The 286969-nt window shown below is 34.3% G+C and overlaps 28 protein-coding genes, 1 long non-coding RNA gene and 1 other non-coding gene across 63 annotated transcripts; 13 read left to right on the top strand and 17 right to left on the bottom strand.

Moving 5' to 3' along the window:
• The first annotated feature begins 13463 nt into the window (after positions 1-13463).
• Positions 13464-16137, top strand: LOC104908446 (adenine/guanine permease AZG1). The gene has a single exon (XM_010697564.4). The coding sequence runs from the start codon at positions 14053-14055 to the stop codon at positions 15820-15822; it is 1770 nt and encodes a 589-aa protein (XP_010695866.2). The 5' UTR covers positions 13464-14052; the 3' UTR covers positions 15823-16137.
• Positions 16138-26589: 10452 nt separating this feature from the next.
• Positions 26590-30696, top strand: LOC104908455 (phosphoglucan phosphatase LSF2, chloroplastic). Its single transcript, XM_048639283.2, has 5 exons — positions 26590-26956; positions 28643-28848; positions 28955-29125; positions 29559-29774; positions 30077-30696. Exons 1-4 carry the CDS (start codon positions 26674-26676, stop codon positions 29760-29762), a joined length of 864 nt encoding a protein of 287 aa, XP_048495240.1. The 5' UTR covers positions 26590-26673; the 3' UTR covers positions 29763-29774; positions 30077-30696.
• A 452-nt stretch (positions 30697-31148) lies between these two features.
• Positions 31149-40551, bottom strand: LOC104908464 (hypothetical protein). Of its 5 annotated transcripts, none has more exons than XM_048639279.2 (13): positions 40262-40550; positions 39979-40143; positions 39087-39176; positions 38860-38985; positions 38682-38750; positions 38514-38610; positions 38330-38432; positions 36010-36217; positions 34389-34502; positions 32937-33068; positions 32737-32817; positions 32322-32438; positions 31149-31436 (listed from the first exon to the last, which is right to left on the bottom strand). In XM_048639279.2, the coding sequence occupies exons 1-13, from the start codon at positions 40361-40363 to the stop codon at positions 31302-31304; spliced, it is 1539 nt and encodes a 512-aa protein (XP_048495236.1). In that variant the 5' UTR covers positions 40364-40550; the 3' UTR covers positions 31149-31301. The 5 variants fall into 5 exon arrangements, with proteins under 5 accessions (XP_048495236.1, XP_010695888.1, XP_048495239.1 ...); XM_010697586.3 differs by having other exon boundaries at positions 31149-31411; positions 40262-40546; XM_048639280.1 differs by lacking the exon at positions 31149-31436 and adding an exon at positions 31443-31857 and having other exon boundaries at positions 40262-40551.
• Positions 40552-48978: 8427 nt separating this feature from the next.
• LOC104908479 (cytochrome P450 81Q32) lies at positions 48979-52436 on the top strand. Its single transcript, XM_010697600.4, has 2 exons — positions 48979-49908; positions 51816-52436. Exons 1-2 carry the CDS (start codon positions 48988-48990, stop codon positions 52434-52436), a joined length of 1542 nt encoding a protein of 513 aa, XP_010695902.3. The 5' UTR covers positions 48979-48987.
• Positions 52437-55909: 3473 nt separating this feature from the next.
• Positions 55910-58299, top strand: LOC125494927 (uncharacterized). The gene is made up of 3 exons (XM_057393032.1): positions 55910-56897; positions 57008-57672; positions 58003-58299. The coding sequence occupies exons 1-3, from the start codon at positions 55910-55912 to the stop codon at positions 58297-58299; spliced, it is 1950 nt and encodes a 649-aa protein (XP_057249015.1).
• A 738-nt stretch (positions 58300-59037) lies between these two features.
• Positions 59038-61393, top strand: LOC104908488 (cytochrome P450 81Q32). The gene is made up of 2 exons (XM_010697607.4): positions 59038-60178; positions 60616-61393. The coding sequence occupies exons 1-2, from the start codon at positions 59234-59236 to the stop codon at positions 61234-61236; spliced, it is 1566 nt and encodes a 521-aa protein (XP_010695909.2). The 5' UTR covers positions 59038-59233; the 3' UTR covers positions 61237-61393.
• A 3574-nt stretch (positions 61394-64967) lies between these two features.
• Positions 64968-70811, bottom strand: LOC104908501 (mini-chromosome maintenance complex-binding protein). The gene is made up of 14 exons (XM_010697619.4): positions 70488-70811; positions 70287-70400; positions 69900-70007; positions 69051-69176; positions 68546-68590; positions 67938-68054; positions 67682-67840; positions 67226-67300; positions 67020-67133; positions 66698-66900; positions 66475-66610; positions 65854-66081; positions 65676-65743; positions 64968-65330 (listed from the first exon to the last, which is right to left on the bottom strand). The coding sequence occupies exons 1-14, from the start codon at positions 70653-70655 to the stop codon at positions 65216-65218; spliced, it is 1776 nt and encodes a 591-aa protein (XP_010695921.2). The 5' UTR covers positions 70656-70811; the 3' UTR covers positions 64968-65215.
• A 1139-nt stretch (positions 70812-71950) lies between these two features.
• On the top strand, positions 71951-74995 carry LOC104908508 (proteasome subunit alpha type-4). Its single transcript, XM_010697626.4, has 2 exons — positions 71951-72119; positions 74082-74995. Exon 2 carries the CDS (start codon positions 74088-74090, stop codon positions 74838-74840), a length of 753 nt encoding a protein of 250 aa, XP_010695928.1. The 5' UTR covers positions 71951-72119; positions 74082-74087; the 3' UTR covers positions 74841-74995.
• A 1717-nt stretch (positions 74996-76712) lies between these two features.
• LOC104908518 (hypothetical protein) lies at positions 76713-78303 on the bottom strand. Its single transcript, XM_010697634.4, has 3 exons — positions 77967-78303; positions 77819-77882; positions 76713-77013 (listed from the first exon to the last, which is right to left on the bottom strand). Exons 1-3 carry the CDS (start codon positions 78252-78254, stop codon positions 76844-76846), a joined length of 522 nt encoding a protein of 173 aa, XP_010695936.2. The 5' UTR covers positions 78255-78303; the 3' UTR covers positions 76713-76843.
• A 1278-nt stretch (positions 78304-79581) lies between these two features.
• LOC104908526 (potassium transporter 2) lies at positions 79582-87285 on the bottom strand. The gene is made up of 10 exons (XM_010697643.4): positions 87067-87285; positions 86617-86794; positions 86277-86511; positions 85935-86180; positions 85442-85495; positions 82254-82514; positions 82035-82087; positions 81781-81898; positions 81131-81385; positions 79582-80993 (listed from the first exon to the last, which is right to left on the bottom strand). Exons 2-10 carry the CDS (start codon positions 86653-86655, stop codon positions 79894-79896), a joined length of 2361 nt encoding a protein of 786 aa, XP_010695945.2. The 5' UTR covers positions 86656-86794; positions 87067-87285; the 3' UTR covers positions 79582-79893.
• Positions 87286-101430: 14145 nt separating this feature from the next.
• On the top strand, positions 101431-107047 carry LOC104908534 (endo-1,3;1,4-beta-D-glucanase). Of its 2 annotated transcripts, XM_010697660.4 has the most exons (9): positions 101431-101600; positions 102721-102861; positions 102973-102994; positions 104245-104371; positions 104496-104586; positions 105608-105700; positions 106338-106441; positions 106551-106626; positions 106793-106919. In XM_010697660.4, exons 1-8 carry the CDS (start codon positions 101531-101533, stop codon positions 106599-106601), a joined length of 699 nt encoding a protein of 232 aa, XP_010695962.1. In that variant the 5' UTR covers positions 101431-101530; the 3' UTR covers positions 106602-106626; positions 106793-106919. The 2 variants fall into 2 exon arrangements, with proteins under 2 accessions (XP_010695962.1, XP_010695954.1); XM_010697652.4 differs by lacking the exon at positions 106551-106626 and having other exon boundaries at positions 101432-101600; positions 106793-107047.
• Positions 107048-111000: 3953 nt separating this feature from the next.
• On the top strand, positions 111001-112767 carry LOC104884173 (uncharacterized). Its single transcript, XM_010668776.3, has 2 exons — positions 111001-111048; positions 111340-112767. Exons 1-2 carry the CDS (start codon positions 111001-111003, stop codon positions 112540-112542), a joined length of 1251 nt encoding a protein of 416 aa, XP_010667078.3. The 3' UTR covers positions 112543-112767.
• A 703-nt stretch (positions 112768-113470) lies between these two features.
• LOC130590397 (uncharacterized) lies at positions 113471-121480 on the bottom strand. The gene is made up of 2 exons (XM_057392730.1): positions 119884-121480; positions 113471-119530 (listed from the first exon to the last, which is right to left on the bottom strand). Exons 1-2 carry the CDS (start codon positions 121105-121107, stop codon positions 119501-119503), a joined length of 1254 nt encoding a protein of 417 aa, XP_057248713.1. The 5' UTR covers positions 121108-121480; the 3' UTR covers positions 113471-119500.
• A 3671-nt stretch (positions 121481-125151) lies between these two features.
• LOC104908554 (uncharacterized) lies at positions 125152-130145 on the bottom strand. Of its 4 annotated transcripts, none has more exons than XR_792211.3 (6): positions 129918-130145; positions 128380-128457; positions 127409-127453; positions 127107-127163; positions 126034-126205; positions 125152-125635 (listed from the first exon to the last, which is right to left on the bottom strand). It is a non-coding gene; the product is annotated as an uncharacterized LOC104908554 (long non-coding RNA). The 4 variants fall into 4 exon arrangements; XR_007271539.2 differs by lacking the exon at positions 129918-130145 and adding an exon at positions 127907-128017 and having other exon boundaries at positions 128380-129034; XR_008968272.1 differs by lacking the exon at positions 129918-130145 and having other exon boundaries at positions 127907-129028.
• Positions 130146-132008: 1863 nt separating this feature from the next.
• On the top strand, positions 132009-132966 carry LOC104908564 (hypothetical protein). Its single transcript, XM_010697687.4, has one exon. The coding sequence runs from the start codon at positions 132227-132229 to the stop codon at positions 132848-132850; it is 624 nt and encodes a 207-aa protein (XP_010695989.1). The 5' UTR covers positions 132009-132226; the 3' UTR covers positions 132851-132966.
• Positions 132967-153273: 20307 nt separating this feature from the next.
• Positions 153274-163304, top strand: LOC104908574 (uncharacterized). Of its 9 annotated transcripts, none has more exons than XM_048639277.1 (13): positions 153274-153775; positions 154854-154952; positions 155064-155143; positions 155219-155282; positions 155647-155714; positions 155796-155853; positions 155969-156049; positions 156969-157061; positions 158676-158750; positions 161050-161160; positions 161336-161593; positions 161757-161831; positions 161949-162075. In XM_048639277.1, the coding sequence occupies exons 1-12, from the start codon at positions 153752-153754 to the stop codon at positions 161784-161786; spliced, it is 1041 nt and encodes a 346-aa protein (XP_048495234.1). In that variant the 5' UTR covers positions 153274-153751; the 3' UTR covers positions 161787-161831; positions 161949-162075. The 9 variants fall into 9 exon arrangements, with proteins under 9 accessions (XP_048495234.1, XP_048495235.1, XP_019108157.1 ...); XM_019252606.3 differs by lacking the exon at positions 161757-161831 and adding an exon at positions 162850-163304 and having other exon boundaries at positions 153284-153775; positions 158688-158750; positions 161958-162104; XM_019252605.3 differs by lacking the exon at positions 161757-161831 and adding an exon at positions 162850-163304 and having other exon boundaries at positions 153285-153775; positions 161958-162104.
• Positions 163305-163824: 520 nt separating this feature from the next.
• Positions 163825-173803, bottom strand: LOC104908594 (rRNA (cytosine-C(5))-methyltransferase NOP2C). 3 transcript variants are annotated; one of them, XM_010697727.4, is made up of 2 exons: positions 173163-173803; positions 163825-165834 (listed from the first exon to the last, which is right to left on the bottom strand). In XM_010697727.4, exon 2 carries the CDS (start codon positions 165774-165776, stop codon positions 164160-164162), a length of 1617 nt encoding a protein of 538 aa, XP_010696029.1. In that variant the 5' UTR covers positions 165777-165834; positions 173163-173803; the 3' UTR covers positions 163825-164159. The 3 variants fall into 3 exon arrangements, with proteins under 3 accessions (XP_010696029.1, XP_010696022.1, XP_010696034.1); XM_010697720.3 differs by lacking the exon at positions 173163-173803 and adding an exon at positions 166985-167246; XM_010697732.4 differs by lacking the exon at positions 173163-173803 and adding an exon at positions 167043-167246.
• Positions 168368-169327, bottom strand: LOC125495020 (uncharacterized). Its single transcript, XM_048639275.1, has one exon. It carries the CDS (start codon positions 169234-169236, stop codon positions 168373-168375), a length of 864 nt encoding a protein of 287 aa, XP_048495232.1. The 5' UTR covers positions 169237-169327; the 3' UTR covers positions 168368-168372.
• Positions 173804-173909: 106 nt separating the features above from the next.
• On the bottom strand, positions 173910-179621 carry LOC104908609 (probable L-type lectin-domain containing receptor kinase S.5). Its single transcript, XM_010697735.4, has 3 exons — positions 179030-179621; positions 175964-176677; positions 173910-175008 (listed from the first exon to the last, which is right to left on the bottom strand). The coding sequence occupies exons 1-3, from the start codon at positions 179508-179510 to the stop codon at positions 174140-174142; spliced, it is 2064 nt and encodes a 687-aa protein (XP_010696037.1). The 5' UTR covers positions 179511-179621; the 3' UTR covers positions 173910-174139.
• A 10617-nt stretch (positions 179622-190238) lies between these two features.
• On the bottom strand, positions 190239-191075 carry LOC104884180 (uncharacterized). The gene has a single exon (XM_010668788.2). It carries the CDS (start codon positions 191073-191075, stop codon positions 190239-190241), a length of 837 nt encoding a protein of 278 aa, XP_010667090.1.
• A 5341-nt stretch (positions 191076-196416) lies between these two features.
• On the bottom strand, positions 196417-204704 carry LOC104908615 (DEAD-box ATP-dependent RNA helicase 15). The gene is made up of 12 exons (XM_010697743.4): positions 204553-204704; positions 204316-204435; positions 203531-203631; positions 202918-203090; positions 202566-202797; positions 202315-202433; positions 201665-201721; positions 201395-201579; positions 199054-199198; positions 198876-198959; positions 198025-198088; positions 196417-196812 (listed from the first exon to the last, which is right to left on the bottom strand). Exons 2-12 carry the CDS (start codon positions 204429-204431, stop codon positions 196802-196804), a joined length of 1287 nt encoding a protein of 428 aa, XP_010696045.1. The 5' UTR covers positions 204432-204435; positions 204553-204704; the 3' UTR covers positions 196417-196801.
• A 4069-nt stretch (positions 204705-208773) lies between these two features.
• On the bottom strand, positions 208774-210383 carry LOC104908629 (probable carboxylesterase 17). Its single transcript, XM_010697762.4, has one exon. It carries the CDS (start codon positions 209898-209900, stop codon positions 208950-208952), a length of 951 nt encoding a protein of 316 aa, XP_010696064.1. The 5' UTR covers positions 209901-210383; the 3' UTR covers positions 208774-208949.
• Positions 210261-210333, bottom strand: TRNAR-CCU (transfer RNA arginine (anticodon CCU)). The gene has a single exon. It is a non-coding gene; the product is annotated as a tRNA-Arg (tRNA).
• A 153-nt stretch (positions 210384-210536) lies between the features above and the next one.
• On the bottom strand, positions 210537-216462 carry LOC104908637 (SPX domain-containing protein 1). 2 transcript variants are annotated; one of them, XM_057392727.1, is made up of 4 exons: positions 215963-216103; positions 211897-212123; positions 211298-211424; positions 210537-211137 (listed from the first exon to the last, which is right to left on the bottom strand). In XM_057392727.1, the coding sequence occupies exons 2-4, from the start codon at positions 211912-211914 to the stop codon at positions 210692-210694; spliced, it is 591 nt and encodes a 196-aa protein (XP_057248710.1). In that variant the 5' UTR covers positions 211915-212123; positions 215963-216103; the 3' UTR covers positions 210537-210691. The 2 variants fall into 2 exon arrangements, with proteins under 2 accessions (XP_057248710.1, XP_010696073.1); XM_010697771.4 differs by lacking the exon at positions 211897-212123 and having other exon boundaries at positions 215963-216462.
• A 1278-nt stretch (positions 216463-217740) lies between these two features.
• Positions 217741-220757, top strand: LOC104908643 (hypothetical protein). Of its 3 annotated transcripts, none has more exons than XM_010697774.4 (4): positions 217741-217993; positions 218467-218515; positions 219402-219766; positions 220204-220757. In XM_010697774.4, the coding sequence occupies exons 3-4, from the start codon at positions 219407-219409 to the stop codon at positions 220651-220653; spliced, it is 810 nt and encodes a 269-aa protein (XP_010696076.1). In that variant the 5' UTR covers positions 217741-217993; positions 218467-218515; positions 219402-219406; the 3' UTR covers positions 220654-220757. The 3 variants fall into 3 exon arrangements, with proteins under 3 accessions (XP_010696076.1, XP_019108168.1, XP_010696083.1); XM_019252623.3 differs by having other exon boundaries at positions 218467-218565; XM_010697781.4 differs by lacking the exon at positions 218467-218515.
• Positions 220758-220823: 66 nt separating this feature from the next.
• LOC104908655 (hypothetical protein) lies at positions 220824-234356 on the bottom strand. 11 transcript variants are annotated; one of them, XR_008968269.1, is made up of 5 exons: positions 234147-234356; positions 232301-232364; positions 224690-224952; positions 223039-224595; positions 220824-221679 (listed from the first exon to the last, which is right to left on the bottom strand). XR_008968269.1 is itself a non-coding variant. In XM_057392726.1 (3 exons), exon 3 carries the CDS (start codon positions 221638-221640, stop codon positions 221059-221061), a length of 582 nt encoding a protein of 193 aa, XP_057248709.1. In that variant the 5' UTR covers positions 221641-221679; positions 228140-228304; positions 234147-234356; the 3' UTR covers positions 220824-221058. The 11 variants fall into 11 exon arrangements, 7 of the variants coding, with proteins under 7 accessions (XP_057248709.1, XP_048495230.1, XP_048495229.1 ...); XR_008968268.1 differs by having other exon boundaries at positions 223039-224952; XR_008968270.1 differs by lacking the exons at positions 223039-224595; positions 224690-224952 and adding an exon at positions 228140-228304 and having other exon boundaries at positions 234147-234353.
• Positions 234357-235770: 1414 nt separating this feature from the next.
• Positions 235771-242086, top strand: LOC104908673 (RNA-dependent RNA polymerase 6). Of its 3 annotated transcripts, XR_792218.4 has the most exons (4): positions 235771-236204; positions 237168-239913; positions 240456-241403; positions 241932-242086. XR_792218.4 is itself a non-coding variant. In XM_010697813.4 (3 exons), the coding sequence occupies exons 2-3, from the start codon at positions 237181-237183 to the stop codon at positions 241347-241349; spliced, it is 3627 nt and encodes a 1208-aa protein (XP_010696115.1). In that variant the 5' UTR covers positions 235771-236204; positions 237168-237180; the 3' UTR covers positions 241350-241723. The 3 variants fall into 3 exon arrangements, 2 of the variants coding, with proteins under 2 accessions (XP_010696115.1, XP_048495228.1); XM_010697813.4 differs by lacking the exon at positions 241932-242086 and having other exon boundaries at positions 240456-241723; XM_048639271.2 differs by lacking the exon at positions 241932-242086 and having other exon boundaries at positions 237150-239913; positions 240456-241723.
• A 1068-nt stretch (positions 242087-243154) lies between these two features.
• On the bottom strand, positions 243155-244751 carry LOC104908683 (hypothetical protein). The gene has a single exon (XM_010697829.4). It carries the CDS (start codon positions 244506-244508, stop codon positions 243273-243275), a length of 1236 nt encoding a protein of 411 aa, XP_010696131.1. The 5' UTR covers positions 244509-244751; the 3' UTR covers positions 243155-243272.
• A 10706-nt stretch (positions 244752-255457) lies between these two features.
• Positions 255458-257752, top strand: LOC104908692 (hypothetical protein). Its single transcript, XM_010697839.4, has 4 exons — positions 255458-255772; positions 255873-255987; positions 256108-256225; positions 256761-257752. The coding sequence occupies exons 1-4, from the start codon at positions 255672-255674 to the stop codon at positions 257510-257512; spliced, it is 1086 nt and encodes a 361-aa protein (XP_010696141.1). The 5' UTR covers positions 255458-255671; the 3' UTR covers positions 257513-257752.
• A 1626-nt stretch (positions 257753-259378) lies between these two features.
• LOC104908703 (uncharacterized) lies at positions 259379-267586 on the bottom strand. Its single transcript, XM_010697851.4, has 4 exons — positions 266950-267586; positions 266161-266337; positions 263521-263925; positions 259379-260449 (listed from the first exon to the last, which is right to left on the bottom strand). Exons 1-4 carry the CDS (start codon positions 267274-267276, stop codon positions 259553-259555), a joined length of 1806 nt encoding a protein of 601 aa, XP_010696153.1. The 5' UTR covers positions 267277-267586; the 3' UTR covers positions 259379-259552.
• Between the last annotated feature and the right edge of the window lie 19383 nt (positions 267587-286969).

Raw genomic sequence — 286969 nt, 5'->3', positions numbered from 1 at the left:
CTATCTCAACTAAGGTCGTCTTTCTCCATCGATTTATTAAAAAATATAACCCTTTCATTTGCTTTGTAACTTTTATGCTCAAATTTCACCTCTTTAAGAAACTTCGTAATCTTACTTTAGAAATACACTACTATTTAGGTTTGGACTATGTCTTGAGTATTATAATTTTATTTATTAATATTTAATTAAAAATGATAACACCAAATATTACTTGATTTAGTGATTAAGACGTTAGTTTATAAGTTTGAAGTCATGGGATCAAATCTTATACCATGCACTTTCTAATTCTTTTATTGTATGTGGAGTACATGAAGACCCTAAGGAACAGCAACACGTGACATAATTCCTTGTTTAAAAACGCTTTTTAATATACTTCATGCTTATGTTATTTCTTTTCTCAAATATATATAGGCCATATCACAACTGGCAAGAACCTAACTTGTGTTGATGAGATAGATCACCTTTAGTCTTTCCATTCCCTTTCATATATCAATTTATTTAGAAAATTCATTCATTGGACCCATGATTTTAATGGAAGAAAAGAGTGTGGGGAGGAAAATTATAGAGTTTTAAAATCATAAGCAATGATATTAAAAGATACTCTTTCTGTTTTTTTTTTTATCTTTCTCATCTGAAATTTTAACGTTATTAATACTTAGAGAGATTTTTTTCAATTTATAAGAAAAAATTTAATCATGTGAGGTCTTGTTTAGTTCGTCCCAATCAGTACTTTATTAATATTTAATTGTTATAATTTAATATATAATGAAAGATTTTTATTTTCAAATAGGTGCATTGAGAATAAAAGTGAGAATGATAAAAACAGAGGGAGTACGTATCAGGTTTATGTTTTTTTAATGCAAAGTTTTTGTTTTCTTGCTTCATGTACTATTCTTATAGTTTTAGTTGTGGAAATTTGTTGCAAAATAATATCAATCGCTTTCCTTCGATTGTAGCTAGTGAAAACCAAGTTTTCATAAGAGTCCAAAGTTGAAGGCAAAAGAGCAAGAGTTTAAGAAGAAAAAGGGTAATATAGAAAGGTCTACAACAAAAATGTTGTGACCCACTTTCTCCCCATTCTTATTCTTTTGTGCTTGTTGGATGAAATAATTTTATATAAATTAAACTAAATTGAATTGACCGCCACCATTAAATAGTTCATGACCACTCCATCAAACACCGCAAGTGGGGGGAAAGGACCCATTATCTATGTATCTTTCCCTACCTCTACTATGACTACACGATAACTAGAAAAAGTTAATTTAGATGCTTACATTTGGAAAATACAACACTTTGCTTTCCAACCAAAAAATAGAACCATAAGCTCCTTTTTTTGGTTTATGGTTGCTAGAGCTTAGAGGAAGTATAAAACCTAATATATAGATGTTATGAGGTATCAAAATTTAGGACCTTATATATTGTAAGTAATATATATGGTGAGAAAACATGTGGCTTTAATTTGTTTTACTTGAATGTGGTCCGGGTTGATTAGGTTCGAATTATATTCTCCTTTTCAGGTCATAAGGTTGAGGTGAATATATATCCAAGATAAATATGCATGTTTTTAGAAAAAAAGTTGATGAAAAATGACGTAAAGTAGCTCAATTATTTTAGATAAAAGTGTTCGCTTTTTAAAGAAGGTTGCAATATAATAGATCAAATAATTCAAGTATGCATTTTTAGTTTGAGTGTGTGATCTTTGAAATTCTATCTGAATTTTTCTTTTGGGCTGACTAACATATAAAACATATATGTGATATGAGAAAATACACAATTTACTATTCAAGACAAACGCAAGGACAACATGAAAAGAAAAACCCTAAACACAAATATTATTGTTATGGCACGCAAAAGATTAAAATGAAAAGATGAGCGAGAGTAGATCAATGAAAAACTGAAGAAGTAAAAATGTAACCGATTCTATTGGTTTCACTAGGGTCTAATGGAATAGTTTGTGGGGGGAGTAATTAATCTTAGATGATAGATCATGAGAATGAGGAAGTGGAGGAGACAAAGGAAGATCAGTAGTAGCTCGAGGTTCATAGCTATAGCTCAAGTGATTAAGGATATATTTACTTCGCCTTATTTAGTATCGTATTGTTCATTTCGTACCAGATAAGAAAAAATAATATAAGATCTATAATTAGGAAAATATATATAAGTTTACATCAAAACAAATTAGATTAACAGTTTCTCGTAAGAGATTAAGGACATCATCATAATCACCAGGATACCAAATCGAAGTTTTGTAAAAATTGATGAGCTATTGCATATTTGCATGTCCCTATTGAACCTCCACAATTTCAATACATCTCTCTCTAATACTCCCTCCGTTTCATATTAATCTACACACTTTGACATTTTACACTATTCACAATTTGCACTTTGACCCTCGTTTGTGATTTATACGTGAATAAAAACATAGTCATGTGGGATCTTGTTAGATTCGTCTTAGTATGTATTTTATTAATATGTACTTTTTATAATTTTTAGAAATACAAAACTAATGTTATATGTTCTCAAAGTTTTACATTGGCATGCGTGAAAAGTGTAAGTGTGTAGATTAAAATGAAACGGAGGGAGTATATGTATTGTAATTCTCTAAAAAAAATTTTTTATCAAATTATCATTCCATTACGACAATTTTTCAATATTGCACTAAATAGAATATTACAAAAAACTAATAGAATCAATTAATTTGTTTCTGAAAGAACACTATATATTTAATAATTATAACTAACTTAGGATGTTGTCGGAGCCAAAATACTAATTTACAATTAAATCGTGCAACAGTACAAGGACAGATGAGAGGACCACAGGTTATATAATGCTGCATTGCTCATTGGTGTTGCACTGTTACTCGACTTTTTGGGGGGTTAGTAAAGTGTGAGGCTCGTTTTGGCAACAAATTATGGAGCAAAAGCATGATGTATGTTTCCTTTTGTTTGTGGATAAGACTTCAAACCTTTTTATTTTCTATTATTAGGATAAAACGAGTACTCCTAAAACGCACGGTTCTAGATTTCCTTATATTGCATTTCTTTTATTTAAAAGCCATCCCTCAACAGTTTTTTTTAAGATAAATTTCATCTACACGGAGTAATATATTAAAAGGCATTTCTAAACGAGGAACGTTGTCACGTGGCATTCTTCCTAAAACATTTTACTCAATGTAATCTACGTGCAATAAAAAATTCGAAATTGTATAGTAGTATAAGGTTTGATCCCAAAACTTCAAGGTTATATATATTAAAGTATTAACCACTAGACCAAATGATACTTAGTATTCTCATTTTAATGTATAATATTAATAAATGAAAATTTTACTTACTCGATCGAGGCATAACCCGAACCTAATAACTAGTTAATAATGGAAAGTCGTACAACATCTACAATAAAATTAAAACAAAATTAAACACAACCTAACTTGATAAAAAAGAAAGTACCGCTTTAAAATATATCTTTTGTCCAGACTATATTAAAAGAAAGTAATATATCTAACAAATAGAAATTACATTTAATCAAGGTTGTACATTAAAATCAAATCCATCAACGTGATAATATACTTATAATCAGATCTATACAAATATATTAAAAGGCGTGCGTGACAATGTATACACACCACGTGTCACCTCTGTTACTCCACTAGAATTGTCCAATGTGTACATCAGTCATGTCGATTAACAAAAGTAAAATTAGCTTGCAACAAGATTTGATCTCGTGACCTCTTGCTATTATAACATGACACAATTACCATCTCCACCAACTTTTAATCATGCTTTAAGTGTCCACAATAAAAATTTAAATTATCATTTAAGAAAAGACATAATACAATAAGAAGCCACCAGAGATCAACCATCTTGGTAAAAATAAATCCGGAGGCCATCACTTTGCATTATGAAAGAAAATCTCACTTACAAAACTACAAAAGTAAAAGTAAGGATGTGGAAATCAATAAACATTAAAAAATCTATAAATCTATTTAACATGGAAACTTTCGTGAAAGATGATGTTTCCCAAATTTTCGAAACTCGAGAGGACAAAAATTATTTGAAAGACCAGTGAGTTTCTTGTCTCATTGATCTTTTGTCACAAAATGATATTTTCCCAACTAAAAATATTTTAGCTAACTCTATAGTTTATGCCCTACTATATGCATCTTTTGTCGGTAAAAAACAAAATTACAACAGATTTCTATGTAACAATAGTTATTTGATCTTAAATTTTGAGTTTCACGAGAAATGAACAAAAGGGGAGTTCAGAGGATTTTTCGAGGCAACACAAATGTGTCAAGAACCTGCGCAATATTACAAGTCACATCGGCTTTTCTAGGAATGTTTCGGGAGAAAATATGACCAGGTTCGGAGAAGTCCAAAAATGTCCCAAAAACATCCAATATTGAAGGTTATAATACACGCTTTCGTACTTTTCCATGGCCCGAGATCCAGATAGCACGGGGTGCCTTCTAGGGACATGGGATGTCATTGGAAATGAGTCCAGTGGCTTGCAACGAATATATGGATGCATTTACGTTCATTTTGAGGTAATTAAATGAATGCGATTTTCGAGGCAATGCAAATGGTGCAAAATACTCGCGCAATGTTACAAGTCACGTTGGCCTTCCTAGGAATGTTTCGGGAGAAAATATGACCAGGCCTGGAAAAGTCCAAAAATGTCCGAAAAACAGCCAAAATTGAAGGTTATAGTACACGCTTTCGAAACTTTGTGGGGCCTGAGCTCCGGACGCCACGGGATGCCTCCTAGGGACATGGGAGGTCATTGGAAAGGAGTCATGTTGCTTGGAACCAATATGTTGAAGACTTTACGTTCATTACGAGATAATTTTGGATTTCACGAGAAATGAAAAAATGGAGTATTCAGAAATTTTTCGAGGCAATGCAAAGGGAGCCAAGCACCTGTGCAACGTTACGAGGCATGTCGATACTCATAAAATTATTTCGGGAGAAAATATGACCAGGTCCGAAGAAGTCTAAATATGTTGCGAAAACAACTAAAATTGAAGGTTATAATACACGATTTCGGACTTTCCCTCGGCCCCAACTTCGAACACCACGGTATGCCTCATAGGGACATTGGAGGTCATTGAAAAAGAGTCATGCGGCTTGGAACGAATATGTGGATGCCTTTACGATCATTTCGAGACTATTTTGGGTTTCACGAGAAATGAACAAATGGGATGTTCAGAGGCTTTTCGAGGCAATACAAATTGTGTAAAGCACTAAGATATAAGTCACATCGGCTTTCTTAGGAACGTTTTGAGAGAAAATATGACCAGGCCCAGAGAAGTCAACAAAAGTCCCATAAACAGCAAAAATTGAAGGTATACATGCTTTCGGAGTTTCTCGGGCCCAAGCTACGGACGCCACGAGATGCCTCCTAGCGATATGGGAGGTCATTGGGAAAAAAGTGATGTGGATTAGAACGAATATGTGGATGCTTTTACGTTCAATTTGAGGCAAATTTGGGTTTCTCGAGAAATGAACAAATGGGGTGTTCAACGGCTTTTCTAGGCAATACAAATGGTGCCAAGTACCCACGCAGTGTTACGAGTCACGTCGGCATTCCTAGGAATATTTGTGGAGAAAATATGGTCAGGTCCGAAAATGTCCCGAAAACAGCCAAAATTGAAGGTTTAATACATGCTTTCGGACTTTTCCGGAGCCCGAGCACTAAACGCCACAGGATGCCTCCTATTGACATGGGAGCTCATTGGAAAGGAGTCATGTGTCTTGGAACGTATATATGGATGCATTTACGTACATTTCGAGGCAATTTTAGGTTTCACAAGAAATGAACAAATGGGGTGTTTAAAGGCTTTTCGAGGCAACTTAGATGGTGCCAAGCACCCGCGCAACGCTATAAGTCACGTCGATTTTCATAGGAACGTTTCAGGAGAAAATAAGACCAGGCCCAAAAAAGTCCAAATATGTCACAAAAACAACCAAAATTGAAGGTTAATACACGCTTTCGGACTTTTCCAGAGCCCGAGCTCCGAACGCCACGGGATACCTCCTAGGGACATGGGAGGTCATTGCAAAGGAGTCATGTGGCTTGGAACGTATATATGAATACATTTACGTTCATTTTGAGGCAATTTTAATTAGGTTTCACGAGAAATGGACAAATAAAGTGTTTATAGAGTCTTTGAGGCAACACAAATAGTACCAAACACCCGCGCAACGTTACAAGTCATGTCGACCTTCTTAGGAACGTTTAGGGAGAAAAGAAGACCAGGCCCGGAAAAGTCCAAAAATGTCACAAAAACAGCCAAAATTAAAGGTTATAATACATGCTTTCGGAATTTCTCGGAGCCCGAGCTCGAAATGCCACGGAATGACTCATAGGGACATGGGAGGTCATTGGAAAGGAGTCATGTGGCTTGGAATGTATATATGGATGCATTAACGTTCATTTCAAGGCAATTTTAGGTTTCACGATAAATGAACAAATGGAGGGTGTTTAGAGGCTTTTCGAGGCAACACAAATGGTGTCAAGCACTCACGCAATGTTACAAGTCACGTTGACCTTCCTAGGAACATTTCGGGAGAAAATAAGACCAGACCCGAAAAAGTCCAAAAATGTCACAATAATAGCAAAAATTGAAGGTTATAATACACGCTTACAGGCATTTCTAGGGTCAGCTCCAAACGCCACGGGATGCCTCCTAGGGACATATGGTATGTTATTGGAAAGGGTCATGCATTTACGTTTATTTTGAGGCAATTTTGGGTTTCACGAGATATGATCAAATGGGATGTTCAGAGAGTTTTCGAGGCAATGCAAATGGTGCCAAGCACACGCGCAACTTATAAGTCATGTTGGCACTCCTAGGAATATTTCGGGATAAAATATTACCAGGTCCGGAGAAGTCCAAAAATGTCACAAAAACTGCCAACATTGAAGGTTATAATATGCGCTTTCGGGTTTTTCCGGCGTTCGGGGCGAGATCCGAACACCACAGGATGCCTCTTAGGGACACGGGAGGTCATTGGAAAGGATTCATGTGGCTTGAAATGAATATATGATGCATTTACGTTCATTGCGAGGTAATTTTGGGTTTCACAAGAAATGAACAACTTGGGTATTTAGAGGCTTTTCGAGGCAACACAAATGGTGTCACAAGTCACGTCGACTTTCTAAGGAATGTTTCAGGTGGAAAATATGACTAAGCCTGGAGAAGTCCAAAATTGTCCCAAAAAACAGTCAAATTGAAGGTTATAAGTAGTAAAAACTAAAGATGACCCAATCCGATTAAATTCTAGCCGAGCTAATACTACCTTCGTTCTTTTTCCATTACAACAATGTGTTTGGACACAATTTTTAAGGATTTGGAACAAATGAGTAGTTTAGCATAAAAGTAACTCTTTAATTAACGAGAATAGGAGAGAAATCATCCTTAGAAAATAAAACCAATTTTGTAAGGCAAAGTGAGTAATAAATGATTTAGTAAGGGCAATATTGTCAATTAAAGTTGTTTGTATACCAAAATTGAAATTGTTACAATAGATGTTAAACTACCAAAAATAGTAAATATTGTAATATGAAAAGAACAGAGAAAGTATATTGTACCACCGTCTCATTTATAAGTCAATAACATGTAAACTTTTGTGTATTATAGGAGCTTTAGTGCTTTACCATTTAATAAGTAAGATGTTGATGGAGACTGTGGAATTAAAGAAAGCAAAAAGATAGAATAAAATATTGTGATTAACAAAGTTAAATTAGCTTGCAACAATATTTGAACCCATGATCTCTTGCTATTATAACATGACACAATTACCATCTTAACTAACTTTTAATCATGCTTTAAGTGCCCACAATATTATATTTGTATCATTTAAATGTTGAATTTTCCTTAATATACTTTAGTGGGAATGAAAAAATTTGCATATCAAATTTGAAAACACAATATCAATCCGGAGCAATGCCCGGACTCAAATACTAGCTATATGTTTAAAGCGTGTCCTACTTATACCCCGTGGCCAGAAAAGGCGTCTACTGTAGGCCCGCTATAAAGAGGGGGCTAAACTAAGTGAATCAATCTAAAAATTTATAAAACACGAAATATTATTAGTTTGGCCCGTATACTATATAGTCTATTAATAGTGAAAAATTATGAGAAGGTAAAAAATAATATGGTGTTGTATATCCCACACAAGATCCCATACACTCGCTTTTCAGATTTTTTTTTCTTCTTCTACCTTCTATTAATCAAATCATGTTGACCCTTTTTTTCTAAAACTTTATTTTACTTATATGAACTTATTCTAAATTTATGTAAATTTAATTAAACTTAATAAATTAATTTAAACTTATTAGACCTTATTAAATCTTACCTGAACTTTCCTTCAAAAAAAATCTTATCTGAAAGCACTAGACCTTATTTTTGAATTGAATTTATCTGAACTTATTAAAATTTATTAGACTTTGATAGTCCTTATTAGACCTAATGTTAACTTATCATAACTTATTTGAATTGAATTTTTCTTATAATAACTTATAATAAGTTGAACCGAACAAGACCATTTACTTAACTGAAAATGGAAAAAATAATTTAATTCACATCTTTCACTAATTTATCTCCCTAATACCATTTAATCATTTACTCAAGAAACTCATAGCCTCGTTAATCTATCCATCGGACAAAACCACATCTCCCATATTTTTCGAGATTTTTCAAGGTTAAACTCTTAGGTACAAAGAGCAATTTTCTCAATTTTCCATTAATTAATTTTCTTCCTTCTATCTCGGTTTTTCTATTGGAACAACCAAAAGTAGGAAAAAAAGTCTACTTACATACAACTACACCAAAAGGCAACAATTTTAACAGTCTCTTTTCTTCTCTCTCTATATATATTACTTCTATTTTTTTAAGAAAAAATTGTCAAAATAACCTTTTAATATGCTAAAACCACCTTTTAAATGTTATTTGTAGAAAATCACAAATTTAATTTTCTTTGTAAGATGAAACATACAAAAATTATTAAAAGAGACGGTGTAATTTTAATATAAAAGTAGACCTGGTTACTAAATGAATTAAATAGGCGACTGAAAGAAATTGACTTAGTCACTATTGGGCTAATTCTGTTTTTAATATTGGGCTTATCATTGCCTAATTTTAATCTAAAAGTAGGCGGTCTTTTACAAGACAAACTCTGAAACATATTCTCATTTTCTGGTGCAGTTTTCAAAATGCATTATTGGAGTGAGCCTTCTATCTTTCTTTAACCTCCTATTTTCATTAACTGCAACACTACCCCTATGCATCTCAAAAAACCCACCGAAAAATGGGAATAGGTTTGATCTTGCAAAGAAAAAAAAACCTTTTTGCAAAGAATGATTTTAAAGGTTATTTTTCGCAAAATTAAACTTTTAAAAAGTTTTTTTTGGCAAAATTTTATTTTCTTAATAAGCGACCCATTTTTTCTCAAGTTGTTATCATGTGTAAATCTCAAAATTTTCTATATATCTATCTATCTATACTAATATATTAAAAGTTGTTCCTCAACAAGGAACTATGCCACGTGGCGCTATCTTTTAAAGTGTTGACTTTATGCACTCCACATAAAATAAAAAAAATTAGAAAATACATGGTATAAGATTTGATTCAATGACCTCAAGGTTAATTGTATACTAAAGTCTTAACCACTAAACCAAGTAATATTTGGTACTATAGTTTCAATATAAAATACTAATTAATGAAAATTATGATTACTCGAGGCGTAACCCGTGCCTAAAAACTATTTATATTTTCTAATAGGCAGCCTAACAACGTAAGAGGGATATGTGTTGCCCCTTTCTCTCTCAAACCCTAGTCTTCCCTATCATTTCTTCACTAGTGACGAACTGCCATGTATGATCCATGGTAATCCCCCGTTTCCTTTTATTTTTACTTTTTATTTTATTTATTTATTGTCTTGTTGAATAAATTAGTCTCGATTTTACATATGTACCCGAGCTTCCCCTCTAATAAGAGTGCTTAACTTTGTGCATTATAACCTGCTTCATAACATGAGACAAAGAAATTCTCCTTAATCATACTATAAGTATGATGTAGACAATATTAATTAAGTGAACAAAATAACCTACAAAAAATTGTATGCATAGAATTATAAATCATTATGATGATGTAAGCTCTTGAATCACTTTATATTCAAAGTTCAGATAATAGAGTACTACCCAATTTTTTTTTTTTTGATGTGTGAGTACTATTAAACAACTTGCCACCTTTAAAACATATATATTATTCGCTTGCTTGGGCCAAATAAATTATCAGACAACACCAAGTTGATAGATTAATATGCTTCTTTATTTGACTACATACAAAATGCAAGGTAATACACATCATTACTTGCGTTTTGAGTCTTTTGTTAAATAGTATGAGTGTACTCTTGACGAATTTCATGATGGAAAACTATGAGAGTTGCGGCTAATAATCATTAATCAGTGTGAAAGCACAAAAATAATAGGTTGGCTTTGTGTATGATTGTTATTTTTGGTTTGTCGACTCTTTTGCTTTTGAATGTGTGAGTGCTTTGTTTGTGCATCATTATATTGTACTTAAGATACAATGTAGCTGTTTTTTTTCCATATTTTTCTATAAATCGATTCATCGTAAGAACATTTTGTAAAATTCAAATCTTTGTCTTTTATCAATTGAATTAGATCATGACTGATTTCATATCGATAACTATTGTTGTTATTTAGTGAGGAATTTAATTTGGTTCAACTTGATATATATATTTATAAAATTTTGAAATCGTCGATAAATATAGTCTCTCTTTTAATGAATCTAAACTTTCTACTCTATAGTCTATAATACTTTGTATGAAGTAGTAGATGCCTAAAGTCAAATTGAATCGTTGCAGAAGTGCAAATCTAACTACTCAATTTTCTAGATCGTTAGGTGAACTATCATCTGATTCCTTAGTGGATGTGTAAATGTGTAGTATTATTAAGTAAGAAGGATTAACAAATATGTCTGGCTATTTTGTTTGGCGTGATGCAATTTTGTAAAAGTTATATCAAACTTGACTGCTAATGTAAACAATCTTTTATTAGTATACTTCATAGTTCATACTCCTACTTTTTGCTAAGTTTTGCGGCTTAAGCACCTGCATTTCTAATTTTGAAGTCAAATACTTGTACAAAGTACAATAGATTATCTGAAATTACATTTGTCTCTTCGTCCTTTCTGTATTCACACCATGCTTCCAAGAACATCCTTTTTCAACACAATTAAGAGTGAAGGAAGTGCTCGCCGTTCGCCAACAATTTAACAACTATATCATTTAGGCTTCCAGATTGGAAAAAACTGAATTGAACTACAGAGAGTAACTTAACTCAATAGAAAAACTAAAACTAAAACTAAACTAAATTGAATTGAATTGAATTGAGAGGAGTTGAAAATAAATCCAAAAAAATAGGACTTTACTATATATCTCACAAAAAAATGATGATTATGAATTATAATAATTAATGTGTACATGTTTTAGTAACAAAGTTTTCATGTTAGTTCTCTCTTAAAAGGCTAATAGTAGCCTAATGTTAGTTCTCTCTTAAAAAGCTACTAGTAGCCTAATGTTGTAATTTGTATGTGCGCACTTTCGATTCTAGGACACATTTTTTCACGCTACAACATTTTTAAATTAGTATGTTTTGATTTTTCTTGCTATATACTTCCTATTATTAAACAAGCCCAAAGAATATTGCATTGCATCAATGATCCATCCATTTGAGTAATCTACACATATAAATTCATAAATAGAAAAATTAAACACTCGATTAGTTCTGGGCTTTCAGCCACATAAGATGATAATTTCCTACCAAAAAGATAATTTATTATTATGTGTCGTATATGCATTAATGGAAGTGTTTTTGGCAATAACAAAACTAGCAGACTTTATTGAACTGATTCAGGGGATGAATCTCGTGCTCCTCTTCCATTCCTTTTCCTTTTGAGATGGCCAACAGTGCGGGTCAATCCAGCCCATTCAGCTCAGCCCGCCTCTTGGGCCGTGTGGGCTGAATCCACGAAAAGTCCGATCCAGCCCGGCTTGAACTGTGAAATTGGCGGGTGGATCGTGGGCCAGATTTTTTGAGCCCACTACTAAAATCGTCCAGCCCGGTCAACGAAAGCGGTCCAGCCCAGCCCACGAAAGCCCACTACTAAAATCGTCCAGCCCAGCCCACGAACCGGACCAGTCCATCCCAAATAATTATTCAATCAAATTGTGTATATTTTAATCGAATTGTATATATTATAATTCAATCAAATTCAAAAAAAATGAAATTATTCATTAATATTAATAATTGTATTTATTTTAATTAATATTAAATGTTTTATGTAACAATAACAAATGATTTTATAACTTTGAAAAAGAATTTCTCATGCAGGCACGTTAGCCCGCTAGGCCCACGTACCGCCAAAACCGCTTCCCAAACCGTGAAAATCGGTAACAGGCCGTCGGCCGGTGTAGGCTAAGATTTTCAGCCTGTGGACCATCCCACCCAAACCGTAAATTTCACGGTTATGTCCTGGACCGTGAAATCTCAGCCCGACCCACTAGGGTTCATGAACCAGAAAGAAAAAAACACGCCACATTTTTAATATAGTGACTAGTTTAATCTTTTTGGGGACCAGTTTAATCTATTTCGTAACTAGTTTAATCTTTTCAGAGTTGAAATTCTCTAACCCTTTTAGTGACTAGTTTAATTCATTTAGTGACTAATTTAATCCGTTCGGTAAGACTATCGAGTTATTTTTTGAAATTGTCTGTTGTTGTTTGAGAATCAAGAAAATGAAGGAAGGAGAAGAAAAGGGATGACGAGAATGTTGTTGGGTTTAGTGTGAAATGGAATGGACTTGTTAGAAAAATTAAATATTGAATTCGTCTAATTTTATGTTAAAATTAGACCGCCTATTCTAATAATTTGTTAATTTATTATTATGTGTTAATGGATTTGTTTTTGGCAATAACAAAACTAGCAGACTTTATTGAAGTGATTTAGGGGATGAATCTCGTGCTCCTCTTCCACTCCTTTTCCTTATTTTCTCTTTCTTTTTCCCTTATAAATTAAGGTCACATAGCATTAAAATATTAAATAAATCCAATTTTCAATAATATTAGTAATAAAAGCAAATATTCTTACCTTTTTCATGTCTGGCCAAAAATTATCTTATGCTTTAATCACATTTTAGTACTATTTTCAGTAGAGTTTGTCTAGTAAGAATCGACCTACTTTTAAATTAAAATTAAGCAATGGTAAGCCCAATATTAAAAAGAGAATTAGCCTAATAGTGACTAGGTTAATTTCTTTAGACGACTAGTTTAAAAAGAGAATTAGCCCAATAGTAACTAGGTTAATACTTTTTGTCTTCAGTATGCAATCGCGGTAAAAAAAATTGCATTTTCAGTAAGTTTATTCCAAATCTAAACCAGAATCGGCCTACTTATAAATTAAAATTAAGCAATAGTAAGCTCAATATTACTACTAAAAAAACAAGCTCAATATTAGAAAGAGAATTAGCCCAATAGTGACTAGGTTAATTTCTTTAGGCGACTAGTTTAAAAAGAGAATCAGCCTAATAGTAACCAGGTTAATAATTTTTGTCTTTAGTATGCAATAGCATTTTCAGTAAGGTATTCCAAATCTAAAAAAATATCGCCTTAAAAATAACAGTAGAAAAAACTAAGAAAGAAAATTGACCAAAAACCCTAAAAAAGAAATATAACGAAAAACCCTAAAAAAGAAATAAAAATGTGATTTTTATTTTAAGGTGATAAATAAATTGATAAGATGATGAAACTAATTTGGAGATACTTTCTCCGTAATCAAAAAAAGATCCCTACTTGATGTACTACTATATTAATCAAGAGAATCCATACTCCCTTCTGATTCTCATCCCTCACTCATTACTTATTTATTAAATTCCCTACACTCTCTTCTTCCGTTACACAAAACCAAAACTCTCTTTTTCTCTCAACTTTCTAAACCCAAAAAACCCAAACTTTTCCATTGATCATATTCATGGACTCTCAAGTCCAACTTAACCCATCCCCTACCCCTTCCTCCGCCATAACTCGGCTGAACGCCTACGTCGCGAGCAGCCGAGTTGGCAAACACTTTAAACTAACTAAACGCCGCACGACCTTCACTACGGAGGTTCGTGCCGGCACAGCCACGTTCTTAACCATGGCCTACATCTTAGCTGTTAACGCTTCTATTTTAGCTGACTCAGGTGGTACTTGTTCAGTTTCAGATTGTATACCTCTTTGTTCTGATTCTGTTTTCCCTGTTTCGGATTGTCAGGGTCCTACTAGACACGTCATCACTCCTGATGAGACGTGTAAGTTTGACCCTGTTAATCCTGGGTACAAAGCCTGTCTGGCGACGATCAGGAAAGACCTGATCGTCGCCACTGTGGCTTCGTCCCTTATTGGGTGTTTAATTATGGGTATTTTTGCTAATTTACCACTCGCGTTGGCCCCCGGTATGGGGACCAACGCGTATTTTGCCTACACTGTTGTAGGCTTTCATGGGTCTGGTAACATATCGTACCAAACTGCCCTTACGGCTGTTTTTATAGAAGGAATTATATTTTTTATAATTTCCGCGGTCGGGCTACGTGCCCGGTTCGCTAAATTAGTCCCCAAACCTGTCCGAATCTCATCCGGAGCCGGAATTGGATTATTTCTCGCATTTATAGGCTTACAAAACAGCCAAGGAATCGGGTTAATTGGTTACAACGGGTCAACTCTGTTAACACTTGGAGGATGTCCGAGTTCGTCCCGAGTCGCACTCGCTCCTATTCTAAATTCCCAAAACGGGACCGTTTTAATGCCAGGTGGTAGCATCTCGGATAATATATATTGCCTAAACCATCGTATGGAGAGCCCCACATTATGGTTAGGTATACTTGGGTTTATTATTATTGCTTATTGCTTGGTTAAAAAAATTAACGGAGCAATGATATACGGCATCGTTTTTGTAACGGCCGTTTCATGGTTCCGTAACACAAGTGTCACGGCGTTCCCCCGCAATGAAGCGGGGGACGCCGCATTCGATTATTTTAAGAAGGTGGTTGATGTACACATTATTAAACACACAGCTGGCGCGCTCGATTTTAGTGGAATTACTAAAGGGCCCTTTTGGGTAGCGTTAATTACGTTCTTTTACGTGGATATATTGGATACAACAGGGACACTTTCGTCAATGGCACGTTTCGCAGGTTTTATGGATGAAAACGGCGAATTTGAAGGCCAATATCCGGCGTTTATGAGTGACGCTTTTTCAATTATTGTGGGGTCACTTTTAGGAACGTCTCCCGTAACGGTATTTTTAGAATCGTCAACAGGTATACGTGAAGGTGGGAGGACTGGTTTAACGGCGTTAACTGCTGCTAGTTATTTCTTCTTAGCGTTGTTTATAACGCCGTTATTGGCGTCAATTCCAGCGTGGGCAGTTGGACCACCGTTGATTTTGGTGGGTGTTTTGATGATGAAATCAGTGGTTGATATTGATTGGGATGATATGAAACAAGCAATACCAGCTTTTGTTACATTGATATTAACACCATTTACTTATTCAATAGCATATGGTTTAATTGGAGGAATTGGGACTTATATTGTCCTACAAATTTGGGATTGGAGTGTAATGGGCCTAAATAAATGTGGGATTGTTGGTGGACTAAAGTGCAAAAATGGTGCTGAAGTTGCAAATAATGGGGTTCAAGTTCAGCTTAATGGTACCAATAATCATGGTAATGTAGATGGAAGCATTAAAACACTTGAGGTATAGTACATACTAGTTATAGTAGTTTTTTTTTGTTTTGTAGTTTTAAATTAGGATATAAATTCTTTTTGTAATTTTAGTTTGCTTTATTTTAGTCTTTGGTTATTTGATTTTTTAGGTAAAGTTTTGTTTGAAGGGAGGAGGGTAGTAGGGTGATTAAGGGAGATTAGTAATGAATTAGATTCAAATTTGTACATATTTTAGTTATAAAGCAAGCAAATGTAGGGACATTTATAATGGTATATTCTCTTTTTAGCATGTTTATTTATTCCATAGAGTTCTATGATTCAATAGATCATCATGAGTATGTCATTTTTTGTTCTTCTTGTTTAATTCCTTTTTTTTTTGGTTGATATGATGAAGTATTGTGTAGTTTTGAGTGGATAGTTTTAAAGTTCACAAATTTTTGGATATTAAAATCTATGCTCCAAGTTTTGGTATCAAACTCTCTTTGGAGTTTCTTTTAATGAAAGTTCTATCCATAATTATTGTATAATTTTTATTATTTATCATTTAAAACCTACTTGTTTCTTCCTTCATAAAAAGACCTACTTGTTTCTTCCTTCATAAAAAGACCTACTTGTTTCTTAAGTAGATTTTTGATAATTGCATTAAAAAAATTTATTAAAAGAGACGGTCTAATTTTAATATAAAAGTAGACCTAGTTACTAAATGGATTAAACAAGTCATCGAAAAATTAAACTAGTTACTATTGGGCTAATAATTCTCTTTTTAATATTGGGCTTACCATTGCCTTCATTAGTAGACAGTATCTCATAAGACAAACTCTTGCATTAATTACACGTTTGATGGGGGTGCAACATATATAAGGTATACTATGTTATTTAGTTATTGCATAGGTTAGACGCTCGTTAGCTTTTTGATTCTCAAAACATTCCCTATGTATGAGGTAACTGTGTGAAATTCCAATTGTTGCATCAATTACACTGATCATGGAATAGAACCATAAGGAGTATTATGGAGACTTGATTATTGACCCAATCCTAAATCTTGATCCAGCTTTTACATTAATTGAGTTACCTCATCCATTAATGAAGTTTATTCTATGATAAGATAAGGTAATATCCTCTCAAGTCTCAAGTGAGAGTACTAACAACTTTTTTTCTTCTTTTTGGCAACTAGTACTAACAACTTGATACCCCCCAAAAGTGAGAAATTCCCTTAGGATAGAAGAAAACTGCATTTCGAACTTACCTTAGGTCTTTAAAAATTTGACATCTTAAGTTGGGGCCGGCATTAAGAAAGAGAAAAGGGGAAAAGATAGAGCATTAGAAGGCCTCAAATTTGGAATAATAATTGGAGGTCCGGAAGTAGTTTTAGTTAGGTCTGTCAATTTGTGTCAGTGAGTCGTGTTCGTGTTTGGTTTCGTGTTGATTTCGGATTGGTCTCCAAGTGCATCATAAATGATATAAAAAGAATAACTGCATATGATAAATGTAACTAATCAGGTTGATTTTGTATCATTCGTGTTCGTGTTTCTCTCAGTAACTTCAGGTCGGGTTCGTGTCGTGTTATCAGGTCGTGTATGGGATCGCCATCCCTAATTTTAATGCATGGTCATTTGGATCTCAATGCCATCGAAGTAATATGTTACCAAAATTAAAGTAAATAAAGAATAACATTACTTTTATTTCTCGATAAAATTAGGTACGTAGTTACTCATTATTGATAAACTCGTGTTTTGACTATGTGTAATTGGTAACCAATAAGAAAATAAGTTGGTTTATGAAATGACTTTGTACTATTGTTTATTCTACAACGTGATATTAATGAGATTATCCTCAAAAGAAGTATATCGGACCCCAGTCAAGATTAGTATGCTCGTCGATGATAAAGTAATCCTTGATATATTTTATAAATTACTTACTCTTACCTTATAATGATTTCGTGAAAGAATAATTATCACAGATATTAAGTTAATTACTTTATCCATCTAATCTAAAAAATTTACCCTAGGTTCTTATTTTATATAAAGACAATTTGAAGTAGCCCTTAGTAATTTGGATCCACATTTTATGGATGCATTAATATAGTTGACTGTTGACTGTTGACTATATTAATATAATGCAAAGAGGAGAACTCAAATTTTAAATGACCTGTCAAAGTTAAAACCTAACCTAAAGAAATTGGTGATGTAGAAGTAGAAATAATTGCCATAGATATAAGTAGTATTGAAAGCATTCTATGTGGAGAGTCATCGTTCTTACAAAGCGATCTTGACATCTATTGCATGGTGTGTAGTAGTTCACATGAGAAATGGATCGAGTGTGTTTCTTGTAACGTGGAAAGGTAAGCTTCTAATTAATGTGTGCATATTATTGGCGTCTGTCGCTAGGTGTAGAAATAACATGTGAAGTGCTAAATTTTTCTAATGAGATTGGTTTGATGTGGGCTTCATGTGGTGTAATAGGCTTACTCCTTTCGTTTTAAATTGTAAGACATGTAAATCACTTTTACGCATATTAATAATTTAGTTAATTTTAATTAGATAAGTAATAAGAATTGACCTTAAATATTGTATCGATAATATAAGATATCCTATGATTAGAAAGATGCTTAAAATACTACATTTAATTAAAAAGTCAAGCAGATTTGAATAAAAACACACAGGTCTTCTAACTAAAAAATATCGAATGCACATGACAATATTTTTAAAAAAAAAAAAATTGGTAAGAAGAAATCTTTAGGGCTGCACTCGCACAAGGCCCCCGCCCATATGCCCATTACAAGCCAGACACCTCCAACCCCACTTTCCCCTTAAATTCCAAGTAAATGCTTGGGGTGGAACTTGAACCCTAAACTTTTTTAGAGAAGATGAGAAAGATCGCTACCTGAGCAAACCCCAAATCCTAATGCACATGACAATACTTGACCAATTAAAAAGTATGAATTGTTTTGACTTTGTTTTGGTAGTATTTTGATATTGCCTCTTTCAATCATAACAACAATCATCCAAAACGCTAGTACTCGACAATCTACTACGAAACAAAAACCTGCTCCATGCTATGCTTTGTCCAATCTCTTCACAGAATCCTGAATTGAGAGACAAGAAGATCCCTATTTGGGCCGTACGTATTAAATTTCATATTGGAAGTGTTTGAACGATAAGGTAATGTAATTTATTTATGTGTAACATTCAAGTTTCATTTGCTACTACTGTAACTCGACATATCTTCTGATGAAATTAAATACAATATTTCAAAGGGGTCTAGCTAGTCTAGTATAATAATGCACTTTTCACATGTTTCTTATCCTACCCAACCTTTATGGACCTCTTTGTTACATTAATTTCCTACAATTTATGCAAGTCAGCTAATCTTACTCACCTACTTCAACTAAATGTTCACTACTTTGCATTTAATTTGAAAGCTAAGGGCCAAGACTATAGGACGATCTTAGGATCTTTTTATAGATAACTATCAAATCTTTGAATTATTTATCTTACTCCTCCTCTTGTTTTGTAAGGCACCTATAAGTCTTGACATTATAGTGACTATTATTAGATCTTTATAAACAAATTTAAATTTGTTAAAGTTAAGAAGACCAAGGGAGATTAAGAGGTCAAAGCTTTTACCTCTTAATTTATGATTGTGAATGTATCTTTGTGATTCAAATTATTGAGTATTATAGGGATCAGGATTGTCTCAAACTAGGTAAGACACTGTTACTATTGACTGGATACAATTCTATCATCTCATGATACTTATCTTTAGGCCCATATACCTCATAAAGGACGGAAGTTGATAAGGTCCAGGCCCATTAGGGGTAGCCTAGGCGTTGGAACACCAATAAAGTACTAGATAGAAGCTGGTATGCCTATAATAATACCGGCATCATCAATATTTTCTTCCTACTTACTCGGAGATACCTCGAACGTTTGACCATGACGGTTTTTGGAGGTCCAGTTGGACGGATGTCGAACTCGGACAGCCCCATACACTGAGCGCCACCTAATGCCTAATATAAATTTCATCTTGCTTGTACCTTCACACATTGTTCTCAATTATGTGATTCGCATATGAGCATAGAAGGTGGAGAATATGAGATGATGTAAATTACACTCGGATATTGTATAGACGTCCTAAGTGATTATCCTTAGTCTTATCAAAGCCTTATTTAATTTGGTATAAATATAGAATTTTAAGTCTGTCTAATCTATTTTAGATATCTTGGCCCTGTTTTTTTGGACTTAATTTCAATATAGTTAAAGAACTGTCTGTAATTCGGTTTCTCTCGGTTTAGTTCAATTAATTCAATTCAGTTCAATTCAATTTAATTTCTCTCCATTAAAAATAACGGAGCCCTAATCGACCTTTGTGCAAGAGCAAACCTGTGAGGAGCTGAGGAAATGATGAATTTGAAACAAACGCTAAAGTTGGGACTTGGGACTCAAACTTTGAGACTCTAAAGTCATCAAGTGAAGTTTTCACTACTAAATTTGGTCTTGGTTGGTAGACCACTCGTTAACATAGAATTATTTTCAATATATTTGGTATTCGAATAATTGTATGATCATAAAGCATGATATAATATCCAGAAGAATAACATGTCAACACCTGTAATCCAAAATACATTATATATCAAACCAACTCCGATGATAGGTGTTGAAACCCATTAAATGCTCACTTGTGACTTGTGAGTGCCCCACATTGGAGAAAGATGAGAGAATAAATCACTTTATAAGATTAGAAATTACTCCTCCTATCACCAATTGGTTTTAGATGGAACCTCCTAACTTGTAAGTGGGCTAAACTCTCCTCCTCCTTATTAGGTTACCCAGACCCATTTGTAATATTAATTTCATAGTCAGTTAATGTGTGTATGAAATATAATGAGTTTATTTATAATATAGTGGGTCTCTGCATAATACAATAGGTTTTCACATGATACATTGAATTATTCAATAATGATACGTGCTTTTGACCTAGTGCACACTAATATTAATGTGAATCGGGTGCACGCAAATTATAATGAAATCCCAAAGCTAATGCTTCCATAATTCTATGCAGTATATATAAATGAGCCACTTGTATGGCCGAGAAAGAAGCAATTTAATTTTGGTGCATTCGTGCAGGCCACGGTATCTAGCTTAGCCTAACATAAATGATCATTGACCAATTACTAAACCATACAAATAATAATAATAAAAGAAACATAAGGATAATGTAAGGAAAGAAAAAAGGGAAACTCTATATTTATTTTTTGGATACGTAGTACGTAAGGATTTTTTGCCTCCTTGTTGATCATGTAACCTATATCGGTAGCTAACCGTACTTAAGGACTAATTAGATCGTTAATTAATATTTTAGTATCATTATTCGATGTATTATTGATGTAAGAATCCCTTTAATTTGATATGTGTGTTTTTGGGTACAATTATCAATCGAAGAGCCTTTCGACACGTAATTTGTTATGAAAGATTCCCAAACAATATGCGTACCTTGCTAATTTCCACTTTGCTAGTTTATCACCTTGCCAGATTCCCACTTGTATAGACTATAGACGTGTTATGTACCTTGTTTTTTTTAATATAAAAATGTATATTTAAAGTAAAAAATTTCTTTTGTGATGTGTGGATAAGGAAGTACTAATGTTATAAAGGTACAATTTACTAGATATTTAAATATAAAAAAAATCACATTTGACCATCCACAGTGAAAAGGTAAGTCAGCTCTGTTCTTTTGGATTGAATAAGTCTGAACTGAATTGGAGTTAAATGAATTTATTTGAATCGAACTGAATTGAACTGAAATGAATTTTGTCTGAAATGAATTGAACTTAACTTAACTAAATGAAATTGTTTGAACTGATCTGAACTAAACTGAAATGAGTATTATTAATAATTACAAGTAGAGTAATATTTTTCTCATCATTGATAATGATAATAATTACGGTTTTTTCACTAGTTACCCTGAGGTTTCACGAAATGCACCAGGTACCCTCGTTGTTCCATGTCCTTGTGATTTGCATAAAATGCACCAAATACCCTTACTAACTAACAATATTAAGTTTTCGTTAGCTTATTTACCATTTTGCCATTATTAATCCCTAATCCTAAACCCCCAACCCTTAACTCTAACCTAAATCCTAACACTTAACTCTACCCTAAACCCTAACCCTCAACTCTAACCCTAAACCCTAACCCTAAGATTAAACTCTTAACCCTCTCCCACCAACCCAACCTCCAACCCTCCTCCCCCACCCCACCCCACCACCCAACCCTCCTTCCCCACCCTCCTAGCAACCCCCTACCCCACCACCCCCTCCTCCCCCACCCCCCATAGCAGCCCCCTCCCCCACCATCAGCAGCAACCCCTACCTCCTCCACCTCCCCCACCTCCGTCGAACTCCCTCCTCCTCCGTTAAAAACACACACGACACAACATAATTCTCATTCTCCCCACAGCGGTGGGGTCGGTTGGTTGAAATCGACGCGGGGGGTGGGGGATTCAACGGAAAACGATGCGGGTGGGGCGGATTCGGCAGAAATCAACGGGGGTGGAGAAACAGGGGTAGGGGGATTCGACAAAAATTGACGGGGGTGGGGGGAATTCGATGGAAATTAAAGGGGGTGGGGGTTAATAATAATAATAATAATAATAATAATAATAATAATAATAATAATAATAATAATAATAATAATAATAATAATAATAATAATAATAATAAGTTGTAGTCTGAACTGAACTGAAATGAATTTGTATATGAACTAAACTAAAACGAATTTGTCTGAATATGAACTGAATTTCCATTTATTCAGTCCAAAATAACATAAACTAAATTGTTGGACTATTAATATATAGAAATTCGATCTTGTTAACGGTCGGAGCTTAGCGCTGGATCGGATAAGTTTTAACAAAAAAGTCATTTAAACAAAAATATCTTAGGAGAGTAATAATATATAAATATAGGTTACTTATCCAATATCTCAGTGTCACCAATTAGGATTTGCCTATAAAATTTACTAGTTCAACCGTTTGTTACATTGTCGAACATACATTAAATAATTACTTTTATTTGAGGATAATTTTACCATGTCTAATTTAGATGATTCATTTTTAATCTAAAATCTACACCATTCCTTTGATTAACTTTTATAGTTAAACTTAAAGTAGAAACATTGGATAGAGATCAAATAATTATAGTAGCGGCAATTTTATTATAGCCAATCAAAAAGCTTCCATGACATTTGTTGGTGTTGTAACTAATTGTTGGTGTTGTAAACGATAAGTTAGTTATAGGTTCGAATCCTCCCTCTCCTTTTTTGTACTGCTTTCGTGGCTTTTTTTTTTTTTGTGCCCCCCTTTCGAGACTTCGTGGTAAGATGAATTTCCTCTGAACTGCCCTAACACATGACCACTCACTCAGAGGCCCAATAAGTCCCAAACCAGCACAATAAAGCGAACAATACTATTTACCAATACTTAAACCTACCTATCTTCATGTATTCTATCATATCTTTAATAGAGACATGGTTCTTATCAAAATAAATAACTAAACAAAGACACGGATGTTTACTATGATCTGATCATCTATCTACGTCGTTCCCACATGTTAAATCCTAAGATTTCACTAATTAAGAGACAACTAGATGGTATAGTCACCACCACAATAAAGCCAACAATACAACTTACAAGTAATCCATTTGCTAAAGTATAGTGCATTAGATTCATACTACTATTCTGTTGATGGGAAAGAAAAGAAAAGGAATTGAAAAGGAAAGGACAATTGTATACTTATATTCTTCATGATTGTATATAACTCGATCTATGCATAATGCATGCATATATATATATAAATCTGATCAGTTTATTAGAGAATAAAATTTTGAGGACACGTTAAATTTTGAATGAGAGAGAACTTATTCTTGGCAACCTGTTGTCCCAACATTATTGATTACTTGGACATGGTACCCACATTATATGTCCAACTATTATCATCACTTATCACATTACTTTTACATCTTTGGATTGGAGCTTCAAAGTAATACGTCAATAGAAATGGAACTTTCATTTCTAACTTTAATTTGTTTCTATATGCTTCTATGTGCGCGGTCTCTTTATGCTTATTTGGAAAGTAATAGTTATGTACGCGATATTTAAGTACAAAACTAGTTATTATGCCCGGGTTATGCCCCGGGTAAGAAAAAAAATCATTTATTAATATAATACTTTATGATAATAACAATAAATATAACTTAGCCTAGTGGTTAAGACTGTAGTATATGTAGCGGTCAACACTGCTCTTCAAATGGTATCATGCATACATAATTAATTTTAATGAACATGCAAATTTATTTATTTTTAAGGATGTAAGGGATATGTTTAATAACATTAACTAATTACAACACATATTTTTAATTTTGTGGAAACATGGATCATTAAGAAATGTTAGATGAGATGGTGATTCTTTGAAAACCCTTACGTAAGGTCAGAGATTCGAGCCCAGGCTTCAGCATATTTATTTTTTAAATAATGACCACTTGACTTTGTTGGTTAACAGACACATGGCAAAATTCTAGTAGCAGGAGGAGAGTGTCACATGGCGCATCGACGTTGTTACGCACGCCTTTTAATATATATGTATAGATAATATTATTTTACATACATTAAAGTGTACGTATGTAAAAAAAACTTACATCTAATATTATTTTATCTAAACAGTATATGTGAAACGTGTCACCTGTCAAGCATGTGCCACATACATTCATCGCACCCATATGTACTCAAGTGTGACATGTTTAAGGGTGTGCAATTGTGTATGTAACATCTTTGGGCATACATATGCATTATGCTCCAATATGTAATAGATATGTATGCTGATATATTGAAAGTTTTTCATGCTGAATACTTTTTCTAAATTTTTAAAACTTGCTTCATTAAAGTTGCATATTACTTATAACATTGACATGTTTACCAATATATTATCCGATTCTCGCTATTTCTCTCCTGTCACATTTGCCATTTGGTCATTTTTCATCTTTTTCTATGTCTAGCTCTTTTCTTTTAAACTCTTTAACTTGTGTCATGCTTGAATGTTACAAGTAAAGAAAAGGGATGAAATACATATGGGACTTATAAACTAGTGATCATTAGGAATTTAGGATATTTTTGGACGGGTATGCATAATGCATTACTTTTTGGTTTGCGGAGACTAATTATGGTGATAATGCGCTTCTTTAAAATGACCTACACATGAATGAAACTAACACGAAGCGTTTAAAAACCTAGAACCTAATTAAAGCAATTTTTTACTTTCTTTTGGACTTTTGGTCTGTAGGATTCTCTTATTTTTCTCATGTTATATTATTATGATGCCCGAATTCAACGATATATAGTCATGTATTGATTTATATTTGAGGGGGAAGCCAAGACTAATGCATCAATTATATATTTTATTGATATAGAACGGCTTATATTTAATTTGGATCTAATTTTGTTTACAATAATTAGAGCCACCTTACAGCACAAGTATTAATTACATTTAGCTAACTTTATAAAACGTGTGAAAATTGCTTAAAAATGACCAAATTTCAAGATTTGAAATTTAACTAAAGAAAAATACAAAGTATGATTTAATTAGTAATTAAAATTTTAATAGGAAATAAGTATAACGAAAATGTCAATAATGTTTTTAATATTAGTTCCCAAAACAAGAAACTGTGTCACGTAGCACTATCCCTTGTAGTGTTTAATTCATGTTCTCCACATACAATATAAAATTAAAAAATTCATGGTATAAGATTTCATCACATGATTTCAAGCTTGTATACTAAAGTATTAACCACTAAATCAAGTTATGTTTGGTATTATAATTTCAAAGTAATTAAAATGCTAATAAATGAAAATTATAGTTACACGGAAGTCGAGACATAGCGCAAGCCTAAAAACTAGTTATTAATCTAAATAGAGGGCTTCTTGATGACTATTTAAAAAAATTTGGCTAGTTATGAAAAAAAAATTAAATCAAGCATAGGGACATTGCTGATTAATTTCGAGTTCAAATCAAGTTCCTTCAGTCGATTTTGAGTCATATCGGTTCTAGCAGGGAGTGTTTATGATGGGTAATTTCAAATTCAAGTCAAGTTGAGTCAGCTAATTATCATATCAGAGAGTATAATATGGGGTCGAATTGGTCATCACTTATGGATCACCGATCTACCCATTTTCAGATGCGGGTCAATAATCGGTCACAATAAGTTTTGAACGATATTCGTAGTCGGGTTAGTTCATGACAACTCTAGCACACAGCTTAAAGTCCCAATTCAAGCCCCACGGGCCGCGAACGAGGTTAGCCCACCCCTTTTAAGCTACTTCTAGGAACCAGGATCACCAATCTATACCAAATAGTTAAATGATCAGGCATTCAGGTGTCCAATGTGATAATCTTGGATCACAAAAATGGTTGGAAAAAGTGCACAAAAACCAAAAGAAAAACACAGGAAAACTTTCTAGCCAGAAAATTGTATGTGGTCAAACGAGTTTGTCTAGGCAACCAACCGTTTGAGTCTTTTAGGAGACTCAAACAAGGGCAATTTGGTCATTTTAAGCCTTGGAAATTTCACTCGTGTGTTGTTTAGTACCAATGCTAGATTAGATTGGTACCATTGTCCGAAAATTTTGATACCAAAGTAAGGTTGCTTGGTACCAATCCTGATAACAATGTGATACCAATACCAGGTTATAATGGTACCAATGTGTAATTTTTTGAGTGTTTGAGTCTTTTTTGGACTCAAACAGTTGGTTACCAAGGCTTTCTCGTGGTCAAACAAAAATCAATAGTAAAGTTCTGTGTTTTTGGCACATTCAGAAGAGGAGAAAAGAGAGTGAGAGTGAAATGGGAAGTCTTAGAAACCCCAGCTTAACTTTATTACCAACAATTCCATCACTTGAAAATGGGATTAAAAGCAAATTCATTTCCAATCTCGCTTTTCCTGAATCAAAGTTTGCATCTTTACAACGAAAATCTGGGATTTACTGCAAATTATCTGGTGATGGAACTCAAGATAATCTCATAAGTAATTCCACAATCACAAAATCCAAGAAAAGTAGTGTGGAAGAGTATAATATTGCTATGAAGAAAATGATGAGAAACCCATATGAGTATCACCATGATCTTGGTTAGTTTCTTTCAATTCTTAATTTATTTTGTTTCTTTAATCATGTTAGTCATATCAGACATCATGGTTTTTAATTGTATTGCCCAATTTGATATGGGTTCTTGTTAATTTTTAATTAAAAGTAGAGATTGGAATTGTTGGGGTGAAATAGTGGATGATATATCAATATCAGTGCTTTTTGTGTTGATTTGTCGCATGTACTTAAGGGAATGTTTCCAATTAGTGCATTAGTTAATGTCTTTTTTGAAGTGATGTTTACAACTGCAGCTGTATATATGGGGTGTTTATGTGTAATGACCATATTGTTATGTATGTGGATTGTGGGGTTAAGAGTCTTTTCTTAATGCCAATTCTTGAACTTTTTGACTTATAGTAGTAATTATTAGTGTGGCTTTTGAATTGAACCAAAGATTGATAGATTTTTGGCTTTGTATTACAATGATATAATGAAGTTATTTCATCTAATTGGTTACACTCAGTTCTTATCATGAGCTATTAGATCATATTATTGTTGAGCTTCGAATTAAGGGTCAATTGGAACAGTTTTTCGATTATATAAATGGCGTAAAGTTATGAATATCTGCCATACCAGGAGTCTCTTTAGAGGCATTGGGGTAATATTGTTAATGTTATTGATTTTGATGATGTTGATGTAGTGTGGCTTTTCCATGTATCTTTTCCCCCGCCCCCTTTTCGTTTTAGTAAATTTTTGTTTGAGCTTTGTTGGGAAGAAAAGCAACTTTATGATCATGGTAGCTACATTGATCATGCTTATCATATTGGCACAAATAATTTATTTAGTGTTGAAGAAGTAGTGGAAGTGCTTGGATGGATTAGTTCATTAATCTTTCATTACAAAAAGCAAATTAAAGGTGAAAGGACAGGGAAGGGGGATCAAAAAGCAAGAAAGAGGAAGGGAAGAGAAGGTGAGTCTAGCAATTTTCTATAAGTGGTTAACTGCAGATAACCTATTAACATCCCATCAAATAAGTGAAGGGTTTATTAACTTGTGAAACATTGTGTGCCATACTGCCGTGATGTGATACGCTTCCAATGCCAATAAAAGTTAACCAATCCAGTGGGATTCAACGATTAGAAACTGCCAAGTAAAATGCGTCCCAAGCCCAATTATCACGATTAACACCTCAGCTGATTGCAACTTTGATGAATAATTATACAATTCTTAATTATAAACAATTAAGATGTATCTCACGTCCCTTGTAAGGCAAAATGCTAGACGTCTATGTCAGAGCATCTTTGTGATATTTCTTGGAATGACTTTGTTTAGAAACTGATTGGTGCAATACAGGAGGAAAAATTAAACATGCACAGTCAAATAGTCAATTTGCTAATAGTAATCGTTGCCATTCACCATACATGAAACAACATTTAACTTGGTTTTGAGATGTCAATACTCAGTATGTCATGGAATATGGTGACTTATCTATTTGTCTATGTGATATAATGAATTGTCCATGGTTCTTGTTGACGAGAATTATGTTATTTTATAACCTGGTACTCTAATCGATAAAAATGGCAGGACCATGATGTTCATTTTGGTTTTCTCGACTGTCATAATGGGCTTGTTTTTCTTAGTTAAAGAAATCTCTAGATGTAATTTTGGGTGCAAGCTAGCTGAAATATGTTTGATATAGTAAAATAATTGCATTCTATTTGGTTGTTTAGGAATGAACTACACTTTGATACTTGATAACTTGATTGTGGGCTCACAACCTCAAACACCAGAAGATATTGACCATCTGAAGCTGAACGAAAATGTAGCATACATTCTGAACTTGCAGCAGGACAAGGACATTGAGTATTGGAATATTGACTTTGACTCCATACTGAATCGCTGTGAAGAAATTGGGATATGTCACATGAGAAGGCCTGTAAGACCTTTCTATCCTCGTCTCTCTAATATGTCTAGTCGATTCGCAGGGAAGGCGAAATACTCTGATTTGTAGCCGTCTTAACTCTACTCTTATATATAATTAGGCTAAAGATTTTGATCCAGATTCTTTGAGAACTATGTTGCCTAGAGCTGTTTCGTCATTGGAATGGGCCATTTCAGAGGGAAAAGGAAGGGTATATGTTCATTGTACTGCCGGACTTGGGAGAGCCCCGGCTGTTTCAATTGCTTATATTTTCTGGTTCTGTGGCATGGATGTAAGTCCTCAATTTTAGATTTTATTGCCTGGGTACAAAAGTTTTTATATTTTTGAGTATGACTTAATACAAAAAACATCAGGATTAAAGCTTTTGTGGCTTATAGTATACTTCCTTTGTTTCATAATACTTGCAACTAACCTTTTTGGCACACAGTTTTAGAAGGATGATAGACAAGGTAAACAGACAAATTAATTAAAATAATTTACATATCGTTGGATGACTAATTGGGTTATTAAGTGATCCAATTTCTTTTATATAATATGTTTATTTACTTTATCTATCAATCATCTAAAACTACGTGCCAAAGAATTAAGTTGGTTACAAATATTTTGAAACAAAGGAAATATGGGTGTTGTTGCAGAACTTGTTTAGCTTAGTGAATTGGTAGGATCTTGTACTTAGCTTTTGATGTGGCATGGTTGTGGAGCAGTTGAATAAGGCATATGATAAACTTACTTCACAAAGACCTTGTGGACCCAACAAAAGAGCAATACGTGGAGCAACTTATGATCTTGCTAAAAATGATCCTTGGAAGGAGCCATTTGAGAGTCTTCCAGAGCATGCTTTTGAAAATGTAGCAGATTGGGAAAGGAAGCTGATTCAGGAGCGTGTTCGTTCCTTTCGTGGAACATGACGTAGTCACATGGTATCTTCTACTCTTTTCTAATGCTTATAGAAGTTGAATTTTTATAGCCCTTTCTATAAGTACAATGGATTTGAGATTTCAGAAACTCTAGCGCCATATATTTGCTGAGCTTGCTCTATTTACTCTCTGCAAGCACCCAATTGGTAAATATGGCATAGTTTATGTATCAATATTCGACTGGAATAGCAAATGCTGACATCTCCATAGCATTCTTATCATACTCTGATTATAGTGAAACGATAAAATCTCAATTGTTATCAATCATATTCTTGTAGATTTTGATTTTCTTTGGCCTGTTTCAGGACCGGTAAAAGCAATTAGCTTGAGAGCGCATGCTGCAAAGTCGGTTGATTTTGTAAAATCATCATAAGAGCTCCTCATTGGAAAGAACAGTAATATCGTGAAGTCATCATATAAAACTGGCTTTTCAGGTGGCTGAGAAAATGGCAGAGTCTGAATGTAGTAGTGTACTAGTACCTCACATATCTGAGTACGTGTGGAACCTATCTCTGTATTAAGTTATTCGTAGCTCGGCGTTATGGCGTATAACATGGAAAAGTGAAATAAAAATACGATGATGGAGATAATAACCATTCATACATCTTCAATGTATATGTATAAAACTCTTTCTAGCGGTAAAATTACTTAAAACTAGTCTCTTGAGCTGTTGATTAATGAGTCAGTGTTCCTGAATCCCAATTATGGCGAAATATGGAGGAATAGAGCTCACCCTAGAAGTGAAGAGTTAAAATGTTCGTTAACCAGGTTTCTTGGTGTAGTTCTAGTATGATTTACTAGTGTTTCCCAGAAGAACTATTATGGAAGAAAGAGAATTATGAAGTTAATTTTCAACAAGTGAGGTTTTTAGCCCCACCAAGATATTTCCCTCTAGTTTATGCAAAATGCTTCATTTTTTGTTTGAGTTGTGAGTTTGTGTCACCATAATTTTGGTGTAAAAGATCCATTTTTTTTTGAAATTAACATTAATTTAAAGTCATACGACATCTACAAAAGAAGTATAAACTAAACAAATACATATCAAAATAAAACTAATACAATTTTAATATGACAAAATCACGATCGTTGAGTAGATCTAAATATAATGGCTAAGATGATTAGCAAAATCAGTTTCAATAAAATTACATTAAATCTTATGTTTGACATAATAAAAAGTTTTTAATCAGTAAAACTCAACTTACACAAAAAAGAAAAAAAAATTCTGTTGAACAATTAATTAAGTGATTAAAGGACTAAGATGTACTCATTTTCTTTTATCTGAAAACTGAGACTTGAAAACTAGGAACCATAAGTGTTTCCAGAAAAAAGAAAAAAAATCAAAACAAGTTTCCCATAATACCAAACCAACATAAGATGTAGAGATATAATCTGTAGTGTTTCCTCTTTTCATTGTATCAAAAGGGGTTCAGTAATAGATTTTTGTATACAAAATAATTCTTTGATTGCTGTATAAATTCAAGTCAATTACAATCTACAAGTCTAAAACAGATGAGCATGTGTCATCTATCATTATCTTGAGAACAATCGGAGGTCATAGCACGAGGCTGAACCGTTGCCTTTACTAGTTGTTCTCGTCGATGGCCCAAGTGTAATGCTGTAAGTATCCACACCAAACATGCCTGTGTTTTCACAAACAGAGATAAGCTGTTCCAATCAGAATAGGAAAAGACAACAGGAAGAAACAGGTTATTGTGGAACAAAATTATTAACTTGAGAGTTGGGACAAGCATTAATTGATTAGAAGCAAGACTCAATCCACTCCCTAACTTTTTGAGAACGGCTCTTTGTTTCTCAACCGAACATGTGAGAAGTGCTTATCTTGGTAACTCCACGAGCCCCACACCAATTCCTCCTCTTTGTTTGGTGAGGAACAAGTTTCCTAATAGCCTTTTTCCAACTTTTTCATAGACAGGAAAGCAAAATCCCACATCACTTGAGATCAAAGGAGACACATAGATGAAAATGCCAAAAGCATACAGGGATCAGCGATGCAGAGGGTTCTCTCGTCAGCCATAGTTCGCATTGACAAATTCTCTGGAGGGAAAAGGTTCAGGCATAGTTGACGCTAGGCAAAAAGTAATAATTAATCAGAGAGTTCCGAAAGAGAGTCAACTATATATATAAATTTCACTTCATGAATAATCTTAGGGGGGGTTGATTCAGGAAGGCTGACATAACCGGGTAAAATCTACCAGCACAGCAACTCGTTCACACATTCAGGGTCCGCTGGTGCGATAAAGTAGGCATACATCACCCCCACAAACAAGTTTAAGACACCCAATCTCATGCCTGGAAACAAGCATTAATTCCATGGACTTCAGTGAATTTGCAAATAACCATTTCTAACTGCACTTAGGCCAATTCAGAGACACAACATCTTGCACATGTTTATCTTTTTTCTTCTTTTCCAATTGAATTTGTTCCCTTTTTGCTATCGGAAGTAACCATCATATGAAGGAAGCATTAATCTCCTCTTCTCATAATTCTATTTGTTAAGGAACCATCATAAAGAAGCAGAGTAAAACTTACTGGAAGGGCATAGAGAGATAAAGTCGACGTCCTTCCCTTGAATGTTCCAAAAAGCAACTGGAACATCCCTGCTGCTGTGGCATCTCCAAGTCTTTGAACAATTACATCTATGCAAACCTGAAGCAGCATTATAGAGAGAAAGGTAGTCAATAGACAAAGGACTATTCTAGTAGCATTTTAATACCAGCTTTTGAACATTACTGGTGCAAAAGGGCCAAAGTTGGACAGATGAAGAAAAGAGAAAAAAAAATAACTCGAGGGACTGAAACTCAAGTGAATTTTCACATCAAGATAGCCATACTAGAAGCTATAAGATGGATGAGAACTCTTTTGATATGTTGCCTATAATAACACTGTCAGCATGAGGTAGAATTCTCCGATTTTTTTAACATATATGTTCAATGGAGGACTATACCTTGGCTTTGTACTTCTCCTCCTGCGAAACGACAGTAAACAGGAGTTCCCTTCCTGGCCTAGTTACAACATACATAACAACCTGCAGAAAAAAATATGTGAAGCAACAACCTAGTAATTAGTACCACTTCGAAATTCAGTTGCTAGACATGAAAGTATGGAACTAGGATAGAGAATCATATACTCGTATATAAATCGAACCTTTCTCAGAGTTTCACAAGCAGCAATGACAATCCAAGTTGGCCATGCAGATATAGCAACCATATTAACTAAAGCAACAACTGGAGCACAGCAAATAGCAACAGTGACCCCCGCAACAGTAAGTATGCGCCCCTATCTCAGGTAACAAAAAATAACGCATGACAATTAGCATAACTAATAGAATGAATTGATTATATTAAAAATGAAAAAGACACATGTTACAATAATGTACTGCATTCTAAAACAAGTGTCTCACTTAACAATGTCATAAATCTAAGTTCTTGACATAAACCCTTGGATAAAGGCTTATACATATAGCTCAACAGTCAATATAGCATAGCAATGACAAGTTCGGTGAATTTGTACCAAAACAAAAACAAATAAGAGTGAGTTTTTAGTGAATTAACACAACTAGGTTTTTGTTTCATATAATGTTCAGATGTATGGTCTGTTATATTTTTTCATAGATGATCCATTCAATATAGTTTTAGAAAAACATGCCATGTACAAAATCTTATTTAGTTTTACTAGATTATGTTTTAGTTTTTTCTATCAATTTAATCTTAAAAAGAGAGGAAGCAAATATCATTTTTAAAAATCCTGAACTGACTTGTGGGATTTACTGAGAGGAAGAGGCATGATTTGGTAGGTTTTGAGCTTAATAGTGGAACAACTATTTAGGGATGGAGGCAACTTTTGTTGATATAATAGTGTTCATTCCAGTTTATAATAAGTTTGTATTGGTGAAGGCAGAAGAATAAGCCTCCCCCTATACTCCCATTCAATAGAACACATCAAAGAGATTTTCAGTGAGTAGCCAGTGTCATGTGAATTTACCTAACCCTAACATGCCCCCCATTGCCATAGATAAAAAGCAATGCACAATTAGAAAGGAGACTGTGCTCACAATAAATTATCAAATTATAATAATGAAATTGCAGCAATGCAATTTCGAATAATATAAAGTCAGGAGTAGAGTCCTAGAGCCTCGACATAAGGTCAGGGATAAAGTTGCAAATGTATGTGAACCAAGGTGCACACCTTCACAATTAGAAACTAAGTCATTTATATGTACTTCATATAGAATCATTATTAAATAAGCTTTAAAAATCATATACTACCTCCATTTCCGAATAAGTGCAACAGTTGCTTGTTCACCATCTCCATTGCAAGCTTTTGAAAATTTATATTTTGAATTATGTATTAGTAAACCTTATAAAAGGTTGATAGTTTGAAACCACAGCTTGAAACAAATCTAAAAAATCCCACATAAGACTATATTGTTTGATGCATCGGTTATAAATGGCGGTCAAAGTTTGTGAGCTTTGTCCACCAAAAGGCAAATGTTGCACTTCTTTGGTAATGGCGGAAGTATAAATTATCATATATTATAAAACGGAATGGCTCATATTAGCATATCTTTCTGCCACTTCACAAGCTAGCAGAGCATACCGTTAAGGTGATCTGTCCCGAAAATATAAAAAGGGCGATAAAGCTATTGATCTCTGCAAACAACTTTCTTCTACCGGCAGCACTTGATGTTGTTAGAGCAATTATTGAAACTTTCTGCACTTGCAATATTAACATAATAAGCCAATTTCCATAAAAGGGAAATTATACTGGTTAAAAAGTAAATAAAATCAAATTAAAAGCTTGCAGATCAATAATCACTAAAAAGGTAGAAGTACGCCGCAGAAACATAAAATTGCATGGCATAACGCATAAGTCAGACAAGCAAGTTTCCTTATATGGTTTAGCAGCGCAAGGCGACAAGAAAGATTAGGAAACCACCTTATCTCGATCTCAGGCATAAAACCTGAGTGGCACATATTCCTATTTGATTATATTCTTTGAGTAAGAAAACAAGCTGTCACCTAAAAGAGAGAAGAATGCCAAGTAAAAAATACTATTGCATGGTATAAGTCATACAAACAAGTCTCCTTAAAAGGTTAAGCAGCACAAAGCCATAAGGTAAATCGGAAAACCACCTGATCCTACGCATAAGTGGCACAAATTCCCATATGGTTATTTTCCTATAGATACAAGAACAAGCTAAAGAAATGGTATCAAGCAGTTCTATTCCCTCCCAATGCCAGAAGAGTTTGGCCATGCAGTGCTCCAGCAAAATTGCTGGCGTATCAAACTCCTGCAGTCCAACTTAACATCAAACAATCTCTCCATATAAAAGATGTCAACTGTTTCTCCCTTATTTCTTGCTAATGACAAGCAAATTGGGGGAAAAAGCACAGAAGGGAGTTCACTCATGGTACACCCGGGTGTACGATGAGCATGGTACACCCAGGGGTATTTTGGTAATAAATTAGAACTTCAGGTGCTCATTTGACACCAAATTTGCTCATATGGGCATTTTGCTCATTTACTCATTTGCTCATTTTGCTCATTTTGTAATAAAAGTGTTTGCTCATTTTCTTAAATGAGTAGAAATATTTGTTCATTTGCCCATTTATTCATTTTGCTCATTTGCTCATTTGCTCATTCGCTCATTTTGCTCATTTGGAGAAAATAGTCTTGGGTGTACCATGAGCATGGTACACCCAGGTGTACTATATATATTCTCGCACAGAAGGTATGCAGATCTACAGCATATGTTAGTATCAACTATCAAAAGCAGATGTCCAGAATAAAACCACCTTCTGAGGCCCTATTTATTTCAAATAAGTTTAGAGCTTGGAAACAATTATTTTCTGGAGCTTTATGGCATTGAGTGCATAAGTACTTGCAAGAAAAGTATCAATATGAACTCTTCACTCATACATGTTTAGCATAGTCATCAAAGAAGTTCTGATTTTTAAGAACCCCTAATATACTTGGTGAGTGCACAGGCATAAAAGATGTGCCCACTCAAAGTTCCCGTATTATTGTCTTTATGCTATCATATATTCACTGTCTAACAGAAAACAACTGCAGTAGTGGTTGCCAACAAATACAGATAGTTTATGTTGCAAAGTTAAGAATAGGTTGCAAGACTCCATAACATCTTCTATAAAGAAACAACACACATATGGCCATGCATAATACTATGGAACTTCCATGAAACATATGATTATCTTACCTGGAAATAAAAGAATGATGAGACAACGGCACTCAGCCATAGAAATAGTGACACGTAGATCAAATAAGATGAGGCTAGTATAAGCCAAAGGCCATCAAACATGACCCAGAGTTGAGGTTTTGCTGGAGTAGAAGCAATTTTTGGAGAAGATCCATTAGCAGTGGACCTTGTGTTCCTATTTACTCCACTTTCTTGATCATCCAGTTTACTATGAACAAAAAGCAAGTCAATATTGTTAATATTTGGCAATACTAAATACTTCAAAAAAAAATATGATGTGTTTTCCCCCTGTAGCTGTTGTCTTATGAAATCATATAGATCAACCAGAACCCAATAAATTTATGTTTATGCTTCTAGCTGAATGAATTCCCCGAGATTAATGCTACCAAAAGAATATCCACGGTAAGTTCAGCAAATGGAAAAACCATGTAAATTAAACCAACCATGCTACAGGCCTTGTTTACTAATTTTATATGCCTCTGTCTACAGCTATAAAGTTGTAAAGCAAATTCAATGCAGAGACAATATATAGAACAAGATATATCAACTTAGGCTAAGGTCCTCTTCACTTTACCTGATTTTCACAGAACTGATTTTTACTATCTAGAACTTAATTTACTGCTTGAAAATTGAAACATTTCGTTGGTTATTTTACTGATTCTTTACTCTTCAGTGTTTTTCTCTTATGCAATCTACTGATTTTTACTAATTAGAACTGATTTTAGCAGATTGAAACTGATTTTCGCTTATTAATACTGATTTCCACCGATGAAAACTAATTTTTACTAAATATTAAATTTTATAAGTTGAAGTGCATAGGACCTTATTTCCTCATACTTTTATTTATAAGAAATATTTCTTTCAAAGGAAACCCACACACAACAATTATTTCAAACAAAACTTATTAATTTTACAAAATCCTACAAAATTTACATATCCCCAAACCATGAAATACAGTCTCTTCAAAAGCTTGTAACTTCTTTAATCAGATGAAGTACAACACATCAGCTACCACCCTACCAGCTGCTCAAGGGTCCGTGGAGGTCAAGAAAAATGCAGGTTTAGCTCTACACTAAACTAAATAACAGTTCACACAGGACAACCAAGCGACAATGTCACATACTCACATCCAACCTAATCAAGTGACACCAAAAAATTGGAAAAATAATATAGTGATGACATCAAGCTAAACTCAAGGGCCAACATGGAGACAACAACTCAGGTATCAAGAAGCATCCAGCAAACATAAGCAACAAGTTCCTGATCTAGATTTTGGAACTAATAATGTAATAGACTACCCTAGGGGGACAGGGGTATTTTAGTAATATACTCTAGTTAATATGTTTTATTGGAGAATAAGGCAAGTAGACTATAAATAGAGGAGATTAGTGAGAGAAAAGTATGCAGAAAATATTGGAGGATTTAGTAGTTTAGTTTTGGGAGAGAAACAAGCCTCTCAAATGCTTGTTACTATCTTGTTCCATATTATCAATCAAATATCAATTTCACTCCTTAATATGCTTCTTTTATCTACCTTAGTGATGCTAGTTCCTCACAAATAATTAATGGAGCATACCAGGTATGAGGGGAAATAATATGAACAAGTGCATCATACATATCTACTATCATACAATGCCAGGTAAAAGTTAACAACAAATGAAAATTCATAGTTCAATCTTAGACATGAGGGAAGCTGAATCCCAACAATTAGCGCATTTGTACTGTGGCTTTTCAGTACCAGCTCAACTGGCTCCCATAAAGATTGTATAGTAACAGGAAGAAACTCGGAACCAACAAGTTCTGCCAATATGACTTGTGTTTTTTTCCGTTATTTGGCCATTGTCTATATATTTAGAACTTTATGACATGCAAAAATGCAAAAAAGAATAAAGAACTGCAAAATGCTCATAAATCTTATAATATTAGATATGAAAGAGAAGGGGATGTAAAAACAAAAATGTACGATAAAAGCAAGACAGAGGTGTTGATGGCACTGGTGATTGTAAAGGGGCAGGCTAACTTATGACTTATGAGACATGCCAAAAAATTCATGAGCGTGGGCTGCTTCATCTTGTCAGTCTCAGAGGATCCATGTGATTTGGTTCAGGCAGCAAATGAAGGGTATGGAGCACCAGGAAGGAAACAAATTGAAGTGGCTGAGGGAAAAATAAATTTGAAGAGAACGATTCAGTCACAGGATGCTTTTGAGATCTAAAGTGCCACAAGGAGGATTCTGAAGACACAAAGCTTATCAGTTCCCCCATTAAGTTTTGTAACAAGTGAATGACGAAAGTAAAACAAAATGGAATCTTTTTCTTACATCATCGGAGTGTCTTCCTCAGAAAGATGGGGTGCATCTTGACTAATTCCTTTAGAAGACTGTGCAGCTAGTTCCATAAGAAAAGCAGCTACTAGGAGTAAAACTGAAAGCAACAGAGACAAAAGACTATATCAGAGAAACAATCCATGGCAAGTAGCTCATTCATAACAAGATTACCACTTACAAGATCCCAGCCAAGCCATTCCAGCCGCAAATAATGATCCAAACAGCTGACCTAGTGTCGCACCCGCGCCAATAAACCCAAATAATCTTGAACCTGACTGGATATAAATCCAAGTTACACTCTCATAGAAGCCTCTATGTGACATTGATCTAACAAATGCTAACTAACCTCGCTGTTCATAACATCGATTACTCTTGCCCAGGTTGAAGAGATAGTTATCAAATTCAACAAAGCAATCTTCAACGCATCAAAGGAAAAAATAAAAGAAAAGAAAATTCAAATTAGAAGCGTAAGATATCAGAAAGTGAAAAGGCATTTGACTTCAAGATGAGAACAATTGTCATACCCAAAGGAATAAGCCCATTCTCACGAAGATGTAGTACCATGAGTGGTCATCCCAACCTGATTGCAAGACATTGGAATGATCACTATTGAAGTTCTGATCATGTACTAAAGGTGCAGCAACTGCTAACTGTTCAAAAGAGGAACCAAAAATAACCAAACGTTGTTAGAGAACAAAACATAGATATTGCACGTCATGAACATTTACTCATAAAGAGGTATATATCTCACCTTCATAGTAAATCCATTTGTGGAGGTATGCCATAGAATGAAGAATAAGACAAGTGACAAGCTAAAAAATCTGTGTATCAACACCAGAGCCTGAAAATTCAATAATGGTATATGAACAAAGACAAATTTGTAGTGCCAATACAAGCTTCGAACTTAGATAAACCAGCAAACAGCACGAACTCCAGATCACGTAACAAGTTCAAAGATCACTTTCTAGAACCACCAGCATTTCTTTTTCATCACTGATAATATTGGACTTGCAAAATGGAAAATAATGTTGATATTGCACAATAACTCTTTCATAATTCACCAATCCCTCTAACTCTGACTTAAATTAAATTGCATAAATTAATTAGTAAATGATGTTTCAATATTTATCAGCACTTTTTACATTAAAACAGGAGAAAGATCCCCAAGTTGAACGATATAGCTAGAGCACAAAGGACATTCCAACAACATCAAATCTTAGGACTAGCAGCCATACGTCTGATGACTTGATGCACCCAATCCCTTCTCCCCCTTTGCACATATCAACCACTAATGCTCTACTATCCCAATATTGATCAAGACTTGGACTGTGGTGAGGTGTTCATCTACTACGCTACTCGAAAGATAACACATAATGCAAACTAAAAAACACCAACATTACCCCAATTCTTGCAAGGAAACTCAAGGGTAAGAGAGGAGCCAAATCCACACACAACCTTATCCTTCAAATTACAACATATTTTTTTTACATTGACCAGTAAATCAATTCACAGCAACCCTAAACAAATCAAACTCAATAAGCTACTTCAATTCAGTCCATCACAATCCAAAATCCAAGCAAATTAACAAAAACAAATCATATCAACAATGCTACACAAACAATATAGATGTTAAAAGGCAATACCCTGCCTTTGGATAAATTTGGCAGCGAAAACAGTAGCGTAGAAAGAGGCGCAGCAATCAATGTAAGAAGCAATGATCCTATAAACAATCCTGGAAGATTTGATAACCCTAATGATATAGCTCCTTCATCTCGCAATGGTAAAACCACAAAGTACGCACTCAAAATCTGTTGATCAACAATTACAAATCCAAAATCAAGAACACTCAAATTTCAATCATGAAAAACAATCGTAATGAAGAAAACATTAATTAAGTATATGAAAAAAAAGCGAGAAATTGCATACGAAGAAGAAAGATGTGGCGGAGTGAAGAAGTGCCGAGGTTTCGTGAGGTTTGACATTGACGATTGTTGATAAAATCGCTTCCAATCGACGCCGATCCACCATTTTTGTTCTTTCTCTCTCCTCGAGATTGAAGGGGTTTTAGCTCAGGGGAGACTGGTTGATCAGTGTCGAATGAGATTCGGTAGTTGCTTTGGGTTTAGTTCGTTAACGGTAAAACTGTCAAAAGACAAGATTTTTGTGGTGTGTTGTTTCTCTTGAACTCAATGAACTGAACTTTTTACCCTGCCTCATTGTAAATCTTGCATCACATAGTAGCTAATTGCTATAGTTTTCACACATATGTAACATTACATGAGATTCATAACTCACAATTTCAATTATCTATGTATAGATACTCAATACGAAGAAATGTTGTCTACTCTTGTTAGACGGTCCAATTGGGAGAAATTCTCGACTAAAGTTCGTTTTCCCTCGTTCCCATTGGGCGGCTTTGTCTGATGTGTGGGGGCGACGATCTTTTTTTTTATCTTGCCTGTTCGGGTTTGCGTGCCGTGTCGAGAGAAAGTCCTAATGACACGATTTTACGTTTTTTTGTGTTTTATTTCCTTTTCCTTGCTTTCCTAGCTACAAGAGGTTCCTTCATATTTTTCATGATATGATTATTCACATGAATATTACAATCCTAAACACATAGAATACCCACTCTCTCTAAGTTTTTAACAGTTCTTGAGAAGTTTCAATCCTTAATCTAGGTGCACCAAGTTAAGGGTGTTTGTGCTTACTTGGGGAACGAACGTCATAAAATTTTTGCAAAGGAAGAAGCGGAAGTAATTTCTAAGACAGTGATGTCCATACCTCGGCACAACTCCTCTAATTATATATCTTCGACAAGTTTCATTTTTTCCAATTTATATCATGACTCTGATCGTTGTACTCATGTTGAGATATAATATATTCTAACATAATTTTAACAATTTTCTCGGAAATAATTCCTTGATCGCGTATTGGTTTGTTGTTATGATACTGTTGGAATGGTTAAGTGATTTCTTGCATATTGATTTACCATGGTCCAACCGTCTTTTCTAGGATGATTTGAGTTTTTCGGTGAAAATAATAATAAAAAAAAAACAAATCACTTTTCGAAATGGGGTTGTTGTCGTCCATCTTGCACTCGTTCCATTCTCCAGTAAGTTCGGGCGGTGGTATTGGAAGGAGATGAGAAGATGTGTGAGGAGGGATGAGTGAAGAAAGTAGGATGAACAATATTGTCCAATTAGAGCGGTGATTGGTAAAATCATGACACTAAATAGCAATTTACAAAAAAAAAAATTAAATTATAGCATGACGTGTTTATTCTACCGGTAAAATAATTGAAATGATATGAACCATTAAAATTGAAAATTGAAATTAGGGATGGCAGTGGGGCGGGTCAAGTAGGAGACCCGCCCCATCTCCGCCCAAGTGGGGGGGGGGGGGGATGGGAATTAAAATCCTACCGGCAATGGATGGTGGAGCGGGTATGAATTTTATGCTATCCCCACCCCATCCCCGCCCGTCATGCCCCACCCCCGCCCGCCCCACATATATATGATTAAAATTCTATTTATATACTTATATTATTAATAATTATATCTTGCAAAATATAAAAATGTGGGTATGATGTGGGCATGAAGCGGGTGCAGATACCCCATGCGGGTGATGGGGGTGTGGATGAAGTGGGTACGAGTTACGATGCGAGTATGGGTACCCATGCGGGTGGTGGGGCGGGGATGGGTATAAATACGTACATGGTGGGGCGAGGATGGGACTGAAAATTTTCCCCGCAATGGGTTGTGAGACGAGGACGGGGATTGGAATTTTATGCGGGTGCGGGTGTGGAGGTACCATCCTCCGCACCCACTCCGCCCAATTGTCATCCCTAATTGAGATGGTGACTACCCAATTAAATGGTGAGAAAAGTGTAGCAACCCAACTCCTGATTCTGGTAAGTCGTGACTTATAAATTTTGTCTTTGCAATTTACACGAAAAAGAGTAGCAGGTAGTCAAACTCAAACAGCGTCGGGCCGCCGGCCTTAGAACGCAGTTGCTAAGGCTGAGGATGTTCCACATTGCTTCACAGTTCACACAATAATTAATACTGCTAAAGAAGTAAAACATGACAAAAGAAAAGATGCCATGATTTTAAATGCACGTCGAGATTAGAGCGCATACTACTTCCAACTCTCCTTTTATATATAGAAAGGATAATAAGTTGGTTGTTACTTGTTAGGGTGCGTTTTTTCAACTTAAAAAAATTAAGTTTCAGGTCTAATAAGTTCAGATAAGTTGTAATCAGGTCCAATCAGGTCTAATAAGGTCCAATAAGTTTCAATCAGGTGCAATAAATTCTAATCAGGTGTAATAAGGTCCAATAAAATCTAATCAGGTGGAATAAGTTTCAATCAGGTTTAATCAGGTCCAAATAGTCAATGTTCAATAAACATTTGTATTATTGTCCATTATTATATTATCACATCACTATTAGCTGATTATGTTATTATTAGAATTTTAATTAAAGTACCTCAATGATTATATAGTATTATACTTGTATTATTGTCTATTATTTTATTAAATATTTGTATTATTGTCTATTATTTTATTATTCATATTACTATTAACTGATTATGTTATTATTAGAATTTTTTATTAAAGTATCACAATGTATAATATTATACTTGTATTATTGTCTATTATTTGATTATTCATATTACTATTAGCTGATTATATTATTATTAGATAATATTATAATCATAGTCAAATAAGGTTAACAATAATAATCATTACTCCCTTCGTCCCAAAATATAGTTCCCATTTCATTTTGCATGTACGGTCTAAATGAATTAAATTTAAGTCTGATTGTATAAAACCCCTTTTGAACTCATTGCTATCATCTCCATTTTTTAACTAGATAACAGTCGACTAAGTTGCTATTGTTTATTTCAATAATGTGAAATAATTTTGAAGGTTAAAAGAATTATGTACCTTTTTGAAAGTTCGCAAATTGCCGATGGATGAATGTGTGATATCGCTGTCAAAATCTTATGTTCTTCTCAGATTTGTGTTTATAGGTAACTTTTGTGAGTATGTAATTGTGAATGGTTCTTGAGAATAGTGATTTGTAAGCAAATTTTTGTAAATGTATTTTTTGTATGTATTGACGTTCTAGGTTATTAGTTTTAGTTTATATGTCAATTTTAAGTTTTAATAAAGTTTTCTGATTATTTGAGTGATTTGCGCGATTTTTATAACGTGATTTTCTCAATTGTATGAGTGATGTGTAAAGTTTCTTCTTTTAAGTGATTTGTGAGTGAGTGTTGTAAATTAATTTTCGTTAGTTTTCTTTAAGTGCCGATTTTGATTTTAACATTCCTTTTGTAATTTATAAAAGGAAGGGGGGCAAAATAGGCGTTTCAAAATAGGACACCATTGCTCATCCCTTCCATTATATTATAGAGATTAGCTTTTTCTGCACGCTATGCGTGCGATGACATTATTTTAGGCATAAATATTACTCGACATAAAAGAAATGAAAAATAAAATTATGAAAGTACGTATCTACATTCACTGATTCACCTTATTTGTTGAGTAAGAAGTATTTAAATACTTACAAATAGTATCTAAAAACATTTTAAAAGTAACTATAAGTGATAAAATTGCATATCCATGTAACGAAAAAACTAAATTTTTTTGGAGTTAGTATTTGTGATTAATTTTGTATATGAGTTGTCTTTGTGATGAGAATGCCATATATTCTTTATTGTTTGTGGTATTAACTTTTGGTAAGTTCTTGATTACGATTTTTTTAGTTGATTGGATCTAAATTAAATTTCATTGAATCTTTTTTATTGACAAGTTTATGGGATTGACAATTATATGAGTTGATTGGGTTTAGTAGAGATTTGGTTGAATATTTTTTGGTAAGTTTATGTGTATAATGGTTTTATGTTGTGGAGCGATGGGTGAATATGTAAATTCAAATGGGGACGTCATTGCTCCCCTTTGGCTTATATCTCTATTATATAAGGGAAGGGAGAGCAATGGTGTCCTCTTTTGAAATGCCTATTTTGCCCCCCTTCCCTTTCTAAATTACAAAAGAAATGTCAAAATCAAAATCGATACTCAAAGAAAACTAACGAAAATTAATTTGTAACACTCACTCACAAATCACTTAAAAGAAGAAACTTTACAAATCACTCATACAATTGAGAAAATCACATTATGAAAATCACGCAAATCATTCAAATAATCTGGAAACTTTATTAAAACTCAAAATTAACATATAAACTAAAACTAATAACTTAGAACATCAATACATACAAAAACATTTACAAAAATTTGCTTACAAATCACTATTCTCAAAAACCATTCACAATTACATATATACTCATAAAAGTTACCTATAAATACAAATCTGAGAAAATATGCTTACAAATCACTATTCTCAAGAATCATTCACAATTACATACTCACAAAAGTTACCTATAAACACAAATATGAGAAAAACATAAGATTTTGACGGCGATATCACACATTCATCTATCGGCAATTCGCAAACTTCCAAAAAGGTACATAATTTTTTTAACCTTCAAAATTATTTCACATTAGTAAAATAAATAATAGCAACTTAGTCGACTGTTATGTAGTTAAAAAAAAATGGAGATGATAGCAATGAGTTCAAAAGGGCTTTTATACAATCAGGCTTAAATTTAATTCATTTTCATATAAAATAAATTTAGTTTTCTTAAAAAATGCCAATATTAAAATTTTTGCCTAAAACTTTTGCAAAAAATCCATGTTCAGAAATAAATTTTGAAAAACAAAACAATATCAAACTTTTTGCGAGCAACTTTTGCAAAAATCCATATTCAGGAAAAAAAACTACATTAATTTGCGAAAAGTAACGATTTTTGTTTTTCTAAATAAAATTACAATATCAAATTGTGTATGAAAAATTTAAAATTTCATTTCAAATATAATTGAAGCTCAAAGTGTTAAAATCTAGAAAAGGACAAAATTTAAAATGATGAAATTTTAAATATCAATGTGTGAAAACAAAATTTAGAAGTTAGACAAGGAAAAAAAATTGAAATGAGTTTATACTTTCCGGTTATAATTTTGGGATCATGAATCAAATTTTACCCTTGTTAATGCCCAAAAAAAGGTAGAATTTATTTTTTTTTAAAATAAGGCACGCATCGTGTGCGTAAATTGCTAGTAATAGAGATAAGTAAAGGGGAGAGGCATGATGTCCCTCAATTAAATGACTATATTACCCTTACTTTTTAATTACATTAATTCTGTTTAAATTTTTAAAATAATAATGGGTAATCAATCAATCAAAATATTTGTCAATTTTAAAAACTAAAATTAGAATAATTTGAAATTTTAGGTTAAGAAAAAGAAAAGGCTAAAGAAGTTTACAAAAAAACAAAGATTATAAATTTATTTAAGAATATCAAAATCTTCCATCAAAAGGAAAAATTGTCAAAATAAAAAAATCAGCAAGATAATTCCACAACACTATGGTTAGGAAAAATTGCCAAATTTGTGTAAGTCAATTACATAGAAGATAATAAGGTCAAATCAAGAACTTATCTGTAGTTATTTTGTAATTAGTTGAACAAAACATAGCCTTTTATTGAAAAAACTGTCAACTTAAACTATTATAATGAGTTGTCACTGCATAAATTGTGTGCATGTAAACGTAGCTACTCGGCATTATGAAGTATCACAATGAAAAAATTGTCGTTACACGCATCGCGTTCTTATAGAGCTAGTAACCTCATAAACTCGCAGCTTTAACCCTCGTTTTTATTTCCCCTTCATTTTTGCATATTCTTAGCTTTGGTTAGATAGGTTAGCTTCTCTAATTATGATGGTTTCGATGGGGTTTTGTTTTATTAATTTATTTGTACCATTTGAATATCTTAGGGTTTGTTCTCTTCGGCATAAAACAACTGAACTAAAATAAATTAAACTGAATTAAATTGAACTTAATTGAACTGAACTGAAATGAATAGTGATACGTGAGAGTAAATGTATTGTCCAAAGCTGGACTGAACTGAATTGAATTGAATTGAACTGAACTGAATTGAATTGAACTGAATTGAATTGAACTGAAAATAAGTTAGGGAGAACAGATTCTTAGTTAGCTAATCAATTGCGCTACAGGGGCTATTGAATTTATTTGATGAGATGTGTTAGTTCATAAATCAAATCACGGTTGAAGCATCGATTATGGTAAGAAATCCAATCATAGCTTAATGAAAACAGTGGTAAATAATCAAATCAATGAGGTATAGAATGATTGATCGCTAACTGAATATTAATTGACGATATTCATTTTTTTCTTCTCTCTGTTTCTTGTGTTTTCCAAGATTTATCTATATACAAGTCAGGGGAGTTATGGTGTCTCTTTTTGAAAAAACTTATACACCCTTAATCTCATTAAAAAAAATATTAATTTTTTCCTCATTTACAAATATGAGTAATAAGGAAAGTTGTATATTACGAAAAAGAAATACATAAAAATGTGTAAAAGGAGGAAACTCACAATTGAAAATATAAACGGACGGCTAAATCAATATTCAAACAATAATAAAAAGCAAAGATTTACATAGATTCTTACTATCTAAACCCTCAATTGAAATAACAATTTCAAATAACACGCATTAACAAACACCATAAAAGAATTAAGAAACTTAGGGAATACGCATGTTTAAAAATATGTAAAATATATGTATTTTAAATGAATAAGAAAAATAAACTAAATTATTGTTTGAAAAGAGAGCTGTTAAATTATCTATCAAATACAAGATAACATATCGTACATCGACATAGTCCATCTGAAAAACATTACTGTTTATACTAGAGCAATGCAATTAAAAAATCAATGCTCATCAATATTCACCATAAATATTACACTTTTTGATGTTAATATTAATATATTGTCGCACGCATCGCTTGCATATATAGCTAGTATAATATTATTGTGACACATTTTCAGTTGGAAGCATCTTCTTGCATTTATAAGTACTTGCTTTAGAAAATTAACACACGCCTAAATTAATTACTATAGGCAGGAGTTATCAAAGCCTAAATTACTTGCACATTAAGTGGTTGTTTGGTTTACATGAAAAGTCATAATTTCTGTGAAATTGCAATTCATAGGAATACTCAATCAAATTCATGGGAAATTGGTTAAATTGTTTGATCGACAATGGGAGAATTAAATCCACATGTGAATTTTTACTTACCTAGATCTTCCTAGGTAAGTAACTTTCTTCATTTTGTAGGAGTCCAAAATTCCTAGGAATTTCTAATTCCTTCATTTTGTTGTCAACCAAATAACTCACCAAATTTTCAATTCATAGAAATATCCCATTTATCAACCAAACACCCACTAATTTTGGTTCCTAAAATCATGCTCCAAATCAATATTTTCCAATGAACTTGCCAAATCATAAGACAGTTGATAAGAAAGCTTATAAATGCTTTGGTTGATATGAATTGGGCGGTTTATTAATCCTTTATTTAATTAAGATGGCAATACTAATTTACTCTAGTAATCATGCTTCAAATCAAATAATTCCAACTTTTGCCAAACTAGGATAAGCAAATGTGAAAAAAACCTACTCTCCCCCAATCATTCATGATCGTCTCTAACTGATGAAGAAGGAGTACTAAAGCCCCACTAGGCACTAAAATCCCATATTGATTAAGAAAACAAGCACCAAACAACAAAGCTCAATTTTTTCAAATTAGGTTACGAGCCGAGCCTCGAGCCGAGCTTGGACTTTGTCCTCTCGAGCTCTCGAGCCCAAATATTTGAGACTCGTCAAGTTTCGAGCTGGAAACGAGCTTAACTTCCACCGTTTTCGAGCCGAACCTGATGAGCATGTTCGGTCTCGATTCATCTTGTTAACCCCAATCTGGGCCCTTAGATTTCTAACTAAATGCAAAGTAGTGAACATTTAGTTGAGGTAGATGAGGAAGATTATGAGTTGCATGAATGGTAGGAAATTTGTTGAACAAAAAGGTCCATAAAGGTTAGGTTGGACAAGAAACATGTAAAAGGTGCATTAATAATCATTAATTTCATGAGAAGATATGTCGAGTTACAGTAGTAGCAAATGAGTTGCACGTGTTCAATAATTTATTTTGATTTGGATTGATTTGGTTTGGTGTGCTCAGCGAGTTTAACCGAGCTTTGTTCATATTTTTACGTCAATTTATATAGAAAAATATAATGATAATTGATATGTGACATCTTATTAAATTTATCAATATATACTTTTTAAAAATCAAATATATTTTATTTGTACTAATATGTAACAAAATCAAGAAGGTTTTGTTCTAGTTAATATTGTCTAAATTTTTACTAATCTAGTCTAGCAGCTAATATGATTCTAAGAAAAATAAGTAAGTAGTTACTGAAATAAGGTGAAGAGAGGATTATCCTTATAACAATAGTCACTGTCTTAATTTGTAATCATAGAAATGTAAACATGTAGATTGTAATTAGACAACAAAGCAAAAAGAAAAAAATATGTATAAATGAGTGACAATGATCATGCATAGAATTGTCAAAACTAAAGGTGCTATATATTCCGCTCATCCAAAACTAGCTCGTAAGTAGGAATACTTAGTAGTGCTAGCTAGTGAATGTATTAGTGAGCATAGGATAATGGACAATATTATCCTTTTCACATACGTAGCCCTTTTTTTAGCAACATACTTCACCTATAAGCATGTTATCCTACCTTCTAAGCATAAGAACATGCTACCACCAAGCCCCTTTCTTTCCTTCCCCATCATTGGCCATCTCTACCTCTTTAAGAAGCCCCTCCATCGCTCCCTAGCTCGTGTCGCCGCCCGACACGGTCCAATCCTTTATTTGAGGTTTGGATCTCGATCTGTCGTTCTATTGTCCTCCCCTTCCATAGTGGAAGAATGCCTAGTCCTGAACAATGTTTTCATGAACCGACCTAGACTACTCCCTGGAAAGTACAATGGGAATAACTTTACATCTATAGCGTGGGCCCCATATGGGGCCCACTGGAAAAACCTACGTAGGATTGCAGCCGCTGAGATCCTATCCCCTCAGCGGCTGCAGATCCTATCGAAGGTTCGGGCTAATGTAGCCCGATCCTTCGTACGTAGGATGATGAAGTTACAAAGTAGTAGTGAAAATGGTGTGGTGGAGATGAAGTCCGTTGTTTTTGGACTCACCTTAGACAACATGATGAAAATGGTAATTGGTAAGAGTAACTATGATGAGGGATGTGATGAAGGGACAGAATTTTGTACAAGGTTTGAAGAGCTTGTAGGACAAAGTTTTAGTAGGAGTGGTGTATCAAATTTAGAAGATTTTTTACCTTTTTTGAAGTGGTTTAGGGTATTATTGGGGTCAAACGAGGAGATATTGAATAAGACTAAGGAAGAAAAAGATGAGATTATGAAAGCATTACTTAAAGAGCATAGGGATATGGAGAAGGAAGGAAGTTTGTCGGAGGATAGAAAGAAATCAATGTTGCATGTTTTGTTGTCCTTGCAAAAAGAAGATCCTCACTATTATACTGATGAGTTAATCAGATACCTTATATTGGTAAGTACTAATGGGTGTTTTCATTAGGTAAATTGAGTCATGTTGGAGTCTAATGGTTGGAGCTCCCATCTCTTAACCTTATAGTTGGGAGTTCGACTCTCATCAATCCTATATTTGTGGTGCTTGTGTGGATATTGGTTTCCGGGCATAAATTTTCAATTTCCAGTTTCTGGAAGTTTCTTTATGGGTTGGGGATCCTCTTCTTACCCCTAACCCATGAGGACAGAGCCTACTTGGACAAGTAAATTACTGAATAAAAAAAAATTGTTGTTGTAAGTACCGTTTGTTCTACTTCTCTACTACAAGAACCGTAGTTGCAAGTACATAATACATAGTTGGTCTTGTAAGAGACTGCCTACTTTTAATTTAAAATTAGGTAACAGCCCAACAAGGTCAATATTAAGAAGAGAACGAAACAATTTTCTGAATATAGTGACTAGTTTAATCTATTTAGTGACAAGTTTAATCCATTCAGTTTTGACATTTTTTGATTCATGTGTTGACTAGTTTAATCCCTTTAGTGACTAGTTTAATACATTTGGTAAGATTTTCTGGTTATTTTTTAAAATTGTATGTTGTAGTTCGAGATTTAAAGGAAAACAAAGAAATGATGAGAAGAGAAGGGACGACTAAGTTGGTGTGAGATGTCTAAGAATAGAGTTGGGTTAGAGAAATATGTCATGGGCTTTTATTTTGGACAATATAAGTTTGAGTTTATCTAATTTATGTTAAAGTTAGTCCGCCTGTTCTAATAATTTGTGTATATATCACACTTTAATTAATTACAAGAGGCCCTTGATATACCGTAGTCCGTAAGTAATTATGAAATTCTTTATGCATTATTGTAAAAATAATTTCTCCCTCCGTCTTATTATATTTTACCCCATTCTTTTCAAGATTTCGAAAACACGTACTTAATTAAAGTATATTATCCTCGATCTTAGGTTTTGGGTACTATCCTATAAGATTTTACCAACTAAATTAGATGGCATTCATAAGAAAAAATAAACAATAAGTTATATTCTTTTTAACCAATTTAAGTAGTTGGACGTCATTTAAATGTATGGGGAAAAAACGCAAGGGTAATTTTATATAGGCTATGTTCAGTTCACCTTATTTTTGCTTATTTCAGATCTAATCAAATCAGATCTAATCAGATCAGATCAGAAAAAATAAATTAAGTTCAGATTAGATCAGGTCAGTTCAGTTCAGATTTGATCATGCTTATATTTAAAAATCATTATTATTATTAAATATCTTTCATTATATATTAGTAAAAATTACAATAATTGAATATTAATAAAGTACACATTGAGACGAATCAAACAAGACCCCACATGACTATATTTTTTCTTATATATTGAGAAAAATCTAAAAGATAAGATCTTGTAGATCAGATCAGATCAGATCAGATTAGAAAAAATAAGTTCAGTTCAGATCAGATCATGCTTATATTTAAAAATCATTATTATCATTAAATATCTTTTGTTACATATTAGTAAAAATTATAATGATTGAATATTAATAAAGTACTCATTGAGACGAATCAAACAAGACCCCACATGACTACATTTTTTCTTATATATTGAGAAAAATCTAAAAGATAAGATATTGTAGATCAGATCAGATAAGTTCAGATCAAAAATTTTCAGGTGAACTAAACATAGCCACAGTTCACACAATCGACAATAGCTTTGTGGTAAAATTTGACTTCATCCTAAGTTTTGGTCTATTAGGATTTTATGTCGAAGTATAGCCACTATCATGCATATTCGTATATTTTTTGTGCTATTACGAGGAGTTTATCACCGTCTTCGGCAAGTGGGCTTGCGGTGGATCTCTCCTTATGTTGTTCTATACTTATTACTAAGTCCTTTGATCATAATAAGTGTTACATTATCTTGTAGGCTCTCTTCCAAGGTGGAACAGATACTTCATCAGCAACTTTAACATGGGCAATGTCTCTTCTTCTTAATAACCCTGAAATCCTTACGAAGGCGCGAGATGAGATTGATATAAACGTGAGCCATGAACGTTTTGTAGAAGAATCTGATAAAACGAACCTTCCTTATATTCAGTGTATAGTAAATGAGACGTTACGAATGTATCCTACTGGTCCATTAGGACTGCCTCGTGAATCCATAGATGATTGCCAAGTACAAGAGTACCATATACCAAAAGGGTCGATGCTGGTGTATAACATATGGGCTATACACAATGATCCCAAGAATTGGGAGGAACCAAGAAAATTTAAGCCAGAGAGATTTTTGGGTGTTGAGGGAAACAGACTAGGATATAAATTCTTGCCTTTTGGCACTGGTAGGAGAGTTTGCCCTGGGGAACATTTGGCTGGTAAAGTAGTTTGGTTAGCTATGGCAATATTGATTCAATGTTTCGAATGGGAGCGCGTTGGTGAGGAATTGGTGGACATGAAGGAAGCAGGGGGTGTTTCCTTGACCAAGCTTGAGCCTCTGCAAGTTAAGTGTCGCCCTCGTCTATGCATGATGAATCTCTTATCTCAACTCTAAAGCATCCATGGTTAAGTGTTGTTGATCATATAGTATCGATGTACAATTAAGGTATTTGTAAGGTATTTAATGGAATAAGAAGATGAATGTATGTCATACGATCATATCTTTTAAGCAAGGCTTGGCCTAGTGGTAAAGATTTGGCCTCATGGCTTCAAGGTTATGGGATCAGATACCACTAGGGGCTCTTTAGGGGGTGAGGTTTCCCTTACCATCCTCATTCATTTCAAGGAGTTTAACCTGCAAACCTGGCTGGTTATACCTGTGCAAGGTGTCAGTTCAGTAGAGTTCTTCATCTTACCAACTTTAAAAAAAATGTCATACGATCATATCTATTATAAGGTTTTGATTTGCCAACTATAATTTGTACTAGTTTATTTGTTTTTGTTTTATGAAAATTGTGTAAGGCCCACGAGTTTGTATATAGATCCATCATGAATAATGCATTTATGAAATAGCTTAGATAGATGGAGAAGGAGGCCGGAAGGTTGTATGAGGAAAGAAATAGGTCAATATGCTGCATGTTTATGTTGTCTTTCCAAAAACAAGATCCTAACTATTTTATACTAGTGGGTGCTAAGGAGAACAAATTATTAGGGTACAAATTCATACCTTTTGGCATAGGGAAGAGGCTTGCTCAGTGGAGGCGTGGAGCACTTGCTGGTAGGGTAGTTAGATTAGCGGGGGCAATAAATGCTTTTGAGCGGATATGACTTGTGACTTGCGAGGATTTGGTGGATATGGAGGAAATTAGTGGTGTTTTCTTGACCAAACTTAAGCCATCTTAAGTTAGGTGCTATGTACCCTCGTCCTTGCATGATAAACGTCCTCTCTCAGCTGTAAAATCCTCGTACATGAAAAAGTATGTGCATTATAAATGTATCATCATATTAGGACGGAGATAAACGTATGATCATAATTAAACATGTAATAGTTTTGTTATAACAGACGTGAGAGAGAAACAAATAACGAATGCAAAAACAATAAAAACAGACAACAGATTTACGTGGTTCACCAATTTGGCTACGTCTACGGGCAAAGAGAGAATATTTTATTATGTGAAGAAAACAGATTACAGAGAGAATTAAGTCTAATTCGTCGTATAAAACAATTAGGTTAATGACGACCTATTTATACTCCCGCGTCAAAAACGCGTTTTCCGGACAAAACGCCGAACCGCCCGACCGGGCAGGATTTCGCTTTTCCAAAACCTGCTTGCGCGCCCGACTGAAAGTTCCCGGGCGAGATCGACCCGACCTATCCGGGCGAAGCGCAAGACGAAACAGTTTCGTCAATTCTTCGTAAAACAACCATAACTTTATCGTTTCTCAGCGGAATTAGGCATATGACTTATCGTTGGAAAGCTCTTGGAACAAGCTATCACCTCCAGTTTGAATCACATCAAAACCATTTATAGATTGGGAGATATGTGCATTCAAAGTCAGCCTTATGTCATTCCTTCTTCACGCATTCTACCAAACACCTTCAAGACACCATTCAAGGCACTATTCTTACAAGTTTAAATAAGTCTTATAGTGTGTAATAGAGAGATGTGGTGTATGTATGAGCATGAATCATGTATGCGTCAACCTAGCATATAAATAAGATTGTTCTAAATTTGTATGAAATGACAAACACTTTTTTTTTGTGATCTTTGTATGCATGAAATAATAATTTAGAAGGATATCGATTTATTGTTCCATATTCCATCAAAAGAATGAAAGTTGAACAAACAATTATTTATTTTTTTAGTCAGTAGTATCAGACCAAATATCTCCGCTAGCTCATGTAAGTTCTATTGACTATCAATCTAGAAATAATAGCAAACAATAATAGAATATCAAATAAGAAAGCAGGAAAGAACACACCAGAAATTTTACGTGGAAACCCAAGAACTGGGAGAAAAACCACGAATCTGCACTAGGAATCGATGAATATTCAAGAAAGATTACAAAAAAGCGCTCAAGAACTCTCTCTATAGCTTTTTCTCTCTCTAATCTGTGTTTAAAGATGAAGAATACATTATTGATGTAATTAGGGCACCTATTGATACCCCCACTAAGCAAAACCGGAAAAAAACGCGTCCTCGATAGGTGCGAGCGCACCATCCCTTGGTGCGGGCGCACCATCCCTTGGTGCGGGCGCACCAGCCTTTGGTGCGGGCGCACCAGGCCTCAGGTGCGGGCGCACCTGAGTCTTCTGCCGCCAGCTTCGTCAGTTCTTCGTAAAACAGTCATAACTTTCTCGTTTCTCACCGGAATTGGACATATGACCTATCGTTGGAAAGCTCTCGGAACAAGCTATCACCTCCACTTTGAATCATCTCAAAATCATTTATAGATTGAAAGATATGTCCATTAAAAGTTATCCTTATGTCACAAATGACGTTTTCCTTCTACGCAACCTCATCTCCACACCCATACACCTCCATGAGCTTCATATACTACCATATACCCAACAGCTCACTACACTAGCAATTTGCTAATGGATCTTATCTTCAGTCAAGATCTAATCATCCAAACCACACTACTGTCCAATTGTGTTGAAAAACTCCCGAAATTATCATGAAATTCCTTTATCTTACTTCACTTCTTTGTTTAAGGTCAAGCTTTACAATTTTTGATCATTTATTTTTTTTTCAATAATGTGCATGAAATCTTGTTATTTCTTTTATAAAATGTCAAATTTATTAAATATGTAACTAAAAATAAAAGTGCTATCGAGATTGGGTGTTGAGATCCTCCACGCAAGGGCGGATCCAAGGGGGGGCCTACCCGGGCCTTGGCCCCCCCCATGGTCCAGAAAAAAAAATCAGTCATTTTAAAAGCCCATTATAGTAGATATAAAATAAACTAAAAAATCAGTCCCTAACTCCCTACCCTAGTACCCTAGTCGGTCAATACAGTGTGAAGTAGCGTGAGCCGTGACTAGCGTTTAGGCAAAACTGGTGAAAGCAACAGTACAACTGTACAAGACTGCAAGCAGCAAGTACAACAACAAAATTCAGATTTTCATCTAGAAGTACAGTACTTTCTTTCTTTATTCTATAGTATTTTATTAGTTAATTGTTAGGTGCTTTTAACTTTTTTTATATTTTATTATTTCTTGATTTCTTGCAAACCTTTATGACTTATGAATGCTGATGCCAATTGCCATGATTTCCATCAATCAATACTTTGTACACACTTGGTGACCATGTTTTTATTTTATTTTTTAACTCTTTGCTTGTATGACTAATTGACTTGCATAGTTGTATCATGTTATTGTTATATTGCATATTAAGTTAATAGTTAATTTTTATATCTCATTAATAAAATTACTTAACTAGGATAATTGATAATTGCTAATTGCTAGACGAAGTATATTATAACTTTTTTCTTAGCACTTAACATATAATTTTTATTTGAATTCACAATGTCTTAATCTGATATATTATTAATAGAATTCAGTATTTTCTTTTCTAGGTTTAAAATATGAAGAGAAAAACCATTGATTCGTACTTCCAAAAACAAAAACCTACTCCAGAAATAAATGTTGATAACGTGAACTTTGATGATCCTAATGAAACGACGAACAATGTGATTCCAGATAATCCAACTCAGATACCGAATCAACAACCTAATAGTAGTGACACTTCTTTTGTGCGTGATCCAGCATTGCGTAAGCCAATCAGTAGTTATCCCTTGGGGATACAACGAGAAATTGTGGGCAAGTTTATTGAGTTTGGACCTTACCAAACTCGTTTATCTGAGTATCCCTTATCAGGTCCAGAAAGCCATCCACGTCGATTTGTATCTAATTGGTTTAAGACTTTTACGTGGCTAGAGTATTCACCAACAACTGATGCTGCCTATTGTTTCCCATGCTTTCTTTTCGATAAAAAACCATTGGGGAAAGCTGGTTCAGATACTTTTACAGTACAAGGATTTAGAAATTGGAAGAGAGTTGGTGGAAAAGATTGTGCATTTGTATCCCATATGGGAAGAGACATTAATTCAGCTCATGGATATTCTGTTCAATGTTGGGAGAATATTCAGAAAACTAAAGGTCATATAGACACTGTTTTTGAAAATCTCACTCCAAAACAGATTGCAGATAACCGTTTAAGACTATCAGCTTCAATAAATGTTGTAAAATGGCTCACATTTCAAAAGTGTGCGTTTAGGGGACATGTTGAGAACGCCGACTCCAAAAACCAAGGAAACTTTCTAGAGATGTTAAAACTCATTGCATCCTATAACAAGGATGTACGAGACGTGGTGCTAGCAAATGCACCACAAAATGCCAAATATATTGCTCCGTCAATTCAAAAGCAAATTTTGCATGTTTTTGCTAAGAAAGTGCAGAATGAAATCCGAAAGGAGATTGGTGATTCAAAATTTTGCATAATCATAGATGAATCACGAGATGTATCTAAAAGGGAGCAAATGGCTATTGTTATAAGATTTGTTAATAAAGATGGTATTGTACAAGAGCGATTTTTGGACTTGGTGCATGTCAAAGATACAACTTCTAGAACTCTCAAAGATGAAATAACAACATTTTATCTAATCATGAGTTGAATATTAAAGATCTTAGAGGTCAGGGATATGATGGAGCTAGCAATATGCGTGGGGAGTGGAATGGTGTACAAGCTTTGTTTATAGATGATTGCCCTTATGCATATTATGTGCATTGTCTGGCCCATCAGTTGCAATTATCTCTTATTGCTGCCGCAAGAGAAGTATCTGAGGTTCATGATTTCTTCAAAGATTTAATTTTTATTGTGAATGTTGTTAGTTCTTCTTCCAAGCGTCATGATGAGGTACATGATAGTCAAGTAGCTGAGTTGGAGCACCTGATTGAAATTGAGGAGGTTGATACTGGAAAAGGGATGAATCAAATTGGTACATTGCAACGTCCTGGAGATACTAGATGGAGTTCACATTTTAAATCAATTTGCAGTTTACTAAGAATGTTCAATGCGACACGTACAGTACTTGAGAAAATAGCCATTGATCGTCGAGCCACATATTCACAACGAGGGGATGCTAATTATGCTCTTAAAAAATTATTAGCATTTGATTTTGTATTCATTTTGCATATGATGCAAGAACTCATGGCGTTCACAGATTTACTTTGTCGAGCCTTACAACAAAAATCACAAGATATTTTGCATGCTATGGATTTACTTGTTGATACAAAATCCTCAATTCAAGATCTCAGAGATGAAGGTTGGAAAGATCTTTTGGACAAAGTACTCTCATTTTGCAACAGACATGGCACTCTGGTCCCAGATATCAAGCTAGTTATTCTGATTTAATACGATCTCGACGTAACAAAGATAACATATCAGTGGAGCATCATTATAAAATTGATGTGTTCACACTACTATGGATCAGCAATTGGAGGAACTAAATAGTCGTTTCAGTGAGAAAACAACAGAGCTTCTTGTCTTAAGTGCATCTTTGAATCCTACAAGGGATATAAAAACTTCAATGTAGATAACATTTGCCGTCTTGCAGAAAAGTACTATCCTGCAGACTTTTCTAAAGATGATCAGTTTCATTTGAGGTACTAACTTCAGTTATTTTACCGATATGTCTCTAATCATGATGAGATGAAAAATTTGAGCTCCATAACTGATTTATGTCGAACTTTAGCTGAAATTGGTAAGTCCAATGTCTATCCTTTAGTTGATAGATTGATTCGACTAATTTTAACTCTTCCTGTTAGTACAGCAACTTCTGAGAGAGCTTTTTCAGCAATGAAAATTGTTAAAACTAGCTTGCGAAATAAGATGGAGGACGACTTTCTATCGGAGTACTTGATTGTCTATATAGAGAAGGATATTGCTGAGAAATTTACAATTGCTCGATCATAGATGATTTCAATTCTATGAAAACAAGGAGAGTACAATTTGGATGACTAGAATAGTTTGTATCAAATAATGTTTTTGGAACATATAATCATATGATTGTGGATCTTTGTCGTTCAAAAATTCATATTTATTAATTTTTGGTTAGTTAAATTTCTTGTTCGATTTATATGGCCCAGGCAATAAAAAATTCCTGGATCCGCCCCTGCCTCCACGAAGTAGTAAATGCAATAAAAAAAAAGTTAGCGTTGGAGGAATTTATTACTAAAAGTGCCCTCTTATTTTTTTTTTTTATAAAAATAGGTGAAGCCCTCTTTTTTGACTTTTGCTTAAAATTTAAATTGTAAAGTGTTTGCGAACTGTAATGAATTCAAATCTTGTATTTCATATGTTGTGTATTATTTCTCTATCACTCTCTCATTTTTATTAGTTAATTAAATATGTTTTCAAATTTTATTCAAAAATCGGTGAATCACAATAATATTACCAACCAATAAAATAAAGTGAAGTAGGTATGAAAATAAAATAAAATATCTTAACTCAACCTTGGTAGTGGAAAATCAAAGCATTTGGATCCTTTGTCATTGCATTAATGTGCCACCTGCAGTCACTTCTTTGTAGGCAGCTTGTGGGAAGTGTCAATGCATTGGCAATACTTTGGATGTGCATAAACGGTTATTTGCAAGTAATAACAATTCTAATTTCAACCAATACTACTATTCTTTTTTTATACTTGAACGGTTTGAACTTTCCTACTCAGCCCTCAAATATAGAAAAAAAAAAGGTACCATACATTAGACTTGTCAAAACAAAACAAAAAAAAAAACCACTATAAAGTGGTACAACTTACATTAGTATCAAAACTCATTACCCAAATCCCATAATATCACACCACTAGGAATAACTCATACTTGTAAGTTGTTTTCTAAACTCCTATGTTATGATGCTATTGCTACCAATAAGTTATGATATGGATACCATTCTCATACTTAAGTACGTAACATTTTTCCTACTTGCATACTTCACTCTTAAACACACCATCCTACGCTCCAAACTCAAAGGCAAACTACCACCATCTCCATTTCTCTCCTTCCCTATTATAGGCCATCTCTACCTCTTCAAGAAGCCCCTCCACCGCTCCTTAGCTCGTTTAGCGTCCGAATACGGCCCCGTCCTCTACCTTAGGATGGGGTCTCGCCCTGTCCTTCTCCTATCCTCTCCATCCGCGGTTGAAGAATGTCTTGTTAGAAACGATGTATTCGTTGATCGCCCTCGACTACTCCCAGGTAAGCATGGTGGTAACAATTATACTAACATGGCATGGTCCCCGTATGGGGACCATTGGAAGAACCTACGTAGGATTGCAGCCGTAGAGATTTTATCTCCTAATCGGCTGCAAATCCTATCAGGGATCCGAGCTGAAGTAGCTCGGTCCTTTATACGTAGGATCATGAAAGCGAGCTCAGAAAATGGCGGAGTTGTAGAGATGAAGTCCGCCATTTTTGGGCTTACCTTAGATAACATGATGAGAATGTTGATGGGTAAGAGTAACTACGAGGAGGCGAGTGAGGGGAATGAAGCATCTAGGAGGTTTCAACAGATTGTTGAAGGTAGTTTTAGAGTTAGTGGGGTGAATAATTTGGAAGATTTCTTGCCTATTTTGAAGTGGTTTAGGGTGTTTTTGGGTTCACCTGAAGATTTTATGAGGAAGTTGACGAAAGAAAAGAATGAGTTTATGCGAGGGTTGATGAAAGAACATAGAGAGTTGGAAAGAGAAGATAAGTTATCAGATGGGAGGAAAAGAGCAATGATTCATGTTTTGTTGTCCTTGCAAAAGGAGGATCCACAATATTACTCTGATGATATGATTGGTAGCCTCATCTTGGTATGCATTTAATTCCTGAATTTTTACTGATTAATTAAGATTTGATCTTTGTTGTTTTAAGTCTTCCATTTCATCGATTTTGATTTTGTCCGATCTTCTTTTTCTTTCGAAAAAAGAGAAGGAGAAGGATCTTTTTCGATGAATCCCTCCTCTTCTCAAACTAGTTTTTACTAAGAGTCCGTTCTTCCCAACTTATTTTCAGTTCAGTTCAGCTCTAGATAATACTTTTACTCTCACATATTACTATTTATTTCATTTCAGTTCAATTCAATTTAGTTTAGTTCAGCTGTTTTATGCCGAAGAGAACAGGCCCTAATTCAAACTTTTTAAGATTGTCTTCGAGATTTATGTTTTTTTTTTTCCATTATTGAGCACTACTAAAAGTGCAATCATAACATACCCTATAATAAATTTGTATTTTTTTTGTCATGTAACAGGCTCTTTTCCAAGGTGGGACAGATACATCAGCAGCAACAGTAGAATGGGTGCTATCTCTCCTTCTCAACAATCCTGAAGTTATGAAAAAGGCACAAGCTGAAATCGACACTAACATAGGACATAATCGTTTAGTTGAAGAATCTGACAAAAATAACATCCCTTACCTCCAAAATATCATAAACGAGACATTAAGAATGTATCCAACAGGTCCAATAGGACTACCTCGTGAATCTAGGAATGATTCCCAAGTAGGGGACTACCATATCCCTAAAGGATCCATGCTTATATATAACATATGGGCTATTCAAAATGACCCCGAAATCTGGGACGAGCCACGAATTTTCAGGCCGGAAAGATTTGATGGTGTTGAAGGAACAAGATTAGGGTGCAAATACATGCCTTTTGGTACAGGAAAAAGGATTTGCCCAGGAGAGCACTTGGCTAGTAAGGTAATTTGGTTAGCAGTTGCAATATTGATTCAATGCTTTGAATGGGAAAGATTTGACAAAGAATTGATAACTATGGAAGAAAGTGGGGGTGTTTCTTTGACAAAAGTTGTGCCTCTTAAGGTTAAGTGTCGTCCTCGTCCTTGCATGATGAATGTCCTTTCGCAACTCTAGAGAAACAATTGTATCTATACTAGTAAAACTAAACATATGTGTGAGGGTTTATACTGAGTTGCTGTTGTTAGAAAGTTTGCTTGTAATAGTTTGCATAAATAAATGATGTATACTCTTCAATCTTATGAGTCAACTTAATTACATTTTTTTCTCCTTTCGGAAACTCGTAGTAAGATGAATTTACTCTGGACTGCCATCGCACAGAGCCACTCACCTAGAGGCCCAATAAGCTCCAACCTCCCAGTCCCCAACAATATTTGAATTTTGCTTTCACTAAGATTTGAATTTTGGTCTCTCATGTGAGAGATACGAAGCCATAACATTAGACCTAAAGATCTACACTCTTACTTTCAATATGTCAAAAAAAATTGCCAACTCCATATAGTGATACTGTATTTATTAAATTTTTAAATACATTTTAAAATTTTCTACTATTTGAATGAAAATCCACAAGGCTAGCAAGTAGCAACTACTTGCGATTTTGATAGATCCTATCTGTTATCAACATTTCAACCATTTATAATAGTATAAAATTCAGAAAATCCCAAAAACATTACTTTTCTACTTCAAAATATTTTGAAGAGATAATTGCCAAATTACAAGAACGTCTTCGAAAAGCAAATGAAAGCTTGTTGCTTTCTACAGCAATAAGTCTCCACAAAGCAACAAGGTAAGTTTTGCTGCAATGCTGGAGCTACTAGCTCCAATAGTTGAAGAATTGCAAGTCGGGTCTAACTCATACACCGCTGCGGTTACTCTAAGGGTAGAGGGTATGACTTAGTGTTAAAGTTGATGCCTTGAGACTTCGTCAAAATCGATTTTCGCAGGCCCGCTCGACCGGATCGGGTGGGTACGCCCGATCGGACGTCCGTCGCGAATTACGACTGGACGGACGTCGTCCCGATCGGACCCGCGACGTCGTGGCTTGAGGAATTTGCTCGGCCGATCGGGCGGCTTAGCTGTTACGTGATTTTTTATTATTTTCCGTTTTGAGTTATCTTTTAGGATTTTGTACGGGTTATCTTATCTTATAAAAGGGTTTCCTGGTATTCATTATTTAACACACAACTTTTGAAACACTTTTAGCCTCTTGTAATTTTAGGACTCTTGTATTATTCTCTTTAGTTTTTCTCCATTAGAGTGAAGAAGCTTTAATCCCCTACCTGTGAAAGTAGGTCTAATTTGACTAAATCATGTAAATCGTCGTGTTCTTTGTTTGGTCATCTTTATTGTTTCTCTCACCTTTATTATTTCATTGATTTTGTTCCGCATTAATCAAACTACAATTTAGGAAGTTAGGAGAAGGCCATAATATTTGTTGCTATAATAAAAATATGTATATCTATTATCTATGGCGTATAGAAGTAGTATATTTTAATTAATTGTCTCCTCATGACGAATAATCAAAGATGGCTTGCACAAGTGAAAGAGACAATAATGGCGCTCGCCATCTTTGAAAAAACGTTTTCTCCTATGTTTGTCCGTCTAGACTTTCGCAGTGACAGTAACTCAGTTAGTAGAACTACTACTTTTTTTGTTGAAATAGAATGTCACATCACACTTCAAACCACTCATGGAAATATAAAAACATTAATACTAATCTACTACTAGTATTATGGAATTGTGGAAGTCACCTTCTTTAGACTAAAAGTCATGCAGTGAGTGCCCAACAAATTGGCTTATAACAGCACACCTTGGACTGAAAAAACTTGAGTTCATAAAATCCAAATTTCTCAAGGCATCCAAATTATTGGTTTACGTTAATGATTCATCAGCTTTTAAAGATGCAGTTCTTGTAAATTCTATTGATTATCATTCTAAAAATAATATCAAACAATAATAGAACAACAAATAAAAAAGCAAGAAAGAACACACAAGAACTTTTACGTGGAAACCCAAGAACTTGGAGAAAAATCATGAATATACACTAGGAATCGATGAATATTCAAGAAAGATTACAAAAGCGCTCAAGAACTCTCCCTATAGCTTTCTCTCTCTAAAATCTGTGAATAATGATGAATAATACAATAAAAGGCGTATTAGGGCACCTATTTATACCCCCTCGAGAAAACCGCGTAAAAACAGCCCCGCCCGATCAAGTCGGGCGAGACCCGCCCGATCGGGCACTTAATGCCAAAGCTAGTTTTTTATACGGGCCCGATTGGGCGCTAGCTGCCCATGTCGTAATTCGTACTGCTGCCCGATCGGGCGAGATGGCCCGACGCCATCGGGCGAAAATCCCAACCTTCGTTAAAACAGCCATAACTTTCTCGTTTCTCAGCGGAATTGGGCATATGACCTATCGTTAGAAAGCTCTCGGAACAAGCTATCACCTCCATTTTGAATCACATCAAAATCATTTATAGATTGAGAGATATGTCCATTCAAAGTTAGCCTTATGCCCCATATGACATTTTCCCTTTACGCAACCTCATCTCCACACCCATACACCTCCATGAGCTCCATATAATGCCATATACCCAACAGTTCTAGGATTAGAAATTACTGTAAAAAGGTTGAAATGTATAAAATGGACAGTAGGTAGGAATTAGGATAGTATTTTTTATATACATCTGTAACAGTGATGTGCTTGGAGATTGTCAACATTAAATTTAAGTTGTCGCAACAATGATGCAATTAAGCCTCCCCCTCTTTCTTTTTTCTCTCTAAAACCTTAGCATCCTCTACTCTTTTTTCATCAGTTAGAGATTGTCATGGATGATTTTATCTATGGTAAGCCTCTTTTTTCCTTTTATTTTCAGTTTTTAGTTTATTTTCTTCTTTTATTGAATAAATTAGTATCCCTTCATGAGATTTCTTCAAACCCTATTATATGGGGTTTTTAGTTTTTGTTGTGGAGATCTCCTTCTCCCTTACGGGAGTTGTGAGTGGTTTTTTTTGTTTTTAGGTATGAGACATTGTTCTTATTGATTAAAGTTCAAGACTCAACATGAAAGTATTGAAATCTCGAATGTGGTAAACATGACTCGATCAATAAAGCTCTTCTCAAACTATATCATAATGAAAAACTTCCTCATCAATAGTTGTTTGATTCAGCAAATACAAGGGGACTGCACTGTATGACTCGATTTGATTCATTATAGTTTCTTCGAAGACGAATTTGATTTAAACTTGTTTAATTGTGTCTTATTTTTTCTTTAATATCTATTGTAGATGTCGTTTGAACTTCAGTTAATGAAATTTATCTTTAAAAACAACTATGATGCAATTACAAAAGACAATTTTCAAGTTAAATGTCGTCTTCAAAAATCAAACCTATGCACTTAAATAAGTGGAATTGTATCTCACAAAAACTCAAAAGATAATAAAAAGGAGAGAATAACATATTGAAAAAGAATTTTAGGTGCAACTTTAGCCATAAGCCCATAACACCCAAACAAACGAGTTCTGAGGATTATGTTAGAGATGGCTAACCCAAAATACACACCGCCAGTCCACCACTACCGTTGCTGGTGAAAAATACATATGAACAAAACTTTTTATTTTGATACTATCTCCATTTTAAATTAATCTGCACACTTCACTTTGATGGAGAACCAAGAAGAAATTGCAAAACTTTGAGAGGTAAACTATAAAAGTGGAGAGGAAAACCGAAAAGTGAGAAAAATTTAAAAGGTGGTTAAAAGTGGATAACATGGGTGAATAAAAAGGAAAAGTAACATGTTAACAAGAATAGAAAAGGCAACAGTATGTAGATTAAAAAAAACAAATCAAAAAGGAAAGTGTGTAGATTAATTTGAAATAGAGGTACTTTTTTGTAAGAGTAGGATCTATATATAGCATAAGCAGACAGAATGCTTTGCATAAAATACAATATAACTGAAGAGCAATTCAGCACTTCACTAAAGAAGCCAGCTCTGTTTGGCTCTGCTTGGCAGTGACTTGCATAATCAATTATAATATATGTTCTTATAGCAGTATTTATGAGAACATATGTGGTTACATGTTTTAATTGACTTCATCTGAGCCTCTCTTTTCTTAGCCTTTCTAATTCCTTCACCATTTGCCAGTGCTCCATGGATAGACTTGTTTCGCCAAAGCTCAATGACACAAGTCTACTCATTGTCAGCAATCTGAAAAAAACAGATAATCAAGTATTATTGCTCATTCACGTTTATGAATCATTTCAGCAGAACACACGGAAAAAAGTCGGACAAACGAAAAAAAGTTAGTTATACTAGTATTATTTTGTAGCAGTGGGCAAAGAAATAAAGAATCATCTCCTTTTCCTGATATAGTGAAGGTTTATAATAATATTTCTCAATGCTGGAGAACATAGATAAAAACCAAATATTATTGATGACTTTTGGTAAAATCATGCCTTGTTCTTAACAAGGGGTTTGGACAATGTAACTGATACTTGAGAGGTAGTACGGTGACTTAGAGCGAAAAAAGTAAGGCTAGGTATTCCAACAAACCTGCTAAAATCGTGGCTCCCCAGACTACGGTCAGCTTGCCTAGCTGCCACTAGATCCTCTTCAACCACCTGAAGAGTAACCACCAATGTAACTCTTTCAGCAGCAGAAGAGAATGAATAGAAAGATAAAGACTTAGGAAATGATTAATCTAGATAAGCCATTGTAAAACAAGTCACACCTTCTGCATTTCAGGACTAATCGAATGAGGTAGTGATCTCATGGTGGCCAAATACCATCTCCAGGATTGTAGCATTGCTTCATCTGTAATTTCTGAGGAGACTGTTGATGAAGGCTGAAAAGGAAGTACTAAATCGGTAGGGAGGATATTGGATTTCCCCTCAGATAGAACAAGCAGCTGCACATCTGCAGCCATCTCCATTTTGTAGTACTTGAAATCATATTCAACCTGAAAGTTTAATTTTGAAGGGGAAGAGAAGTTTTATGTTAGCACTTTCTTAAAAGATATGATTTTCTCACTTAACATATAGCACCATGCATGATGTGGCAAAAAATGCAATGCATGTCTGTCTCTTTAAATATTGAAGGCTTGTCCATTTCATAAAAATGGGGCTCTAAATTTTGAATATTATGAACAATTTTTAGAATTTAAAATCTAATTCTATATTTCACAAGATAATCTATTGAGATTCCTTTTCACAAAAATATAGCACCTATATGGCAGGTTAGGATAATGTGACTAAAACAAATAATGAAATTCAGGTTTTCAGGCCGTCTAAATTGAGGGATCCTATGTTGTAGGTCATTGTGCACACGCTCTTAAACAGCCTTGATGCATTACCTGCTGTACTTCTGTCAAGTTCTTCAATGATCTTGTATTCTCAACTCCAGTAGAGTTCAATGTTCCAGACTGCAACTTTGTCTCATCAACAGTCAAGTGTGACCCTTCAGCCAGCTGAAGAACTCCAGAAACCAACCTGACGTTGAACCATAAAAAATGTAAAGAGCATAGAAGATAGGATAGTCTGGAACCAGAAATGCATGGAGGAGAAAGGATCACATACTTATTTGCTTCATAATCCTTCTTGGGGGCAAGGGTGGCATTGTTAAGATACTCGATTGTTAGTGGTATATGCTGTGTAAAAGGAAGAAGCTCCATCATCGCGACACTAAGACGACTGACAAAGACAGATGCAGTTTCTTGGCTGATGCTAGTGAAATTAAGCGAAAGCTTCCCAACAGCGACACCATCAACTCTAGCATGCACCTGCAAGCATATATACAGCTAATCACGATGCTGGTAACAGACTAATGAGAAAAATGTCACATAAAGCTACATAAAATAAAAGACCTGCTAATCATGTAAGATCAGAACAAAATATTTACCCGAGACAATAGGTGCAACAACAGATATTGAGCTGCCACTCCATCGTTGCCAAGAACAGCAGTGAGATGCCTAAGCAAGACTTCCCTTGTTTCTCTAATCAACAAAGGATTTAACTGTAAAAGACAATTAATTAATTCAAGTATCCGATACGCCGAAAAATGAGCAGAGAAGGAAACATCAAGCAAGGAGGAACATAGCTACTTACTTCTGTCAGTGGTGAAACGTTGACGAAATCATTAACCGCGAGCTTCTTGTGTACAAGACAGTGAATACGAGGTACCTGCAAAGTGATAAAACAATTTACTAAGACCAGCTCTCATTAAAACCATTGCACATGTCCTCATACATTGTCATAATTGGATTGATTTTCATTACTTGTACCAAAAAAGTTGGAAGTTAATGTAAGCCCACAGCATCAAGTACATCAAAATGAGTTAAAAATGAAAGCAAACAAGAGGCAAGAAATATCTGATACTAAGTCATTGTTTAACTGCAAGACCTAAATATGCTTGATTACTTAAATAGCAATATCGACAAACCCTAGTCCAGTAACTTGACTTAGCAAGTACTACAGCCGTTGGTATAAAATAATCACAATTAAGAAATTTTAAAGATGATATCAACAAGAACAAATTTCTCACATCAGGAAGTCTGTGCAAACCTTGCTAGGGGGTAACTGAATCAAGTCATCTTCATAAAGGCTGTTAGACTGCAGATCAGCCTCCTCCTTGTTTAATTCTAACTCTGAATCAAAACTCAGGACTCCGATAAACTCAAATATCTCATTTAGTTTTAAGTCAGACTCAGGGGAGTCATAGACCTGCCCATAAAAATAAGTGTGAAACAGTTTAGCCTTCCAGTACGAGAACATATCAACGTGATGGCATTTGAATTCCAGTTCAAGGATCATGAAGTACCTTCACCAGACAAGGAAAAGGATTTTTCTCTGAATCAGGCGGTCTAAAGGAAGGAGTGGTCCCTTCATTTACCATGTCTTGCTGCATTGCTGATGAGGAAGGATGCCCTTCTTCCCTCTGTTTAATCAAAGGATACACATTGAGAATGATAACTTGATAAGCAAAGTCCCAGAACCATTTCACAAGGGGTGATTTGATCTAGCTACAGATCCTAAACTTATTGAGTGTGCAAAGAACTAGCTCAAAATAATGGCTTATTAGCTCCAAAAATAAGGTTCAATCAGGTGATAAACTTCAAAGCAGCACTCTTAAGGCCTTAACAGGTGGGTGTTTGATTCTACTCTATAATGGCTATTTAGCAACATAGGTAACTATACTTCAGAACAATCATGTCAAAAATTGCAACTGCAAAAATTAAATTCACAATATACTGCCATAAAAGTGTCGGGTTTATCTCTACTCTCTTAACAAATCTCCTTTTTTGATACAAACACAGCTACTAATGTTTATCCATAAGTTCAATAATTTCAACCTCTACAGAAGCTATAATCAATAACCTAATAATCCAACAACTTCTAATAATAGTATATAAGATAGGTTCAACTTACCATCTTTTTGGTAACTGGAGAATCCAGACAACCTTGATTTGATTCCTGCAAAGAGGAAAAAACCTCATTTACGTCAGATAGGCAGGAGGGCATAGCTTAAAAAACATATGGGAAACTGAGAGCAGACATGACCTTCAAAAGTCAAGTCTAAATTAGGAATCAAGAGATGCCAACTATACCAAGGATACAAATACACAATCTTTGGTATGAATTATGCCACAATAATTTTACCAAATGTTTTCCTAGCCGTATTTGTGGATGTTTTTTTTTTGAAATCTTCTATAAGATGTTATAGAAGATGTTTTGACGACAATGTACTGATCTCCCTGAAGTTCAAAACTTTTGATTGTTGCTCAAAACTGAAGATTTAATTCAGGAGCATGTAATAATAAGGCCTATAGCCGAAAATCTTCTATAATATGGATTTCATTGTTCTCATCATACTTGAACTTGTATAAACAATTATAGGTTACACAAGCATTTAGAAAAATATCAAAAGTCTTACCAAATCCATATGATCAGCAGCTTCATCATCATTCCTTGGACGCTTCTCCCTTTGTTGTGAAGCCAAAATCTTTTGTTGATTTGACAAAACTTCCAAAGGTTCTGCCCATGAATTCAGCCCGGGGACCTAAAAAATTGTCACAGAATAAATACTCCTAATATCAACATTTTCCCCTTTTATTCTCATCCAAATTAAGCATCAACAAAGATGATAAGATTACTACTCCCTACAAGGAGCACGGAATCTAAATCGTATGTCCCACAATTTCCATTCCCCGTTATATTGTTGTTGCTTTTTATTAATATCTAGCCACCTTTTACTCAAAATCCAGAAGCACTTTATTAACAACTGATAGAGCATAAATCTATTACTGGGAACTCAACCATCAGCTTAAGCTTTTGGTTGAGTTGGTCCCTTGACATGGTATCAAAGCCAGGCCCACGATTGGGACCGTTAATTACTCTGGGCCAATTGAAAAAGGGTCCTTACATGTGAGGAGGAGTGTTGAAGCTATGATGTATATATCGCACACCACATGTGAGTGTCCCACATTGATTAAATAAGAGAGATGTGTTCACTTTATATTGCAAAGGGGTTACTCCCCTTATTGCCATATGGTTTTAAGGTGGAACTTCCTTGTATTGTGAAGTGGACTCTCTCTCTTTGTGATGGGTGCGGCCCAGGCCCATATTTAACAACAACCAATAAAAAAATTCCTATGTGTAAGTCACTCAACAATATCAATACTAACATCAAAATGCCAATTATATAATACTGATGTGATCATAAACATAAAACATAGTAATCAAGGTATCATTTTATGATAAGAAAAAAGAAAGGAAAACATACAGGAACACAATAAAGAAGGCGACGCTCCCACACCCGCATATCAGGTGAGAAATCCATTTGAACTTGAGATACATCCGAATATTTGTTGGTCCTCCAAGTTGATCCATCCTTCAAAAATTCATTTAATTAACAAAATCAATCCACCTCATTTACTAAAATACATTAAAAAATTGAAAACTATATAAACATGACGAGCTTTGCCCAATTCAGAAACTTACTAACACTTTTTTGTTCAAATCAATACTGAAACTAAAAACAACGTCATGATAATTAGATAATGTACTCCACCTATAAAGAAATCATATTTGATTCTTTATCTTTTGCTAATTATACCAGTTATAGACATTTCTCACAATCACAATTCACAATGTCTAACAAAAAAAGTACCTTGTAAACGCCAGCATAAAATTCATTTCCCAACATATCTTGAATCATTCCACGAAATCGAACCAACATATTAGGTTGAATGTACTTAACACTCGTAGCATTAAGTATCGGAACCTTAAAATTCACAACAACAACAACAAATCAAGAAATGAATCGAGATGAAGAACAAAAAAAACCCTAGAAATTAAGAAAAATTGGTACCTGAGAAATGCCGGAATCGTCGAAAAGAAATTGACGGAAGAGATCAACGGCCCCCCAATCAGAGCCATCGGATGTAGATGGATTAAGACCGGAAGATACAGCTTTGTCGAAGGTTAATCGGACGGCTCCGAGAGGATTTGCGAGGCAATCGTACGGTAATCCTACCATTTTTAGGTTTTCTCTCTCTTCAGACTCAGTGTTTTGAGAGTGTTAGATTGTAGTGGTAATGGTTATGGAAAAAAGCGGCGGGAGAAGGGTGTATGTAAGGTGGGATTTTTCCCGCCAATTTGTGAGGGAAGAAAGGAATCCCGCCATTTTGAGGGTATGATTGTAGGCACGTTGATGATGTGTTCATGCTTTTGTCATTTCTCATTTGTTTGCGTCACTCTGGAGCTGGTTCGTGAATAGGTCGAGCTCGACTTGAAGTTTTTATGAGTCGGGAAATTAGACTTGACTCGAGAACTTTTATAAGACTTGAAATATTTGTTCTATTTTTCATGTGAATAAGTTTTAGAAAATGTATGGGAATAGAAGAGTAACTACAATAAATCGTCATTGAGTAGAGTTGATGTAATTAATTTAATTTTACTAAAAAGAGAAGTGTTTGCACATAATATTGAACAAAGGAAGTATTACATAATATTGAACAAAGGAAGTATTAGCAAGTTTGAGTTTAGGGTGTTGACCCGTTTAAATACACAGGTTGACACGACAAGTTTATAAAACGGGTCAGGTTAGGGTTGGAAGGGTTCGACCTACTCAAGTAAGCGGTTTGATATGACACGATACGATTTTTCAGTATTTGAAAATTACATGATCCGGTAACACGATCCCAACTCCACACGAAATAAACGGATTTGGGTCAAAGGTTTTGACACGTTTAAGTAAACGGGTCGTACCCGTTTATATAATTTGGTTGACGCGAAAATGACACAATTAACAGCTTTATGTGCAATCACATGATTTCGAATCAGAGAATGTGCAATCTAAATCAGACCGAAATTTTGGGATGTCCAAAAAAATCGTGTAAGATCAGATATTCAATAGCTAGAAAGTTTGAGTTTTTCTATAAAAAGCTCGAAAAAAGGTTTTGGGCCAGAACAAGTCATCGAATATTTTATGCTGACCGGTCATAAAATCAAATATTCTTGGACATCTAATTATGAAGTCATCCAAAAATATCTGCATGTTCCATATATTTTTCGGATACCAGAAATGAAAATCTCTAATCCGTATTCGATCCAAAATATATGAATACCGAACAAGCGGATCAGATATCCATTTTACCGGATCAAATCGGATCGATCAAATTAATGAATATCCCTATTTACATGTAAATGGTTCTGGGTTCTGGGCTATTACCAAAACAATAAGCCCATGGATTGGATTTGCCGAAAGAACAGAAAACAAGCCCATCTCAAAGTCTACTTTTCCACTTACTTTTTCTCCAGAAAACTAAAAAAGAAAAAGAGATGGCCTCTTCATCAAGAAACGAAGACGAGCAAATAAACAGAGTTTAGGCAGCGAGTATCAAAGTAGAACCAAAAAAACACACACAGAGTGAGGAGAGAGAAAGTTAGAGATTTTGTTCAAGCTACAATTTTCCATTTCAACTATTTATCTTCCATTATTGTAAGTATATTTTTCCTTTTTATTTTATTCCCTTCATTTCTCTCATCCAATCTAGGTTTAAATTCTCTGATTTATTTTGATTGCATTGATTTATAAGATGAATTTTCCCAATTAGATGATGAGTTTCGGTAGAATTAAAGAATTTGGTTGGAATTTGTGCACTTGCAAATTTGAAATGACAAAGTAAATCTAGCTTATTAACTGTAAAAATGCAGACTTATCAAGCTAATTTTTTGTAAAATTGATCGTTTTTTTTGTAAATCTGGATTGACCTAAAATTTGGTAACTTTGTTTTGTGAGGTTGAAAGTTGTATAGAATATATTTTTTTTATCAGAAATGTGTTGAGAATAGTTTATGTCTGCTTATTTTCTAGAGACTGAATGCTTAAAAGAGAACTCTTTTTTTTCTTACTTGTTGTATTGTGTTTTGATTGATAAATGAGATTATATCGTTTAAGCTATGCTGTAACGTCGGTATTGTTAACTGATTAATGAGCAGCATCATATTGTTGAACAATGTTGTATAAACACCCTCCTTTTCCTACAAGGTGATTATAAAAGGGAAATTTCTTGGAAATAATTCGAATTATTGATAATTCCCAACTATGGGTTATTGCAATTTGGGGTGCCTTGTCAAAATGATCCGGTGACCAGAAGGAAGAAATGATTTACGACGTTAAATTCTGATGTGTTAAACTCTAGTTGGTTAGGTAGGGGAGGGGATGATAAAGGGGAAGAAAGAAAAGAAGAAGAGGAATTTATAACCAGGTAAAGAACTTAGGGGGCGTTTGGTTAAGGGGTTACAGGAAAGGGAAAGGGAATTAGTTGATTCCATTTCCTTAAATATTGTTTGGATTGGGGGTTTTGTTTCCCCTCTTTTCCCTCCATTACCCCAAATCCCTCTATTTTGATTCCCCACTACCCCCTCCACTTAGAAATGGGGGAATGAAAAACCCTTGACCATCACCTTTGACCACCCAACCTTATAAACAACCACCTCCACCACCCTACCTCTGTCAACCCAACCCTACCCCTACCTTCACCACCGCACCTACCTTCACCACTGCCACAACACCCATAAAACCAAAGTTTGCCCAAACTCGCCACCACAACCATGCCACAACAACCACCAGCCTCTCCCCCAAAACACCACCCGCAACCCATGAAAAACCACCCAAAACCTCCCGAAACCAATCCCTTCCCGCCAGAAAAGCACCCCAGACCGCCGATGTCCCACCCCTACCATTCGACGACCCACCCCAGCCCATCGATGACCCACCCAGACCCACGAAAAAAAATCCCGACTGCACCATGGATCTGTTTCGTTGCCGGAGAGAGAGAGGGAGGCGACGCGGAAAGTAGCCGGCGAGAGTTGGTTGCCACCGGAGAAGAGAGATGGCTGTCAAAAGAAGAAGAGAGGGGAGGGGTTTTTTTTAAAACCCTTTCCCTTGTTTTTACTACCAAACATGTGTTTTAATTGAGGGGTTTTTGATTCCTTTCCCCTCCTAACCCATACTTGATTCCTTTCCTTTTCCCCTCTTCTAACCAAACGCCCCCTTATTGTTTAATGGTCACTTAGCAACATTTTGGAAAGACACCGTCATAGGTAGGATTGCTCTAAAGTTATTCAGAGTAGTGATTATCATGAGAATACCACTTATATGATCTCATCATCTTGCAATTAAGGGTTTAAGTGATTCTACCAAGATACTAGTACTAATTTCTATAGTTATTTTGGGTTTTCCACATCCTTGTCACACTTATTGATTGATGTATCTTGGCATGAATAATCTGGTCATGATTTGCTGTTATATCGAACTAACTAGCTTTATGGACATGATAAATTGGTATATGTAACTATAATTTCCGGACAAAGTGAGTATCTATTGGTTGATTATATACTAATTTTACGTTTGTTATAATTTAACAATGGTGATTGATGTGTTACTATCTCAATGGTAGTGAATCATGTCTCGGAGGTATGATAGCCGCACGACAATCTTCTCTCCCGAAGGTAGGCTCTATCAAGTCGAGTATGCTATGGAGGCTATTGGAAATGCTGGGAGTGCCATAGGTATTCTGGCTAAAGATGGGGTTGTGTTGGTTGGTGAGAAGAAGGTCACTTCTAAGCTTCTTCAGACCGCCACCTCAAATGAGAAGATGTACAAGATTGATGATCATGTCGCTTGTGCTGTGGCGGGCATTATGTCTGATGCCAACATTCTTATTAATACAGCTCGAGTACAAGCTCAGCGTTACACTTTTGCTTACCAAGAGCCGATGCCTGTTGAGCAGTTGGTCCAATCCCTCAGTGATACCAAGCAAGGTTACACACAGTTTGGTGGGCTTCGTCCTTTTGGTGTTTCCTTTCTGTTTGCTGGATGGGACAAGAATTACGGGTTCCAGCTTTACATGAGTGACCCGAGTGGAAATTATGGTGGATGGAAAGCTACTGCTATAGGAGCTAACAACCAAGCTGCACAGTCGATGCTTAAGCAGGACTACAAGGATGATATCAGCCGAGAAGATGCTGTTCAGCTTGCATTGAAGGTTCTCAGCAAGTCGATGGACAGCACAAGTCTTACCTCTGAGAAGCTTGAACTGGCTGAGGTATTTCTTCTGCCTTCCGGAAAAGTCAAGTACCAGGTACACTCTCCGGAATCCTTGAACAAGCTGTTGGCTAAATCTGGACTGACTCAAGCTGCTGCTGAAGCCTCTTGAGTCAATGTACCTCAACTATCATTTGTGTCATTCAGATCGCTTACTTTGTCAGATACAATATCTAGTGAACTCTTCTATATTAGATATGCTTTTCTTTTGCTTAATTCTGTTATGTTGAATGTTGAGAATGAAGAAGACACACTCTCAGTTTTTTAGTTGTTGATGTGTGCTGTTGTTCTTGTGTAGTCAGTCTCGGGTTTTTCTTCGTGTATCTAATGCTGGTTCAAACTAAGATGGGAAGGGCTTTGAAATGTTCCTTCAGTTCTGGGATGCTGCTTTTAAGTTTTCCTCTTAATTCTGTGACTGTTCAAATGTGAATTTTTTGGGCATGAGCAATGCTTGTCAATCTGAAACTAGAGCTTCAGTATTTAGAACACAATCCTCCACCCGGCCACCCCCCTTCTGATATGTGGAGAAGGACCCTACTGCACCATAAGTCCATATCCTTTCGAACCCAATACCTCTTCCAGGCTACCAACTTGTTTTTTCCTCTGCTATACACTGTTGTCTTAAATTCACTGTAGCTATCACGTGATGTTTATATCTATATCAATTTTTTCAGCCATATATAATCAATGATAGATTTCTGGTCAATCTGAATCTAGGACTTCAGTATTTTGAGTATATGATAACCAACCTTGGGAGGGGGGGGGGGATAAGGGAAATTCCACCCCAAGAACAACAATTGGCCGTAGATATCAAAACTTTACCTCAAGATCACAAGGTGAAACCCCAACCAACTACACCAAGTATACTTGGTATATGTTTCCCTTGTGTAAATTTACCTCTACCAATGTTGAACACTGTTGTCTTGATTTCAACTCTCTGAATATTATGTGATCTTATTCATATCTCTAGTACTAGTTGTCATATTTGTTACAAGTTTTTCATGCATATCTAATCATGGCTGGCTTCTGGTCATTTCTAAGCTTGCTATTATCGGCAGCAGATACTTTTGTAATGATTTGCTGGGCTGTTTGGTCAATCCTGGACATCATTCCTTCTAGTATTTGTGGTAGATATACAGCTTCAAGACACTGTCGTATCTCACGAATTTAAGAAGTTCTGCTGCCATATGGAGCATACATGAACCTCCCAATTCCTGTGTGAATGTCTATGCTACTCAGAAGGTTCATTTACCTCTAATATCCATAACGGATCCTCCACTCCCCGACATGGGTGTGGACAATTCAATACTTCGTTTGGGCCAAAATCATGGAATTTTGATAAAAACAGCCAAGTTGGACATCTGGACATGTACTCGCATGCCATGCCCTGTAACTCTGTAGGAGTTCTGAGTCTGAGTGACATAGCTTTTTAGACAAGTATAATTTATTTGCAAGCTTATTAGATACTGCTGCTGCTTCTGTGTTTTAAAGCTTACCTGAACATCTCATGAATATCTGATCTGTACTGAGATTATTTGTAGTGTTCATCACCTGTTTGGCAGGTGCTAATGACAGTGATTAGTGTTAGTTAGTACTTCCTTCTTTTTTTACTTGCAATATCGAATGACGAAACATGCCACTGGAATTTAGGAGAGGAGAGGAGGGGGTAGAGAGAAAATAGGAGCGAGAGATAACATATTGCTAAAATATGTCAAGATTGCAAGTAATATTTAACTTTCTAAACTTGGAATAGTTGCAAATAACAAGAAACTCAGAGAAAGTATGTGGTAATGGTCATCTATCTTACCATACGCTTTGTTGTCCTTTTTCTTCGCTGCATAAAAATTTAACTGATTTCTCAATTTTTTTACCAGTAATTTTTAGTCTATACTTGTATATTTCAGGATGTCAATACAACCATCAAATTTGTGGCATAGAAATGGAACAAGCTAAGATAATTTCTAGAAAGGTGTGTGCAAGCGCATCAAGGAAAGCCAGTAGTGATGCATTATACATAAAAATTTGAGTAGGAAATTACATACAACTATATAAGTATAGCTATGATATCATCTGAGGGGGGGAAAAATATTCTGAGCTGAACTCTTGCAACTCCTATTATCTAAAGAAGAGATTGGTGAAAAAATTCCCAGATTTTCGTTTCTCAAGACATGCAACATGAGCATAATTTCCGAACTTGTCCACTTGCCTTGCTTCACCTGCTGTGTCTTTCTTGCATACTTTGCAGGTTTTGTCCACCCATCCTTCCTCAACGTATTGCCCATCAACTGTATCACCCAAACATCAAGTATTAGTAAGAGTATGGCTTAAACACTTAGGAAGCTAATAAGGAGCAAAGTGTTGATGGAAGAAACTCGAAACAGTAAGGGACATCTCCTCCAAAATACTTTTTCCGCAGACCATCGTCTCTTTTATCTCTCTCTTAGAACCCCATATTTTCCCCTTTTCGTCCAGAAAATTTCCGATTATGAGCAAAATTTTGTTCATCTCTATTATATATGGCAACACTTAGGGGTACTAACAAAATAGAAAAAGGGGAAAAAAGAAGGGGGAATAACTAACTGTTTATTTAAACGAAAAAAGGGAAAGAAAGAAAAAAAAAATCATTTAAACTAAACAACAGTTTTTTGAAAAAACAAAATTGCAAAGATAGTCCTTCTACACAAATTTAGATGACTATATGCTTTCGCATACATTGCGTGCATATAAGCTAATAATTGTTAGATGGGAGCATCTCATGCTAATAGTGTCTTTACTTGGAGTCTAACTAATGTTATCTAGAACTTTTTCCCCTTGTTAGTTACCATATCTATGAAGTATGAAACGGCTGGAATTTGAGATTTTTCTGCTTCCAAAATGTTTCTGTTCCTTTTCATACTGATGAACTTTGGAAATGGTTGGACCTAAGCTTCTCCTTTCAGGTACTTAGTCGATTTTGAGCTATATAATGCCTAACTTGCTAGATAAATCGAATTTTTCGAAAGCAAACGTTTAGGCAAGAGAATTTAACATCATTGCTCCCAAAATTAAGATCATTGCATCAGAGAATCAATAAGATGCAGATGTACATACCTTCTACATACGACTTGAAGAAATCTTTGTATGTTCCTCCAATTTTCCTCCTTAGAGCTCCATACTAAATAAAAACAACCTTAGAATCAAAACTATGTAAGAGAAGTAAAATAGTATTGAATATAAGGATGATCAATGATTTCTGTACCTGTTCCTTGCTCATCTGTCCACCTGTACTGGTGGCTTCTCTGGCATCCTCCAAAAGCTGAGCATCTTCTGCTGATCGAACTTGAGCGAAATCTAAAGCATCAGTAACACTAGTAAACAGTGACTGTTTCTTCTTCTTTGGCTCCTCCGTGTCTTCCTTTTTCGATGAGACTACTCGTAGTCTGTAACTCGCTCTGTAGTTATGTTTGATCATGGATTGTGGAGCTATTGATTGTTGCAAGAACCCATTTTGGGAAGATGATGATAGAGGCAAGGTTCTAAATCCCATGTTTTTGGGTTTAACTTTCTTCCTTACAATGTTAGAAGAAAAAGTTTGAGGAGTGTATATATATATGTATGAAATGTATTATATCTAGAAAATTAAGCACATTTTGTGGGGCTCGTAAGTTGCGGTTGCTATGTGACAAAAACCACAACTTTGTGAGAATATTTACCACTCAGAAGATCTGGTTAGGAAATAGAGAGGACGTGGAACAACTTCAACTTGCTGGTCAATTGAGAGGCTTTGCTTTAGATTCTTTTCTGTGCCATATATTTTGCTTAGAGGTGATCATGGCCGAGTTCGGGACGGGCCAAAAGTCAAGTCGGAATTTTGTGTCCAAAGCCCGCTATTTTGGACCAAAATGAGCAGGTTTTTCAGGTCAAAATCGAATCGGCCAAAAGATAGACTGAAAAGTCATTTTTTATTTGCCCAAAGTCTGGCCCAAAGCAAAAAAAATAAGGCCGACCGTGGGCCAAAAAATTTTTGCCCAAACCCGTCTAAAAACCGGGCTCGCGGGCCGGGCTAGAGTTTCACGAATTTTTTTTGGTGATGGAGTATTTACAAAGGGACTTAATTCCCAAACCACACTTAATAAGAATTTGACTTGTTTTTATAGGAGAATGCTTAGATATCTTATTTTGGATTACTGAGTACAAGGAGCGTTATAAATGCATTAGATGTGCGACTATTTTTTTTATCTCACATTTAGATATCAACTAGTTAGACGTCTAGTCTTTTTTATTTTGAAAAGATAACATTTCATCGATGTCAATGCCATTTGATACACGTTTGAAAACTCTATGTGCGACTATTTTTTTTTACTTCACATTTTGAGAACAGCTGCTAAGAAACCAAGCAAGCAATAGATATCAACTAGTTAGACGTCTAGTCTTTTTTATTTTGAAAAGATTAACATTTCATCGATGTCAATGACTCAATGTCATCTGATACACGTTTGAAAACTCTTTATTTCTAGTGATAATGCTCGTGTGATTTCCTTGATAATAGAATTTCGTTTCATTATCAAGGAGAATTATAAATGCATTTTTACATTAGTTTCCAAGTACGAAAATCGATTTACGTAACTAATTAGTAGGGAAATTCTCCTACATAAACTCATCAAGTAAAATCGTAATTAGCTGGGATTAAAGGATTATCAACATTTCGTACCTTGTTAGTTATCTAAATATCAGAAAACCATTGATATCTTTATAGAGTAGAAATCCATTATCTGTTAGCAATAAACAATATGCAAATGAAAAACTTACTGTTTTTTAATGTTAAACAAGATACCACAACGACAAAAAAACAAATATGTAGAGGAAGGAAGAACTGCAACAAAAAGAACATTGCCACTTCTTGACTACATCCGTCTTTTAAAACATGACAAGATGCTTCTAACCCATCTAAGATTCTCTTTTTCAAACTTAACTACCATGATTTATGATTCACTCTCATAGGAAGTAAAACCAACATAACACTAACTGTACAAAACAATTTTTTCTAGTCAAACATGTCCTTAAAGGCTTGACTTCCTGTTATGTGAAAGTGCACAAAAACAGCTTCTCCCCCACCCCCAAACCCCGTCCTTTTATATGTATTAACAAAACCGTTTAGTGCCTAATTACACAGCAAAATCCCAGTTTTAAACAACATAGACCATGCCGACCTCGAGAAGCGACACTGGTGGCACCCTGAGTGCAACATCAGGTCCCCTGCAGTTCCTTCTAAGAAAATTATACCCAAAATTTATGGCAACCCTCTTTAGAAATGATGATCCTTGTTTAGCTCTAACATGGGAGTGCCCTATAATAAATGCACTTCCAGCTTGCTGAGCATCCCATAAATCATCTAGTTCTTGCAGCATTTGAACATCTCTCTCATCAGATGCCCATGTTTCATCGACGAATCTCACTCGTCGTTTGACTGGTGCCATTTCCATGATATCCCTCATGCTCTCAACTGTTGGTAGTCCAATGGACACACTTGCAGGTTGAGGGTTTTCATCAATCTCATATGGAGGTTCACGAGAGTATCTGATGGTTCCTGTCACAGCCAATCTACACCCGTTAGATTCGTTAGAGCGGGCCTCATCATTTTCGAAGGACTGTTGGCCTTCCCCGTGATCCTGGGCCCAGTCAAAACGGATGAACTCATCCAACTTGGCAGCAAGCTCAGACTCGAAGGAATCAATGTCTTGGTGGACATCACGATAACCATAGCGGATTATGCACCGATAGGACCGATGGGCTTGGGGCCCCACACGGCTAATTAGGTATCTCTCGGCTGGGGGTATATGGGGAACAGGAACAGACTTCACACACACAAAGACCAATATCTTGTGGAATGCAGGAAGATTGGTCACGAAGCGAGAGAAGTTGGCAGGGATACCAGAAGTGAGGTCAGTGAAGACCATACCGATGCCTGGGACCCGTGATATCCCTAAGCTTGGGCCTAAGGCTAGTAGCCATTCTAAGGAGACTTTGTTGTGCAGGTCAAATTCGTACTTTTTTATGGTGGCGTAGTGCCACACAAACATGATGGTCATGAGAATCAGGGCTAGGAGAATTGGAAGCCAGGCTCCTTCCGTGAACTTCACCAGAGAAGCTGAGAAGTAGAGGATTTCAATTGAACCGAAGAATAGAAGGAAACATAGGGCTAAAATGGGAGGCTTATGCCAGCATAGAACCATGACCAAGGACATCAAGCATGTTGTCACCAACATCACTGTCATTACTGCTAAACCTGCAGGGCAGAGGAAAAGTTGAAGAAGAAGAGAAGAGTGCTCTAATTCCTTCCAAAAAGACTAATTGAAAATAAAAATGAAATCAGATTGGAACTGAAGGCATAGCAACGGATGACAAATGTAAAGATTAAAATACCTGATGCATTTCCCAAGTGTTTTGTATCTCTGAATCCTATAGTAACAGCAATACAGAGAACCATTAGTATCCAGTTGATCTCAGGAATATATATCTGGCCGTGTATCTTTTCTGACGTGTGAACCACTTTGACTCGGGGGAAACAACCAAGTGATTGACTTTGGTTGATGATGGAGAATGTCCCACTTATAATTGCTTGACTTCCAACAACCGAAGCAAGAATTGCTACCAGAATTACCGGCCATTTGACCTTTTCTGCACCACGTAAGTTTCCACATCATTTTTCTTACTGCTAAATCAAATTGCATAGACTTCGTGAAATAACATCAACAACAAACAAAGTATGCATGACAAGATGCATCGGCTAATAACATGGTTGTTACTAGGCAGTAACCTGAGCTCTCTCTTAGTGTTTAATTTCTAAGTAACATGATTGTCACTTGAGATCTCTCTAAAGTGCTTGTCAAGCTCAGGTTTACTACATGTCCTACATCTTAGGTGGTCGTGGTCATATAACTCATATCTAGTAAAATGCTGCCTTCAGAGATATTGCTCCAGCCTTAAAAGCTACTTCTGGCTTTAGCAACCAAGTTATATTGTAAGCAACATGGTTCTTGAAGAAAACATAGTACGCGTGACAAATAAGGTACCTGGAACTGAAAGGTAAAAACTGATTGCATCAGCATTCTCGTGATGCATTGACAAATAAGCTGCTTGACCCATATAAGCTAGTATAAGAGTAGGATATACCAGAAAAGTGAAAGCAATCTGCAAGAATTGAGCAATCAGCATTCCTTTTCTTAGCAGAGTGCATCAATGAAGTTTGAAGAACAACCATAGACGACAATTTTTTTTGCTGAAAATGACTGAACAACTCCACAGAAAGTAAAGTTGCAGAATTTACCTGTATTGCCATGTAAGAGAAATGTCCTAAATCAGCAAACATTGCCTCAGAACCTGCAATGGTGAAGCCATGGAGCTCAATAACCTTTTTGCGACTCACAATAGCTATGTTGCATAGTATATGTATTTAAAATGTGGGTTTATAAAGATTGAATGCATTAGCCAACCCTTGCGTGAGAGCCAATGCATGACTTGATTGAAAACAAAGTTGTATCTTCACCTGTAATACACAGCAGAACACCTCCCAAAGACATCCATCCACTTATCGTGGTCTTTTTCAAGAACTTGTACATGTAATATGGCGAAAGAGCTTGATAAACATGAGGATTCCAATGAAGGATATTATATAACCCCAGACCACTTATGCAAAGTAGCCAGATCAAAACTACAGGTGCAAAGACAAATCCAACTCGATGTGTGCCGTAATGTTGTAAGGCAAAAAGGCAGACTAAGATGAAGCATGTAATTGGAATTACAGCATCTGCATATGAGGGCATAAACAAATCTCATTAGAACATGTAGGATGTCAATTACCGTAATGTTGTAAGGCAAAAAGTCAGACTAAGATGAAGCATATAGTTGGAATCACGGCATCTGCATAAATCTTTTTGGTCACATATGCAATGCTTGATATTTAGATATAAGCAGTGATGCACACTTGCACCTGTTTAACAGTGTAAGATTACATATCAATAGAAGTTGCTTTTCTCGTAGGCATTATACCATAAGGTACTATTATATATTTCCACTGTATTTTTAGTTGCACCATTTCGCTTTTCAGTACTGTTCATCAACCAACTTCGACTATATACTCTCACCATTACATAAGAAAAAACATAGTCAAGTGGGACCTTAATAGATTTATCACAATGCAAGGACTTCAGATATGAACTTTTATAATTTTTACTTATAGAAATTAGAGATATTAATATTCAAATAAGCGTTTTGAAGTATGTGAAAAAACAATTGGTGGATCTAAAATAATACAGAGGGAATATTACGCCAAGTCTAAAGAAAGACAGTATAATGGTCAAACTGTTAATTAGTTAAGCAAAAATAATAAAAGTTACAGAAAAACAAGAAAAACTGTTCATATATGTATATGAAAGTCACTTAAAGTTAAAATTATTACAAAATAATACACAAACGTTAAGAAAATAAGTTAGAAGTTAATTAATTGGCTTGACCAAAATTGTTTGATTAAACAGTCTGAGACAAAACTTGCTCTAAATATTATAGTCCTAGGCCTTTAGAGGTACCTTCATATTAGGTATTGCAGCATGATAATGAAACCGAAAATACAATAATAGCTCTCTTACAATCTGGGAATTCTGGCATTCATCAATCATTGTCATGCAAAGTAACCCAAAAATTTCAAAGAGTAACCAGTGGTCCACTAAGCCATGCTATCTAGTGTGATCCACCACTATGTGTCTTTGTCTAGTGTTTGCCCACACACTTCAACACATCATCACCACTCAAAGTTTTGAGGACACACGAATGCCAGTGCTGACACAAGGGAAAGCAAAGGAGCACATAACATGCCACACTCTACTCCATTCATCCTAAAACAATCGGTCACATTTGATTTTTTGTGGTCAAGATTTATTCACTTTGACCACTAATTTTAAATTATTTATTAATTATTTTTCTCAACACTTCCTATCTAGGCTCAAGAAGCCAAGTTTATCTATCTCCCCAACACCCCTCCCTCCGAACCCCTTGATGAGCATCGATCATGCACAACATGACCGAGAGCATATTACCCGCAACTGGACTATCTCTTGAAGCTCTGATCATTAATATCTGCAATGTAGAAGCTATTGCATGAAGTGATGATCCCACAAGATTTATTCTTAAATTATATATAGAATCTTTTTTAACAAAAATCTTATGTCAATGCCATTTTTGACAATATTCTTTATCAAACTTGCAAGCTTTCTCCACCAACACCATATGGGTCTTATTTTCAGGAACCAATGGAATGGAAGTGGCATCACAATCATTGCTCACAAAATAAAGTTGTCTTTCTAAGTAATTGATCTTCCTTGGTAAGCCTCATAACAAATGAGGTTGAGTCCTCGTTCTCTCCATTCTTGATGCAATTTTAGTGGCTGTTGTGAGGTTAACAGTGGGCCTGAGGTCCACATTGTGGGGTTTAGGAGGCAGAAGCAAGAAGAACATAACCAAAAGTAGAAAGAAAAGGAACAGGCATGGCAGAAGAAGATAGACCAGAAAGGAAACAAGGAGTGTGTTCACATAATCAGCTATTAGACAAGGAAAATGTGAAATTGAGATTGTTTCATTGTCGTCTAGAGGAAATTGAAATATGTTGACTGGGTTTGTGCATTCTATGATAAATTTAAAACCATAATCAATATAAAAATACTGACGGTAGTGTGCTAAGAAATATGATGTTCATCTAAAATTGTCATTTTTTTAACTTTTGGGCTGTCCCAAGTCTCATCTTATACTCACCTACAAAGGCCACAATAGTACTTTACTTTTAACATTCTTACCCTTCTTTAACGTGGGTGTTATTTTGTCGAAATTTGATCATTTTAAATAAATGGCCCTGAAACAAACTAACATGGTGCTACTCCGGCTCAATCCTTAGGTTACCCAAGTTATTATCAAAACTGCAAGCGCTCCATTTGAGTTCAATATCCCTTTGAATGTTCTCTGTTTTACTGATTCTGTTTTTTTAGTAAAATACTACTTTGACAAGAACTCCTTTTTTAAAGATGACCCAAATTTGTGGACCCAAATGAGGAGAACACAGGGAGAGACAGAGATATATTGGTTAAGGTAGACCACAGGTTTCCTGCCTAAATTATGGGTTAATAATTAATTCCAACACTGTTCGATATCAAAAGAATTCAGATTGGTTATCATTTTAAGCCAAGTCATTATTTTAAGCCAAATCCTCGGTTAGCTAATTAAAGTACTACCTATAAAGAGGTCCACACTGGACCTCCCAACAACAAATTTCAAAAAACTAAATCACGAGAATAAGAACTAAGAATATTCAAAGACAAGTTGCATGTGCCGACCAAAATGAGCAAGCTAACACATTCCAATACTGTAAGACAAAAATCACATTGAAACTGTGAAGATGTTGGCTATGAAAAGAAACTGGTCAAAATTAGTTATATGCCAGATAAAATTGGACTTATTACACTCTAATATGTCATGTTTGTAGCAAACACAAATATTAGCCTGGTTCCATGATGTTTCTAGTAAATTTCGTAGCAAGGGCTAAATGCTACACACCATTCATAAACATGGAAGATTTCGTAATTTAGTAAATAGGATTCGAAAACCATGAATAACAGACTTGGAAACTCAATATCAAACAGTCACTTAATTTTAATAAAGCAGGGCTGCAAAAAGATTAAGAAGGCTTACATTGGTGATTCTCATGGGACATCAAAGACTCGAGGCCAGAAACCGCAGTGAAAACTACAAAAAGAGCACACACCATTAGCAGCAGGGGAAAAGGGTGCTCAAATACTACCAATCAGCTCCAATAGAAGATGATTATAGTATATGTTTCTAAGCAGAACTCTCTTCAAAATTCTTTTAAAACAGGCCAACATTTCGAGCACATTTTGACATACTATGTTATTCTTTCTGAAAAAACTATTTCAAATTCCTCCTTTCTCTCTAGCACATTCACACAATCTTAAAAAACAACCATCGAAACACGGAAAACCTAATTTAGAAAGAACATTCAATAGACAAACTCCAAATCTATAACTGTGATATGCAACATCCTCCATGAACCTAAAACGAGTATCCAGGATTCCTAAAAAGAACCCGGGGTAAGCATATCACAGTTATAAATTGCGCAATCCTAAGCAAATGTATACCAGAATAGAGTACTCAAAAGACATTATACCAGAAATAGCAGGAGTGAGGAGTCCATCTCCAATAACCATACAAGTACCAAGAAGAACCAATACTAGCAATGCAGTATGCAAACACTTGTGCTTTTCTAGCACCATTTTAACCTTAGAAGTGCTATTAGTCTCAGGAGGGTGCTCCATCTTATATGTAGACACATCTTCATCAGATGCCTGCCTGTTTGGCAGAAGGCTCACTTTAGCATGCCTACAAATCAAAGAATAAAGGGCAAAAGTACCACCTGAAGAAATTCATCAAGAAAAAACACATTACTTAAAAATCTCCATTAACAAGAAAAATGACCTTAAATGTAAGTAAATCAATTAAATTTTTATACCTTCACCATTGTCATCTGCTCTTAGAACTATGAAAACATACTTAAACAAAGGAAGAAGAGTAAGAGTCCAAAACACAAATGAAAGAACACCAAAAATCTCTTCATTTGATTCAGAATGATGAATGTCTTCTGCAAATGTACTCTTGAACACATACAAAGGGGATATACTCAAGTCCCCATATACCACTCCAAGGCTTTGATATGCTAATACCAATAGTGTCTTCCATGATTTCTCCTAAATCCCAAAAACAAAAATAATAATAAAAAAACCCATTAAATATTAACATTACATTCAATTTATAACAGAAAGAAAATTAAAAATTTAACCCAAAATCCAAACCTTATTTTTGGAACCCCAACAATTTCCATGAACATCCATAATTTCTGGGCATAAATTCCTCAACCCAGAAAATGAAGAAGATGAAGTGTGATGGGAGCTTCTAGAACAAAAATGAAGAACCAATTTAAGGAAATACCCAGATGCATATGGAACCCATATCTTCCAAATTATAGTTCACCTAGGCAAAAACAACACTTTTAATTAAAATAATGTTCATGAAAAGTCTTTTTCAGTGTATAAAAAAGAACAAAAATTAGCCACTTTATGGGGAACCCACATGAAATCATCAACTTTAACGTCAGTTTTAGCAGCAAGATGACTGCATTTTCAGCAAGAATATCACTTAACAAGAAGATAACATTCATATTTCATACTACTATAAAGTATTTTCTTCATAATAATACATTCAATTTAGAGAACATTATTGTATACATACAATAATGGACTTACCATATGAAAAAGATGAATTCTTTTTTGTGGGTTTTTTATTTTGAGGAATTGAAAACCTGAAAGTTTGCAAATTTAACAGTAGAATGAAAGAAAGAAAGAAAGAAAGTTTGTTGAGAATTTGAGATTATTAAGAATTAAAAGGATGATTGAAGGAATGTTAAATGATGGCAGATATTTGCTGTAGCATAATCACGTGAGCTAACGACAGTTGTAATTGTAATAACTAATGCTATCATACCAAAAGAGCCCCACCAAAAAATAATGAACATTTAATACCGCCTTTTATTTCTCTTTTGAGATTGAGTTTCCTCTAAATTCTCCCTGTATAATGGAACTTTAGACTATGAAATTTATAAGAAACATTTATGATCTAGGAGTGTATGTGTTATAGTAAATTAGTAACTAGTAAGTCGTAACTGTTAGCTAGATTGTGTGACCTTGTTAGAAAAAATAAAAAGAAGCTAGATTTGTGACGTTGTTTCGTAACTTTTAAATTATTTGTACAAATAAGATAAAAAAAATGTTCTATCGAGTAGTACGGAACTGAATATATGAACCCGGACAAAAGAAATGATATCGAAATTTGTCTATAATATGAGGGAATATCACAATGTGATTATTACCATAACTTGGGGTATGTTAATGAGTAGAATCGAGACCGTCTTCGGGGATTTTAACAAGTCTACTTGAGACTGAATTTGGAATTGTTCAACTCGATTTGAATATTTTTTGTCAAAGGACCAACTCGGTTAAAAGTTTAAGCTAATGGTTGGAGTCCCAGGAATAATTTAATACTCTATCATGTATTTAAGCCACTCACGCGAGAGCTCATTGGGCTTGAAGTGTGGATGTAGCACATGTCTTCCTCATACTTGGCGCTACATTAGAGTGGCTCTGATACCATATCAAAGGACCAACTCAGGGCCTGTTCTCCCCAGCTTATTTTCAGTTCAGTTCAGTTCAGTTCAGTTCAGCTCTAATAAGTTCAGTTCAGTTCAGTTCAGCTCCAATAAGTTCAGTTCAGTTCAGTTCAGCTCCAATAAATTCAGTTCAGTTCAGATCAGTTCAGTTCAGTTCAGCTCTATTCTTTTATAACCATTTTGTTAAATATTATTATTATTATGTTGATATAATTTATTTTACTAATTACTATTATTATTATTATTATTATTATTATTTAAATATATATCATTACTATTAAGTATTATTATTATTATTATTGTTTCTATATATTTTTTTTATTGTAGCTTTACTAATTATATTACTATTATTATTAGGAGGAACATGGTTTAGGTCAAAGCACAAATAAACCCACTTTTTTTAGCCCATAAACCAATCAAATCGCGTCAAGACGGTTTATTGTATAATTTTCGCGGTCCAACGCAATCATTATTTTTATTACTAAATATTTTTAAGTTATTAAATATAATTATTAAAATAGTAATATTAATTTACTTCTTAGATATTATTGTTATTATATATCATCGTCAAGTATTAATATATTAATACAAATAATATAAAATAATTATTATTAATTATCATTACTATCATTAATTATTATTATTATTAATTTATGATTATTAATATTATTTATTTATAACTATCATTTAAAAATATTCAAAATACAACTATTATTATTATTCATTATTATTACTTATCATTATAATTATTATTTAATATTCATATTATTATGTTTAAAATATTATTTATATATTTATTACATTCAATTTATTTCAATGTAATATAATTCAATTCAATTCAATTCAGTTCAGTTCAGTTCAGTTCAGTTCAGTTCAGTTCAGTTCAGTTCAGTTCAGTTCAGTTCAGTTCAGTTCAGCTCTGATAAGTTCAGTTCAGTTCAGTTCAGCTCCGATAAGTTCAGTTCAGTTCAGTTCAGCTTTGATAAGTTCAGTTCAGTTCAGTTCAGCTGTTTTATGCCGAAAAGAACAGGCCCTCAACCAAAAGTTTAAGCTGATGGTTAAAGTCCTAGAAATAGTTTAATACTCTATCATTTTCAGTCTACTTAATCATTATCAAACTCAAGTTCAATTTCAACTTATTTTGAAATTCAACTTAAGTTGATAATTATGTTGCGACAACATCTAAGTTTTTGCTATTTTTTGTAAACCTCTCATCATTAAGGACACGTTTATAAGTATTAATTTATATTCAAATTCTATAAAAATTAGAAGTTGAATATCTAAAAAGCAAAAAATAAAATTTCGAACCTAATTACAAGGTTTTTGTGTCCAACTCATGAAAATTTCACACCAAACACAAACAACTCATGAGCCAATTTGATGCATAAACAACCCCATAAATTGTCGATTCTTGGCAGTTAGACATTGAGAAATTACGAAGTTATGTACAACATTCTACTGATGGGTAAAATTCTAGCTATTAGCTTACTCAAGTTAGAAAACCATTTGTTGTAAAAAAAGACTTTTAAGGGTTATATCATTTACCCATTATAGTAATCACCCTAGCTACTTTACATGTATGGTAAGATCTCACTAACTTTTCAGTTCTTTTTTACTTTCTAAATACACACACAAATTTACGCATACACGAAGATTTCCAAAATCTTATACTTTCCAGAATCTCTCTCAACTTTTCTCATCTTTTTCAATTGATAGAATTGCAAGATTTAATCAAATGGTCTTGGGCTCTTGGTACATTGGTTTTATTTTTGGTGAATGGTTGCTCACTTTATCACTTTAACAATTAGTCGGAGTTCGATCCTCAACGACATCTAGGGATGAAAGAAGACTATTGGCTAACCCTTTACCCTTAAGTAGAGCACCGATGAAGGGATTAGTCACTAGAATCGGCGGTGCAAAGCGTGGATTATGCACTAGGGTGCACAATGCTCATTGTGCACCCAAAAAGAACATACCATTTATATAAAAGAACACGAACTTTTTTTCAACAACTTTTCTACGTTAAAAAAGAACACACGACTTACAATTAAAGAACGTGTAAATTTATATTTATAAAAGAACATATAATAAATGAACATCTACAGTTAAGGTAAAAGAACATATACCTTTTAAATTTAAATTTGAAAAAGGAATCTTTAGTTGCAAAATTTAAGGAAGCAAATAACAATAATTTTTTTAAAATTATAGACTCTAAAAATGATAAAACGACGTAGTTTAGAAAAAGGTGCACCATGCTCTACATGAATTTGGGTGCATGTACTTATTTGCGTCAGCGGTGGATACCTTTTTTTTTTTTTTTTGGTGAAAAAACGAACATGGAATTAACTAAAACAAATCCGCCATAAAGTTATTAATCCGAGATGTACTCATTCTTGCAACAAAGGGGTGGGGTGCTAAAAAACTTTGTTACATTCATGCAATCATCAAATCTAAAAGCTTCCTTTGCTAATCGATCCGCAACCTTGTTTTGTGTCCTAGGCAGATGCTTGACTTGGACTTCCCTGATCTTTAATAGGAGCTCCCTGCACTCAGATATAACATTAGTGTAGATGTCCACCACTGACTGACGTCGCTTAAGCAAGCTAATAGCATGTAGACTATCAGAAAAACAGTAACAATGTGAAAAAAAAAAAAAAAATTTTGCGAGATTTTACTATCTATTTTATTTCACTCCTTCCTTCTTGAAAGAGAACAGTAGTGTTCATTTTTGGTTTGTTTAGAAATAAATGCAACATAGAAGTATTACATTTAGTTTGAAAACTTTCCATCATTGCAGTGGCTACTTATCACATTTTCATTGTGTACTCTCCTCGTTTAAAGAATCTCCTTAAGTAAATAGTACAAATTTGATAAATCCCCACATTAGTACATTACACTTTTTGATTATTTGAGAATGAATTATGAATGTGTACATAAGGTAGTTCAATGTTTCGAAGCTATGCTCCACATTCCCTACCACTTGTTCTTTGTAATAAATATGGACATGTGAGTAGGTGTGTCTAAAGAAGATAATTTGCTATCCATAAATTTTTTTTGAGATCCAATGGATATATCATATATGGACTACAGGATTGAGTTGATTGATGAAAATTTCATCATCACCTCAACTTTCTCCTTCGTGGATGATCTTATTTTTGTTGAACTTTGCAAAAACAGTTATCACATTCTACGAATTCGCACGCATAGTGTATATATGAGGCTAGTAATAAAAATCTCAAAATTATGATGATAAATTCTATCTAAAAATACTTTCATGATATTTTATCTAATAAATTCACAATATATATGGCAGAAATTGGAGACGATAGAAGTTTTAGTAAAAGAAAAGTTTAAAATTTTAAAAAGTTAAAAAGCTAAAATACTCTTAATTGTATTTAGGATTATTATTGTTAGAGTTATTAAATTTTAATGTATCTAATTTACTTTCATGATATTTTATCTAATAAACTCACAATATATATGGCAGAAATTGAAGAGGATAGAAGTTTTAGTAAAAAAAAAGTTTAAAAAGTTTAAAAATTTTAAAGTTAAAAAGTTGGAATAAACCTTATTGCATTTAGGATTATTACGGTTAGAATTATTAAATTTTAATGTATTTAATTTATACTTAAATACGTTTAAATCTTAACAATAAATTAATTTTAAAAAATACAGATATCAGTTCAACAGGTCCAAAATCGAACCGGCCCGAATAATTCCGGCCACAATCCACATGATTTCCGGATTTTAGTCCACCAATCCAACCGATCCCTCCCTCATGCACACCCCTTAATCCCTTCTTGCATGTGTGGTGTGTCCAACAACTTCTGGTGCCCTATCATCTTTCTCAAATCTCAAATGAATGATGACAGATTCAGTTTACTACTACTTATCAAATTACTTAAACATTTTGTGCATGAGCCGTATTCTTCAAAAGGAAAAAGTTAGAAAGTAGATACATTTATTTCCCTAAAATGCCTTACGTAGTAGAAACGTAACCTAACCTCTCAAAGCTAAGGGTGTCTTTATCGCTGGTCTTGAGCAAGAGTCTGAGGTACAGACTTTGCCAAGACTCAGAGAGTCTCACGGATAATCTTCAACAAAATCAATGTGAGTCTTGAGATGGGTTTGGATAATCAAGACTCCACCACAAGACTATTGATATGGGACCCATACTTTTCTAGGCCACCAAAAATCTGCCATGTGTCTTTTATTTTTTTCTTTGTAAAAATCTGCCATATGTTAAATTTTGGTAGATAGTATGGATGGAGTCTGAGGGATAATGTATAGAACTGGAATGAGTCTGGAGTAGTCTAAAAAGTAAAAAGTAGGTAAAAATTAGTGGAAAGTTGATGTGGCACAGTCTGAAGTTTGGATTTAAATCTGAGGGATAAACACACCCTAAGTAGAAGTATTACAATTTGTTATTTTAACAGTTACGTTTTAAAAGATCTCTCATTCAACTTAAACAAACAATACAAACTACTAAAACTATACTATTAATGCATTTTACAAAGTATTCCCTCCGTCCCTTAATAGAGTGCCCATTTCGCCAATGCACGTTTTGCATCGTTAATATCTTTAATTTCATATTAGTAAAAATTATAAAAGTTTGATTTTCTTAATGTACGTAATGAGACGAATCAAACAAGACCCCACATGATTATGTTTTTTCTTATATATTAGAAATATTTTTTGAGGGCTTTCTTTACCTTTGAATAGTGTCCAAAAAAGAAATGAGCACTCTATTAAGGGACGGAGGGAGTACTACATAACAATTAACAATGTGGCTGAAAAAGAGCTAAAAAGCAAGAAAAGAGGTATACTAAAAAACCTACCAACTTATAAGTTATAAGTTGTAACAATGTTGGCTTAAAAACTGAGAAAGGCAGAACAATAAAGGTGGCAAAGATTGAGGAGAGAGAAATTGAGGGAGAAAATATGGTGATGGGCAAACCATGTGAAGTCCATTATCCATGCATTGCATGCTATGGATCGGATTAAAGAGAAGAACTTATAACCATGCTCTTTCTATGTCCCACTACACTATCCACGCACGTCTTTTTCTAATTCTTTCTTCTTCACTTTTTAATTGCTTTCTTTAAGTATAGATCCCTCCTATTTAAAAGACTTATTTCCGAAGATTCAAATTGTCCTAGATGCTCCTCCCCAGGAGAAGATGCAAACCATATACTCCGCCTTTGTCCTAAAGCTCATGAAATTTGGAGAATAGCTCTTGTTCCCAATTTAGACATCCATTAACAGAGTGGATTAAGGGCAACTCTGAGTGTAATGAGAAAGTTAGGGGTGTAGAATGTCCGTCTATTTCTGTTCACTTGTCATGAGATTTGGAAAAACCAACCAAAAAGTGTTCAGCCCCAACCTCGCCACACCTAGCTCTGCTAGTGTGCTAACAATAGCTTTAAACCTTACAAGTACTTATCTCCAATGCTCAAAAACAATCAACATGAGTACCAATCTTGCAAATCCGGGTCAGCTTAGAAACCACACACCTTCGGGGTGGGTCATGATGAATACAGATGCGTCCTTCCTTAGTGAGAGGGAAGAGAGTGGGTTAGCAGGGTAGTTAGGATCATAGGGGTATTTGGTTAGTAGGTTCAAGAGATACACCTTCGCGAGAGATGCCTTATTAGCGGAGTTGTTGGGAATTTGGGAAGGCCTTCAACTAGCCATTACTCATAGATTTCAAAGATTGGTCCTTTTCTCGGATTGTAAAGTGGCAGTGCACCTCGTGTCCAACGGTAGTACTCAGTCTAACCAATATTCTTATATCATTGATCTTTGCAGGGAGTTACGCCAGATGTTCCAGGAGATCAAGATTATGCATTGCAGTAGGGATTTAAACAAAATAGCGGATTGTATGGCTCGTAGACGGGATGATGATCTATATGGTTGTAACAATGTAACTAGGTTTTTCCCCTATCCCCCTAGTTATTGTATGGATTTATATCATGTAGAATGTAATTCAGGGCCGGCTGTGGCTCGTATGGATCAAAGTGGTATGTAACGTTTTAACTAAGTAATTTAATTCCTCTTTTCACCAAAAAAAAAAAAGTATCTTTTTAGTTTCTTTCTACAACCTTATTAGTAGTAACTTCTTTTAGTTGCATGTTTTTTCATCAAGTTCTAGTATTTTCCTATTACGCCTTTAATTGTAATGTTGTATAGCACTACAACAGTATAGGTCATAGATTGTGTTTGGTAGATATGCGGACTATACGGGCCTACCGTCTCGGAAGATTTTAAGTTCGGCTCGGAATTAAAAACAATTTCTTAATTCGAACTGTTTCATTAAGGATTGTTTTCTTAATCTTGTTAATTTTCAATTCTTAAAAGGAAAAATAAATTCAAATAAGGTATGAGAAGGGTTAATAAATTCATTTCAGCAAAAATAAAGTTTGACACACTCACAAAATAAGTTCAGATAATGTCTAATAATTTTAAATAAGCAAAAATAAGTTGAAAAGAATACACTCTTAAACTTTAACCCCGTGTCTCTGTCTTAGGAGATGATCAAATGATACCATTAGACTCAAGCATCTCCAGTAATTGAATAGGTTACATAAATAATAATATGAAGAGTTATTTATAGACGTTTTAAATGATATAATTATTTATTTGGTAAATAGGTTTATGCCAACTTGAAATTGTTTGGAACCATTACCAAATCACCATATTGAAGTTTTGTTTGGTAAATGGCCTTTTACCAACTTTTGTTTGGAACCATTACAAAAGCACCGTATTGAAGTTTTGTTTGGTAAATGGCATTTTACCAACTTTTGGTTAGTTTTTGGCTATATTTGCTAGTAGTTGCTACTTGTGGTACTTTTCCCTTTCACATTTTTTTTTTCTTTCTCTTTCACATTAGTTTTTGGCGGTTTTTCACAAAAGTTGTCTATTTAACACATGAAAAATTAATGACCAACAATTGATTGTGCAAGATTCCGGAGTTTTACACAATACAACTGTTAAAGTTTTGTGCCTTGAACTCGTCAAATTCGCCAGTTTATGTTTTCGCAGGCCCGCCCGATTTGATCGGGCGTCCGTCGCGAATTACGACTAGGCGAACGTCGCTTGATCGGGCCCGAGGCGTTAGCAGGTTTGGAGAAATTGACCTTCCGATCGGGCAGATGTCGTCTGACCCGATCGGACGGCTTAGCGACTACGCGTTTTGACTTGTTCCGATTTTCTGATTTATTTTTTAGGGTTTTGTATGAGGTTCCTTATGCTATAAAAGGGCTTCCCGATGTTCATTATTTAATACACAACTTTAGAAACACTTTTAGCATCTAGTATTTTAGGACTCCTTGTATTATTCTCTTTGGTTTTTCTCCATTATAGTGAAGAAAATCCTCCATTTGTGGACGTAAAACCTTGTGTTCTTTGTTTGTTTATCTTTATTGTTTTCTCACCTTTATTATTTCATTAATTTTGTTCCACTTTAAATCAAACTACAACACCCTGTTTCCTAACAACGACTAATGTTAATAGTTAACTCAATTACTCAAACGACCAATACAGCAACACTAAATTTGTCGAACAAATTAGTTGAACCATCCAACGATGATTAATTAGTTGTTAGATAAAGCAATGTATTACTCCACCATAGATGCACAAACATTTCAGGTGTTTTATCCAGTTGAGCAGCTACTAGTAATAAGAACCCTCCCCCTGATTTTTAATTAAGTGGCTGTTGATGAGTTACCTAAAGTCATAAACTAGCATCAACATATTCGATTATTTGTCTTATACTTCAGCATAAAATGTGAATCTTGCTGTTCACTTTTACTTCATAAAAAGGATACAATGAGTGCATACCTTAGTGCATACCTTTGAGCTACTGGGACCAAAAAAAGGTGTATGATTCTTATAATGATTTTATAAAAGATTTTGAAGTTAAAATTATTTGTGCTCTAATGATTTTATATAGTGAGGACATGATTTAAACACAGTAAATAATGTTGAATAGTGTTAAATTTCGGATTATGTGAAAATGGGCCTGGGTAACCCAATAAGGAGGAGGAGAGTTTAGCCCACTTACAAGTTAGGAGGTTCCATCCTAAAACCAATTGGTGATAGGAGGAGTAACTCCTTATCTTATAAAGTGGTTTATTCTCTCCTCTTTCTCCAATGTGGGACACTCGCAAGTGGGCATTTCATGGGTTTCAACACACCCCCTCACTTGTGAGTGTCCTTTGAAATTCAGAGCTAACTGGAAAGGTCAGAGTAATAATCCTCTTAGGGGCTGGACATCCTGTCGAGGTAATCCTTATCCAGTAGCGATCAAATACCCAGTTTAGACGAGACCCGCAACCCGGGCTCTGATACCATGTTAAATTTCGGATTATGTGAAAATGGGCCTGGGTAACCCAATAAGGAGGAGGAGAGTTTAGCCCACTTACAAGTTAGGAGGTTCCATCCTAAAACCAATTGGTACTAAATGGGTGTATAAGGTTAAACTGAAGGCTGATGGGTCACTTGACAGATGTAAAGCACGTTTGGTTGCTAAAGGTTTTAACCAAAAGTATGGCATAGACTATGAAGAGACGTTCTCTCCTGTTGTTAAAATGCCAACAATCAGATCTTTGCTAGCTGTTGCTGCCTCAAGGAAATGGCCTGTTTACCAATTAGATGTAAACAATGCCTTCCTCCATGGTGATTTAAAGGAGGAAGTGTATATGCATGTTCCACTTGGTTTTCCTAATCCCAAGAATCAAGTGTGCAAGTTGAATAAGTCCCTTTATGGACTTAAACAAGCTTCAAGGCAATGGTTTGCCAAACATGTTGAAGAGCTCACCACTCAAGGTTTCCTACAATCAAAGAATGATTACAGTCTGTTTATTAAGAAAGACAAAACTGATGTCACCTTTGTTGCAGTATATGTGGATGACATCATCCTCACAGGGACTAATTCTGATGTCATTTCCTCTCTTAAGCAACATCTTCACCATACTTTTAGCATCAAGGATTTGGGAACTCTTCACTACTTCTTAGGGATTGAAGTAGGTTATCTACCTGAGGGTATTCTGCTTAGTCAACAAAAATTTACTAAGGAATTACTCCAAGACTGTGGGCTTGATACTTCACAAAAGGCTCTCACTCCTCTCCCTGTCAATATAAAACTTCATGCTGATGCAGGAGAACTCATTCCTAATCCTGAATATTATAGGTCTATTGTGGGAAAATTAAATTTTCTTACAAACACTAGACCAGATCTCTCATTTCCTGCCCAAAGTCTCAGCCAGTTTATGCATAAGCCTAGATCTTCTCATCTAGCTGCACTACATCACACACTCAGATTTGTTTCTCACACTATGGGACAAGGCATTATTCTACAAGGATGTGATAAGCTTACTTTACAAGCGTTTTCTGATTCTGATTGGGCCTCCTGTCCAGATTCAAGAAAGTCAGTCACAGGGTATGTTTTACTTCTTGGCAAATCCCCCATTTCTTGGAAATCCAAGAAACAAGGTACAGTGAGCAAATCATCTTCAGAGGAAGAATATCGAGCAATGGCTTCTGCAGCTTCTGAGGTTGCCTGGACAGTACGTTTACTTGAAGAACTTGGTGTGGTAAACTTGCAGCCTGTCACTTTATTTTGCGACAATCAGAGTGCCTTGCATATCGCAAAAAATCCTGTGTTTCATGAGAGAACGAAACACATAGAAATTGATTGCCATTTTACAAGGGATAAAGTCTTGGAAGGCTTGCTTCAACTTTCTTATCTCCCCACTCAATCACAACTTGCTGATGTGTTTACTAAGTCGATGTCTTCTCCACAGTTCAACAGTTTATTGTCCAAGTTGGGTTTGTATGCTCCTTCTTCTCTCACACCTCCCAACTTGAGGGGGGGTATTGGAGATAGCTCAGTCACGTGAGGTCATTAGACTTAGTTAGTTACAAGTTGTTGTAAAATAAAGAAAGTTTGTTATTTCTATTCTTTCTTCATATATTTATACTGTACAAATACAATAGATTGAGGTTGTACGTTTCATTACAACTCTCTCTCTCTAATGAGATAGTCAATTCTCTCTCAAACTCTTTCTCTCTCTACATTTCTCAAATACTCAAATCTGGAGTTCTGAATTCTTCAAATAGTGAATGTGAAACTAGCGGAATCTAACACTGCTAGGTCTGAAGTAATTGAGATTGAGTTATTTTGTAATCTTAGGGTATTGAAATTCATTGAAATATGAAAAAATCATGGCATTAAACTTGGATTAGGCCAAACCTCAAGGCACTAAATTAAAGTTGAACAAAATTTGCATAGTGTTCTAATTAAATCGTCTATCGATAACCCTGACAAATTATCTCACTAATGATTTCTTTCATCCCTTGGACGCTTGGACCAGGGCAGATTTATAAAAATATTCTAGAGGGGATCAAAAATATAACTTATATCTTTAAAGGAGGCCAAATATAAAAATCAACCTTTTTATTTTTTAAAATTACGTTTTCAACCTTTGATTTTTAGGAAAAACCAAAAGTTGATTGGGGCCGCGACCCCCACCCGCTCCGGTGATATTCCGCCCTTGCTCGGACATATATATCGGTATGTTTTCTTCTGAGAAAAGAATGGGATTAATTGGCGAAGTTGAGCTAAAGAAAAAATGGAGTAAATGAAAATGAAGAATAAGAATGTGATGGGAATATTTTGGTTATGTGTTCAATCAATAATATAGTGTTAACTTTTCCCTATGTTGATATTCCTCTTTGACTAAACAAACTTAAACGGTCACTTTAAATATATAAATGAAAAAGAATCTTAATTAACTATATATAAATAGGAGAATAGATAAATAATAATGCATTTTTTTTGGTGCAAATGATAATGCATATGTAAGTTATTACTAAGTATTACTAAAGTTACAAAGGGTTAATAGAGGATATGAACAATAAATTAATGTAAAGTATATCAACTTTATGCAAACTAGATTCATAGGATTTATTATAAAAAAAATTAATATAAAAAGAAATTATATTCGAGGATAATAAATAAAGATATATACTTAAAATAGAGATAACAATGTAAGCTTTTTTAAATTTAGTTGAATTTTGAAATAGAAACTTTTTATATCATGATATCTTATACTATATGATTTTTGATGCTCTTACCTTATGCATCAGCCCTTCAAGCATAGGTTAGAGAAATGCTTGTTTTATTGCTAATAAATGTCTTAATAGGATTGCTAATTATATCACTATAGTATCTAAGATTCTAAGTGCGTGCAGTTCTAATATTCTTTTTTTATCCATTGGAGCCACGAAGGCCGTACAAAAAAAGGAGAAGGGAGATTCGAACATGTGACCTTCGTTCACATCACCTTAATTTTAACCACTAAGCCAAGATATCTTAATTTATATAGATCTAATATAAACATATGAAGTTATTTAGTTATAATATGAGCGTGCGATATGTAAAAATGTTTATACAAATGCTAAATTGTGCATTGATATCATGATATTTTCATTTATCATTAGGAATTGGGAGAACTAAAAAAGGATGTAGATGTGCCTTTATTATGGCTATGGGCTGAAAAATGGGCCTGGATTCCTGTCCAAATTTATCTCCTTTAAGTTGAGCCTTGTTTTATATTTAGAGCTTAATAGAGATCAAGTAGGTCTAATCATTGGGTTTGTAGGATAAAAAATTATAAAACCCCATAAAACAAGTGTCAGAATTTTTTTTGAAGGGGCCTTTTTTTTCTTATTTGAAACATCAAGATTTTACGCATTTGTTTCAATCCCTTTTGTTTTAATCGATGAGTTTTGTAAATTCTCATCAACGAGTTATAAACGATACATGATGATGAATAGAGGTCTGGCCCCTAGGTGGGTTACGGGCTTATCACGGTCAAGAAATTTTTTCCAGGTCTGTACCGCCACAAACTCGCCTAGATGATCCATGGGTCGGCCTGCAGGCCAAACGCTTTCATTTGTTTTTTAGCCTAAAACCATCAAATTTTCAAAAAAAACAACATAAAACATGGGCCAGACCCACAGAAGGCACATTCCCGGTCCGTGGACAAAATCTGGAAAATTCAAGCCTGATGAGGCCCGGGACCGACCCGTCATTTCCCCATGACTGTGGGTCTAGCATGTGAACAGGCCCGTCCCGTCCCATGACCAGCTCTAATGATGAACCAAAAACTAATAAAGGGTCCAAATGGTAATCTTCAGGTGAAAGGTAGTCAAATTATATATTTCCCATGTAACAAAATAGATGTTACACTTTTTAAATATGGTTATAACAAAATAGATGTTATTCTTTTTTTTAGGCAATAATCTCTCTCTATTTCTCTCCTATCACATGGGTCACCTTTTTTCTTTCTTTCTATCTCTCTCTTCTCTTAAAAAAAAACTAAAAAAGTGTCTTTTTTAAGAGTGTAACATCTATTTTGTTACGGAAGAAGTATTTGCCCTACTTAAGGCCTAGTGAATAAAACTATTAAATCAGTCACATAATACATAAATATTAGAACATTTGTATTTGATTCGATTCGATTGAGAGCATTTGGACTTTGAAAAAAAAAAAGCAAACCCAAACTATGTGGACTACGGGTATTTAATCATCTTCAAGAGTTATAATATGTTGATATTTTTCTTTTCAATTATTTGTGAGACTCTTGTGTGATTATATTCATTTCTAAGATTTATTCTAATTATAGGCTAATGTATATAACAAATAAGTTTCATGACCCATTTGGCAAAAACAGTATTCATTTATTTTGGACTTTGGCATTAGATCCAAACATTCAACTCTCAAATTGGATTGGTTGGTTTGAACTTGGTGTAAATTCGAATTGGACGAGATTTAAAATCCACAATCAAATACTATTTGAAATTGGATTGGATTTGGACTTTTCTTCTTTGAAGCAAACCTAAAGCGATCTGAGTAACAACAAACAACGCAAATGATGCTAGACACATAGTGACTTAGAATCCAGTATATAGTTAGAAAATTAATGTCATCAACCTTCCACTTGATTATGAATTATATAGTTAATAGTAGTGACCCTACTAATCATGACTCTATAGATCAAAACACATAGCAAATTAGCAATATCAAACTTGCTTGGTATAATTGGTTGGAGATTCACCATATAATTTTAAGTTCGCAATATGAATTCCTCTCAATTACCCTACTTGAGGCTTTGTGGATAGAGATTACCATTATCTTTCCCTCCTACCCTCAAATGCTAAACTCGCAAATGCTAGATCAAGACACAATGCGAATTGAGGTTTAAACAAGTTACGTTTCCTTATCATTAAAAAAAATTGCTACGAAGTCGTATCTTATTGCTGATGAAGCATTATATTAACAAAAATAAAGTATTCATTGGGTCCATGTGATGGAGCCTTAACTTTATTTTAATAACTTACTCCTAATACATGGCCAACTACATCATTGTATATTTATAGTTGTCCATATTGCTCGTTCAGAAAGCTTTGACTTTGGAGAAGCTTCCTTTCTAAAGCTAAATTAAGTTTATTATTGAGTCTCACTTTTGTTTTCCTCCCAGATGAAGACGGCTGCTTTTGCATTGATATTCTTCTTATGGGCTTTCATCATCCCTACATTTGCTGCTCATGGTAACTTCTAATAACTAATTCATGTTTTCAAATATTTGTTCTTCATACTTCACTATTTTAGAGTTGTGCTAGTTTGTGTTTATGTCATTTATGAATGCAAAGCAATCTCTCTATGCGTTTGCGATACAAATAAAAGTCACACATACCCCACCACCCCCTCATCTCGATAATTTATCGCTTGTTTGGATTGGAGGAAATAGAGGGAAAAGAAGGGGAGGGACGAATTCTGACCGCATATATCGATTTCTTACAATATGATAAATTAAATTATAAAAATATATTATGTCATTAGATTCTTTTTGAAAAATCATAGTATTATAATATTATTTTCTTATAACTTTTATTAAAATGAATTGAGAGTAATGAACAATCAAAGTTAGACTTTAGTTAATGTGCGTGGATTATGTTCTGAAACGGAGACAATCTTAAATTTATTTGGTTCCACTGGCTTATAAGCAAGATACTCCCTCTTTTTTTTATTGCTACATTGTTTGGGCATGATCTTTAAGACGTTTTACAACCTTTAATATCTCTTATTCTTTCTAAGTTAATATTATAAAATTTTGATATTATGAATCTAAAAATCGATATGAATCTACCAAAAACACAAATGATTATATTTTTATCTAAAATAATATCAAAATAATCCGTCAAAGTTGATAATTTGATTTATCAAAATAGAAATGTAGCAATTAAGAAGAACGGAAGGAGTAATCCACGATCAAAGCTGACTAGGTCCAATAAAATTAAATACTTGTCTAAATATAAAGTCAAATTAGAATTGATGGAGTCTAAACGCATCCAAATAAACGAAACGAAACACAATTACACAAGTTAGATCAAAAGGGAAAATGTTTGAGTAATCCTCAGAGTTGCTATCCCTTTTTAACACATGAGAATAAAATATTAATATGTACGAGTAAACAATAAAGTGAGGGGAGAGAAGTGACATACAAATAATATTTCGAATTTTTAATAAATGAAAATTCAATAATAAGAAAGTTAGCAACCCCTTAAGATCACTCAATCACTCGCGGATGAAAAGAACTCAAATTTCTCAAAGACTGTGATTTTGTTAATTTTTGTGTAACAATATTTATGAAAAAGTTGTAATTAATAGGGCCACAATGCTGCAAGAATCCCCCAATTTTGAAGCCAAATAGTGGAACTGGGCATGTTGAAGTAATTGGAGGCCTCAAATCATATGTTTCTGGCTCTCCTCATTCCAACTTTGCTATTCTCCTCATATCTGACTTTTTTGGTAACTTTCTTCACCTATTTCATTCACCAATTATTTCAATTTCTTTTTGTAGTTACATATCTGATTTTACATACATAATTAATTATTTTCTCTTTCGTAATCTTCTTGTAGGATATGAAGCACCAAACTTGAGGTAATTCATGAAATATGCAATGTTGATACTTAAGAATAAATTGCTATAATTGCTTGTTCATAATGTTGTCTCTTTTCTAAAGTTTTTTTTAGGACGATATAATTTGCAAAATGATTTTGCTTTTTGATGAAAGACGTACAATTGAATATATTTTGAGTCATAGACTCATAGTGAGTAATTGCTCGGTGCAATACTGTAACATGAATTGTCAATATGTCACCGACTCACCGTTTGTGAAGTTCTTATTCAAGTTTTGGATTACTTTGGGAAGTTACACTATGCTGGGTTTGTCGTTTTGTTTTGGGGATTTGGGTTTGTTATGTACTTAGGATCGTCTGGTTAAAGATATGAAACGGAAAGGAAATGGAAATAAACAGAGGAGGGGAATGGTAATAACAACAATTACTTTATCAGGTGTTTGGTTCAAACCATGTGAAGGAAATGGAATGACAACTATTACCACCTAGTGATGAATCTTGTTACTTGAGGCGAGGGGAAATAACAAATTGGTGGAGTTCATTACCACAAAGTAATAGTAACGAGTCGATTAGGGGTTGAATCAAACAAGAGAAAAGAAAATGGACAATTGATTTCGTTTCTTGAAAAATAGTGAGCCAAACACACTCTTAGTTCAGTTTTCACTTTTCAATATGACAATCTGATTCGAATACTGGAAACAAAACGGGGGATGGGGGTGCGGGTGGGGGGTGGGTTTAAGAATTTATATCTATATGGTGAGGTGTTTTGGGAATTCGAGAGCATCCTAATCTGTTTATCTTTTGCCAGAAAAAGGTCGAAGTGTTGCTATTGGCCAAAACAATATGTTTTCATGATCAATGACACATTTTCTTCTCCTGATTTTTTTGTAAACCTATCTGAACTAGTATGAATTTATTGAAACTTATCAGAACTTGCTATTTTTAAACAAACTTTTTTAAGTAAAGAGAATGCGTCGTAAGATGTTGCAAAACTTGTATATTACAGATTTATATGTATGCAATGGTCAAGTCACCTAAGTTTTTACAATGACATTCCAAATCATATAAAAGTCATCCCTTCACCTAAAATAAGGCCCATATTTCCTTTGAAAAATAGCTTCCAGTGTTCCTAACTTGTACAGTATGTATATAAGCTGCTAGAGTCGTAGCTCAGTCATTCTTGTGCAATGCAGCATACTGATGCAACTGATTGTAATTATTTTTTGTGTTGTTTGCACCATTGGACACTGAATCATCGGCATAATCCTACAGGAAGCTCGCAGACAAAGTTGCTGCTGCTGGTTATTATGTTGTTGTCCCTGATTTCTTCCATGGGGATCCCTTCAATCCTAATAACACTGATAGACCAGTACAAGTTTGGTTACAAGACCATGGAACCGTAAGTCTGTGTTTGTGTTCTATGCTGGTTATAATGATTGAGAGTGAGTTTGTGGGTGCCAGATTTTTAACTGATTATGCATTGCTTTGATGTCTATATATGCACATTGATTCATTTCTGTTAGGACCAAGGATATGAAGAGGCAAAACCCGTGATTGAATCTTTGAAGCGGAAAGGTATATGTAAGATAGGAGCAGCTGGTTTTTGTTGGGGAGGTAAGCTTTCATCTTTTTCTCGTTGATGAAACTTAGGGCCTGTTCTCTTCGGCATAAAACAGCTGAACTGAACTGAACTGAACTGAACTGAACTGAACTGAACTGAACTGAACTGAACTGAACTGAATTGAATTGAACTGAATTGAACTGAACTGATCTGAATTGAACTGAACTGATCTGAACTGAACTGAACTGAATTGAACTGAACTGAAATGAATAGTGATATGTGAGAGTAAAAGTATTGTCAAGAGCTGAACTGAACTGGTCTGAACTGAACTGAACTGAACTGAACTGAACTGAACTGAAAATAAGCTGGGGAGAACAGACCCTTATTTATGTGGAGCTGATCAACTTGAATCTAGAGCATTGGCTCGAAAAAAAAGCCCAGATTTGGGAAGAAAATTTTAGCTTATTCGGCTTGGGCCGACCCAAATTTTGGGCAATGGGTATGAATTTAGGCCCGATATATAACGTTGAGTCTAAGTTAGCCTTTGTCTTAAAAAAGCCTAAACTAACTTGGCCGAACTTTTTCAGATTTGGGCACAAAATTTTGGCTCCGAAAATTAGGTTAGACCTTTTGGGCGGGAGAAAGGCTACTCCCTCCGTTTTCTTTAATTGCTACGTTTTCCTTTAATGGTTGTTTCTTTTTAATTGCTACATTGCTTAAACTTTCCTTATTTGGTGTGCTTATTATATTGTTTTTCTCATTTTTCACCAAAAAGTACTACTTTTTCCCATTACTTTTCATATTAAATGGGTCAAAAGTACCCTCCAAAAATCATGAAAGTGACATTGTATAAATTGTTGTGCATACAAGATACAACAATGTAGTAATAATAAAAAAAAAAACCGGAGGGAGTAATATTTTGAGAAAAGGTCCTATCCCAGCCAGACCTGTCCTTGATCACCTCTATTTTTAGTGAGTATTTGTGATTAGATGTGAGACATGTGCTAAGCCTTTGCAGACATGCTAATTCTATTTTTTTTTCCTGCTATAATCTAAATCATTGACCCAACACAGGCAGAGTGGTTGCGCTACTAGCACAAAGTGATGAATATATACAAGCAGGTGTTCTCCTACATCCTGCAGGGGTCACTGTGAATGATATTAAAGGTAAGGTTCAACTTAATTACTCGAGAGTATTTTCTATCCTATGATGCTCAATCTTTATTGTTTCTTTTTTATGCATGCTTGAGATGGATGAACTTGTAAACTTCTTTGTTAATTTGGAATTCCACCTTAGTACCTAATGTACTTGTACTAACTACTATGTTGTCTAGCGGGAGACCTACATCGAGGTAAAGTGTGTCAGTTGACCCTCCAAATTTTATATTAGGTTTTACCTGTCATTCAAATGAGTCATTAACTCATTATAAACAATCTTTTGTCGCCTGTTGATTTCGCAACCTCAGGTTGCCAATCCCAAAATGTATAGGTGACTAACAAAACTAAAATTCTAGGTCCGCCACTAGAGTATGGGTTGGATAGCATATCATGGCATTCTTCAATATTGGTATTTAATTTCTTTATAAACAAAATTGTGTGTTGGTGAAAGTGTATTACATCCCTTAATTTCGAAAGATGGATAGTTAAGAATTAAGATCCCCAAGCAGCTTCTCACAAGAAGCCACCTTCTCATTTACACGTGCACACATGTATTTATGTATGTATGTTCTTGTGCATCATAACATTGTCCTTCAAAGATTTACACCAGATCAACTGATTTTATGTGATGCATTTTTTGTCATAGGTGTGAAGGTACCAATTGCTGTTCTGGGGGCAGAGTTTGATCAAGTATCTCCTCCTGAGCTCCTGAAAGAGTTTCAGGAGGTCTTGATAGCTAAGCGGCCTGAGGTACTGAGATTGTCTAAACTTGCTCTTCTTTTAGATTTCAAGTGGTGTGTGTTTCTGCCACAATAAATTGGACAAGAAAAACTAAGCATGGCCTCTTTATGCATACAAGATACAACATTCACGAGGAAGTAAACCACGGCCATCAACCATCAGGTTGTGAAAAGAAAGGCGTTACATACCTACATGTATGCTAGCTAAATACTCGATGATGATCTGCCTGGATATGTTCTGTCTCACAGAAGAGATGATAATACTTGTCTATTACATTTACCTACAAAACAATCTTAAGTTTTTACTCTATAAAGATTAATCTATCATTGCAGAAATCTGAAATTAGTTGGTTTGTTATAGGTGGATAGTTATGTGAAGATATTCCCTGGAGTAGCCCACGGGTGGACAATGAGATACGACCCTGAAGATGCTTCTGCTGTCAAGTCTGCAGAGGAAGCTCACCAGGACATGTTGAGTTGGTTTCAGAGATACATTAAGTAACATCTTATTGGGTATTTAGTGCGAACTATGGGGTTGGTAAGGTTCCATTTCTGTGAAGTGTGGTTTAATTTGTACAAACTCATTCTCAACTTGAATAAATGAACACCTCCCACCCCCGAACATTTTTACACCCATCCGGTGTTTTCACGTAAAAGATCTTTTTTTATTTAGCCATGAAATAAATGCATTGTTAGCGTCAAGCTGATGTAAATTCCTATGATTAATAGCAGCAACTGCCATGAAAATTCTAACAATGGCAATGGCAAACTCGCCAGTTGAAGAGATTATGTTCGAAGTCCTTTCCCCTCTACGTAAGATGGTTGTGCAATCGTTGCACCTTAGATCATAAATGTAATACTCCATATGACCGTATGTCTACTATTCCGTCTACCCTTATTGCGACTCATGAGGAAGGTGTTATAACTTATAAGATCACAAGATGGCCTTACATCACACCTTAGATCATATCATTACTAACAATTTCTCTTTAGACTCTTACATAGAAGTTCAGGCAGCATTAGGTAAGACACATGTTCTCTACAGTAGTACTATAAGGCAAGATTTTTCACCAACTTTGCGTCTTTTTTTTCACATCTTTAACTTTGACATTCTAGGAAAGTCTTTTCAGATTTGACTAGCATTTTAGCAAGTAGATTATTAGTGACACTGATAAATGTGGGGTTATAACATCACAAAAATGTCATCAATTATTCAGTAGTCTAAGAAGAGATGAGAAAAACGAAGGTAACCAGACCTTCTTTCAACAACTACCATACGAAGTAAGAGTGAGCGAGTAAGAATGACCCAAGTTTATGTTTACTTTATAAAAAGCAACAATAATGACCTCTTGCATGCACTCTAATTGAATTGTTTGTTACTAGTTTCTATCCATAACAATGTTTAAACATAAAGCCTATTTAACTTAACCCCACTAGAGAAAAGTGAAAAAACATGCAACATTTTCAAAAGTGGAGAAAGAAAAGCAAGAGATAGAGACTATCTTTTTTTTTTGATGGGGGATAGGGACTATCTTGAAAAAAGCAAACTGCCGCCTTCAGTGTGGATGATCAGATTGACTCTTGTTACTTCTCATTCCTTTTTCTATTCGTAGGGTTGCCATACTGCTTTCATCAGCATATATCTTAAAACATTTTAACAAATTGCTTAAGAATTAAGGTTGATTTAGTTAGTTGAAAGTTCGAGACCTCGACCCTCTTTCTACCTTTGTAACAACTAACAATTAATAAGGGTGCGATTTTTCCCCATACAAAGTGGGATCTCTAATCCCCTACTTTTGCTAGAGATTTCATCTTACCTTAAAAATAATTAAGTTGGTTATTTGTTTTTCACTTTGGGGATGTATAGAGAGAGTAGTGGTCTTTTTTTTTTTGATAAGGAGAGAGAGTACTAGAATAGTGGTCAATAAATAAAAATACATTAATATTAACATACTCCTTCCGTCCCTAAATAGAGTGTTTATTTTTCCATTTATGTTTGTCCCATATAAATTTTCAATTTTCTTATTTTGTATGGGTCTATCAATTAAAATATTATTTTGCTTTCTACTTTTATAATATTTTCAACTTTTCCATCCACATTCTCTCTCCTTAATGAACAGTTTATAAAAAGTGTACCAACTTCTATATCTATTTATGATTTAATACAAGTTCTACACATAATTTCTTCTTAATACTTGTGCCCAAAAGATATTAGAACTTGGGATGCATCTACAGTAGATTGGAATAGAATAATGATATTAGAACTTCTAAGTTCGAAGGCGAGCCCCGAGAGCGAGACAAACAAAGTTGCAAAACATTGAAACTAAATTTTTGGTGGTAAATTTTTTTTCATCATATGTAAACTTAATTCAAATGGAAGCAATGCGTGCTTCAAGTGATAGAAACATGTACGATAATCATATATAGTTATCAACACTAATCTTAGAATAGCGTAAAAAAATTGATATTTAAAGTATTTTAGGTGGACAACAAGCTCTTCATCAGGAGTTGGATCGGATGTGAGGAGTCGACGTATACTTCATAGAGAAGTATCAATCTATCCTTATGATATTATATGATGAAAAATACATTTGTAACATTATGTTTATTCGGTAATGAGTTCCTTATAAATATATTTCATCTCATGCATCGCATGAATCCTTCTTTTTATCTCTTTCTATCTCCCTCCTCTTCAAATGCACTCTTTAATATTCGTGTCTTTTCCTATGTTGCAACTTGCAACTAATATGGAACAAAGAGCACAAAAGAAAAACTAATACAAATAGGTATTATATAATTTATGTTTCAGAAAATTAATATTAAAGGTAACCATTAAATGCTTTAAATTAGAGATGCGTCCAATATTAGCGATCGGCTAATCCGCTCAAGCAAGAGAATAATAGGACTAATTTTTCACTACGTAATTAGACCTATGTGCCTTATCATCCCTAAAGAAGACTCCTTCCCCATTTTTGAGTAGGAAGACCTGGAAATCTCTCGTCAGCTCGACGACGATGCTTCTTTCCTCGTTTAGACGATTGAGTTGAAATCTTGAACTCAATCACTCTGCGAAAACTATAAATGGTACTACGAGGCGTCGATGAACTATGGACGACATGTAGAGGACATTCTATACCCTCATGCCCTGTGTTTTCATCCTGAAAGAAAGGAAAAAAAAAGGGTCTAATCTTTCGGTGTTATGAGATCATAACATAAGGCAAAGAGCTGCTCCAATTCCTCTTCCTGCTTAGTTCATGTCTTCGTTTGCGGGATCCGCGAAGGACTCCTAAATTGCAACTAGTGATGGCCACTAGTGCGGGCTGGGCGGGTCAGACCGTGGGCCGTAGCGGGCTGGGCTGAGATTTCACGGCCCAGGACCGGACCGTGAAATTCATGGGTTGGGTGGGCTGGTCTGCGGGCTTAAAAATCTTGGCCCACACCGGTCTGTTACCGGTTTTCACGGTTCGAGAAGCGGTTCTGGCGGTTCGTGGGTCTAGTGGGCTGGACGGAGCTGGCGGGCTGGCATGAGATATTTTTTTTCAAAATTATTTAATCATTGAAATTATTCATTATTGTTATATAAAATCTTTAAAATGAATAAAAATATATACAATTATTAAAATTAATGAATAATATTTCATTATTTTAAAATTTGATTGAATTATAATATATGCAATTTGATTAAAATATATACAATTTGATTAAAATATACACAATTTGGTTCAATAATAACTTGGACTGGGCTGGTCTGGTTCATGGGTTGGGCTGCACCGGTTTCGTGGTCCGGGCTGGGCGGTTTTAGTAGCGGGCTTTAGTGGGCTGGGCTCAAGAAATCTGGCCCACAGCCCACCCACCAATTTCACGGTTCGAGCTGGACTGGACCGGGCTTTTTGCGAGCCCGACCCACACGGCCCACGAGGTGGGCTGGGTTGGATGGGCTGGATTGGCCCGCACTGTTGGCCATCTCTAATTGCAACTCAGTAAACAAGGCCCTGTCAAGCGTGCTATGCTACCTTATCTTATTTTCTTTTTTTCTTTTTTTTATCTAGGTTATTAACCCATACCTCTTTATGGTGCAACAAAATGATACTAGACCTCCTATTCTCACTGTGGTGGCTACTCCTAATCAGCCTATAACACAGTGTAGAAGTTTTAGAGGAGAAAAAGAGAAACTTTGAGAGAATTAGAAAGACTACATTTTTATATATTTTTCATGTACTCATTTAATGAATAAACAAAACAACCTTTAAATAAGCGTACAAAGCACTACTAATAACATGTCCACTATGTAGCCCACTACTTGCTATCCCACTAGCTAAACCATTATCTAGACCACTACTTGTTAACCCACTAACTATTTATTAGCAACTAATCATAACTATTAGGAAAACTATTTGACTAATTTTGGAGCATAATCCAACACACAGTGGCTGATAAGGATGATTGACAAGTTGTTGCGAGGAAGACAAAAGAGAAGGGGAAGAGTTTTTTCTGCTAATGTTCAAACCCTTATATGATTCCCGAAGAAGTGGATAAAATGGTACAGACCCTTATCCCTCCAGTTCCATGATGGCTATCTGTTCTTGGAACATTAGAGGCCTAAATGAGCCTCTTAAGGTAACTGAAGTAAGAAATTTGCTTGTAATAGTATTTTAACAACTGCTGTTGTCTACCTTTGAAACTGTTTTCCGGGTGAAGGTCCTGCGGAGGTCTTTTTTAGTGATCCAAATTGATTAGGGACAGTGACCCATGATGAAAGGAGCTATTAACCTGAGTGGTTTTCTATTGTATCTGAAAAGTAAGGTTCTCGTTCCCACGGAAACCCCCTACTTCAAGGGGAATCGAAGAAGGCACTCAAAGAGATTGTGAAATTGTAGATTTGTTGGTATATATTCATCTTAAATGTAGGCAAGAAGAACTAAAAGCTCAAAAGATTCCATTCTTGTATGGATGGTAATTTCAGTCCGCCACAATGAATCAGATGAGTTAATATGGAACTTTAGTATGGATGGTAATTTCTCAGTTCGCTCCTTCTATGAAGAACTTCACAAGCGCTCGAAGCCCTGTCTAGAAAATCTCCCTCAAAAGATATGGAAAGGACTTGTTCCCTTCCGAATAGAAATCTTCACTTGGTTATCAGTGCTAGAGAGAATCAATACTAAGAAGAAACTAGCTTCTCTGAACATTATCCCACCCTCTGAGGTGGGTTGCTCATTATGTAGTTTGGAGCCTGAGGATATTTCGCACCTCTTTTTGTTTTGCCCCTTCTCAATGGAGATTTGGGCTTGGTGGTGGGATCTTTGGAACCTATCTTGGGTATGGCCAAAATCTCTAAATCTTGCCCTCTCTCAATGGAATTACCCAAGGAAGGAAAAATTATTCAAAAAAATCTGGCTGGCAGCATTCATTGTGATTATCTGGTCAATCTGGAGAGAACGCAATGAGAGAATTTTCAATAAGAAAGAATCATCAGTTTCAGAAATCAAAAACCTCATTCTTGTCCGTTTATGTTGGTGGATGAAGCCATGGAACCTCTCCTTCCCGTACACAATTGAAGAAGTCATCAGAATCCCACAATGTCTTTTATGGGGTAGCGCTGTGCCTCGAAGAAGTAAAACCTCCCATCTCCCCCCTCTTATTCAGCTCAGATCTAACCCCCCTGACCCTTGTCTCAAGTGGATGGTGGGTTTCACCCCGTTCTCGCCAAAAGAAGGAGCTAGAGCAGGAGGCATTTATGGAGGCTTCCTCAGACATGAATTGGGTGTGGTCTTATGCTCCTTCTCATGCCCTTTTCCGCCAATGGGTATTAATGAAGTTGCAGTGATTGCAATTCACCGAGCTCTGCAAATCTCTCTCAGCGTGCAAAATCTAAAAGACCGAGAAATCTCAATTTTCTCTGAATCCAGCCAAGCTATCAGTTGGTGCCTCAATCTCTCATCTGGTCCGACTAATCTCTCCTTCTTGTTGAACTTCATCAGATCTACATGCAAAAAGCTCCCTCTTCTGAAGTTTGATTATCTCTCAAGCTGCTCAAGTCAAGTAAAACAGAATGCAATTGGAGAAATCTATGTTTTCTCAGATGTAGTTAGATGGAAGAAGTCTCCCATTTAATATTGATCCGACCCCCTCCCATGGTATGATGTAAGTGGCAGACGAAATTACCCTTTTAAAAGGATTGTGAAATAAAATGATCAAAAAAAAAAAAAGATTCCATTCTTGTTGCTGGTAGCAAGGAAAGCCTTGATTGAAGCACCTTTTCATTCTTCTCCTTTTCAGTTGTTGTAGGGGATGAAGCGTGAGAAGGCCCGAATCTCTCAACTATTAAAAATAGAGACGTAGTATAGTTCATGAGGTCAAAATATGTCAATGTGTATTATATTCAATATTAATTTTTTTTATTATTTTTACTATACATAAAAATAATACTAATTTTTTTTTTGATCCATATGAGCCACAAAGGCAGTACAAAGTACAAAGAAGGGGAGGGGGATTCGAACCTGTGACCTATCATTTACAACACCTCAATCTTAACCACTAGGCCAAGATATCCTTGGTATAAAAATAAAAATAATACTAATGAATGGAATATATATGCATTATATTAGAGATCATGAAAAATTGCAATCAAGTAGTCATATACTTCGTAAGTTATAAAATGTTAATATTACCTCTGTTCACCAAATTAAATATGTTAAGTATTAAGGAAAAAAATTAACTTGTAACCTCTAAGTTATCTAGTTATATGAATGCAAAATTGCATATTATTAACACTTGAATGCTCGATTCAACAAACAAAATTGAACAAGAAGAAACTCATAAAGCTATAATCCTAAGCTTTAATAACAATCGAACTAATTTGGTAAAAAAAAAAAACTTTAACAAACTTATGAACAACATGTTTGACATCACAAAATGTTTATTACATACAACAACAATAATTATTCCATATTATAGCGATTAAATTATTATGTCGTAAATACAACGTATCAAACAAATGTGAACAACAAGAAACTCGCAAATGGAAAAGGAAACTAAAATATGGAAGGTGAAAATTTTGTATAAGACCAAACAAATATATTGAACAGTATATATATATTTTCTTGTAAAACCAAATACTTCACTATATACTAAAATACTGTATTTTTCTAATAAGGTAAGGAAAAACCTTGCAAGTCGGAGAATAAAGGGATCCCAACTTGCGAAGGATGAATATTCACGTACTCAATGACCAATACCAGGACTTGGTATATCTTCATGCTTCCTATAGAAATCATAATAATCATAATCTTGATCAGCTTGCATAAGCCTCCTAGCTGATTTTCCCTTGGGAATTTTCTTCCGGTAACCGCCCGTCGATATTCCGGCAGCCGGAACCCCTTTTCCGGCATCTCTTAAGATCGCGTAAATTTCTGACCCATCTTTTTCTTCACCATGCATTGACGTAAATAGCAAGCAACAAATAACAACTATGATCATCAAAGAAGTACTAGCTCTTACCATTGTTAAATTAACACGAAGAAAAGATCTAAAAGTAATAGTCTTGTTTTGAGTTTGATAAAGTAAGATTATTAGATTAGTATCTCACAATATGGTATATATATATATAGAGAGGTACAAGTATTAATAAAATTAAAGCATTGTAATGCTCAACTTTTAGGGGTGATGAAGATGATAATAATAATTACAAGGGCCACCATGAGAAAAAAGGAGCAGCTGGGGAACAATGTGTGTCCAAACAAAATGATTCACTTTGAAATATGGAGTTTATCAAATTTTTATTTAAATGCAAAGGTAGGGGAAATTCTTTATTAAAAAGAAAAAAAAAGTAATTGAAAAATTCAGGATCTTGTTTTGTGATTTGATTAGTAGTTAGTACCCTAATTGGACTGAAAAGGAGCATGGAGCATAATGATCATGATTCATGTATATATGTCTAGTCCAATTATGGTTGGATTAGTTTTATTGGGCCTCCAAAATTTTCAAACCCAATTCACATCATTGCTTAGCTATCCTTGTGCATTAGGAAGACCTTTGTGATCAGAAGATAGACCACTCCTATAATATGCATGTTCCATACCTTATCGTCAAAGGACCAACTCAATCAAAAGTTTAAGCTGCTCGTTGGAGTTCCAGGAATAGTTTTATATTCTATCACGTCCTCTCATGCAAGAGCCCGTTGGGCTTGAAGTATGGATGAATCACATGCTCCCTCATATCTGGCTGGCTTTGGTACTATGTTAAAGGACCAACTAAACCAAAAGTTTAAGCTGATGAATCAGGAATAATAGTTTTGTATTCTATACCTTATTAGCTATGTTTGCAATAAAAATCTCTATTATATTGACGGATAATAATGTTTTCAAAAGTCTATATAATTCCTTCATTTTAAAATAGGTGAAATACTTCTTGTTTTTTTCTTTTTTTTTTATGTGAGAGCTTTTTGAAAAAAATGTTTTACTTATTTCAGAACGGGTGAAGTATAAATATTTTGGACACACAGAGAATGGAAGAATCCTATATATAGATTTCGATTCATGCATTTTTATCGAGAATGTGCAAGAAAAATTAAGGTGACCCTATTTATAAGGGAAGAGTTAACTACCTATTAAGGACCTAAACTATACCTATTTTTTCCAATTAAGGACCTAAACTATGCATTTGTTCCACTAAGGGCTTAGAAACGAACGCCGTTTAACATAACGACGGACTTGGTATTACTAATAAAGCATAAAATTTAAAAAAAAAATTGAAAAAAAAAAAGCCAAAACCTCATATACACTATCATTGCTACAATGGAGAGAATCTCCATAGGTAACAATTTTTTTCAGCTTCAGCATCTGATGAATTTTCAGCTTATATAAGATATGAAAAAGAACAACAAATTCATGTAAATAATTAAGAAGGTAGTATATTTGTATTACTCATTTTTTTTATATGTTGCTTCATTAAGTACTTTAATTGTATTTTTTGTAGTCTTCTACAACACTAATTTTCTGTTTTTAATGTTCACACTTTATTCTTGTAGGAGAAAATTGCAAACTTTGCTTTTTGAAGAATTAAATATAGCAAAATTTATTTGGGGAAGATGTTGCAAATAGTAACAAGAAAGATATAAAGAATGGGCTACACTAATTAATTGCACGTCAATTTTATATTTCATTTGAAACTGTAATTATTTGCTATTTAAGGATAATTGTTACTTTTTTTTCTTTTTAATGGATAATTGTTACTTTATTATTGAATTTTTTTAATTTTCTTTCTTGAATTTCCTATTCAATTGCTACTTTAACGGTAGTTAACGGTGTTGGATTATAATCCCTTGGTGGAACAAGATTATAGTTTAGGTCCTCAATAGAAAAAAGAGGTATAATTTAGGTCCTCAATGGATAGTTAACTCGAAATATTGAAAGACCTAAGCTAAAGCATTTAATTTCTTTTTAAACAAATGGAAACAAATTAAAAGATATATCTTTTGCTCAATGTTTATGAGAAAGCATAGGGAACTATCTCGAGTTTCCTTCATGAAAAACCATTATACCAGTCCCAGAGAATCATCCACACCGGACAATTTGCTAAAATATAGTAGTTTTTTTTTTTACGCATAAGCTCTCTTGTTGCGAATTATCACGAATATTTGGCCATCTTGTTATATGTGTATCGAAGTAAATTTGAAGATTTCAATTGATAAGTTATCGCGAATATTTGGCCATCACGAATAGAACAGGATTTCTGTTAATATAAGAAAGGGGATTTACAAAAGAACTTGCAAAAAAAAACAGTTTTAAATCTAGCAAAACTTATGATGAACTCCCTCCGTCTCAAAATATAAGAAAGAGGAGTGACATAGGAAAAACTAGGTCGTCACTAGCCTCCTAAAATCAAACAAAACCTAACTAAATCACTAAACTAGGTAAAGTGATAAGTAAGGGTCGAAATCCACAGGGACTAAGGAACACCAAAATGTATTGATAAAACAATAAGTTAGGCCGAAATCAAGTCGGAAATTGTCAATAACCAACTAAGAACTATGAAAAAGCTAAATATCAAAGATAACTAAAGTTAGGAGATGGGATTAAACACCAACTAATCATGAAATAGACATAAGAATATCAAACATAGAGAGAATACATGAACACTACTTGAATTAGCTTTTGACCCAACACACAACTCTCATCCTACTCTCATAGGCGGAGAAATCCTCAAAGACATCAAATAAGGACTCTCATCCATTACTAACATATCCCGAGGTTCGAATCAATAATAGAAATCAATAGGTTACACTCTCATGCCAACCTAAATCAATCAACTCCATCTAATACGACATTCAAATGATCAAAGAGAATGCAACATAGATTAGAAGAGCTAAACAAGCAATAATTTAATCACGCAAATCTCTAAATCCAATCTCAAATGCCCAATTCAATCATGGTTGGGTTTTCACCCAAACCCTAACCAACAAACTACTCCATAAATACAAAAATGAGGACTTTAGAGAAATTAAACTTTAATAACATGATAATAATCATTAATCTAACATTAAACTAAATAAAATAAATAATAAATAATTAAACTAATCAAGAACAACTAATCTAAGAAAAACAATGAAAATAAAACAATAAAAGAGGAGATAGAGTAAGAAATGCTCATTGATGAATGGTTGAAAGTTCCAATACAAGTGTCACCCTTGAATCTACAATCTTCAACCTCTCTTTGAGTTTTCTCCCTTTTCTCTCTCTAAGTTTTGAGATTTTTCTCACTTAAAATCCTAATCTAAGACTAATGGAGGCTAATCCCCCTTCAAAATTAGGTTCCCCTTCATAAATAGGGATCATTCCTATTTATAGGTCCAATTATTACATCATTAAAGAGTCGCGAAAAAAACAGAGCTGCCCAGAAAATTTGAAAGGAGCGGGCGCTCCTTTATAAATAGGAGCGGGCGCTCCTATGGTAACTGGGCAAAACAGAAAGTTGGAGCGACCAGAGAGCGACCTGGGAGCGGGAGCTCCAAAAAACAAGGAGCGGGCGCTCCTTGAAAAAGGGAGCGGGCGCTCCTAAGAAAACTGCACAAACAGCTCAACTTCAAATGACCATAACTTTCTCGTTTTTAATGCGAATCAAGCATGTGACCTATCGTTGGAAAGATAACGAGCCAAATTTTACTCTCCAATTTGAATCACTAAAAAATGATTTGTAGTATGGAAGATATGGTCGTTCAAAGTGGACCATCTTGTGAATCTTGCTTCTTCAACTTTCATTTGCCTCCTTCGCTTTATCATTCATGGTTTACTCCACATTTGTGCATTCCTTTGCCTTTTATAGATGAAATTAAAAGTATATTTCAATTGGACCTATAAAGAACCAAGAAAATAATGTAAAAAGTAACTTGAAAAGTAAAACAAAGACATATCTAAAAAGAACTAGTAAAACAAAAAGAAGTGCATTTTAAGCAAAACAAACAAATAAAAGAGGGTAAAATAGAAAAGGAAGGTTAAAAATAGAGATAAATAAGGGGTTTAGAGTGATATATATATCACTCATCAAATTCCCCCAAGCTTAACCTTTGCTCGTCCTCGGGTAAACAAAATAAAAAGAATGAAAAACTATGCTAAAAAGGCAATAAATCCTAACTCACTTCCGTAGGAATCACGGTTGCATTTAGCATATGCAACAAGCTCTTTAAACCCCTAAATCGCTCTAGAGGGCGAGTGAGATCTCGCGAGGGTTTCCCAAGAGTTTGAACCCACAACTCTTATATTTTCATCAATTATTTATTCAACAAACTCAAGATTTATGCCCAAGTCAACTATCAATGAAATGGTTCACAAGCAATGATAGAAAGCAACTTTCAAGACAATCAATTATCAAATGTACTCATAGGTTATGAGTAGAGAAAGAAACTAATCAAGATTGCAATAGGACACCTAATTAGACTTTTTACTCGCTCATTAGAGAACACCTAGCTATCCAAAAGACTTAATGGTTCTTCAAGTGTTATAGAAGCTCAAACCACTAGTCCACCATCCCTAGACACACAAATAGGCCTTAGACTCCACTCTACTCAAAACTTAAGAAAATAGAACTAAGTGTGGGAGGCATCCACAAATTGACCTCTTTTATTGAAATTCTTCTATTCTTTTTTCGTTTTTCTTCACTTTTTCTCATTTTTCACGCCTTTTTTGACTTTTTTTTTGGCTTTTTCTTTTTCCCTTATTACGGGAATCTTTGATGTACAAGGAAGAGGTAACTACTCACTAAAGAGAAACATAAGAGCTTGTGGCTTTTTGTGCCACTTATTTCAAACGAAAAGAACTATAAACTAAGCTTCTTGTAGAGCTTTGCTTGGGGACATGATGAGCATATCTAGGGACACAAGGGACCGCAAATTTGAAGCTAAAATTATCCAAGCATGAGCAACATAGTCAAGATTCAAGACTAGACATTCAATTGAGCATTCATTAGTTTCATTTTGGTAGACTCTAATGCAATCAAGATTAATCACCTTCTAAAACATCACAACCCAAGCTCACATCTTTCAAAAGGAGCTCTAAACATGTACTCAAAATCAAAGCAAGGAATCCACATATATCATCAACTAGCATCTTCCTTGAGCATGAAATGCTTTGTACTTTTGTTATTATTCAACTTTTTTTTTTTCATTTTGCCAAACATCCTTTTTTCATTTTTTCAATTTTTTTTCTTTATTAAGAAGAACTCAAAACTTGAAAGAAAAAGAAAAGAAAGGAAAATATTTTTTTAAAATTTTGAAATTTTTGAAAATGAGAAAAGTAAAGAAATAAAGTATATACACCTCCCCCAAGCTAGCGAATAGCTACTCCCCAAGCTAGAATAAAGCATTGTCCTCAATGCTTGAACAAGACAATCAAAGGGAGGGAGGGAGGGGGAAGAAACATCCAAACCAACAACACATGTTCCACAATCATAAAGCATGAGAGAAAGAGAAAAGGAAGGATGCTACCGGATGATAGGTGGGTGTAGATACCCGCAAATGACCCAATTTCTCCATTTCTAATCATGTTCCTCAAAACCATGATTTGCTTTCCACATGCTATCAAGAATGAATATTATTCCAATTATGTACCTAAATAAATCAAGGATAGAAAATAAAAATAAGAAATACTAAAAGAAATAAAATGAAAGCAATAAATCACGGGTTACTTCCCGAGAAAGGCTTATTTAAGGTCCTAAGCTTGACCTTTCTAGTAAATAGCAATTCAAAGATCGCAAGAGTTTGTCAAATGCACTAGCACACATTTCCATTAACATAGCATATGCAATACTTAAATAAAAAGCATGCACAAGACATAGTGCAACTTCATGCAAAAGAGGAAAGCTATGCCGAAAACAAGAAGGATCAAAAGGAAAAACAAAGAAATAAGAAAAAGAAGACTCGAAATAAAGAGAAGAAATAAATGGCAAAGTTTCCTCAACAACCTCTTTTTTTGTGGCAATCTCACTCTCTTCCTCAAAATTAATCAAATGGGGCACTTGAAAGTGAAGGGATGAAGGTGGCTCATTTAATGGAGGTATTTTGGGTAAATAAGGGAAAGAGATGGGAAATGACGGAAGTAGGTCAAGCTTTCTTGAAAATGGGATATAAGGTGAAGGAATAGAAACTAAGGTTTCACAAATGACTTCTCCTATATCACAAGTCTTCAAATCACAAGCTTTTTCGACCAATGACTCCTTACAAGCACCTTTTCCATCCTCTAAATCCTCAAAAACATTACCAACCACCAAAGAATGTATCTCACTCTTACATTGACCAAGATCTTCACTCGAGCAAGAAGGGATAGTAGGAGAGGGTAGGCACTCTAAAGCACAAGGAGGAAGAGTAAGGTCCAATTCATTAGAGGTAGACACATTAGATTCAAAAAGAGAATGAATAGACTCATAAACATCCTCAATTTCAACAATATCCTCAATAATAGGCCTTTTCTCCTCAAGAGCATACTCCTCATCATCACTACTCCAAAAACCATCATCAAGATCTAGGCTACTCTTTCCCAATTGATTTTCATTTTCAACATCCCTTGAATCAACATAATCAAACTTAAGAATGTCATCATTACATCCCCATTTTTCCCTCAACAATTTCAAATCAATTTCTAATTGCAAAAGGGGATCAACAATAGTTGGGGGAGCATTTTGAGCATCAAATTGGGGAAGGGGTTCATAATCAAGCATATGAGAATCAATATCGGGAATATGAGGCACTTGATTGAAATCCATGCACAAATTTGATGAATATTGAGAGATAGCATGAATATCATCAACATTAGAGTGCACATCATTGTTATAAGCATAAGACGGAGGGGAATTAAAATCATGTATAAGAGGGCCACTAGTGAGAACACTTGACTCATCAAAGGAATTCATACAAACATTAGAAGAATTATGAGAATTTGCACAATCAAAATCATAAGTATCCCTAGCTAACCACATATAAAAATCCCAAGCTTCATCTGAAGATATAGCTCGAAATTCACCATTAAACATATTTTCAACCACTCCTCTAGTATGCTCATTTAAACCCCAATAAGTAATCTCACAAGCCTCCCAAAGACTATAACCATAGTATTTTATAAAGTCCTCAAGTCTATTAAAGTAAATCCAAAAGGACTCATTCTCATATTGAGGAAAAGAGATATTTGCCATTTTTTTTTATATTAAGAATAAGAAAAAGAAAAGAAAAACAATGAATATTCACAAATAGCCTAGACTCATCTAATCAACACAAATCAATGTAAGCCGAAGTCCCCGGCAACGGCGCCATTTTGACATAGGAAAAACTAGGTCGTCACTAGCCTCCTAAAATCAAACAAAACCTAACTAAATCACTAAACTAGGTAAAGTGATAAGTAAGGGTCGAAATCCACAGGGACTAAGGAACACCAAAATGTATTGATAAAACAATAAGCTAGGCCGAAATCAAGTCGGAAATTGTCAATAACCAACTAAGAACTACGAAAAAGCTAAATATCAAAGATAACTAAAGTTAGGAGATGGGATTAAACACCAACTAATCATGAAATAGCATAAGAATATCAAACATAGAGAAATACATGAACACTACTTGAATTAGCTATTGACCCAACACACAACTCCATCCTACTCTCATAGGCGGAGAAATCCTCAAAGACATCAAATAAGGACTCTCATCCATTACTAACATATCCCGAGGTTCGAAGTCAATAATAGAAATCAATAGGTCACACTCTCATGCCAACCTAAATCAATCAACTCCATCTAATACGACATTCAAGTGATCAAAGAGAATGCAACATAGATTAGAAGAGCTAAACAAGCAATAATTTAATCACGCAAATCTCTAAATCCAATCTCAAATGCCCAATTCAATCATGGTTGGGTTTTCACCCAAACCCTAACCAACAAACTACTCCATAAATACAAAAATGAGGACTTTAGAGAAATTAAACTTTAATAACATGATAATAATCATTAATCTAACATTAAACTAAATAAAATAAATATAAATAATTAAACTAATCAAGAACAACTAATCTAAGAAAAACAATGAAAATAAAACAATAAAAGAGGAGATAGAGTAAGAAATGCTCATTGATGAATGGTTGAAAGTTCCAATACAAGTGTCACCCTTGAATCTACAATCTTCAACCTCTCTTTGAGTTTTCTCCCTTTTCTCTCTCTAAGTTTTGAGATTTTCTCACTTAAAATCCTAATCTAAGACTAATGGAGGCTAATCCCCCTTCAAAATTAGGTTCCCCTTCATAAATAGGGATCATTCCTATTTATAGGTCCAATTATTACATCATTAAAGAGTCGCGAAAAAAACAGAGCTGCCCAGAAAATTTGAAAGGAGCGGGCGCTCCTTTATAAATAGGAGCGGGCGCTCCTATGGTAACTGGGCAAAACAGAAAGTTGGAGCGACCAGAGAGCGACCTGGGAGCGGGAGCTCCAAAAACAAGGAGCGGGCGCTCCTTGAAAAAGGGAGCGGGCGCTCCTAAGAAAACTGCACAAACAGCTCAACTTCAAATGACCATAACTTTCTCGTTTTTAATGCGAATCAAGCATGTGACCTATCGTTGGAAAGATAACGAGCCAAATTTTACTCTCCAATTTGAATCACTAAAAAATGATTTGTAGTATGGAAGATATGGTCGTTCAAAGTGGACCATCTTGTGAATCTTGCTTCTTCAACTTTCATTTGCCTCTTTCGCTTTATCATTCATGGTTTACTCCACATTTGTGCATTCCTTTGCCTTTTATAGATGAAATTAAAAGTATATTTCAATTGGACCTATAAAGAACCAAGAAAATAATGTAAAAAGTAACTTGAAAAGTAAAACAAAGACATATCTAAAAAGAACTAGTAAAACAAAAGAAGTGCATTTTAAGCAAAACAAACAAATAAAAGAGGGTAAAATAGAAAAGGAAGGTTAAAAATAGAGATAAATAAGGGGTTTAGAGTGATATATATATCACTCATCAAGGAGTACATCATTTTAAATCTGCGACCGTCTCAAAATTCTGGATCCTATAATAAATTAAATTTAAGAATTAAACTCTCCGTTTTGTATTAATCATAATAATGTCTCAAGTCTCAACTTTTAATAAAAGAAAAGAACATAATCATCCAAAAATATTATTTATAATTTTTTTTGTTGAATCTATGTTTTCCCATGCTCATGATACTCAATTTTTGTAGGGACATATATAGGGGTGAGATCCGCTGAAAACAGCTCTTAATCTGAAAACTGAAAACAAGGGTAACTTTTAACCCCTTTAGGGTAACTTTTAACACTTTTAGGGTAACTTTTTCCAGTTTTAGGGTAACTTTATTATATTAAGAGTAGTTCTATATATTTCAAGGATAACTTTATTTATTATAAGAGTAACTATATCATTTTTAGGGTAACTTTTACCATTTTTAGGGTAACTTTTAGCAATTTTAGGGTAATTTTATATATATATCAAGGGTAACTTTTAGCACTTTTAGGGTAACTTTATATGCTATAAGAGTAACTTCTTCCACTTCTAAGATAAATATAAAAAAATATCAAGACAACAATAACTCGATTTATCAACACTTGCAATAACATTCAACGAATTTCGCAACAACAAATGCTTGATAAAGAAAAAGCAAATTAACTATCAATAAAAATAAAAGCAGCTAATTTGGCATCGCCTGAACTGTTCCAATAAATTCTTCGGAAGGAAATTAAGCACTGTATAATTCATCATCATTGATATAAACATATCTCTTCATTTTTGTCCGGTGCAATCAAAATCTACTACAAATAATTCAAATAAATACATTAATTATGAAAAATGTGATAGATCTTTGAAAATCGCAAACAAAACAGATCGAATTTGAACAAAAAATGAAGATCTCTTCGCAATTTCGATCGAAAATTACTAGATTCAAAAATTCAATTGAAGTTCTGATAATGATGATCAAAATGAGCTCAAAATTATCATAAAATTAGCAATCACTCATCAAATCACATAAATCTCAAACCATAAAACAGAGAAATTTAATCAAAACAGAGATAATTCTTCGTTTGAGAAGAGTACGGAGTTAGTAAAATCAAACCTAATTATTATACATGGAAACCCTAATTTTGTAGATTAGTAAAAGCAAACCTAATTTGTGGCCATTAAAGTTGAAATCAAGCAAAAAGTAGGAAATAAAGCCCTAGTAAAAAAAATCAACTAAAACATCAATGTCGAAAATATGCACATACAAATACAGTAAACATTTGACATAAAATTTGTGAATTGAAGTAAATCGGGTTCGAAAAACAAGAATTTGTGAATTGAAGTAAACATTCGAAAAACATTTAACATTACCTCCTTTGTCTTTGGCGGCATTCCAAGATAGGAGAGAGAAAATTAAGCTTCAAATTGAGGAGAGAAATTAAAGCAACAAATTAGTTGCGAATATGGAAGCTCAAGCTCGTCAAACTAAAGCGAGAGGAGATGAGAGAGAATTTCATTTGATCCGACGCCATTGTTGACGCTATTGAGTTATATTTGTGAGAAAGGATTTGAATGGAGAGGTGAGATATGGAAGTTATGAGATGAGGAGAGAGAAAATCGTCGGTGAGAGGTAGAAATGAGGGGTAAGAGAGAGAAAGGATTTGAATGGAGTAGCTAGAGGTGAGATTTGAATGGAGGTAGAAATGAGGGGTGAGAGGTAGAAATCGGCAGAGTAGAGGTCAGATTTGAATGGAGAGGTGGAAATGAGGGGTGAGAGGTAGAAATCGTCGATGACCAAGCTAAGGAGAATGAAACGTGATCTAACGGTTAATAAAACCAAGCGAAATCGGGCGGTCAAGATTGGATGTTTTCAGTTTTCAGCCTAAGAGTGGTTTTCACAAGATCCACTTCCCATATATATATATATATATATATATATTATATATATATATATATATATATATATATATTATATATATATATATATATATATATATGTATATATATGTATATATATAAATGTTTGCCTATTCCCATACTCAATCTATGCAGGGACAAATCAGAAATTATAGTTACTAGATTACTACGCTCAACCACTTTTCATATATCTTTATTAAACTAGTTGTTGGACCGCGCGCTATCGCGCACGGCCCCCCAAGGTAGCAAAAATAATTGCGGACAACTAAATGTTCATCATTAGCATAATTATTTAGGAAAAACAAAGGCATCTAAACTTGGTAGTTAAGAACATAAGCTACATAGATTGCATTAGCTCTAAAACGCCCTTGTTGCGTATATAACATGTCACTATGGTTTGCGTGTTCTTCGACTTAGATAACCATACCAATAATATCTAAATAATCACGAAAGAGGTGACTGAGTTTGCATCAAAGACCCGAAAGTAGCATCTAATCCAACTTTAAGAAACAAATCCATATATGCTAACTCTCAAATCTTACATATATTACAATTAATGATAATAAGAGACTTTATTGCTAGCTTTTCGCAATTGGCCTGTTGATCTATTGAATGATTCTGATATTCAATCCTTCAGTCATGTTCAACTCAATCTCCATAACTACACATTACGTCTCAGACTTTCAGTTACTCCTGTGCCTTTTCATACTCCGAGGTATTCATGTTGAATACATACCCAACATAGGATCAACAACCCAAGTATTATCGTTTGAAGTTCTCTTAACACCATAGGCTGTCGTAGTTTCTGTATTGAAAAGATAAAAAGAGGAAATCATATAAAGTTAGTATTTTTATCATCGTAAGATATTTTAAATAGTGAGAAATCACATGTGTTAAATTCAATCATATCAATATGAATATCTCGGCCTAACTTTGTAATAGATCCATGGGGAGGAAACTGAAAGCAAATCAGACAAAAGCTTCTGATTTTTAAAGAAAGAGATTAACCAACATGCATCTAATTCTAATTAGATAAGGGAAAAACAATGTTAAATATAATGTAAATTAAATACACTAAAAGAGAAAGTGCACATGAGTTTATTATGTATAAGGTTTACACATTTATGATATGATTCAAGAGGTGAACTAAGTCAAATATGAAAATATAAAATCAACAAACCCTAATAAATCAATTGCACATACCTCGAGCATATATATAAAAGGCATTTTATTCCACCATCATAATAACTGACTGTAGAAAGGTTGTAACTTGGAATGAAATGCCTTCTGCCATCACCTCCATCCATCAAGCAGACCTTCTGCCATCACCTTTGCCCACACAAGCATACCCATTTCCAAAGTCATTGTGTGTTACCTGTTTGTTGTATTATGATCTACAAGTAAGATAACAAGAATACCATACAATAATACTCAGTCTGTTAATTGTATATAAAAAGGCTTGATGGATGGAGGTGGTGGCAGTAAGTTTGGATAGTTAGGGAGATGTCTTGGAGGTTGGGAGCGATATGTATGGAGTAGTAGTGGCTATGGGTATTTATGTATATTGATATTAAATAAAAAGAAACTACCAGCTTATCAAGTTGTAGCTGACTTGGAAGCTTAGAAAGAAACCATGCATTATTGGGATTACTAATAGTGGAATGCCAATAGTTGGAAGTTTGGAACTATTATGATCGATTTTTTGAAAGTGTATCTATATTCCACCTAGACAATTGGGCAACAGTTTCAACAATTATGGGCGTGTTCATGTCAACTAATTCATCGCTTATTCCAGTTTTTTAGTACTCACTAAAAAGCAAGAATGCAAAATCCTCTTGTGCAGAAATTTTTACAACTCATTTCTTTTATGATGAAGGTGCTTAAACGAGACTTTTTAAAGATTAACCATGCTTCCTCTTTAATCAAACACGACATGCTTTTGGTAGCCATAAACAGTTCTAACCATGCTAACCCACAGAAGGGAGCTACCCACGTCCTAAATGAAATATACATGGTTTGAAAGAAGGTGTAAAAGAGGTCAGAACCAAGCTTAGACTACCCAGATACTTTATAGTGAGCTAAACCTAGAAAAATTAGGTTATTATGTCCATAACAGACATTACAACATTCTTAGCAACTCAAAAGAGGAACATTCTAAAAGTTGTAAAGCAGATCGATGAAAAAAAGACACTTCATATAAGCATACTCGAAATGCTAATTCCAATTCTTATACAATGATTAAACTATGACCAAAAATAAAAAATGGATACACATACCGCTCGAATGTATGGCTGCTGGAAAATCCAACAAATAATAATATAGGCCAAAAGCCACTGCATAGAGGGAACAACATACACAGGTTAGAAATCTAATAGTAACTACAGACTTGAAGAGTACAAGGAACCCATGACTCCAATATCATTCCCACTATTGGCCATCCTATTACAACAAAGAAGAAGCCAGCACCAAAAGTAATTGTTCCCTAAGCAACATTAAAAAAAAAAAGACTGAAAAGTAGTAAACACCTAAACATGCATGAAGGAAACAGGGACGAAGAGAAGGTTATGAAGAAGTATACCTATAATTTTGAGGTTTCATTAAAAATTGCAAAGAAGACATCAGCCTGATGGTCACAAAAGCATAAAGAGCAATAGAATCGTGAGTAAGAATTAGAGATAAGTTACGCTAATCACACAGAGCAACACAAGAGCCTGTAGATGAACGACAATTAGTAATGTACTTGTAGCTCTATTTTTCCTTGGAATTCCACTAATAAAAATATATGTTGGCTCACCTTCAAATTTGAATCGTACAATATGCCTAACACAATAGAGAAAGAAATAGATAAAGACATCATTATACCATTGAATGTTGTGTGAGCACAGCTATGTCACTAAGACAGACATAGATACACATATAACATCATATATGTTACAGCTCTGTTTTACCGATGTTTTTTTTTCCTTTACCATCTTTTTCTTCTTATCTCTCCATGTGTCTGAACTAACAATAACTACTACGTAAGTGTACATTTACTATGATAAAGTACAGATATTACAAATCAAGAATTGAAAACCTTCTTTAGAGATTAAAGAAGAGTTGCAGCTTGTCGTGGCTGCCTATCTCTATCTCTATCTCTATGTTTCTTCAATGTCTCCTTGGAAAACAATATTTCCACCCTCTACAACTAAAGAGGATTTACATTGTTAGTATAACAAGATAATAAGTTATATATCAACTTCTAACAATAATAGAATGAATGAGCACATTACCACGCTTCCCATGGACGGTTAACCAAATAGTGAAAGTAAGTCAAGGAAATTAACACGTCTATAAGTGAAAGAATAAAATAATCTTAACCCTACAAGCTACAATGGCAAATAATATGTTTCGGCTATACCCTAAACTCATACTAAACTTCCATATGATATAAATGCATAAGTTAGGAAGTACAGACAACGCAGACTCGATATATAGCAACTTCTCAACATAACAGTAGAATGGAAAGGGGTTACAAAAAAACAAATTGGTGCCAGCTGGAAAATTTACCTTGCAAGACTGTTGTCCTAATGGACCCAATGCCTCGTAAGGATTTGTTGTATAAGGTGTGAGTTGAAATTCTTCTTTCTGTATACAATTTAAGGTTAGTCACAATTCATTATGGTTCTAATAGAAAGTACAGGCTTTAAGACCAAAAAATGCCCTCAGCTTGCTTTATGGCGCTACCATATGAAAACTTACCAATAGCCTAACGCATTCCCTGCTCATAAAAATAATGTTAAAGCACTATATATAACTTGCATAATTGCTATATATTATGCTGAATCTGGGGAAGTTCTATTTTGATATGGTTTTTAGAGTAGCCAGTGTAATGCTGGAGAGTTTCAGTCCAAGAGGGACTGTTGCTAGTGTCCAGCGGGTAGCGTAAACGCTAGATGTAGGTTCACATATCTAGTTATTGATTGTATTTGGAACTTTACAACGTATTGAGAACTTCAATAATCAATCAACACAATTTTTATTGAGTAAACTGTAGGTTGTAGCTATGTTGTAGCTATGTTGATTGCTTATTAAATTGCGAAGTTTAATAAGCAATCAACACAATTTTTATTGAGAACTTTACAATCATCAAAATCATAGTTCCAAATACTTTTTTCTTCTTTTTTGAGATCACAAATATGAAATATCCCCATGCTTTAAATATAGCATTTCTTATGATTTATGGACATGGCTATTGCAAGTTCACATATAGTGCTTTTAAGCATCTATGATCTATGTCTCCAAGATCGCATACAATCTTCTATGATCTTAATTCCCTGTAAGCCTACCTACATAATATTGTGATTCCTGAATTTGCAAAAACAATATAGTCCATTTCCAACAGCGACAATATTGAACTTATCCAAACCAAGGATATCTTATGTTTCACATCCCAGTTACACAAAAGTAGTGTTTCTGCTACTATAAGGGGAGCCCTCAAAGAAGTTCATATAAATACATTAGTACATTTGGATAAGTGGGTGTCAGATTGTAGCTTAGTTGTTGGTGAAGTCTTGTGGGGATGGTATAACATCACGGGTAATTCCTTATAAGAGGAGTTCAAATTCACCAAAACCAGAACATGGACATCAACCAAAATACGAGATACAACACTTGAATAGTGATACAACACGAGATAGCAAACAGCAGTATAACACGAGATTTATTTTATTGAATAAGATAGCAAACTAAAACAGCAATACGACGCAAATTAATTTAATAAAATCAGAGCTTTTTACATCAATACAACACGAGATAGCAGTACAACACAAGCTGACAAACAACAGGAAAAAAACGAAAAATTAGAGCAAAAATGAAAAAGAACAGAATAAATTTGAGTAATACCTAAGCCAGTGAATTCCACGAACACTCGATGATTGAAAAAATCGAACCACTGATAATTTTAAAAAGTTGCTTAAAATCAACTGAAAATTGAAATATCCAATTGAATTGTAGAGTAAAGTTTATGAAGAACCGATGCTCAATCGTTGAGTTAGAGAGAATTGCGTTAAGAATATAATAGAATACAATATAACATTGAAACTTACAGTGAATTTGGGGCAAGTTCATAGTGATTCGAAGCTTGAAAAATTTCTAGAACAAAGAGCAGCAAAGCAGAGAACCGCATCACAAATAACCAAAAGGTTAGAGGTAGAAAGGGAAGGGAAGGGAAGGGAAGAAATAATGTAAGAGGCGGTGAACTATGTGGTATGGAAAGAGGACAGAGGTGAAAGAAGAGGGAAGAAATTAGGTTAGAGAAGATGAACGATTGAGAGGAAAAATGGGAGGAAAGAGATGACAAGAGAAGAACATGACAGCCAAGAAATTTTAGCACTTTGGAAGGGCAAGATTGTAACTCCACTGTTACTAAGCACAGTAACAGAACTTCCCACTTTTTAATGGGTAATGGATAAGCCAAGGAGGAGTTACGGTACATGTCCCCTAATGAAATGTCATTCTTGTCCTTAGCTAAATATATACTTAATTGGATATTCATATTTTGTACAATTATATCCTTTCCTAATTTAAATATGGGTCAAAATTTCAATAATAAACTAAATAAGCATTGACAAAGTAAGACATAATGAGAAAAATGGTCACTCAATAAAAAAACTAACGAATTCAATTTGACTACAAAACTTTACATCTAAATATTTATCTCAATTCTAAACACTTTATAGATTACAATAGTTTGTATAACAAAAACTATATTTCACAATTCTATAATTATATTTTGATGAAATTTATTAAGAGTAGGCCCGAACAATCGAAGCACGTATCGCGTGCATAAAAGACTAGTTTAATTTACTAAAACATCAAGGTCAAAGTTAGAATACTTTGATTGTGTTTGGTGACTTATATATATGCAAGAAAATCTAGTCCTATGAGATATGTTAAATTCGTCTCAATTAATTTCAAATATATATATATATATATATATATATATTGCATAATATTGTATTAATAAATATTTATGGTTAAATATGTGCATAAGATATTACAAAAATGCAAAAAGGTAATAAGAATACAAATAAAGTAATACCTCTATTTTTTAAAAGCAGATTGATTTTCATTTTTTTTCAATGCATAACTTTGTCCATTTATATAATAATTTTTTTTAACTATTTTAATAAGAAAACAATGTAAAAACGTTTATATTTTGCGAATATATATCGAGACGAATCTAATAAGACCCGACATGACTAATTCATTACATATAAATTACAAACAACGGTCAAAGTAGAGTTTTTATATAACGGCATAGTATGAAATGTGTAGATTAAAAGGGAACCAGAAGAAGGGCCTGTTCTCTTCGGCATAAAACAACTGAACTGAACTGAACTAAACTGAACTGAATTGAATTGAACTGAAATGAATAGTGATATGTGAGAGTAAAAGTATTGTCAAGAGCTGAACTGAACTGAACTGAACTGAACTGATCTAAACTGAACTGAATTGAACTGAATTGAACTGAACTGAACTGAAAATAAGCTGGGGAGAACATCCTGAAATGATATTTAGGGCATGTTCTCTTCTACATAAAACAACCGAATTGAACTGAACTGATTGCAATCGAACTGAACTTATTGCAACTGAACAGAACTGAACTAAATTGAACTGAACTGAAATGAATTAAATTATAACTAAGAAATGATAGTTGGAGCTGAACTGAACTGAACTGAACTGAATTGATTGCATGTGATCGATAACTGATTGCTAGTGAACTGAACTGAAATGAATTGAACTGAAAATAAGATGGGGAGAACAAACTCTTAAAAAAAGAAGTGAAAATTTTCCGGTTTATTGAAAATAATTATATATAGGACTATTCATCCCGACAGAAAGACTTTCCTAAATGATAACTAAGTTCCTGCTAATAGTAGGACTATTTGCTACGTAAAATAACTCTTAATACTGAGTTAGACAAAAATCACTTGTACATAGCATTGAGCCCTTAAACTATAACTTTAACATTTCTTACATGCTAAGGATTCTTCTTTTTCCTAATATAGTATTGCATACCTTTTGAAAGGAACATCACCAAGTTTTTTCTGTTTCTACTTTTACCTATACTTTACCACCACCTTTAACAAAATGCACATGGCCTGTGAATTGCACATACGTATTATACATGCATTGGAATGAACCAGCTACTAAAGTGACCTAAAGAAAGTACATAAAGTAACAACATCATATTGCATACACTATCTTCATATACTACTACAATTAACTTTGATTATTCTTTCCATGCATCTATATAAACTAGGTCTATTTGCACATCAAATTTTCATTCTTTCAACCAAAACACAATACAATTCTTTCTTGTACCATTATTCATACTTACTGTTGTACCAAAATGAAGAATAAAGCTTCAATTTTCATGAAGAATATCATATCTGTTATAAGTTCATTAGTGAAAGGAAAAATCACAGGTGTGAAGGGTAAAGCAGATTCTATGAGAATCCGTCTTCTAGTTTTTTCTCTAATGAAGAGCAAAAAATTTTCACTTGCTACTCTTACTAACAAAATCCAAGCATTGTTAGATAAAAAAACTGTCGAAGAAGATGATGATGTTAGTAGTAGTAATGGTGAAAACAAAGCAATTGTTCTATATGATGCAAATTTAGCTAGTGAATCTCATCTAAATTACGCATCTAGTACTGTTAATTGTGATAATTATGATCTTGAGAGATCACAAAAAATGGAGTTCTTGGAGTATTATGGTCATCAAGATAGTTATTTCGACGATGATAAGTATCCAGATCTTACACATTCATTGTTTGATGATGAAGAAGATAATGGGGGATCAATCATTGATATGGTGAAAAATTCGAAAGAAAATGAAGGAAGAGATTTTAAGTTGGAAGATGAGATAGATCATGTTGCTGATCTATTTATTAAGAGGTTTCGTAGACAAATGTTGTTACAAAAATTGGATTCTTTTAAGAGAATTCAAGAGCTTTTAGGGAGAGGTGCATAAGAATTATGGTAGTTAATTAGTTGAATGGAATTAAGGTTATTATTAAGAGTTTAATAATTCATGCATGATTAAGAGTGTTGTTCAAGTTATTATTATGAGGGTAATAATTTTATGTATTTTCAACGTTTTTTTTGTTCGTATAATGTAATTTTATGGAAGGGGTTTGGGATAGAGTTAATTATACATATTAGTTTGTGATTAATTACTCTAATCTCATAGGATTGATGAGCAGTACAGTTCTCAGTGAGGCCCTTGTAAGAGCAACAACTTAAGAGTTTAATGTTGTCAACAACTGATAAACTTGATAGGTGGACTGGTGGAATAACCCACCAATCTACTATATGTTAGTCATTCTCTCTCTAATTTTTCAATGTGGGATAATTGTTCCTAATTTACATGTGTGTTTTACTCTTAACAACAACAAAATCATGTTGATACACTTGGATAACTATATAAGTACTAAAATGAAAGCCATTAACTCTGCTTTTCGGCCAAATCACTATAGTTCCCTCTTATAGGTCATTTTTGGTAATTGGCTTTTTCAATAGCTTTTGGCTTTTTAATTTGGTTAAAACAGCCACAAATGTTTGGTTATTGGCTTTTTGGTTGGCTGAAAAGCTGGCTTTTAAGCCAAAATGACAAAAACTGCCTGGAACAACTTTTTGGATTGGTTTTTGGCTTATTGACCCACAAACTCTCTATTAAACCGCCAACAACCATAATTATTTTTGTCAAACACTTTTGCAAACAGTTGGCTTAAACAGCCAACTTAGAAAGCCAATACATACAGCCAATGTTTTCAGCCAGTCAAACAAGCCAACTAAACCAGCCAAAAGCCAATAAAAAGTTTGGATGGCACATGCCCACCAGAAAAAATAAACATATGTTTGCTTTTCTTTTTTTTTTTAGTTAAATTGTTCTAACCAATTCTTCATAATGAGAAATTTGCTGTAATTGTTCAAGGAAAACTATTAAATTGTTACACTTGCATAAATAAATGTATTTTTTTAAATTTCTTTTTGCCTCTTTTAATTTCCTTTTACCAGCCTTTCTTGGTGTCTGTTACAATAGTTAATTTAAAAGGAATCTTTAATTCCATTAAGAGTCCATTAGACGGAAACATTTTCTATGAAAAATATTTTCTAGACAAAAGTAAATGGAAATTAAGTTTTCTTTATTTTATTCGATGGAAAACGATTAAGTTAAAAAAAGGAAAATGAAGATGTTGAGAATTATTAGAGAGTGGAGGAAAATGACTTTTCTTCCAATTTCGAAAGAAAAATATTTATAAAGGGATGAAAAACTCTTTTCTACTTTAATATTCTTGTTTAAATTCCTTATCCAATCAAAACAAACGGAGCCTATATGGACAAAAAAGTAATTGGGCCACAGCCCGACAAAATCAGTACTCGAGATTATCAGGCAAAGTCTCAAACAGTAGAGCTAATTATGGGTCTGAATTTTTATGATATAAATTTTACAATAATAAAGAAAGCCCAGTTAGGCTAAATCTTTGGCCATGAAGATTTCAGGCTTCAGCCCAAGCTTGAGGTAATTGCGTCAGAATTCAGATAGAACGAGCTGAACATAATGAACAAAATAAAATTTGGGCCGATCTTCTCCAATCTGGCCCAATCACACAAAATAAATATTTTGACAGGGTATAACTTTAGAGGAACTAATAAAGAAAAAAAGGTAAGTGGAAGGTGGTAAACTGGTAACTGGTAGCTCAGTGGAGTACAAGTTCAAATTTCAGAGTATTGTTCAAGGATGGAATCTTCATCATAATAATATATCGGGACATTTACTTCTGAACTATTTAGCCTTATACTCAACCTTTAAGTTGGTATTCGTTACACGCTAGTAGTCTAGTAAGGGTTGGTGTTCGAACCAATTATTATTTATCTTAATAAAGAAAAAAAAAAGGTTGGGAGTTTGTTTGTCAACAGAAATACAGAATGTTGCCGCGCAAAAGGGCATAGCTTACGTGGGAAACAAGTATTGGCTCGCAAAATGTTGGAAAGAAGTCTTCAATTTCCAATACTATGGCCCACACTAACGCAACGCGTACGTGGGCTGCAAGCTTCTTCCAGCTGGCTTTTTTAACTCCTTTTTTTTCTTTATACCCAAAAAGTCAAGGCCTCTCCTCTGAAGGTGTCTCCCCTTGACTTCATTCCATACACTTACGCTCTTCTCATCCCACCTTTTATGCGTTGTATACCCTCTTCTTCCCATTATTGTAAAGTGTGGATTATGCACTACGGTATACAATACTCATTATACATCTTAAAAAATATAATTCTTTCATTTTGTTTTAAATGCAACAAAAAAGTTTTTTTTATGAGATATAAAATATTTTTTTATTGCATTTAAAACGAAATGGAGGAAGTATCATTTATAGGTCAATTTGAAAAGAACATATTGTAAATGAATATCTAGTCTAAACTAAAAGAACATACCTTTAACTCAAAAGTTTTTAAAAGGAATCTCGCTGACAATCATATTTGAAAATATGAAAAAAGTTGCAAGATTTAAGGAAACAAATAAAAACATTTTTCTCATAATTATGGACTCTTAGCATGTTAAAACTATATCGTTTAGGAGATGGTTCCTATTTGTGGCGGTTATTCTTCAAACAATTTTTCGCAATAATAACTAAAAACTAGTTGTTGGACTCATAGGATTATTTCAATTATTTTATAAAACTATATAAATGTTTGGACAAACAATTAGTATTAAAATTAGAAGGTGTAGCTTGATGTTAGATAATGAGGTGTACATTACGGAATCAAGAGTTTGGGATGACTTAGGGGGTGTTTGGTTCACTAATTTTAGGTATGAGATATGAGTTTGGAATGAACAAAACCCATACCTAGTGTTTGTTTAACTTATTTTTAAATTTTAAACCCATACCTCAAACCCATAAGGTATGGGGTTTAAAAACCCATGGGGGAGGTGGGTATGGCTCATACCTTACCTCTAGGTATCAAATAAAAGAAGATTTTTCATTCCTAAATAAAACCAAACACAAGGTATTAAGTATCAAGTTCCAAACCGATACCACCTTAATTTCATTCCTGATTCCAAACCCATACCATTATATGAACCAAACACCCCCTTAAAGACGTGTTGAGATGAATGGAAGTGACACATGACGCTACCCCATTTTTTTTCCCTAATTGTATTAGCAAAAGAGGTGGAATAATTCAATTTTTTTGGTGAAAGGAATAATTCAATATTTTTTGGTGAAAGGAATAATTCAAATTATTCATTAAAAATCAAGGATATATAAAACATATCTACTTAAAGGTTAACGTGGATAAATATAAACTACTCAATTACCACATCTAATAAAAATTCATTAAACTTGAAAACTCAAAAAGCAAACGAGAACTTTATTGGAGGATGGACAATAAATCAATAATGGAGCTGAGAATTGAGATTGATACGTCTATTCTAAGTAGACTACTCACCAGAAATAGACGATTAAAAAATAATTAACTCTATCTATCTATTAAGTTGTACTCAACTAATTATTAATGTTTATCTCTTTAAAATAGATTACTCAATGGTTATACAATTTTTTTTTGCCAATGGGGTCATGGAAGAATAACTATATCTAGGAATATCTCTGTATGGATTATGGAATTATTGTTTAGTCCCTCCTTGAGTCCTTGTAGTCAAAGATCATATAAGAATGACCTTTTCTTAATTAAACAATAATTGACCCATGTATTATGAATAATGAACTTATGGTTCTTTCAAAAAAAAAAAAAAAAAAAAAAAATAATGAACTTATGACATATGAGGTCCAGTCCAGCGGTAATCCCACTTTATGAATTATGATCCAACTTATCAGTTATCACACTACAAAAGGAGTCTTACCTTAACCCGTCATTCCTTCAATCACATACTCCATATAATAAAGACTACTCTCTTAGCCCTTAGGGCTAGGACTATTATTTTAGGTCCCACTCCCTAATTAGTTTGTACTCCTATATCCGCCATCCTGTACCGCAGCCATTGGAAACATCTAAGAAAAGCATAATCTACACTTGTGGTATCTAAGCTCACAAACAAAGATCACGCAAATCTTATGATTAAATAAAGATAATCTGTTATGAAAATCTAGGGCCCGTTCGTTATCGGTTTTTTATTTTCAGTTTTCAGTTTTTTTGAAAACTAAAAACCAAAAACAGGAAACCAGAAAAGGTGGTTTTCACTTTTTAGTTGTCAGTTTTCAAAATCATCATGTTCCCAATAAGTTTGACTAAGAATGACGCTTGCCGCCACTGCATGAAGGTGTTGCAACCTCGGATGCGTTAAACGTGGCTCGATCAAGAAGGCCCACCCCAACCTAAATATTAGGGCAATTTAGTCAATTACACAAGTAATTGGGTTAGGCGTGTAATTAATGTGCCGCACTACAAGCCAATTGAGTTCTTTTTTTCATTTGCTTGCCTTAGATGTCTCGGTTAATCCCCCATGCTCCGGTAGTTGATCAAAATGAATTGCAATATTTGTTACGTACGTCGAGACGTAAATGTATGTTTATATCTAAGGGTGTAAATGAGATGAGAAAACTCGCAAGCTACTCGAGACCAAATTGGTCAAAACTCGGTCAAAGCTTGATGTGTCGTATTTGTATATAGTTTTAGGTGCAGTTAGGTTGCATTTTAGGAACATTTAGGTGCATTGTAGGCGAAATATTACTCCTTTTGTTTTTTTTTGGTATTATATAATGAATTCAGCTATTGAGAACATAATTGGGATATCATTGGTAAGCTTGAGTATTTAGAAGCAATTGAAAGAAAGCTACGTCGATAAGGATCATCATGAATATCTTTGAGTGTAAAATGGAGCTAAAATGAAGTTGGAATTTGAAGAAAGAATTGTGAAAATTGAGTAATGTCTAATCTTTTTTCCATTACTTAATTTTGACTCGATTATAACGATTGATTAATTCCAGCGGCATTAGAAAGTAGGCTTGAAGAGATTTCAAACGATATGTTACACGGTCCAAGGCGAGTTATATTATAGGAGATATGGGTTTTACAAGATCCCACTATTTTGTTGTGGCCTGATATGCGTATGCAGATTTAATTTGTTATATTCGCCTATTTAATGATTTAATTGAAATTCCTTATCTTGTAACTTGCTTTCCTAGTTATATTAGGTTACCTAGTATTATATATATTAGGAATCACTCATTGTTAAGAATCTCACACTCTCTCTCCTTCTCATATATGTTAGACGTAATACTTAGTTTTCTTTGGAGAGTTTCTTTTTGTTCTTCAAGCATTAATTCAAGCTTTCATATTTTCATTATCAATTCAAGTATTCTCTTTTATTTTATAATTTTGATTATTAGTTATGCTTTCTTCTATATTTTATTTTGTTTATTTGATTATTATATGTGAGTAGTTTTCCAATATAGGGTTAAGCAAACCCTAGCATGATTAATATGTGATTTATTCCTTTTTTTAAATTCTCAAATCAGTTGTTTATTTGTTCTTCCTTAATTGATTGTGCAATTTCCAATACTAGATTGGGGATGGATAATTAGTATTGCTATCATTCCATTATCTTGATCACAACGGGAGTTGGTTTTTGACGGATTTGATTATTTCAATTAATTATGGACATAAAGTTCTCCACGGGAGTAGGTAGAATGAATTGTTAGGGAGTTAGAGTACTGCGTTTAATGTCTTTAATTTTCATGATTCTAAAAGAATAGGCTTGAGTGCATGTTAAGGAAGCCATAGATAATTGGGAGAGGTTTATGGTATTTTATGGGGCGTACTTTTCCTTGTGAATATTTAATTGATTAGTTTGGGGTAGGAATTATCAATCTATTAATTCATGCTACTGGGGGATACTTGACTCTAGAATATTTTATTTATATATTGATTAACATAGTTTATTTGACCATTATTGATATCATATCCTTTACTTTTACCATTATTTAAAAATTAATCATAGATAACTTTCTCTCTGTAGGATCGACCTTTACTTACCCTACTACATAGTTAGGAGGTTAGTTAGGTTATTTATTCTTGTTAGGTGTGGGACATGCCTATCAAAGCTCGACTCAAGATGTGGGCTAGTCGAGTTAAACAACCCGAAACTCAACTAAAAAACTCGTGAGTTACTCGAGATCTCGAGATCTATTCGATCGAAACTCGACCCAGACAAAGCTCAGACAAAACTCAACTCGAGTTAGCTCGACACAACTCAACCTCGATTTGATATGCTAACGAGTCGAGTAGAGCTAGCTAGCTCAAACTCGAACTTGACTCGCACCATTTACACCCCTATTCATATATATCTAATTATCAGTTATCACCATCATGCATTCATTAGAATCCAATGTGACTCGATTATACTTATTTCATAACGAGACTCGATTATACTTATTTCATAATGTCTCCAAAGACTAACCAATTTAACACCCACATATATAATTTCCAAAACATCCCTCTATTTAAGTAAGTGTCATGACATTCCACATAAAGCCTTTTTTTTATACAAACCATGTAGACATACACGACTACTGTATGAATAAATTTTGGTATGTTGTCTCCCTTACAAGTCTTTGACAAGGACAACATTTATTATAAGTACCCAACAAGCGGAGTGGCTCGTATGTAAAAAGATGTGGGAACACTATAGCATGTGACTAATTGGAAGAAGTTCAACTAACTAAATTCTAGCTACCAAATCCCAATTCCCATACACCCTTGTTCTTCAAGTCACCTTAGTATATACTAGTCAAACATGCATTTTTTTAATTCTCATTCTTCCCCTTTAATCTTTATTACCTCCTCATTTTTCTCCTTATGACTTTATCATACTTGACATTGTCAACTTTCATAAACCCCACTCTTTTTTCCCCCCACATCACACCACCTTCCTTCATATAAAACCACTCTTATGTCTCATTCTTCCACCTCTTCTCTATTGTCATCTTCACACCATATCTCACAAATCTTGCTCTTGAGTCTTGATCTCCATAACCAAACTCAGAAAAATCCATCGATTTCGAAAAAAATAATGGCAAGGTTGTTCAAGATTAAGCTCATCATCAAATGGTTCATACTAGTTATACTAACTCTATTGATCATGTCAAGCACTTCTAATGGTAGACACTTACCTACAAAACACCGCGAAATTCCGAAAGAAACCACATTTCAAGCTTCAGGAAAGGTAGCACCCAAGAATGATGGGCATGGATCGTTGTTCTTTGATATGCTTCCTAAAGGACCCACGCCGCCTTCTGCGCCTAGCAAAGGGACTAATGATATCAAAAGCTAGCTCGACAAGCTAGCATTATCGGTGTTTTCTTGGAGTATTGACGGTGTTTTTGTTCAAACTGTCATGTAAATACGCGATGGGATACTGTAAGAAAATTGGTTTATTCTTTGTCTTTACAAATTTTTATGTTCATGATTTTGATCGGTGAAAATATTCATTCACCTTTATATAGGTAGGACTATAGTATCAATATACAGACGGTAAGATGATATAGTAGTAGATTAAGAGTTTGGAAAGTTATAGATTGCGTTGTTTTAGGTAGTCATATTGTAATATCATATGAAATTTGCTATGCAAATTAAAGCGTAATATACTGGTTTTTTTTCCCACTTGAATTTATTGTTTTTGGTAACATATGCATAGCTTCGAAATGTAATTTACAGAGATTCTCAAGAATATACGAGACCCTAAGCTCTTGCAAACTACTAATCTTTGATTATATACAGTTAATTTGCACTGCTTAGAAGATATTCTTTTAGTAATAATTGATAATTAAAGTTTCTTGGCCTTATTAATGATGTAATCCTTACATTGTATGGGTTTATTATCCTAATTCCTACCCTTAGCTAGGGTTTTTGGGAGTAGGACCGAATTTCGATTCTCTTCTCCCCTCCTCTCTCTCAAATCTCTTTCAGAGTCTAGCCTGTAAATATATATTACGAGCTTATATTATCTCATGAAAGAAAATTTGATATCCAATTAAGCAAAAGAATTAAGGGTCCGTTTGGTTGGAAATATTTTAGGCTTGGAAACGGATTGAGGTAACACACTCCCTTATTTTATGTTTGGATGGGTTATCCATTTTTTCACTCCCTTACTAGCCCAATTTTGATTCCCCCATCTTGAAACCCTCCTCACACCATAGGAAACAAAAAGTAAGGGAGTCATTAGGCCAATGATTCCATTCCTACATCAAAACAAACAAGTGTCTAAAGTAACACATTCCATTTCCATTCCATCCTTTCATCCCATTCCATTCCCTTTCCATTCCTTATTTTGAACCAAACGACCCCTAAGAAAATTGATAAGTTTAAAGTGGAAACTGACCTTCCTTTTGGTCTTCCCCGAGAACTGAGAAGTCCCTTTTTTTCTCGATCAGCCTATTTTTAAAGAACTCGCTAAAAAAATTCGAAGCTTTCAAAAGGGGTGCTTTCAAGTTTGAAAAAGGGCCCAAATTTTTTTTTTTGAAATTTTCAAAACTTAGAAAATAAAAGAAAAAAAGTGGGCTTAATAAAATCTTTGTAGGTTTTTTTAAAAAATTGTCAACTGTAAATCTAATCTAGTATTTGAATTGAGAAACATTATGTAACATTTAAGTATTAATAATACTCTACGTGTGTTTTTGTCATAAATCTCTAAATTAATACCATTTTAGAAAATATTCCTTAATGATTATTATTATTGTTAGTCATTAGAACTGACTTATTATCAAAATCGAAAATAATAATGTTTATTCACAATCAAAGTATATATATACATGCATGACAAATTCTTGATTGTTTGTTTGTTTGGCTGGCTGGCTATACCTTCACGAGAAAGGCTTGGTAACCAACGGTTTGAGTCCAAAAAAGACTCAAACACCCAAAATAAAACACAATGGTACCATTATAACCTGACATTGGTATCAAATTGTTATCAGGACTGGTACCAAGGTATCAATATTTTCGGAGAATGGTACCATTATAACCTAGCATTGGTACCAAGCAAATGTCAGCCACACGCGCGTGAAATCTTCCAACGCATAAAATGACCAAATTACCCCCGTTTGAGTCCCTTAAAAGACTCAAACAGTTGGTTGCCAAGACAAGCTCATACCTTCACACATCTGGTTTTACAAAAGCTTCATCTATTCTTTGACTATATTCCCTTTCCGTTGGAGTATAGTGCTTTATTTTGACAAACAAATAAAACACTAATCATCATAGACCTAATGCACACACCCAAAAGAAAGTAAAGTAGTTGGTGGTACTAAGATATACGACTAAGTTGTTCATGTATAATTAGTCTAGATTAAATGATTTTGATGGCATTTTCGAGTTGCACGGCCTATATTAGTGTATATGATATGACTAGAAGTTGATGCAATTATTCGACTATACCTAATAATATAAGTATTATTCATTCCCTTTACATCAATAAATGGCAAAAGATTATGATGGAAAGAAACAAGTCACAAAAGATAGAAAACATGATGAATTGATACTTCTCCTAACTAAATGAAGACATATTGCACGAGGGATGAAGCTATCGTTTTGCAAAAAGTAGTATTTCCAGTCTTCCACAAAATTTGAGGTGGGTCTATGTTGGATTTTGATGTGGAATGTACCAATCTACCGTGTCCCAAGGAACTCATCAAAATCTTCGATACTACAAGTTGTGTGCCACTTTTTAATCTACTAGCTAGCTAGTTATCATACATTCATGTATATTAAATTCTTAATTAAATGGTAATGAATCATAGTACTTACTCTCTTTTTTACATCGATTTAGCGTACAAAGCAAACTAAACGAAATTAAATCTATCCTTTCGACATCTAGCTGCTATAGCATGCGCTTGATGCACTTGGTCCCTACTTATCTTCATGATACGACACCAAGTAAACTCAGCTGCATCTCCGCGAATTGCATTCAGAGTGTGGCCTATCGATCGAAATGTCCGTATTTCTCGAGGAATTCAAAATCGAACCAGTAACACAGAAAAATTGTGATAATTAGGATATTCGAAAAGGATGTTGTTCGAGCCCATCTAATCAATATAGAAGTGTATTATTTCTATGACTAATTAGTATCTAAAATATGTTTTGAAAGATAGTTCGCGAGATTGCAAACATTTTGTCACCTAGAATATATATACTCTACTTAAGCAAATTGTGATACCTAATGTGCACCTACGCTTAAGCTAAAAATAATGTTAGAGTTTGGTTATTAATAAGCTATTAGGATTTTGCTATATATATATATATATATATATATATATATATATATATATATATATATATATATATATATATTAATTCAACAACTATGATTTAATTAGGATGTACAAGCACGTTAGTTGTCTGAAAATAATTTAAACAAATTATTAAAATTAGCTTTTTAGGCGTAAATCTCTATTTCAATCATCTATCAATCAAACACCATCATTAAAAGATTCGGTCTAGTCAAATCTCTGTTTTAATTCTCTCCTAACCAAAGACTTTCATTAAGATTTGGACTAGTTAACTCTCTCTATTTCTCTCAAACCATTTTGCTACCCTAAAACTCTCTCTCTTAACCAAACATCTCCATGTAGTCACATATCACATTAATTTGAAACTTCAACACATAAGGATTTACAGTTTACATAGGTACTTGACCGAAGTCTCCAAAGTTGGCCGTTCAATCTTCTTACATTGTCACCCTACTTTATTTCCAACTTATCCAAGCTGTTTATTTAACAGTACTGCCTTGTGTCCTTCTTGTTAACATGTTATATGTTGCCAAATCAGTGAATCACTAAATGCTCCTACAAAATTAAAGGCTTTGAGCTAAATATGAGCTGGTTACGTTGTATTGCGAAAAAGTCATTTGGGGCTCTGATATACACAGGGCCGTTCCTGATAATTTTTGGGCCCTAGGCGGACCTAAAAATAAAGGCCCCTATATGAGTCGATCCTAATATTTTATAAGTCATATAATTAAAACCTTCGTACCTAAAACTATAATCTATATTTTGTTAATGATACCAATAAAAATAAGCACATAATATTATTAAAAATTGCACAAAAAATAGCACAAATTTCACTAAATATTCAAAAAGTGAATCAATTTTTATTTAACTGGTCATAGTTAATTTCTTTTTTTGGGCCCCACACGATCGTGGGCCCTGGGCGGTGGCACTCCTTGCCTACCCTCAAAACCGGCCCTGGATATACATTTGCCGTATTATGGGGTATATATGTGAGATAGGGCCTATATATGAGTCTGTGAGAAATGATATGATGGACAGATAGATATATTATATATAGCATCTTTTGAAAGTTATGTAGTTTAGTACTGTCTTTGTCATCAAAACTAAGAGGGAACGGGTAATGCAGCAAAGTAGTAACAATGTGATCATACTCAGAATCACGATCCAAACCAAAAAGAGTATACTAAACTAAATCTTGATTCGACAAAGGACACTAAATGGCAGCAAGAGAATTAGCAATAACCTTGATTTCACGTAAATAACCATCCATAGACTGAGAATCAGTCTTTTTAATATGAGACAAACGTCCCTTTAACTCCATAGAACGAGTCATACTTGCATGCATAAATCGAGATTGTAATCTATTCCAAATATCAACAGACGTGTGCAAATCATGAACATTAACAAAAACATCGCGGGATAAAGTAACAAAAGTCCAGGATTTTACCTGCTGATCAATACGCAGATGTTCATAAAAGTGCACATTAGAAACAAAAAATACCAGATTCATCAATTACAGTAGCAGGAGGAATAATACCAGTACCATCAACAAGACCAATTAATTGATGAGAAAGCAGAAGGCAAGTAATTTGAGTTTTCCAGAGAATATAGTCCTCAAGAGAAGATAGAGTAATGGTTACCAAATTTGTGAGATTAGGGGCAGACAACTGAGGAAGGGCGAACGTCGGTGTCGGAATTGAGGAACCGGCGTTTGCCGGAGAGGTGGCATTGTACTACAGAGCTGGATGCGAAAATCTAGGCGGAAATCGAGGAGAAGCCCTCGGTGGGGGGCTAGGCGCCGTCAAGTGTGTAGGGGAGGCGAAGGAAAACGCCGAGACTGTGGGCGTGGGGCTGGAGTAGCCAGCGATGGTGGCCCCGGGTGGCGCAGTGGTTAGAAAAAGAGGCGAACGCCTAAGAAATGTCGAGGAGGACGAGGCAGCGGAAGAGGGGGTGGTGGCGGCTGAGGCGGCATCCATGGCGGTGGGCGGTGGGCGGCAAGCCAGAGGAAAAAATTAATTTAATTTTAACCTTGTTGTGATACCATGTACAAATGTGGAGAATAATTGTGTTAACCTGATTAGGTTAACCCTGACATTTAATATATATAGTGTTTATAATACAGGCCTATGACTAGTAAAAATCCATATTATCCTTTTACATACAATATTACTCTAATATATAGTGCTTCTTTCTTTTTAAAGTGTTTCAAGATACTTCCTCCCTTCTGTTTTAAATGAAACTTTACGCTTCTTTAATCATTAATATCTTTAGTTGTGTTTACATAAAAAAAATATAAATAAGTTATAATTTGATAGCATGTATCGAGACGAATCTAACAAGATTACACTTGATTATGTTTTTCTTTATATAATTGCAATAAAGAGTCAAAATTGATCAATAAATTATGTTATTTCACCCAATGTTTCATTTAAAAACAGAACGAAGGAAGTATAATGTTTTGAAGATTATGTAGTTATAAAAAATAATAGTTAAGAAAAAATGGTAAAAAGTAAAATGATGATAAAAGATGTTTGATACGGCTGTTTGGTATAAGACCAACTATATTTGTGAACGAACTTACACATCATCTTCTGAATACAGTTAAAGTTCGAAATCTTTTACCATAAACTTCTAAGGGTGCGTTCTGTTCAACTTAAAAAATTAAGTTTCAGGTCCAATAAGTTCAGATAAGTTCAGATAAGTTGCAATAAGGTCTAATAAGTGCAATAAGTTCCAATAAGTTCTAATCAGGTGCAATAAGTTCCAATCAGGTGCAATAAGTTCTAATCAGGTGCAATAAGTTCCAATCAGTTCCAATCAGGTCTAATAAGGTCCAATAAGTTCCAAATAGTCAATGTTTAATAAACATTTGTATTATTGTCCACTATTTTGTTATTCATAATTTCATATCACTATTAGCGGATTATATTATTATTTATTTGTATTATGTCTATTATTTTATTATTTATTTGTATTATGTCTATTATTTTATTATTCATATTACTATTAGCTGATTATGTTATTATTAGAATTTTTTATTAAAGTATCACAATGTATAGTATTATACTTGTATTATTGTCTATTATTTGATTATTCATATTGCTATTGAATAATATTATAGTCATGGTCAAATAATTAAGGTTAACAATAATAATAATTATTATTATTATAATTACAAATATTTGAGAGGTGTTGAAGCTACTGTGTTGAGAAGAAAGGAGAAGAAAGGAGAAGTAATGAGAAGAAATCTGAGAGGTGTTGAAGCTACTGTGACTTTGAACATTTTTTTCTTTTCTTCTAGTAACATTCAAATAAATGAAAGGTGAAGAAAGCTGAAGAAATGAATGAAGGAGTTGTTGTTAGCAATAAATGTTCAGCTTATTTTCATTGATTAGGAAAAGGAGAATCAGGCCCATAATCAAGCCCTTTACAATGAAAGTTCACTGCCTTTTGCTCAGCTTAGATTAGTAACTACTAGTATTTTATAAAATTAATTTTTTGATTTTCTACTAGTGTTTTATAAAATTAAAACAACACTATTAGTATATTAGTGATGAAAGTTATGTATAGGCAAATATATAAATAGTAATTTTTTTGTTAAATTAATTATCATAAGAGATAATTAATAATCATTATTTTTTAAAGGACGAATTATAATAATTATTATTCCATAAAAAATTTTGAGGGATAGTATTTACGTTAGTGGTAATATTTATGTTATTCATGGTCAATGTTTTTGTCTAATAAGGTCAAATAAGTTTCAATCAGGTTCAATAAGGTCTAATAAGTTTCAATCAGGTCCAATAAGGTCTAATAAGTTTCAATCAGGGTCAATAAGTTCCAATATGGTCCAATAAGGTCAATCAGGTCCAATAAGTTCCAATCAGGTTCAATCAGGTCCAATAAGTTGAATCAGGTCCAATCAGGTCCAATCAGGTTTAATAAGTTCCAATAAGTTCAGTTCAAGTTCAATAAGTTCAGTTCAGATAAGTTCCAATAAGTTCAGGTCCAATAAGTTGAATAGAACGCACCCTAAGTGTAAGGAAAAAAACTAGTAAGGGGGAATTTTGAAGAAGAGGCTGCACTTGGACAATGCGGATGATGATTATGCAATTGCACTACGTTTTATTGATAATTCTTGATGAATTATATATGGTCCATCCTTAGAAAAGATGATACAAATATAGTGGAATTGAAGAATTGAGGGTGTTTTCCAAATGACTGAAGTCAATGTCGTTACAATTTACAAAGTCTTGGTATTTTTGCATTTGTATAGAACTTTGAACTAAACATACTAGTTTTTATATGCATGTGATGCGTGCGAAAATACATAGAAATTTTTTTTAGGAATGTAGAAAATTAAATTAATTGTTAATTATATTTAATAGATTAGGGATATCTGAATTGTTGATGGTTTTCTTTTTGTAATGTCTTTTTTTATTTTTAAATTAATTAGGTAGTTTCCTTTTTATTTTTAAATTAAAGTAAGCAGTTGGAATAGAGATATAATGAGGGTAAAATGGGGTTTCTAATATTTTGGTGTCCTACCCCTCTTCCCATATAGAATAGAGATATACCCTTTTGAATTAGAACTAGGGTATATGTGTGGACCATGTAGAATACCTCTTAAATGAATTAAAAAGGCTATTGAATTCATATGCATATAAACTCATTAGACTGCGACAACCACTAGCTTCATTAGTACTCCCTCCGTCTCATATTATAGTTCTCATATTTCATTTTGGGTATCTCAAAATGTTGTTCCTATTTTCCTTACTTCCATTTTTTAACATTTCTTTTTACTCTCTCTCTCCACCTTTTCACATGAGTTTTTGACATCCTCATTTAATGTTATTGGTTGGGTATAAAAATAACATTTTTTTACTTTCTTTCTCCTCTTTTCACATGCACAACCATTTAATGTTCTAATTCTTTTTCATTTTTTTATTACAATAATTCCAAAAAAATACAACTCCTCCCAATGCAAATACATAATAATCATTGTTTTCTTAATTTTCGTGCCCAAAGTGAAACGGGAACTATAAAATGAAACGGATGAAGTAAAACTCAATGAAGTGATATAAAATTTAGGATTGATATTGATGTACATCTAACATAATTCAGACAACCCAAAAAATATACTCCATCCGTCCTATAATACAGTGCTTGTTTCTTTTTTACACGATCTCCAAAACGTAACTTTGACCTTTAATATCTTCAATTCCGTATTAATAATAAATATAAACTAAAAAGTTGATATTATGAAACAACACATTGAGACGAATCTAACAAGATCCCATATGAATATGTTTTTTTATATATACAAATGAGAATATTCGGTCAAAGATTTTAAAGTTTGACCCACCAAAAATGAAGTAGGCACTATATTATGAGAAGGAGGGAGTATATCACAAGATTGACACATCTTTTTTTAAAATAAATATAACACGCCATGAAAGACAAATTAGAATAGTAATCCAAAAGCAAAGATAGAGTAACCACAAGTGAAAAACAAATAACTTTTTATTGAAGAAAACTAAGGTTTTGTTTGGCGACATATTTAAATCACCTTAAATGAGTATGTGCTAAAAGTTCAAGTCGACTAAAATAAATAGTCGTGTTTGTGATAAGAGTTTAAATAAACTTTAAACTCAAAAATTGACTAAAATTGAGTTGGTATTAAATATAGCATCTCAATCTAAGGTGTTGAAATTTTCAACTACCTTATCAGTTCTACTCCTTTCAATTACCTTATCAACTCTATTTCATCTTATGTTTTCAAACATAGTCTAAATAGATGTTGACTTAATGTCTCGGACCAAAACATGCAAGTCATTAGCCACCCACAAAAGTAGGCAAGAACACAGCAAATTAGCCCAATGTATATGACCAAGCCTCCTCATGGAGGAATACATAAAAAGTTTCAAGTGGACTTGAATTTTTTAAGTGGGCATAAGCAAGTGTTTTGATCAATCTTTAGTAAACATGACAAACTTGTCAACATTAGATTTAGTTCACATTAATTTAGTTCTAGTCATATAAGTGAGTGATCATTAATGAGTCAATTTTATTCAACTTTGATCAATTTTTATTAGATAGATGGAATTCAAATCTATTTAAAACTTGTACGTTTCATAATCTCGAGTATTTAATTTGGATAAATTTAAATAATTATAATTTTTTTTATGCATATAAGCCACGAAGGTAGCACCTCAATTTTAACCACTAGGCCAAAACATCCTTGATTATTTTTTTCTAATTAATCACCTACTTAACTCTAAAAATAAGTATAAGGGTTTGTTTTCCCCAACTTATTTTCCGTTCAGTTCAACTTTGGACAATAATACTTTTACTCTCACATATCAGATATCACTATTCATTTCAGTTTAGTTCAATTCAATTTAATTGTTTTATGCCGAAGAGAACATACCCTAAATATATACTCCATGTCTCCATATCTTATTAAACATTAATTGACCACTTGACCAATAACCTAATCCCTCCCACTAATAATGGTCGGTAGCTACCAAATATAGCACTTTATGGGTGAGATCTAAAAGTTCCATAGGAGAATAATAGGATCAAAATTCAAGAGATCTAGAGTAGTACAAGGAGTAAATTTCGATGATTAGTTCAAAGAGAAGGTGTCACCTTCAATTAAGGCATTACCCTATAATTTGGGCATAGTTTTCGCTAATTCTTGCCTTGCTACTCTAAATGCACTAACCCTCTTGTTTATTAATCTAAGGCATATCTTTCGCTCATTTTTTCACTCACCAAAGCACTAAAGCATTGCTCATAAGTTGCACTACCTATTTATTTAATTACTTTTTGGTACATAAATGTAAGTAAATAATTAAATTAAGCATAGTAAATGGAGTAATTTTGGGAAGGAAAAAGAGAGACCTTATATATATTGCATTTGTAGAAAAAGTATGCCGTGCCGGATCATTTACGTCAAAAGCAGGCCCCTCACTTTTGTGCTTGGGTTGGGCCACAATGGACCTATGTATATGTTGGTTCAAACTATTTGGTCATCGATGGTTTTTTTTTTAAAAAAAATAAATATGTTCTTCTCTTTTAAACTAAAGTCAAATTGTCATAGTATAAGTCAAAGTAATTAGCCTCTTAATCTCGAAAAGTCAACATAAAATTTGGCCTTGAATTGGTATTGAAGTCTCATTGGTTAAGGCATGGATTTTGGTCGAGCAAATTTTCGTTTTTCTTTTCAACGTTTGCTCAATGAGAAAATAGAGTAGGTAGTCAATTGAGTTTAGCTAAATTGGTATTCTCCCACGGAGAGGTGATGGGTTGAATCTATACAAAGCGTGCGAAAGAAAGCCTATGTGCTGCGTGATATTTTTCTCAAATTTTTAGCGCAATGTAGTTTTTTTTTCCGGGCAATGCTTCGGATTAGTTACAATAAACAAATATGTTATTATTTTTAAATTTTATAATTTATTTTGCTACTTTTCGTATTTTTTGTCAATTAAAAAATTGAAAATTTCACGACATAACGTGATAAGTAAAAAAAATTGAATAGTTTGAGTTTGAAAACAATACCTTAAAATGAATTGTGGTAAGATAATATGACATCAAAAGGAATTGTCGTAAGAGAATATGACATCAATATTCCCTTGTAAGTTATGGAATAAGTGTGTTATAGATGTATATACTTGTTTAAGTCTTTTTAGTTAAGTATAATTATTACAAGATTTTATCATATTTTATTTGAAACATTAGACAACAAAGTCATAGTGTATTGAATATTGATGGTTAAACTCTTAATTTTCATTTCAAAGGTCATGTGTTCGATACCTTGCACTTACACATTTTTTAAGTGAGGAGTACACATAGACATAAAGCATTTGTGTTAGAAATTTAAGGAGAGTGTCACGTGGCACATAGGCTTTCTTTCGCACACCTTTTAATATATTTGTATAGATGTTTTGATTTGAGTAATATTATGTAGTGACGGGTTTGTTCATTCATATCACATTATTGTGTATTTTCTCTTGTTTGTTTTTTTTCTTCACTTACAAATTTTACCCCTCTTTCCTAACACTATCATATATTAATGTGTACCGTAGATTCAAGGATCTTTTTTTTTTTTATCATGAGCAATGAACAAAAAAAAATAACCTTGAGGGGTATGGACACTTTAGTTCATGACACGAATTGTAATTTATGCCTTCAAGTTTTTGGTGTATGATATAAATTATGAAGTATAACCTTGGATGTATCATGTATAGCGTGACTGGTATATGATGTATTGGTGTAGGTTTTTGGCACACTATAATAAACTGTCCAACAAGAGATTTCTTAATTGAAACAAACTTTTTCTATTTATTTAAAGAAAGGTTTACCTTTTGGGGCAATAATTAGAGGAAACAAATACTTTCATTGGAACAAAATAGATGTTACACTTTTTAGATATGGTTGTAATAAAATATATGTTACACTTCCTTTTTGAACAACAGTCTCTCTCCTATCATATGGGTCTCCTTTTTTCTTTCTCACTATTTCTCTCCTCTTCAAAAAATTGACTAGAAAAATGTGTTTTGAAAAGTATAACATGTATTTCATTACAGAGGAAGTAAATTGAACCACACACCAGCCCAAAGACTAACTTACAACCCAAGAAGACACGGGCTTTATGTGGCTTATATTTTTTTATTCAGAATGTTGGCTACAATGGCTAGTTTAGATTTGAATACTTTTCAAGGAGAAAAGAATAGGGCCTCTAAGGAACAAAACAAAGACCCTCCTCCATAAAAAATAAAACAATTTGGGCCTAGGCCCAAACATAACTTATCAATGCCTTCCCTACCATCTACTTCCTCTGTTTCTAAATAAGTGCAACATTTCTTGTTTGCACGTTTGCCAATGCATTATTTTAACCATTAATATCTTCAATTATCAATAAGTAAAAATTATAAAAAGTTGATATTAAAAAAATTCACATCCGGACGAATCTAACAAGATCCCACATGACTATGTTTTTCCTAAAATGTAAATCACCAAAGCTAATTAAAGTTTAAACTGTGAATAATAAACACTATGCAAATGTTGCACTTATTTTGAAACGGAGGTAGTATTATTATTTTTTATTTATTATTATTATTATTATTATTATTATTATTATTATTATTATTATTATTATTATTATTATTATTATTATAATAATTACATAGTTAAAAATATAATCCACCTAGTTACATTGTGATGTTTTCTTTGAAAAAGATTAATTATTTGATGTTTTGTAATTATTTTGCAATAAAGAATTTTTACCATTTGAGGAGCTTTGCGTAATTCTTAACAATTAGGAACAATTTTCCATTTCTAGCATTTTTATAGTTGTATGTTCAATCAATATTGTAATATTAAATTGGGCAATAAAAATCATTGTGATACTGAAAATTACAATTTAATACTTCATCATATTTTAAGATTTGCAAGACATATTCTTTTGAATGTTTAATAATACTTGCAATATTTCTCTTTTTGGCAAAATTTTATAAAAAAAAGCTTTATGTTATTATTAAATCACATAGATCATGTTTTCCTCCCTCTCCCCTTATTGATTCATGACTTCATGTTCAATTTACCAATGCTATAAGTATTTAAAAACATATGAAGTATACATTTTCTTTGCTTTATTGTTAGTCTTATTAATTTATAGTTTATTTTTTTCCCTCTATTGTGATGGTTGTCTCTCACTCGTGTTATAACTTTATGAGGGTTGTTTCTGTCTGCTCTCGCCATGAAAGTTTGTTTTTTTTGTTAGGTTTGGAGTTTGAAAATGTGGACAATCATTCTTATTGATTAAAAATCAAGAACATTAGGTAAGATTTCAATTTACCGTAATACCATGCATATAAGATGTTGAGTCAACGAATTTTGTATATAATTAGAATATTACCATATAAAAAAAGTTATTTATATTAATAAATTGGATGAAAATTTTCAAATTATTATTTTAAATTATCTTCTACATAAAAATTATTATTATAGATGTCATACGATAATTTATTTATTAATGATAATCTTATCATCGACCTCTCAAAATAACCGATCAAGTATACAAACATTTATACTAAAATATCAAGGAAATGGTTCCTACCCATTATAAATTCCGAATTTGGAATTTGTCCGCATTTGTGTAGTGTGCTTCAAAGTTGAAAGAAGCCATGATGATCTCATTCACTATGTTAGGGAGTAAAATTTTATGTTTAGAATTTGACGGTCTCAATTTTGTTAATTATTCCACCATGAAAACAGTTAAAGTGTTTGAGAAGGTTGAAAAATCATTAATTATTGATAAAGAAAGCTGCAAAATCCTACCTTGGGTAGAGCATGAAAGCACATTGTTAGAAGTGACATTTGCTTAGAAATTGCAGAAGCATTCATTCATTCATTCATTCCCCCTTATTCAACTCCATATTTCTCCATCTCTAAAAACTAAACATTTTTCTTTTATCAGCGCCAATAAAGTTCAAAACTTGAATGAAAAATAGTTGAAAAGAAATCAAAACCTTGTTAAATGCAATTACATATTCGAATTTGAACTGTTTGACAAAACCCTTTTCTTTTTTTCTCTTTTTTTGGTACCCATTTCATGTGATCTCATAAATTTGATGCAAGATGCTGAGAAGATGAAGGTATGATTTATTTCTATATTGGGAAAAAAAGGAATTTAACTTTATATTTTATGTGCTGTGAGATTTCAATTTTGTCTCTTGAGTTTGCTTTATTGGGCTGTATTAAAAAGAATTGTTTGAGTTATTTGATATTATAAATGAAATTTTATGTTGTTTATTATGTAATTGTTGTGAAGAAGCACTGGAATTTAGAGTATTGATGGGATGAACTAATATTTCTTGCCCTGTTGTTTGATTTTTGATGTTATGCAAATGATTAATATTTTGATGTAATAAGTTGGTAGGATTGGTGATTTTTTGCTGATTACTGGTTTAGGTATGTTTGTATTTAGGGGTAATGACCATTATAGCTTCTTTGAGTGTAGGGGGTTTGAGTAGTTGTGCCATATTTTTACACATGCATTAGAATTTCTTAGCTGTTTGAGTTTGTGACATTTACCATATTATAAAAAAAAATCGAAGAATTCTTCAATTGCAAAGTTGTGGTGATATTATGGTGGATATCTTATGGTTTCCTTTAGAAGACAATTAGATTTCCATTGGGAATTGAGCAGCTCGAAAATGTTTAATAGAGAAGGAAAAATATGATATGTCATTGATTGGTTCCGGATTCATACTTGCTAGGCAAACCATAGATTGATAGTCTGTCGAATTGGTGCATTTGTATGCTGGGAAGCTAGCATTAACGCTCGTGTGTAATTCTAGCGGGGTTTCTTGTTCAATATGTTGTATGGTGAACGGGATCAGAGAGCCTCTTCAGTGGACATCTCTGAAATAATTGGATTCTTGTTTCTCAAGTGTTATGCTCAAACAGGCTCTTGTCTCACTGAAGCCCATTGTTGCTTTTAAGGGCTTCTTTCTTCACATTATGATGTTTCCTGATCCCAACCCCCAAGTTATCGCTCCCTTTGATTTCCATTTTTGCACTTTAAAGGAAAAATGACGTGATGTTTCATCTTCGTTAGACGTCCGTAGTTGGAGTAGCTTTTTTTTTTTTGGTGTAGAGGGTAAAAGAATCTTAGCAACTGATTTTAGCAGCATTATCAATTGAGCATTTCCATTTCCAATTTCACTGCAGGAGGCAGGGGCAAAAAGCCGGATCGAGTGCTACAATTCTAGGGCTTTGTATGACAGTATGCTGAAAATTCTTGAAAGGTTTCTGCAAGAAAAAATAGAGGTGCAAACTTCAATAGAGCAGACTTCCTCTGTAGTTGTTTAGTTAGTTTGTATTTAGTTAATCTTTTTTCTTCTTGTGATGGACAATTTTTAAATACTGAATTTATAACAGGAAAAACGAGTGAAAATTTTGGATACAGAAGTGGAGAATAGGCTTGAGATAATGAAGAAATTACTAGTACAAAATACGGGGTAAGTTCTTACTAACTAAGATATGGGGGGACTTATGAGGGAGAAATGCTTTTAGATCTTGTAGTTACATTGCAGAATAGACAACTTAGAAATACAAGAAACCGACTGCAAGGACCTCAAATTCATAAACCGGAATGAGGTAAAGTCAGTGGATTCTTTCTAACTTTTATCGATCTAATTCTCTCCATCCGTCATTGTTTGCTCCATTTCCTAATATTTTTCACGAACTTTGATTATAAAATGTCATTTATACATAGAGAAAAAAATCATCACTTAGGAATCTTGTTAGATTCGTCACAACTCACAACGTATATTCAAAATGTCAACTTTTACTATATTTTATATTAATATGTAACTAAAGATATCAATGGCCAAACATGTGCCTTGGAGACTGCATAAAGTAGATGGAGCAAACAATGAGGCACAAAGAGAGTAAAATTTTAGCTGATTACTATAATCAGAAATTAGTATGTGAATTCCTAATTCCTGTCCTCTTATTTTAGGTCCACAACCAAATTCACTCCGACATTCAACAAAAAACTGGAAGGGAAGCTATTAGTGTCCTGCATTTGTAAGCCTAAGCCAACATCCCCTTGTTGGCCCTTTTGCAGTTTTATTTAGTTCTTGATGAAAATTTAATCCTTCTTTGCAGGCCAACGGAAGGAGAATCCTGTGAACAGAGTGAAGACAAGAATGGTGTTTCCACTTCGGTAGTTCAATAATATGTCATCTGTTTCTTGTTTTTCATTATTATTTCATATTTAAGTAATCACCCATCTTGTTAATATTCTAAGAGTGTACTTATTTTGTTTTTACATTATTCAGGTGGCTGATGATTTTGTCAGGATTCTATCACAAGCTTATAAGGATGATTTGGATCTTCATTCCATTCCTTCTATGACATTTGTGGGTTCACTTCTTTTCTTTTCCTCTTTATTTCCATTTTCCAATAGTACTAACAGGCGAATAGTACCAAAGAGCAACTAGTATATTCATTTGTGTACTGCTCATGTGAAAGGAAATTGTGGCTATGTCTGTCCTCACAGAATCAGATATTGCAGCCATGTGAAAATTTGAACAGCAGGGGAAAGGGGTGCCCCTGGATGGCAGAAGGTGAAGACCTGTTTGGAATGTTGACTTTGCTTAGTATCAATTGGATATTTTTATAATACGATAGAGTGCATCATGCTGAAGAGCTCGGCAATACTTCATTTATCTGGCGCTTCTTTGTAGCTTCATTGTCCCATTTATGGATGCATCGCCTGTGTACATTTTTGGAAGGTTTACATTGTAGATTCCTTTAGTGGAGTATCCCTCTGAATTCTTGCCAATCAACTATTTAATTCTGGTATTTTACCACCAATTTATGGCTGTGCTTTGTTAATCTATTCATACTTTTCCTTCAAGCATTTTTGAGTGGAGTACTCCTGGTTTTCTTAGTTTCCTGTTGTCTTATATGACAGTATGACCGGAAAACTGAATATGGGCCATGGCAATAGGATGGTACATGTAAAAATTACCCACAGCATGATCATGAGCTATCATGTGTAAATGTGCATATATTTTTGGTACCGGGCAAGAGGGGAAACAGTACCAAAGATAGGTATAGCTAAATCATTATAGCTCAATCCTTGCACAAGCTATGATTACCTCATATAATCATAGCTTGCCTAACAGTCTTGAGGCTTTACAAAATCTCTTCCTTGCATGTATTATCTCTGAAAATTGCAAAGTCAGTTCATCATTTTGAGCGAGGGAGCTTGCGATCTCCTTTAATTTTCAAATGGTCCCATATGCATTTGTTAATTGTGCTTTTGTTATGCAGAAAAATACAGTTGCAGCGAGATTGGCCTTGCTTGATGAGATCAAGAAGGAAAAATCAGCAGATGAAGAGACAATGGCAGAAAAGATGAAGCAGGTATTTACCTCAATACAAGACTTCTGTTGTCATCTACTCAGATTTCTGTATTCCTGAGTTCCATATATAAGAAAAATCACCTTGAGGGGAAGACTTCTATTGAAGAACAACATACACAAGAAAGAGGGGGTTCCATTTTGGCAACTTGTCATCTTAGGTTGAAGAAATGGAGTTATTGGACACTATATCAGTTCTGTGATCGAGGTTCTTAACACAATGGCATTTTGCTGTAGCAATTAAAGTGTCATGTATCCTGGGATCAATTAAAATTTCTTAGCAGTAATACTATTAATCTGATGAGAAATTAAAGCATGGTTATTTCTTTACCACAAAATAAAGGAAAGGAGGTAATTTGTTGAAAACCTTACTGATAAAAGTAGTAAAATCACTTTTCCTTTCTGCTTCCCCTGGACCAAGGAAGACAGGATGACTCTATTGTGGGTGTGTGATATGTGCTTTCATGAGAACCCCGTGCTTCTGTAGCTCTTTTCCGGGGTTGCATTTTTCCCCTTTCAATTTTTTTACATAAAAGGCAACTCCGATAATTAGCAGCAGATATGGAATTAAACACCTGATAATACATTGTTTTTTGTAACATGGTTGTATATTTATAGAAGGGATCTTGTGGATTTATTTCATCAGTAAAAAAAGGATATGATTTAAGCTTTCCTGTTGAAATTAATTAATTAAATAAGCTTCGTGTAGTTGTTTCAATTTCAAAACCCCCTCTCCCCCTCTAAAAAGGTGAAAAAACCTACATCATAAATGAAAGGCTTTACGCCACGGGTATTATTCGGAATTACATATTACCAAAAAGCTCTCCAAGGATTTTTTTTTTTAACATAATACATTTTATTGCTAGCTTGGGTACATTGCCATACCCCATGTAGGTAAATCCAAGTCAAGAAATGCATGGAGCACTGTTCTGTATAAATCTTTTGCTTAGTTTGATATTGTATAGGAAATGTGTAACTGGTGGAAAATTACAGGAAAATTGGCAAATTCTTTTGATAGAATTGCGCAAATCAAATATGATTAGTCGACAATTTGGTGTTTTCTTTTAAGAAAAATTGCATAACCCTTTATGTTGATTCAACTGAATTATAGCACTAGCACCTTCATACTGCATTATTTAATCAAAAGTTGTTACTTGATTTGGCTTTCATATGAAATGTTTGTAACGTAATTAACATATCGCTCTATACTTTATCCAAATGTTCTCTATTGGCTTGGAAATTTAAATTTTCAGTACTTTGGCTGTATATGGATTGATTGAATGCATTTTTCATGGGGAAGCATCTAATAGCTTTAAACCTCTCATAATTTTTTTTTTTATTACTGAAAAAGCTTCCAAAACCTTTTAACCAATAGTGTGTTGCAAAATGTCATATCACTCTCTGTAATGTTTAATATATTTGATTTATCTCGTGATATCAACAAGTAATACTCCTCGAATTTATCAAATTATGAAGCATGCTCGTTTACCTCACTCTTTTAATTAAGGTTTATTAATTGGGTATTCAGCCGATCAAGTTTCATTTTGTCTTCTGAAATTCTGATTTTTCCTTTTAATTTATTTTTAGTGACAATTCATGATCTCTTTTGGTTTTGAAGTGTGTTTCTCAGGGAAATTCTGATATTTTCGATGTGAAGATGGACAATTCATCATCCTCTAAAATTGCACTTGAGGTATGAGATTATGCTTGAACTTCTGCACTAAACTTGGAGCTGATTGTTTTTATAGAAAGGATCATGTTTATACTTTATATGGTGTTGTCAAGAACGATAACTCAACCTGCATGTGATGTTACAAATTCTAAAATTTGAAGTTGTGTGGAAGAGAGGGAAGAAGATTTTATCGATTGCCTAGCTTAAATTGAATTTGAAATAAATCTGAATTTATGGTTGGGATCCAATAGAAATGATTGGTTTCACATTTTCATTTATCTGAGGTAATGTATGAAATGTTGATTGAACTCTTAGTATGGATTCCTAGAGTTGAAAGAGCAGCGACTAGATCTGTACAATTATATAGTCATATAGTGATCTAATATAATTCTCTTTACTTGGTTAAGTCCGTCAACGGTCCCCTTCGACCGCTGTCTCAACAGAAAAAAGAAAAGAAAATCAATTAGAACAAAACAAAAGAAGTCAAAAGCAAGTCAAATTGTTTGTTTGAGCAATACGAACTTTCTTGGGGGAACCCCCTTCTTGCGGAAGATTAGCTGTGAAATTCCGAAGCCAGAACTGCGTAATTTTCTTTTCGTACTGATGTTTCCACCATGAAGCTCTATAATCTTTGTTACATCTCTCGTTTACTAGAACTTATATAATAGAATAACGATAACATGGAGTAAGTTATTGTCCTCAAATATTGCTGCTGCATTAACGTTGCTTGCTCATTTTTTTGCCACTACACGTGGTGAATTTGGGATGAATTGGATCATTTTGTGGCTGTTACAATCTCTTTCTTGTCATATAAATTGCATATCCAACAGAAAACTTGGTAGACGTGTTGCTTATGTTTCTCGATTTTCTTGTCCTCGTCAAAATAGTATTGACACTAAAGGCTATCTGGTCAATACAAAGCTAGTCGTCTTTTGACCGTATTGTCTTTTGTCAGTTTTATTGCCAGCTGCTCTCTTTCTTAAACTCATATAGTAAGATATTGCGTCACAAGCAGAGTTCATATTGAAAAATCCATGATGGTTATTCTGCCAAACAAAATCTTCCTTGAGAACCTTGTTTCTTTCCGTTTCCAGATGTAGAATTGTTTACATAAAGGGTAATGTCTGATAGAGGTCAAACAAATATTTACATATACATGTATCTTTATATACTATCAATTTCTATACATCACCAGTCCCCTGTCTCATTCCTTAGAGAGAAGTAACTTTCCTTCTTGAAGAATTAAAGTTCCCTGTCTCTTTATATCAACCTAACTCTCTGACTTTTGAGCTCATCCACATAGGTCTTTTGGCTGAGCCTGAAACTGTTTCCTAAGACCTAAGTAAATCCTCTTAGATACTAGGAAGTTAGGAGCTACTATTTTGGAAGAACTTATAGCTTTACACCAAATTCGGCCAGCTGCCACTCCACCAGAGGTTTGCTGCTCTTTTCTTCTTTTTTTTTGTGTAAAAAAAAAAACACGTTAAAATATTTAGAGGGTAAAGAGATTGATGAATGTGAAGAAATACTAATGGAAAGGTTTGGAAAAACTACAAAATCTGCAAATGAAACTGCTTTAGGATAAAAGTTTGCAGAGCACAATAAGTAAAAGGAATAAAAAAGAATAGCTATAAAGTTAAGTCGTGTTAGTAGCATAGATTCTCTTCCTCCACTCCATCCTATCTTACTCGAAATATTTGTGGTTTTCTGCCAACCACACAACCCAAGAAATAACGAGTTGGTGTTAAATTTCTACTAAGTTATGCCAAAATTTTCTGCTGCAGCTCATCTCACAGATGCAAGTATGCATCTTAGCTTCCATAGAATTATGATGATATCTTCAGTGGATTTATTTCATAACGTGCTATCAGTTTTCTTATTGAAGATCCATGATGTATTGATCAACCCTGCTGTCAATGGGTGTAGTGCAAAACCAAATATGATTGTATATGTAGCATAGTGCTTGAAACTTGTGATGATCTGCCTGCTGGTCTGTGTAATAGTCTTGGTGATGCGGAGAAGCGACCTCAGTCAGTTGCTTGTAATTTGTAAGATTGCGAATGAGAGTGCATATTTTTCATCTTTAGAACATTTACCTTTGCCACAGAGCACTATTGACAAATTGAAATCATGTATAGTCAGTACTCAGTGGGCCATAGTTTCCAATTTTGACATGCAGATCTGAGATGCATATTATGTGAAAACAAATGTAATGTGTAGACCTTTTTTTTTTTTTTTTTTATAAAAGTGGGTTCTTTCTCAATTCATCTGAACTCCATCCTTGTGTAGATAGATATGCACCAACTATAATAATGTTTAGAAATTGTCCTCTTTTGGTTGTTTCCAGGGCAGTACCAAAATTATATTGAAGCTAACTCAGGCTTCACAGCCTCTGGAGGATCATGATAACTTGTTGAGTCAATGCACACAGGTGATGTATATTTGTAATTTGTGTCATTCAAAGCCTTTTATAAAGTACTCGCTAGTAACATAGAGTCTTACTTGTATTAATTGCCATCTTATTGTGTCCTTTCTTTAAGAGCAGCTCTAAGCCTCTAACATTATAATCTGATGCAAAATTTCCATTTCTCAAATTCTTTTTTTAGGTTGATTTCAGAAAGCTGAAACCTGAGTGGCTTGAAAGGTTTTTCAAGAGGACCTTCTTTGAGCCTTGCTCTGAACATCCTATTCGCCGAAATGAGTTGAACAAGTATTGTATAGATTGTGATGCTTCTCTTTGCCAGTATTGTGTGTCATTAGCTTCCCATGCAAACCATAGACTCTTGAAGATCTATCGGCATGTTTACAAGGATGTGGTTCCATTGGATGAGATAGAACGACATATTGATTGTTCGCTAATCCAGGTGATCATTACCCTTCTATCCAAAATTTACATAGGGAGTGTTTCCCGAATGATATTTCTACAATGTTTTAACTAAGCAAGTCCTTTTTTAGGTTTAGTAATCACTTGACTAGTCTCTCTGTTCTGTAAATTAGGCTATAAACTCACATATATCAACCTTTTAGGCAAAGAATGAGATATATCCTGATCTATAGGGCTGGTAGATCATGAAAGATGAATACGTGCTCCAGATGCTTCAAGTACATACCTTAATCTTTGCAACTTAGAAAGATGAAAAAGAAAGTTTGAAAGAGCAGTTAGATTGTCCTTTTTAAACTTATTGTAACGCGGACTACCACCTACTCTTTCTTTGCAAGTGACTCCAGCCGTACAGGTGCAACAGGCAGCTGGTCATAGCTTTGACTCCACTGCCACATTCGGGGACAAAGACAATTGAGGAGGCGACATGCCAAACATGCAAAAGAAAGCTGATTGAATATGATGTTTATAGTTATTGCTCCATTTCATGCAAGGTAATCTAATTGAATTAAAATCTGTAGCTTCAGCTAACTTGTTTGCTGTCTGGTTCCTTAAAACAATAAATTCAAATCCTTTATAATGTGAAAGAATTGCACACTGTTATGTTGTCTGTGTTTGTTTTCCCATCTTCCACCCTTTGCTTTGTTTAGGGTCGACAAGAATGATAGAAAATGGTTTTCCCAAAAGGTGGGAAACGGTTTCCTTAGTTAACCAACAAAAGCTACATTTTCCTTCCCATTCCTTGCCTTCCTCTCTTTCCTTCCATCCGTCCCTTCCACCTCATTTCTCTGTTAATTTTTCTGATTTGCTTGTAATGTGCTATTTATAGAAAACAAAATTCAGCTAAAAAATGTTATTTCTTGAAATCAATCCCAAATTTAATGAAGGTATGAGAATTATACAAATAATACTTTTCGAATGATTAGTTTCTTAATGATGTCCATCAAGATTTATGTATAACCTATATTTTTCATGCACCCTATTAGGCCTTGTCCACTTCACATGATTTTATCAAAGTGAAAGAACTCTTACTGATTAAACTGATCTTATTATTGAAACTGGTTTTTATTGATTGGAACTGATTTTGCTGATAAAAAGTGATTTTGCTGATAGTCTAGTGTTTATGCAGTTTACTAATTTTGATTGATTGAAACTGATATTTTCCAATCTCTTTCTTGAAAGTTGAAGTGAACAAGTATAGATCAAACAAACTGTATCTGTAACATCTAATTTTCTCAGGTTGAAGCATTCATGAAAAAGCAAAATGATTTTGCTCCTCCATTTCTGTTGCTTGATCAAGTGGAAGAGAACCCAGAGCAAGAATCAGCAGCGACGAAGACACGGAAGAGAAAGGGAATACCTCATCGTTCGCCATTTTCTTGAAGTCCCTGCAAAGCTTTGCTCTTTAGTTTAGCCTATAATTCTGCATGTTCAAACATGCAATGGTGAACTGCATCTAAACAAGTCTTAATGGAGCATTAGCCTCCTGTATGTAATTGCAAATATGAAATTCTATGGATTCCTTCAGCATGGAACAGTCTTACTCTTATTTCTTTCATTGGTGATGATCTCAGCAAGATCGAAGTTTTGTGTTTGGAAAGACCCTCTTCGTTGGAATTCACTCAATTAGCGGTCTTATTATGTCAAAACATGAATCTAGAAATACAATTTGTTCTTTGACGATTTATTAGCTACTTATTTCATGTTATCATATGTTAGCTAATATGCAAGAATCTATCTCCGTGTTTCAATTTTATTTTCTAATTGAAGTTCATTAATTTTGATCAATTTTATTTGTTAATATATATAAGGAACGGTATTATTATGTTGGATCTTGTTGAATTCATTTCAACGTGTACTTTTTCCGAATAAACTCATATTTGCATTCTAGAGTTGAGGTTTTTTTTCCCTTGAGAAAACGCCTAAAAACAGGGTTGCGGTGTAGAACTGATGAAAAACGATATATGCAGACATACAAAATAGTATGGATGACGGATCATTTGAGACGGAAGATAAAGGTATAGTGATCCTCTGGAGGAGTTTATGTACATTTCCAAGGCCAGCAGCTGCAGGAGGCAATGATGTAGTGAAACTGATCTAGCAGGTTGCAACATATAAATCCCAGAAGAGCATGTAAACCTTGAACAGATGCGCCACAACAAAATAGCAACAAATACAGAACATAAAGGTACAAGGCATCACAAAGAAACAAGATTCTCAAACAACGCCGTCTTTGAAACATCTCTTCATGAAAGAACAATAATGTGTCGAGTTCTTCGTTCTTTGATCATACATCAGTCCGACGTTCAAATCACTTCAATTCTACAAGCAACAAAGTTTGGTATTTTGCTCTCAACACTACATAGATTATATCTAAATTCTTCAATAATCAGAAAATAAGATCACTAAAGAATGTTGGTTCAAACAATATCTATAAAGATTTGACAAATTGATCTGGTCAAGGGTGAGACTAGAAATACAGTTATCTAACCTGTCTATGATATGTTTGATTTTCATCTCTGTGAAAAATGCACATGGAAAAACCTCACCTATGTCTCTTTGCAACCAACACTAAACTTGGCTATAAAAAACCCAATTGTGTCGGATACTGAAGGATCAAACCTCTGCACAAGTTCCTCCTCCCCTGGCCTTAACCATTCCTCTGTATACCCATCAGATAACTCACAGCGACCAAGCAACCCCGGTCCACCAACTCTAGGATGCTGGGGTGCCAGTGACAGAAATTTGTACGTGTCGAGAGCATAACGCACCAGTGCTTCATTTTCACCCGGGTTTATCGTACAGGTTGAATATACAATAACTCCTCCAGGGCGAACTAGTTGCACCGCTTGATCAAACATCTTCTTCTGGTATTGCTTGTGACTCCTCAAAGATTTTAAAGTTTCCTCACCAGCAAACAACCGAGGTCTCAATCCAAGAGCGGAACAAGGAGCATCAAGGAGAACTCTATCAAAACTATTAGGAGCAAAACCTTCTGATTTTTCAACTCTACCACCAATTAAGTGATTCTTTCCAGGCCCATTTTTAGTTCTTTGTTTGACCTTCCTGCAGTTAGATGTGTTGATGGGTATTTGTCCATTACCATCTCCATTTCCTAAACTTTTCCCATGTGATATATTACCTATACACTTTTCATCAATAATGGAACAAGACTTCAGACTTGTAGTATCTTCAGACATGTCAGATACAAAATCTTTAGCAACAGACTTCAGCGCATCTAGCTTATACGTAACTATAGACTTTAAACCCATTTCAGCAGCCAAATTCTGAACATCAATTACCTTGTTGTGGGACCGGTCTGCTGCAACCACCACTCCTTCATCTCTCATAAGCATAGCAATAGCAGTTGTTTTACCCCCGGGAGCTGAGCACATATCCAATATCCTTTCACCCTTCTGAGGATCCAAGGCATGAGCAGCTATAATGCTCGGAAGGTTCTGAAGAAAAATCTCACCTTCAAGCACATTGTTCAACGAAGGAAGATCAAAAACTCTATTGCACATAGAAATTGCAACACCTTGCAACACTCGAAAAATTCCAGCCCTAGACATCATTGTAGTTCCTTGCCCAATATACAAGCCCTTACGCTGGAGATATTGGGGATCTGTCTCTGAGCCCTGAAGTATGATTCCACGTGTGATTCCAGTACCCCATTTACCATCAGGTTCCTGTTGCTCAGTGGCAACAGAAACAGCAACATGATCTCCCTTCTCAACATGAGCGCTGCACGCTAATACACCAGGGACAAACACCTGAGCACCGCGAAGAACAGACTCAGCACATTTGCGGCTTACAATGACCTCCTTTAAAGGCTGTCCGGATTCATGAGCGTATTCAATTACATGAGGTCCTGAACCTCGAACAAAGACAACATACTCTAGCCCAGGAATTGGGCACTTGTGAATAAGATCATTGTCTATGCCTTGGCCATCCGTTCCATGTTGCATTGCGAGCAGCTTCTCGATGACAGCATCACTTGTTGTCTTCAGGATATTAACACGTAGACAAGAGTAGCAAGAAGGACGAGTAAGGGCTTTAGAGATACGACTAAAATGGTCAGCACCATATGCCTTATTGAAGTATTCTTCAACCTCAGGATTCCAGTGAAGAGTAGGGTTATAGCAATAACGCTCTGAAGAATCCATCAGAAGAGAGGACTCTGTGTGAAGTGTGGAGCAGCCTTTCTGGAGCAATTGTAAGCGCCTGCCAAGTAATACAAGGGTTTTAAGTCTTCGCGTATAAAGATACTATAGCTAATTAAACTATATATAACAGAAATTGACACAGGTAATAAATTAGAAATATATCTCCCAAAGAAAAAGCAAAAATGAGATTTCACGAGAAAAACAAATTTAAATATCCAGAAACATCGATAGACATTTTCGGGAAAAATCAGATTCATAGTGCAAGAACACAACAAACAAGTTCATTGCATTAGGAACCAAGAGGTAAATAATAAAAATAAGAAACTTCAAAGATTTGAACATATGTGAATGCCCTATGAGGCAAATTTCAGAAAATGTTGACTGTATCTCTCGAATTTCATTCCATGTGTTTCAAACCAGCCTAATCACATTAACAGCTTGATATACGTCGTGCAATGTACATTCCTCAAGGAAGCTCCCTTCTTTTTCCCTTTCCCTTTCCCTTTCCCTTCCCCCTTCTGGCTAAAGCTTATTATTTGATAGAACTACATTCAACACAAACTTCAAAAGCTTTTTGGCCTTTCACACTTCTTTGGATCACCTATAGTTAGCACTTAACAGTTTCCGAAACTCAATATATTGAGAAAACAACGGCTGGAATCAGTAATTATCAACTATCAGAGTCAAATTCACCTTCTCTCTTAAAATACAAGATAACATCAACTTAAGTTTAATCATATAAGCTGAATTCTGTGTTGTGATCCATACAGTTATATTGTTCCATGTTTGCAAAATCACCAAACAAACATTTGTGCTCTAGGAAACACACAGAGCCACCTACTCATCATCTATAATATCAAACATAAACTAACACCCACAAAATAATTTCACCTTAGAGCTAAACTAAAGGTTGCTACCTCACAGCAACAAGAAAATAAACCTAATTTTCTGCTTTTGTTTTGTTCTTCAAAGTCAATCAAACATATTTAACCCAATTAATCCAAAAACAAAAATTAACCCACCAAACTAACTACTAAATCAAAGCGACCCACTAAAAGAAAACTAGAGCATACATTTGTTTTGTTCATATCTCAGAATACCCAGAAGATTCAACAATATTTATAATGAGTAATCAACCAAATGTTACAAGAAAAAAAGCCATGAAAACGCAATAATGTAAGTACAACAGAAAAAAAATGGTGTGTAACCTGGAAAATGAAACTAGGGTGCGGCGACAGTGAGCTGCTATTGCACTAAACTGCATACCATAGATATTAGATTTCTGAGCTCTGCGTTATGCGCGCAGCCCGTTGAAAGCGGTTATTGAAATGCGCAAGTGGTGATGGTGATGGTGATTGGTGGCGGTTGACTGGGCGGTAGTGGGACTGTGGAGTTTGATTTCACAGGTCGTTGTGCACTTGTGCGACAATAAGGTTGGTTTGTTGGTGGGCTTGGTGTACACAGTACATGTACAAGTTTTATTATAAGTCTGCCTTTCCAGTTTCCGCTTATACCGTGAGCATGATACACAAGCTTGTCTAGGTGACAATTACTCTAATAGAGGTTGAGGTAGTGGAATAGTGACACCGCTTCTCACCTTATATATTTGAGCTTTATGGATCAAATCTATTGAGACGTATTTGAGGATTCTCCTTATCCCCTCAAGTGAGTCCACTTCATCTTACTTGCCAAAAAAATGGAGAAAGTATCTAACAACCTTGAGTTGTGGTATCAAACACCACTAGAGGAACTTTGGAGGCGGGGATTTTCCCTTACCATTCCCCCAACTTTCAAGGGGCCTTGCCAGGATGCTTTCTCCTTACTTTTAATAAAAAATAGAGACTCTAAAGTCAGACTGATAAAAACGGTCATCAAATTGAGACTCAAGGATTCCCCTTATTCCCTCAAGTGAGTCCATTTAATTTTAAATTAAAAGTTCATTCCCCCAAAGCCCAAGGCTCGAACCGGGCGATTTGCGTGTGGTATCGCCAATCACCACATACCCATTAGAAGCCTCATTGCTCCACAACTTAGAAAGTAGAGGAAGAGTAATGACTATAAACCTTACTCTTTCCTTCTATTCTTTCAATATGGGATAAAAGATAAATTTTGAGTTTCTACTATAAACTCCAACAAATAGTACCAAATTAGATTTTCGTATCAAATTTCAAGTTGATATGAAATTACAATTTCGCATCAAAATAGAGTCAAGTTGATATCAAAGTGTAACTTGATACCAAGTTAATTGCATTTTACACTACCAAAATGTGAACAAGAGTGAATCTAGACGAAGGCCCCCTTTCATTGGTTTTCAAGAAAGGCGAGTCTTGTTTACCCATATAATCGTTCCCAAAGCTTAACTCTTTTCTAAAATCTGTAATGTTTATTATTTATGAATCCTTCTATATTTCACGAATCACGCCCCATTATATGAAATCTCTACATAACATAATAAGATAAGTAAAAAGACAACATATAAAATGTAGATAGAGTTGCATTAAATCTTATTCTAAATCAGTAAATCTATTTGTGTAATTGTGTACAATGTGTTTGTAATTTTATTACTTAAAGATTCAACTATCTGTGTAGAAACCATTTACATACATGGCTTTTGACATTTATACTTCTTTGCCCATACATGTTTTCCTCTAATCTTAAACTTGGCTACAGTCTTGCCTTTAAGTATAAAATCAATCACCTCAACACACTTCATTATAAGACGTGCAAATAAAACTTGTCGAGAATGAGTAGTATGACTCATATCCACATTTTGCACACAATCTCCGAAATTCGATGTGAAGAGTTTTCTCAATTCATCTTTCGATACTGAAAAACCATGCGAAAATGTGACATATAAACTTCGGTCCTCTTCATCCTCGACGTAACCTTGTGCATTTATCCATGAACAAATTTCAAAATTTGTGGTGAAAACATGACTCCTAGGCCAATTTTTGAAGTAGATAGGACCAAAAGTCGGATTTGGAGATCCAGGAATGTGGATAAGTTGATATGGAAGAAATCGAATCGAACTATCGAATCGAAGCTTTGATGATAGTATGTCAAAAAAGACTCGAAAGCAAGTAGTTCTAAGATATCTTTTTATGCCACTAATAGCAGTATATTTGCTTTGATAAAGGGACTTTATAGGAATAGTTAAGCCTAAAGGATTACCAAAAAATGGTGGATTAATCGATAAATTCTCCGAAGAATCTGATGATAAGAAGTTTATATAGTGAACAGCTTCTCTAATTACCATTTCTAGAGCAACGTTATCCGATTTATGTAACAACCTATGTATAACAAATGGGTCGTTATTTTGATCTTGTAGCCACATGAAAAGTGCCATAATGAGAAGCGACAACTTTAGATCATATGAAAGTTTTTCGGAAAGAAGAATGAGGAAGGAACGAGCTACTACATGGAGATCACAAAGATTCCCAACTGTTACTAGAAGAGCCATAAGTAGAACTTGATGGTGCCACAAATATAAATATTAAAGAAAAACGAGATCCTATTAGAAGGTGAAAATAAGTTTGTATATATGAAGCAAGATAGTTTCGCCTACGGGTTCTGCCTGTGTAGGTAGATTCCGTAGATATATACGTGAAAAGGTCTTTACACATGGAAGAAAATGCATCCTAATTGTTCTATCATTTGCATATTAAAAGAAAATTATATTAGAGAATTCCTATTTTATAAAATAATAAGTGACATTAATTAATCAATAATTAATTGTTCTTTTAATCATTGTATTACTTTTATATTTTAGTAGTTAGTAAAACGTACTTATATGTTTTTTGTATACGAAGAAAATTAGGGAATTTTTTTCTCAAAACAAAAGTAAAAATACTTACATAATAGTAGTATGTAATACTAAAGTCGGAGTTTGAAATAACTATAGTATATATAACATAATTGGTGTCTTCGGTTTAATAATTACAATTATGATATGAGTAGTACTTTACTCTAAACTTTAACCATGATGCTAAAAATTAAGATATATAATCCCTTTGTTTTTCTAAGTTCTACTCATCTACTATACAAGAGATCAAACTTATGGAACTTTTTTACTTTTTTTTATTTTTTATATGGAATCTTGTTAATTAAAAGGATCATATGGAATCAAGAACTGTCACTAGACCCTAGAGGTCATAGCCCAATTAGTGCCTGATTGCCTTCCAATTATAGCCAACAAAAAAATCGGAGCATTTACATGGCTTCTAAATCTTAACACAAAAACATTTTTGGTATAAAGTCTTAACAAACTCAATACCAAAAATGTTTTCTAAATGAGTTGTTTAAAATGTACTATTGTTCTTAAGTCTGAACAGCTGAAACTTTGTGCTATTATTTGTTAGGGGCGGCAAACATATCAGGTTGGGTCAGTTTCAGGTTCGGGTCAGCAAATCCCGACCCGAACCTGACCCGTTTTGATTTCAGGTCGTGTTCGTGTCGACGCATTTAATTTTCTGAGTTGAAAATCTCAACCCTAACCCGCTAATTTTGTGTTAGGTTCAGCTCGTGTTAGCAGGTTGTGTCAACTTTTGCAGTCTCTAAGCATCCTTGAAAGCTAAAAAAAGGAAATCAAATTAAAATCCCAAAAATTCGAGTCATTTCAAGTTATCTTCAGGTTGAAAATTTTAACCCAAACCTAACCCAATTTGTTCCAGGTCGTGTTCGTGTCGGCCCATTTAATTTTTCGGATTGAAAATCTCAACCCAAACCCGCTAATTTCGTGTTAGGTTCAAATCGTGTTAGCAGGTCGTGTCAGCTTTTACCGCCCCTATTATTTGTGTACACATGGAATTTGCTAATGCTCCATTCATCTATTTTTAATTTATTCACTTCACTTTAAGGGTTAATTAAAGAGGAAGTCTAAATGTATGATAAGAGAAATTGAGAATTGTGTTAAAATAAATATTAAAAAGAGATGACATGAGTGGAAAAGAGAAGAAATTAGATATAATATGTTACGAATAATAATAGAAAAAGCAACCGTTAATAATAATAAAAAAACGAGGTAATAAAAAAAGTATATAGATTAAAAAGAACTGGAGGGAGTAGGATATTGTCACATGGTTCATAACAATCTTACATAGATAGCAAGGCTAATGTACTTTAGAAATAGAGAGAAGAATTATTTATAATATTAGACTCGTGGCCTATATCATAGGTTGTATGCGGGTTAAAATATTGTTGTACGAAGTACTCCCTCTGTTTTTTTTTATCTTTCTCACTTAGAATCTTGACACTATTCATGCATAGAGAGAATCTTCTCAAATGTTCTCAATTTATAAGAAAAAACATAGTCATGTGGGGTCTTGTTTGATGCGTCTCAATTAGTACTTTATTAAAATTCAATCGTTATAATTTTTACTAATATATAATGAAAGATATTTAAGTTTTAAAACGTGCATTGACAAATGTGCAAAGTCAAAGTAGGAATGATAAAAAAAAACAGAGGGAGTATATATTATTGTTGGAAATTATAAGTGCGGATACAATTATAATAATATTAAGAAGTAACAATTCAACTGATTAAAAATATATGATGTGGAAATATAATATTATTTTTTAAAAAATTAAAAATTATGGGCGTAATTTGGAGAAGTAACAATATAACAATTGAAAGATTTAATGATTAGTAATATCAACTTGGTTCCATATTATACTACGAATCTACGATTATATATGCAATCATGGGATGATTATATATATGCAATCATTATCTTAGTTATAGACTTATAGTGTATCTCTATAGTCTATTCTATATGTCAAGAGGGATAGGACTTTAAAATTTAGAAAAAAAAAGGAGTAACTAATTTTTTTTTTTTTTTTTTTTTTTGAGGGGAGAGTAAAAGGAAAAGGGAACTACCTAATTAATTAAAAAAGTTAAAAAAAAGTTAAAAAAAAAAAGCATTACAAAAGAAAACCGTCAAAATTCAAAAATTTATGTTTTATTATATATAATTAATAATTAATTTAGTTTTCTACATCCCTAAAAAAAAATTTCTACCCATTTTCACACACATAGTGTACATATAAAACTAGTACGTACTTCCTCCGTTTCTAAATAAGTGCAACACTTCTTGTTTTCACGTTTGCCAATGCATTATTTTAACCATTAATATCTTCAATTGTCAATAAATAAAAAATATTAAAAGTTGGTATTAAAAAAATTCACATTCAAACGAATTTTTGTGACAAGATCCCACATGACTATGTTTTTCCTAAAATGTAAATCACCAAAGCTAATTAAAGTTTAAACTGTGAATAGTAAACACCATGCAAATGTTGCACTTTATTTAGAAACGCAGGAAGTATATATAATAATGATGAAGTTTGATTTAGGGGCCGGGTTAGGTTTACCGAAGCAAAAACCTTTTATCATCGACTTCCATCCTTTACACTGCCTAATTAGTCAAATTGCGCAACTTTTGACTTACCAATGATCGTGCTGTTGGTTTGTTGATCATCGTTTTCAATTGGGTTGGAGTCAATCTTTCTTGAAATTGAACGATAATACTCAATTTATTAGAATCAATTCGATTTTAGGCACTTTTCTTTGATTGATGGTTCATAATAGTCAGGGGCGGATCCAGGATTTCCGGTGAGGGGTAGCGTAGTTTTACGATATTATCGAATAAAAAAACTATGACTAATGAATTCAAAATGTTACAAAATCCAAATACCACTTTGAAGTACTTAAATAGCATAAGAAAATTACGATTGTTTACGACGCGTTTCATATTTCGAAACCGATTTACAATTTCATCAATTTTTAGATCCAAAAACAAATCTTTTCTCAAGATAAGTAACTAAAATTTCATTTAGCAATTCATCCCTAGTACAAAAAGAAGTATCAGATATTTGTCTCTTATTTTCTTTTCATGATTTTCACATACATTTATACAAATGTTACAAGAGTTTACTAATCAACTTAAGTAGTATATCACATTGTAAATTCCCAGTTCAACATGAGAATACGAAAAAGACTTCAACAACTCACTTCACCAATTATAATTCACTAGGTACTAACAATATTTTTATGATATGAAATTAGTAGCATTTTAAAGCCATAATCACCCAAAACTAAAAATAAGTTCAACTAGTTTAGATGGGCAGTTGGTGAATGAAAAACATCAACAAATTCAATTCGGGAAACTGGAAAAACTAGCTATTAGGATTGTGTACACAATTGCTTAACTAATAATGCTCAAACCCCACCAAATCTGTTAAAATTATTAAGAAGGTTTATCAAATAATTCAAAAGCACACCATAATGATAAGATTAGAAAAGACTAACCAGTAATAAAACCCATGGAAACCTGATCAATTTATGCTTATCAATTCAAACAAAATAAAATAATGGATTGAACTTTATACCTTCAGACTTCAATAACACACAAAATAAGAAATGAAGAAGAGCAGCAACAGGATAGAGAGAAAGAGAACACGGCAGCAACAATGGCATCACACGAACCAAGAAATAGAACCTTCGAGAAATTGGGTTTTCACTTTTCTCCTTTCAAATGTCAACCATTTTTATCCTAAGGGACGATTCCAACCTCTTAGAGATTATTGACGCCGGCATCGAAGCTTTCTCTACCAACTGTTCTTTGACTACCATTGTTGGTAAGAGAGAGAAGATAGGGAGAGAGGCGGAAAAGAAGAGAGAGAAGCGGGAGGAGTTAGGGTTTGGCTGACCCATTGCACTGCACGCTTTGCTTTCTCTCTCTCTTTCTTTTTTTTTTTTTTTTTTTTAGAAAAAACAGGGGTAGCACGTGCTACCCCTTATTACTATGTGGCTCCGCCACTGATAATAGTAGGCATTTTCTTTCCCATTTATATTAATGTTCCATTAATTAGGCATGTCATGGTGAATCTGATTATAATATTTTGTGAACATAACCCCCATATTTGAAATCATTTCAAGTCAGATTGATATATGAATAAAATTTGAAAAAAATATATCCAAATACTCAAAAATTCTAAATAGTAATTTATTTTAAAATTGTTTCTAATGTCAGATCGATCCATTTCAAATACATTAATTATTTATCTTTTGTAGGTAAGTGCATTTGTCAATATTTACCGGTCATTTAGATGCAGTTACGAGTCTAAACAACGATATCTCAATAAAAAATCACGAGTTGTATTTTATGTGTAGATAAGTTACAAATTAAACTAATACACTAAAGAAAGAAGAAAACCTAGTATGTATGATATTTGAGCCAACTTTTGGTATCTCAAACTTTATACTCATACAACAATATACACATATCTAGCAAGGAACAAAACCTCTTATACAGTAATTAACCTCTTGAGATAAAACTAAGTTGAGGAAAATCTAATAACTTTAGTTATCGAGCCAAAGATTCATCTGGAAAGTTTGAACTTCCACTAGCAGATTGGTAATCAGGCCATGTGAATAAAGGAGTACTAGGGTTAGAATTAGCTACACTAGGTGGATTTGAAAATCCATGTAGTGATACATATACACCTTTAGGTCGTGTATCAGGAAGATCCATAAGAGGTTCATCTGAATTCATTAAAATCATTACCACTTTTCTCATCTTAGGTCTCAAATTGGATTCCAAATGCAAACATGCAAGTGCTACACGTAAAACCCTGATAGCTTGATCCTCATCAAAATTCCTACCTAATTTAGGATCCACACATTCTTCAAGTCTATTTTTTGCATGCATTTCCCATGCATAGTCTACCAAGCAACTTTCTCCTAGAAGGTTGCTAAACCTCTTACCACATACTACCTCCAATGCCACCACTCCAAAGCTGTAGACGTCCGATTCGATCGTTGCCTTGCCGGTGTAGCTCACCTCAGGGGCCATGTACCCTAGTGTTCCTGCTACCATTGTGGTGACTCCTGTTGTGTTTCTAAGCAATCTTGCTAGCCCGAAATCGCCAAGACGAGGGTTGAACTCGGCGTCTAACATGACATTGCTAGGCTTTACATCTCTATGCACCACAGGATCACCACATTCTTCATGGAGATACAACAATGCTGATGCCAAGCCAGTTATTACTTTGTTCCTAGTCTTCCAATCGAGGAAACTTCGCCCTGATAGAAATTCGTTGAGGCTCTTTTTAGCCATGAATTCATAAACTAAAAGAAGACTGTCATTTTCATGACTCCAACCTTGGAGTTGTAATAGGTTCTTGTGCCTTAGGCGCCCAATTGTACAAATTTCTGCCAAATATTCCCTCTCACCTGATAAAGCAAGCAAAACAAAAATCTTTACCTTTTGATCATCAACCTTAATTAACTTTGCTACTATTAAATCATCACTAACATAGTTGCTTTGTATTTGACAGTTTGACCGATCAACAAAAGTTAAAATAATTAGTTTATTGGATAGTTCCTCATAAAAAAAATCCTTGAAATGTATTTTTAGAGTTATATATATGAAGGTACGTAAAAAAAAATGAGCAAAATATACTAATAGTGGACTAAGGGTCTGTTCTTCGGCATAAAACAGCTGAATTGAATTGAACTGAAATCAATAGCTGAACTTCTATTCGTCGCCCTAAAAATACTTAAAATCGCCCCCCCAAAAAGTTGAAATTACATCTCTAACCTTTTCTTTCTTTTCCCTTAAACCACCACCACCCCACCATCAACCCCCTCACTCCACCACCATCCACCTCCTGCCACCACCACCCTATTGCCACAGCCACCCACCAAACACCTGGAAGGAGTCAAAATTTTTTAAGACAATGGGTGAATGTCGGCCAGAGGTTCACTCCATGAGGCGAAAGTCTGGCCTGGAAGTTCGCTCCATGGAGTGAATGTCCAGGCTAGACGTTTGCCCATCGCCCTAAAAAAATTTCCACTGCTTCCAGGTGGGTGGGGGAGGAGGTGGCAGTGGGAGGTAGGTAATGGCAGGTGGTTGCAAGGGGTGGCAGGTGGTGGTGAGTGGTGTGGAAAAGAGGAAGGGTAAAATAGTCTATAAAAATGAATTTGGGCCGATTTTAAGTATTTTTGGGACAACGTTTAACAAACTCCAATGAAGAACTGAAAATAAATAGGAGAGAATAAGCCCTAACTGGGTCAATATGTGTGATGGAAGACCAGTTGCATGACTAATCAATATGCACAAATGACAAATATGTAAAATGCCACACTACAACACTTAAAAGAAATCAAGAAAAATAGGAAAACTAACCTTGATGAGATGTAGATGAGATCTTTTTAACAGCAATAGTCTGATTAGGATCCGTAATTTGGCCTTTAAAAACACTCCCAAAGCCACCAGTCCCTAACAAATTATCCTTACTGAAATTCTTAGTAGCCTTAGCAAGTTGCTTATAAGTAAACTTCCTAGGAGCCGCAGCTGCGTACTGCCTCTCAAGCTCTTCCATTCTTCTTAATCTATCTCTCTTCTTAATCATTCGACGTCGAATTATCGGAATTGCAATTAGTGCCAAGATAATTAATCCCCCTAAAACTGGTAAAACACTTGCCAAAATGATGCCTTTCTTCTTGTTATCCTTGACAGTGTAGTATGGTAAATTTTCGGAAGTAAAAATCCAATCATGAATTTGATGTGTTTCAGTTAGAGTTCCAGTTGAGGCTGTAAAACCCACGTAAACTTGACTTGGGATTTTCTTTGAGATTTTGATTGTGTAATTCAGGAAACTTGTAAGTGGTCTTCCTTCATAACCTACAAATACTTGTAGATCTTTTGTCCAACCATTATATTCTATCTTTACTCTGATTTGTCTCCCACTTTTGAGATCAATGTGGGATGAATTTAGGGTTTTTTCAGTTAGAGAATTCATTACACTCAATGTGTCAATTCCTATGTGGTTACCATCTGTGTCCCATTCGTTCTTGTATGTGTCTATTTCAATAGCTAGTTGTTGGAATTTGGAGTGACCTACATCAATTTATGGAGTATAGTTAATATAATGATAATAATTCCATATAATTAAACTAATGTAAAATAACAATAATCAACCATAGAATGAAATAATGATCAAAATATCCTAGAGTCAAGAAAAATAATACTTTTTCGACATTACGTGACAAACGACGGCCCATGTTAACAAAAGTTCTCTAAATGATAGACATCGAACACGTAACCTTATAATGGTGAAAATTTTCAATAACCTACCTGGCTACCTCATATAAGCTTAGTGAGACACTTGATTTTATAGTGTGTAGTACTTGAAAACAACTGCAACAACTAATATACCCATCAACCACAATAGCATTATAAGTGTATAATTTTGCTGCTTGTATAGAAATATAGAAATGTGGAAAAGTAGGAAAATAATAGGATTAAATAAAAAGATAACTAGGATAAATTTTCGCTCCTGGTATTGAATATCGTTTTACAAATTTAGACCATAATCTAGGCCTCATTTTAAAAAATGTTAGTATAGCCCTCTTTGACCTGGTTGGTTGGCTGTAATTTGGAAGTATTACTCAAGTAGCTGATCTTATAAGTATTAGGTGGCTATTTTCTTTAGTAGGTAGGTAGAGGTGGGGGCGGTTCAATTGTTAAGGAGGTATGTGCAATAAAGATTATATTGGATCCTTTTATAATATATTAAAAGTATAAGTATGTTTTAATTTATTTAATAGCATAAAATACATAAATATTCATGTATTTAGGTCAGTTCAGTTACCAAGCAAGTCATGTACAATAAAAATAATATTAGTCTATTTTTTAATACTCTCTCCGTAACGAATTACTAGCAACATTGAATATTTTACTTCTCACAAATAATAACAAATGTTGCTAGTAATTCGTTACGGAGGGAGGAAGGAGTACATTAAAAGTACGAATATGTGTCTAATTTTACTTAGGGTGGGTAGATGCTAAAAATGATAAAAATGGGGACTCTTGGCCCTTATACTAGTACTTAGCATGCTAAAAGAGATCTAAAATAAGCTTCTATTTTATTTGTACAACTACTAATTATTTTCCCTTTCACTTCTATAGATAATTATATTGAAATTTAATTTTCTTGGCCTTCTCAGGCAAAAGTGAAACTAAAGTTAACACAAAGCCATTTCAACATATTTAACAAGTCAATTGTTTCGCTTTTCAAGTTTACTTTCAATATGAATAACTTCATCCATACTAATCAATACCAATATAATAAGCAATGACGGATTCATAAATACTATTCAGTTAGTTTAAAAACATTTTGATTGATCAAATTTTCTAACAAAAAATTGAAAAATCCAAAATTTTATGAAGAAAAACTTTCATTTTCAAGTGGGGTCAAAAAACCTCGCCTGGTCTAATGTAGCTCCGCCACTAATAATAAGACTACATGGGAAATATCCTTCTCATTCCCAAAGAATAATTCATCTCCTATAGAACACTTCCTCTATTCCTATTTACGGAATAATTGTACAATTATCTGTTTCCAAAATGCAACTTGTATGCTATTGTCCTCAAGCAAACAACCAGCAGATTAAGCTCACTGTTTTTATTGTTCATCAAACAATTTCAATCCAACAAAAGCACATGCACTAATGATGCACATACAGGCTTTAAACCTTTTAAATAGTTAAACAGGTACATATCATTATTGTTAATTAAGAACCTCCTAGTATTCTTGCTTGCTGCCTATTTTTTTAAGAATCACTTTTATTTTGTCTCAACTCTAACCTTTGCCGCCATTGAAAATTAAGTCACCATATGACGACTTATGATAATTCTATTATATTTACATATTGCTAATACTATAATTAAAGTGAAAAAGATTATTATTGTTTACCTTTAATATCACCTTCTTAAGTCTCAATCCTTTTGACTAGTGCTCAACTGCTCATTAATTATTATATCAGCAAAACAAACACAATTGTTTATAAAACAAGATCCAAAGAGAATAAACTTCGTTATTCTATGGACTTTCTTTTATTCTTTGGATCTAGATTTTATTAGTATTACCTCTCTAATTAAATAAAGTTAAAATCTTCATTGTAATTGACAACTTTCAATATTGAAGCAATCAATAATACATCTTTGTTTGAGAATGAAAAAAAAAAGGAATATTTTGGGTAGTTCAAGAAAAATTCTATTTACATGTACAACCTTATAATTAAATTTGAGTACTCTCTTACTCAATACAGCTAATCATAATTCATCATTCATAATCATAACAATATATAGATTTCTTTCTCTCTGCATACTTACTTGAGAAATGAGAATGAATTTTACGCGCTATAACTAGTTATATACAGGATTAAACAGAAAAATGGAAAATCTAACCTGCAAGTCTTGGATCTTGAAGACCAAGATAAGAGCCAAAGCTTTGATTAGGGGAAGGTTGATTATCAGAAGCTATGACAAAAGCCATACCATCACCAGAAAACTCTTGATTAAGACGAGGGAAAATACTAAAGGAGAAGCTTGTACAGAAAGAAGCAGGCCATATTTGAATAGGATCATGATACAATGTTCTTGCAATTGAATTAAAATCCGACGTCGACGAGCTATTCGCCGACGCCGTCGTTAAATTCAAGTACCCTTCTCTTGAGGAGACTGCACCCATGCACAACAGTCCACCTTCAGGTGTGCAGCTTGAAGTGTTGAAGGTAGGGTAAGAGAATATAACACTACTACCATGGTTATCATCACATGATGAACTTGAAGAACAATAACATGAGGGGACTAGAATTATAGTGGTAGATAATAGTAGGTGAAAGATATGAACAAGTATTTTTGGAGAATAATTTAGCATGGTGATCATTTTTGTTTATGGGGGAGGAATGAATAATGTTGAGATTGATGGAGATGAGTATATTAGAAGATAAAACCGGAGTCTCTAGTTCCTAGATTTTGTCAAATTTCTAGAATTGTGTTTAGGGTATGTACATGGGTTATATATATGAGGTCCATATTAACTTAACCATCAAGGTCAATGAATGAATGAATTATGTCTCTCAAAATAGGTCCCATAATAAACATATGGTAGTATACTATTCAAAGACTTTATTGAGTGACTCATAATTAAAGTAAAGAAATCGAGGATGTCTTGGCCTAGTAGTTAAGATTGGGGTGCTGCCTGTAAATGATAGGTTATATATAAGTTCAAACGTCCCCTAATTCCTTCTTTGTATTGCTTTCGTGACTCATATGAATCAAAAAAAAAAATTAAAGTAAAGTTTTTTTTGGTAGAATATATACGGTACACTCGAGTGTATACTTAATGTGCATGATACGTCTAAAAGCATCTATATAAATATATAAAAAGACATGCATAAACAAGAAATTGTGCCACGTGACGCTCTCACTAGAGGGTTTTAGTTCATGTAATCCATGTGCAATAATTTTTTTTAGAAATTGCGTAATATAGGGTTTGATCCCAAGACCTCAATTACATATATACTAAAGTCTTAATAACTAAACTAAGTTATATTTAGTGTTTTTATCATAAAGTATTATATTAATAAATGAAATTTTTTCTTAACCGAGGCATAGCCCGGACCTAATAACTAGTTTATTCTAATTCTTTGAAGCTCTGCATGCGTATCAGACTATCAGTCCAATTCTTTGCTTAGCTAGGGCTCTTTCAATTTTTTTAACTACTTAATTATTTAGAGTCTTTTAAATGAGCAAAAAATTAGTCTTTAATTCTTAAGTGTACCACATATATTAGATACACGAAGTATTTTTTAGGACTTACTCATCAGTCATTTGATATAGATAACTACAACGAGTAAAGTCTTGGTCTTTCTATAATTCATCTTTCTGAAAGGACAAGAGGGAAGGGACCCAGATTAGCTGCATAAATTCATTCAATAATGGGAATCGAATTCGTATTCTCTTTCTTCAGATTGAAAGTTTAGCTCAATACTTTTGGGTCAGTGTGGATGGTTGACATATTATGGTACTCGAATATGTTACAAGAATACAGAGCTTTGATACATTATTATGTCGCACATCTAAATATTACTAAGTTCTTTCTATGTGATGATAAGTAGTACTTATCATATATAGTTGTAATGGATAATATACTTTATTTTAGGTGGTGGTGGTTGTTGTATTTACTTAAAGAGCAGACACTGGTTTAAGGTTTAAATGTTTAATGGTAAAAGTTTTGTAAAGAACGATGAGAACCACACAAACATACATTTTATCTTCAATTCACAAATTCAAACTAAAATGGCTACAAAAACATTTTGTCAGTTTTGGTGCAAGATTAGTTCGTTGACCTTACAAACAAGTTGATGAACACCTAACAGTTTGATATTGAATGCCTTGGTTAGGGGTGTTTGCGGTTTGGGTTGGTGCAGTTTGAGATGTAACCCAACCCAAACCCCAAATATACGGTTTGACATTTTTCCAACTCAAACCGCACCACACTTTTGCCTAAACCAATCCAAACCGAACCGCGCAAAACGGTTTGGTGCGGTTAGGTTTGCTTGCAATCATAACCCAAACCACAATTTTAAAACCACAAACCAACCCAAACTGCGAAAAAAATGGTTTGAGTTGCAGTTTGGTGTGGTCCAGACTGCACTCTGATGAACAACCCTATGCCTTGGGAGACTTAGTCCCTGGAGGTTACCGGTTTTAATTAGATAAAATCTTGCTAACGTACTCTATTGCAATTTAATTAATGATCGGACTACAACATAAATTAACTTAAGGCGAAAAACAATATATAATAGAGCAAACAGTAATCAAACTTTTAATTAAAGCACAAAATTTCCATACATGCCATAGACTTAGAGATGAATTTTACAACACACAAGGAATAAGCCAGGCTGGTTAACTAAGGAGGAGACACAAAAGTTGTTACCTCCATGGTTCCCTGCTTCAATTGGAGTGAAAATTTGAGACTTTGCCTAATGGCGCTGGGACATCCCCGAATGCCTAAGCTAAATCTAAAGAACTAAACTACAACCCCGGAAGGGTGTTGGGCTATGCTTAAGAATTAAGAAATGCTAGAGTTTCGACGGATTTTTCGTTTGTCCTTTTCTTGATAATAGTTCATAACATGTAACTTCCATGCATGCTGAGGAGGGAAAATGCTTGAATCATATTTGATTCAAACCTTAATTGTTTTCTGGCTTTGAATACCGTCACCTTATAGTGCACGTTTTTCTTCATGTTGAATAACCATCTTCTAATTATCTTTTGTTTGATATTCTTTTACTGCCTTTGACTTTCATCTCTTGATAATCTTCCTTTGGAGTTTGTTTATTTTGACCTCTATTAACTTTGCTTGATGGGCTTTATATTTATATTGGACCCTTATGTTAAAGCATAAATTAAACCTTTTGAGGTTTGATTCAATGCACAATAATAAATGTTACTTGACATCCTAAAATGGTTGTAACAGTCAATTGGTGAATTTTGGTTGCTTAAAGAGCACAATATAGCACATCATTAACTATTACACTAAACCTATACAATTGCACGTCATTCTTTTGTTACTTTTTTTGGGTGTTAGAGACTCCACAAGGACAAGAGATAATCATAAGAATCGATCTCATGATCTTCTAGAACCGGGAGAGAAGCTCTTTCAAGCTGGATTATCCCTCACTCTCACATCTTCTTTTGTTATAGATACAATTACAATCTAGCTTAAAACTGAAGTTATGCCTAGGGCTGGAAATGATGCGAGTCGAGCTCGAGTTTGATTAAACTCGACTCGAACTCGAAAACTCATAGCCAAACTCTACTCGACTCGAAAACTCGCGAGTTTCAAATTTCCAAGCTCGAACTCGAACTCGAATTCAGTTCCAACTTCTAGCTACCTATAGCATTCATTAACTAAACTTATAAACTTATAAACTGAACTCGAATTCAGTTCCAACTTTGCTCGACACAATATAGCACATCATTAACTAAACTTATAAACTGAACTTGCAAACTAAAATATATGATATGATACGAAAACTAGAGCTAAGGACTAAACTTGCAAACTGACAGTCAAAGTCACCAACCAATCTTAGCTCTAGTTTTCGTATCATATCATATATTTTTGTGGAAAACAATATCACCAAAAATATGGATACAAATTGACATGCTCCCCTTCTTTCATCATCCATAAATCAATAGCCAATAGTGGAGAGCATTTAGTAGGGGGTCATTTGTTGACATGTACTGTGGAGTAGTTGTCAAGAAAATTAGAGATTTTGGACAGTTTTGGTCGGTGGAGAAAAATCAAGCGCACTGTAGATCAACTCTGTTAAATGTTAATAATCTTAATATGGATGTTAGTGTAGTAAAATATCAAACTCGTTTTGTCACGAGGTGATATATGTTAATCACTATTGACTTTGCTTCTCTCCTCTCTTCTCCTCCCTCAAAATACTGATTTTCTTTGTCTTTTTAAAATTGCAACCATTCTTTTTGGTTCATGTAGTACACTAATTGATTATGAGAGATTTCCTCAAGAGTTCCTGAAATTTGACGTAATTCTCAAATTATGTCTCACATTTGTGCAATTCCTTAAATATTCCTGAACTTTATGTTTGGTTTCAAAATACCCTTATCATACACCGAAATTCAAGTGCATTAATTTCCTACGATATTTTTTTAAACTTAAACTTTGAACTTCAAAATTCAATAAGGGTATTTTGAGAATTAAGCCAAACCTCAAAAATATCTCAAGAAATTTCCCATTGATTATTGATGGTTGATATCAAAGAGTTACAACCATTCTTTTTGTTAATAGTCTTAAAGACTTAATTCTTTGTTACCACTTTTTTATTATAGTGAATGTTAACCAATAATTGCAGTTAAAGTTTACGATAATAACAAAAATTTCACTATTTAGTATATATATATATATATATATAATATATATATATATATATATATATATATATATTGGATTTCATTTTCAATCTTTTCGTGAGTATTATATATATAATCCAGACCCGGAAAGACGAAGGGCCGGTGGTGGGAATTGGGGAAAGTCGGGCCGATCGAGTGTCTTTATTCAAGCGAGGGTAGAAAAGAAGAACGAAACGAAGTGAGAGACCGAAGGGCCGGGAAAAGAGTCGAGTCGATCAGGCTTGACGACCAGAAAAAGCAAAACGAAATCCGGGTTTGGCCAAAAAAGAAGCAACGCTATGGATACCATGACCGATCACCATAGATAAACAAGAATCTCTATAAATCACTTCGGTCAGCAAGGCCTTCAAGCATACGAAATACGCCGAGGTTGTAAATGACATAGCCTTTCTGATAGAAAATAAGTATTCCTACAAAATGATCTAATACGATTTGGTTCGTTAATTGGGATAAATATGAGTAAAATAATTCATTTAAGTGAATATAGTACAAACAATTGTATATATAGAGAGATCATACTTCTTTTTTTAAGGGAAGAAATAATAATAAGTCATCTGACACATATAATGATTGATGAATAAGATCTGAAAAGATAAAGATTTAGCAAATCACAATAATTATCACAATGGAATCAATTAGTTTTAAGCATACTCGAGCGCAGCTGCAACTCCACCAGGCCACTTCAAGCTTGTTAGTGTATTTCATGTCTTTGTATTTTTCCAAGTGGAGACCTTCACAGTTTGATTATATGGCGTAATTGTTTTTAGTGATGAATTGTTGAAAAAATCTAAACCCTCATAGATTCAGAGCATCTTCCAAATTATTAACACTATAAGAACAAGAAAACTCATACAAAGATGAGAAACAACCCACCAGAAAAGGGGACAAAAACTCTCACAAATGGAGAGAACAAAACAAAAAAAAATGCGATAAAGAAGATAATAATTAACGCAACCCTAAAAACGAAAGAAATTGGCCTTAAATAGTCTAATTTCCGAAGGACAAAACATGTAATTGTGCCACACTCATAGAAGAAAAGATGACTGCACTTTTATGATGCAAAGGGGCTACTTCTCTTATTCCCATATGATTTTTTAAGGTACAACTTCTTTTGTCTTGTGAAATTGACTCTCTCCTTATAATGGATGCAGCGGACCCATATATAACATCGTATCATAGTCAAGTTGTGAGCTACGTCGTTAATTTACTCTATGCCAATTAAAAAAGGAAAACTCATCATATATGAGTGGGAGTTAGAGATAAGTTCACTTTATAATGCAAAAGGACTATTTCCTTTATTGTCATATGATTTTGAGGTTGAAATCTCTTTAATTTGATTTAAGGTACTTGTATATAAATATATGTAACATATTTTAAAAGAAAATACGAAACCATTCTGGAAGGGAGGGAAGAAAAAAACATTATTATTCTTCTATGTTTGCCGGTGCTCACTTTCGAAGTTGATGAGAGCGTTAAAACATAGTTTTGTTATGAGATTGGACCACAGAAAGCTCGTTCACCAATAGGATGAAAAATTGGAGTAAGCAAAATTAGCTTATTAGCTTAAGTGTACGAAAGTTGCTTCTTCATCATTGAATGTTCCAACACCAAGCAAGTGTCCAAGTTCGTTCAATCAGGAATCATATAATATGAATGGTGCGTAGAATTAAATTAGATTTTTTAAGGCCAATGTTTAACATCCTACCAGAAAGTGAGAATGAGGTCAAAAAAATCAAAATAAAATAAAAGTCCTTGAAAGATGAATATGGGAACCTTTTAGGTCTCAATTGCATGTGTGCTTCACTCTTAATAACAACTACGTTGAAAGTAGGGAGGAGCTTAAGGAAATTTTAGCTCCAAATTGTCTCCATAATGTTTGATGTATGTATGGACTTTTAATTATGTAGTACTAGATAAACTATAAAGTAGTATTTTTTTTAAGTGATTTAATATGAAGTCATACGACATCTATAATACAAGTTATAAACTAAAAGTACAAATTGAATTGAAGAAAACTTAATTTTAATATGGCAAAAATCACGATCGTTGTAAGAATATGCCTTGAATTGTATGTGGTGCTTCAAAGGTGTTCGACGAAATGCTTAGGAGACGCAAGTCTGCGTCTCGCCCGGGCAGGTCGGGCTAACCTCGCCCGGTCGGGAGCGGGAGCAAATTTGGGAGAACAAAGTTTCCCCGATCGGGCACGCAAGCACGCCTGGAGAACTAGAGACCGCCTTGTCAAAAACATGATAGGGTTGATCTATGATTTAATTACTCCCTTATCTCTACAAGACTTTAACAACGTAATTTTAATTTTAAATGGGACACTTATCCCTACTGATCTTAAAAACATGATATCTTATGGAATGGCCTGGTCAAAAACATTCGTGAAGACTGGAGAATAAAAGTTCCCCTTTGGACAAAGGTGACAAATTTTTCCATGCAAAAATTGATCGATATTAGGTGGTAAATTAATCAAGAATCCTTATATAAGATTCTTAGTTCATACCCACTAGGGAATCGTAGTGGATCATAAAATTGTTGTCGTCGTGTTATCGATCATGTGTTCAACACTTCACTACTTTAAATTGTAAAATCCTACAGTAACAAGTTCTTTAATTAGTGCCTTGAGACTGCACGATCACCCACCACACTATGTTTTCAAACTCCAATAATTACCTTGCTATATTATTTTAATTAATTATAAACCCTTGTTTTCTTATACTCTGTATGCAAAAAGAATAGAGTATAATTATTTATAGAAAATCAGAAAGCTAGATTAATACTTTATGATGCAACTTATTATGTATAACTAGCTAGTGAGTGTCCGAGCGATGATACGGTCGTCACATTGCAAAAAAAATTGTCCAGTGAGAAAAATATTTATGTCACGATGTCATGTGATAAGTAACTGCAATGGCTTAAAAGTTTTGGAAGGAAAACAATAGCTAAACTTTTTACAAGGAATTGGAGTAAGATAATATGTATGTCTAAATAGTATTTTGTTATTATCATGAAAGTGTTAGAAATTTAAGTACTTGTACTCACTGAGATATAATTATAAGACCTTATTATAATTTATTTTGAAATAATAAACAATGATGTCACATTGGATTGGTTATTAATTTATCAATTTTCGTCTCAAAAGTCATGTATTTAATACCTTATAACTACACAACATTAATTTTTATTTGAGGAATGTCATGAAAATAAAGCCTTTGCTTTAATTAGAGCTTTAGGAGAGAGTGTCACATGTCATATAAACTTTATTAGGCACATTTTTTAAATATAGTAGTATAGATTATCTGCGGCTTTCTTATCCTCAAACAATTAACTTTATGTACGTACAATACTAATATATATTTAAAAATTGATAACATGGATACATCACATTTGCATGATGGAAAAACAAAGGCCTTTTGGAATTTACTTATTAAGAGTGCTGGAGAGGCATGTTCGACATCATCTTTCCACGTAGTTTTTACTTTTTAGGTGTTAGATCGAGTCAAAAAATTTATAATAGTTGAAAAATATAGTACAAGTTTACTAGTCATGGTCAAAGTGTTAGCGGTCACTGGCCATCATTTTATAAACGTCTAAGTCTTGTTCTACATACTGAATACATTCAGGGGCGGCTTTTAACATGTTCAACATGTTCCATGGAACAGGGCCTCTTAATTGTGAGAGCCTCAAAATAGAAAAAGTCCAAGTAGTAAAAAGAAAAGGTTTATCTACTTATTTGAACTAATGGATGAGCTATTACATTATGAAAATTTTCAAATATGAGTTCGCACAGGGCCTCTATATCGTTCGAGACGGCCCTGAATACATTCCGGGGGAGGGGTAGATAATTCCTGCCAAAAATTTAAACTTGTGTTCCTCTCTTGGCCGAACTTTGTGATTGCATCCGCAAGCTTGTTAGCGTCTCTCCTTTCATGCTCTAGCTCTATCCATGTTGTTCCTTGGATCAATTCCCTACAATCATGAATAATATTATACATATTACTTCTAACCTCCCTGATAGTTTTTATTTCATTAATCGCGTCAATGCAAGTCAGAAGCAATTATACACTGATCCCATTGATGAATTTTTACGTACCCATTTTATAGCCATTAGGATGCCTCTAGTCTCGGCCTCCAATGCATTGTGACAATAAGTGGACATAATCACACCTCCTTGCTATACACTGCACGAATCTCTGCACACAACTGCTAAACAAGTTTTCTTGGTTTTAACGGCTATCTACGTTGATCTTCAAGTTGGGTGAAGGTGGGGGGTTCCAACCAATATGATCAGCGTGACTAGGAAAGTTATGGAAGACAACTTGGTTTGGGTTCGGGTAAGGGTGAGGACTAGAAAGAGGACTATGATTAGGGTTCAAACCTTGTTACTTGCATTTTTTTAGTTTACTTTAAATGGTTTTTGACTAAAGTTCATATACGGTATGATATACGGATCTGAACCCCTCTCCAATAAAATAATTTGGGAAATTTTCAATAGCGACCTTGAACTTTTCGAGTTTCTCATTTGTAGCCCTTAATTTTTTTTATTCCCACTGGTAACCTTCAATTACTGTTTTATTCCTAAATGTGACCTTATAGAGTAAAAAATCTTTAGTTTCGTTGACTTTTTCTTAGAATAAATGTCTCGGTTTGCGTGCTTGAAAATTGTCTAGGTTTGTATGTCGCAAATATTGCTCGGATAAAATTTTGGGGTTCATTTTAGCCATTAAAGGTTAAATTTGAAGTTACAAGTTCAAACTCCACTACCCACTTCCCTTATATCACTTACTCTCAAACTTTACTTGCATAGCTGAGTTGGCTGACTTGTGAGAAATGTTGGTCCATTAAGATCCTTCTTACCAAGTGGTTTTGGCACGGCCACTGCATAAGCTACCTAATTTAGAGTACTAGAAACAATCACTCGAGAAGTAAACATTTCATTAATGAATATAGAACTTACACTTAAAATCTAATACTTTGCAGGTTCGTGAATGTTACATTTTTACCGTCAATCCTTTTTCTTGTTGTTGTTGTTCGGACATTGTCACCTGAAATCTCCTTTACTCCTTTTTAAAGGGTCGTGAATCACTTTTAAGTCTTTATTGTACCATGTTGATTTCTCTCTCTACCCTCTCTATTATTTATACTAATAGTCTTATATGCATGTAAAAATATATATATTATTAAATCATTTGTGTAAAAGAACTGTATTTACAATTTTTTTAAAAAAAAAATTGCATTTCAATTTAAATGTGGTACTTTTTTTCCCTTTTTCGTTTAATTGAAGCACGTAGTTATACTTTGTTTTTGGGTGTTCTTGTTAGTTGTTATAACGGACGTGAGAGAGAAAAAAATTATGAATGCAAAAACAATAGAAACAGACAACAGATTTACGTGGTTCACCTAATTTGGCTACGTCCACGGCAGAGAGATAGAATATTTTATTATGTGAGGAAAACCAGATTACAGAGAGAACATAGCGTTTTCTGCGTAATTCGCTGACCCGCCCAAGCGGCCCGGGCGAAATCCGCCAGACCTGGCGGAACCCAGCTCTCCAAAAATGCTTGCGCTCCCGACCGGGCGAGATCCGCCCGATCTCCCCGGGCGGAGCGGAGGACGAAAACAGTTTCGTCAATTCTTCGCAAAACAGTCATAATTTTCTCGTTTCTCAGCGGAATTGGGCATATGACCTATCGTTGGAAAGCTCTTGGAACAAGCTATCACCTCCAATTTGAATCACATCAAAACCATTTATATATTGAGAGATATGTGCATTCAAAGTCAACCTTATGTCATTCCTTCTTCACGCATTCTATCAAACGCCTTCAAGACACCATTCAAGTCAGTATTCTTAAAGTTCTCCATATATTGCCTTATATAATAGAGATTCTAGCTAGGCACCTCCAAATGAGCCTCCTGAATCCTTTCGTTGACTTTCAATCTTTCACTCTAACACCCAAACCATCAAGCTCTAGTTTCTCCTCTCCTACATAGTTACTAATGAAAGTCACAACTCAAAACAGTGTCCTAAGTTTAGACATAATGCAACAAAAATTAAGCTTTCACTTTATCACCAAAGTCAGTCTTAAAGGAAGTCCATTGACTAACAATGGTATCATACTCATTAGTTAATAAACTCAGCAGTGAAACAACAATCCTATATCAAATCGACAGTTTCTTCAATTTATCATAATTTAATACATCACATATCAAGAAATTAAAATGTACGTATCATCTGAAACTTGTTTCAATTTAATATGAAAATTGTAATAAATGCCCGACTCATTGTACCTTTTAAAGAAAAACACGCGCGCACACACGTACACTTAATTATAACTGATTACGGATTGATTCTATTAGTAATCAACAATTTATTTTGGTATTATGAAATTGCAAACTTATTAAAGTGACCATATATAAAGTAGATTATACAGTAAATTTTAACAAAAATAAAAAGTTGCTTGCATAGTAAAACAACAACATGATGTAGACTTGTAATTGGATTCCTAATCCAACAGTTACAGCTTACAATGACAAGATCAGCAACTAACATATAGATTATATAGTAGAACATCATCATTAAAACAAAGGGCAAACTATTATATCCCATTATATTAGTTAATTTTTTACTATTATGTGTTTTAATCATGCATGCATGTTAATTTTAGGGCTCACGTCTTTCAAACTTTCTTGCCCAAATGTGCTTACCATTAGTACGAAACTTAGCAATGTGTTTTCCACCCATAATTTGATCCATATATACAACAGATCTTAGCGCCATTCGAGCATACAAAGATTGTATTTTTGATTCATTCACCCCTTCCATCTCAAAACTCTCTATACAATCTCCACACATTTGTACAAAAAATTGTCTAACTTCATCTTCTGAAACTGGAAAACCTCTCGAAAATGTAAGAAAAATGGTTCTATCATCAATGGGAGCTTCAAAGTTAAGTTTCCAACCCCATAATCCTTTAATAGGAATGGTAACACTTGAAGGTAGGGCATAAATTTCTAGTGCACCAAAAGTAGGATGAGGAAAACCAGGAATATAAAGAGGTGTAGTAATGTTCCAATTAGATGGTATTGGTAAAATTTGTAATAAAATGTCACTAAAAATCCAAGCACAAACTTCATTTAGGAAAGCTTTTAAACCACTAATTGCTGTGTATTTCATTAGGGAAATTGTTTTTAAGGATATTTCTTCGTCTATAACTCTTGACATGAGATGAAGACTACCACCTTGAGTTGTGGGTGATTTAGATTTAAGGCAATTTAAGCATAGAGTGGCTTCATTAGCTATAGCATCAAGAAGGTTATTAGATAACCTTGTTAATTTGCTTATGATTTCGCAATGTTTTGCATCTTCTAACCAAAGCCATAAGGCCATGACTAACAAAGTTTGAGATGCTTGTCTTTTCAAAGTAATGACTAACCTAGAGAAGATATCGCGATCAATGGAATGAAAGAGATGAAGTTCATGAAGTTTGATGGAAGCCATTGTATGTGGAAGTGTTGTGGAAATATTAAAGGGAATGAGTTACAGTGGAGAGTACAACATGGATCATGTAAAACATAGGTTAATAATACTCTTATATAGGCGTATGCTAATCATGTTAATTGTCATGGGAGTAATGTGTTAGAAGTGAACAAAAACTAAGTTCACACTAACGAGTATAAAATATTTACTAACTAAACTAGCTGACATCTGCAGTAAAAGAAAAGTTATTTGAAATTATATATATGATTCAATGTTTGCGTGAGTGACATGCGTGAGTATTCACTTGGGCTCATCGCCTAGTATTTTTACTTGGGCATATATAACCCTGATATTCAATCTTCAATATATATAGTGGTTTATTATTGGTCATACCATAAATGACATGGTGGTCATGGTCTCATATACCATGCACTTAGTTACTTTTATAAAGGTGGTTTAATTTATAAAAGGAAATAAAAATTGTAACGGACTTGGTTGTGACTGATTTGCCTTAATTTCCTCATGGTTTTAATATGTTAGCTTTTGACTCATTTCAATGCAAGTTGCTCCCCCTCCCCTTTCTTCCCCTCTCCTGACATTTACTCAATCAAACTATAATTCTTGATCCTAATTTCTTAATGTTAGATACTATTCTCTCCCATCCAAACTAAAACTTTTGTGTATAGTTTCATATAAATACAAGACATATCACAATATTAATGAACTAATGGATATCATTCTAAAATAAAAATCACAAATTCTTGAATGAGACCGGATGTACAATATATTATTGTGAGATGGAGGTATTTCTTACCCTAAATGAGTCAAGTATACAAACATAATCCTTTTAAGAAGGTAGTCCGTCAAACGGGAAAAGTTTACCGAAATGAATCATTTTCATTGATGTAGAATTAAGTGAACAATTTGAGGTAAAAAGTTACCTTTTGTTTAAAAGTAACTCATTTTGACTTAAAAAGCGACAAGTTTCAGCTAAAAGCGAAATGGTCTCGCAATAATTTGTTAGTGCATCCAATGCACACAATACGAATTGTATCATACATCAATACAAATATTAAGCAAATCTAACCAAATTCTTAATATGTATGAAAATGACTAAGTAATAGACCTATTGTTTTTCTAAAGGAAGTATCATATATGGTAATAAATCATTAATGGGTTTCAAATCTGGACCGATATGTATATATAATTAGATGATAATATTATTTAATAATCGGCCTAAGAACTAACTCATGATAAATACTCCCTCCATCTCGAAATATAGTTCTCGTTTATTTATTATGGTCAAACTTTTAAATATTTGACCAAATAACCATATTTATATATATATAACCTCATATAGGGGAGGCAATGATGCGAGTCAAGTTCGAGTTTGAGCTAGCTCGACTCGACTCATTAGCATTTTTAGTCGAGTTTGAGTTGTGTCGAGCTCACTCAAGTCGAGTTTTGACCGAGTTTTAACCGAGCATTGACCGAGTCGAGTTTTGACCGAGTCGAGCTTTACCGATTTCGAGTAGCTTGCAAGTGTCTCATGTTACAAGCAACAATAAGGTAGGTCGAGCTTCTCACGAGTTTTCGATAATTAGGTATTCGAGCTTCTCACGAGTTTTCGAGTCGAGCATCGAGTTGCTCAACTCGACTCACCAACATCTTGAGTCGAGCTCGAGTTCGATTCAAGCTCGAGTTCGATTCGAGCTCACTCAATTCGAGCTTTGACCGAGTCGATCTCAAGTAGCTCGCGAGTTGTCTTATCTCATTGCCACCCCTATATATATATATACACACACAGGTATACATATTAAAAAAATACTCATGTGTAAACTCGTTAGATTCGCGTCAATGTGTAGTTTTACAATATCAAATTTTTATGATTTTAATTGATATGTAACTATAGATATTGATGGTCAAAGATACGTGTTGGAGACCGTCTGAAAAGAAACGAGAACTATATTTTAAGACGGGAAATCTTCTTAACGAAATGTTGGACAGTATGCTTGACTAGTCAAGCAATTGTTTGTTTTGTAATGATTGTTGTTATGTTTTCTTAAATTTCAAAGCAAAAGCAGATAATTTTTTTTTGACAGTTACACTTTGGAAGCTACATTAAATATCTGAGTCTCCTTTAAGATTTTAATATATTAATCAATAACCTATTTCGAAATTAAATAAAAAGTAATAGCCTAATAGGGCGAAGGTCAATGTTGCTATGTAGTCACTAATAATGCTATCTTTTATGCAAAAAATGTTAATGTATGATAGTTGGTAGATATGTGTTTCTTATAATTCTTTGTCAAAACAAAAATCAATTTTTCATGTAGCATCTAAATATTTCATGCAAAAGAATGAGTCTAATTGTCAACTTGGCTTTGTTTTTTAATATATGACTACTTAATTCCTTTGTCCATTTTATATATGATATGACTACTTAATTAATGAATTCCTATTGCATGCATTATAAAACAGTTACACTTTGAAGAAGATGAAAACAAAGTCCTGCAGAAAGATCAACCAATGCTGACAAGAGTTCCTGATATTAGTTTACACCTAAAATGACAAAGAAGTTATTATCTGTGGAGAAACTACCAAAATTTCTACGGATTTGTCCTCATTTAATTTAAAGGCTCATAAAATCCAAACAAAAGTAAACTAAAATCGCACAATTCATGTGTGTGGTAGTCAAAAGTTATAGGGATCTAGCATTGAAAAAGCAGTTGCTGTCTCGGAGTCAAACTTATTAATATGGTATCTTTTAATTTGCTAAAGTTCTTTGTCCAAAAGAAATTTGCTAAAGTTTTGCTTTTTTTTTTTAGCTTATTTGCCAAAAGTTTGCTAGTGTCAAGTCTTGATTTAAAATGTCACCGGCCGGCACGTTCACTCGTCGGCGTACGTGCTATATCGGATAGATTATAATCTCAGATTTATTAGCCACTTAAACAATTTTTTTTTAAAAAAATGTATTTTAGATTTTTAGCAATTCTTTCTCGTATCAAAATTCGCACCTTATGTCATGAGATACAATCACATGTACAGACATAGTCAAAATACAACTCAAGAGTTGACATGCATAGTATTGTAGATGCAACTTTTGATATTTTAATTTATGTAAAAAGGCTAATGTTGAATAGAAAAACAAACAAAGTATGAGTGATCAATAGTCTTTTCTTAGCGAACATACTTCAACTTCTAATTAGTTGGCCAAGGAAAATTAGCTTTTTAACTCGTACCATGTAATATATTAACGACAAATTTTTGATGAAACGAGCTTATGATAACTTATTGAATAACATAGTAATTTTTTTGAAAAAAACAAGAAATCACTCAATCAAAAACACTTCCAATTCTTACGACAAAGTATTATAAGTGTATGTCATACTGGATCTTGTTATCTATAAGGAGTTCGGCTTTTGATTATTTTGTCAGGACAATTCAAGGAGGTCGGAGGAGCATTTTGCTGATTATTTTCCAATTTGGTCTTATAGGTATGTTTGGTAACAAATAAAGGTTGCATATGTATCATGTTGATCCTTACCTTAATTGGTTTATTGTTCACATTGCATAAAACGAAATAATAAATATCATTCAAATCAAGTCAAATTACCCTCCAAATGATATGTACATTTTGCAAAATAATATGAGATGAGATGTAATATATATATATATATATAAAGTTGCACACACAAACACAAACACACATGGAGTTACTTGTGAAAAAAAAAGTCTATTATTATTTTAGTTTTAGTTTTAGTTCCATTCTCCTTTTTCTTTATATAGTTTTAAAGTTTTAGATATTTTTCATTATTCATGGATTCCATTAATTTAATTCATTGAGGTTTTAATATGTTTTCTCTTTATTTTATTTATTTCTTTTAATTGTGTTCTGTAATTTAGATATAGGTTTTATTCTTTATTCTATGATTCAACAATCTTATTTCTAGAGTTTGGAAATTTAATTTAGAGAAGGTATTGTGTCAGACTCGTCTGACACAATGAAAGTGATCGGACCAGCCTGACCAACAACCAACTGAAAGAATAAAAGAACGAACTGAAAGAATAAAGGAACCAACTGAAAGAATAAAATAACCAACTGAAAGAATAAAGTAACCAACTGCAAAGATAAACCAACCAACTGAAAGAATAGACCCATGGACAAAGAATATACTAAATTATCAGCTCTCGTAAGTGTGACAACTTTGATACAAGTTTAAGCAGAAGTTCACAACCTACTTATTCCATGGACAAAGATTATATGTACATCACACACTTTTTCCATGTGCTCGTAATATGATACATTCCCCCCAATCCTCCTACCACATAACCTGTCATCCCAGATCCCACATCTTCTATTCATAGTATTCACTCCTCAGTACACTTTTAGCAATAATTTTGAGATTTCTCAACCAGGATCAAGAGGGCCAAAGATGGAGAAGAAAATATGGTTTACATCTAGCACAGCCTTCAAGCTGCAACATCCAATTCTGATATTTGCGCCGCTCAACTATCCTTTATAAATAAAAGGAAATGATATACATAACCTTTAAGACTATGTATAAGAAGCTTAAAATAGAAATAAAATTTGAATCAAGTATTTATTACCTCAAATGATGTGAAATTTATCATAAATTCGTAAACTGTTTTCATTTTAAGACATGTATTTAATGCTTATATGTAGCCCTTAGGACTACATATAACATTACCCTAAATAAAATCCTGTTTTTGTCAATAAAAAAACATAAGAATTACTAGGGATACTATAATCTTTTAATTTAAGTTCAATTGGAGTTTTTCTTATATAAATTCTTTGTTGTAATGCTCATGCTTCAAGTCTATTTTTCTCTTTCCTCATACCTCATACAAATCAAAAAAAGGCTACAAACTAAGAAATCTAAATCAAACTACGTCAAATTATTGCAAATAAGCTTGTAAAAATAAAAACTAGTGGAGAAAAACAATTGCGACCAATAATACCACTAATAAAACTTATCTTTCACCGATGAAGATACATTAAACTAAAACGGAATCCCAAAGCATGAACATAACTCAAAAAAACTTAGGAGTGCAAACCAATTCACAAAGTAAGCTTTGGTGGAAGACAAAAGACGAGGATAGATCATGTCACAAAATTCACAAAAACAGTCCCACATTATAATAGCAGAACATAAACAACTGAACACGCATTGCCCTTTAGCAACTGATTCTGAGTCGCTTTATCAAAATCAGAAGCAAATTGTTCCAAGGCTTCTATTTCTGCAAATTGGCACTGAAAAATTATGTGAGACATAAATTGGTATCTTCTTTAACACGACAGATTCCGGTCCAAGTGCAGGATGAAACAAAGGGCAGCAAGTATTTGAAAATGCAACTCATTATCATACATTTCGCCTTCTATGTCACAAATAGAAACGCGATGGTCACAGCCCTCACAAACCATAACCATAACTGTCTGTAGAGATACCTGCTAACGGAAACCTAAAACTCAAACACAATAAAACATGTTTGATAAGTTGCGAGCTTAGGAAACTACAAACAATAAGTATCTCGGTCACTAAGAAGAGAATTTAATCTAGAACAGGGAATTCAGTCTCCCAAGATTGCAAAAACTGCTGAAGTCAACAGCTCAAACAAAGCAAACTGCCCGGTGAAAGATTTTCAATTTCATCATCTGTCAAGTCTCCGCAGAACACTTCCACCGCATGCGTCTAAAAAGCTTGCGCGATGATAGATCATCATCACTAAGATGGCACTGCATTGAAGGAGGTAATGAAGTCAGAACACAAGAGACTATGACATCCCTCTACTTAAAAGTCCACATAATCTGTTTATTATACACAATACAAGTGAAAGCAAAGTAAAATAGGATAATCAGAAGATATAATCTTGAAATTTTATGAAGCGTTTTGAGGGAAACATGAAATGCTGAGGGATTCTTGACTTCCGGGAAACTTACCAAGAACTTCCACTGAGAGGAAGGAGAAGATAAAAACAGCGATTGTATAAAAAGAATAGATAACATGGAAACAACTAAAAAAAATATACAAGGGGACCAAAAAAACATCTACAGACAGAGTTTGCAATAATAACCAGTATAGAACAAATGTCTACATTTTGAATAGAAGTAAAACAAAATAGAACAGAAAAGCAAAATAAGGGCTCTTCAATGTCAATCTAGAAGAAATGAAGAATACAGTTCGAAATAATAATCAGAATGGAATAAAAGTCTGCATTTTAAACAGAAGTACAACAAAAAAGAAAACAAAGGGTCTTGAAGGAAGATTCATTTGCCCAGTCTAACCTCTGGGGAAAAAATCAACTTAATAGCATAGCATCAATAGAGAACCCCTGTAAGGAGCATAGACGATTTGCCACAGCAACTCGGCAACTCTCACATCATCACACACAATATGGCATGGGCAATAAAATATAAACAATAAGGCTGCTTCTGAATGCACCAAGCCAGAACATATATAATAATGTCATGTCTAAAAAAACCAAATGTGCTCGACAAACAAAGTTTACAACCAATTCACAATATTAAGAGAGAGAAGAAAAATGCTTTCTATACCCAGCGCCCTGCTATTTCAAAACCAGTTACAATGACAGGAACCAAACAACAATAGCAAAAGTGAAAGATACTAACTGCAGTATGTACACAAAAGGATCAGCCAACCTTACACTACAGCTAACCAAGCAAAACAAAGAACTTTAACTGAAACAGCAGACTGTTAATTCAAATTTGTACCATCAAAAAGGGATTTAGATGAATCTATAACACATTCCACAGCACAAAGAAAATGAAAGAAACAGAAAAACAGCACTATTGCACCCAAGACTGCACCCAAGAGCAAAAAAGAAGATAGTCCAAAAGTAGTTTCAAAAAAAGCACCCAAAAGACACATAATATGACATGTCAACATTTCAAACAAGACTACAGTACTTTTGCAAAAAAGTGACATACTGTATGTGGAGGTGTCTATCTGCTCAGGAAGCTCCTTAATATCCACCTCAAACCTCTCCTGGACCTGTAAAACTCATTCATAACTCCAGAAAGTTAGACTAGACATGATAAGAAGTTCAGAACCGAAAAAAAAAAGATTATATGACATAATAATTGATCTCTATAAAATTACACCATTCACTTTACACAAGTAATGTTATAGGCTTTATAGTTCCCCTACAGTAGGGGTTTTGTTTTCATATCATCTGATATGTTCATTACAGAAAATAAGATAGTAATTCTGCCTCTGTAAATTATTCAAAGAAATATAGAAGTAAAGATAACAAATCCCAGAGATAACAATAATCCTCACAATTTTATATTATAAACCTGGGTTTATAGTACACCCAAAGCTATTTTCTTTGATCATTGCTCATATGTAGAACTCCAAATGAGCAAAACATGGGCAATGAGAACAACATGGGCAATGAGAAAAAAAAACAAAACCCAATTGTGTAGTAAGATATTTATTAATCTTGAGGCGCATTCCTAAAACATCAATTAGTATTGCCAAAAAAAAGGTGGCACACTTGCCAAAAAAAAAGTATCTTGTCAAGCTTTAAATTCAAACACATTATCTAAATCCGATAGAACTGCATAATCATCAAAGAAAATTAGTATTCCAGGAGTACTAGAGCATAAAAAATGATTAGCCACTTAGTCCCGATAAATTATGAGTTAGTACAAGTTTATCCCAAAATAAGGTAAGCATTTGATGCTTGATATGGCAAGTAAGGAAAAACACGTACTTCTATCAATTAGTATAACACAAATGTGATAAATAGCAGGATAGCTAGCAGCAAATGTCTAACCTGATTAAGAACGTCAGAGTCAGAGGCAGAAGAAACAAATGTGATTGCAAGACCTTTTGTGCCAAACCTCCCAGCTCTGCCAACCTGCAGATGTTCAAGATAATATAACATAAAGGTGATAAATAGGCAAACGAAGAGAAACTAGTTGGTGAACGACAGCTAAAATAGTTTTCCTTACCCGATGCAGGTAAGTGTCAGCAGAATCCGGCATGTCATAATTGATAACAATGTTCACTCTTTCAATGTCAATTCCTCTACCAACTAAATCTGTTGCAACTAGGATTCTCTGCTTCCCGTCCTTAAAGCCCTTGTACCGAGCCAATCTATACACATTAAAAAGCATATAGTGTATTACTTCTTATCCAGACGACAATCAATCAATCAACTAAAAAGTTGGGAAAAAAAGATGATTATGAATATGATACAGATGGAACTGTAGCTTACCACCCAGGTTTGATGGAGAAAGTGAAAAGACAAAAATTACTAATATACCAAAGCACATTGGAAAATAAAAGGGCGAAATAAAAGAAAAAGGAACACATAATGATACAAGTTACAAAAATAAAAATTGAAGATACCGTTTCTTCAACAAAATCCAGAAGTCAAGAGACTCAAGACACACAATCAACAAAAAAACAACAGCTAAGAATACATATACCACAACTACAAAACAACATGTGGGATTCCAAGAGATTCTTGTTCCCATGCAGGGTAATTGAATGCGGAATGAAGCCACAAGTTGACACTTAGCAGAGCCCAGAAAATAAAGATACACAAGACAATCAAGAAATTAAGAAGAAAATAAAGTAGTCTTTACAATAATAGCATATTGTATGAGATAAAATATGTCCAATTTTTCAAAAATTTTGAGTCCTTGAAATCTGTTCGGACTTACACGTTTATGATAATCAACAATCAAAGTCGCACACTATGATCAACAATCAACATAGCTAACCATGATCATATTTTCAAAAAAAATATAAGAAACCACATGTTAGTATTTCGAAAGGATTTTGTCTATATTTAATTTTTCGAAATACCAACTTCAATTATACTTAGGCCTTGTTTGGTTGACAAAACAAATCATGGGAAGTGCAAATTCCTAGGAAGTAGAAGTATATGAAGTTGTTTGGTTGGCAAAATCATGGGAATTTGCACTTCCTAGGAAGTTCTACTTCCTCCAAAATGGAGGAAGTTACTTACCTAGGTCCCCCTAGGTAAGTAGAGCTTCCCATAGGAAGTTCTACTTCCCATTATCAACCAAACACAATTTTACACTTCCTAGGAATTTCAAATACATGGAAAAAATAACTTCCTAGGAAGTATGACTTCCTATATACTAGTACAACCAAACAAGGCCTTACTATTAAATAATTTAAGTACTATTTATCAAAGTTGTGCATTGAAAACTGTAAATGCCAAAATGATATTGAATAGTCAATGATAATTGGATTTTATAATTAAAAAAAGGTTATGCATCACATAACTAATATTGAAATTCACCTCATGGCTCATCTGTTCTTTAGGGGTCTTAATTTTCCACTTTCACATTTGTCAATGCAAAAACTTTAACAATTAGTATCTTCGGCGGTACTTCCATATAAGTGTAACACTTCTCTCAAAAAGCTCTCGCATAAAAGAAAGAATTATTTCACTTATTTCAATATAGAGGAAGTACTTCCTCAATCACAATTTAGTTGGCACATTTACTTCTTCAGTGACCACTAACATCTATAATTATATACTACAAAATATCATAAAAAGTTCACAACACATAATAAGCATTGAAACAAATCCAAAAGATACAACGTGATAGTACTTATTCTTAGTTCAAAGTTGATAAACTTTTAAAGTTGCAACTAATTTAGGACGAAGGAATTAGTACAACATACAAAGAGATGATATTTTATAAATTAGCATTGCATCCAATCCAAGAACATTTTACAAGTATTAATTTCTTAATACAATAGAAATAATATATGGTAGAAAACCAAAATTAAAATTACAAAGGATGTGGATCTATAGAAACATCAACTAACATTAAAACTAGCTATGTTACTCAGACACGAATTGAGAGTCTACTCGGATATGGGTGTCAAAGTGTCCTACTCGGCTATTTTGTAGAAATAAGACAAGTTTTTAGTTTAAAATGAAGTACCCAAGTGAAGTGTCATGTCGGACACGACAAGACACGACACCTAGTTTTTGAGGTAAATGGAGGTGTCGGAGTAACATAAAAAAATAGAAAAATGAGACTATCTTCAAACTAACTCATAATGGCGCCATTCTAAAAAAAATTACAAAGAACATTATTTTCAGAAAAACTTCAATCGGAAGACGAAAGACACAGAAAATATCACATCTTTATATGAGGGAAGTCGACTAAAAAATTTTGGACAACGAAATGTGCCACATTAGATAAGATAAAGATAAGCTTACAAAAATCCAAGATGAGAAAATAAATTGAAGAAACTGCCTGCACAATATTTCTTACATCAAAAACAATTAGAATCACAAACCTTTCTTCCTGGGACATGCCAGAATGGATACAGATGGACGGAAAGTTGCACTCCACAAGAAGCTTGTTCAGCTCAGCAGCTCTACTGACACTCTTGACAAAGATGACAACTTGATTAAAATCCAAAGCATCCAAGAGGTCGTTCAATTTGCGATTCTTCTCCAGCTCAGATAACTTGATGTAGTGCTACAATGCAGATCAATAAAAGTTGAGATACCATGAGAACCAGCCACATCATTCAAAAGAATCCTGCAAGAGTTGTTTCACATACCTGTACAAGCCCGTGGAGGGTCAGCTTGGCTTCATCATCTACATATATTTCCATCGGCTGAAAGGAAGAAACGTCACAGTAAAGCATATTAGGGGTATCCTCAATCGAAAGGAATCCATTATCAAATGAAGATGGTTGAAGATCCCTCTCAGGTCCACAGATGTCTCCAACTCTCCATGAAGATACTTGATATCTCAGAGCTAGCAGAACATTGCTTTACAACCACTCACTAGTCAATCTTGGATCAATAGCATCTATAAACTAGGCTTCTTCTCCATACGTGACAATAGTACAGACACCCTCAAGACTCTGAACATTTATCACTTATAATGGAACACCAAGTACCAGAAGAGACTCAAGACACCCCCTCAAAAATAAGACGATATAAAAATTAAAGTGAGCTGATGGAATGTCCCCCTACATAAGAAAATGATGTCGAACCACATAAGGCCTTTCAACCTATCCTTGACTACATTCATACTAGCCTACCCCAGATATCTTTTACCCTAAAGAGATAAGGTGGGAGATATATCATTGAGTGAGAGAGCATCTTAGACCATGACATCTATGAACCTAGGTCGATATCTTCTGCAGAAAGCTGGCATAATGGAAGACTTCAAATTCAATAAGAACTGGCCATGGGACATTACATCTTGCATAAATTTCTTGCAAACAGGACGGATTGCCTTGCTTAGAGTTGCGGAAAACATCATCACTTGCTTGTCATGGGGAGTCATTTTGAAGATCTCCTGAACATCTCTCCTCATGTCTGCAGTTAAGAAAATATTAAAAGGAAAACAGTTCAGGCAACTTAATTCAACAAACTAGAAGAACTAAGACCAATGAACAACATCTTGGACAATAAGAACTGTTAAAAAGAACGAGGACACAAAAACCATACCAAGGGACTCAAGCATTTTATCACATTCATCAAGAATAAAATGCCGAACATTCTTTAATGACAGGTCTTTATCTCTGGCCAGTGCAAGAATCCTTCCAGGTGTACCCACAACAATGTGTGGGCATTCATTCTTGAGCAGGTCCTTGTGGATTTTAATATTAACACCTCCATAGAAAACAGCAACCTTAACACCTGGCAAATATGTGCTAAACCTCTCGAACTCGTGACAGATCTACAGCAAATTACAAATGAGCATTAACATAGACTAAAGGTATAATTTCATTCTGAAAAAATTGCTTTAAATTAAAAGTATTGTGAAGTTCAAAAAGAAAACAATAAATCATTTCCATACCTGATAAGCCAATTCTCTGGTGTGACATAGAACAAGTGCAGCAACTTGACCAGCCACAGGATCAATCTGTTGTAGGGTTGAGAGAACAAAAACGGCGGTCTTCCCCATACCAGATTTGGCTTGGCATATGACATCCATACCCAATATAGCTTGAGGAATACACTCGTGTTGCACTGAGGAAATACCAAAAAATTGGAGCGAGGGAACCCGCAGTAAGTAAAAATTGACCTCCTGGTCCTTGTAATTGAAAGCTTTACCAGACCATTTTACATCTCCAAGTTGAACAGTGAATAAGTGAATTACCTGGTAAAGAATTACAAAACATTAGCAACATGAGCCAACATCTCTACCGTCATCAAATAAAGATATAAAAATAAGCAGAAAGTAAATATTACAGGACCACTCTATGTGAAAGCAGATAGCAGACTATTACAATCAATTATTAGCTCTCAATCCCAGCATGCCAAATCAATGATAACCAGGAGTCATTTGAAAATCCTCAACAAGTTAACTTCGCCATCCTCCCCAAAAGCTAACACTGAACCACCAACTGGCCACTTACACTCGAGGCAAAGACAACAACAACTAATACAAGTAATCATTTAACACTTGCCTTCAGATGGGTGCTCAAAACCAGAGTCCACAATTGCACGCAGCAGCTCTGGCTTCAAAAGGAAGTCTCTGAATCCTGAACTGTAGATGCCAACGTAACCCCTATAGAACAACCACACAATCAGCAAAACAGCTTCAACATCACACAGCCAAAAAACAATCACATAGCTGAGACAACAAGCAGCATCAATGGGACAGAAACCTTATAAGCTTAAGCCTAGTGCAAGAATTTACATATTAAAAGTTGTGACTTCGACGATATAACTTCATAGAAAATGAACTGACATTTAAATTTTCGTTTCAGCCAAGGTCAATTCCAAAATACTTCAGAAATCATAAGCCCAAAGAAACCAAGCAAATCTCATTAAATCACCAGGTCCACCAACATATTTAGATAGTCCATTTGCAATAATCCTTTAATAGTGAAACATGAGCGAAGATCCTAAAACAAGAAACTGGACAACCAACCAACGGATAAAGGCAACCCCTGCATCTCAACAAACAAATCCATAGATCTACTCAAATTTAAAATTTTGAATTCTGTATAGTTCCTTTTATAAAAGGAAATGATATATTAATGAACTCTAATTGGAAAAATAAATCTGAAATGATAAAATTTGAATCTGGAATTATAAATCTAATTAAGACTATCGAATTTAATCTTTCTACTTAAAACACAAACTAATTATCACAAAACAACCAAAATATATCAAAATGAGCCAGAATTAACATCAATAAGTATGAAAAATGACGTAAAAAACAAAAAGAACATGAAAAGAAACGAACTTTTTCCCGGCTTCGCCATTAGTTTTGGTGACAGCGGAATCTGGAACCTTCTCTTCCTCCTCATCGTAATCAAGAAGCTCCTCTTCATAAGCATCGTTTTCTCTAGTTTCTCCCATTATTCTGCACATAAAATTAGGGTTTTCAGAAACCAGATCAAAGACGAATAAAATTACAAGATCCAACGAAAACACAGATCAAATAACAACATGAAGCAACGAAAATCGAAGAAAAAATCACCTTCGCTAGTAAAACTTAAGAACTAGGGTTAGGGTTTATACGAGAGTCTGCAAAGGAAAAGGTTAGACGAAAAATTGGAAATTGGAAAGAGATAAATAGGGAAAGTGGAGAGGATAATAGGGTATTTATGAGAGAGAGAGGAAGAAATTGACGATTTTATCCTTGTCCTATGTGTGTAATTGACTAACTGTTGTTATGGCGGCAGTTTAATTCTGAGGGTAGAATGGTCAGAGAAAAAGGGGAAATATCAACGGTGTTGATTTTTTTTCTCACTTTGAAGTCATATATATGGCTATACTTGGCTTGGATGAGTCCAACTATATCAATATGGTCCATAACTATAGACTCTATATCCATGAGCAATGATATTCCCATATTCGATATGGGAAATATAATTAGATGTAGTCCAGATATGATTTTATAGCTAACTGATATAATATAAGATTAAAAAATTACAATTTTTTTGATTTTCATATTTTGTTTTTTGAGAGCTTATTAATTGAAATCTTATATCATATCAGTTAGCTATATATCATATCACTTAGCTATTAAATCATATCTGGACTACATCTCATCATATCCCATATCCGATATGGGAAAGTTTTCCCATATCAGATTTGGGCAAATACTTCCTCCTATATCCATCTTGCATTTTTTTTTGGGGAAAGGAAAAGGGAAGATTTGTATTAAGATGAGACAAGGTTGTTCATGATTCCCGTAGGCGGGGGACTAAGAACATGAAGCAACACTAGAACTAGCAACTAGGCATGGGAGTATAGATGCGTTTTGCATATTTTCCTTGCTCATCAACCTACCTTTTCACTCTTTCGCATATCCATTTTGCATGATGTCCAATTATTTACTTCGTTTAGCTTTTTTTTCTCCCTTTCAAGGTATTTCGCAAGATTTTTTTTGGGGGGGGCAAATGGAGTAATATATTAATCATGCGAGAATTTTTGAAGTAGTAACTTTTAGTGTTTTGATTAAATAAAAATTTTAATACTGAAAATTAATGTTTGGTGGTTTATTGCTTACGGCTGCTTTTGGTGATTGAATTAGTGTTTTGAAAAATTATGAAGTATATATTAGCTTTTAGGGTGATGTAGCTTGTGAAGATTAGATATAATTTATATTTAGTGGTTGTTTGGTATACAGTAAATTATGTAGGCAATAGAAATTCCCATGATCTTTTAAATTGAGTAGTTGTTTAGTTAACTGAAAATGAGGAAAATGGATGCAAGAAAATTTATGGAAAATTGAAATTCCCACAAAACGTGGAAAACTTATTCATCTCTCCTCTTGGTCATTCAAAATTCTCACATCAATTCACGGGAATTACAAATTGATTGATGTCAAACAAACACATTCGACAATTTTTTAGGAATTACAAAAGGGAAATAACTTTCTATGAAATAGAACTTCCCATAGAAATCAAATTATCATGCATACCAAACAACCACTTGTTATTTTTACTAAACTAACAACAACTTTTACTAAAAATGATTATTTTAAAAACGATTTTCGTAATCAAACTCTAACAGCTAATATTTGACAGCTAATCGCTAGTACAACAACTATTTTTGCCAGATAGATCCTTAAAAAGCTCTTCCTATTTTTTTTTACACAATTTTCAGTCCACATTGTAAAAATTCTTATTGTTTTTTGTCAATAAGTTAACTTAAATTCTTATTCTCTAAACTTATTGGGAGTTACAGACTCATCTGACCTCATGCAAGCACTCATAAGAAAATGTGCCCCTTTTGATATAGCAATTAATATTCATGACATGCATATAAGATGTAATAAGATTCATTATCATGAGATTAGGAGTGAACTATATCTTGCTCACTGTCTATAAAAGCAAGACGGAGTAAGCTCCTTCTTTCATAGTTCCTTTTCTCTCCTGTTGTTTTTTTTCCTTTTTTTGAGGGGAAAGGGGTGGATACTTTGTGGGGAAAACGTTTAACCATATAATCTCATCACCACTATTGCATTCCCAACGAGCTAACAGATAGACAATTACATTACCCGCTCATTTAACATGAGAAATAGAAAAAGAATCCAACACAAAAAGCAAGCCTAATAATATTAGAGTAAATTCGGAACAAAGGAGCAGCACCCCTCGTTTCATTCTTGATTGCATGAATCACTCTAATGCCTCATTTGGTTGAGCTTTTCTGGAATATGGAAACGGATTCAATATTTTGAATACATTACTCCTTGTTTGGTTTGGGTAGTGGGTTACCATTACCCTTGCTTGAGGATAACTCAAACTTACCCTCCAAATTAGAGGAGTAACAAAATCCTTTTCATTCCCTTACAAGAGATTCCTTTCCATTGTTGAACCAAACACCCAATAAAAGTAACAATTATTTTTATTATTCCTTTCCTCTACTTAATTCTATTCCCTCTCCATTTCTCTATTTGAACCAAACGTCTCCTAATTAGAGTATCCCCTCCCAATGAGACCGCATCATACCCCAACCTACCAGCCAATTCAAGAGCATAACACGTCGCTACACCTGCATACCACTTGGCAACAACTTTCCTCACACCAAGCGCTGCCTTTACAAGTACACCACACAATCTCCACACCCCCCACCACAACTCTGATTCTCTAGCTCCAAACTATATTGACCAAGTTGGAAGATGCCCCAATATGCCCAGCCAATAGCATGACTTAACAGAGAAGAAACCATCGCGGGCAATCCACCAATAGAGCTCATCTTTCTTGTTATTTCTTGCGTGTACTTATTGCGCAAAAAAAACTTACTGGAAGTTCTCTGCCTTGTTTAAATAAAATTGAAATTTATTTGCACTTATTTGAATAAAGTTGGAATGTATTACGTCGTGTTTTGGCGTTTGAACATATTAAAGTTTATTTCACTTATTAGAACGTATTAGACCTCAATCTTATTTTTCAACGGCAAAAAAAAATGCTTATGAGGTTCATTAAGACAATTAGAAAATCAAGGAGCAACTAACTTGCATGTAGAAGAATCAAACTTGAATAACAACTCAACACGAAAATACTTGAACTAATGACATGTATTGTGCCAAATAATTATCGAGCTTATGAGCTAATTCTATTAGTACTAGCCTTGTATGTACGCTATGCGTGCAAAGTTGAAGGTTGATGGTAACTACTTTGCAATTAATTAGATTGATTTTCTACATCGTCGCTTCCAGATGTGTAGATCGTATTCTTATCTGCTCTATGATATTTCTTAATTCCACCAGGACTTGATTCAGCGATTTAAGCGCTAGGATAATTTCCTTGTTGTCCGACTTTATGGAGATTGCTTTTGTTTCTGTCTTTAGGCTTTTGATACAAAGTAGAATAACTTGTGTTTCTATTTTGGATGGCAAGTTGGCCAGGATTTTTACTGATTTCCACATATCATTGTTGTTTTCATTGAATCATGCTATTGCTATTGTCCACAAATTTGAACTGTTCCTTTTCCATGATCCATCTACCTGAAAACATTATACCCGATTATTTTTAAAGCATCCTTGAGTCCACGTTGCGTGAGTTATATAATTTGAGGCTTGAATGGTATCCTTTTTGTTGGTTGTCAAGAGAGAGCTTGCTTTAATTTGTCTAGTTATCTGCTCTTCATATAAGCTGATTAGCCTTTCGGAGTTGACCGAGTGATTTTTAAAGATAATCGCGTTCCTGTGAATCCACATAGCCCACAAGGTGGCTATACATTTGACAATAGAAGATTGAGCATCAGCGGAAGCTTGACCGTGGAGGGGTTTTGGCCATCTAGACCCTGATCAACTTGATGGTCTTTGCTTAGTAAAATCAATAAGCTCTTGATCCGGTCACTAATAGGCATAGCGAAACTTTCGTCTGATCTAATACCCATAGTACCAAATCACGTTCTTTTGGAGAATTGACGATCTCAAAAGAGATGCTCCAAAATTTCATTTTCAGACTGACATAACTTAGAATTTGAGTCAATCTGAATGTTTCTTTTTGTAAGCTTATGTGCCACTGGAAGCGCACGATTCAGAATTTTCTAAATAAAGAGTTTTCATTTTGGAAAAATATTTTGTTTCCGCAGCAATCTCCAAAATGTAGTATCAGTGGAGGTGTTATTCATTATAGACACTTAAAAAGTAGTTTCACCTTGAAAGAAGGGCAAAAAAGAGAAGCAAGTTAAATGCTACTTACATATAATATTATCATTAACTCATTCCAATAACCAACCACAGACTTACACTTCTTGACTAAAAATACAACATGCTTACTCCACACTATACTTATTCGATCCATTAAAAGCTACAGCCCTTAAGTTATTTGTGGAGAAGATCATCATATTGGCCTACAATAACAATTGCAATTTATTATGGCATTGTAAGACTTTGGCATAGATTGCCAAAAATTACTATCACAAGTTGCTAAAAATGTTGATAAACTCAGCCATTTGAAGTCGAAGTAAAGTTGTGGATTCTGATTTAGGATGATAAACATGATATATATGACCTTCATCTTTAGCTTCAATCAAACTCACATCTTTAACCCCTTTTCTCTTAAGATATTCAACATACATTACTCCTCTTTCCTTTAAAAAATCTAGTCCAGCCACATGAACCAACACCCTTGGAAATAAGCTCCATTCATCAAAACTAACCTTCTCAAAATTACACCCAAAATAATCACGATTTGATCCTTGAGGAATACTTAACTTCCAAAACATATCATTCATTTGGACTTCTATACCACTCTCATTTACCAATTCTTGAGGAGTCCTCTCCTCACTACCAAAGAAAGGGTGAATCAATAAGATCCCTTTAATTTGAATGCTTTTGAAGTCATGATCTTCATTCTCATGAGCTATCATGGCAACATTATGAGCAATATTCCCTCCCGCGCTATCCCCTGAAAGAAAAACACGCGTAAGGTCAGCTCGTTCAAGCCATGGTTCAGTGTAGCAGCTCCTTATAAGCCACTCGAGGGAACTACAACCATCGGAGTAAGCTATTGGGAGTCGATTCTCAGGAGCAAGTCGATAGTCAATAGACAAAACAATAGCTTCTGCAGACGAAGCAAAGTCTCCTAAAAACACATGGTAGTTAAGCCATGTTGTAGAGCCAATACAAAATCCACCCCCATGGAAATAAACCACCACAGGAAGTTTATGACTAGAAGTATTTATTGTTGGTGTGTTAGGAAGGAAGATTCTTCCGGTTATTGATTTGGATGGTTCAATGACTATGTCTTTTGACTTGTAGCTTTCTAATGATTCGGGTGAGGCTAAGGCAATTTCAGGAGCAAAACGTTTAACAGATCCATCTGAGAATACTTGGAGGAAATCTGGTGCTTCAGCAATAAGAGACATTGTTCGACTCACAATTGTAGATTTGTTAATTTGTTTCTCTATTGGCTCGGATTATTTATACTCGAGGAAAAGGAATCAAGTTAAGGGTTGAAGTTGATCATGTAAAGATAGGAGAAGGTGTTAAGTCTCAAAGATGTATTCTTATAAGTGAATTAGTTAGATAGTAGATGATAATAATAATCACTCAAAGATAGGTGCAATTATAGATGTGAGAGAATATGATAAATATAGGTAGAAAAGCACAGGAGTTGTGAGTAACTCATTAGGATGAAATTAGTTTGCAAGGTAGAAAGGAAGTAAGGGGGGAGTAGGATAACAGGTACAAAAATTACAACTAAACAAAATAAAGGGAGTAATAACCGCGCCAGGTAGGGGTCGAACCTACGACCTTCTGCTTAGGAAACAGACGCTCTATCCACTGAGCTACAGGCGCCTTGAGTGATAAACAACCGCCGAAGATGTATATAGATCTCGAATTTTCAACAGAATATATTACAATAGATCAACCGAGTTTGATAAGATAAATAGATATTGATCTTGAAGGCTGCACTATTACCCGATTACTTTGGATTGGTTTACTGCCAGTCGCAAAACAACAAATAAAACATTCAACTTTCTGTCAATTTTGTGCACTCCTGAAAGTACAATAGTGATTCATACCATCCGAAAAGAATGATGTTTAGACAGTGATCTCACAGCATATTTTTGAACCAAACACACAAAGGAAAAAAAAGGGTTGTGTAATTCAGACGGCACCGCAACCTAAAGGGATTAGATTATTCTGGCTCAATCTACTTAGCAGCTTGTTCTACGAATGGGATTTTCTTCCAAGTTTCATCCTCAAGCGTGCTACTGTCCAACGGGGGTAACGAAAATGCATTCACTGTAGAGCTTCCACCACGGATTTCTTTCAAAGCTCGTAAAGCTGAGAGAGTGAGCTTCATGTACATACTCTCCATATGTTCTATTTCTGATAGTTCTTTATCAGCAGCAAGCAGCCCTTCTTTCTTTGTGCTGCCAGTACTTGACTCGGAAACTTCATCTGTATTGGCCACTCGGGAAGACTCCTGTAGTTCGTTTTGTGAGAAAAGGCGATCTAGTATGGCCTCACATTCTTTTACAAGCTTGGAGATGGTGTCATTTGTGTAGAATGGCTCTTGTAAGACCTTTTGGATAAATGGCAAGCGTATTAGGTTACCACTGCGCTTGTCGTACTTTTTCAGTATTTTCACAAGACCTGCAGGGACATCAATGGCAAGCATATGCATCAGGTCGTCAGGAAGTATTTAAATTATGAGACAAGGATTATCAACACTGCCATGCAACTAAAACATTTCTTATGTACTCCATCAAAGCATCAAAGGCCAAAAAGAAGGAAAAAAAATAAATTTAGACACCTGTATAGTTAAGGGCACTGTAATTCTCCAAAAGAACCATTTCTCCATGAAAATCTACAACCTCCCTTCCAACTCCCATCAACTCCTCGTTCGAGTGTGTGGCCTGTGGTAACCTGTCTTGCAGTTCCTATTTGACAAACAAAGTGTAGAATTTAGATGAATGGACAAACTAGTTTCATGCTACAAGGGTCAGGAGCATGTAGACACTTCTCTTCAAATTTCAAGTAACCAGTCATATCTCATCTTTATGTCAGATATGCAGAAGTAGAACACAAGATCACTGCTAAGAGAGATTGTTAACAGGTCGCCCAATTCCAGAAAAACTCAACGCAGTTTAAGATATTAGCTTGAGGTCATAATATGACTGACAAGTAATCTAATATAGGACCTGAAGCTAATCACCAAAATACAAAATAAAGTAAGGACCTTAGGTGTACTTTTTCTTTTTCAAGAAAAACTAAAATTCATGCCATTACTTCAAAAGGGTACCAACCAAGTTTATACACAATGTAAACCAGATAATAAACAAAGTATAGTGGAAAGCGAAACTGAACAAACACCAATAAAACTTAAAGGTGAAGGATTAGCATTTCCTTTACATTAAACAAAAAGGGCATCTGTTGATTAAGATTGGGATAGAGTGCTCCGTCCTGTTCTCAATTTTCCTCAAACAGAACTCCTTAAGGTTATTATCCAAGGATTCAGTTGAGCAGCCAGAAATGATATCATGAATCTTCCTATCCACCTTCATATGTGAGAAAAATAGTGGGCCACCATGTTGACTTCTCTCTTAACATGGAAAATCTCCATCTCTATTTCGTATTGCCTAAAAGAAACAGCTTCAGATGATATTCTGACACTCATTTCAAGCGAGAACTAACTTCTACAAATCAACTTGATAGGGATTTAACATCAAAATAGCCTATCGTCAAACAACTAGTGCATGAATGAATAAAAAAGATTGGGATCTCCTTTTTGGATGGGATTTTTCCAAATAAGATCAGATCACAATGGAGTACATATTAGTCCCTGCCTCATTTCACTTTCTGACCTGTAAGTATCAATCACTAAAAGAACCACAACACACCACACACCACCGAGATATCTTATTGGCAGATATCATGATAGGAATGGTATTTCTTGCAATCACAATCAAGCACCTATCTATCTTAAGTCTAAGTATCAGTTGTCTTCCTGCAGCTCTAAAATTCAAACAGATAGAAGCAATAATAAGTGGCAATCTTCAACCTTAATGAACTGAAAAAAACAATACTGAAGGAAGCTTTAATTTGTTTCAAGTACTACTACAATTACACTGTGCATATGACAATAACATGTATCCCTATATCCCTCGTTGTTTGCTCCTTTTTTTTTTTTTTTTTTTTTTTACAGTTTTCAGTACACATATTTGACCATGGATATATTGAAAATACGTGTTAGGATGAATCATACAAGATCGCGCATCTCAAAGTTTTTTCATATTGGAATTATGTCTTCAAATTTAAGTGACTTTTGTCCCCAAGAATGAGAAATATAACAAATAATTACTCCGTTTTTTTAATCTACACACTTTTCTTTTTCATCTGTTTTTTTAATCTACACACAATTGCTTTTTCTATTCTTGGTAACATGTCCCATCTACTTTCTCCTCTTTTTCCACCCATGTCATCCACATTTCTATATTTTAACCCACTTTTCAGTTTCTCCCTCCAACTTTTCAGTTCTTCTGTAACACTTTTACACTTCCTCCTTGGTTCTCCTCCAAAGTGGAGTGAGTAAACTAAAAAGAAACGAGGGAGTATAAACAAAGAGAGTATTATTTCAGGGAGAAATTGCTTGACGTAGAACTTAACTTTCTGTGCGTCAGAAAATCCAAGGTGGTAGTTTCTCCAGAATCAAACAGTTTTTAAAATGGTGGAAGACAAAGTAACATAACCCCCCTTCCCTCCAAAAACAAAGCCAACCTAAAAGTTACAAAAGAAGTTAAGAAAGAAGTTAAGGAGGAACATGTTCTGCTATGTTGCAACCATCACCTTCATTATTATAGCCACATTTGCAAGGATCTCCTCCATTATATGAGCACAAGTAAGAATAAAGGTGACAAACATAGGATTTTGCTGGTCAGAACAATGAATATCAATATGCACCCAACAAACACAAAGTAAAAGATTTAGTGTCCTTGACATATAAAAGCTTTATCGGGGCAACAGACTCAAGAAGCCTAGGTTCTAGCCTGAAGAAGGCATGGGAAATTACTAGGAGAGCTTCTAATCTTTCATAGCCTTTCAAGTCAGAACCTGAACCGATTTCAAATGCTTCTGCATCAACCATGTCACAGCTTTTCATTCCTGAAAAGTTCCTTAATGACCCGTTTGGTAGTCGTCAATAGATGGTAATGGGAATGAATTTTAAGTGTAATGTTACAAGGGAAGCACCTTTAAAATCTCCATTGGGGAGGGGGGGGGGCAATTTCAACCACTAAGTTTGTATTTTTTTCTCCCAATATCACCCCTAAGCTTGTTTTTTTTTTTTTCCTTCAAGGGAAAGCAATTTTCATTACCACGTACAAGGTGGTATTGGATGGGAATGAATATTAAGAAGAAATATAGACACTTTAGGATAAATTTGCATTACCATGGGAATGAACAATGATTTTCTTCACAAAAATGCCATTACCACCATTTATAACTAACAAGCAAACGGGCCGTAAGGGATATAATGGTCTAGTTGGTTGGCAACTGGCGAGCTACTTTAGCTGGCATACATTATCTAGGTTCTAAAAGACAGTACTTGAGGTCAATCAAGGCACTGAAACTTATCTGGTGGCTAAGGAGGAGAAAAACAGCTGTGAGATCGTTCTATTAGGTAACACCATACATCATGGCAATTAGCAATTGGAGTAAGTCATTTAAACGATAATCAGGAGTATGAATATTAGGGCATTTCTTGGACTATACTCAATATTTGGCACAAAATCTCCATGACAGGAGTAAGAAAACCTTGTGCAAGAGGAATAAAGGTCTAACATGTAGACTTGTGGAGAGCAGCCTAACAATCAAAGAAAATAAAAGAACTCATGTGCTAGGTCAATAGATGCCTTCCAAGTTCCATGGTTCATATTCCACTTGTTATAATTATTCAAAGGGAAATTAAAACAAAAGTCAAACGCAGTCCAGGTGGTTCTCCTGTAAAAAACAATAGTTCTTTTATTTATTCATTTATTTGAAAAGGAAAGACTCTGCCAATGAAGGGATATAACTACTGAGGCTTCTTCCATAGTTTTTAGAACTTGCTTAACCAAGTTATGTTCAAAAGAAGAGTGTCCCTCTTCATTGCGGGAACATGGTAAAGAATTTTAAAGGGTATGTACACCAGCAGCTAAATGAAAAAGACCTAAATCTGACAAACAACTAAGTGTTATTCACGTGGAATAAGGGGAGAAACGAAACCATACAACCAGCCGCTATCACGAAAACAATCTAACAACGAGAAGAGAAACGATACTACTAGACTACCAAGCACTGCAAATTCTCATCACTATTACAAGCACTATTATAAGATCACTTGAACTCTAATCTTTCAAATACTGTGATTTAGATATGACGTATTCACACATTACTGTAAAAAAAGTTCTTTCCAAATCTATTGCAAACACAGAATGCCCCCAAAATGATTATCATCTAATTTTTTGGTAAATAAAAACATACTAAACGAATATAGCCGCTCATACTAAAAGACCATAAGATACAAGCTAGCATCTTCCTCGTGGGCGCCCACAGGTCACAAGTCACAACCACATAAACTTACAAGTTACAAGAACTACCACCCTTTTCCTGACGACAACAAGCTTCAATAATAATTCTTTTTTGTTATTTTAGTGCTACTTTATCCAGAATCCAAGAATAAAGATCACTCTCCGCTCTTATCCATCTAGATGTCATTTATTCTTTAAAAGTGAACTCAACCCCATTGCCAAGCCTAACAAAAGAAAACTCACCCCACTTGTACTAAACATCTCAACAAGTTGAACACATTACCATAATTACTAACATCCATCATAGTTATTAAGCATGTGGATCCCGAAAACACCAACGATCACGGTGTCACGAGTCGTAATCACCAACTCCCTCAAGATTCCATCAAAGTAGTGGATAATTATAAATATACTCATATTCTAAATTCCAAAGAAAATTCACAAGACTCGTCATTTAGACCCTTGGAGACAGCTACCCGGCACAGCTAACCACGAAAACGCTCAAATTCACTATTCTTTCATATCCTAATTCGGTAATTCCGGCAATCAATAATTGATACTACAAAACTAATTAAACAATCGAACCTATTCCTTTTTGGTAAGACGACGAAATCAAATATGAATTTTATAATTACCACAAACAATTACACTCATATTATAAAATCATTATAATCGAAATCAATAAACAATTCAGCAATACTACAAATACATGCAGCTAATGCTTCTACAAGTAATAACAAGAACAAAATAAGCACAAATATTATATAATCATCATAATCGAAATCAATAAACAAATCACTAATACTAACAAATACATGCAGATAATGCTTCTTCAAGTAATCATTCGTTAAATTCATAATCACACATTGATAAATAAATAATAAAAAAAAAAGTAGAAATTGAAGATTTACCTTCCATCGAATAATATACTCCTCTTCTTTCTCAACAACGAAATTGTTAAATTTCTCAATTTCAGCTTCTAAAAGACAGACAAAGTTATTAACCTCCATCATAATTGCGTCGCTTTCTCTCTCCTCAGCGGTAAGTTTAGGGCGTTTAATAGGTCTAGAAGCGTCGTGATCGCCATTAATGGGGTAAATAAGCTTCAATTGTTTCTTGAGATCTTTGTAGGAGAGAAATTTGTCGCGCCAATCAGGTAGGGTTTGTAAGATTAGATAGCTTAAAATTTTCCAGAATTTCATGATTAGATTGAGAAAAATGGAGGAGAGAGAAAGAAGGGGGAATAATTTTGGGTGTAAAGAGAGGTGTCAGAGAGAGTTCAGAAGGAAAAAAATGGTGGAGAGAATATAAGAAGTATGGTGGTTTGGTTCGTTTAAAGATGATTTTATGCTTCTTTTTTTTTCTCTTTAGTTCGTTATTTGAAGGATTGTTCATAAAAATATGAGAGAGAATATTATGGTAAGCCACTTTGCCTAGTGGGATTACTAATATAATTTGATACTAACCATGGTATTATACATGTTATTAAATAAAAACACCATGGTGTTATACATACAAGATAGTGTATGTATTTTTTAAGTATCTATGTCACTCGTAGATTCGGACCTCTTTACATTGATGAAGCATCAGAATTCGAAATTGTCACTAGTCACCTAAAACCCATCTCAAATGTTGTCCCTTCTCGGCTTCTCCTCCCAACTCATTGTTAAAAAACAATGTGCCAGTGCCACCACCACCGATTTCATTATGGGAAAAAGTGATTGTTAATAATGGGAAGACCAAGGGACGGTGATTGTGAAGGGAGGATTATCCGAGGAGGTGATTAGGATTTTCCCTTCTTTCTTAAAGGAAAATAATTTTCACTTAGGCTCCGTTTGGTAGGGCGTAAAATATTTTCAGTGTAAAATGATTTTCATGGAAAACAATTTACAATGGAAAATACAATTCCAAAATTAGTTTTCCGTTGTTTGGTTCGATGTAAGAAAAATGATGAGATGAAAGTAAAATGAAAGGGAAAGTAAAGAGCTAGTGAAAGGAGTGTACGAGAGAGATAAGGAAAATAGTTTTCCCTTCATTTTGAAAGGAAAATGGTTTTCCATCATTGGGAGAGTAATTTTACCCCAAAGGAAAATGGTTTTACACTCTTTTGCCAACCAAACAATGTAAAACTGAAAATAGAGGAAAACAGTTTTCCGGGAAAACATTTTACGCCCTACCAAACGGAGCCTTAGAGCACTTTTGATGGAAAACTTGTTTTACACCCCTTATCATACGTCCATACCAAACAACGGAAAACGAGAAGAAAAGAAAAACTCATTTTCATGGAAAACATTTTACACCTTACCAAGAGGATGAGAAACTATTGGCGCATACCCGGTATGGGCCAACAGTGTCCATACCGGAGTATGTTAGTAATTTTGCCAGAAAAAGACAACAAAAGTTGACTTAGTGGCAATTTAGACAACTCATCAAATTAAATGATTCGAATGATGTACTGTGTTTGTTACTGTGTCTCTTGTGACTTTGTAATGAGTATCAAATCTGCAGCTATTATACCATATCGTTGAATCCCTATGGCCTGTTTGGATACAAACATTTCATTTGAAATGCTGTAATTGGGCCAATTCACATGTTTGGCAATTTAAAGTATTTGGAATTGGAATTGGGCCCAATTACCTACACTATTAAATATACCTCAGCCATATCATTTGAAATCATAGTAAATTACTGTCATTTGAAATCCAAACCTCACTCTTCATCCACACAATCACGATACAACTTCGTTACTCATTTTCTCTCTCTTCCATTGGAGATTTTTCGAGCTTTCTCTCTCCTCGTTGTCTGGTTTCACGATTCTTCGGTTTCTGTTTTGATGGTCTCCCTCAAGCTTTCTCTCTCCTCAACACATCGCGAGCTTTCTCTCTCTTCAACACATCGCGAGCTTTCTCTCTCCCCCTACATTGCGAAATCTTATTTTTAAGGTTGGTTTCTCAATTCTTAATTTTTTTACCATGAATTTGCTGCGAGATTGTTTATGGTTGAGTTATAAATATTGTTTTAGGTTAGAATGTGTAATTGATTGAAATTTGGATTCTATATATTAGTTATTTATATCTTGCGATTAATTAGGGTTTTTTTTAGTCTTTGCAATTGTACTGAGTATATGGCTTATTCATCATCTCTCTGTAGAGCAAGTTTATAGACATGTAGAGAAGCTAAATTTTTATGTCTGCCATGGAATGTTGACATTGACAATTTTTTTTAAAATGAGATAATGTTGACAATTAACAATAATGTACAGATTCTCTAGATTTTGTTGCTAATCATCTCTCAGATGAAGTATTAGAAGTATTGAAATAGTTTGGTATACACCAAAAATGTAGTAAAGTGACGCAAATCTTAAGAGCATTAACATGGGAATAAAAACATAACCTAAATGCTTCTCTGCCTGCAGATAGAGAGACCAACAAGGAAACCCAGATAGCAGATATAAAAGGAGAAAGGTATTCATGAAGCTTTTTCAAGTTGCTAAGAATTTCAGTTGCTATCATTGGTAATATAATAAAGCAGATCACCAAATAGTTAGTTACTGTTGTATGTTCATTGAGGAAAATTTATGCTTATTCTAATGAATATTGCATCAGTAAATTATGACACTGTTTCTGGGGCATATGGGCAATAATATGTCCACCGGAAGAAGTTCATTATTTTTTAATCATGTCATTAAGATTGTTTAATAACCTTTAGATTGTGCTGAAGACAACTTTTGTGAAATGTTGTGCGGTTTATGCTTGCTTGGGAGATACTTCTGCTTTGTTAATGGTGAAAAGCTCACTAGTGAGTAGTGACGAGTTTAAATTAAGGGAATGATAAGGAAGATTATAGTAAGAAACAAACAATGTCAGCAAGAGAAATTCAAGGTGCTGTGAAGTTGGTGATGTTAATAGTTTAAATTAAGGGAATGATAAGGAAGATTATAGTAAGAAACTCTTGGTTATTATGTGGTTTTGCATCATATATTCTTTCTTTCTTAATAGTTTTTTTATATGCGTATAATTTATTTGCAAGCTTATTAGATACTACTGCTGCTTCCGTGTTTTAAAGCTTACCTGAACATCTCATGGATATCTGATCTGTACTTGAGATCTCATGAATATCTGATCTGTTTGGCAGGTGCTAATGACAATGATTAGTGACATAGTGCTAATGTATTTTTTTTCTGTAATATGTACAATCTGGGTTATGTTACTGCCTCCTGCTCTTTGATATGTAATTGTATGTATGACGATACGTGAACTTGAAACAGTGGATACATAATGAATAGTGCAGTCTCCTCTGTGAAGATTGTGACTCATAGTTAATGTTTACTATGTGTTTTGCAATATGTAGGAACAATGAATTCCAAAAGACAAGGCAAAGAACCTATGGGTCCTCCACGTAAACGGGGATATGTTGCGTGGAATCGCCAAATGGATGTGATTCTTACTTCCACATTATATGAGCAAATTAACGAAGGGAACAAGGGTGATGGGGATTTCAAGTCCCAAGCGTATCAAGCCGTGGTGGACAAATTAAGGGTTGAACTGAATATATCTGTGACTGTGGATCATGTTAGGAACCGAATTAGGGTTTGGAAGAGGCACTATGCTACTATTTCTGAAATTCGAGCTTACACAAAATTCAAGTGGGATGAAGAAAAGAAGATGGTGGTGATCCCTCTAGAAGAGCTTGATGAATGGAAAAAATATTGTCAGGTATGTTATGTCTTAATTTTTGTTTTGCAATTCATCTTATTAGTGATTAATATTAGAAACTGTGATAAAGAAAAAGAATGTTTACTAGCACTCATAAATTATGTTCTGGCATTCTGTTTATAAGAACATATATTGGAAAGTTTACTTCTTAGGATAAAGTGTATACCAAATATTTATTTAAGAATTTGTCCTCTTGTGTTTACTAATGACATTATATATGGATATTAATGCTTGTACACTTCTGGTGACCTCCTGCACTGACTATATATACTTATGTTAGTTGGACTGTTGGAGTATGATTTATGAAGGGGCTCAAGTCTGTACTCAGTCCTTCTCACATTATTTCACATTATCTAATAATCTACTTGATTAATTTTCATTCTGTTTTGTAGTGAAATGATTATGCAATTTAACTTTTGCTATTGTTTAATGTATAGGAAAATCCTAATGCCTCTGGATACTTGAACAAGTGTATTGATAATTGGGACGACATAGTGACTTTGTTTGCTTTGGATAGAGCAACCGGTGATGGGGCAGAGCAGCACGAGGAGTCCGCTGCTGCTATGGACACTGAAATTGAAGGAGGGAGTACATCGGAGACTTCTTCCGGAGGGTCAAACAAGAAGCTCAAGAGGGATCGTCTTGCGGATGCTGTTAGTAGTTTTGCGGATTCTTTCAGAGAGTATGTGAATAAAGCGCAAGGCCCTCCGAAACCGAGTTCCCAAGAGATATACGACGTAGTCTCTAGCGTTCTTGGGCTTTCGGGTCAACAGGTGCTTCAAGCTGTCAAGAGGTTTGTGAATGGGCCGGTGGATGAGTTCGATATGTTAAAACATCTACCGGAGGAGCAAAAGTTAGACTGGATTTTATTATGTATTAGTGATTAGTAGTTCTATTTTGTTGGTTGTAGGATCGAATTACAATTCCAAACTTTAACTTTGTTTGCCAAACAGTATTTGAATTTGAAATTCAACATTTGAAATTCCATGAATTCCAAACAACTTATTGGAATTTGAAATTCCAAATTTGAAATTCTTAAGTTTCCCAAACACTAGACTTGGAATTGAATTTCGGAAATTGGAATTCCGAAATTGAAATGTACTATTTGAAATGAAATATGGGTATCCAAACGCAACCTAAAGAAGGTTGGTGACACAACAACGTTGTACAAAGAAAAAATATGGAAGCATGCACTTCAATGACATGAAAATATGTAATGAAGCCATGAATATATTTGCTATTTGACACATTTTTATTTGACATTGTCAAAGAGAACCACGCCATAAGACCAGTTAAAAACTACTACAAGGAGAAAGTAACCCTGCTCTACAAGCAATAGCAGCATTATGAGCATGATGAATTTCAGACCTCGAAACTCTATGAACACAACACCAATTCAACAGCAAAGCTTGATATTTGATTTCCTGTATAGGCCATAATAGTGTAATATCCAATGGAGTACTTCCTTGCAGAAGTTGTACCAAGTCACGAGACTTGGTGTAGATGCTTACATTATGAAATCGATGTGTTATTGCCCATTTGATACCATGTAAACAGCCTAAAACTTCCATATGTAAGGCAGAGACTCCATTGGCGTGCAAGCAGCCACCATATATCTTTTGCAAATGTTCATCCTTCATAATCCAAGCTGCACCTCCTGTCATGGACTTTTTGTGCCATGAGCCATCAATTTGAATGACAGCATCAGCTAGCCCCGATTGATTTCGCCCAATATTGGCCACTCGACAACTTGGATCCTGCTTCGACACATTGGGAAGGATGCTGGTTGATACATTGCGCGTATTCCTGAACATTGCATCGTTTCTTACGATCTTGCACTTTGACAATGCTTGAGCTAGTCTTGAAGAAACCATGTTTTACTATATCTAGATTTAACGAACGAAACTCAATCCCTGCTACATATTCATAGGAAGCGTAATTAGCCAATTGTCCGACATAACAAAAGGAAGGAAGTTGCATTGCTAGAAAAATAAAACACTGAGCTATCTTAATAACACAGATCAGGAAAACACAACTTCCCAAGAAGTTCCACTTCTAATTTTCAATTTGATGGGAAAAAAGTTAGTAATGCCTTTCCATATGATACTAAAATTTCATTTCCTAACCAAAAGACATGGAGGTAGAAATAAGGGGGAGTTTGGAATAATCAGTAAACGGAATAGAAAGGATTTGAATAAGGAGGGGAAAATAGTTATTTGGTATCCTAGTGAAGTGGAAACAATTGAGAGGTTTATTATTAGGGAAAGAAAGGTAATTTGATTTCATTAATTTGATAAGGATAACAAACTGGGGGATTATATATTTATATCTCTCTCCATAAACGGTAATTGTTACTTAACACTCACTCCAAACATTTAGAAACGAAAACGCTTATTTGAATTCATTTCCTAACATCAATTTTTCCCATACCACACCCTCTAAGTAAGAAAAAATTACCCTCTTCTTATGCTTCCAAATTTAATACACAACCATAAACCAGAATTGTTCCCCAAATCAGTTGAGATTTCTTCTTATTCAACACAAATCATACTCCCTCCATCCGGAATTCCGAATTCAGAAATCACAATCGTATATATTAGGGGAGCATTTCTTCCCTTCCACAACATATACTTGTTTTTCCCAATTGATATAGACATTAAAGCATGAGTAAATTACCCACAACTATGTAAATGTAGCATTTTTCATACACTAAAGTGGTTCTAAAAATAATCAATTCATAGATTATTGCATTGATAATTATATCATGATTAATATATGCTGAATCATTTTAGAAAAAGATGAAATCTTTTAGTTGAGTTAGTAAATGCACATCCTATGTTAAATAAAAGAAAATGAGCATTACTTAGGTATTACTGAATATAATGGAGAAAATAAAACTTAGTTCATCAATCATCATATTATACATCTATGATCTACCCTAAGCCATATCATATACTCCCATATATTTTTTATCCCAAATAAAAAAATTAGTATCGTAATCATATTATTTTTTGGTCGTACTACGAAGAGTTTCCCACCGCTTTCGACGAGTGGACTAATCATCATGATCGTATTATGAGCATATACTAGTCAATTTTTCACATAAATAAGCATATAACAGGGGATCAACGGGAAACAAATAATAACGAAAACAGAGATACTTACAGACTACAGTTAATGTTGAGAGAAGGGAGATAAGATGTGAAATGTAATTTTAGAGAAAACAACCGAATATTGGATATACAGACATGATAAGAATAAGAAATTTTAACCTAGTTCAAGACGGCGTCGTTGGAGCCAATGTTCGGGTTTCGAGAATTCATGTTTTTGCTACACAACACACTGAACAATTTATGGAGACATACTTGTACGGTTGTACAATTTGAGACGTTGCTATATTCACATTGACTCCTGCCTTTTTATTTTTTTGTTTTGTAAAATGCATTTTCAATTACTTTTTTTTGATAAAATACATTTTCAAATTATTAATTTTTTATAAAGGGAAAGTATAGTGCATTCATTAAACCATAGACAGAGTGTGATGAGTATATAGGGAGAAACAATACTGGGATAATGATTAACCCAACATTGTTCATAACCAAACGACATTACTTTCGCCAAGTGGTGGGCAACAAAATTTCCACCTCTCCTAACATGAGAAAAAGAGAAAGAATGAAAACTAGAACATATAAAAATAATATCACCAAGGATGACATCCAAATTAGAGAAGTAGATTGAAGTACGAGACAAGCGAGAGATTAAAACTTGTGCATCAGACTCAATGACTAAATCCTTGAACCCTTGTTTTTTCGCCCATCCAACATCCATGTGGATGGTTTTAGCTTCCACTACAACAGGTGGCCACCAAGCTCGTGTTCTCCTTACCACCACAAAGAGGACTACCCCCTCACCATCTCTCGCTACAAGGCTACAACACTCAAACTTTAGCCTTCCTCACTCAATGATGCATCAGTATTGATTTTGAATAACCCCTCAGGTGGAGTACACCACTTGTTAGGGCTTGGAGAGGAACCCCAAATTGACTCCGCATAAATCTGTTGATTGTAGAAGTTGTGAACGTCACATAGACAGAAAATTGGCTATAACATCAAGCGGCGTACATTTGCTCTCGAAAACAAACTTGTTCAGTTTGTACCAGATATTCCAAGCAAGGAAACACCCTTGTTGAACCATCTTTGCATCCATCTTACTCCATTCCGCCATCAGCTCAAGAGACCCCACTCATCCGAGCCCTTCACCATCTCCTCACACTCGCATTTTTTCCATAGAGGCTGAATTCTCTCGCATCCCATTAGGGAATGGAACACGGTTTCGTTATGATCTGGGCACCACAGACATGAGCCAACATCCATAATATGGCGAACATGAAGAGTTGCACGAACAGGTAGGGAATCATTGCAAAATCTCCACATAGAATGACGAACCTTAAGAAAAATCCACCTTTTAGAGATCCACCCAATCGCCATGAAAATCATCAAGGTTACCCCCTTTGCCTAACATATATTTTGTTTTCACTGAATAACATCTGTCCCGAGAGTAAGCCCAGATAAAAACATCTGCACCTCTACGAGCACTAAGAGGGATAACGAGGATACATCGTACATCTCTCTCAGAGAAATATTGGTCAAGTAACTCTGCTCACCACTCCATTGTATCGAAATTTATCAAGTCCCCCACAACACCGAGACCTTCAATTTCGTCACTCTCAACAAATCTCTTTTTTTCAGCACTTGTCCAGGGGTCTGTCCAAAGATCAATATTCTTCCCGTTGCCAACTCTGCGTATTATACCTTCCTTGAATTTATTAACTGTATATTTTAGTAAAATAAAATTAACCTTATGTAACACCCCGATAATTCTCTCTTTCTAGAAAATACTTTTATAATAACCTTAGAGAATTACCTAGGCATTATCGCCCGTGTGATAACGTTTCGGCTTACTCAGAATTTTGCAGCGGAAAACAACTTACTAAAAAACAATTTATTAAAACTTATGAAACCAATAACAATGTCTCAAACTAAAACACACCAACTTAAAACTAATGTCTGAAAACACAAGTTCCTACGAAAGCAACTTAAATGATACTAGTAATACAATGAGTCTCTCCATTCCAGATTCCCAATGAGATGCATCTGTGAACCTGTAATGTCAATGCTTTCTCGACTCTGCTCCCCCGAAGGATCACCACAGGATCAATGGACAAAGCCATGATCACACACACAACAAGCACGTAATCAGCAAAGCTGAGTACTACATATCAGGCATAAATAATCCTAAACATGATACTACAAAAGTAACTTGCAGAGATAAATAATAATATAAACATATAATAATCTGCAGACAACTATTACTGAACTAGACTCTAAACTTTATTTCTTTCTTTAAATGGATTAGTTACTGGACGAGTAGACTTATCTAAAAATAGGAAATATGGGAGCTACCACATATTCCAAAAATGACCTGCGATATCGAGGAACCTTTGAACTGAAAGAGGGATGGTGATCAATCCATTCCTAGAAGAACCCATGGCACGCTCACCATGAAATTCCAACCCTTAGTGTCCAACTCTAGACGTGCACCAGTCTAAAGTCTATAACTCTAGACGTGCATCAGTCTAAAGTCTATGACCTTTATATAGGTAGAACTTGTAACTTACCAAATAAGGTCCACAGTCCTTATAAGGTAATAAATAATACTCAAAGAATACATGTAGCACATGATTCACTCTAACTTATATTAATTCACTCACGAATTAATAAATAAACTTGACTTATCCTGCTTGCATCAATCTTCCATACAAACATTTATAATCATAATCACTTCTAGTTTACATGTAGCACACATGCAAATAACATGTAAAAACAATTCCAATAATCATATATATGAACAAATAGAGTCATATTGATAAGTGTGTTTCAAACGTACTTTATGGACTCCTTTTAGCTCATTTTGATCCTATTTTTCCCCTTTCTTCCCTCGTTATTCTCCCTTTTCCCTTCTATTTCATTCACTTGATCATACTTGATCATAGTGATATTTTGCTTGATTTTTAGTCATTTTTGACCGAATTTCTAGTACATTTGTTTTCACCTTGTTTTGCCATGTTCTTGATATAGGTGAAACTACTAAGATGGCTACGATTTGTAAAGTTGGAAAAGGTAGCAATGAAAATAAAGCACACATTGATAAATGGTAGCTTGCACCATTCCCCATGTCGCTCGCACAAAGGAGCACATTGCATAATGAAATCTTGAACAGAGAACTTCAAATGGACATAACTTTCAAACCACAAATCGGATGAAGGTAATTCCAGTTGGAGGTGAAAGCTCGTTTCGATATCTTTCCAACGACTGGTCATAAGCTTGATTTGGATATAAATAGAAGAAGTTATGCTCGTTTTAAGTTGAACTGCCCGGTTTGAGGCAGAATGGTGAGGTGCGCCCGCACCTGATTTTGGTGCGCCCGCACCTCTGTTTGGGCGCCCCACCTCATCTTGGTGCGCCCGCACCAGTCGTTTCCGGAAAAGGAGCTCGTGGCTTCATTAAACGAGTTTTTGTTTTATTTCGAGACTTACGCTTTATTCTATTTTTCACACAATTTTTAGGGTTTTGTATTAGAGAGAAAACACTTTAGTTTTCATTGGTAATTGAGATTAGATATCATAGTTTGTGATTCGATTTACATTCAAGGTACTTTTCATTCAATTCAATTCAAAGTTTTAGTTTTTATTTCATTCTCTTGGTGTTTGTTTATGTTCTATATTATTTAAGATCTTCATTCTCTTAGTTTAATAATTGCGATTTCTATTAGTTTAATATATTTCTTAATCATGTTTAACCTTAGATTAGTCATAGATTTCATTGTTTAATTGCTTTAACTCCATGATTAGTGAGTAGTTTCATAATCTAGGGTTAGGGTGAAAGTATGAATTAGGGTTTTAAATATGATGTTGATGTGATTGTGATTATTCAGAGAATTATGCATTGATCTTGGTGTTTTGAGACCTTAGGATAGATATTGATCACATTATACTTTGGTATTTTGATTTCAAAGTTCTTAAACGGATTTTGAACTCTTTTATCATCCCCAAGAATCAACTTAATTTCATACCAAGATATTGGTGGAAATTAAGGGGATCCTTCATTAGGGGTTTTCCAAACTTATTGAATCTCTTAATCAATTAACTAAAGACCATTCGAGAGAGGATTTAGTTGATTGATTAAGGATTACTCTTGAGGACCATTCGAGAGAGGACTCAAGTATTTTAGAGGAGAACTAAACCTTGCATAATCGTCTTTGTTGCTTCACAATCGCATTAACATCATCATCCGTTCTTATTCATACTAGTAACCTTAACTCTAGTGTCTTTATTTGATATTTAAACTCGTGATTTTTGCTTGTTCTAGTGATTAGTAGTCTTAATTGTTACCAAACATTTTCAAACCCCCAAATACCTTTCAATTAGGTAGTCTAGACTGATAGACTTAATCAATCCATTTTCCCTGTGGATCGACCCTTGACTTGCCCTTACTATTTCTTAGTATTGCTTGTTAGGATTATAAATATTGTTTGGAAAGCGGTCTTGGTGTCTTAACGACACACTAAAAACCTCTTATCAAAATGGCGCCGTGGCCGGGGAAATTATGCTATTGATTGAAGTTTTTTAAGTTTGAAATTGCTTAATTGATTTTTTTTCTTTTTTTTTTTTTTTTTACTTTTCTTTTTGGTTTTTTTTTTCTTGTCTTTATTTTATGTGGTAAGTGTTGTTTATATGAGTCTAGGGTTTTGTACATAATTTTTTTTTTTTTTTTAAGAGAATTCCAAAAAATGACGAACTTCTTTTTTCCTCAATATGAGGATGAACCATTTTGGAATTATTATCAGAGATTTGAGAACACTCTTTTAACTAAGTATAGACTTGAGATTTGGGAGATGTGTGAGGTGATATATGATGGTTTGAATATGCATACAAGAGAAATTGTGGAGTCTATGTTTAATGGTGAATTTCGATTCCAACACTTTGATGAAGCATGGAGTTTCTTTGGGTGGTTGTCTAGAGATACTTATGAGTGGGACCATGGAAATACCACTTTCTCAAATTTGAAGATGTCTCTAGCTGTGAACGCCATGTTTATTCTGAAATTCTTAATTCACTTGAAGAAAATATGGCATTGTTAAAGAGATGTGATTCTATGATGGACAACATTGTCGAATCTAGCAAAATATCAATTGAAACATTGGGTCAAATTATCAATAATCAAAATCACTCTTGTATGACCATAACTAATGAAGATGATGAGTGGGATATGGATGAGAATCAGAGTAGAGGAATCATTTGTTGAGAAAGCTTACACTATAAAGTCTAATGATGTTGAAAAAGTAGTTGATGAGACTTTTGTTTCTACTCGTTCTCTTCATATTCCTTTTTCAAGGAAAATCGACTTAGTTCCTTCCTTTCCCATCTTATTCCCTCGCCTCAAAGTTTCACCATTGGAAGAGCCTTTGACCTCTTTAAACCTTCACAAGACCCAAATGAAAGTCATCGAGGATATGACCGAGCTTAAAATTTGCAAGGATCATCAAAAGGAGAACTCATTGTTTTCTTCTTTTTATTTGAATCTTAATGTTTGTTCTTCATACTTTCCAGGATTCTCTTGGAAATTTCATTATTTCCGGCACTCATTACTTGGTAAGCATATAGACGCATTGAAATTTGTGCATGCTCTTTATCTATATCATACCTATTTGATCCATTGTGAAATGTGTGCTAATGCTTATGACAAACTATTGAGATCTTTGTCAAATTATTTAGTGATAAGGTCTAGCTAATTATCCTAAAAGAGCTCTTTTTGCCAGGTATGTTGAGACCCTTCTCCTTATCTTACTTGGTTAGGATTTTTGCTTGTTTTTCTGCCCACCTCATCCTTTACTTTCTCTTTGCTTGTACACTCCGAGGACGGAGTTTATATTAAGCTTGGGGGGTTAGTTAGCATGTGTTCTCTCCATCTCAACATTTTTTTCTCCCTTTGCATTTAGGTTCTTTTTAGTGCTTTTGCATGTTAGGTTTGCATAAAAAAAACACAAAAATATTTTTTTTCCTGCATTTAGGATAGCTTGGTTGCATGCATGATTTGTGGCTAAAATGTTCATAACTTGATTGGAAGACCTTCCCTACATTAGACTTGATGGTTTTGGAAGCCCTGTTGTGACTTTAAGTGACTCTTGAGAACGATAACTTTTGGTAGAGTCTCTTTGAAATTAGGCGAGTTGGATGAATGGATTGCCTTGCCCCTTGTGCGACGAATCCCGAAGGAGGGCCAAGAACCTCGTAAGACTCATTCCCAACCCTCACCATTGATCGCCTAACTTGTGACTTGCATTTTAGCTCCCCAAGATTGCATAAGATCGAGCCTTTAGAAGAATGATTTAGGGCGTTTCTTTTGCTAGAAATAGGAGCTATAAAGCCAAAACCTTGTATACCGGCATAATTATCCGCTTCTCAACCCATCTGAGCCTTTCTATCCTATTTTTGCTTAACCCTTATAATAAGTCATGGCCAAACTTTCCCCAAAGTGGAGTGCATGTCTAGTTTGTTTGAGTTGAGTTGTTTTGATATTGAGTCTTGGTTGAAAGTTAGTTAATATGCAAGTATTTGCAAAAGTAACAAAAATTTCAAAAGAAATAAAAAGAAAGAAAGCTCTTAGTGTTTCATTTGAATTTCTATTGAAAGATTAGAAAGAAAGAGCAATTTGATGAGAAAAATGAAAAATATTCAAAAAGTGAAAGAGTTCAAAAGGTGAAAGAGTCAAAGTGGATATCAAGGTTATGTGTGAGTTCTTGAATTGAGATTGGTGTTAGGACTAGCTTGGAAGAGTATTTACCCCTAGTTTGTACTCCACTTACCCTTTTTACACCACATTCCTAAACTATCATCCACACCCTTAACCTAGCCCCGTTACAACCTTAACAAAGTCCCTTTTGACTTCTAGATTGGACTTGGCTTGGTGATTTAGTAGTGCGGGCGAGATTTTGTGCAAGTCATGATAATGGTCATCAAAATGTGGTAGAGGCGAGCAATTATGGTTGAGCATCCCTAGGGAGGAGTCAAACTTGGATCTTGGAAGTGGAGAAGAGTGAGAAATCACTCTTGGAAAGCCTTCTTTCAAAAAGACTCGGTTGATCGGTGGATTGAGCTCTTAAAGTCACTCTTGTGCTTCCTAATCATCATCCCTCTTGTGTTTGGTTGGTCTCCTAAATCTTGCTATGAACTCATTTAGCTTGCATGTCATGTTTGTAACCTTGCATTTAGAGCATATAGGTTAGTTTGTTGCAGTTTCCCTTTTCTTTTTATTCTCTTTTTCTTCTTCTTTCCTTCATTCTCACTCTTGGTTTACTTGAGGACAAGCAAAACGCTAAGCTTGGGGGAGTTTGATAAGTGTGTTTCAAACGTACTTTATGGACTCCTTTTAGCTCATTTTGATCCTCTTTCTCCCCTTTCTTCCCTCGTTTATTCTCCCTTTCCCTTCTATTTCATTCACTTGATCATACTTGATCATAGTGATATTTTGCTTGATTTTTAGTCATTTTTGACCGAATTTCTAGTACATTTGCTTTCACCTTGTTTTGCCATGTTCTTGATATAGGTGAAACTACTAAGATGGCTACGATTTGTAAAGTTGGAAAAGGTAGCAATGAAAAATAAAGCACACATTGATAAATGGTACGCTTGCACCATTCCCCATGTCCGCTCGCACAAAGGAGCACATTGCAAATGAAATCTTGAACAGAGAACTTCAAATGGACATAACTTTCAAACCACAAATCGGATGAAGGTAATTCCAGTTGGAGGTGAAAGCTCGTTTCGATATCTTTCCAACGACTGGTCATAAGCTTGATTTGGATATAAATCGAAGAAGTTATGCTCGTTTTAAGTTGAACTTCCGTTTGAGGCAGAAGGTGAGGTGCCGCGCACCTGATTTTGGTGCGCCCGCACCTCTGTTTGGTGCGCCCGCACCTCATCTTGGTGCGCCCGCACCAGTCGTTTCCGGAAAAGGGAGCTCGTGGCTTCATTAAACGAGTTTTTGTTTTATTTCGAGGACTTACGCTTTATTCTATTTTTCACACAACTTTTTAGGGTTTGTATTAGAGAGAAAACACTTTAGTTTTCATTGGTAATTGAGATTAGAGATCATAGTTTGTGATTCGATTTACATTTCAGGTACTTTCATTCAATTCAATTCAAAGTTTTAGTTTTTATTTCATTCTCTTGGTGTTTGTTTATGTTCTCATATTATTTAAGATTTTTATTCTCTTAGTTTAATAATTGCGATTTCTATTAGTTTAATAATTTCTTAATCATGTTTAACCTTAGATTAGTCATAGATTCATTGTTTAATTGCTTTAACTCCATGATTAGTGAGTAGTTTAATAATTGCTTTAACCCCAAGAATCAACTTAATTTCCATACCAAGATATTGGGTGGAAATTAAGGGGATCCTTCATTAGGGGTTTTCCAAACTTATCGAATCTCTTAATCAATTAACTAAAGACCATTCGAGAGAGGATTTAGTTGATAGATTAAGCGATTACTCTTGAGGACCATTCGAGAGAGGACTCAAGTATTTTAGAGGAGAACTAAACCTTGCATAATCGTCTTTGTTGCTTCACAATCGCATTAACGATCATCATTCGTTCTTACTAATAATATGCAGACAACTATTACTGAACTAGACTCTAAACTTTATTTCTTTCTTTAAATGGTTTAGTTATTGGACGAGTAGACTTATCTAAAAATAGGAAATATGGGAGCTACCACATATTCCAAAAATGACCTGCGATATCGAGAAACCTTTGAACTGAAAGAGGGATGGTGATCAATCCATTCCTAGAAGAAACCCATGGCACCTCACCATGAATTCCAACCCTTAGTGTCCAACTCTAGACGTGCACCAGTCTAAAGTCTATAACCTATTCTCGTTTCACTTTACGTTGAATATATTTATTACTTGTGTTGACACAACAAACAAGCAACACATAACTAATACTCAAACAATCATAACGAATCTCTTTTTATCTTTGGATTAACAAGTGATCACAACTCATCAATCAAGACTCCTTTTTATACTTTACTAACTTGCTTGTTGAACCTAGCCAACAATAAACTTTACCTTTATATAGGTAGAACTTGTAACTTACCAAATAAGGTCCACGGTCCTTATAAGATAATAAATAATACTCAAAGAATACATGTAACACATGATTCACTCTAACTTATATTAATTCACTCACGAATTAATAAATAAACTTGACTTATCCTGCTTGCATCAATCTTCCATACAAACATTTATAATCATAATCACTTCTAGTTTACATGTAGCACACATGCAAATAACATGTAAAAACAATTCCAATAATCATATATATGAACAAATAGAGTCCTATACATGATACTAATAAATAAAATACTTTTAGAGCATGCTTCTAAATCACATAGCACGTACACGATGTACGTACCTTGTATAAACCAATCGGTAGGCCACTTTTACTTGCTAAAAGTCTCCTACTACGAAATCTCCGCCTAGAAAATAAAGTAACGAAAATAAATATCTCGAACTAAAATTTACAGCAACTTTAAAACGATCAAAACCCCCTTAAACGTGTTTTAAAATCGTTTTTACGTACCAAACTTTCGTTATTTTTAATCCCTAGTATAGTACAACTATTCTAGTGATTAAAAATTATTTAAAACTCTCAAAATAATTATTTTCTGAAATTACAGCACTTATAATATTTAATAAATCTTCTGAAAATATATTCAATACATATAAAATTATGTACTAACCAAATCTCATGATTTATACTTTATATATATAGTTTCTAGTAATTAAAAACCCTAAAAACTATAAATTTCATGATAAAAACTAAAATAAACTTAACATATTAAATCTGAAATTTGTTATGATAATAATCATAATAACCGAAATATATATATGCATATAAAACAGTAATTTAATTTGCAAATATGATAAATAACAATATAATAACATAAAAACTAGTACTTTAATGGAATCTTGGAGAGGAAGAAAGAAAACAACCACAACAATGGGAGGAAGAAAGGGCCGGACAGCAACATCCACGGAGGAAGGGAACCGGCGGTCAAATTTCGGTTCTTGAGAAGTAAACGTGACGTTTCTTGTTGAACAAGAAACGTTACTTGGAGAAGAAGAAACAAATATTTGAGAGAAAACTTGAAGAAAACGACGCACAAGGAGGAGAGAGAGATGCCGAGTGAAAGAGAGAGAATGACGTGAGAAGAGGAGAGAAATAAGTGTAGGGTGAAAATATTTTGGGTTTTTAGGATATTTATATAAAGGCTTGTACTTGTGGGCTTAGGAAAAGAGATTTTAATTAATGAAACTTGATGACTAATAAGATGGGCTATTTAAAACTTCAGTCATCAAATTACTCTTTCCCTTTTTATCACTTTTGGGCTTTCGATTCCATTAACTAGGAGTGTGCATTGTCGGATATCGGAAATTTCGGATCGGCAAAAATCCGATCCGAAAAAATCCGGATATCCGGATTTTCGGATCGGATCCGATATCCGATCCGCCGATCCGAAGATCCGAAAAATGATCCTAAGCATCACGTTGGCTGCTTGATCCATATTCTCTAAGTTCAAACCAATATAATCAATCAATCATCACCAATTCAACATTATTTGGATCACTATTATGAAAAAAAAAAAGACACACACCACTGCCACATAATACATATGGCTATTATAACATAATTTTCAAGAATCACTCCACCATTTCAGTTGGACTAAATCAAGCATCTACACAACACTGCCTTGCTTATAACAATGAACTAAATGAAACATACACAACACTGCCACCTGCTTGCTTATAAGCCGTGAAATAACGCAATTTAGCATACTCATAACAGATTAACAGTAGACATGTAGATGGTAGACCAATGCAGATTATGACGAACAGTCGAACAGTACTTCGTACCTATGCTGCTATGCTGACAGATTAACAATAGACATGTATTTCACTATTTTCAGTATTTCGTACCTATGCTGCTATGCAAGGATAACTAGCTCGAAAATTATTTCACACTAAATCTGGAAATCTAACATACGAAGTTACGAACAGTACTCGAACATGGAGAGTTGGAGAGTAGCTCGAAAAATTCTCAAACAAATGGAGACTAGCTCGAAAATTTCTCAAAAAAATAATGCAATTTGTCACCAATGCAGACTTGGACGAATAATTTAACGTAAAAAACAAAAAATCCCAGATTTGGGCGAATATTATTAACGCACAAAAAAATGGAGAGAGAGAGGAGAACTTACCCCAGACTTGGACGAATCTGGTAACTTTCCCGTCGGCCGTTCCATTTCAGTTGCTCCGGCGCCGGCACTGGCAGCCGTGATTGCGACCAGCGACACTGCGTGTCTTGAGGCGTGAGAGAAGTAGAGAATTAGGGTTTTGCGTGAGAGTAACAGGCGTGAGATATGAGAGTTTTAGTGTTTTACAGTATATTACTAGCCTAGCCTATTTGGCTAATTGTGCAGCCCACTTTTAAAATTTTTACAAAAGTTAAAATTCGGGTTTTCGGATATTCGACTTGTCCAAAAACCCGATCCGAAAACCCGATAATTTTTTCGGATATCCGATCCGAAAAATCCGAAATTCAAAAAACGGATCGGATATCCGTAAATTCGGATCGGACCAACGGGTTTTCGGATCGGATCGTTCGGATCGGATTTTTTTGCACAACCCTGCCATTAACTACCTTTTCAATATACTTTTAGTATTTAGAACTCTTATTAAAACATGCTTAATTAAAATATTTCAAATTTTATTAAGCTATGAAAAATAATTTCAGTTGACTTTTAAAATAGTCAACCCTTTTTAAAAGTCAAATTATTTTCCAAACTCATTTGGATTTAAACATAACTACATAAATACTTTAATATATTTATGAAAATTCTTTAAAATTGTGGGGGATTACACCTTAATAAACTCTTTTTAAAATTTCTATCTCTTTATTTATTCAATGTCAATAAATTTAGGAAAAATTGGCAATATGAGTCTAAACTTTGGACGATATTTTAAAAAGGTCTGAACTATTAGTTAACCTTTGTATGTGCCTAATTTATAAGGCCTTAACTTTTAGCGGATTTTAGTGACTTGAAACCAACTTAATAGGCCATAACTTGTAAAACGTGGGTCAGACTAGAAGGCTTGGTTGAAGGATAGAAGTAAGAATTAGGTGGTTTTGAAAAGAAGAAAAAAAGTGATTGGTCATTTTATGTGTTGGAAGATATCACGCGCGTGTGGCAATGATTTGATTGGTACCAATGCTAGGTTATAATGGTACCATTGTCAGAAAAATATTAATACCTTGGTACCAGTCCTGATAATAATTTGATACCAATGCCAGGTTATAATGGTACCATTGTGTTTTTTTTTGGGTGTTTGAGTCTCTTTTGGACTATACCAGTTGGTTACCAAGTGTTTCTCGTGTAGGGATGGCAATGGGTCGGGTTGGGTCAAGATCAGGTTAGGTTGGTGGGTTGGCGGGTTGAGAATCCCTTGACCCAACCTGACCTGTTAACTTAAACGGGGTGAAATTTACAACCCAACCCAACCTTATGATAAACAGGTCAACCTTCAGGTCGACCCATTTAATTTTTTTTTCGTGTTTTTTCTAGAAAAAATAAAATAAAAACAACATAATTTATTTGCAAATAACAGTAGGCAGCAAATTAAAATTAATTCATTATATAACCATATGATAATATTGTTCAAAATCAACATAACTTTTGTTCAAAATCAACACAAATGTTCAAAATTAACATCATTACAACTTCGTAAGTAGTTATTTAACCTTAAGTGTAATGATTAAGTAAGAGCAGTAGAGTACTCCAAATTCTTTTAGGGGTTTTTTAGTTTTTTTTTTCATAAATGGGTTAGGTGGGTCAAAATCAGGTTGGAATTCTCAACTTGACCCAACCCATTTAATTAAACGGGTTGGATCAGGTCGACCCATTTAATTAAACGGGTTCAAAATTTTGACCCAATCCATTATTAATGGGTTGGGTTCGGGTCGGGTTGGGTAATATTTTGCCAGCTCTATTCTCGTGGTAGGGCCGTTGAGGGAAAGAACAAAGTACGTCAAACACTATAAACATTATTTCTCATACGCAAAGAAAAGACTTCCATGCGAAGCAAATGAGGAAGAACCAACTACAGTCAAGTAGTCAACACTCTTAATTCTCCACTTCAAAATCTCATACTCACACTACTAAACTATCCATTTTCAAAATCTTCACTTTCCCATATCCTTTTTCTCCAAGAGAGTGTCTTTTTTCAACATTATACTTTGATCAACTTCAAAATCCTAGGTAAATTTCTTTCTTAATTTACAACCCATTGTTAATTTTTTTTTAGTTTCTTGGTATAAAACGCTAATTATAACTACCCTTTTGTTGATTAATTTTATTTTTCTTTGGTGGGTTTGTTTGTTTTTCCATTATAGTACAATGTATATTGTGGGTTGCCCTTTTTTCGTTTTTTTGTGAGACATACAGGAGGGAATTGAAGAACAATTCTGAGGTAATTGTTGAAAAAGCAGTTAATTTGTTGATTAGGAACTAGTGTTCATTTTCTTGGATTCTGGAATTTGTGGGTATGATAGGCGTATCTTGAAATTTAGATGCAAGTATGTGAAATTAGGTGCAAATTTGATCATTCACATGGCTTAAAGAATTATTTCCATTTTAGGTGCAAATTTGTGTTGGGAAAGTGCTGGTGCTGTGCTTTCTCTTCAATATCATGGCTTAAAGAATCAATTATGTGGTTGTTTGGATGTGTATATGCCCAACAGGCCAACATTTAGTTATCAATTGAGTAAAAATGTATTGGGTTTTATATGTCAGTGTCAAAACCAGGGCATTGATCATCTTAGTCATAATCGTTGTGTAGGAGAGATGGCCGAGTGGTTCAAGGCGTAGCATTGGAAATTGCTATTTTGGGAATTTAGTGTAAATTGTTGCTATGTTATAATGGAAAGAGCGATGTCAAGCATTGCGATTAGTGGATAGTTGCACCTTATAGGGTTGAAGATTTACTTGCTATGGATTTTTTTTTCTAGAGCTTGATATTGTGTTTACGTTCATTACCAATTTCTTCTTAGTTATTTAAGGCTTGCGTATTTATGTGTATTTTTTTATGATGGACTATGGTTCTTTATGATGTTTAAGGTTAAGGTTGTGTTATGAAGTTGAATTTATTTCTCTTGGTAGATGTATGTGGCTAAGTTATGAAAAATGGATCTAAATCGGTTTTAGTCTTTGTTGTTTATGCAGACATTCTGGTAAAATGGGATCAGAGAAAAACGATAGAGTTTCTGTGGTTACTCAGCTTAGTTTTGGCGGGTTTGGCAATGATGTAACTGCCAAAATGTTTGCTGACTACCTCGGTAATGAATTGGGAGTACTTGTTTTGAGGTGTAGATTGAAGAAATCATGGACCCCGCCAGAGTCATATCCGGACTTCCAAATTCAAAATTTTGAAGATTTAGAGAATACAGATGATTATGAGAAGGTGGAGCCCCATGCCTTCGTGCATTTTGCTAGGCCTGAATCAGTGTGTCGGGTTCTTGATGCCGCAGGGCGTGGTGATCTTATTCTGTCTGGGAAAGTACTCAAAGTGAGTACAGGACCTCAGAACCCGTTGCGGATTAATGAGAGGAGGATGACAACTACTCCAATTAAGTTGACTGATGTTCGTCTTGACATTGGGACTCTTGTCAGTCGGGAGGAACTGATTGTGGGGTGGAAAGGTCCTCCTACTGGTATTGATTTTCTTGTAGATCCTTTTAATGGAACCTGCAAGTTCCAATTTACTAGGGAGACTGTCTTCTCTTTCAAAGATGAAAGGAAAAATGCCATAATCAGATGCAATTTTAAAGTGGAATTTTTGGTCAGGGAGATCAATGAAATCAAAGAATATAAAGATCTTGCAGCATTAGTTATCTTGTTGCAGCTGTCGTCTTCTCCTTTGCTCTCGTACCGTTCAGCAGATGACGATATTTTTGAGCCCATTCCGATTGATCTTTTGGATGACGATGATCCTTGGATAAGGACAACAGATTTCACACCGAGTGGGGCAATTGGCAGGTGTAATTCGTACAGAATCTCACTCTCGCCTCGTAATCGTGGCAAGCTAAATAGAGTTATCAAGTATCTTATGGAACGACGAGTCTCAGTTGAGTATCCTAAACAGCTACTTAGGGTCACCGATGAGCATAATCATTGTTTGCGGAACTTATCTGATCCCTTTTTTTGTGTTCAATATGAAGAAGGGGTTCCATTTGAAGTCACCTTTATGCTGAATGCTGCTGTGCATAAAGGAATCATAAATGAATACCAGCTATCTGGCAAATTCTTTGATCTGCTTAGAACTCAATCAGCAGAGGTCAATTTAGCAGCATTAAGGCACATCTGTTCTTACAAGCGCCCTGTATTTGATGCTTACAAGAGGCTGAAACTAGTCCACGACTGGCTGCTTAGGAATCCTAGGCTGCTGAGGGACCCAAAAAAGTTGTCTGATATCGTAGAAGTCAGGAGGCTGATCATCACCCCAACGAAAGCCTACTGTCTTCCACCTGAAGTCGAACTTTCCAATCGGGTTCTTAGGCATTACAGGGATGTGTCTGATCGGTTTTTAAGAGTAACTTTTATGGACGAAGCAATGCAGATGTTGAACTCCAATGTCCTTTCCTATTATGCCCCCCCTATTGTGAAGATGATCACGTCAAATACATATCTTCAGAGGACATCGGTTTTCAAGAGGGTGAACGTGATGTTAAAGCAAGGTTTCAAGTTGTGTGGGAGGACTTACACCTTCTTGGCTTTCTCCTCCAACCAGTTGAGGGATCGATCTGCTTGGTTTTTTGCTGAAGACAAGAAGGACAAGAGATTAACTGTAACTAGCATCAGAAACTGGATGGGGAAGTTCACCAACAGGAACGTTGCTAAGTGTGCTGCGAGGATGGGACAGTGTTTCTCATCCACATACGCAACCGTTGAAGTTTCACCAGACCATGTTGAGTCGGAGCTTCCTGATATTGAAAGGAATGGTTATGTCTTCTCTGATGGAATCGGCATTATAACACCAGATCTTGCCCTTGAGGTTGCGGAAAAACTGCAAATGAAAGACAATCCACCTTGTGCATATCAGATCAGGTTTGCAGGTTGCAAAGGTGTTGTGGCATGCTGGCCCACCAAAAATGACAACATCAGAATATATCTCCGGCCAAGTATGAACAAGTTTCAGTCAAGGCACACAGTTGTTGAAGTCTGTTCATGGACAAGATTCCAACCAGGGTTTCTGAATCGGCAAATCATTACCTTACTGTCAGCACTCGACGTTTCTGACGATGTTTTTTGGAGAATGCAGGAAACAATGATATCTAAGCTAGATCAGATGCTGCTGAACACTGAGGTTGCATTTGATGTTCTAACAGCTTCATGTGCTGAGCAAGGAAATACAGCAGCTATTATGTTAAGTGCCGGGTTTAAGCCACAAACGGAGCCACATCTCCGTGGCATGCTGTCTTGCATTAGGGCAGCGCAGCTGGGGGATTTAAGAGAGAAAGCTAGAATTTTTGTGCAATCGGGCAGATGGTTGATGGGCTGTCTAGATGAAGCTGGTGTTCTTGAACAAGGGCAGTGCTTTATACAAGTATCAAATCCTTCACTCCAGAACTGCTTTTCAAAACATGGTTCGAGGTTTTCAGAAGTGAAAAAGGATTTACAGATTATAAAGGGCCTCGTTATAGTTGCTAAAAATCCTTGTCTCCATCCAGGAGATATAAGGATCTTAGAGGCTGTAGATTCCCCAAAGTTGCATCATCTTTTTGACTGTCTTATCTTCCCTCAGAAGGGGGAGAGACCACATACAAATGAAGCCTCTGGTAGTGATTTGGATGGTGATCTTTACTTTGTCAGTTGGGATGACAATCTCATCCCCCCTAGTAAGCGAAGCTGGATACCTATGGAGTATACACCTGCTGTTGTAAAGGAATTGCCGCGTGCAGTGAACCATCTGGTAATTTGTCTGTCCTGTTGTCTGTCCTGTTGTCTGCAACTATGTCTTTGAGCATGGTTAAAAATTGTCAGCATTAATTTCCAAAACAAAAAGAAATATCTTCTAAAGGCTCACTCATCTTCCAGGAAACCATATCAAAAGCATCTTTAAATCTTAAAAGTGTTGTCAATGACACTTTTAGTGGCATACAACGGTACATTTTTCATCATCTCATTGAGTGTAGTGGTGTCTTGTGGTTGTGGATCACAAATTGAATTATGGTAGTTAGTAGTTAACATGTCTATCCTTTCGTTTTTCACTATGTTATCATTTTACCTCAAGTACCCGTGTCGGATACTCGGTACCCCTATGGGGACATGTACAACTGGACACTTCATTTTGGTCCATAATCATGGAATTTTTTCATAAAAAATAGCGGAGTCAAACACCTGGACACGTACCCGAGTCCAAGTAACATAGGCTAATCAATACTCATTATCAGCTGTCAAATGGTATCCTGGTTTTTTGGGGTTTTCTGATACCTTTTTCGTTAATTCCTGCAGGACATAATCGATTTCTTTACAAAGAACATGGTCAATGAAAATTTAGGCACAATCTGCAATGCCCATGTTGTTCATGCTGACCTTCATCCATATGGAGCCTTAGACGAGAATTGTCTTAAATTAGCAGAACTTGCTGCATTGGCTGTGGATTTCCCAAAGACAGGCAAGATAGTGACAATGCCTAACAATTTGAAACCAAAATTGTATCCTGATTTCATGGGAAAACCAGAGAATCAATCTTACACGTCTGACAAGATTCTCGGAAGATTATACAGGAGAATCAAGGATGCTTTTTATGATCAAGACAGTCCTCCCTCTTCTGAATTAAATGTCAGTCCTGGGGATATAACCTACGACACAGATCTTGAGGTTCCAGGTTCAGACGAATTCACCAACGAGGCGTGGAGTCTCAAGTGCTCTTATGTAGGACAGCTTAGTGGTCTGATGGCACAGTATAAGGTCAGCAATGAAGAGGAGATTGTCACAGGACATGTATGGTCGATGCCCAAGTCCAGCAGCAAGAAGATTGGGGAGCTCAAGGAAAAACTCAAGCATGCTTATAGTTGTCTGAAGAGAGAGTTTAGGCAACATTTTGATAAACTCGGTGCTGATGTTGAACATCTGAGTGATGAGGAGAAGAATTTGGTTTTCGAGAAGAAGGCTTCAGCATGGTATCAAGTGACTTATCATCCTGAATGGGTGAAGAGGTCAACTGAGTTACAAGGCCCAGATGGCGAGGGACTGGCAGATGTGATTTTGAGTTTTGCTTGGGTCCCAGCTGATTACCTTGCTCGTATCAAGGTAAAGCGTGGATGTAAGGGAACCCAGGATGATATGCAGAAGCCTATTAATTCTTTGGCAAGCTACCTTGCGAAGTGCATGCAGATATCCTGAATGCTCCTGTTTGTTGACGTACATCGGCCGCAGGGCCACTCTGCCATTTTTTGTGTAAGCTCTTCCTTGTCGACTTGTCTCTCTTTTGATGTTGCAAATACTATAGTCTATGCCACAGCTTCAAATCTCAATGTGTGATCTTATGGAACTATCTAGTGGCCATTTGAGCTGTATTTATTTTCAAGTTCTTTGTTTGATGGTATTCCCTATATTGCAAAAGTAATGTATTACAGTATGAGCAATATATCTCAGAAGTTTGCTGTAAGTGTGATTGGTTATCAGAGTTGTTCATTCTAGCAAGGATATAATTGCTGGCAAAATAATGATATTCTCCTTTAACAAAATATTATCCTCCAGTCTTTCATTCTTCTTTCCTTTGGTGTATAACCTGTGTTGCTAGTTCTTCATGTCTCAAGCCTATTCTGTTTCTTGATCGAAATCATCTGTTGCTGCTTTGATCTGTTTTTATGTTAAAATATCATTGACTTAGCCTAGCCTTCAGATTGCTTTGTTTTTGTGGCTTCGTCCACCTATGTAACCGTCCTTGAGCTGGCGGCGAAGTTCATATTTGGCTGCCTGCAGGGTGCAGCAGCTAGCTGGAAATGAGCTAGTGTGATTGCTGTTACGTTTTTCTTGCACAGTTGCAGTTCAGTATCCAAGTCATTGTAACATTGGACTATTAGCTTCAGATTACCCCACGAATTCTCATGAAATCGGGGACTTGAAAATCTTGTAAGTATATTATCAGATTTAGAAATGTAATTTTACTTCTTTTTTGTAAAGGTCGAATATTCTTGAAACTTGTTTATAATGAAAAGCATGTTATGTGGTTAACAATTAGGGAAAAGGAGGAAAGAGATAGCACATGCAAGTGGATCTTTAACGTCAATATAAGTAAACACAAGTGGTTTATTAATAGAACATTGTCTTCCAAATATCGAAAACTCCGTTAATAGCTAGGACCGCACACTCGTAATGTGGGCGGGCCGAGTCATGGGCTAGTCCGGGACTGAAAACTTGGTTAGACTAGGTAGATCCAGATTTTGGTTATTTAGTTGTGTAATTTTGCTTAAAGTTAAATGGATTAACTGTGTTGGGGTCACGACGATGCGTCTGGTTGAACCAGGTTGTTGGGCGAGAAGTTCGACACATGACTCACCCACTGGATTGAGACGAGAGTACGAGACTAGACTTGGCACTATTGAGTCGGATCTTAAGCTAGGCTAAGTGGTCTTTGGTCGATCATGTAGCGATCATTTCTATGACTATCTAAAGCGGTACAATGCGTGTTATACGCGTGTGTTGCATGCAATTAACTAAACATATCTTACCAAATACATTTACAAAAGAAAGTTGTCAAATTAACCGTTAAATTTGCTGAATAAATCTTAAAACTCTAACAGCAAACTCTAAATTCTTACAGATAAAATCTAAACTCTATTGGTCAAATAAGTCCATAATAAAATTAGATAGTTGTTAGATCTTTCAACGAACTGAGGTTACCCCACTAGTGAAATTGTTTATGCCCCAACTACATCTTTTACAAAAAACTATCAAACAAATTAAAGTTGTTCGAAACTCTTTCGCGCCAACACCATTCCAAAGACCGAATCTTTTTCATAGTGGGCTCCATTTTAAAATCCTCCATTCATTTCCTATAATCAATTCACACATGAACTTGGCACAAACTTTACCTTTACTTTTAACAGTTTCACTCATCTTCACTCAGTACTATATACTTCATATAGAAAAGAGAATAAAAATTAATATAAAGTAATAATTACTATAACTATAACAAAAAAAAGTGAAAAATCTTACTATTTTTTTTTCTTACACTTGCAAACTTTACCAAATTCAAAAATGAAAAAAAAAAAAATCACATTTGTAGTATTTTCTTTTGTTAATTTTTTTTTAGAGAATATCCTAATCTTTGAAAAGAACATCCTTAGCTATATTCAACAATGGGTCTACACAATTAGAAGCAAACTTCCTAGCAAACAAGAATGGGTCCCACCTGTCCATGACAGACAAATCAGAGCCGTTGATTCTCATATCACCATATCTAGGCTTACTCTCTCGTAGCCATCTGATCAAGCTGGGGTCCACCTCTGACCCATTATATGTCCGCGGGTGACCATCGTTCTGTCCTCGCCAGTTGACGTTAGTAAGAGTTGCGGGGACCACCCCGTGTGGGTCCACCATGGATAACAATGTAGGGAAGTAATTCTCTTCAGGATAGCACGTGCTGTCTGTTACACATGGCAACCTAAATTTCCGCCATAATCTGTTGTCACCCACTACCACGCGCGCATGGTTGCGCGTGAGAGACCAGAATTGGGACCCGATACGGAACGCATCGAAAGTGACTTCAGGAAGCATCACGTCCTCTCCACGCGCTACCCATCTACCATACGCGGTTGATTCATTGCTTAGGATCTCAATAAAGCTCTTGTTCGAGGTAACGAGAGTGTTGTAGGTGAAGTTGAAAGAGTGTATTGGAATACACGCGCCTGAGAGGAGAGTGAACATGTGGTTGTCAGGGTCGTCGAGGAGCGCGTGGGCTAATAACCGACGTGCTGCTGTAATGAGTGTTGGTGTGTTACGGCGCGTGGGTTTAGAAGAGGGTATGACGCGCCCTGAAAAGACCCCTGTAAAAGGTGGGTCGTATCGATACCTAGGGTCAACGTGTATGTATATGTTGTACTGACTTCTGCTCCTCGCGCCACTCTGGTTGAAGAACAACTCCCAGAGTGGCGCGAAAGGAAGTGGAGCAGAAGTCAAGAATAAAAAGGCCACCTTTTTCAGGTGGCCTCGAGTTGGATTAGGGTTGAACTTATAAGCGCGTTTAAATAAGTCCACATCACCCTTATCATCCTTAGGAATAAGAGGTGGTGGCGAACTCACTTGTTTAATGATATGTTCTTTTGGAGTAGTTTCATTGGTAGCAAGGGTTTTAGAGGGTTTAGGAGGAGGAGGAGGTGATGATAAAGGCGGTGGCGGCGGAGGAGGAGAGAGAATAGTTGCTAAAATGAGACGGCTATGAGTGACAGTAATAGGAGTAACAATGGTGGATGAGTTAGAGGAAATAGTGAAAACAATGGCAAGAGGAAAACAAAGAAGGATTGCACAAAAGAGAGAGAAAGGGTTAGGAGTAAGCATCTCCCTTTCTCTAGGATAATCACATTAGTACTATTGTATGTGTGTATCTCACTAGCTTACACTAGTTCATTCAGCTGTTTGAGGAAAGTGTAAAGAATTATTGCAACAAAAAATAGAAAGAAAATATTTATATTTAATAAGAAGAAGAGGAAAGTTGCATAAAAGTTAATAAAGATATTTCATCTTTATTCTTCTGGAAATATATCGAACCAAATATACTTGTGCATTGTATGATATGATATCTTCAGTGGTCAGGTCCATTTATATATGTGATTTTTTAAATCTGTTTTTGACACCTACCATTTTGTAGCTTGCATTTTTGTCATATAATTTTAAAGTACTCCATTAATTAGGGGTTGGTTTTTTCAACTTTTTTTTTAACTTTTCTTATATTTTTAATATTCTCTCAACTTTTTCTTAATTTTTTTGGTTCTGAATTTTCTTAAATTATTTTATAGAAAAAACATAAAGTGAAAAGAACAAATCTTTAAACTAATTATTCGTGCTAGACATGGCTCAAACTTATTTTTATGTACATAATATATATTAAAATACTATAGTGTTTTTGTTTTTAATAGAATTATATTGTAAAAACTTATATAGCAAATAATTAGAAATATCAACTATGATCTTCCTAAAAAAGAAATATCAATTGTGATCCATTTCCTATTTGGTATGATTACATATATAATTTGGAAGATTTATTGTATATGGTTATTGGTTAGTATAGTATCAAATATCTTCCATACATTACACATATTTTGTTTCCTTAAAGATAGTGAAATACTTGCCATTGAAATGAGGTACTAAGTGCTCGTTTGGTATATATGGGAATTTTATTTCTGTAGGAAGTTTCGTTTTCTTGAAAATTACTTCCCTATGTAATTATTAAGAAATTGCCTAAATTTGTTTGGTTGACATCAAGGAATTTGCAATTCTCATGAATTCTAATTGACCAAGGGAGGGGTGGATAATTAAATTCTCACATTTTGTGGGAATTTCAATTTTCCAAGGAATTTCTATTGCACCCATCTTCTTAATTTTATGTCAACCAAACAACTTTCCAAATGAGAAAATCATGAGAATTTTCATTGCTTACATAAATTCTTGTCAACCAAACGAGCATTACGTGTGGATGCAAATTCTTAGGTGCTTTTAAAACCACGTACAATTATATGCTCCGAATCACAATTTTTTGAACACTTATTTATCATGCATATTTGTCAAATTAGCAAAATGTAAAATGCAATTATATATAAGGCTTTAATTTGAAGTGTTCAACCCTCAGCAAATATATTCGGCTTTAAATATATAATAGATTAAATTGAACAAATATTTCATTCTATATAAGTAAAATATTGTTAAAAAAATAATAATTTCAACATATGTTAAGTTAGATTATATATAATCTCATATGACTATATTTTTAATAGATAATTATATAACTATACAAGTAAGTTAAAGTGACGAATTCAAATCGAGTACAAAATAAATTCATAATTAGAATTGAAAGAAACGGCAGAGTATAGGCTATAGCTTAGTGATTAATTAATAATTAATTAAGAAATAAATATTATGATTAGTTGTCAATAAAAAAAGTTGATTTTTTGGCTGTTTAATGTGTGCACGATGAAGCAAGAGATAGCTTCTTTACCGTGGATAAGAAGAAGGTAGGACACGTGGCTTACATGCAGGCAATCAAGGATCACGTGAGGGGTCACGTTGTCGTTGTTGACTAAGGTATGATGTGTGATTCTTGTAAATTGTTTTTAGTAATGAAGGAAAGACAAATGTGACAACTTACTGCTCCCTCATTTCTCTCATTTTGTCTTGATTAAAGTGATAAACCCTATAATTTTGTTGCATTGGTATTATGAAAATCTGTTATCTTAACCTTCTTTTTGAGTGATTTCCTCTAATTTAGTAAAAAGATGTTCGTTTTCCTTTGTTTATGGTAGCTGCTATATTATTCTCGTGTGTCAGCTTCATACCATTTACTATATGTTACCTAATAAAGCTGAATTTTTTCCTTGAATAATGCAAATAAGGGGATTAATTTCCAAAATGTGTCCCAAAAAATTTTATTTCCCTGCGTATCGTCCACGTAGTAGCGGTTTACCTCCGCTAAAACAAAAAAAAAAACCTTTTTTTCGCGTGCCGTCCTACGGGACGGTACGCAGGGAAATAAAATTTTTTGTGGCACATTTTGGGAATTAATCCCCTTTTTGGCATTATTGAAGGAAAAAATTCAATAAAGCTTAAACTACCACAATTTTGAGTGGAGGTCATCTCCATTGTGATTTAGTTAATGAAATGAGACTCGCAATTTATCAAAATAAAAAAAAGCTTAAACTATCAAATCATACAATGATACATAATCATATTCTATAACATCCAAGATTTAAATACTTCCTATCCAATAAAATTAGAGTTTCAAGTATTACCATTGGTTCGCCTCTGGTGAAATGTAAAACTAGACATAAACCTTCAAAATACATAGAAGTATAGAACATAAGAATTATTGGAGACTCTTCAGTAAAAACGGATGTCAACTAATTTAGTTAGTTAAAATCTTGAAAACTGTCAGTCAAGGTAATATCTAAGATGACAAAACCTAGGATTAAATTATGTCTACATTATTCAGTTGTGCCTCTCTTTAAAAGAAAACTCTTTAGAAAGTCGGTCATATTTAAATTAAATAACTAGTTATTAGGCCCGGGCTATGCCTCGATCGAGTAAGAAAAAAATTTCATTTATTAATATAATACTTTATGATAATAGCACTAAATACAACTTAGCCTAATGGTTAAATACAACTTACATAATTTAATGAACATTTAATTTATCTATACAAATATATTAAAAGGCGTTCCTATCAAAGGAACGGTGCCACGTGGCATTCTTTTGAACCTTCTAATACACATGTTCATAATCTCAATCAAAAATATTAACAATGTGTAGTTACTAGGATTCGAATGCATGACCTTTGTAATAAATGTGAAAGTTTAACCACTAATCCATTACAATTTCAATGCTTAATGTTTCAAACTGAACATAATAATAGCATTCTCTTATCCAAATTCCATTATTGAAATTGTTATTTTTATCTCCAATTCCTTAGAAGTTTTTTCGGACAACTTATCATGCCATAACATACATTTTCCAATTTTGCACTAGACATAATATTACGAAAAACTAATATAATCAATTATGAAATTTATGAATAATAATATCTCTATTATATAAGGGAAGGGAGGAGCGATGGTACCCCCTTAAAATTACTTTACTATCCTCATTAATAAATTAACTACATACTTTGCAAAAAAAGAAAAATAAAAAAAATAAACTCAAATATAGGATAAAAAAATTAATAAAAATGTTGAAAGCAATTATATAATAACTTAGTCACCACAAATAAAATCAATTGTCAACAAGTATTAACGCATTCACACTGAAAAAGTAAATATGAAAATTATATTAGTCAAACATTTTATCAATTAATACACAATCAAGCATTCCGTATTACATTAAAACTGAGAAGTAGTGTACTTAATTTAAATATCAGCTAAAAGATTTGTAAAATAAGAAATCGTATATAAATTCAATAAATTTTCCTTTTTGTTCATCGAATCTAACTTTAAAAAGTTACCAATAAAATTATGCAATTAAAAAAAATATCTCGTCTGTCTAATGTTCAAATTTTACTCTTATTTATGCCAAAATAACTCAAGTTTTTGTCTCGAAAAAAATCAAAACACGCATCACATTACTAGTATTTGATAATTGTAACTGACCCGAGGCATTGTTAGGGCCAAAATACTAGTTTGTAACTAAATAGTGTTTAGAAAAAGCTCGCATCCAACGCATGATTTTCTTTAATTAGTATCTGAAACTTAAAAAAAAGACAGTTAGTAACAGCCATTACAAACACCTAGGCCCTTTGGATCAAAAACAAAAAATACAAACACCTAGGCCCAAAAAAAGTTTCAACTACATATATCAACACCACAATAACTAATATACAAAGGGCCTTACTTATCTTTAGAAGTCTTGACACACCCGATCCAGCTTAGTGTTTTGGGTCAAGCTATTATTAGTCGGGACTAAATTGGGCCAAAGCTGCGAGTATATCTAAACTTTTCAGGCCACATTTGAATGAGAAAGCCAAGGAATGAGTAAACAATGGAGCCCTATTTACTGATGTCTCAACTACAAAAGAAGTAGGAGTTCCTGCCCCCAAAAAAAAAAAAAAAGGTAGGAGTTGATACAAACACAACCAGACTGAACGCCCAACTGCTTTGAAGTTTGAATTCATATGTCAAAATACACATACAAGAAGCATGATTTGTTTTTTTTATTAGGAAAGATAACTGGTTCGAAGGTCAAACTCTGTTAGGCTACTAGCTGCAGGGTGTTATAAGTGTAATTAGTATGAGTATCTTGTGGGAAAGGGAAACCGGATGGTACTTCCAAGCATGTAACTATATACTTTCCTACAAGAATTTTACCGACCCACTATGATCAACAAGGTTCACGATAAACTCCTGTGAGATACGAAGAAGATTCAATGAAGTTTGGTTGATGACAAACTACATTCACTACAATGTGTTTGAAGGATGTGTTTTACTTTGAACAAGGAGAGAAATCTAGAAATGAATCTCCTTAGGCAAGTTTGTATATGAATATAACCCATTCCAATATGTGACATCTTCATATATATACCTTAAAAGATTTACAGAAGAAAAGCCAGAAAGCACGCAACCATTCAGACGAAAAGACAAGCATCAATTCGCAAAACGAATCAGTTCGTCAGAAAACTAACGAACCGGAGCTAGCTCTCCTCTTTGAAGCGGGCGCTCCTCAGCCTGCAGGATGGAATTGTGCGCAATTCCAATTCCCTGCCCTATTTGTGCGGACGCTTTTATCAGAGCGAGCGCTCTATCATGCCTTTTCGTTATTTCCTTCTCACTAACTACGTTCCATTACGCCACAACATCAAAACGCAAACATCACATATTAACAACGAACACATTTAACTATAAATGTCCTAACACAGGTCACACTTGTTTAGATGCTGGGTACAAGGTTAAATAGCCCAGAAGTAAATGCCCTAATATATTATTGGGATGAGGATTCGAACCTTGCGCAATGTCCTATATTCGGGATGATACTTCATTGAACTACCACTTCTCCCTCAAAACTAGTGTTAGTTCAAATGCTAAACATAGAGCACTTTGAACAATTTGAACCGTCTAATATTATTTTGCTATGATACAACTAGTACTTTCACCTATGATATCTAGTAGATATGCAAAACAAGAAGGGAAGACATGATTTATCAAAATTCAGTAGTTTCACGGTTGTTTTAGCATAATGTTGGTTAACTTCGACTTTTAGTGTCTGAAGTAGTGTCTGCGAAAGCTAAAAAAAATTAACTTTTTGTGCAGAGTGTTGTATAAAATACAAAAATAGGATATTTTTCTTTTAAAAAAAATTTGATTTATCATCTAGCAGCCAATCGTGTCAAGCATTCAATTGAATACAGTAACTATTTTGACATCTTTTTTCTAACAACTAACAAAACTGTTCATAGCTATTTAGCTCTAACTTATTGCACTTGTTTCTATTATAATAAGTCAAAAGAAAGATGAGTAAAACACTACCTTGTCTATGTTGTGAAAATTTATCGTGCTAGAAGTAAAAAGTTCATCATGCAGTTACAGTATACGTATATCAAGCAACGCTTGGTCTAGTGGTAAAGATTTGGTTTCATGACTTTAAGGTAATAGGTTCAAATCTCATTAGGGGCTTCTTGGAGGTGAGGTTTCCCTTACCATCCCTCCTCCCTCCAAGGAATCTAACTACAAACCTGATTGATTATACCTGTACAAGGTAACAGTTCAATAGGGCACTTCATCTTACCAATTAAAAAAAAGTTACCGTTATACATATTAGGATAAGTTCAAATAAATTATAAAATGGTCTTAAATATGTCGAGAGGAATAAAAATTGTAATTTTGTAAGTCTAGATCAAGCTTATAGAAGACATTGTATTTAAATATGCTAGTTATTGCATGGGTAAAAAGGATGGCAAAACAGACAGAAGTGCAATTCCAACTCGCCAGTCCTTTTAATTTGTTGTTAACTACTTATTTGAGCATGCTAAACTGCCATTTCAGTCCTTTGCAAAGTACAGTATAAACAGTTATATTAGCTCAAACTATTACTAAAGGTGACAATTTTTCACCCAAGGTCAAGGTAGAGATTGTCACACGTATGTGCTGTGCCTGTGTACTTTTTATGGCGTGGGGGACTAATCAACTATTGGTTCAGGCATTCAGCAATAACTCTCAGTCTTATCCTGGTTGATGTTTTCTCACGAGTCACGACTTTCTTGTGCGCTATTAGTGTGAGTGAGGCCCCTTCGATATAAATTCACTAGTCCGCAATGTGTAAGTTTTTTTTGAAAGGAAAATTTTATTAATTGAAGGTCAAACAATATCTATAATAGTTGTTAAAGAAAAACAAGATACAATTAGACAGAACAAATCAAATTTGTTTTTAGGGAAACTACATGAACCACATCGACAAATACAACATATTGCCTTTGTATATGCTGAATCAAACAACTACTGTTGGGTAAGTCTATCATTCTGATATAGTTTTTGGAAGAGCGTATTTGATCGAGCCATGTTGACTACATCCGAATTTTCAACACCCTTGTGTTGAAAGAACAATTTTTCATACCTATAGACAAACTACCCAAACCCACAACTATTGTGAGGGATAAGGAGATTTCCACAACAAAGACTAAAAACTTCATAACAAGGCTCAAGAAACTCTCATAAAGATAGACTAAAGTGGACAAATCTCATATTTGATTGGTTTGATTCAATGAGGTATTAAGCGAAGCTAAACTTATTCATTTCGATTTTCTTGATTTTTTGGCTGAAATTTGTTCGAATCTGCAAGTTTCTTGTTGATTGATGTGGACATTTCGTCTTGTGAGTCAATTCTTGATTCAAATTTGCCACATCATGCTTTTTCTTTTGGATAATGTGGATTTGCATTAACATTTCTAGAACTTCTATTGATTGATGATTTCATTAAGTTGCTGATTATAGAAATTGGTTGTTTGAAGTTTTTGGAGTTATAATTGGGTTGTGTTTTCTCTATTAGTGACTTATTTTGATAATTATGTGTTAAAATGATGCCGATCTTGATGATTTGGTGCACATTTTTGGATGAAATTTGATTTGTGTATTGGTGATTTGGGTTGTTGAGTTGTTGGTAGTTGATTATATTGACGTTCTTATTGTTCTAGTGGTGGTGTTGGTATTATTGGTATAGTTCTAGTTTGATTGGATTGGAGGTGTATGAATTGTGCTAGTTTAATTTCTTGGAAGTGTTTGTGGTTGTGGGGATGGTTTTATTGGAGTTTAATTGAGATTCATGATTGTTGGATGATCTTAGGTGTTCTTATATTGAAGTTGAAGTGTTGATTAGGAACACTTTGGTAATAGTGTTTGGTAAATTTTCTTCCTCTTCATCATTTAAAATTCTTTCACATTGCTTCTTATATTCCTGCTTCTTTTTCTTTCTCTACTGGAGTTTTTTTCTCCCTGCCTCATTTTCTTTCTCAACCACAATATATTCTCCATTTCCTTTGCTATTTTCTTCTCATATTATTCTTTTTCGTTCTGATGATCAAATTCATTCGTTTGAATTGATATTCTAATTTTTTTTTGTGATCAATTTCTTTGTTGTTTCCATGGAGGCTTTGTTGCGATCCTTCGTAATGATCAGTTTTGGTGTATTGGTGTATTGCTCAGCTTTGGTGTGTATTTGTGCATTGGTATTTAAGTGTCGTTTGATTCAGTTGCTATATTGACAACAAAGCTGATTTTTGACAATGGAATATGTACATACTAGAACTGCATTTTCCCTGCTCTAGTTGTGCTAATGGTTTTGGTACACTTGTTGCACATATATTAGGTTGGAATATTGGTGCATGGTGATCCTTTAACAACATTCTGAGATCCTGATGAGTTCCTTCTTGTTTGTGCTAGCAAGTCCCAGCAACTTCATGAGGTATTACTGTTGCAAGATTTTTGCTTCATCTATGTACAACATCAAATAATCATCAACTTTGTCTCATTCACTACATAAGTTGACAAGGTTCAAACTGGGAATGCTTGCAACCACTTCCAGTTTGAGGGCGGACATATGTCTAATGTTGTGTTATATGGTTGCAAATTACTTTCTACTGCTTCTATGAGTAGTTTGTAGTGTTGGAGTATGAATGAAAAGGCAAGCAACAACATAAGTAAGCAAATTTAGCCATAAGAATGAGTTTTCTTTTGTTGGCTTCTCTACCGATTTGAGTTTGGTCTAGCTCCTTCAATTCAATGCTACAAAACATAATCTGATATTTGTTTGTTCTCCTTGAAATGATCAAGCATCACAAATTTATGGCTATCATACAAACCAGTTCGTTAATGTTCAAACTGGAATGTCTACAACCATTCCAATTTGAGGGGGGAGTACTTGAGTTTGTGGTATAATCAACATAAGTTTGACTTAGTTTGTTATTAAACCAGACATTACTTTGTTATATATTAGAACTAGTTGTAGTATAAATAGAAAGATACATTTTTGTAATACATAATACAACAACAAATACAAAATGTAAATCTTTACTATTCTCTCTCAAGTTCTTTCTCTTTCCTCGTAGCTTTTTTTTTTTACTATACTCAACAATGATGTTTCTTTTCTAAATCTTTGATTTATAACAATACGTGTTTTTTTTCCTCGACCAACGAACAAGTCAACTTAACAAGTTTAAGCCAAGTCGATCTTAATTATAAACATGTCACACCATTAACCACACGTAATAAACACAAGATTATCCAACAATGGACTCCTAATCTTGATTCTTGATATGAAATGAACCTTATAGCTCCTACAAGGAAGCCCCAACTGCCGGTACATCGACAATGACAAGAGACTAAGAGAGATATGTTGATGAAAATATACCCCTTTTTATGAGTTGGTCTCAGTCCACCATACAAAATTTGGTGAAAAGACAAACCCAATTTCAGAGAGCGGGGCTATTAGGCTAAGGGGGAAGCAGGCATGTGGCTAAGTGGGGGACACACCAAACTCTCAATCAATTTTATATTCCCCATCACCCTTTTTTTTTTTTTTTTTCTCTTCTCTCTCTATATTAATAATTGAGAACTACTATATGATTTCAAAAGTATATATATAAAAAAATAGTTGGGAAAATTAGGACCTTTCAATGATCTATCCAATCCTTAGCTTGGATGATACATCCCTCTCTTTTTCTTTATTATCATGTCACTATTGCTTTTAACTTTTCATGGAAGTGAACAAGGGAGATATATTGAGTTGTAAAGGCAATATACATATATTTTTTTAAGGAAGCAAAGGTTTTATTACAAAGTTTAATACATTTTTGAGAGTAATATATAATTTGAATTTTTTTTGAAGTTGGTAAGACGAAAGAATCCTATTAAACTGGTACCTCGCACAGGTATAATCAGTCAAGTTTGCAGGTCATATTTCTTAGAGGAATGAGGGATGGTAAGGGAAACCTCACTCCAAAAAATCCTTAGAGCACTCCCAATGGTGATATAATCCATCACCAAAATCATAAATTTTGGGTTGAACAAAAAAAACAAGCATCCCATTGGTGATACAAAACCTATCACCAAGTGACATATCATGTCATTGCTCACCATGTAAAAAAAACTCATCACCATGTGGCAAGCTTGAACCGTGCAAATTGAAGACAAAAATTGCATTGTCACACACAGCCAGCCAGTGGCAAGCTGTTGTGTTTAATTGGGAAATTTCGTGGAAATTTCCACGGAATTTCCCAGAAAATTCCTATTTTTTTTTAAAAAATACCAAAATTCATATTTTTTTCCCCTCTATAAAATGATACCCATATTGATATATTTCAGAACAAAAAAAAAACACTTCTCCTCCTCACCTTTCTCTCTCTAAAGATATTTATACATCATTTTTCTCTATAATTATATGTAAATTATATTGTTAATATGTAAATTATTTTTATTTTTAATATGTAATTTATATTATTAATTGAAGTAGGAAAGAGAAATAGGAGAGAGAAAGTTGAGGTGGTGTAGTGAAAAGTAGGAGAGATAAAGTAGAGTTTGATGGTTTTTTTGTTCATGAGTGGGATGGAGGTGATATATTTGATCATGAAATGATCAAAACATGAGTAAGTAGGAAAATTCGGTGATCAAACCCATCACCATTGGGAATGCTCTTAGTAGGATTTGATTCCATGACCTTGAAGTCATGACTCATGAGGCCAAAGCTTTACTACTAACCCAAACTTTGCTTGATATATATAATTTGAATTGAAATTTGTTTGTATTAGCATGCTGAATGTCGTATCATAATTTATGTATTCATATGAGTAAGGTTGTTTACTACTTAGACAAATCGACCTTATTTAGTAAAACTTAAACTCATTTGGATAAAATTTAATTTGAATCCTCAAAAATAAGTTGTAGATATAAACCGCATAACAAAAAGAAAAAACACCCGAAAATCAATAAACATTTGTTTTAGTCGTAGAAAACAAAACTTTACTAGAAAAGGAAAAAAGTTATCCGGAAAAGATTTTGGGTTAGGTAATTGACAATAACACAAGATTAGGCCACAAAAACTAACTTCAAATCTTTACATTAGAGTGTTAATAATGTTATACTAATACTAGTAATAGCTTTCCATTATCTACAAAATAGGGAAAATTGTGATCAAAATTGACAAGTACTACTCCCTAAATCCTTAGCAATTATAGAACTCAACACTATTTCATGTGAAATCTATTAGTTTTCACACATTTAGATTACTGAAAAAAAGGCATTGTTATCTTTATTTGTAAAATGTGACCCTGCAAACTGCCCCCACATACATTGGCAAGTAGTAAGACTAGTAGTACTTGCAACAAAGAAGTCACAACTCACAAACCCCAACAAAAGAAAAATAAAAACTCACAAACATTCACTGAAAAACCAAACTTCTTTACTCTTCTTCTTCATCATCTTCTTCTTCATCTTTCTCTCTCTTCTGTAATAAAACACTTTCTCTCTCCTCTGCTTGAAAATGCCAAGGCCAGGTCCAAGGCCATATGAGTGTGTTAGAAGAGCTTGGCATAGTGAAAGACACCAACCCATTAGAGGCTCTCTCATTCAAGAAATTTTCAGGTATTTCTCTCTCTAAAAACTCAATTTTTTTGCAAAAAAATAATAAATTATTTCCTCTCTTTTTTTTTACACTCCTTTTTTTTGTTGTTGTTGAAATTAGGATTGCAAATGAGATTCATAGTCCAGCAACAAAGAAGAAGAAAGAATGGCAAGAAAAACTCCCCATTGTTGTTCTTAAAGCTGAAGAAATTATGTACTCTAAAGCTAATTCTGAGGTTCACATTTTCTTTCTATTATAATTTATTTTTCATACTAGTAAATTTTACTTAATTGGGTGTTTTTGTGTTCCTCTTTTTAATTTCTGGGTTAAATATTGCAATGTGGGTTCTTTAAAGGTTGAGTATATGGATCTTAAAACTTTGTGGGATCGAGCTAATGATGCAATCAACACCATTATTCGTCGTGAAGAGGGGTCTGAAGATACAGGGGAGTTTTTGCAGCCTTGCATTGAAGGTATTTTCTCTCTCCTCTATTTCTTTTGTTCTTTGGGTGAAATGAAAGAAAGTTGAGTTCTTTATGCAAAGTTGCAAACTTTATGAACTGGGTGTTGTTCATTTTTTGACAAATTTTGTTGCTTAGGTTTTGACTCTTTGGTGATATGTAGTCTAAATGGTTAGAAGTTAGAACTATGAGATTTTGTTTTGTTAGATAACATTATTAGAACTATGAACTTATGTTTAACTAGGTTTATCTATAGAAATGTAGTAATTAATTGTGGTTATTTTTCTGTTATATGATTATGAGATTGAGAGGTAAGTAGTGTGTTAACTGTTAAGTACTTAAGTCTAGTTTCAGAATTTAGATGACTGTTATAAAAGCATATGGATGCTAGCTAGCTAGCTTAATTGGAAAAATCTTGTGGGCGTGGTATAGGAGATTTGGGGTCGAATTTCGTCTATGTCATTGCCGTTTGTGGCTAATCTATGCACCAAAAAGTATTGATTATGCCCCAATTATGCAATTTAAGTATATTTTTCATTTTCTGCAGCTGCTCTACACTTAGGCTGTTTCCCAAGAAGGGCTTCAAGGAGTCAAAGGAACAATCTTCCGAAAGGTTACTTAACCGGAAATCCGGATTTAACCAATGTTATAGAAGGAAATCCTAAGCACACTTCATCCTTTGTTCCACATTACTCGAACTTTCTAGGAAAAGAGCCACAAAATCTTGTTCTTCCCAACAGAAGTTGCTTGAACAATGAACCCTTCCTAAGTAGCCAAAATGGCTTGCCTCGTCTAGGTTCATTTCCGTCTCCATCTTATGCTGTTTATCCACTGTACTATGGAGGCTACTCTCAACCTATGGAACCACAACTAAAGCTTGGTGATCCTTCTACTTCAAAATCTATTAGCAATGCCCGGCCTGAAATTGATTTATCTCGAAACTTTTCCTTGTGTAATGAGGAAAATACAATAATGAGGAGAGACCAACCAAACATACCTATCAGTCCACCTATTAATGAATGTGATTTATCTCTTCGCTTGGGAATTTCTTCAGTGCAAGAGGATGAAAAGTCTCTTTTAAATGGTTTTCAAGAGAAAATAAAGGTTATGGGTTCAAGGAAGGAGTCTAAAGAGAGGTTTTCCTTGTATCCTGAGAACAATGCTAGCTCCGCTAATGTAAGTTTGGACATAAATTTGATGGTAAGGAAGCGAAAGGCAGTTGATCAAGATCCGCATCATTCATGGGAGCCAAAGTTCATGCCAACTTACTCTAGTGAAGGAACAAGAACTGCAGGTTAGTTAATAGCGCTATCGGCCTTCAGTAGATGGGTAGAGAATTGCAAGTATTAGGGGGAAAGTTCTTATTGTTGTGTATGTAAAATTTGTAGTTTCACTTTGCGAAATGCTTACTCATTTGGCTTGTTTGAGTTGTGCCATTTGCTAGAATGAGTTGCTGCTTGTGAATCATTTCGTTTCCGTGAAATTTGTACATAACTGTAGTCTGTTGTATCAAATGTGTTTCAGCTGCTTCATTGGCTATCATGAGTTTGTATTGTCTGCTATAATTGAATTTTCTGTTCCGTAATCCTAATTAGTAGCAATTTGAGAGAGATCAATCCATCTCATACTAGGAGAAAAACTCGGTTAAAAGCAGAACTTTGAATGCTGAAATTACAAAACATAAGGTAGTCATAAACTCAGTACAATTGTACATGGATCCAAGGTTGGATATGGTGGGTTTCAACCATTCTTATATGTTCTTCATTAAATTCAAAAGGTCGATATGATGGCCTTTTCCAATTCAATTGGATTCTCGAACTAGATACTTGTTTGGTTGACATAATAAAAGCACGGGAAGTAGAAGTTCATGAGAAGTGAAAAACTAGTTCATGAGAAGTGAAAAACTGTGGAGTTGGAGGAAATTACTTATCTAGTCCTTAAGTAGTGAAAGTTTTACTTAACATAATCAACTAAAACAAATTTCTTTACTTCCTAGAAAATAAAACTACACTAGAAAAATATTTTTTGGATTAAAACATTGGATATGATCCAAGTACCCAATATCATAGTATAAATTGATGTGAATCTGCTTGTTTTACTTTTATCTGAAAGTGAAACTGTATGTGCTTCTCTAAAAATAAAAAAAGTAAAATCGTGATTAAGGGCCTGTTCTCCCCAATTTATTTTCAGTTCTATTCAGTTCAGTTTAACTCTGGATAATACTTTTACTGTCACATATCACTATTCATTTCAGTTAAGTTCAGTTCAATTCAGTTTTGTTCAGTTCAATTGTTTTATGCCGTAGAGAATAGGCTAAGAAGCAATGACAAATAATAAGCTGAACTTTTGGATCTTATAGAAACTGATGGATATGAAAAAAAAAAGTGGTTTTAGAAAGATTTGTGAGAGTTTGATTGACTTTTCTTGTTGTTTGAGAGGAGGGGGATGGGTTTTCTTTGGCTTGTGTGTTTAGGGTGCAAAGAGATGTCTCTTTCTAAGCCTGCTTTTTTTATATTTTAATATCATTTAATTCCACCTTTTTAGGTATTAATAAATATGAGGGTGGCCCAAAGTTCTCCTTTTTATGTTTGGAATAGACTTACCAATGTTGTGTAAAGAGTTAAAAAATCCAAAGGATATGATAAAATAAAATAGTATGAAGCAAATACATGGTCAGGGAATTTTGTCTGTTATTATTAGTTATTACTCCTAAGTTGAATGGTAGATAACATCTCAAAAGTGGACAATGTAATGTCCCACCAACAACATTATTGGTCCCTGAAGGTGTCTTTCATCATTCACATTTTCTTGTGTGGGAGATTTTTATTAACTTCAGGCAAGGCAGAATATAATGTTGGTTGAAGGTTAAAATGCTTTTATAAAGTGAAACACCATCACTAAAAGGTGCATTAACTTGATAACTTTGCTTTTATTTCTTCCCTATTTGGGCTCCTTAAAGAGTGATCCTGAAAAAGAGCGCGCTCGTCTAGTAAAAGCATATAACTATTTCTATAAATCTCTAATTCAAGAGGTCTAGGCAGAAGCCAGGCTCCTCTTTGTTTAGTAGGCGGTAACAAATGATGATAATTTTTTGAAAATTATATTTTAGAGAAATCTTTTACATGAATTAATAAAGATAAATGTGATAAGGGGACGAATGAAGTATATAGTACTACTAATTTTTATTTTCTTTTACAATTTTCTTCTCAATTTTATTGACAAAACTTTTCAATCAAAAGAGAAGAACAATCACAGTTGAGTTTCTCACTAGCACAGTCATGAGGTTTTCTAATCCTAAGCTAAATTTCTAACCACTTCATTTTCTATACACAAACTATTCTATACCTGTACAAATTCATCAACACCTAGAAACAGAGGTTGAGTATCAGGAGAGGCTGTATTTGAAGTATTAGCTGTAGAAACAGCAGATGAATTAGAACTCAGATGAAAATCAATTTGCAGCCTTTTATACAACACAAACACATCCACTGTTTTTCCCTTAGCCTCTTCCTCTTTCAACTCCCTGAGTGGAATAGCTGCAAGAAACCTCTTCATGTATTCTCTACAACACTCCTTCCCTTTACAAATCACCTTATCTTCACTTTTCTCCTCGCCCTTCTCGAGCATCACTGTCGAATCATCGAACTTTAGGACATATGCCTGATTACACCCTTCATAGAGCCGTTCCCCTAGGGAGTCAATGATGTAGTTCACGTTAGCCTCCACCTTTAGTATAAAGAAATGTTCGTTCCACCTCACAATGTAGACTCGTGGCTCTAGCTCATTTACATTTGTGTTGATTTCGTTCCAAATCTCATCGAAAGATGCAGCGTCTTTTAGGTGGTCAAACTCCTCTGGGTGGAAGAACCCAAATCGAGAGTTGTTTGGGAGGACAGCTAGGGGTCGGAGTTCAGCTCTTAGAATTGTTTCGAGATCAAAGTGATGGTCCGGTTGGAAGTCTTTGTTTGACTCGTGGTTGCAAAGTTTTCTCCACTCTAAGGAGCCCTCAGTGATGAGGCGATCAAACTCAGGTCCGGTTAACATCAAGTCCGGGTTGACTTGGAGCCAGTGGGCAACTATTGCCACAATGGCTGCACATGCGCTCCCGCCTGCTGCTTGCTCGCTACGTTGGTCAAATGAGGCAAAAAACACATTGGCTTTGAGCTTTGTCCTCCCATCTCTGCTCATCAGTTCCCTTTCTTCCCAACTGCTAGGGTTACTCGATTTGTTTGCATCCTATAAAAAATTGTATACAACAGCTTAGGTTGCTTGCAAATAGTTACAGACTGCAGTATAATTTTGTAGTACAAGTTCTTCATAAAACACTAAAATGCTGTCACTTGCACCAAGACTACTACTACATCAACATGTTCTCTGCCAAATCATGTGCAATGTTTTAGGTCATGATGGGGATCTAAAATGTAGAGCTCTTCACTCTTGTAACCTAAGTAGATACTAAGTTATGGTCCCCCACAAATAACTAAGTAGCTATAGTACAATTTGTCATATAAGATGGGGAATGGATTTGTAAAAAGTTACAATTTGTCTCCAATTGTTTCGCAATTAAAGATAAATTTAAAATTTGAAATACGGGTGTAATTAGAGCATGACATAACCCTCACTTTCTCATGCATCAGGTAATCTGCACATGGGTGGAGAAACTGCAAGGGTGTAAGTTAACACCAAGGTATAGGATGTTGTCTATGAAGCTACAACTTAGTGTTAGCGTTTGACAAGGTGTGTACGTATTCAAATTAAGGTCAATAAGTTCAGATAACAAACACTAATCTACAATTTGAAGAGTTCAGGCAAAGACCAAATCCTTAGTCTTACTTCCCACCTTCTTGAGACTAGTGGCGAGAACATCATTCATAAATCGATATCCTCTATTTGAAATAAAATTATACATATTTGCTAGAATCTTTACATTATTATGTTAAAAATTTACACAAAGTAAAGGACCATTCACATCAAAGATAATAGTTAGTTGGTTTCACAAAGTTAAAGACCATTCACATCAAAGATAATGGGGTTGTGCTATAAGCCTATAACATACACCAAAATGGAAGAAGTTCCCTTTCATGATTTCAAATGTTTCAAAATCATGTAGTAATAATAATTGCATATCCCTGAAAATATGATGCCTACCTCCACACAAATGGAAGAAAACCATTCCAAAAAGAAGAAAAGATAAGAAAAAGCATTTGTGGGATCCATGGATGACCCTATCACCTAAAAAGGAGTATGAATCTCCCTAGAAACTGGATGATTTGCCAACCCTTGTGTCCTTGACAATGTTAATGCCCATTCACCAGAAAAAATATTGTAGGACCCATCTAGACATCTACATTGTTGTATGTAAATATGCAGTGATGGGTCTGATGGCCCCTCCATCTCTCTTTTTTCACCCTTGTGCACTCTGTGATTTTATGGCCCCACTAATTAATTGTTTGGAAGTCTATATTTTTGAGTTTTGACCACTCTATTTTATCTTTTAGAAGAAGACTATGGGCTTCCTATATTAAAAAAAAAAAAAAAACTATGGCTTGTTTGGTTAAAGTTAGGAAGTAGACTTGGACATGAGTCGAGCCGGACCTGTTCACGCACACGATCCGCGGGTTGGGGAAATGGCGGGTCGGGCCAGGTTTGAAATTTCTAGGTTTTGTCCACGGGCCGGGCTCGTGCCTCATGCGGGTTGGCCGTGTTTTATGTGGTTTTTTTTTTAATTTCTGACAGTTTCAGGCTAAAAAACAAAGGAAAGGAGCGTTCGACCCACGGGCCATCTAGGCGGACAACGGGACGGGCCTCGAGCGGTCTCGTGCCGGCCTGGCCCGCGTGTTGGTCCGGTCTATGCCCACCTCTATTAGGAAGTATAATTTCTCAAATTTGCATTATCCATGAAATTTTATGTCTTAGGAAGTATATTTTCTTTGTTTGGTTGAATATGAGAAATATTCCCATAGAATTTCCACTTACTTAGAGGAGTTTAGGTAAGTTATTTCCTCCATTTTGTAGAAAATAGAACTTCCTATTTCCCATGTTTTTGCCAACCAAATAACAACACATATGTTTACTTCTTAAGAATTCTAACTTCCCACACATTTGAAAGTTAATCAAATAAGCTCTATGTTTGCTAATTTTGGTGAATTGGAGAGAATGATTTGTAGAAGGCAATTTAATTTTCCATGAACTTGGTGATATGCAACTATAAACTGTTGTTATTTGTTACCAAACCTTTTTATGAGGCTTTGTTTTCAATGTTGACATTAAAGTCTTTTTTCACCAACTCTTTTTGCTACTTTTACACCACGAAGATAAAGAAGTAAAGAGCTAGAACTTACATATAGACAGCTAACAACCAAAAGCCTAGACCTATCAAAAGAGTTGATTATAATCGTATGTTTGTATGAGGTCGATTTCTCAATTAACTCCATCTTTCATTTGATTTTTGTATATTTTTCTTCTCATATTTTAAGATGAGGTTTTAAAATCCAAAATTTTCAAGTAGGCTTACACACAATTTGTAGGCTTTGACCATAAGTTTCTTAAGAACTACTCCCCCGTTTCATTTTAATCTACACACTTTGACATTTTACACTATTTACAAATTTCACTTTGACCACCATTTGTGATTTATATGCGGATGAAAATATAGTCATTATGAAATTTTGTTAGATTCATCATAACATGTATTTTATTAATATGTACTTTTTATAATTTTTACAAATACAAAACTAAAAATATATGTCCTCAAAGTTTTGCACTGACATGCGTAAGAAATGTAAGTGTGTAGATTAAAATGAAACGGAGGGAGTACTTCTTCCATATTAAAGGTACATAAAATATCAAGTGCCTACCCTCTTGGCTTTAACCCATGTCTTCCTTACTCTTTACATTCATGCTCTACCCAAATGTTGGTCTTCCCTAGAAGATGGATAGCAATACAAGTATACAACCATACTATTAGTCCCAAGGGTAGTTGGTATCTAAATTTTGGAATATCAGTGTGTAGAGCATTTTTGCCATTTCACTTAAAATAGTGTCCACGAGTTTTTCTATTTCACATTTAGATATCTAACCTTTTTTGTATTTTAAAGAGCTTATGAACTAAATCTAGGAACATCATTATCTCAACTATTCTATTTTTTGCATGTAAAATATATTTAGTATTATAGAACTAAAGATTAGAGTATATGTCAGTGTTACTCCGACACTTTCGTTTACCTCAAAAACCAATGCTTTTAGAATAAGAAAATACGTAATAATATATAATAAGATAATAATAGTTTAACAAAAGGTATGCATACCAGAGTAGACTCAACATTCTCTTCTTTCTTCATGGATTTCCTCCTCTTCCATTTCCAAAACCCACCTTTCTTGACCAAATCCAACTGTGTCTCCGAACTCAGCAACCTCTTCGACTCCGTCACTGAGTTCGACTCGCCGCTTTTGCTGCTCGATGCTACAACCACATACTCACTCTCCGAGTTCAATGTGGCTGAAGATGCACCCGGATTCTTCATACTCCACTGCTTCCCAAATAACCGAGTCTTGTTTTTCTTAGCTTTCTCTTGTACTAATGTAGCCCCTTGACTATTAGCTCTCCTTAGCAAACTCGATGAATTATTCGAGTTCTGAGTACTTCCGAATGAGTCATGAGATAACGTACGTGAATGAGAGGTTTCTTTCATTTCAATGAAGCTCACAATTAACTGCATCAATGATCAGAACGAGTCATTTTAGATTTAACGATTCAATATTTGTTTATCTATGTGCCGTTTACGTAACTACGTAGTTTACAAGTAATGAAGATATTGTTTTATACTAGTCATGCAACATTAAGTTTAGATATCTATTGTATTTTAGACAAATGACGTTGAGGTGGTGAAGTAGTGTCATCACTTTGACCACCTCGTATTCCTTAAATCTATGAATCAAACCTCATTTTCTTGAAATGTAGGGATTAAACCTTATGAAACCGAGGAGTTCCCCTAATTTTGGAATCACACCTCTTCAAAAATCATAATTTGTTAATTTATACCAAGACTATTTGTCTATTTTACAATGTAGAAGTAATGATGATAAGTCAATATTGTAATTTGTTTTTGACAGAAAGTCAATATTGTAATTTGTTTTTGACAGAAAGTCAATATTGTAATTAAATGCATACCAATACTACTTTTCCATGAAATTCCTCATATTTATGTAACCTTTGACAATATTACATAAAAGTTCACTATGATATGCACAAAATGATGTATATCCTTGTGACAAATTAGGACAAACTCAACACTATACGATCATTTAAAGAGCTTTAATTGATGAAGAGTCACGAAAATAGAAAAAAAAGAAAAGAAAGGGAAGGTACTATAAATACAATAGTTTTACTTTATTTATTTTTTATTAGGTCAGATAATTGGTGCGAATACCAATTCCTGCTAGGCTACTAGCCTGTAGGATACACCAGCTCAGAAGCTGGATACAAGGCTAAACAACCCAAAAGTAAATGCCCCAACATATTGTTGAGATGAGAATTCGAACCTGGACAATGCCCTAAAAATTAAAGTGGTACTCCACTGATCCACCACCTATCCATCCAATAGTTGTACTTTATGTTTGCCTTTTGTCTTCATAAAGAGTCGTCTAAAATTTAGGTTTTTTTAAGACACGGGTTATATATGGTGGATTTCCCGTTTGACTAGTTAGCCTAAAGTAGCTCATTACTTAATAGAATTGATAAGTATACACACTGTAAGAATAGGTTGACTGGTAATCATATGATAATGCAAGCATATTCGTATAATGATAAATTATAACCAAAGTTTGACAAGAAAGTTAAATACACCTTTGCTTAAGGAAGAAGATAATATTGGTTACATCTTACATGCAATTTGTCAATTGAGGTTGGCATTCGGCAATAGAAATCATTTAGACAACCAAGTGTCTGAGAGCACATGAAATTATTCTAAATCTACAATTTTGGTATACTATAGAGAATCTTAGATGACCTTTTCCTTCTTTCTTTATTAAGTTGATTTGGTTTAATTCCTTTTTCATAAAGGTCTTCTCTAGTATTATACAAAAAGAACTTTTGGCACAAATGACCTACATTTTGGGATGGAAGTTGGAACATGTTATATATACCTCTATATTGCATATAGAAACTTAAAAGTGAAAATATATAACAATAACAAGCATAAATAAGAGTGATTGCTGCTAAATTATGGGCGTATTCAGTACAAGCTTTTTAAGTAGTTTTTAGTGTCTTGCCTTGATCAAAACACTAATTAGAAAAAGGTGTTCGGCAAGGTAATGGTGTAATTAGCTTTTAGTGGTACAAGTAGTATTTTAGTAGTGTTTGTCAAAAGCTACAATTTGTAGCTTTTGGGATAGATTTCAGTGGTGTATAAATTATATGTTAAAGTTTTATTTGAGTATTTAACTAGTTATTTTTAAACAGCTACTTTGACAGCTTCTTTTACCGAACATTAATATTTTATATCGTTACTTGGACAGCTAACATCTAACAGCTACACACCAACCACTAACAGCTACCAGCACAACTAACAGTTACTCTCACAGCTAAAAGTTACCACCACAACTACCGTTGCCGAACACGCCCTATATCATAAATTTTTAAATTAATACCTTTTGAAACTTTTGTTCAATACTTACTATTTCTCCTTAGGATAACATATAGAAACGGTATTCCTAAACTCTGTCAACATAATACACTTTTTTTTTTGTCTTTTTATGTGTAAAGGGAGTTATAAGATCATTTGACGTAGACAAAATATTATCTAATGATTCATTTCAATACATTCAAGCAAACAAACATATTGAAGCCATGGGTATATATATACATGTTATGTACATCAAGATGATATGACATGCAATGAACTTAACTTCAATTTAAAAACCTAAGAAAAAATGATAACGTTACTTACTTGAAGTGTAGATTCCATGATAACTCCATCCAACTCTAAAGTCATGGGTATTTTTTGCTCAAGTTGTTCCTCCATTTTCGAAGCTAATTCTCCTAAATTTAATTTAGCCTTCCCTATTACTTGCATTTTACCGCTTGTTGATGATGATGTTGATGATGACTGTTCTTCACTCTTCCCCTGTAATTATAACAACAATACCATATAATTAATCATCCATAATTAGGCTAAATTGTCACAAAATTCATATATGGGTTGTAACTTATTTAACAACATAAATCATAAGTGTACTAAACACAGTTTTTTTTTTTTTTTTTTGATCCAAGTGTACTAAACACAGTAAATATTCCTTAAATCCAGGAAAATCTCTTATCGTTTACGAAAATCTTGGTTGTTGACTTTCCAACTAAATAAGAGGGTAAAAGAATATGAGAAAATCCACAAAGATGACTCCAAAACTTAAGTACTTAACAAAATCGTTGTTAAAAAATGGTCAATTTATTAAATTTAGGAATATACCTTAAACCCACAAACTATAATCAACTGATTTCCAAATTTATGTTCCATAAAAAAACAAAAACCCATGTCTTTAAAACAATTAATTCCAGAAAATTCCTTAATAAAACAGTGATTTAATAGAAAGAATATGAATAATTTCAAAATTGACCTTAAATTAAATATAGAAACACCTAAAATCTCCAATTTTGTAATTTGTAATGTAAGTGTAAATTCCTTAATTATGATCAATAACAAAAACAGAGGAAAACAGAGATTAGGTAAATTAAAACTCACATAAAGTATGTGGAATGTAACAATCCAAGGAGAAAATAAAGTGGGATCTTTAGAACTGATTGAAAAGTTGCAAATATGATCAAACTCATTGTTCCATTCAATGGGTTCTTCCAATTTCAGCAACTCAATTTCCTTGGAAAAAAAGCTTTGAACTTGATGAGATTTCTTGTACAATGATGAAATTCCAGATTTCACAGGTCCTTCCCATTTCACTTCAATTGCCATTTTTACTCCTTTTTTCTCTGTAATTTGCAATTCTTCAAGCTTTAATCCTTTCACTTTTACTTGGAATTTTTTTGGTGAACTTTTTACAGACCAAATTGCCATTTTTCAATTCAAATTTTGGGAAGAAACAGACAAATACCCTGTTTTTTTTTTTGTAAGAATTGAAGTAATAATAATATACAAGATTGAATTTTTTTGGGTTTTTGGAAGTAGAAAAAAAAATGGGGATTTGAGAAATGGTGAATTAGTGAATTGGGTTTTGGAAGATTGATGGAAGAAGGGAGGAAGAAAGGTTCCTGATCTAAGGGTTGGGTTTTAGTCAGCAAACTATTTATTATTTTTCTGATGGGGTTGGGCAGTTTGGAAGAGAAGTTGTTTATTTGTTATATCCCGCGTAACGAAAACAACTAGTGAGAGCAAAGTTTTTGAATTTGGTCTTTCCATCCATCATATTCATAAACATTTTTTTTTGTGCCCCTTTTCCCTTTCTCTTTCCTTATCCTTAGTGTAAGTGTTATAAATATGATCCCGTTCTTTTAGACTGAATTGAAAATAAGTTCAAAAGAACATGGTTTATATATAAGGTAGACTAAATTGATTATGTTTGTTTTATAACGATATGTTCTAATAGAAGTTTGATCTAACATTTTAATGCATATTTAGGGTGCGTTCTCTTCACCTTAATAAATTAAGTTTCAGGTCCATTAAGTTCAGATAAGTTTCAATCAGGTCCAATTAGGGCAATAAGTTCCAATAAGTTACAATCAGGTGCAATAAGTTACAATCAGGTCTAATAAGACCCAATAAGTTCCTCTTGCTAAAAGTTAATAAGGTATAATAAGTTTCAATCAGGTCTAATACGTTTCAACCAGATCCAATAAGTTCCAATAAGGTTCAATCAGGACCAAAATGTTGAATCAAGTCCAATCAGGTCTAATAAGTTCAGTTCGGGTCCAATGAGTTCAGTTCATATAAGTTCACGTCCAATAAGGTGAAAAGAGCGCACCCTTAAACTCCTATTCTACTAATAGCTTTATTTTCGATGTTAAATCCTTGTAACGATATGTTCTAATCGAAGCTCTCGATGACAAAGTATATTTTTCTATCTACAAGTATTATTTCGGATGTACAATTATGAGAGCCTTATATTTGAGTCTTTCACCTTGTGCAAAAAATAGTTAGTATGTGAAGCATTTAAGGTTATCTGGAGGTTAATTCTTGCAATATAAACTATATGATATGACAATTAAATCTAAAATGCAAGGAGGAGAACAAAACTTGGTCGACCTTTGGTAAAATTATTGGAACTCTCCATATAAAATTCATTAAATCAACTATGAAGGTTAATGGTTGTTCATGTCCAAGAACTCCTTAGTTAAAGTTGATCAAGCACTAGTTAACTTTATTTATGTTGCAAGTATAAGATAAATCAATAAGTTTGGAATTTGGATTGCTTTTAACAACAAGCTCAAATACGGGTAAGCAAATCACCAACTCAAGTCATCTAAATTTCATCAAATTATACTTGTTCAAGTCTGATCATTTTCTAACTTCCGACATATGGTGCATCTAGAGTTTGATGCATCAGAGACAATTTTCTTGCTCTTTAATTAGAATGAAATTGCAATAAATAGATCCAACTAAATAGATAGATAATATAATAACTTTTGAAAAAAGTCGATGTTACGAGGGAAAAAAAATGAATAAATTAATCAGAACTGATAGATTTTATGACATGAAGTTGAGCCGTTTCAATTTTCTTTACACAACAAAATTACCACACGAAAAGAAAAGGTTCTTTAAATTGTGGCTATCATAAGTTCATAACTTTGTGTTTAAGATAATGTGGCTAGCTTAACTTAATTGGTCATTTCTATGAGCTTAGCATTGCTAAATTAGTCTAATTGCCCTTTTGTCCTTCCTAAAATTGCTTTTCACCTTAACAAAATATGTGGCGGATAATTTTCGCACGTACGATCAAGAATTAGGATTAAGACATTAGTCATATTATATAATATATGTCATTTCATGGAAACTAATCTCTAAAATTAATGAATTATGAATCAATAAAACATGGCATTTAAGGGTATTGTTTTATCACTATTCCAATAAAAATAATTAGGGAGAAAAAGATGATGACGTGGGAGTAAAATGACAACTAAGACGGCTACTACCAATAAAGGCACGTGGACTACGCGTAAGCAAAAGCAACAAGAAAAAGGAATAGGTCTTATTAGTGGTATTACTCTTCCGTACCAATCATCTTCTTCCTTAAAAAAAAAAAAAAGGAAATTTTTTGACACGTCATATAGGTGATCTAGAATCTCACTTGGGTACGTTCTCGGCCGTTTCTATTTAGTTCAATTCAGTTCAATTTAATTCAATTCAATCAGTAGTAATAAGTTAGTTTAGTTCAGTTCATTTCTTAATTTATTTCTCTGACAATTTATTATTATCAAGACACTTAGTTTTAAAATACTCTTGACATTTATCAAGGCACGTAATTTTAGATGATAAGTTGTTGTTTGGATATCAATTGTTATTTTGTTGAAAGTGTATGTGATGCTTAGCTAAATGGTTTGCAGCCCAGCTTTAGAACGCCCGGCCCGGCGTACAGAGTTGAGTTCGTTAATAGTTAGTAAAAGTAGTACTTCCTCCGTTCTATAATAAGTGAAACACTTCTCTTTTTTATGTGAGAGCTTTTTTAGAGAAATGTTTCACTTATTATGGAACGGAGGAAGTATTATTTTATTTTAATGGGAGATAATATGGGTCATGGTTAGAGATAAAGGTGGCCATGGGCCGGGCTGGCCCGTGGGCTGCCCGAGCCCGGCCCGTTTTCGGCCCGGCCCGGCCCGAGCCCGCTATGGGCCCGGCCCGGCCCGCTAGCCGTAACATGGGCCGTGGGCCTTGCACGTTGGGGGATTTTAGATTTCGGCCCGGGCCCGGCACGAGCCCGTGGGCCTTGCAAATATTTTTTTTTCAAAAACTGTGATTTTTGGACCAAGCCCGCGGTGAGCACGAGCCCGGCCCGCCAGGCCCGTGGGCCGGGCCGGGCCATGGACAAGTTTCCCATAATTTCAGCCCGGCCCGGCACGGCACGAGTTTCATGGGCCACGGGCCTGGCCCGGCCCGTATTCCACTTCAGCCCGCGGGCCTGGCCCGTGGTCAGGCCCAGCACGGCCCATGGCCAGCTCTAGTTAGAGACTTAAAGTTGGTAGGAAATAAGAGTGGTATAATTTTATTTGGAGGAGAGAAAGTGTGCGCGCCAATATTTAAAAGGTAGAATTATTAAAATAATAGTGGGTCATAATATCTCAAATAGAAGAATAACTAGTATTATGGGAAAGATAAAAAAGTGTAAAGAGTATTATAGGACGGAGAGATTATTACTATTTAATAACTTATTATTATTATTTAATAATATTTAATAACTTATTTATTATTTTATTTAATAACTTATATATTATTTTATTTGATAACTTATTATTATTAATAACCTATTATTATGAATTTATTAATACTCCCTCCGTTTCCTAAAGATCTTCCAACTTACTGTTCCTACAGATACCAAGGAAAATCAAGTTGTGTGGGGCATGGTGTGAGTAAAGTAGGAGAGAAAGGGTTTAAGATAAATAAACAAATAAAAGGGGTTAAAGTAGGAGAGAGAAAGGAGTAAAATTGAATTAATAATGTAATGGTGGACCATATGATAGTGACATGAGAGGGTAAATAGGGAAATTTGTTTTGCCAAATAAGGAATAAAGCAAAAGAGGGAAGATCTTTTGGAAACACCCTTAAACGGAAAGAGGGAAGATCTTTAGGAAACGGAGGGAGTACTTAATTATATTATTATTAGTATAATTATTATTAAACACTAACATATTATATTATATTATATTATATTATATTATATTATATTATATTATATTATATTATATTATATTATATTATATTATATTATATTATATTATATTATATTATATTATTTATATTATATATATTATATATATTATATTATATTATATTATATATATTATATTATATTATATTATATTATATTATATTATATTATTATATTATATTATATTATATTATATTATATTATATTATATTATATTATATTATATTATATTATATGAATCGTGTTATTACTATTACTTATTTATATTTATTAATTAACGATAGCTAAATTTTTATCATTAGTATTAGTATTAGTTATAGTTCAGTTCAGTCCAATTGCAATCTATTCAGTTCGGTTCGTTTGCAATTAATTAAGTTGAGTTGTTTTATGCCGTATAGAACATGTCCTTGGTGGTGATTCTTGGTAAATAACATACTGCTTTCATTTTTGCCACGTAATAAATGATTGGTGCCTTTCACGTAAAGTTGCCTCACACTGGGTACGTAATGCATTACCTCACGTTTTCTATTTTTTCGTGGACAATGTCTAATGTTTTACAATTTTTTTATTAGTTCTTCCGTTATGAATAAAAAGTAGGGCCTTGACACGGGTATTTAACAAAGAAGAGAGATTGACGGAAAGAAAAACAGAGTCTCATATGGTGAGAAGAGAGAAATAAATATCAAATAAAGTGACATTTCATTTATTTTAAAACGACTTAAAATAATAATAATTCTTACATCTATTTTTAAATGAAGTAAGTATTTTTTTTTTAATGGCCAACTAGATTTTTAATCTTGAAACAAACAGAAGTGCCCAAAACTAGAGGCTAAACTAAACCACGGCCCAAATTTCATAGATTTTCAGCACAGCATGAATTAGGCCGTTCTAAAACTATGGACCCAATTACATACTTGAATCATGTACTAAAATTGATAACTTAAATCTACAAATTCCAACATTTGCAAGTCTACGTTGTGAGGTTATGATGTAGTGGTTTAGTGTTGCAACATGCATTAGCTGATTTGTGGGGTGATTTGATCCATTTCAGTTTCTTTTTATTTGGTTGCATATGTCAGAATTTAGTCGGTTGTGTGATCATTTTTCTATCAATTTGTATAGAAGTATAAGATATAGGAAACTTTTAAAATCTATTTTAGAACAAATAGTTGGAATATATTTTAAGAATGAACAAACAACAGGAAAAAGATCGTCCATAATCCATTCTAAATTTAATGCTCCGTTTGGTAGAGCGTAAAACATTTTCAGTGTAAAAATGATTTCCATAGAAAACAATATACGATGGAAAATACAATTCCAAAATTAGTTTTCCGTTGTTTGGTTTCATGTAAGAAAAATGATGAAAGGAAAGGAAAATGAAACGAAAAGTAAGGATGTAAAGAGGGGAGTGTACAAGAGAGCTAAGGAAAATAATTTTCCCTTCATTTTGAAAGGAAAATGGTTTCATATCATTGGGAGAGTAATTTTACCCCAAGGGAAAATGTTTTTACACTATTTTGTCAACCAAACAATGTAAAATTGAAAATAGAGGAAAACAATTTTCCGGGAAAACGTTTTACGCCCTACCAAACGGAGCCTAAATTAAACATGCTCATATGATACATACTCCTTCCATTTTTCATTCATCTACCCACTTTTCGTACATCTATTTTCTTAAATTCAAATTCAACCCAATTCTATTTATATTTTGGCGAAAAATATATTTCGTGTGTTCTAAAGTAAGTGCAACACTTACTATTTTTGCAAGTGAGTTGCAAAATAAATGCGGCACTGCTTTACTTGACATTTTTTCTCAACCTAATGGGTACCTCTTTTTAGTTTTTGTGCCTCTTCAAAAGTACAAATTTTTATTCATCTTTAGATTAATACACACTCTCTATCTCTCCATCCCCACCCTCCTATTCCATGCTCTATATTATCTCTCTCTCTTATAATACAATGAACTTACATTCACTTCCCTCTTAAGTGGTCTCTCTGTTGAGATATTCAAGTTTATCTCACAGAAAAGAAAGAAACATTTAGGAGCAGAAATGTGTTTTTTATTCATCTCAGAGAAGATTACAGCACTAGAGAAACTATATATACAAGAGAGAAAGTTTAGAGTGTAGGAGAAGCTAATTGTAACAAACTAAAACTAACTCTAACAACTTTATGACAGCTCATCATTGAGTAATAACAGAAAGTGAAAAGCTATAACAGACACCAGAGAGATAACAGAAGCTCCCTGAGCTACAGCCCCCTCTCAAGCTGGACTTGGAGAAGAGGAAGAAACAAGGCCAAGCTTGAAGGATAATAATTTATGATGAGAAGCACCAAGAGACTTGGTTAAAAGATCAGCTAGCTGCATATGAGAACTAACATGGTGTGTAGCAATGAAACCAGAGTCAACATTCTCCCTGATATAATGAACATCAATATGAAGATGTTTTGTCCTCTCATGTAAGCAAGGGTTAGCTGCAATATGCTGAGCTGCTTGTTATCACAAACAAAGGAACTGGAGTAGGAATAACAATTTTAAGATCAGACAGCAAATTGGAAACCCAAGTGAGTTCACTGGTAGTGTGGCTCATACTTCTATATTCAGCCTCTGTAGAACTCTTAGAAACAACTTTCTGTTTCTTGGTTTTCCAAGAAATAAGTGAAGTACCAAGGAACACACAGTAGCCAGTTAATGATCTAGCAGAATCAATGCAATTACCCAGTCTGCATCACAGTAGGCATGAACTTGTAGTGTAGTATCAGCAGAATAAAACAAACCATGATGTAAGGTGCCCTTGAGGTATCTAAGAACATGTTGAGCAGCAAGAAAGTGGGAAACTCTAGGAGCACATAAGAACTGACTAAGTTGCTGAACAGCAAAAGAAATGTCAGGTCTTGTCATGTTCAAATATAAAAGCTTGCCAATGATCCTTCTATAGCATTCAGGATCTGTCATAAGAGCACCATCATGTTTGCTAAGCTTGAGTCCTGGAGGAAAAGGACAATCTGCAATCTTGCAATCAGTCATGGAAGTATTGTGAAGAAGATCTAAGATATACTTCCTTTGATTGAGGAGAATACCAGAAGAATCTCGAGTTACTTCTATCCCCAAGAAGTACTTTAAAGGGCCTAAGTCTTTAATAGTGAATTCAGCATGAAGTTGTGATTTCAAAGTTTGGATAGAAGCAAGATGTGTTCCAGCAACTAGAAGATCATCAACATAGGCTACAACAATTGTGTAACTATCACCAGAATGCAAAGTGAACATTGAATAATCATACTTGGATTGCTGAAAACCAAGTTTGAGAAGAAACTTAGTTAACTCCAAGTTCCACTGCCTAGATGCCTGTCTTAAACCATACAAAGACCTCTGTAACTTGCATACCTGACCTGGTTTAACTTTCTTGTAACCCAAAGGAGGTGTCATGTACAAATCTTCTTCAATAAACCCATGTAGGAAAGCATTATTAATGTCTAATTGATGCAATTCCATGTTACATGCAGCAGCAACAACAAGAATAGTCCTAACAGTTGTGAATTTAGCAACTGGACTAAATGTGTGTTTAAAATCTTTACCCTTGATTTGCCTATCTCCCCTGGCAACCAGCCTACCTTTGCACCTTTCAACAGAACCATCAGGATTAAATTTTGTTTTAAAAACCCACTTACAGCCAATGGGTTTGACATGAGGAGGTAGATCAACAATTGTCCATGTACCATTCTTCTCAAGTGCCTCAATCTCCTTATCCATAGCATCTACCCATCTAGGATCATTTTTAGCTTGAGCATAAGAAGAAGGCTCAATATGAGAGAGAACATTAGCTAAGCTAGCAAGATGAGAATGAGGTAAATGAGATAATTCAGGGCAAGAGTAAGCATTGAAGGAAGAAGAAAGAGAATTAGTAGAAGGAACAATAGAGGTAGGAACAACAAAGTCTTTAAACTTAGTAGAAGGAATATGAGGTCTAGTAGACCTTCTTATGATTGGAGAAACAGTAGGAGGATGAGTAGAAATAGAAGGAGGAGAAGAAATAACAGAAGTAGATTCTGTAGAAGTAACAGGCCTAGAATTAGAAATAGGTGAAATTGAAGGCAGTGAAGGAGAAACAGAAGTGACAGGTAAAGAAGATGAAGGTGTGGAAAAGAAAGTAGGGATATCATCATCATGAATAGAAGGACTAACCAACTTAGGAGGAGATGAGGTTGAAGAAACATCAAGAGAAGAAGAAACTTCTTTATAAGGAAAAATATGTTCTTGAAAAAGAACATCTCTACTGACAAACAATTTGTGAGTTTCAAGATCAAAAAGTTTATAACCTTTTTGACCATAGGGATAGCCTAGGAAAACACACTTTCTTGCCCTAGGTGCAAATTTATCAGAGGATTTGTAGGAAGCATAACACAAACATCCAAGGACTCTCAAATGATCATAAGAGGGAACATGTTGCATTAAACACTCATATGGTGTGTTCCACTGTAAAACAGAAGAAGGCATCAAGTTGATCAAGTATGTAGAAGCTAATAGGCATTCTCCCCAAAACTTATTAGGAAGAGCAGCATGAAACTTGATGGCCCTGGCTGTTTCAAGCAAATGCCTATGCTTCCTTTCCACTCTACCTTCTGCTGAGGCTTGCCAGGTAAACTTCTTTGATGCAATATACCTTTGCTAGCAAACAAGTTAGTGCAAACTTCTTGAAAAATTTCAGTACCATTATCACTTCTAATGATCTTAATAGAAGTGTTAAACTGATTTTCAACATAAGCTAGGAATTCAGTCATTAATTTAGGGACTTGAGTTTTGGTAGAAACCAAATGAGTCCAAGTAGTTCTTGAAAAATCATCAAGAATAGTAAGGAAATAATTAGCTCCTGATAAAGAAGAATGTCTGTAAGGACCCCAAAGATCCACATGGACTAATTGAAAAAGAGCACCAGCATGAGAAATAGAAATAGGAAAGGAAGAATTATGAGATTTGGCAAAAATACAAGGTTCACAAGAGAAATCTGCTGTATTATTATGTTTATGTGGTATAGACAACTTTGACATCTTCTGAACAGACAAATGACCTAACCTAGCATGTAAAATACTAAGTGTAGGAAGAGTAGTGCTAACATGATTGCTAGTATGTGAAAAAGAAGATGTATTAACAGCAGAATTCAAAGAAGAAGCAGAACTGAACTTGTATAAGCCAGCCTGTTGATATCCACTAGCCTGAATTTCTTTAGTGGTAGGGTCGTGTAAATGATATGAAGAAGCAGTGAATAAAGCAATTAAATGATTTTGAGACAAAAGTTTACTGACAGATAAGAGGTTATGAGTAAAATCTGGGATTAAAAGAACATGTTGAAGAATGATCTTGTCTGTAAGATTAACAGTACCAGATATAGTAACAAATTTGGTGGAACCATCAGGTAATCCAACTTTAACAGGAGTAGGTAAAATGCTATAAGAAGCAAATAAAGCTATATCCCAGATCATATGATCTGTAGCACCAGTGTCAACTATCCAAGCCATTTTATCAGTAAAAAGAGATACTGAATTAACTGTGGAAGCAGTAAGAATACCTGCAAAATTCACAGATGAATGAAGGTCTGAAGCTGGACCATGAGTTTGAACCATTTTCATCATCTCTTTATAAACAGCTTGGACTAAGGCAGAATCAACTTGAGATGGTGAAGTGGAAGGATGAGTAGGAAGGTCTAGTGGTGTATCACTAAACAAATTCCCTCCAGCAGTATCACTAACATGAGCAGCCATCTTAGGAGCAGAACCAGAAGCAGTAGACTTATTCTTCATGTTGAGAAACCACTCAGGATATACTCCAGTCAATTTGAAGCACTGGTCCATAGTGTGACCATTTTTCTTGCAATAGTCACATTTTCTAAGGTTTTTATCATATTTAAACCTTTTACCATCTCTTTTGTCAGTGGAAGGATGAACATGAGAGGTGTTGTTTTGAAAGGATGGTTGTTTCATGGAAACAAAAGCACTGGTTTGAAGTGAAGAATCTTGCTGAATAGTGAGTCTATTCTGCCTTTCAACTTGGAGTAACATATAATATGCACGATTAACATTTGGCAAAGGATCCATACTGAGTATATTATTAGTGACTGTGTCATAACCCCTATCTAAACCAACAAGAAGTTGTATTAACTTCTGTTTTTGATCAGCACTAAGAACCTTTTTCAGAATACCACAAGAACATTTATCTAAAGCTCCACAATCACAATCAGGAAATCCATCTAACAATTGTATTTCATCCCAAACTCTTTTCAATTTTGAATAATATTGCACAATAGAATCAGATCCTTGTTGAATTGAAGAAAGTTGTTTATGTAATTCAAAGAGTTGAGGTGCATTAGATTGGCCATACCTCTCAACAATTTCTTCATATAATTGTTGTGCAGATTGCTGTAATATGAATCCTTCAGCTATGATTTTGTCCATTGAATTCAATAACCATGATTGAATCATGTAATCATTCCTCAACCACTTCTGTAATTCTACTGAATCTGATGGAGGTCTGACAGTCTTACCATCAATGAATGTCAGTTTATTTTTAGCACCTAATGCTAATCTAATACCTCGATTCCATGTAAGGAAATTATCACCATTGAGTTTATGAGCTCCAAGATTCTGATCAGGTTGATCTCCTGATCCTAAAAAATATTTATCAGTATAACCTACAAGGCTATTCTGAGGCTGTGAAACTGAGTTTTGTGAAGTTTCTGTCATTTTCAAAGAATTGAAGATCAAAAAGGGATTCAGAAGAGTTTTAAGAACAGATTGAACTGTTGTATTTGCGGAATTTAGGATGAAATCAGACGAAAAATTTCAAGAACAATCAACTTTAGATTGTTGATTTGAATCGAATTTGGACAAAAAATGTAAGAAAATCAACTTAAATCGTTGATTTAGATCAAAAGAAACAGAAAAATTCTGGAATTTGTCTTGATTTCAGATTAACAATGATTGCAATCAATCATCAAAGATCAAAAAATGATCAGATATAAGCCTGAAGCTCTGATACCATGTTGAGATATTCAAGTTTATCTCACAGAAAAGAAAGAAACATTTAGGAGCAGAAATGTGTTTTTTATTCATCTCAGAGAAGATTACAGCACTAGAGAAACTATATATACAAGAGAGAAAGTTTAGAGTGTAGGAGAAGCTAATTGTAACAAACTAAAACTAACTCTAACAACTTTATGACAGCTCATCATTGAGTAATAACAGAAAGTGAAAAGCTATAACAGACACCAGAGAGATAACAGAAGCTCCCTGAGCTACACTCTCCCTTGCAATTTTCATGGTCTTTGAATACAATATGTGGGTAGATCAATGAAAAATGAATAGAACATAATTAATATATTATATAACCATACAAATGGAATTCTCAATTCATACCACCTTGATATTATAATCCATTTCATTATTGTCTAATATGTTAAACTATATGACCCCTTGCAAGCTATCTACGAACTTTTGTAATCTCTCATCATTGGTGGTAGTGGTGGAGCTACATTAGATCAGGTGAGGTCTCTTGAGTCTTGACCCCATTTGAAAATGAAAATTTTCCTTCATAAAATTTTGGGTTTTTCGGGTTGTTGTTAAAAAATTTCACCAGTCAAAATGTTTTTGAACCCACTAAATATTATTTCTGGATCCGTCACTGATTGGTGGTCCTTCTAACCTCAAGCACCATTTTTATACGCAAATAAGTACACGCACCCAAGTGCATGTAGAGCATGGTGCACCTTTTTCTAAACTACGTCTTTTTATCATTTTTAAAGTCTATAATTTTTAAAAATTATTGTTATTTGCCTCCTTAAATTTTGCAACTAACAATTTCTTTTTCAAATTTAAATTTAAAAGGTATATGTTCTTTTACCTTGAGTGTGTGTAGATGTTCATTTACTATATGATCTTTTCATAATAACATGTGTTCTTTTATAAATATAAATTTACACGTTCTTTAATTTTAAGTAGAAAAGTTGTTGAAAAAATTTTGTGTTCTTTTATATAATTGGTATGTTCTTTTTGAATGTACAATGAGCATTGTGCACCCTAGTAGAAAAGACGCAAGAAACCTAAAAACCATTGAAACAGTGTCAGGACAATTCATCTAGTTGATGTATAAGGTAGTCCAACAATTTGACGAGGGTGAGGGATAGTCTAGTAGTTAAAACTTTCCTTCCGATTCCAAGAGGTCTTGTGATCAATTCTCACTCGAGGCTCTTGCCTACGAGTTTTACCAAGAAACCGAAATCCACCAGGACCACTGGACCACTGCGTATCTTCAAACATGCTCTCATGCTTGACTTGCTGGGCTTACATACCTAACAAATATGTGCCAATACTTTTTATGGGATACTATGATAAAATTATGGATTAAAAAGTTCCTAATACGCTGTTCATATACTAAGTATTAGTTTGACATGATCATGGATGAGAAGTAAAAAAACTGATGCATTTGCAGGCTTGCAGCAAAGGTGCTTTAGCCCAACCCAAAAGCTTTAGTTTGTTTTTACGCATCAAGCCTTTTCCTTTTCCAGCTGGGCCAAAGCCCTTTCTCGTGTACTCCACCTAATACTATATATCTTCTACCTTTTCGAAAAATTACAATAAACTAGATGTGCAGCCTCTTTGTATTTGTTCAATCAAGCAGTTATTGATGAGAAAGTCTATTATTCTGACATAGTTCGGGAAGAACATTCTTGATCGAGCTATGTTTACCACATCCGGGATTCCAATACCTTTATGCTGAGTTCACGAACTTCAACCAATGATTTCTCATACCTAAAAACAAAAACAAAAAAAAATCATACTTACAAATCCCATAGGGGGGAAGGAGATATCCACAACAGATCAGAGACTAAACGAATCACATAAAGAGACACTAATTTATTCAACAAAACAAGCAAAAGAACTAAAAACTGAAAATAAAAGGGGAAGAGGGGCTTACCATGGATGAAAACATCCATGTCAACCCCTAACTGATGAAGGAATTGAAGAAGCTAGGATTTTAAAGAGGAGACAGGGAGACTGGGTAGAACATATATCCTCTACCTCATTCCTAGCTTTGATTGCTATAGTCAATTCTCATTAATATTTTATCAAATATTGTCAAAAAAGTACTCCATTGCTAAGTCATGGAATTATAGGCTTTCTTGTAAGTTATTATCAATGTTTTTCTTACAATAAGATGAAAAAAGAATTAGGTTAATATGCACAAAAATTGACTACAAAAACTGAAAATAAGTTTTTTACATGTGTGCGAAATGTGGTCTATTACTTCAAAATAGAAAATTAAATCTTATGGCTAAGAATTAAGATCACAATTATTGGTGAAAAAAAAAGTTACATAGTGTTTATGCCATCAAAGTGAAAAAGTGGAAATAATCAAGGGACATAGTGTTTTCCCCTTCAAAAACTAAAAAACTTTAATAACCTGTCTACACACTCTCACCATCAACGTCAACTCGTCAAGGAAAAATTTATTAGATTAGTTTCATTGTAGTTTGTACACTCTCCTAGCAAATTGCTAATAGTTCAATGATGAGATGATTATGCCATAAAACATGTTCAAATTTTCCCGGACAAGTGAAAAAAAAAAAAATATTTGGCAAGGACCAGGGTGATGAGAAAATATACAATATAGTAGTATATACTACCTCTGTTTTTATTTAGTTGCAATGTTTTGACTTTCACGCTTGTCAATGTACAATTTCAAATCGTTTTATCTCTAATTGTATGTAAGTAAAATATTATAAAAATTTGATATTATTGAAAGCTTACATCAAAACGAATCAAAACAAGCCCCACATGACTATATTTTGTTTAACATATAAATCAATAAATATGGTCAAATAAGAGAACATGAATAGTGCAATTTGTCAAACGTTGCAACTAAAAGAGAACGGAGGTATAGTACCTTATAAAAAATATAGAGGAAGTAAATATCTAAAAATCGCTTCCTATTAGCATAACCGATGGTTGCTTTATAATTTATGGTAGTTAATTATTTTATTTCTTCCTCACTCTTCCACCCACCCCATCATATTTTCTCTCTCGGCCTCTCCTCCAATTATTCCTTCTTTGCTCCTCTTTTTCTTGATCCATCATAAAGAGGTGGGCATCAGTTTTTTGGCCAATTTTTCTCTCTCATAATAAACTAATACTACCTCCGTATTTTTTTAGTTGCAACATTTGCTTTTGTAGCACTATTCATCAACCAACTTTGTTAAACTATCTTGCATTGTTATTTAAGAAAAAACACAATCAAGTGGGCTATTGTTAAATTCGTCTCAATGCGAGGATTCCAAACATTAAATTTTTATAATTTTTACTTACACTCAATAAGAGATATTAACATTCAAAAAAACGTCTCGACAAACGTGAAAAAACAAATGATGCAACTATGCAACTGAAAAATTACAAAGGTAGTATTACTTTTATACTATCTCTCCTCATAACTCTTAAAGAGGGCAACGACTGAGAATATTTTTAGAAAACTCTACAACAGCAAATATCACAAGTACCATCCACCTTACAATGATTTGTCATTAATTAATAATCCCTCCTATTTTTTGTTGTTCCTTTGTTTTTTCAAGGTCTACAAGACATTCATTCAACCATTAATATCTTAAATAAAAAATATAAAAATATTGTTATCTTCGTTTTAGGGGAAAAACACGAATATAAAAATTCGGTTATGCCAAGATCACAATCCTTGGTAAGATTCCACAATTCTATGAACCTTCATATTTCACATCGTTGTTTGATATAGCCTTCCACGAGAGAGTCTATTGGTTTGTTGTGCTTTTGACATATAATTTGACCTGATTCAATTGATTGTAGACGAATAATTGACATCTCCTATGGAGCAACACAAATACTCATAAACAATTCAATCAGTAAAAGAAAATAGAACACCAAAAGCAAAGTCTCCAACTCTCACAAGAAAACAGAGATAATTAAAAACCAACATATGAATATATTCGTATATATAACTCAATATATAGATTGAACAACATTTTATTAGAAAGAGACTATAGGTTTATTGTAAAAAAAAGGTTTAAAAAAAAACTATAAAAATAATAAACAGGGGTGGTATACCGTTCAAGAGAGTACCGGTAGTTCCTAAATCAGAAAAGAAAATTAGGGTTTTTAGAGTAAAAAAAGGGGAGAAATAAGAGATAACAAGTAGAGATTTTTAAATTGACAAAGTAAATAATGTTTTAATCTTTAGTCAATTTTTAGATCATGTTTACCTACTCTTCAAAAGGAGAAAAATAAGTCGTCAATTCTTGAAATTCACCTCTCAGTCCATATAAATTAAATAAAGTGTTATAATCACCAAACCAGCCACTTCATGGCCGGAATAATAACTCTTAATTCTTAATATAAATCACTCTACAAATAGTTGACGATATCTTAGCTCATAGGTGGATTCATAGACTGATAGAGCTGTAGCACGTTCTTTCCCTTCTTCAAATCTAAGTTTCATATAAATCAGACGAGCATCATCAAGCTTAGCTCATAGGTGGATTCATAGACTGATATATCTGATCTGATTGCGCATGATAATGTTCTAAATACATCATACCACCTCCTCCCAAAATATAGTTCACCTCTCATTTTGCATAGTTTTCAAGACGTACTTTTGACCTACAATATCTTCTACTCCTTCCGTTTCATAATATAATGTCTATTTCATTTTCGGTGGATCAAACTTTAAAATCTTTGACCAAATATTCTCATTTGTATATATAAAAAAACATATTCATGTGGGATCTTGTTAGATTCGTCTCAATCTGTAATTTCATAGTTACAACTATTTTTATATTTTTTATTGATACGAAATTGAAGATATTAAAGGTCAAAGTTACATTTTAGAGACCGTGTAAAAAAGAAACAAACACTATATTATGGGACGGAGGGAGTATTTCTTATTAATAAAAAATATAAAAAGTTGATATTACGAATTTATACATTAAGATGAATCTAACAAGACCCCTCGGCCCTCATGAATATGTTTTTTTTGTATACATTAGTAAGAATATTTAGGCAAAGTTTTTAAAATTTGACTCCCAAAATAGAAATGGAAACTATATTTTGGAACGGAGAGAGTACTATTATAAACTATAGGCTATATCACCTTATATTTAAACATTTTATTGATTCCTTAATCCTTACGTTGAAAAGTTAACAAAAAATTACTCTACATTGTTAACCCGATTATACGGTCACATCTCATTGGAGCATCTACATGCATTATATAATATGAAACCTACAATAATATTTATATATCCGGCTAATCATAATGTTATGTCCACTTCTTTGTAGGTTACGTCAACTATGCATGCAGATGCACTAGATAGGGTGACTATTGTACTTTTAGTTTAAGTTGTTAGGTCACTAATAATAATATCACCTAATTATATAATTGTCAAACTAAGCCTTTGTTCTTTTGCTAATTCAATTCAGTTCAAACATATTCATTTCATTTCAGTTTAATTCAATTAGTTTCCTCTAATAATTTTCATCCATTTCATTTTAGTTCAGTTTATTTCAGTCCAATTTGATTAAAATCAATTCAATTTAGTTTAATTCTATTAAAAAAATAGAGCCTAAATAAATCTACCACGCACGATTTCCTTTATTATTTTTAAAGAGACCTGCCAGCTTCCCAGGAGCCTAACTCACTCTGCCTAATGAATGGGGGTTGGTTTTTCTTTCTTGATTCTAATTGCACTAAGATCATTGGAACCTTCATTTTTTTTGGTGCAAACGAGAAACAAAAGAATGAAAGATTATATAAAAAATGTAAAAGTATCTCATAGCTATATTGTTCGAATTTTTTTTACCAAGTTTGTTACGTTACATTTATATTTGGTTGTTTCAGAATATATGTTTATTGATCAAAATACGAAAATTACTTGAAGATATATGGTACCTTTTATGTCACTTTTGTTAGTCCTTTGCTTTTCAAGATTTTCATGCAGATTAACCATTAATATCGGTGAATATTAGAAGAATCCATATACTTTGGAAAGTTACATGTTATGATTCATACATTTTGAATCAAATATGATTCATACATTTTCCCTCCCTAGCATACACGAAAGTTACACGTTATGATTCTCTATAAATAGAGAAATCATCATCAAGCAAAGGACGACGAACAATCCATCACAACTACATTATTTATTAATTCCTTAGTGTAACTTAGCATAGCCAACTCCCTTTATTTGGGGTTATAGTTTAGTTTCATAGATAATTATGTTCTGGCGCCATTAGATCTCCAATTTATCTCCAATTGAAGCAAGGAACTATGGAGGTAACAACCTTCATATCTTCTCTTTAAGTTGTCCAGCCTAGTTTATCCCTTATGTGTTATAAAATCCATCCTTAAGTTTGTGACATGTATGAGAATTTTATACTTCAATTAAAAGTTTAATTATTGTTTTGCTCTATTTATTGCTTTTCGCCTGAAATTAATTTGTTGTAGTTTGATCATTAATTAAATTGCAACAGAGTACGTTAGTAAGGTTTTTTCCAATCAAAACCATGGATTAAATCTCCCAAGCAATAATTCAATACTAAACTATCGGGTGTCCATTGACTTGTCTGCAAAGTCAACGAACCGATTTTGCACCAACGGGTGGAAAGACAAAACACCCCGCTTTAGAAATCTTCCCTTGCCTCGATGTCTGGAGCTGTTTTCTACTCTCCGAGCTAGCAAGTTAGTTACAAACATCTTACTATCGATGTGATTCACGAGGATAAATGATGTAAAATTATAGTATGTGTGTTGTAAATTTTATGTGGCACAACTTACTATCTTTATGTAAACTAATTGAATAATCTTTGAATTATCCTTTGTATTTTAGTTCAATTTTAAAGCTCACTTTTACTTTGTCTTCGTGCTCTGACAACAATGCATTGTCACGTATCATAACCATAATACAAAAATTATTCCAAAAGCTAGGACGAAAATAAATAAAATATAATGTTGACGAGTTCACTATGTAATCGTGAAGTTAGTTAGGACCTTTTTTTTTTTTGGTGAACCATACCCGGTTTCCGAAATTCATTTTTGGATCCAGACTAATCCGGATTCGAGCCGGGTCAGGCCCCAATTGGGGGGAAAGCTCTCCCAACACACTCTGCTGCGTTCCCAAGACTCGAACCCGAGACCTCTAGTTAAGTTAGAACAACTCCCTTACCAGCTGATCTAAGCATGTGTTGTTCCTAAATCAAAAATTTGGAAAGCAAATGTGAACAACAAAAAGATGCGTCAAAACTCGAACCATAATCGCAGGATATTGTTAGTAATTGACGGTGCCTGGATAATCTTTGTCAGCAAATGGTGGTTTATCATGATACAAGTTAAAAAGACAAATTATGATTATGAGATCAAACTTTGCAATAAGTTGAGAGACCATGTCAAACAATTTTGAAAATCTTTACAAGTTTACCTAACGCTTAATTATTTAGTTAACTTGTGGCAATTATTTTCAAAAAGCTTTCTTCTTTTTGAAGGTGTCATAGGAAGAAAGTATGGTGGATTGTTGGTCTCTTCAACGTGGAACTTTAGTTTATTTTTAGTGTCTTTTTCTCTCTTTGAAACGCTAACAACACAAATTCCACAAACTATATATAATTTAATCTATGCATGGATAACTTAAACTTATATGCTGTATTTGGACATTAATTGGAGAATGTATATGTAATATGTTGGTTTGGTGAGATTTTTCCTCCGATTTTTTCTTTGATCCGCTTGCCTATTGTGTAAGTGTTAAAAATTAGATAAGTGCGTTGAAAGTTGGATTGCACTAGCTAATAATAAAATTTTAGTTGTATTGTTTTTAAATGCAATATGGATTTAAAAAGAATAGAAATTTTTTAAGTGCAATGTGGATTTTTTTTTGAAAAATTTAGTGCAATACTCGGAATCCAGCAACGGGATGTATGATTTGTTCGTGGTTTGGCAACTAGTATAGTTGGTATATCAAGGACTCTTGAGTCCAATGGTTTGACTTCCTATTTCCGAGATGGGAGATCAAGGTTCAAATTTTGGTGGAAGCAAAATTTCAATATTGTTTGGGGGGGATTGTTGGGCACTCTGGGTGAGTGGCTTTGTCCAATGGCAGTCCAGAGGAAATTTTATCTCACCACGGGTTCTCGAAAACAGCCCAAAAAAAAACTAGTATAATTCATATAGTAGACATTTAGATGTATATACGCCTTGACTATTGATGGTATATTCAAAAAATGCATAATTTGTGGTGCATGCCACATAATTGAGAGCCCGTATCATGCATGATTCATACACCCTTTTTCTTGTATATCTCTAAATATACCTTCAGATTCGAGTTATATTTTATTCCATATAATATTTATTAGTATCCACTTATGAAAAATAATTTGCTTAAAAGTTGTTATAATTATTTTTAGGGTAACGCTTTAAGTTGTAATTAAAACTATCTTTAAAAATTGGCAAAGCATGAATCTATCTTTAAAAATAAGCAGGCTTAAAAATGTGAGTTTGTCTGCTAAGAGATCACCTATTTTTAAATTAAAATTAGGCAATGATAAGCTCGATATTAGAAAGAGTATTAGCCCAACAGTGACTAGTTTAAATTCTTTCAGTGACTAGTTTAATTCATATAGTAACTAGGTCTACTTTTATATTAAAATTAGACGGTCTCTTTTAATAATTTTTGTAAAAAGTGTCCTTATTTATATTTTATAAGGTTTGTTCGATAACTTTTCATGTTTTAATTGATTCAAAACACTTATTAAGCAAAAAAATAGGTACACATAGCTTTTTTTTTTAAAAAGATACGTTTTCATTCTAATAAGACGTGATTACTGTTTTCAAGT

The sequence above is a fragment of the Beta vulgaris genome, chromosome 2 (genome assembly GCF_026745355.1).
Source record: "Beta vulgaris subsp. vulgaris cultivar EL10 chromosome 2, EL10.2, whole genome shotgun sequence".
Taxonomy (NCBI): Eukaryota; Viridiplantae; Streptophyta; class Magnoliopsida; order Caryophyllales; family Amaranthaceae; genus Beta; species Beta vulgaris.
Note: the sequence above shows the minus strand (reverse complement) of the source record. Positions and strands in the feature narration are given on the sequence as shown.

Bases quoted from the DNA above. Each gene is read 5' to 3' on its own strand.
- LOC104908692 (XM_010697839.4), top strand. From the start codon at position 255,672: ATGCCAAGGCCAGGTCCAAGGCCATATGAGTGTGTTAGAAGAGCTTGG. The intron at 255,773-255,872 runs GTATTTCTCTCT...TGTTGAAATTAG, and splicing joins CTCATTCAAGAAATTTTCAG to GATTGCAAATGAGATTCATA. The intron at 256,226-256,760 runs GTATTTTCTCTC...CATTTTCTGCAG, and splicing joins TTTGCAGCCTTGCATTGAAG to CTGCTCTACACTTAGGCTGT.
- LOC104908637 (XM_010697771.4), bottom strand. From the start codon at position 216,253: ATGAAATTCTGGAAAATTTTAAGCTATCTAATCTTACAAACCCTACCT. The intron at 211,425-215,962 runs GTAAATCTTCAA...TTTGTCAAATAG, and splicing joins AGTATATTATTCGATGGAAG to GAACTGCAAGACAGGTTACC. The intron at 211,138-211,297 runs GTGTCTAAATTT...ATGTCCCTGCAG, and splicing joins CAGTGCCCTTAACTATACAG to GTCTTGTGAAAATACTGAAA.
- LOC104908629 (XM_010697762.4), bottom strand. From the start codon at position 209,900: ATGTCTCTTATTGCTGAAGCACCAGATTTCCTCCAAGTATTCTCAGAT.
- LOC104908479 (XM_010697600.4), top strand. From the start codon at position 48,988: ATGGACAATATTATCCTTTTCACATACGTAGCCCTTTTTTTAGCAACA. The intron at 49,909-51,815 runs GTAAGTACTAAT...ATTATCTTGTAG, and splicing joins TAATCAGATACCTTATATTG to GCTCTCTTCCAAGGTGGAAC.
- LOC104908655 (XM_057392726.1), bottom strand. From the start codon at position 221,640: ATGGTTTCTTCAAGACTAGCTCAAGCATTGTCAAAGTGCAAGATCGTA.
- LOC104908455 (XM_048639283.2), top strand. From the start codon at position 26,674: ATGGGAAGTCTTAGAAACCCCAGCTTAACTTTATTACCAACAATTCCA. The intron at 26,957-28,642 runs GTTAGTTTCTTT...TTGGTTGTTTAG, and splicing joins TGAGTATCACCATGATCTTG to GAATGAACTACACTTTGATA. The intron at 28,849-28,954 runs GTAAGACCTTTC...ATATATAATTAG, and splicing joins TATGTCACATGAGAAGGCCT to GCTAAAGATTTTGATCCAGA.
- LOC104908673 (XM_010697813.4), top strand. From the start codon at position 237,181: ATGGGATCAGAGAAAAACGATAGAGTTTCTGTGGTTACTCAGCTTAGT. The intron at 239,914-240,455 runs GTAATTTGTCTG...TAATTCCTGCAG, and splicing joins CGCGTGCAGTGAACCATCTG to GACATAATCGATTTCTTTAC.
- LOC104884180 (XM_010668788.2), bottom strand. From the start codon at position 191,075: ATGGCTTCCATCAAACTTCATGAACTTCATCTCTTTCATTCCATTGAT.
- LOC104908594 (XM_010697720.3), bottom strand. From the start codon at position 167,040: ATGCAGTTTAGTGCAATAGCAGCTCACTGTCGCCGCACCCTAGTTTCA. The intron at 165,835-166,984 runs GTTACACACCAT...ATTACTTGGCAG, and splicing joins ACCCTAGTTTCATTTTCCAG to GCGCTTACAATTGCTCCAGA.
- LOC104908615 (XM_010697743.4), bottom strand. From the start codon at position 204,431: ATGGGAGAAACTAGAGAAAACGATGCTTATGAAGAGGAGCTTCTTGAT. The intron at 201,722-202,314 runs GTAATGTCCCAT...TCTTCCTTTCAG, and splicing joins GCAAGAAATTTATGCAAGAT to CCGATGGAAATATATGTAGA. The intron at 198,960-199,053 runs GTAAGGAAAACT...GAACATCTGCAG, and splicing joins CTGACACTTACCTGCATCGG to GTTGGCAGAGCTGGGAGGTT.
- LOC104884173 (XM_010668776.3), top strand. From the start codon at position 111,001: ATGGCTATCTGTTCTTGGAACATTAGAGGCCTAAATGAGCCTCTTAAG. The intron at 111,049-111,339 runs GTAACTGAAGTA...TCTTAAATGTAG, and splicing joins GCCTAAATGAGCCTCTTAAG to GCAAGAAGAACTAAAAGCTC.
- LOC104908526 (XM_010697643.4), bottom strand. From the start codon at position 86,655: ATGGATGTTCATGGAAATTGTTGGGGTTCCAAAAATAAG. The intron at 81,386-81,780 runs GTACCTTATTTG...TACGTGGTGCAG, and splicing joins TTTTTACCTTTCAGTTCCAG to AAAAGGTCAAATGGCCGGTA. The intron at 80,994-81,130 runs GTATTTTAATCT...TCTGCCCTGCAG, and splicing joins ACACTTGGGAAATGCATCAG to GTTTAGCAGTAATGACAGTG.
- LOC125494927 (XM_057393032.1), top strand. From the start codon at position 55,910: ATGAAGAGAAAAACCATTGATTCGTACTTCCAAAAACAAAAACCTACT. The intron at 56,898-57,007 runs GTATTGTACAAG...TGAATATTAAAG, and splicing joins AAGATTTGTTAATAAAGATG to ATCTTAGAGGTCAGGGATAT. The intron at 57,673-58,002 runs GTACTCTCATTT...TACTAACTTCAG, and splicing joins GGAAAGATCTTTTGGACAAA to TTATTTTACCGATATGTCTC.
- LOC104908488 (XM_010697607.4), top strand. From the start codon at position 59,234: ATGATGCTATTGCTACCAATAAGTTATGATATGGATACCATTCTCATA. The intron at 60,179-60,615 runs GTATGCATTTAA...GTCATGTAACAG, and splicing joins TGATTGGTAGCCTCATCTTG to GCTCTTTTCCAAGGTGGGAC.
- LOC104908643 (XM_010697781.4), top strand. From the start codon at position 219,407: ATGAATTCCAAAAGACAAGGCAAAGAACCTATGGGTCCTCCACGTAAA. The intron at 219,767-220,203 runs GTATGTTATGTC...TTTAATGTATAG, and splicing joins AATGGAAAAAATATTGTCAG to GAAAATCCTAATGCCTCTGG.
- LOC125495020 (XM_048639275.1), bottom strand. From the start codon at position 169,236: ATGGCTCTTCTAGTAACAGTTGGGAATCTTTGTGATCTCCATGTAGTA.
- LOC104908446 (XM_010697564.4), top strand. From the start codon at position 14,053: ATGGACTCTCAAGTCCAACTTAACCCATCCCCTACCCCTTCCTCCGCC.
- LOC104908683 (XM_010697829.4), bottom strand. From the start codon at position 244,508: ATGCTTACTCCTAACCCTTTCTCTCTCTTTTGTGCAATCCTTCTTTGT.
- LOC104908508 (XM_010697626.4), top strand. From the start codon at position 74,088: ATGTCTCGGAGGTATGATAGCCGCACGACAATCTTCTCTCCCGAAGGT.
- LOC104908574 (XM_019252605.3), top strand. From the start codon at position 153,752: ATGCAAGATGCTGAGAAGATGAAG. The intron at 153,776-154,853 runs GTATGATTTATT...ATTTCACTGCAG, and splicing joins AAGATGCTGAGAAGATGAAG to GAGGCAGGGGCAAAAAGCCG. The intron at 161,594-161,957 runs GTGATCATTACC...AAGTGACTCCAG, and splicing joins TTGATTGTTCGCTAATCCAG to CCGTACAGGTGCAACAGGCA.
- LOC104908609 (XM_010697735.4), bottom strand. From the start codon at position 179,510: ATGATCACCATGCTAAATTATTCTCCAAAAATACTTGTTCATATCTTT. The intron at 176,678-179,029 runs GTTAGATTTTCC...AAATTGATGTAG, and splicing joins TCAAGATCCAAGACTTGCAG to GTCACTCCAAATTCCAACAA. The intron at 175,009-175,963 runs GTTAGTTTTCCT...TTGCTTTATCAG, and splicing joins CTCATCTACATCTCATCAAG to GTGAGAGGGAATATTTGGCA.
- LOC104908564 (XM_010697687.4), top strand. From the start codon at position 132,227: ATGAAGAATAAAGCTTCAATTTTCATGAAGAATATCATATCTGTTATA.
- LOC104908501 (XM_010697619.4), bottom strand. From the start codon at position 70,655: ATGGTAGGATTACCGTACGATTGCCTCGCAAATCCTCTCGGAGCCGTC. The intron at 69,177-69,899 runs GTATGTTTTCCT...ACAATTTTTTAG, and splicing joins GCCTTCTTTATTGTGTTCCT to GTCCCCGGGCTGAATTCATG. The intron at 67,301-67,681 runs GTTTGCACAGAC...ATCACTTTGCAG, and splicing joins TTCAGTTACCCCCTAGCAAG to GTACCTCGTATTCACTGTCT.
- LOC104908534 (XM_010697652.4), top strand. From the start codon at position 101,531: ATGAAGACGGCTGCTTTTGCATTGATATTCTTCTTATGGGCTTTCATC. The intron at 101,601-102,720 runs GTAACTTCTAAT...TGTAATTAATAG, and splicing joins CCCTACATTTGCTGCTCATG to GGCCACAATGCTGCAAGAAT. The intron at 102,862-102,972 runs GTAACTTTCTTC...ATCTTCTTGTAG, and splicing joins CCTCATATCTGACTTTTTTG to GATATGAAGCACCAAACTTG.
- LOC104908703 (XM_010697851.4), bottom strand. From the start codon at position 267,276: ATGGCAATTTGGTCTGTAAAAAGTTCACCAAAAAAATTCCAAGTAAAA. The intron at 263,926-266,160 runs GTAAGTAACGTT...TCATTGATGCAG, and splicing joins TCATGGAATCTACACTTCAA to TTAATTGTGAGCTTCATTGA. The intron at 260,450-263,520 runs GTATGCATACCT...AATTTTTTATAG, and splicing joins AGAATGTTGAGTCTACTCTG to GATGCAAACAAATCGAGTAA.
- LOC104908518 (XM_010697634.4), bottom strand. From the start codon at position 78,254: ATGGGATTTAGAACCTTGCCTCTATCATCATCTTCCCAAAATGGGTTC. The intron at 77,883-77,966 runs GTACAGAAATCA...GTTTTTATTTAG, and splicing joins GACAGATGAGCAAGGAACAG to TATGGAGCTCTAAGGAGGAA. The intron at 77,014-77,818 runs GTATGTACATCT...TGGGTGATACAG, and splicing joins CTTCAAGTCGTATGTAGAAG to TTGATGGGCAATACGTTGAG.
- LOC130590397 (XM_057392730.1), bottom strand. From the start codon at position 121,107: ATGGCAAATATCTCTTTTCCTCAATATGAGAATGAGTCCTTTTGGATT. The intron at 119,531-119,883 runs GTTGTTGAGGAA...TGATTTATTTAG, and splicing joins AGATTGCCACAAAAAAAGAG to GTACATAATTGGAATAATAT.
- LOC104908464 (XM_048639279.2), bottom strand. From the start codon at position 40,363: ATGGTGGATCGGCGTCGATTGGAAGCGATTTTATCAACAATCGTCAAT. The intron at 39,177-39,978 runs GTATTGCCTTTT...TTGAATTTTCAG, and splicing joins CAAATTTATCCAAAGGCAGG to GCTCTGGTGTTGATACACAG. The intron at 38,751-38,859 runs GTATGACAATTG...GATGCGTTGAAG, and splicing joins GAATGGGCTTATTCCTTTGG to ATTGCTTTGTTGAATTTGAT.